This window comes from Sebastes fasciatus, chromosome 15, assembly GCF_043250625.1.
Source record: "Sebastes fasciatus isolate fSebFas1 chromosome 15, fSebFas1.pri, whole genome shotgun sequence".
NCBI lineage: Eukaryota > Metazoa > Chordata > Actinopteri > Perciformes > Sebastidae > Sebastes > Sebastes fasciatus.
The window spans coordinates 6,758,931-7,024,403 of NC_133809.1; the positions used below are offsets into that span (position 1 = coordinate 6,758,931).

General features: G+C 41.5%; 5 protein-coding genes and 2 long non-coding RNA genes across 16 annotated transcripts in view; 1 reads left to right on the plus strand and 6 right to left on the minus strand.

The window, feature by feature from the left end:
• ttc9 (tetratricopeptide repeat domain 9) overlaps nucleotides 1–1,706 on the plus strand; it is a 5,938-nt gene extending 4,232 nt beyond the window's left edge. Inside the window, exon 3 of the mRNA XM_074661154.1 lies at nucleotides 850–1,706. Within this exon, the coding sequence (XP_074517255.1) occupies nucleotides 850–932 (83 nt within the window). The 3' untranslated portion in view covers nucleotides 933–1,706. The remainder of the gene's footprint in view (nucleotides 1–849) is intronic.
• The window catches only part of LOC141783711 (uncharacterized), a 4,148-nt gene extending 636 nt beyond the window's left edge, over nucleotides 1–3,512 (minus strand). The window contains exons 1-2 of the long non-coding RNA XR_012597335.1: nucleotides 3,326–3,512; nucleotides 3,157–3,214 (exon numbers count right to left, since the gene is read on the minus strand). This is a non-coding gene — a long non-coding RNA (uncharacterized LOC141783711). The remainder of the gene's footprint in view (nucleotides 1–3,156; nucleotides 3,215–3,325) is intronic.
• Nucleotides 3,513–3,965: 453 nt separating this feature from the next.
• On the minus strand, nucleotides 3,966–22,827 carry map3k9 (mitogen-activated protein kinase kinase kinase 9). The gene is made up of 12 exons (XM_074660879.1): nucleotides 22,150–22,827; nucleotides 19,489–19,902; nucleotides 14,298–14,478; nucleotides 13,162–13,310; nucleotides 12,683–12,858; nucleotides 12,091–12,331; nucleotides 11,696–11,818; nucleotides 11,363–11,507; nucleotides 10,267–10,379; nucleotides 9,128–9,877; nucleotides 7,387–8,146; nucleotides 3,966–7,233 (listed from the first exon to the last, which is right to left on the minus strand). Exons 1-11 carry the CDS (start codon nucleotides 22,541–22,543, stop codon nucleotides 7,689–7,691), a joined length of 3,144 nt encoding a protein of 1,047 aa, XP_074516980.1. The 5' UTR covers nucleotides 22,544–22,827; the 3' UTR covers nucleotides 3,966–7,233; nucleotides 7,387–7,688.
• Nucleotides 22,828–28,898: 6,071 nt separating this feature from the next.
• slc8a3 (solute carrier family 8 member 3) lies at nucleotides 28,899–169,907 on the minus strand. 5 transcript variants are annotated; one of them, XM_074660582.1, is made up of 8 exons: nucleotides 169,332–169,907; nucleotides 168,676–169,241; nucleotides 157,566–159,433; nucleotides 73,970–74,076; nucleotides 39,717–39,841; nucleotides 39,223–39,322; nucleotides 34,857–35,126; nucleotides 28,899–33,019 (listed from the first exon to the last, which is right to left on the minus strand). In XM_074660582.1, the coding sequence occupies exons 3-8, from the start codon at nucleotides 159,344–159,346 to the stop codon at nucleotides 32,643–32,645; spliced, it is 2,760 nt and encodes a 919-aa protein (XP_074516683.1). In that variant the 5' UTR covers nucleotides 159,347–159,433; nucleotides 168,676–169,241; nucleotides 169,332–169,907; the 3' UTR covers nucleotides 28,899–32,642. The 5 variants fall into 5 exon arrangements, with proteins under 5 accessions (XP_074516683.1, XP_074516682.1, XP_074516686.1 ...); XM_074660581.1 differs by having other exon boundaries at nucleotides 168,676–169,907; XM_074660585.1 differs by lacking the exons at nucleotides 73,970–74,076; nucleotides 168,676–169,241; nucleotides 169,332–169,907 and having other exon boundaries at nucleotides 157,566–157,687.
• A 12,126-nt stretch (nucleotides 169,908–182,033) lies between these two features.
• Nucleotides 182,034–188,100, minus strand: cox16 (cytochrome c oxidase assembly factor COX16). The gene is made up of 4 exons (XM_074609739.1): nucleotides 187,920–188,100; nucleotides 185,828–185,905; nucleotides 183,928–183,996; nucleotides 182,034–182,597 (listed from the first exon to the last, which is right to left on the minus strand). Exons 1-4 carry the CDS (start codon nucleotides 187,992–187,994, stop codon nucleotides 182,484–182,486), a joined length of 336 nt encoding a protein of 111 aa, XP_074465840.1. The 5' UTR covers nucleotides 187,995–188,100; the 3' UTR covers nucleotides 182,034–182,483.
• Nucleotides 188,101–189,733: 1,633 nt separating this feature from the next.
• actn1 (actinin, alpha 1) lies at nucleotides 189,734–258,955 on the minus strand. 6 transcript variants are annotated; one of them, XM_074660893.1, is made up of 22 exons: nucleotides 258,505–258,955; nucleotides 225,072–225,186; nucleotides 224,287–224,406; nucleotides 219,059–219,145; nucleotides 218,279–218,366; nucleotides 213,179–213,257; nucleotides 210,939–211,020; nucleotides 209,160–209,245; nucleotides 202,375–202,467; nucleotides 201,046–201,276; nucleotides 199,774–199,921; nucleotides 199,411–199,561; nucleotides 198,678–198,786; nucleotides 198,118–198,258; nucleotides 197,601–197,870; nucleotides 196,602–196,628; nucleotides 195,874–196,053; nucleotides 194,136–194,282; nucleotides 191,464–191,544; nucleotides 191,107–191,172; nucleotides 190,605–190,763; nucleotides 189,734–190,360 (listed from the first exon to the last, which is right to left on the minus strand). In XM_074660893.1, the coding sequence occupies exons 1-22, from the start codon at nucleotides 258,601–258,603 to the stop codon at nucleotides 190,202–190,204; spliced, it is 2,718 nt and encodes a 905-aa protein (XP_074516994.1). In that variant the 5' UTR covers nucleotides 258,604–258,955; the 3' UTR covers nucleotides 189,734–190,201. The 6 variants fall into 6 exon arrangements, 4 of the variants coding, with proteins under 4 accessions (XP_074516994.1, XP_074516995.1, XP_074516992.1 ...); XM_074660894.1 differs by lacking the exons at nucleotides 191,464–191,544; nucleotides 209,160–209,245 and adding an exon at nucleotides 206,860–206,945 and having other exon boundaries at nucleotides 258,505–258,926; XR_012597285.1 differs by lacking the exons at nucleotides 191,464–191,544; nucleotides 196,602–196,628 and having other exon boundaries at nucleotides 197,585–197,870.
• A 4,184-nt stretch (nucleotides 258,956–263,139) lies between these two features.
• LOC141783565 (uncharacterized) lies at nucleotides 263,140–264,813 on the minus strand. Its single transcript, XR_012597304.1, has 2 exons — nucleotides 264,657–264,813; nucleotides 263,140–264,621 (listed from the first exon to the last, which is right to left on the minus strand). It is a non-coding gene; the product is annotated as an uncharacterized LOC141783565 (long non-coding RNA).
• Nucleotides 264,814–265,473: the final 660 nt, after the last annotated feature.

Sequence of the window (265,473 nt, forward strand, 5' to 3'; positions counted from 1 at the left end):
AGCCATAACATTAACAACATTAAGACCACTGACAGGTGACGTGAATAACATGGATTATCTCGTTACAATGGCACCTGGCAGTGAACATTTTGTCCTTGAAGATGATGTGTTGGAAGCAGGAAAAAAATGGGCCAGCGTAAGGATGTGAGTGACTTTGACAAGGGCCAAATTGTGATGGCTAGATGACTGGGTCAGAGCATCTCCAGAACTGCAGCTCTTGTGGGATGTCCCCGGTCTGCAGTGGTCAGGACCTACCAGAAGTGGTCCAAGGAAGGAGAACCGGTGAACCGGCGACAGGGTCAGACCTGAGCTCATTGATGCACGTGGAGAGTGAAGGCTGGCCCCGTTGTCCGATCCAATAGAAGAGCTACTGGAGCTCAAATTGCTGAAAAAGTTGATGCTGGTTCCCGATAGAAAGGTGTCAGAACACTCAGTGCATCGCAGTTTGTTGCGTATGGAGCTGCGTAGCCGCAGACCGGTCAGGGTACCCATGCTGTCCTAACGTTATGGCTGATCGGTGTACTGTATATCCTTATCTACTTTTATTCAAATGCTTCGTGCTTTGTTAATGTTTCACCTGATTGATAAGATCATTGTTTGCCATTGTTGGTCCTGTAAAACCGCACAGGATAAATAAACTAAAATATGCATGGTGTTGTATTTGGAAACAAAGATATGTTTATTCATAGTTCCTGAAAAAACATTTCTTAATATTATTTCCTGTCGCCACTTTACCATGTCACGTGTCCCACTGAGTTCAGTTTACGCGGTAGATTTACGAGCATATTGATTCACCGTTTCCTGTCTGAGCAGGAAGTAAATGAGCCTTTTCCTGTCTTTGTTTTCCAGACACCAATGCCATCCGCTACATCCAGCTGACAGAGATGAAGATCCGCCGGAGCGCCCAAAGGGAAAAGAAAGAGGCGACATAAGCGCCGGCTGTGCGATGACTTCTCACCCGTCAGCCCTACCGAGTGCCACCCAGACCTTACGCACCACGAGTCAGAGGTCTCGGTGTGAGAAGATATTTGTTTGCTTTTGCCTTGCACAGCATCCGGTTGCCAGTTACGTGATTGAACTTCATCGTTGTGTGCTTGAAGCATTTTCTTTTTTTAAAAATCGTACCAGATGCTGAGTGTCTGTCTCCAAACTGCCAAATTTATCTAGTATGAATCCATCCCAAGTGTTTTTTAACCATTACAAACTGATGCACTGCCAGTCCAAACATTGCACATACAGGCCAACACTTGTGATAGAGACAGGAGCAACAAGTTCCATAGAGTGAGTCCAGCATGTCTGCAGGCGGGTGTCACTGTTAATTAGCACGTGCCCTCGCACAAGATGTCTCTTGAATGGCACGGAGTCAATGAGTAACAGCCACCTACACCACCGCAGTACTTTGATTTTGAAAGTACAACAAAAAGACAATTTTTTTTATACTCTCGATTATATCAGAAGTAAAGGTGCTTTCATTGAGTAAGATTCTAACTGTGTAGACGAGGACATCAAGAGCACATGCTGCAGTAAGAGACATATCACAAAATGTAAATAGGCTACTTTATATGAATCATGAAAAATATAATGGAGAGACAAGCTATTTGTGTTTATTGATGCCAAAACAAAGCACTTCATTCACAGCATTTACTGTATCAACAAATACTGTATGTTTATTGTGAAGGTATGCGTGTAATAAATGTGTCTATTGATTGAAGTACCTTTTTTGTTGTGATGCAGCTGTGGATTTATCTTACATTTTAAATTTTTCTCCTACGTTCCTGAAAAGCGACACGTGTAAATAAATAAGTTAACCAAAGCCGATTGAAATGATTTTTCATCTTGGTAGCTGCCACGGTGAGGCTCGGGTCATAAGTTGGGTCATGGAGTTGATTTTCCAAGAAAATTATATAATGAGGCATGGTGTCATGGGACAGAAAATATATATAACACATGACATTATTTACAAAGATGGATATCTTGAGATTTACTACTTTAAACCTGCAATAACTGATTTTTTGGCCACTTGGCGGCAGTAAAAACAAGCTGTGAACGCAACACTGTGATATTATCACCATTTATATATTGATAGGTAAACTTGTTTCCAAACAGTTGGTGCTTTACACATTAACAGACACATTAGCATTCACCTGGAACCATCTTTCTGGCTACCTGATGACTTTAAGTATAATATTCACTCTCTTTTAGCTCCGTTTTGGTCTCCACCACCTCCTGAATGAAATATCTGGCTCTTTAGCTGCTGAATGCTCAACAATGTTCACCAGCTAATTGCAAACTGTCTGCTGTTTGGTGCTGGATTAGACCTTTGTTGTGTGTCTCTCATGAATCAACATTAGCTACATAGAGTGCACTTCCGGTTCCCTCGTCTGGAAGTCAATGGGTTTTAAATAGATGACTGAAATAAGGGCTGTGGTTAACATAAGCTGAAGAGATTTTAACGTTTTGTTCTACGACATAAAATGCATCAATAAATATCCCACTTGTGAATTTTGAAGCCTTTATGTGTCTTAAAAAAGGCAGCTGCTAACAACTGGCTAAATGAGATTACTAAACGTCATCACTAACTCGTCCACCTTTACAGCCTCGTTGTGTATACTCAGCAACCGTCAGTAGTTTGTTTATAGCCTAACACTAGATTTTTACTTCTGGCGATTGAATTCACACGACAAAAATCATTAAAAGTGGTGTTCATTTGTGGAGATTATTTAATGGAACAAAACGTGTAAGTATCATAAACGTTTGTTTGCCAAAGAGCTTATTTTCTGCAATAATCCAAAACCCAATGGAAAAATCCCTTTGGCTTTTTGTCGAGGGAACCCAGGGCGATGCTAATTTCCTGGTTGGCCTACAAAAATACGTCATCCCCGGAGCACTCTATTAAAGTTACAATGGTACATAAGAGGATTAGGGCCACATGTTACAAATGTATTTAAATTCTGAGTTTAATGAATGAATTCTGATTTATACCTCAGAACTCAAATAAAATGTTTCACATGTGGCCCTAATCCTCTTCCGTACCATAGTGACTATCCATTTCTCAGACAGATCATTATTTTATTAGCAAGATTTAAAAAACCTAGAAGGTTGTTTTCATCTGCGTGAAAAATATTCTGTAAACTGCATGATAAAAAACATTTTTACCTGTTTCCCACGTTGCGCTGCTGTCCTGATCAAACAAAGATGGCAGCCGGCCGGTTACCTGGATAGGAAACAGAGTTGCAAAACGGTTGAAGAATCTTTTTTATCGTGAAGAGGACTGAATTATTTTCATTCAGATGGTTAGAAGAGTCTTTGAGGATTTTGGAAATACCATTAAGACAGCAGGAAGTCTTGCTAAACAACCGGGTAACTATCCTTCTATGAAATGGATGCTTAGCTCTCTAACTAAAATCTACTACTAATACATAAGAAGCACAAACTGTTGCCAGTCTCGTAGCTCCTCCTGAGGGAAATATGTGGCTCTTTAAATGCTAAATCACAGCAGCTATTTTGACATGTCATAGCAGGGTAAACACAGGTGTAATTGATATAATTTATTATGGTCCTGTTGTGTTTAGTGTCACAGTGGCGCCCCTAAATGGAACAGGGCTTTAATTATTGTTATTAATTACACCTGTGTTCACCCTGCAATGACACGTCAAACTGGCTGCTGTATAAAGGGCCTATGCTACACTGTGCTGGGCAAGTAGTGCACAGTGACATTTATAGTTTTTCTTCTGAAAAAAGCAACAATGAGAGCAGTGATAGTGAAGCAAAACAGTAAAGTTTTGTGCTGGTAAATCAAAACAATGAGCTGAAAGATGCTTTAAAACGGGGGAACTCCTGAAGGGGAACTCCAGAGTCTCTCATATGACACATTTAATCCATTATTATCATAAAAATATAGATTATAGCGGCTTTTATACCCGTTAATTCACCGAGGAAACACAGAAGAAATGGTGACCCTGCTGGATTGTTTACTATGATTTTACTCAAATCAGTGTGTTCCAGTGCAAATACAAGTCAGTTAATAACAGTATTATTCCCAACCTGAACAATGTCCATCAGCAACAGTAAGATCAGCTTATTCGTGGTAACATTTCAGACAGATAACGACACCTTGGCTACAACTCAGGCTCAGACAAGAGAGCTTTGCTTCAACTAGCACCCTCAGTTGAAATACTGTGTTTTTACATTGATCACATTCTGCACAGTCCTCCGAGAAAAAAGCATTCACGTTTACATCACACTCGGGATAAAGACAGATCAGATCTCAGAGGATGCTGCCCTCCAGGCTGAGAGGTCACATTTGGAAATGAAATGAGAGAAACGGGGCTTCAAGACCAGAGTCAGAGTGTTTCCATTTGTTCTTTTCAAATAATTAATTAGCTCTTTTTTTACCTGACAGTTTATTAGTAGGATTTCCCACCTTTGACAGCATAGTAACCTGGCACTTCCTCCAATATTGTGAATTTCCTTGTCAAGCAGGTTGAAAAAATGGTAAAACCTATTTGAAATTAATATTTAACTCCAGTCCGGTCCAGACAAACATGAGTAAAATGTAGAAACAAAAACTAATCAATGTGCACGGACCAGTTTTTATGCGTTTAGCTCAGTTAAATAACATTTCTGATTGTTGGATTTGGGGCTGCAACTAATGATTATTTGAATTATTGGTTATTTTCTCAATTAAAAAACACCCGTCACAATTCACTAAAGCTCCATTTGGGGTCATAAAACTGCTTGTAGGGCTGCAACAATTATTTTCATTGTCGAATATTTTTTCAATTAATCGATTAGTTGGTTGGTCTACTGTATAAAATGATGTATTGAGATATATTGATATATTCAGTTTACTGTCATAGAGGAGTAAAGAAAACCAGAAAATATTCACATTTAAGAAGCTGGAATCTTAAAAAATTAAACAAACCGATTAATCGATTTAATTGTTGACAACTAATCGATTAATTGATTAATTGTTGCAGCTCTAATTGCTTGTTTTCCCAGGATTACAGTCCAAAAATACTGGAACTCGGGAATGTTTGGTATTTTCACTTCAAAATATTGATCATCAACTAATCGTGTCAGCTTTAGTTCTCTAGTTGGATTGCACCCTTGTTTAAAGATGTTAAAACAACCTGAACATTATTTAAAATGCAAGAAACAGACAAATGAATACGAAGTAAGTCAAATGTGGCTGCATTTAGTTTGAAGCCACATTTAACTCTAAAAACATCAAAAATCAAGGCAAATATAATTATAAAAATAAACCATCAGATAAATTAATCAATAAATAAAATTAAATAAATACAAATATAAATAATCAGGAATGAGCTTACACATGCCTCCAGGGCTGCTTCACCTGTGTGCCGTTCAACACTCATGCAGTTTGTCGCTTACATACTTTACATCCCTCATTCTGTCTCGATCAACATTTTATGAGGCAGACAATTTACAGAGTTACAAATACAAAGTTCCCTTTTTTAGTTTGGAGAAATGTTTCTCAACTGCTAAACAAGCTGCTCTGACAGGATCACAAACAAAGAACGAACTCGACGGGGAATTAATGAGTTCTTTGATATATTTGGTTGTGACTTCCTGACAGTGTTTCGGTCCCAATTTAAACCTCAAGCAGCAGTGACATTCTTCTTTTATAGTTCAGTTCACCGTATAGGGCTCGAGACGGTGTCAGACATTATTTTACCGACACCGTTTCAAGACCTAATGCAAAGAAGTGCTCATATTATACAACAGCATCCCCCGTCCCTGGGACATTACTGCGTACGAGTGATTGGTGATGACAGGTGCTCAGTAGAAAAACAGGAATCCATCAGCCACGAGCACAGGAGAGTGAGTTATACAGACGAGATCAAATAACACAAAGAGGGGTTTTTTTTACGATGGAAAAAAACCTGAAGCTTTACATTCATGACGCTTTCCAAAAGTGCACTTCATTAAATGCACAATCTTGAACTCAAGCTAGAAATAAAAAGTATGTAAAGCTTTGTGAAACTGTCAATGCCGTTCTGCTATAAAGACAATAATCAGTTTACTCCCAAATAAATCATTTACATCTTGAATGACAAACGACAGGGTTTCTGGAAGTGAGAGAAATCAAGACCCTCTAATGCATCAACAACCAGACCTTTTCTCAAACACTTTTCATGGTTCGCTTCATAGACTGTATATAAAGATGGACGACATGACAGATCCCCAAAAGTGAAGGCAAAACATCTGGATCGCCACCTTTAGGTAGCTCTTATCACGCTGATGTATGTTCAATAGGGCTGTCAAAGTTAACGCAAATTCATTTTAACGCCACTAATTTCTTTAACGCATTAATACAATCGATCTTTCAGAGGTCGTAGTCGGCTCAGTTTTAAAGCTAGAGTGGAGATACTGGCATCATATAGAATTAGAAAAACCTAAAGAATCCAGTGGTACCAACCATGTCATACTAGCTTGTCGAGAAGGAGGTTAAATAACGCTCCAAACCTGAACCAAATTTTGGTGAGGAAAAACTAGCATGGCCATTTTCAAAAGGGGTCCCTTGACCTCTGACCTCAAGATATGTGAATGAAAATGGGTTCTATGGGTACCCACGAGTCTCCCCTTTACAGACATGCCCACTTTATGAGAATCACATGCAGTTTGGGGCAAGTCATAGTCAAGTCAGCACACTGACACACTGACAGCTGTTGTTGTCTGTTGGGCTGCAGTTTACCATGTTATGATTTGATCATATTTCTTATGCTAAATGCAGTACCTGTGAGGGTTTCTGGACAATATGTGTCATTGCTTTGTGTTGTTAATTGATTTCCAGTAATAAATATATATATACATTTGCATAAAGCAGCATATTTGTCCAATCCCATGTTGATAAGAGTATTAAATACTTGACAAATCTCCCTTTAAGGTACATTTTGAACAGATAAAAAATGTGAGATTAAATATTTTAATCAACGGAGAGCCCTAGTATTAATTAGTTATTTGATGCTATAAAAAGGGGGTGAGACGTCATGATTGACAGCTGTGATTGACAGCTGCTCTGAGTGAAGCAGTCACAGCCGGAGGCGCGGGAATTGTACGAGGGAGGAGATGTAACTTTCATTTTCCATAACCGTCACGAGTCTGTGTAATAGAACGTGTGTCAGTTTGATCATAAATGTAGTTATAGAGATATTATGGTTAGTTGTTGTGTCCTTCTAGCTAACAGCTACCATGGTGCTAACGTAGCAGCTAGGTGGCTCACTCAAGCTGCAGCCGTCCTTGGCTCGTGATTGGCTCGGGCGGGTGTGTGGGCGGGACCTCGATACCACGGCTCCAACCCCCCCGATCACTACTGCGCAAACTCTGGCTTAAAATGATGTAAAAATCTCAAGATGGCAGCACTCATATTATTTGGTTCATATTTTGGCTTCACTTTTGTACAGTGGGAGGAAGTGGAGACACGTCGTCCATCTATATAGACAGTCTATGGTTTGTTTTCGTAGTTTTAGACGCCAAATTTGAGGATATTCACAGTAAAGTCTTCCTGTAATTTAGTGACAATATTGTTGAGAGGGAAAGGTGAGCGGCCCCCGTTCAGTACTGATTAAAGCTAGAGCAGATTCATTCTGTCAGCACTAGTTGACCTGTAAGAGTCCAAAGGCTAACAGCAGGGACAGTCCCCCTCCTGGTGTTGGACCGCTGAGTTAGGACCAGAATCCAGGTCTGTAGCGGTACGGTGAGTCTTTGGGAAAGCTGATCTCCGGTCTGCAGAGCGGGACGGTTCCATCCCGGCACTGTCCCTCATCCAGCCGATCCAGCAGGTTTTCCTTCTTGCGGCGGGGGGAGTAGGGCGTCGGGGCCTCCATGGGGGTGGGCAGCACCGCCGGGTCCCTACCGAACTCTACGGTCGGAGGAGTCTCTGTGCTGGAGGTGTGGGCGGGGGACTCGCCGTTGCCCAGGTTTTGTCCGTTTCCCCTGGGCTTCCCCTCCGCCCAAAACACATCGCAGCGCGCCCGTGGCGACGGCCGAGGCCGAGCTACAAAGTCGAGGGTTTTGGGGCGTTCGGGAGCACAGCGGCGACGGGGAGTTGGGGGGAACACGAGATTGGGATCGGGGAGCCTCGGGACCTCGGGACGGTCTTCTTTTAAACCTCTGAAGCCACCTGTTGTCAGAAAAAAGGGAGAGAGATAAAAACAATTAGAGAAAACCCAACACGTCCAACCTATTTTCAGACTGAAATTTATCGGGATAGTTATTGGTTTTATTGGGTCGTTATCAGGCCGATATCTGAGATTTATTAACTATCAGGTGTCGGCCAATAAAGCACAACATTAATACTGTATGATTGAGGCTGTGTTATGAGGGAACCAATTAAGTTTACATCCATGTCTGTCCAATATGTCATCACTTCATCATTTTATCCAAGCCCCCGGGAAGAGTGCCGGGCTGTGAAGCAAATTTTCGTAGTGGCAAAACGGCGTTACAACAACTTCCGTGTCCGTCATGTGATGGCATTGGGCCCAAAAGGACTTTTTTCTTTTTAGGTAAATCAACTTCCTAGTACGAACGCTCTAATAGCTCTTATTTAAATCATTAGGTCCTAAAAGTTGTAAAATGCCCTAATTGCTGAATCCAGAGTTATTTTCCTTCCTCCGTTCATGTGAATGAGACCCAGACCGAGGCTGGACCAAGGGCTGGGAGGTGGAGTTAAAGGAAACGCTACTGCGCCTGCTCTATGGGCCCAATGGATCCGGGTACTTGATCACTCGAGCCTTTTGGCTTCATGCGGTATTGAGCAACTCTCATAGGAATGAACGGGGAGTCCGCCTACAACGCTGTATCCAGTTCTCTTCATACATCCATGATTTTATCCTGTTAGATATTTTTGTGTGCAATTGTGATAATTAGCGTATGAATTCCTGAGTTATGGCCAAAAACATGTTTTGTAAGGTCACAGTGAAACTTTGACCCTCAAAATCGAATCAGTTCATCCTTGAGTTTGTGCAAAATATGAAGAAATGTGCTCAAGTTGTTCCTGAGATATTGCATTCACGAGAATGAGACAAACAGACGAACTGGCTTCGGCCAAAAACCCCATAGCAGTAAAAACTCTCCATCTAGTTTGAAATAAAGAAGACTTTACCTGCGTTCTCTAGTGCTGTTTTTTCTATCAGTGGTTCCAGATTATTAGAAGGACAGCTCTTCTTGATGGCTCCGTCTGATGGAGTTCGCCGCAGGCTACGTGAGGGAATTTGGGCAGATGGTACATGCGTGGGTGTGAGGGACTGGCGGGGGTTACGCTTGAAGCTCTCGATGTGTGTGTTGACCAGCGGGTTGATCGGGGTTTGGCAGGCCGGAATATGTTTGCGCGGCGAGACAGGGCGGCAGACCAACAGCTCCTCGCTGTCGGAGCGCAGCAGGGAGCGGGTGGAGTTGCAGTCAGACACCGACGATAAGGACAGCAGCGTGTAAGAGGGGGGCAAGCCTTTCTCGGGCAGCGAGGGCGCCGAAGGTTTCAGCGGGCTCTCCCGCCGGAACAGTCTGCGAGTCGGGGGGCTGGTGCTTCGCCTCTGCCCCCCCGTTCTGTGGAAGAAACCGTCCCATCGTGACTTGATGTTCTCCTCCGGCTGGGCCAGAGTCAGCAAGTTGCAGCCCATTCCGACGGCTGCTAGCAGAGCTCCGCAGCCCAGCAGGACCAACTCAGACCGCCGCCCCCCACCGGGGCTCTTCCTGCACGGCGGTGTCCCCGGAACCTGGACGCTGGGGCAGTACTCATCTCCATCACCCTCAGCAGCAGCAGCAGCCGTGTGGCCCTCCTTCTGGAAGGGGATGCAGAGGTAGGACTGACCAGAAGTTGCTCCTGGATCAGTAGTGAAGCAGCAGTCTTCGTTTTCTAAAAACAGGATCATTCATATTGTCTTATAAAGCATGTAAACCAGTATTTGTAGATATATTCACAGACACAATAGTGGACAAGATCTGAATATCAGCTCCTCAAATATGAAGTGACTTGTTAGTTAAATTCCATCCATCTAAGTTTGTTTTGCTGAGTGTGCATAATGCTTTTTCAGGACCAGCTTGTTTACACTCACACAGCTACAAACATGCACGTCTGTGAGTTTCTCTGGTCAACCACTAAGAGCCATGTGGGAGTGAAACATCTATCCCAGCCGGGCTGCCACTTCGCTTACCGTTAGACTACAGCTGCTGTATTATCATGTGGAGTGTGAATGCATACTTTAGGCCAGACAAATGTAGACGCAATAATCTGGTCCTGCTTACCCATCTCCACAAGGCTCGGCACTCCAGGTACTGCTGGACTGTGTCTCGGGGATCTGCGAAGGTTTGGGGCGCTGCAGGACCGCTGCCTGCTGCCTTCATGAGGAGGCTTCACACTGTCAGGTAGAGAGGATGAAGATGGAAATAATAAAAAACAGGCTCGGATTTTGTTTCGTAAAAGACACGGTGACCTATTATAACCAAAAACTATATTTAAAAAGTATTCATCATTGAGTGAACTGACTTATTATATTAAAAATCCTTAACTGAAAATATTAAAAGAGGTACAGCTTGTAGGATTTGTCGACATCTAGCAACATGAGTCTCCAAGTGCAAAATCGTGGTGACGGCAAAAAGTATAGAAGCACAGAGACGAAACTCCAGGTGTTTTTTTGACAGCAGCCATTGCTGCTATTTTGGACTGAAAACTGAAATTATATTTATAATATTTTATTGTTCAACACAGGCCACTACAGTAGAAAATGACAATAGAATAGAAATAATTTTGTTTTACTTTAGTACGGTACTTTTTAGGTGGACGTTTTACTGGCGTCCGGTAGTCGCTTTCAGTCCAAAATGGCAGAAGCGTAGCTTTGCTGCTGGGCGCTGATGTTGCAATGGAACCAACAATTGACTTTCACTTCTTGGCAATATATGTTCTTTGGCAACACCGTTCGCCTCGCTCAGAGGTCATCCTTACAATAATAACACTACTTTAGGAGCAACAGAAGTCAGACGGCGGCTCACGTTACCACAGTTTCACAAGTGTGTCAGAGAACTACGGTGGCCTTCAGGTAACGTAAAAACGTGAATGTGTCTCTCTAGAGCCAGTGTTTGGTTTGTCTGTTCTGGGCTACTGTAGAAACATGGTGGAGCAACATGGCGGACTCTGAAGAGGACCTGCTCCCTATGTAGGTATGAAGGACTCATTCTAAGGTAACGAAAACACAACGATTCTTAGTTTCAGGTGATTATACACTAAATAAAACATACATATGAATATTATATTCCCTTTCTGCTAATACATCCCTCGAAATGCTCCACACTGTTCCTTTAAGGTTATCTGGAGAAAGTGGGTAAGGACTATTTCTGGACTCACCTGGCGTCAGCGCTGTGTTCCCTGTATGGACCACACCCGCGGGATCTGCCCTTTTTCCTGGAGCCCTTCCTCTCCTCACTCTCCTCTTCATCCTGCTGTAAACCTGTGCCGCGACCCCAGGCTGTGTATCCCTCCCGTGGGGTGACTGCAAAACGAGACATTTTAATGAGAATACATTATGAGAATAGATATCAAGGGCAAACATTAAATAGCTTGTAATGAATACTAACTACACTGAGTAAACAAGTTCATTCAGACGTCCTTGGAGAGAAAACACACATTCTGTGCTCCATGGTAATAATGATCAATGTATGAGATTGTGATGGTGCTTACGTTGGATGGCTCGGAGGCGGGGCAGCATCGGTGGACTGCTCGGAGGACTGGAGCTGCTGCTGAGCAAACTCCTCCTCCGATCATGAGAGGGAGACGCCTGCACTGTGATTTTATGCTGAAAATCTAAATAAGGTTAAAAAAAATAAAACACATTAACGTCAGAGAAAAATTAGGAATCTGATTGACACAATTCTATTAAAATCTAATAATAAACACTGGACATTTAAAGCTGCTGTATGTAACTTTTTAGTAAAATAATAAGTAAATTGCAGATATTATACAATATTTGTCAATGACCCTGCAGATATCCCCAATGCAGGGAAGTCATAGCAGCAATATCATAAAGTAATGATGATACAGCAATCAGATAACACATGCCCTTATTGCCCTAATACCTGAAGGCAAGCTGATCCTGTTCCCATCCTTGAGTTTAAGGCGGTTGCGGCGGAACTTGCCCTGCCTGCTCTCCACGTGAGGCTTCTCCTGGTAGAGCTGGTGGATGATGATGTTGAGCTCTCGCTCCAGGATGTGGATCTCCCGCTCGGCCAGTTCCTGCTCGCGCCTCCTCAGAGCCTCCTCCTGGCATTTCTGCTGCAGAGCGGCTTGGGTCAGCTCCTCCTCCCACGATCGCAGCTCCTGAGGGAACAAGAAGAAGAAGAAGAGGTGAAACCTGTGAAACATCTGCATTGAACTCCAAACCTTAAAGGGATAGTTTGGGTGTTTTGAAGTGGGGTTGTATGAGGTACTTATCCATAGTCAGTGTGTTACCTACAGTAGATGATGGTTGGTACTGTGCGGTAACTCCTGTCTGCTCCTCCAAACTGGGGGCGTGCCGACCATCATCTACTGTAGGTAATACACTGACTATGGAGAAGTACCTCATACAATCACACTTCAAAACACCCGTACTATCCCTTTAAACTTCCTAATACAAATATATTCCTATATGTAGGCTATGTCATTAGAGAAGAGCCCTCTCATGTTTACCTTCTCCTTGGTCCTCAGTTGATCAAACATTTCCTGGATCTCTAGTTTCCAGTCATCCTGCAGAGAGTGGAAGGACTCTGCTGGCATCTCAAAGAAGCCCGACTCCTCGATGGCCGTCAGCTGGTCCAGAATAATTGTGAAGTGCGGTCGGGAGTGAGGGTCTGAGCTCCAGCACTCTGTGGCACAACATGAAAAACAACCGTCTCAGAAACTTGAGCCAATTTTGCCTCAGCAAAAATGTAGTTTGGCCCTTCAAATGATTCCAGAAAATGATCAAATATTCTGTTTATTCGATGCTACTGAGCTGGATGAACTTACTTTCTTTACTAATTTAATTATAAATGTTCAAAGGTATCTTTCTGGCACATAAACTGGCACTGTTGTTTTGCCTGTGGCTCTCCATTACAAAATGTTTGGACACAGTTCAGATAATTTCCATCTCATTTGGAGGATAATGCTTCACTTTAAGTGTCTCTTACCTTCCATGAGACGTGCAAAGGGCTCCGGGCAGGTCAAGGGAATGGGCAAAGCCAGCTTGTTCATCGCCACCCCGTACGCCACGGCGAGACCATCGATACCCCGAAAGGGAACTTCTCCTGTCAGCAGCTCCCACAGCAGCACGCCATAACTTTAAGGTTAAAAAAAGGAAAGAAAAACACAGAAAACAGGTGCTGAATTAATCTGAAAATAAGCATAAATACTATTTGAATATACACCCTCAAAAAATGTGCTTCATGCTACAATATCCTCCTTAGATAAGGAGCTTGGTGTGAGTGTAAAAACACCTATTGTACAATATAAACAATCTGGTTGTGAAGATAAATGTGTGAATATATGAATGTCAAGCAGGATGTTTGCTGAAATATAGTGTGAGTCTACAGCAAAGCACGCTGTTGGAATAAATGTCAAAAAGGGGATTAGGATGGCATTATTTAGCACTCGTGTAAATACCAAGGTGAGTCAGAAAAGGTAAAAAATAAGAAAATAGAGCAGCGGTCGACAGATCCATGTGACTGATGCCAAAACCACACACTGATGCACTGTGGGTAAATGACCTGCAATAAATAAAATAAACCAGGAAGAAGTGCGTTAAGATAAAAGAGAGGTATGGATTATTATAGTTATAGTTGTATGCACTCTGGTATTTTGGAGAATACTGAAACAAACAACGCGTTGAGCATAAACGCCTTTGTGCGCCATCTGTGTCGGCCCGCGCCACGGTGCATCACGCGAGTATAAACAAAGCTTCATTTTTACACTTACTCTTATTCTATATTGCATACTAGCCTGTCTAGCTGTGTTTATGTTAAATCTTTTAAATAAGAGAGACACACAAGATCCCCTGTGATGATCTTTCGTGCTGCCCGAGTACATAAAGCTGCTCATGAATGTATATTTATAGTTATATGAACTCTTTAGTTTTGTACCCGTCTCATAAAACACAACATGCTGTTCTTTTCCCCGTGTGCCAGTCTGTGCTCCGTTACTATGGCAACTGCTGCCACAGCTGAACTTTTTCCTGATGCATTGGTGAATAAACTGGCTCTGTTTTTGCTCTGCTGGTATCGGACCAGCTCTACCACCTGGTGCAGTTCTGTTTGCTTCCTCTGCCCACCTCCACACGTCGCTACCCTTGGAGAACGTGGACGAGCGGATGACTTCGGGCGCCATCCAGGCGTAGGTGCCGGCGGCGCTCATCTTGGTGGTGCGGTGCCACTCTCGAGCCAGCCCGAAGTCTGTGATCTTCAGAGTCTTGTTGCTGAGGTCTTCCATCTCGACCCTCTCTAGGATCAAGACTGGAGGGGTCGGAGATGGCGGGGCGGGAGGTGATTTTGGTTGGAGGATGGGGAGGAGGATGTGTGGGTGGAGTACGTGCAGATTGGCGGTAAAGTAAAAAGGTTTCAGGTAATCATCATGAGGATTGTGATGTTGGGAGGGGCGGCAGCAGGAGGAGGATCAGAGCCACGATAAAACGCATGAGGAAACGCAAAACATGGTGGATGAACAAAACAGGGTGCGGTTGGTGGGAGGCCATGATGAAAGGATCGGAAGGATAAAAGCAGAGTAGAGAAGAAGAGAGAACAAACAGAGAAACAGTGAGCCACTACAACAGAGATGAAAAACACAACCTTGATCAATGATCTCACTGCGTATCCTTACAACAGAACAAACACCAATACTACAGTTAAAGTACAGAAATAGCCCGTTATGACGCACACGTTGTCTCTGATAGGCTCTAAAAAACAACCCAACATGCACAAAGTAGTGCTCCTCCTAACCACACACACGCTTTCTCTTTCTCCTCATTCAGCTCCAGCAGGCCATCTGCTGTGGCGGTGCCCGGTGGAGAGGGTGTGTCTGCAGGCTGCGGTGCACTTCAAGCGTCCCTTCATCTGCTGCTCATGTGGCTCTAATGCTGCAGAGGCACTTTCCAAAGAAACTAAAAACCCCAGACATGTGGCTGAAGTAGATCGTGCTCCTGTGTAGCTGAGGAGGTAGAACATGAAACAAACACAGCTGATTCCCCCTGAGGACAGTCATGCTCCAAATGTATGCACTCACTGTAGCCTAATGCACAGCGCTTTAGATGCTAAGAGCATCAGCTAAATGGCATGTCATGTGAAAGAGAGGCAGGAGACAGTTGAAAGGTTGAAGGTAGAAACAAAACAAAACATGTGGATTAGGAGGACTGCTAAATGACAAATTACTGAGTGGCTTACAAATAAAAATGTGAAGTGTGTTTGGTGCTGTCACATTCTTTGTGATTTTGTTTTTGAAGCAAGAATTACAGATAATTTTGCTGCGGGATTTATATTTTTCCACGTTCACATCAGCAAAAGTAGAGTTTGTTGAATGCTGCTAAAAGATTTCGGCCCGGTTGCGATAAAAGGCGTATGAATGACACGATTATTCCCTCATATTGCGTGCAATAAGAACGCCGTTCTTGCTTTTGGTGTTTCATGTGTACGCCATGTAGTCTGTATTGACTGCAATGTAAACGCATCCGTCTAAGCGGGACGGGAGGCGACGGGAGGTGGATGGGACCAGCAAACACTGGACTTTCAACCAGGAGACCGGTGTTCATGTACCAAAGTGCGTTGAGTTATTTTGAATTTACGTTAGTGACGTGTTTTCCGTACTTCTGTTACGTTGTTTTCGTACGTATTTTACTTAGTTTACGTACTTATTTCAAGCCCAACCATGACATTTTTCCTAAACCTAACTAAGGCCGTTAACGTAGTTTTGTTGCGTGGGTTACAAATGACACTTGAAGAGGCTAAAATGCTTCCTCATGCAAAAGATCCATGTAATGTCGTCCTATTTATTCGCCTTCCCGTGAGATCGGGTTGAAGGTTTTTATGAAAAAAGTGACGTTCATTAACATGACACTGCTGTTATTAATTAAATTGTCACATTTTGATCACATTAAGTAAAGTCAGAGAAAGGTATATACAGACTGGCTCAGCCACCACTGTTTCACAGGGAGGATTAGAGTATGAAACACCAAGATGTGGTGCACAACAAGGCTTTTATATATTATTAGGTGTATAGTTTATACTGTAGTATATGTAGTATTAAAGTAAAAAGACACATCTGTGGCTCTATGATGCTGACTATGCTTACATTATGTTTATAATGTTTTCCATGTTCACCATCTTAGTTTAGCAGCAGCTAACATTTACTAAATGACACTAAATACAAAGTACAGCTGAAGCTGATGGGAATGTAAATAGTTTTGCTGGTATTTGGCCTCATATCAAATTAATGAACAAGTTAAAATGTTGACCTGATGATGGTGAAAGATGAAAAATCAGGGGATCAACAAAGTTAATACAATTAATCCTGAGTGGGACATGAATGTGTACCAGATGTCATCACAATTTATCCAATAGTTGTTGAGATATTTCACTCAAAACCACAAATGTGAAACTTATGATGGTGCGGGAGTGAGGGAGAAGTCATCAGGGGCATCATGAGTATCTGCACAAAACTGAATGATAATCCATCCAGTAGTTGAGATATTTCAGTCTGGACCAAAGTGGTAGACTGACAGACCGTCTTTGTCATCCCTAGAACCACACCACTAACGTTAAACTGTGAAGTGGGTCAGTTTCTGTTTTGCCTTTGGGTGAAAAAAAGCTGCAGAGATGCAAGAAAGAAATCTAAATTTTGTGTCTTTTTTTAGAGGCCGAGCTTCATAATATTGCCAGTTGTGCCACCAACAACCACTTCATTACCACAGTGATGCGTCACAGGGTGGAGCCTCAGTCTCAGTGAGCCACATCCTGACTAGCTCCTGTAATCACTGATTAAAACAGAGTTTCTAAATGAAGGGGTTTGCATCCCACAAGGACCCACCTGACATGAAAATGTGGAGATTTCTAAAAAAAATGATGCAAATCAAATAGATGTGAAATATGTTCTAATTTAATTCTATATAATGCACAAAGACCTCTCACTTTGCTGCAGAAAACTCCCCAAAATAATGACATACCGGTTTTTAATCACATAAAAACTACTTCTTAGAACCTAAATTTAGGCAAGAAAGGAAAGGAAAAGTCCAGATTAGACACTAACATGGATTAAAAGTAAAAGTGAAAGAGCAGACTGGCATGCTGCAGCGTCCTGTACTGTGAAGAGGGCACCGGTTTTCCCCTGACAGCCCAGGATGGCAACTGGTTAGACTGACTTAACACTTTAGCAGCAGCCTATTGGAAGTGAAGCGCCTGAGCTGATCACCAGAGAGCGAACCAATGACGGGCAGGAGGCCGGTTGTGTGTGTTGTCGGAGCCTCCAATAGGAAGCAGGAGGCTGGGGCCGAGCACTGGGCAAATCCTCAGTAATAGGCTTGGGATTTAGGGGGATCCAGTTGGGTAAAATGCAAGATTACAACTGCACCACAAACATACATGCAAACTCCTTTTGCTTTCTGCTCTCTTTTCTGAACACTGATTATTAACACTGCAAAATCACAGCGTGTTGCAGAATGCATGGATGATTCATTATATTTGAAAGGTGCATTAAGTCCCACAGACAAAATCAAATAAATCTGTGTTTGACGAGGTTTGAAACCTGTATTCGGTTTAAAATCAACCTTCCCTCTTGCATTTATTTACTATAAAACTTTTCCTCTTAAAGACAGAAATGCCAGCCATGAGTATCTATAATTATATAACAGTCCATTACAGGATACTATAAGTTTTGCCACAAGCCTGATGAAACTGCAATTCCTTGATTCCCCATCGAGTCGATAAACATTTCACCCTGAAACTATGCAAAAAAAACACACTAAAGACCCGAAGGACTAAATATCAATCAGTATTAATATTGATCAGTTTCTAGGTTACCCTATAATTTGACTGCAATATTGAATGGCACAGACGTTGTTAGAACCCACAGTTGTGTTTCCAAGTTGCTTGCTTATGTCCGACTAAAAGCACAAAAATATTTAATAATTAGTTTGATTGTTTTGTCAACAGAAACTTAAATTGGCAAATATTATGATAACTGATTTATCATTTAAGCCATTTTTCAAGAAAAAAAAGTAAAAACTTCTCTAGTTCCAGCTTCTCAAATGTGAGTCTTTATCACTTTTCTCTGTTTGATATATTTGTGAACTTACAATATTTGAGTTTTGGACTGATGGTCCGTCCTAGTCGCACAGCAGTTTGTTAAATAGTCACAAAATTGAATGTATTGATTCGTGTACATAGACTTTTTTTTCGCAAAATCAATTTGTATGTAATCCACGTAACTGTGAACCAGGAAGTATAAAGAGCGGCTGCGTAGGGAGGAGGACGGGTGGGTCAAAAGAACAGCAGACTTTGGCCCAGGAGACCGCTGTTAGTACCCCGTGTGAAACCAGAAGTCAGCGTTGATTTATTTGTCATGAAACTTCCATACTTAAGTTACGCCCAAACTACGATCTTTTCCTACTAAACCTAACTAAGTAGTTTTGTTGCCTAAGCCTAACTAAGTCGATCTTTTCCTAAACCTAACTAAGTTTTTTTTCTTTAAAAGACTGGAGCAAAAATTGACATGTTTTGCTGGACATTCGGAGGAAAATGCACAAAATATACGATGTTGAAAGACGTGCTGATCGTCACCAAAAAAAGGGAAATCTGTGTCTATGTACACGTATCGAATAGATTACATTTCGTGACTATTTCACAAACTGCCGTGAGACTGTGTTGGTTTGTCAGACAAAACAAGCAACGTGGCGACGTCACCGTGGGAATTTTTCACTATTTTCCAGCCTTTTCTTTGTAGATGAAATCCAGAAAATAACCAGTAAATCAAAAATAGTTGCAGCCCTACATGCAACTCTTATTAAAATGATCATCAAACTTGGAGTTGGTTAATTTTCTGTTGACTCTAGGAATGAATGCTGAATCTAGGGTGTTCCCGATACCATTTTTTGGGCTTCAAAGCTTTGGTGAGAAATATTCAAAAGGCATTCGAAGCTTAGAGGCGCAGCAGGCTGACATGTTCTTCTGTCTGTCACCATCATTAACTGTATGCACACGCACCTCTACACACAACAAACAGTTATATCCGTCTGAGAATAACTTACAATAATTAATGTTGAATATGAGTAATGTTGTGGGATTATTCCTTATCATTACATACAATAAAACCCTAAAAAATGAAGCATTTGAATATTGATTTGGAGGTTGGTTACCATGGCAACGATCAAAACTTCGAAGCATTCGGGTCAGACCGACTAGAATCAGTCATCATTTTGGGAGAACTTCACAAAAGAAAGCAGAAGTAACCATGTGATGTGAACAGAGAGAGACTCTTACTGTTGCTGGACTTGAGGTCCCGGTGAATGATGGGGACGATGGCCTGGCTGTGGAGGTAGAGGATTCCCCGGGCGATCTGCACGGCCCAGTCCACCAGCGTGCACGGAGGGATGCGTTTCCCAGCGAGGGCCCGGTTGAGAGGGCCGCCCCGGGCGTACTCCATGACCAGACACAGGTTGGGCTCCTGCAGACACGTCCCCAGCAGACCCATGATGTTGGGATGGTTGAGCATAGCGAACAGTTTGGCCTCCTGACGCACGCTCTCCAGAGTCTGCTCGGCGTCCTCGTCGGGGTCCCGCCGCGCCGCCTTCACCGCCACCTCTGAGCCTCGCCACACTGCACGGTAGACTTTCCCAAAACCGCCCACGCCAATGATTTCCTCCAGGGTCAGCTCAGAGAAATCAATCTCCAGGACTGAGGAGAGATGCAGGAACAGAAGACAAAGATTTAGAGACACAAAACAATCTTCAGTTACATTTTTGCACACACTCTTCCAAGGACATTAAAGGTCATCATGTCTGCAGCTGGTACGGATTCTCTGTTTTACTCCTCAGCGAAGCAAATGTCTGCTAACAAGAACCTCAAAACCAGGTCAGTCAGTTGAAGGATGCTTTCACTAAGCCACTCTGCTGCCCCAAATACAGGATGTGGTGGAGCTCCCCCTCCTGCTGTTACACAAGTGTGAGCATCTGTCCTTAAATCTGGCTCGGTGTTCGGAGGAGGAAGACAGGAAGAAAGACAGGAAGGAAAAGATAGTGATCCTTTCCTCTTAGAGTTTAAATGAAAGGTGTGTGATGTTGTGAACAGGAGCCTTTGTGTCTCTCTCATGTCGTGGATTCCTACCAGTCTACTAAGCAGACTGACCTTGATGAATATTTCAGGTGGGATGGTTTGTGAAAGTAGGCCAGCTGCTGCTGCCGAGTACGAAGAGATGAAAGACTGAGACAGCCAACAAAGACAGCTGAGGCGGTGTCATCTACCAAAAAAACGCCGCCGGCGTGGGTCGTACGGCCTTAAAACACAACTTTTATTATATGCAATTACCTGAGGGGGGTTGTGTGGCTGCAGAGCATCCTTTTACACTTTGGACCCCACATTGCAGTGCACTATAGGTGCTTCTGATTGTGCTTACTGTATCTGTCTGAGGCCTTGGCTGCACATTTAGCTGCAGAAGCCTTCTCTCTATAAGCACAATGTGACATCACTTTGCTAATATGTATAGTATGTTATTGCACACGTTGCTAATGTGTGTAAGTGAGGTATATTTATAGTGTATTCTGCATATTTATAGTGTATATATTCTTTATATTGTCTATAGATATTTAACTCTAGTGTTGATATGCAACATTTTTTTACTGTTCCTGTGCATTGCATGGATAACCTGCTGCTATAACACAATCATTTCCAATATATACATCTATCTATCTATCTATTGCTGCACAATCTTGGTGCAAACACTACCAGCCACCGTGACATTGAATGCAAATCACACCAATGCATTCCCTTAGAGAGCATAACAAAGAAAAAGCTATATAATATCTAATGATAATGTAGCACGTATACAGGACTTGGGGATGCTGCCAGGTTACTGTATCTGTCTGAGACCTTGGCTGCACATTTAGCTGCAGTAGCCTTCTCTCTACAAGCACAATGTGACATCACTTTGCTAATATCTATATAGCATGTTATTGCACACTTTGCTAATGTGTGTAAGTGTGGTATATTTATAGTGTATTCTGCATATTTATAGTGTATATATTCTTTATATTGTCTATAGATATTTAACTCTAGTGTTGATATGCATAGTGTTGATTTATTTACTGTTTTGTCTGGATAACCTGCTGCTGTAACACAATCATTTCCCAGTTTGGGATCAATATATACATCTCTCTATCTCTCTATCTATCTCTCTATCTCTCTATCTATCTATCTATCTATTGCTGCACAATCTATGGTGCAAACACTACAGGCCACCGTGACATTGAATGCATATCACACTAATGCATTCCTTTAGAGAGCATAACAAAGAAAAAGCAATATAATATATAATGCTAATATTGCACGTATACAGGACTTTTGGATGGGTTTTCATCACTTTGCTAATCTATATAATAGGTTATTGCACACTTTACTAATGTGTGTAAGTGTGGTATATTTATAGTGTATTCTGCATATTTATAGTGAATTCTTTATATCATCTATAGATATTTAACTCTAGTGTTGATATGCACATATTATTTACTGTTCCTGTGCATTGCCTGGATAACCTGCTGCTGTAACACAATAATTTCTAATATATACATCTATCTATCTATCTATCTATTGCTGCACAATCTTGGTGCAAACACTACAGGCCACCGTGACATTGAATGCAAATCACACCAATGCATTCCCTGCATATAATATCTAATGCTAATGTTGCACGTATAGAGGACTTGGGGATGCAGCTGCAGGTTGTAATTTGAGGCGGTGGTGCATCACAGACCGCAGCTGGCTGGCTGTTTGTTTGACAGTGTGCTGGATACTGGTCCTGATGCTGAGAGAGAGGATGCTAGAGCCTGTTTCTAGGCCAACAGGATGACACAGCACTCACAGTTCCTCTGGCTGTCTGACAAAAGACACAACATCCATCCAGTGAGAGGAACACAATGGGATACTCACGGTGCAGAGGAGGCACGGAGTACTGCTGCTCCGAGGTGTCCCGGATCTCCTCCGTTATAACATTCCCGTTGCTCACATAATTAGATGGGAAGATGCCGACCCGGTCCAGTATCATGCCGGTCCACCAGCCCTCGTCTCCGGACACCAGGGAGTCCTTGGAGAGCACCTCCACCAGGTCTCCTCTCCGCAGGCTGAGCTCGTCGTCCGCAGTCGCTTCATAGTCGAACACGGCAGTCCAGAAGCCGCCCGGTGCCGGTACCGGTACCGTTGCGTCCGGTACCGGTGGCGCGTCATGATCCGGACCGGGCCAGCGGAAAACATCTGCTTCTGAAGACGAGGACACGCACGCCTTGGGACTCAAACTGGTGTCCGAAGCGGGTTTGAAGACATCCATTGGACGCGATCCATAGGGGCGACCTGGATCACTGCAGGCGCATCATCCACCTGCTCGGCTCGGCTCGGTTCGGTTCGGCTCGGCTCGGTTAGGCTCTAAATTTCGGCTAATCCCGCACTAAAACCCCGCAGGAAGCCTCCATTCTGCAGCATCTTCTGTTTCCAGCCCTCCGCTGGCTGCTATCAAACATTCAGCTCCAGCTTGGTGCTTTTGCTTCTTTCAATGCTCAATCCTCCTGCAGCCAATCATCCTGCAACGCACCGAGACGCACCGAGACGCACCGCGACGCACCGAGACGCAGCAGTCTTTAGTTTAAGCCAATTGTGCCAACGTGCGAATCATCCCTGGATTCCTATTGGTGCGCAGACACGTCAGTTAACAGTTTAAGTCCCGCCCTCCGGTCAGCGTCATCAACCTGCTCCACGCCAATTAAACACATATCCCATGACACATATACAAGGAAGCTTTTCTTTAAAACACTCAAGTAATGATTAAGTCCATGCACAATTGCTGCCACGAAAAGAAAAAAAAATACAGTAAAAATATAAATTCTTACAGAAAGCCAGGCCATCAGACTTTTAAATAGATAATTTGACACGACACCTTCTCAGACAAAAATATATCTTATATTGTATATACTGTATATGTTCTTAATATGTCTGTATTTATTCTTAATATGCCCTTGTACAAAGTATTTCTTCTTTATAATTGTAATGTAAATGTAATTGTAATGTAAATGTAATATAACTTATTATTTTAATGGAGCTTCCCAGCAAAAAGTATTTCACACGTTTGTACCTGTACAACCGGCGTGACAATAAACATCTTGAATCTTGAATCTTGAATCTATTTTTACTTGCTACATGCATATCAAAATGAGGAAATAGTAAATACAATTTTTGAAAAACCCCAACATTTAGTTTACCAAACCAAAATTATTAGATAAAAAAAAATGTGTTTACTAAATCAGAATTATGAGATAAAAAATACCCCAAAATTTAGTTTACTAAATCAGAATTATGAGGTAAAAATACCCCAAATTTGAGTCTACTAAATCAAAATTGTGAAATAAAAATACCCCCTATTTTTGCTTACTAAATCAAAATTATGAGATAAAAATACCCCAAAATTTAGCTTACTAAATGAAAATTATGAGATAAAAATACCTCAAAATTTAGTTTAAATCAGAATTATGATATAAAAAAATAACAGCAGTCTTTAGTTTAAGCCAATTGTGCCAACGTGCGAATCAGCCCCGGATTCCTATTGGTGCGCAGACACGTCAGTCACAGTTTAAGTCCCGCCCTCCGGTCAGCGTCATCAACCTGCTCCACGCCAATTAAACACATATATACAGTATATACAAGGAAGAGTTTATCTCCTTTATTTAGTTACTGACCCCCTGAAATAACTAAAATAACCAAAACATAACAAAATACTCAACTAATGTTAAAGTCCATGCACAATTGCTGCAGGAAAAGAAAAAAAAATGCAGTAAAAATAAAAATTCTTACAGAAAGTCAACATTTTTACTTGCTACATGTATATTAAAATGATGAAATAGTAAATACAAATTTTGAGATAAGTCAAGTTTAGCTTACCAAATCAAAATTATTTTACTAAATCAAAATTCTGAGATAAAAATACCCCAACATTTTTCCTACCAAATCAAAATTATGAGATAAAAATATCCAAAATTTAGTTTACTTACTCAGAATGAGAGATAAAAAAACCCCGAAATTTAGTTTATTAAATCAGAATTATGAGATAAAAATACCCCAACATTTAGCTTACTAAATACAAATTATGAGATTAAAAAAACCCATTTAGTTTATTAAATCAGAATTATGAGATAAAAATACCCCAACATTTAGCTTACTAAATAAAAATTATGAGATTAAAAAAAAACCATTTAGTTTATTAAAGCAGAATAATGAGATAAAAATATTTGCAATAGATTTGATTCAATTCAATTTATTTATTTAAGATAGTTAATCAAACATTTTGCATAAATTATGATCTAATAAGTGAAAACATTGGCCTAATAAGTCAAAATTAGGAAATACTAAATCAAAAAAATAATAATAAGTCTACATTTTTGTTTACAGAGTCAAAACTTTGAAACAGTAAGTCAAAGCTATGTGATAAAAAGTCCCTCATCTCAGCGTCACCAACCTACTCCACGTCAATCAAACACATACACAAGGAAGCGTTTCTTCAAATTGTCTCCTTTATTTAGTTACTGACCCCCCTCAAAAAACTAAAATAATCAAAAACATAACAAAATACTCAACTAATGTTAAAGTCCATGCACAATTCCCTGAAATAAAAACAGAATCCATAGCAAGGAATAAAAAACAGTCAACATAACAAACAGTCAAATGAACAATCCAACTATTCAGTGATGTGATGAGAGGATAAGGGGTGTAGGTGTGTAGCTGAAAGTCAAACAAAAATCCCTCCATACTTGTAAGAAATTATTAAAGGATTCAGAGATTTTCTTTTTACTTGATTGATGAAATAAACCCTAAATATAATGTGGTAAGACATCAGGAATATTCCGTAGCTTTGAGGACCCAGTCCAGGTTGACCGACTATACAAACAGTGGAGATGAAATAAAAGAGTTTCACATGTTTAGTCTGCAAAATAATCAATGAGCCAAACAGTGACACATCCAACCAAGACTCAACTTCCAGACACATTTCATGAGGATCTGTTTGCACATTTGATGTTTGTATTTATATGTATAGATACAGGATATCATCGGTGTAGTCACACAGAGGTGGTAAATAGATATAAAATGTATTTGGGAAGTTTGTGACAGAGAAGATGACGTGTGTATGGAAGCCTAATGCTGCCAGGAAAAGAAAAAAAATAGATGAAAAGGGAGTCACAGTAAAAATAAAAATTCTTATGGAAGGTCGACATTTTAATTTGCTACATGTATATCAAAATGATGAAATAGTAAATCAAATTATGAGATAAGTCAAAAATTACGAGATAAAAAGTCCGAGTTTTAGTTTACTAAATCAGAAAACGGTGAGATAGAAAATTAAAATGATGAGGTATGAGTCAAAATTTTGCTTACTAACTCAAAATTATGAGATAATAAGTGAAAACATTGGCCTAAAATTACGAAATACTAAGTCAAAGGATGCGATAATAAGTCTATTTTTGTTTACTAAGTCAAAACTTTGAAACAGTCAGTCAAAGTTATGCAATATAAAGTAAAACAAATATTAGTTTAAGTGACGATTAGGAGATAGCAAATCAAAATTTTGACTTTTTATCCTTGAATTTTTATTCACTATCTCATACTTTTGACATTTTTTTTTTATTAAGACTTTTCATCTATATGTTTTTCTTTTTCTGGCAGAAATGTTCCTCCATATATCTGACAGTTGTTTTGTGTTTTGATTTGATTTGTACTTTGAACATTAAGCTCTTTTATTAGACATCGGGCACAACGGAGATCATTTTTAAAAGGCTACCTTATTTTTCATCAGACACCGAATAAAGACTTCAGTGATCTCGTGAGTGTGAGAGAAAGACAGCGAGGAAGACGGGACTCTTTGATAATCAGTTAAGCTTTCATGTACATGAAAATGCTGTAATAAGCTACAGATGTTAACAAAAACATCCGTCTAAAGTTACTTTTCTGCAGCTTACAGGAGAATTGCCTCAGTGCTGCAGGGTTTAAAAAACAATGTCAAATCTAAATTTGGAATATTTTGCGGTTTGCAAAATGTAAACAAAGCATTTCCTCTGCAGCTGTGCTACTTTAACAGCATTATGAAAAACACACAAAACCACCCACAGCAGAAAAAATGTGGTCTGGCTAGCCAGAGGTTTTGTGACAGTAGATATTAATGCAGATATGCAGTGAAGTGCATCCAACAGACATGGAGATCATAGATATAAAGTTATGAGATACTAGACAGAGGACTGGTTTCACAGAAAAGGAGTAAAAGTATGTCCTTAATGGGACAAAATAATCCCTTCACTTGGTGTTGGATGGTAAAAGGAAAATGAAACGCAAGAATCACAAGTTATTTCCAAATAAACATCTTTCATTTCATCACTGCTCAGAACCCTGTATCACAAACATAAATCAACACCTCCATGTGTCCAGTTTGGGATGAAACACTTGTGCTTTTTCACTGCAACATATACAAATAGCAGCATACTGATGCACCACGTTACTATTGTTTTGTGAAAACCCTAATAACACCAGTTTTGGAGATTTTTTTTCTTATCTGATGAGAATTTTGGTTTGTTTGTGGAAACATTTTAAAGGTGCAGTGTGTAGGATTTGGTGGCAAGCATAGTTCTTCTCCAAGTGTGTAGAAGAACTACGGTGGATGACGCAAAAACACAAATGTCTCTATCTAGAGTCAGTGTTTGGTTTGTCTGTTCTGGGCTACTGTAGAAACATGGCGGCCGACTCTGTGAAGAGGGCCCACTCCCTTTGTAGATATAAATGGCTCATTCTAAGGTAACAAAAACACAATTATTCTTATTATCAGGTGATTATACACTAAAGAAAACATACTTATTAATATTATATTCCATTTCTGCCAAAAGATCCCCCTAAATGCTACGCACTGTACCTTTAAAACCTATAATAATAAAGTCTGCTTAACTCGGTGACAGTGACAATAGTTGGATTCAAAGACACATAATCAGGCTTGATATAAGTCAACCAGTGTTTGCTTATTATGAACCAGAAAGCTGCTTTTATTCCAGTAAAAGAACAAAACGGGTTGATCTCAAAACACCGTCAGCTTTGGAAATTTGCTTTTTTATTTTTGACATCTCATTGCAGGCCAGGAAAAAACATACCCATCCATTAAAATGTGCCCCTTTTCTGTTACACACAAAACAAAAAGAAGTTAAAAGAACAGTATTCACCTAAATCAATGAAGCTTTCCTTCATGTCTCACAACTTCAACTCAACCTATACGGTGATATTTCACTTCTGAGAAACAAAAAGAGACTGGTGCCTTGAGAGGTGATGTGTATGATAAATATTATTCATCTTTTACAGAATTAAGACATGTATTTTTAAGACAAAATAAACAATTTAGAGTCGTGCCCACTTGTGAAGAACAAGCCCGCCTGTGCACACACACACACACACACACACACACACACACACACACAAGTGCGAAGATGCGCACAGCCTGGCAACATGCACAGCACACAAACACACACACTGGCCGACGTCCAGCTCAACACGTCCCGGCAGATTAAAAATCAAGAATACAACCAAATGAACAATACAAATAACCTCTAAAAGGCGAAGATAAAACTAAGAACACTTCTATGACATCATGAAAACCTGCTGAACTCCAGACGGAAAATATTTCCTGTTGCAGGATTTGAACAAGGGAAAGGGTCACAAAGTGTATGGAGTATGGAAGCCAAAATAAAAAGTAAAATAAAAAATAAATAACTCTCTAAATAAATATGTCATTAAATGTAGCAAAAATTATATTCCAAATAAATATAGCCATTAATTAATTGATAAAATGTGATATAAATTGATATTTGTTTCTTTATTTCTTTATTTATCTTTATATTAATTCCCTTATATAATTTACTCTTCTGTTTAATTTTCCCTTTCATTTATTCATGTATTTATTTTTATCAATTCATATATTTATTTTTAGTATTTTTTAAGAAATCTCAACATTTTATCATTTATAAATAAATGTAGCCATTAATTAATTGATAAAATGTGACATAAATTGATATTTCTGTTTTAATTTGCTTCTTTATTTATCTTTGTATTAATGTATTCCTTTATTTATTTACACTTCTGTTTAACTTTCCCTTTTACTTATTCATGCATTTATTTTAATTAATTTTTAAGAAATCTCAACATTTTATCATTTGTAAATAAATATAGCCATTAATTAATTGACAAAATGTGACAGAAAATTATATTTGTTTTAATTTTCTTCTTTATTTATCTTTGTATTAATGTTTTCCTTTATTTATTTACTGTTCTGTTTAATTTTCCCTTTTATGTATTCATGAATATATTTTTATTAACTCATATATTTATTTTTTATTAATTTTTAAGAAATCTCAACATTTTATCATTTATAAATAAATATAGCCATTAATTAATAGATATTATAGATATTTTAATTTGCTCATTTATTTATCTTTGTATTAATTTATTCCCGTATTTATTTACTCTTCTGTTTCCCTTTTATTTATTCATGTATTTATTTTTTAAGAAATCTCAACATTTTTTCAATTAATTTACCACCACATTTATTTTTTATATTATTTTGCAACATTTAATGACATATTTATTTATCTAATAAGTAATTTATTTATTTATTTATTATTCTGGCAGGTTCCGTCCTCCATAAAAGTGAGCCCCATAAAATAAAATAATAAAACCGTCCACTGACTCTGGCTCAGATGAAGCGACTGCAGATAACCTGTACTGTAGATGAGATATGTGAGAGTTGTGTTGACATGCTTTCCCCCAGTAGGACACCTATACTGTGTCTATGTAAACATACACTGAAAATTATGTACATAATGTGGGTTTAGTGTTGCCTCTGAATGGGGCAGTCAGCCACTCCGTCCTCCCTCTTGTGCAGCAGTGGACCCGTCGCTCTACTCTGAATGTGTGTATGTTTATACTGTATATGTTAGAGAGATAGAGACGGAGTGAGCAGGTGTGGTCCAGGGCTGGGAGAAGAGCATCCGATTCAGCCACGAGACGTATTTACAACACTGCTCACCACAAAGGAAGAACACTGAGGAGGAAGAGGAGGAGGAGGAAGAGTGCTGAAGTAGAAGAAGGGATGACCACAGGGACTGGAGAATGACATCCCCCTTGTGGAAATACAGTGTCACTGCCACTTACTCTCACTCTTTTTTGTTTACTTTTCATTTTATGTTATTTTTTTAAACAGATGTTGCATCCCACCTCTTTGGTAATCTCTTGGGTGATTTTTAAATTAGCCAAGAATTGACTGATTATATACTAACATACAATTTTTATGCAAATTAAGTATTGTAATAAACATATTATCTGCTGCTTCTTGGGAGTTTCAATTTTTGTTTTTTTCTCTCTCTCGTTTTTAAAAACAAAAGCACCAGTCGTGTGTTAAACAGCATTCAGAATCAATATCAGGCTACTTTCAAATTCAACCAGCAGCTATCTGCTGCTCCGACACCCACACCTGCTTCTCCACTGAAGAGTTTCAATCCAAAATGACACCTACTCTTTACATAATGAGCAAAAGTAAAAAGTTGTTATGGAAAGACATGCAATTTATGAGTCATTTTTTGAAGCGCTGCCAACAAAACACCTACAAATCTGATGATGGAGTCACTTTGATTTTCTGTAATGTCAAAAAAATAAAGATTTTACTTAGTTAAAGATGCACTAATTGTGATATTTAGCAATGGATGAAATTATGTGTAACGTGAAAACTAAACTCTACCGTTCCCGTCAGTTCCATGAAGCATTTTAGCAGTTTTAGCTAACTCTACTGTTTGCTAACTTCCGAGCACCAAACGGAAAACAAAGTCAGCATCTAGCTAAGCAAAGTTAGTTTGCTTGTGAACAAAGTGAAGCATTTAGCAGCTAAAGAGCCACATATTTCCATCAGGAGTTGGTGGAGATCAAAACAGAGCTAAAAGGAGAGTGAATATCAGACTAACATTCATCAGGTGTTCAAAAACACGACTCCAAATGAATGCTAACGCTGCTCTGTGTCTACTGGATGTGTAAATTAGCTGTTTGCTAACACTTTCATCATAGCAACTTTATAGTTAAAGTGGAACTTCTGGGTTTTGATCCATAAGTGACAAAACCTGATTCAAAATCACATTAAAACTTATAATAATGCAAATTACTCTGCTATTTCAGCCTTCCAACATGACGTAGCTCAACAGTAGACCTATGTCGTGTTCTGTTGCTCAATACAGGAAAGGTATTAAAAACAAATAACTACATTGCTTATTTAATATGTCTGTATTCAGTGGCATTTAGCATACTTTTTCCGCTAAGCCTGGAACATTCAGGTTAAACGTCACCAGCTGGACAGAATGAGGCTATACTTGTCCAATGACGAAACTAATGACTAGTAACGATAGCAGGTTGAGGTTAGGCATTGATCTCGAATGATTAAAGTTGCGATAGGTCGTTAGGCAGCGCGTTCTACGAGATTTATCTCACATTTTCGCAAATCTAGGGTAAAAATTTAGACACGACGTGACGTTTTTAGATGACAGAAATTACAGCTAAATAGTTGGAAAAATTACATTATAAGAATCAAGGATATGGCAGAAAGTTAGATTAATGCTAAAGCTAACGCACTGGTAAATGTTAGTAGCATGGATGTATAAAGAGAACTGGATACATCGTCAGAGGCGGGGCCCCCGTTCATTCCTATGAAAGTTGCTCAGCGACGCATGAAGCAAAAAAAGTTCAACTTCCGAGTATAAAATTATTATTACTTCGTAGATACTCATTTATCTAAAAAAAAAAAAGAAGTGGAACCCAGGAACATGATTAACTTTTTCAGAAATGTAAGTGAAAGAAACCCTCAATGTTGCTGAGATACAGAAGCTAGCGGAACAGCAGCATCATCAGGACTTTGGGTTTCTATAGACCAGACCGCCACACACAGGTACTTCACAAAACGTCAAGGCGCTTGACCTGATGGCGGTCTGGTCTATAAGGTTATATGTAATATGGCAGATGTCGTGTTTCTGCTGCCCCCAAGTGGTCAAAAATCTATGAATGCAGCTTTAATAAACGGTTATGCACCATTTTAGGAAGAAACTCTTGAGTTGTTCAGCCGAGCAATAAGAGCTCGTCAGTGTGGGCAGCTGCAGCAAAACGCCTCTCCCTCCACAGGCACTCTGTTCAGTCCATAGTGACACCTTCAATATTGGCCTTTTGCACATGTACAAGTAGAAGTCTCCATAAATAGAACTATACAGCAAAGTGCATGGAAGGAACAGTACAAAAATACCTCTGAATTTACCTCTGCAGCAACACGTTGTTTTTTTTTTTGTTTTTTTTTCTGATTGAAAAGGTGAAAACTCGAGTGAGACCAAGATATCAGTAAATAAATAAAATACAATGTCATACTTTTACCTAGGCAAGATACATAACTCTTAGAAATGTGAAGACATCGTTCCAGTATATAGTTTGACCCCCCCCACCCCGTCCCCTCCCGCTTAGCCACAGCAATCCTCTGTTGTTAGAGCAGAAGGTGACCACATTTAAACAAATATTCAAAATATACAGAAAATATGGAAATATATTATATATAGATACGTATAGAGTACGGAAGTAATATCCAGGGCAGTTTGACCATGTTCACTGTGTCCACCTCTTCCTCCTCGCCGGTTTGAATGGTGATTCGTCTGCCAGTATGAACTGTCACTGTCGCTCCTCTTCTTCTTCTGTGTGTGATTTCTCTGCAGCGCTCCTTAGGAAACTATGCAAATAAAAAATAAATACTATGAATCCATCCAACTGTCACTCAACAACATATTCCCGATATTATCTTTTGCTATTCCTTAACGTAGATCAGAAAATAGTTCTTTTATTCCTCTTTTTGTGTGTGTTTATTTTTTTTGTTTTATGTATTTTTTGCGTTTTTATCCCCAAAATACTTTTTAAAAAAAGTCGTTCTCGTCAGATGTTGAGAAAAATATAGACCTCTGATTAACTCAACTCTCTCCAGATATAAGACTCTTCCAGTGGAATGCAGGACCCACCCCGGCATCGGCATCTTCTGGACTCGGTGGTAACTCAATCCCAACTGTAAGCACACTCGCACAGGCTCAGGACGGCGCTCCTGTATGTAGCCGGGGGCGAACAGGCCTGTCGGCACTAGAGGGCAGGATACTCACCTCCAAGCGTCCTTACAGAAGGGGTTGAGGGAGAGAGAGAGAGAGGGAGGGAGGTGTTTGGGAAAACCCTGGGTCTACCTCTCCTGTCCGTTCATACCATACAAGACTGACCCAAATTCCACAGTGACAATTCACTCTTTTACCTCTGAAGTTGTACTTGAAACCCCTGCATGTTTGTATTCTCTCTCCTCTGCTTTAGAAGCCCTCTATATGACAGTAGGCCTCCAGACTGGAGAAGAGGATGTAAAGGAACCAGAGGCCGAAGAGGAAGGCTGACGTGGCCAGTCTGTGTCCCCGGGGCCCGCCCAGTTCTCCTCCGATGTGGGCCCGGCGCCGGTAAAGCAGCACCGAGATGGCCAGAAAGGCGAAGATGGTGAAGAGAGTGACGGAGAAGGCCAGCGAGCCGGCTTCCACCACAAACGGCTTCCCTTTCATGTGCCAGTAGATGGCCGCCACCGACCAGGCCAAGCCGATTCCCAGGAAGACGTTGACGGCGTTGCTGCCGGTCACGTTCCCGATGGAGGCGTCTGCGTAGGTGTCCTGGACGGCTGATACCTTACTGGCGAAGGTGTCTGCAGAGAGAGGAGTCATTACACATTGATTTTAATGTTGCCAAACGGTGATTGGGGCACAGAAATACATGACATCACCTTTTCCCACCCACTTTGAACCACAGGGAAAAGCACAAACAAAAAACCCCAGAAAAGTCTCATCTAAAATAACCAAACTGCTGAAACTTTGGCACAAAGGCCACCCGATTTGACTATTATCAGGCCATTAAAGGTGCTGTATACAACATTATGAACCAATAGATGTCACACTAGAGCACTACATCTCAGACCAATACAGCTTTTATATAAGTTATAATATTGATTTTTACAGTATAGAGTTATTTTAGTAATATTAGTAACAATAGTAGGCTTGGTAAGGAGCTAACGTTATTTCTTCGACCTGCCGAGTGTCCTCCATGTAGCCTAACGTCATTAGCTTGCTAGATATAACGCTAGCAACTAAAATAAGAAGGCCTGGGCTATATTTCTGTTGTGTTATTTTTTGTAAGCTAATATGAAAACGTGGCCAAGATAAGTCATTCCTAAAGTGTAAGTTATTATCTTTTAGTAGATGTTCTTGTTGTTATATGTTTGACCCCCCACTGCTGGTTCTTTACAGTCCGATTTTAGCGTTATCGGCCGCTATAAGCACCATAGATGTGGGTCAGTAGGGGCCTACTACTCCTACTACATTGTAAAAATGAAAGCGAAACTTAAAAGCAACTCGTTCTAACACGTTGTAAAACTGAATGAAACGTTACGCTTTGAACACACACAAAACAGCTACAAAACTTCTACAGCTTCTTTAGGTTTAGGCAGAAAAACAAACAGTTAACAGTGAAGTTTAGGGAAAAACATCATGTTTTGGCTTAAAATAACCTTGTTTCACAAGTGAAAGTGAAACTAATCGCTTGTGAACACATCATACAGGATGCAAACCCCAGCCTCCTGGGTGAAAACTGTGTTTTGCGTCCCATCCATCGCCCCCAACATCATGCTGTCTGTAAGCGCCTGACTTTGGCTTCTGCTCCTGTCATAATTACTAAGTCGCTAGAGATCGCTGTTGTGTTCTTTTAGACCTTCTTTCGGGGATATACCATGTGAATAGATGGTAAAACCTACTATTGGGTGTAGTAGGCCCCTCGTGACTCACATCTATGGTGCTTATAGTGACCGATAATGCATATTTAATAGCCTGATAACAGTCTAATGGGCTGGTAAGGCTGTATAGGATCCAACCGTTCACAGCTTTTAAACACCACTATACTCATAGTATAATTCCTGACCATTAAGATGATTATTATTGTTAGCACTATTTAGTTTTTGCAATCAGTGCTTCCAGAAATATCCCACAATTCCTGTCACCTTTCACCCCGTTCCCTCCTAGATAAACACGCTGGAAGCAAATGTTGCATTTCCTGCCAAATCCACCTGTCGCTCAAAATCTAAATTGCATTGTGAGGGCAGATGGACGTTGGCAATCTTCTCTGTATTGGTCTTGTTTGTTTATAATATTTCTATATATCTTATTTCATCCAAAATGAATGTGGTGATGATTTATTAATGTTGCACTCAGGACCTTTAATAACAAATATGCTGACAGAGTCAATGCTTTTGGTGACATTATTGTTTCTATCGGGTGCAAAATGTCAGTTATGAGGAAATAAAAAATATCAGCCATCTTGATGACAAAGCATGTTTGATGTTTGAAAGAGTCTTAAAAGCTCACAAAGTCACAGATGTTTATCAAACTATAAAAGAAGTTTATAATCCCTCAACTGACATAAAAAGACATGAATACACAAAACTTTAGAGGACAGATTTTCACATTACAAACATAAATGTGTCCTCTTCTCACCTGGGACAGATGTACCAAGAGCCACAAACACCACAGCAGTGACGGAGTCCTTGAGGCCGATGGTGCAGCCGAAGTGAGACGCCAAGTCGCCGATGACGGCCGTGAGCAGGCCGATGATGATGATGGAGACGATGAAGCAGGCCCAGCCGTGCAGGTAGTCTGTGGGAGGAACGCAGGCGAACAGGACCTTCCAGAAAACGGTGAGGAAGTGCATGACGTAGTCGAAACAGGACGGCAGCCGTTCTTCTCCCGTGTCGTCTTCATCCTCATCTGATTGGGAGAAGTGTGGCCGAGCGAGGGACAAGGACGGGGACGGGGACAGGGACGGGGAGACGAGGGGGTGAAAGGTGGGATGGATTGCAGCATAATGGGAGGACAGGAGAGAGTGGAGCAGCAGAGAGGACAAAGATGATTTGTGCAAAGATAAAGAGAGAAGAGAGAGGGGTGAAGGAGGTGAAGTAAATATTAACAGAAGAGCAAAAAAAGAGGACGACACAGAAGATGAAAAAGCAAGAGAGAATATGACAGGGAAAGAGAAGAGAAAGACAGATGATGAAGCACAAAGAGGAGGAGGATAAAGAGCCAGAGAAGAGTAGGAAAACGTGGGCGAGATAAAGGATCGATAAAGGAGATAAGGGATGACAGAGAGGGGAAGGAAGAGAACAACATTCTCTTAAAATGACTTATTCTTTTCACTTCAGCCGGAGGTTACTGTTGTATATATAATACCTGCCGCAGGGCGGTTTTAATTAATCTATTAATAAGTATTAATTAATTTAAAGAGCGGCAAGTTTTTGTCTTTTAATAGGGGATGAAGTCTGTATACATATAACTTTTGCTTTAGTTAGTAGGTTACCTTTAGTCCATAACCTGATTATAAGTGCCATTTAGCCGTGCCAGGATTTGTGTTTATTGTTTAGATGGTGATGGAAGTGAGGAATATATTTCAGTATAATGTTGAGGAATACTGTTGAGTATTTGGTGTGATATCCTTGCCGTATATTTTGACCTCAGGGAATTTTTGTTGTCATCCTGTGCAGCTTCCATACACATGGGGGTCTATGACAATTAGCATGTGGTGTACTGTATAGAATTAGTGTGTAACATGGATTTGGGATGTATCTTTCTCTGGTCTTCTGACTGAGGTCACACATTGTGAACATTGCAGCTGTATTTGGTGGGGCTGGTTGCCAGGGTGACCAAGTGGTCACAGGGAGACTTTCTCGTAACCTAGAGTTCATAGATTCGGTCACCTCACCAGCCATTTGTTCTGTCAAAGTGAACCGCGCTCACTGAGAGCCCCGCTTCATTAAAGTGCTATCTTGTAAGAGCTAAAAATGTTAATGTAAATGGTCACCCTCCTCAGGTGGCGGAGCCCGGCGTCCTCTGTGTCCCAGCAGCTCACAGGAAACTCGGCGGTCAGGAGCGACACGGCGCTGATTCAAAGTGTCAGGCCATGTGAGCTACATGCATTTTTCAGCCTTCGGGTGCATCATGAAAAAATAAAGAGCACCGCCGGATTAAATATTTCAGCTCCAAAGTGACGAAGCGAGGCCTTCGCGGCGCTCGCTGTGACTGCAGCGGGCGGAGCGGCAGCTGCACTGCAGGCCGATCTGATGCCGCTGCAGTCGCCTGACATGATGGATGAGTTTCCTCTTACGGACATGAGATTATTCCAGAGCTCCAAGAGCTTTACTTTCCGGGAGGATTCCACCTAAATGAGTTTTTGAAAGCTCACACTGACACAATATTTTTGGGGTGAAGTCGGTGGAAGTCAATATTTTGAGATGACAACTATGCTGAGTTAGATGAGAAGATAGATACCACTCACATAGCTGGCTGTTAAATATGAAGCTACCACCAGTAGACGGTTAGCTTAGCTTAGCTTAGCATAAAGATGTTATACCTTGTTTGTTAAATTCGCTAAGATAAGATAACAAGCTGCTGGCATCGCTTCATATTTACCATATAGATGAGAGAGTAGTATCAATCCTCTGATCTAACTCTTAGCAAGAAAGTGAATACAGGTAAGATTATTTCCCAAAATGTCAAACTATTCCTTTAAAGGTGCAGTGTGTAGGATTTGGTGGCACCTAGTGGTGTGGTTGCAGATTGCAACCAACTGAGTACCCCTCCGCTCACTCCTCCCTTTCCAAGTCTGCAGTAATGTGACCTGCCGAATGCAAAACCGTGGTAACGCCGTTTGTCTGGCTCAGAGGCCATCCTTACCACAATAACACTACTTTTGGCAACGGAAGTCAGACGGCAGCTCACGTTACAGCAGTTTCACAAGCGTGATGGAGAACTGCAGTGGCCTTCAGGTAATGTAAAAACGTAAAAGGCTCTCTCTAGAGCAGTGGTCTCAAACTCAATTTACCTGGGGGCCGCTGGAGGCAGAGTCTGGGTGAGGCTGGGCCGCATCAGGTATTCCACAAAAAAAGCTTTGTTAAAAAAAACAACAATCTTCTCAAACGTCATTATTAACAGTTCTTTAACTTGAATGGGTTCTTCTGAACATGAACGGTTCTTCTGAACATGAACTGTCCTGAACATTAATGGAACATTGAAGAACATGAACGGTTCTTCTGAACATGGCCTCTATTGCGTCTCCCACTTTTCCTGAAATTGTCTGTGCTCGTCACCAACCTTTCTCTTCACTGCAGGCTTTGAAAAAGACATGATTGGGGCTGTGTGACAAGATATATATTCATTCCACTTGGTGTCACTCTGCAATAAAGTTGTGCCTGCTGTGTTTGTGTTGCTCTGCAATTACACCACCAAACCGCTAGTTGGCGGCGGCGTCTCTATGAGTTTCTTCTTCTTCTTGTACTACAAACAGAAACTGAGGGAGTTGGAGCTAATAACTGTTGAACCACAGAACTTTTACATTACTGCAACGCCGAAAAGAGACAATATATCTGAGTCGATTTGTGTGAACAAACATTGAAAAGATGGAGGCAGAGAGAAGTAGAACTTGGTCCTGGCCGCTCAGCATCGCTGAGAGACTGGACCAATCACAGCTGTTGCGGTCTGCGTCGCCGCGACGTGTAGTTACATTTCTGGAGAGGTGCACGTCAGGCTACGGCGTCGATTACACGCAGAAGTATAAATCAAGCTTTAATCGAGCTTATGCGATGTTACACGGGCGCCGCCATAGTTGTTGTGAAATGTTTCTCTGCTTGCATCAAGCCCGGCCGATTGCCCGTCCCCGGGAGCCATATACCCCACTGTGATTGGTAGGTTCGTTCAGCTCGGGCTCGCGCAACAAAGGGACCTTCCACACACAACGCGGCAAACTGCCATTCACATAAAACTCGCGGGCCGAGGGCGCCTGGTTAGCTCAGTTGGTAGAGCGGGCGCCCGTGTAACAAGACTTGGTCCTGACCGCGGCGGCCCGGGTTCGAATCCGGCCTGTGGCCCTTTCCGCATCCACTCTCTCTCTCTCCCCTTTCCAAGACTCTATCCACTGTCCTGTCAATAAAAATGAAAAAATGCCCCCAAAAAAAAAACCTTTATAAAAAAAAAAAAAATTTGCGGGCCGCACTAACATTAAACTTTCATATCAAGGTGGGGGCCACAAAATATCGTCTTGCGGGCCGCAATTGGCCCGCGGGCCGCGAGTTTGAGACCCCTGCTCTAGAGCTACTGTAGAAACATGGCGGAACAACATGGCAGACTCCATGAAGAGGACCTGCTCCCTATGTAGATATGAAAGGCTCATTCTAAGCTAACGAAACACAACGATTCTTGGTTTCAGGTTATTATACATTAATGAAAACATAGCTATGAATATTATATTCTATTTCTGCTAATAGATCCCCCGAAATGTCACACTGTTCATAAAATCTTCCACAAATGAAATTGTCAAAAATAGCAGCTCTTATTGGCAAAAAGACGTATTTTTTAATTACATATATCCAATATCAGGCCCTAAATTCATTGATGTATAAATTCTGTTTAAAAAAAATTGAAAAATCACATAAATAATTTAAACGTACAAATGAAATAAATTATTTTCACACAGTAACAGTGGTAATCATGTTGGCAGAACTCAATATTCACAACAATATTAACAATATTTGAAAATATGTAAATTAGACAGGACAGTCTGACCATGTATTGTAAAACTGTCCAACCAGGGATCATTTTTAGATGTTCATTTGACTGATATTCAAATGTTAAACATTACTGATAGATGACTAAAACCTGTTTTATTCTGCTATATTTATATATTTCTTTGATCAAGCACCCATCCTATCGGATATTCTTATCGTTTATATATGAATCAGTGAAGGACCATGATGTCCAGTGTATTTGTGTGCAGCCCCTTAGAGTCAGAGCAGTAAACATGGTGTTTTTACAGTACCTGCACTGACTGTAATGGCCTCCATGAACTGGTCTCTCCAGGAGTTGGTTCCCACCACCAGAGCCAGGTTGGTCTTCTTGATCAGCTTGTCCACTGTGCTCTGTGTGACACCGAAACAAGAAGGAAATCCATCCGTTACTTATGTTCAGAGGACAGAAGGGAGGAGAAATACATGAGCTCCACCACATGATGGCAGTGGCATCAAGTTCTAGGCTGCAGAAAGCTGTTTGATGCTGATAAAACCAAACGCCAGAAATAAATATGGTGGAGATATTCTTTGGTTGAGGAGGTTAGAGGATGCATTTAAACCATATCTCCTTCAGAAACGCATCTATATGTGGGTTGGGAGGCTTCTGAAGAGCAACTGCTAAAAATAGATATATGTGTGTTATTTCAGGCAAGGTGAATTAGTGCGTATGACTGCATGGAAAACACTGATTCCAGCAGTAACAATCAGGCTGTGTTTGCTCTGTTTGAAGAGTAACCTTTCTCACCTTAAACTCGTATGATTCCTCAATAATGACTTCCAGCTTGGAGTGTTCCCCCAGCACCGGTTTTCCCATCTCTGCGATCCGCCTGGCTTCCTCCTCGTCTGATGTCATCTTCCTGTCTGGAAGATCTGAGCGGAGAGGGCGAGAGGGAGCAAAGTAAAAAAAGAAATCACGGCGAGAAAGACGGCAATCAAAATAAAAAGGATGCTCGGCTGATTAGCATGTTGGGTTGTTCTTCATACAAACAAAACATCAGAGGGTTGCCTCGCCGCTGACAGTTTAAATGTATTCAGCCTTTATAATGTTCAGGCTTTACCAAGAGACAACATTTGTTTTATATGCAGTATTATAGTTTATATATATGCAGTCACGTCTGTCACACTCAATCAGTGCAAAGTGAAAAACGATAAGATGCATTGTAGTAATAATACCTACTAAATAACTGTTTTCTAAAAGCGTTCTCTCTGCTAAGTGTCTTGGTGGCGTTCCAACTTTGTTATGTAAAGGTTAGACAAACTTGCATGCTTGATTAATCCGGCACAAAACACTGCAAAGGCAAATATTTAGTGCAGATCTATTTCTTTTTTTTTTGTACCATTTCCCATTATGCTACTTTTAACCAAAAGAGTTTAGAATAACTTTCAAGGTCCTACACGTCATAAAGGTTTAAAGGGGACGTATCGTGCTCATTTTCAGGTTCATACTTGTATTTTGGGTTTCTACTAGAACATGTTTACATTCGTTAATGTTAAAAAAACACATTATTCTTCTCATACTGTCTGTCTGAATATACCTGTATTCACCCTCTGTCTGAAACGCTCCGTTTTAACGCCTGTCTCTTTAAGACCCTCCTCCTGCTCTGATTGGCTTGTGAGAAAAATATGGTGCAGCTTTGCAAAGGTAGTTCTCAAGCTGTGGGTGATATATTCTAATGAGCCTGAATGTGACATAGGAAGGTGAGCCGAATCTGAATGGCTTGTTGAATTAGCCCACAAAAAACTGACTGGGTTGTCTTATTTCACAGTTTGTGGGTTGGTAGACACTCCAGATACCCAAAAAGTGTTTTTTTTCATATGTCCCCTTTAAAGGGTCCAAAATCCACATCCCCCCAAAAATAAATGTTCCCATTTATTCCTAAATGTTGAGATATTCGTCTCTAAAATTCTGACATTGTATTCATGTTTTAGGACGGGGGGTTATTCTGTTTTGCCAGACTCAGCAGTGAGTGACTTCACCGTCCCGTTGACATCATTTTCAATCGACATAGAAGCTGCAGAACGTTTTTCAAATTTTTGGATTTAAGAGTTTTTATAGCTTTTTGTGGTTTGACAAAACTATCCCTTTTATATCTGCAGTCCTCGGTCTTACAAACTACCGCTACCTGATGGTGTGGAGAGTTATTTCATCTCACGCAGGTGCAGAACGTACGTGGTAGTTGGCTGTTAACTGTAATCTTTGCGGTGTGTTCAAGTGCAAATTTTTGGCCAAGACACAGGCGACGTGAGACGACGCAACAGGCAGCCTTTGTCGCAGCTAGTTCTTTGATTTTGTTTTGGTGTGTCTGGGCCTTTAACAACACAACACAACACAAATCTGCATCATAAGGTTTCACAATCAGGATGTGAAGTGTTGGTTGTAGGACAGAGCTGAACCAACAATAACAAATCAAGTACTTTCAAGGCCTTCCATTCAATGTCAGGACTCGTTTTTTCTTCAAATACACCCCCGATCAGTCCTCCTATCTGCCTATCAGACGTGTCCTGGGTGGCTCCGCTGTAGAAAGAAGCCACAATGCTTCACACAGCTCCTGAGTGCACCGCACACTACAAAGAGCGCCATAACATCAATTATGTGCTGTCAAACTCTATCAAGAAGGAGCGGCTGTGCATCCAAAGGCCTCTCATCCCGCTCTGAGTGCGACACCCCCACTGAGCCACCTGGTGCAGAGACCTTGTCATCTTTTTATACGAGCCCCGAGTCCCAGCCTGCTGCTCTTTGCTGACAACACGCTTACCATTAAATATTAACGTTGCCATTAAAGATCACAGCCCGGTCCCCTTGATAGGAGGGCGTGTCGTCGGCGAGCACACACACACACACACACACACACATGCAGAGAGGCATGCATAATATACCAGAGCATGAATTCCTGCACACACACACACTTTTAAGCTAAATCAATTACACACCCAGGAAAGTATGCACCCTCTAGTCTTGACAGGATTTCTTTTGCTCATGTTTAAAAATTGATTATCCAGCCATTCCCCCGCTCTGAGCTGCAACGTCTACATGACACAACTTCCTTGACAAGGAAGGGGAAAACAATAATAACACAATCCCACAAAGGTAATTCGATTTCTAATTTTGGAACGGCAGGTTTCTTATCTCGACGGTTATCAGGTGTTTGCACCTTCCTCCTGACTGGAGAACATGATTTATGGATTTATGATTAATTAATCCGCTGATTAGCGTGAAAATCCGTCATTAAGAGCGGGAGAGAGCAGCAGAGGAGCGTGTTGTTTGTTAACGGTGACAGTAGAGGAAGATAACAGTGCTGGCATAGAGTTTATTTATATCAAACTGCTCAAAGTACCGACGTAAAATCTTCATCAGCGGCAAAATAAACCGTCTAAACTGTCATCCTCTGAGATTTCACGCCATGCAAATTCAGGGTTGATGTTTAAACCACAGCACACACACAGAGGAGGTGGTTAGTGAGATGCTTAGAGGGGGAATGGACAGCTTACCGTCAGCTAACAACAGGGCTGTGGAGGACAGGAGAAGAGGAGGAGGAGGGAGGAAACAGAAAGAGGATGAGCAGTGGAAATGGAAGAAACTTAAGGATGAAAACAGGTTGATAAGGAGGAGAGAGATGTGATGGCCTCAGAGAACGGCTGGTATTGACCCTGAGGTGTAATATATACGGCACTGATTATTCAATTGGCTGAAGAAGTAGAAATAAAGTGGTATTTTTTTTATGACCACAAAGGCACGATCGAGGTTTATTAAGGGTAAAAATGTCCGATACAAATCAACACAATTTGCAGGATATTTTGCGTCATGATCGTAACATTAACTCAAAGCTTTATGACTCCCAGCTGCAGTCCGATGACGCCCTCATTAACCCTGATTTAACAAGTTCAGTATGAAATAGTGTCGGACCAACACATGCATTTACCAGAACTCGGCCTTTAATTAATAATAATAAAATCCTTTGTTTCACATGCATTGCATCATTATCATAATATGAAAATAAAAGAGACATAATGGGTGTATATTTGAATAAATGTAGCCATAAATGTCAAAAGTAAAGTAGTACAAAATAGTAAGATAAAAGAAATGTAGATAAAGAAATAAGAAATAAAATACATAAAAATAAATAATAGTAAAATAAATTATTTAAACAAAATGCAACAACTTGCTCAGATTTCTTTAAATAAATCCTGAAGTAGAGTAATTATATATACACACACATATATTATTATTAATAAGATTAATAGACAAAAATACAACAATTAATAATTTAAACAATGGGAGAGATTTGGAAGATTTATAGATATGATAATATTTGAAAATTAAAATAAAATAAAATAGGGTGGTTACAATTGCTGTAGTTGTTTTCTAGTTCCTGTTTTCATAATATAAAATATTTTTAGTGTCTGCCTAAATGATAAGATTTGTTTGTCCTCCAGATTGCTGCTGAGTATAAAAGAAATGTCTTCCTCTTTACAAAAATTGAAATATAACAGTTGGTGGGATATATATATATACATATGCTGTCAATATGGCGGAGGTGAGGATGACAAAGATTTTATTTGACAGCTTCAGTTGGGAGGAGGAGAAAGGTGGGGTGAAGGGGGGAAGTCTATAAACAACAACAAATCCTGCTTCAACCTGCCATGAACCGCTGCCAGCCAGCCTAAAAACCTTGTTAGCATGTTGGAGAGTTTTAGTGTCTCGTGGAGGCCTGAATGCTGCTTCAGAGGATTTTTCTATTCTGTAGATACAGTCTTAATAAAGTATCAGATTCATAAATAGATATCATATCTGCCAAATGTGAGCTATTGGGAGCTTCAATTAAAAGACAATGGGTTTCAAAATAGTCTTATTTGCAGTGGGAAGAAAAGTTAAACACGCACACAGTCACACAGTCACACACACACACACACACACACACACACACACACACACACACACACACACACACACACACACACACACAGTCACACAAACACACACACACACACACACACACACACACACACACACACACACAGTCACACAAACACAAACACACACACACACACACACACACACACACACACACAGACACACACACACAAACACACACACGCTTGACTCATTTCACTTGGACTTATTATATCACACTTTGTAATTAAAAGTTGTTTTTATCAACTTTGCCAATACAGAAAGAACAAAAGAACATGATGCAACTCAAAATAAAGTCAGTAAATTGCTGAAGAACAAATGTGGACATAAGTAGCTAATAGGAATATAATCTGACAAAACCACAAGCTAAAAGAAACATTTCAACAGAAATACAAGTATAAAGGGTCTTCATAAAAATTAAAAACTTGTTTTGATATACTTCTAATAAACACAGCTGGGGTTTATGCAACCATTCTCCAATGTGACTCAAGTCATTTGGTCCTAGTCTCAAGTCCCGAATCAAGTCACTTTTTAAAAACAAAATTATTATACAAATTAATCATACATTTTTTATCTGTTCAAAATGTACCTTAAAGGGAGATTTGTCAAGTATTTAATACTCTTATCAACATGAGAGTGGGCAAATATGCTGCTTTATGCAAATGTATGTATATATTTGTTATTGGAAATCAATTAACAACACAAAACAATAACAAATATTGTCCAGAAACCCTCACAGGTACTGCATTTAGCATAAAACATATGCTCAAATCATAACATGGTAAACTCAAGGCCAACAGGCAACAACAGCTGTCAGTGTGTCAGTGTGCTGACTTGACTATGACTTGCCCTAAACTGCATGTGATTATCATAAAGTGGGCATGTCTGTAAAGGGGAGACTCGTGGGTACCCATAGAACCCATTTAAATTCACATATCTTGAGGTCAGAGGTCAAGGGACCCCTTTGAAAATGGCATATTAGTTTTTCCTCGCCAAAGTTTAGCCAAAGTTTGGAGCGTTATTTAACCTCCTTCTTGACAAGCCAGTATGACATGGTTGGTACTAATGGATTCCTGTGAGGTTTCTAGACATATATGTGATATCGGGCTACACAAATAACTTTTTCATTGGTGCAGTCTGAGGTTGTGATTAAATAATGCACTTCAGTGAGTCAGATCTGGTGTTCTGACGAGGGGCGAGGCTGCTCCTCATCCAGTCACAACCAACCACAAACATCCACATAACGTAAAGTAAACTGATGATGATGATGATGAAGGTGCCTCATGCAGATACTCAGGACCATCATGCCCCTCTCACGGCGTTCTGATTACGACTCTGTCTGATTGTTTATCTGCATGCTGTGGCAGCAGAGCAGATCAGTGACACGGCGCATCACGCTCAGACGCCCTCGGCAAAGTGTAAACCGTAACTAAATGATATGATTAAGAATAAAAAGAGGCTCTAAAAGTCATCCAGCGAGGCAGATAATTGCATGACAGGATACGCCATAAGTGGATGAAGAGAGAGGAGAAAGCCTCCCTGTGTCTTTCAGCCTCTAGAGATTCACAATGACAACTCTTCCTTTTGACGTCTTCATCATAATTTCTCCTTATAAAACAAGGACGAAGATGTTCACAGTCTTAAAGGGATCAGAGGCTCTGAAGGACAAAACAAAGCTGCTCACATCTGAACGGTCCGGCTCCTTCTGAAACCTCCTTCAACTGAGACATGATACTAATTAACCTGTTTGTGTTCGGAGGCAGCTTATCAACTTCCTAAATCAAATACAGTCCACAGTTAATCATCATTAGGAGCTAAGTGCATTAATTGCTGTGGGCGACTTGCTTCATTATCATTAGTACTAGCCGAGCCGTGCTGATCTGAAGCCAAGTGTGGAGTAAAACCCAGCTGTGGTGAGTGTGAGTGTCCGGACCCCAGTCACTGATGACGGTACGGCGTTTCGTAAAGGCCGGTGAGGGAGCGGCAAACACACACAAAATCAGATAAATAGATACACAAACAAAATATACAGGTACATAAGCACAAATACATACAAATAGAGATAGACAACATGTTCTCATCCCAAATCGTCACATACCGCCCCTTGGCGTTGGCGTCACACCCCTTGGCGTTGGCGTCATGCCCCTTGGCGTTGGCATCATGCCCCTTGGCGTCACACCCCTTGGCATCATGCCCCATGGCATCACTTTAGGTTTAGGCAACAACATAGTTAGGTTTAGGAAAAAACTACATAGGTGGCCTTAAAACTAATATATCTGTAAGTGAAAATGAAACTGAAAGTTATGTACACGGGACAAAAACGAACACCTGATTGTAACGTGACGCACGGGACACTAATAGCGGTCTCCCGGATGAGTTATTTTGGTCATTCATAATCTTTTTCAACAATGTGACTCACAATTGGAGCACTTCAACGGCTTGGATTGACATGAAATTCTCCCTGTTGACTCATCAAAGGTACAAGCCTGTGTATGAGAACTCTTTGGGGAACATGTTACCTACGACTCCCAGGGTGCATTTTACAAAAAAAATCCAATCACAAAGCTTAAACTTCTGTTATGTGTGCTGCTAACGACAAGCTGAAGCTAAAGATGACAGTGTCGAGAAAACTAATGATCCAATCTGAAGCTTTGATTAATTCACTTTTGGAATCTGGGTCGAGTTTGGCTGAATTCAGGAACTATGACGCCGTTTTTTGTTCATAAATTCAACAACGAAGCGTTTTAGATTTGCTACTGCTCTGATTCAAGCCTCTGATAGGACTTTTTCTCCATAGCAACTGTGGCAGAGGCTCATGGGTACTGTAGTATATGGAGCTGTCCGCCATGCCAAACTGACGAACAAAACACGATTTCTCAGAAACTCAGAAATAACTAAAACTGTGGTCAATTTATATGATCCTTATAAAGTCCTATGTTTCTATGTAACATAAAGGATACCTTTTTAAAGAGGGTGCACTGTTATTGTGGCTTTATACACCAAGAAAAGTCAGGCTTTGCAATATTATCAGGAAGGAAATTAATGTAATATGTTGTTAAGCACGGAGGACTGAATGTAGAATGTAAACACAACCGTGTGTAAATAAACTCTACAGGGCAAATTAATCAGATTTCAGCACATACAGTATACACAGATGAATGCACACACACAGATGCAAACTTGCAAATACGTAAAGACTTCCACACACACACACACATTAACAGGAAACACACAAACAGGTGTTTCAAAAGCAGACTCATAACACCGATTGCGCTCACAATCCAGAAGGTTGTCATTCTGCCAGCAGTACAATTGCGATAGGGAAGATTAATCAAAGGGATGTAATTGGAGGGGTGGAGGAGTGTGTGTGTGTGTGTGTGTGTGTGTGTGTGTGTGTGTGTGTGGAGTGTGTGGAGGGGTAGGGTGGGGTGTCTGTGTTTAACCGTTGTCATCATCAGCGTGTTCTCCTGCGCGCTCGGCCGAATCAGATCTGTCTCGTTACAAAAGAGTGAGTCCTTCTCTGGCTCTCACACACACACGCACACACGCACACGCACGCACACACACACACACACACACACACACACACACAGCCGGGCTCTGAGTCACAGCGTCAATACAGCCGCTAATGTACGCCTTCTCTCTCTCCACAGCTCATTAAGACAGAATCATCATTTGACTTATCAGGGCTATTCTGGTTCGCCGAGGCCCGGAGGTGGATGTGGGCCTGCGCCTGGAGCTGCATTTATGTACGTATGTATGGAGGGAGGGAGGGAGGGAGGGAGGAAATAGGTACAGAAGAAGGAAAAATCTGGTGGATGCAGGAAGGAAGGAATGGGGGAGATGGCTGAATGGATTTATAGAACGATAGGGGGATAGAAACATGGGTGATGGAGGGATTGATGGAGGAAGGAGAGGAGGAATGGAGGAGAAAAGGAATGCAAAAGGAATGGAGGGAAGCAGTGATGGAATATGGATGAAAGGATGGGATTGTGGGGATTGGAACAAGGGATAGAGGGATGAAAAGAGTGGTAGATGTGAGGAGGAAAGGAAGGACGGAGATGCAGGGATTGATGAATGGCTGCAGTTTGAAAGGAGGAGTGGATGTATGGATGGATGGATGGATGGATGGAGAGATGGGTGCAGGAGGTGCAGAAGAATGGAGATTTGGTGGATGCAGGAAAGGTGAATGGATAAATTGGTGAATGGATTTATGGAGGGATGGGAAGAAGGATGGCAAAAGGAATGGAGGGATGCAGGAAAGATGAATGGATTTATGGATTGGTAAAGGAATGGACCGATGGAGGGATTGTCAGAAAACAAGAGAACAAGAAGAAGTTATGGAGGAAGCAAGGTGGAATATTAAAGATGGGATGGGATGTGGAGGGATGGAGAGATGGAGAATGATAAAGAGATTTATGGAGGGACAGAAGAATAGCAACATGGATGGATGATTGATGGAGAGATGGGAGGACAGAGGGATTGGTGGAGGTAGGAGAAGATGAAATGAGGGGATGGTGGAATAATGAGATGGGAGGAAAGAAGGAATTTGAGTTATGGAGGAATGGTAACTTATACAGTGATCTCATGGGAAGGCGTATAAATAGCACGACATTACAAGGACATTCTGTGTGTCATGAGGATGCATTTTAGACTTTTTGCATGTAATTTGTATACGCCACCCAACGAAACCACGCTAGCGGCAGCAGTTTGGTTTAGGTAACAAAAAAACTCACTTAGGTTTAGGGAAAATGTCATGGTTGGGCTTAAAACAAGTATGTAAACTAAGTAAAATATGTATGAAACAACACAACAGAAATAAGGAAAACATGTCACAAACATCACTAAAAAACGTGACATAATAAGTCACTAACGTAACTTACGATAACAAAAGACCAGTTTCGAACATCAGTCTCCTGGTTGAAAGTCCTGTGTTTGTTGGACCCATCCACCCCCTGTCCCGCCAACCATGAGCGGTCTTTCTCGCTTTTTATTCTACGCCACGAGCTCCGACCGTTGCATATTTACGCGGATGCATTTGCATTGCAGTCAGTACAGCGACATGCAAGTATGACATGGTTGGTGCCAATGGATTCTTTAGGTTTTATAGTTTCATATGATGCCAGCGTCTTGACTCTAGCTTTAAAACTGAGCTACAACCTCAGAAAAACAGAACAGCATAGGACTTTTAAGAGTTCATTAAAAATAGATACAGCATTTTGGAGAATCGATACAGTATCGCAAAACATAATATCGTGATACTTTGATTATTTTCTTACACCCCAAGAGCTACCATGCAAGGTAGACGTTTGGGGTTCAATGTCTTAGGACACTTACATGTTGCCAAGAGAATGGGCAACAGGATCCACCAACTGAGCCACAACCAAAGCAAAGATGGAAGTATTGAAGGAATATGACAGAAACGATGGGACATAGAGGAATAGAGGAATCGATAGAAGGATGAAAGGATGGACAGATGGAAGCTTGTGAGGATTGGAGGAGGGATGGTTAGGGGGATGAAGGGACTAGGAAAGGAGGAAACAGAAGAAGTGACTCATGCATGGACTAGTGAATGGATGGAAGAGCTACAGACATGTAGCCATGGAGGGATGACTGATGTTTCTCTGTTTTCTAAACTGTCCAATCACGGAGCTTCATTACAAAGACATAATCTACTGTACTGAGGATGAGTCATCACTCTTCATAAGATGCACATAAATGCATGTTACAGGATATTTATATCGTTACTGTACATCCACCTACAGACGCACAGACTGTTTCCAATCAGAGTGTTTCCTGCAGCTCACAGTGATGTGTTAAATAATAACGGTTCAGGCGGCGTCGGTCTGCACCGCTACTCAGCTCGCACCAAACACACACTGTCGGAGAGAAGCGAGATGACAAAGACGGATGCTTCAGCCGCCTTTATTATCTTTCAATATGCAGGCTGTGTAACGCGTCCATCATCTTGTTATGCTGTATCCATGTTTCTGACGGCATGGAATCGCGAGGAGTCAAAATGCTAAGTACACGCCATACTTCATCTTCTGAGGCAGCGCCGCCAGACTGAGTGAACTGATAATTTAACTGAATGCTGGATGATTTCACTCCAGCGTTCTGATGGACGTCTTTCACGGACGAAAAGTCATGTTTTTAATCTCGCCGAGCTAATTAAAGTCACTGCGTGGAGCGTTTTGACATCAATAAATCTTTGACACATTCATCTTGAGATATTAGGGTGATTACTGTAAACAAATACAATCATTGCCAAGAAAATTGGCAGCTTCTACCAGTCACAACACTGTGTTTTTATACTGTGAGGGAGCGTAATTACTCCTGAAATCTGGTGCCTTTAAAAATGACATTTAGATGTTTCAGAACATTACAGACGGAGCTGTTAATGTAAACATTTATCTAATATGACCACGTTACATCTCCTTTCTTTTAGGACTTTCCTGCAGCTGTTCTCTCTGCTTTGGCCTCCCTCTTAAAGGAATAGTTAGACATTTTTTGGAAAAACAGCTACGTGCTTGCTTACTGAGAGTTAGATGAAAATAATGGTGCCCTCTCATGTCTCTGTGTTAAATATGAAGCTGCAGCCAGTTAGTTTAGAAAACAGGGGAGCAGCTAACCAGGAAGTCACTGCGCTGGCCAAAACCATACTATTTAGCATGCCAGAAAACTATTTAGTATGTCCCAATTAGGGCTGTAAATCGATTTAAATATTTAACCGTGATTGTCCATAGTTAATTGCGATTAATCGCAAACTAATCAAACATTTTCTATCTGTTCAAAATGTACCTTAAAAGGGAGATTTGTCAAGTATTTAATACTCTTATCAACATGAGAGTGGGCAAATAAGCTTCCTTTATGCAAATGTATGTATATATGTATTATTGGAGATCAATTAACAACACAAAACAATGACAGATATTGTCCAGAATCCCTCACAGGTACTACATTTAGCATAAAAAATGATGCTCAAATCATAACATGGCAAACTGCAGCCCAACAGGCAACAACAGCTGTCAGTGTGTCAGTGTGCTGACTTGACTATGACTTGCCCCAAACTGCATGTGATTATCATAAAGTGGGCATGTCTGTAAAGGGGAGACTCGTGGGTACCCATAGAACCCATTTTCATTCACATATCTTGAGGTCAGAGGTCAAGGGACCCTTTTGAATATGGTCATGCCAGATTTTCCTCGTCAAAATTTAGAGCAAGTTTGGAGCGTAATTTTACCTCCATCACGACAAGCTAGTATGACATGGTTGGTACTAATGGATTCCTTAGGTTACAACAAATTTGCATTAACACGTTATTATCATGTTAACTTTGACAGCCCTAGATATAATGTATTAATTAGTGAAATTTAGAAGTTTTGTTACCTTTGGAAGAAGCCAAGCTAGCTGTTTCCCTCTGTTTCCAGTCTTTATGCTAAGCTAAGCTAATTGGAAGCTGCCTGTAGGACTTGAGAGTGATATTGATCTTCTCATCTAAGTCTCTGTAAGAAACGAATTCAGCACATTTCCCAAAAACTGATCCTCTAAGAAGGATGTGAAAATAAAATGTTCCATATTTGGTTTAATCTGTATTTCTGATGAAGGCTGGTTGGGAAACGACTACAAACCTCAGACAGCCTTCCTCTGGACGCACTAGAGACGCTCCTAATCGGCCCATATGCTGCATTTCACATGGGACAGTTTCTCGAATTAACTAGAGTCTCGTTCCTCTCGCTGTTGCTGCCTGAATCTCTGGTGGTTGTCCCTCCACGGCCTTTTGTTTCCCTCTCCCTTTATCCTCTCCCAGCCTCTGTCTCATTTCTTTATCTATAATTCTCTGTATTATCTGCACCCCGCTATCTCTCACATATCTCTCCCTCTCATCCCTTTCTCATTCATTTTCATTTATTCCTGTTTCATTCCCTAAAGTGTGTCTCTCTCCATTTTGTTTGCTGTCATCTCTCTGCTGTCAAACTATTAATAACAGGTACAAAATGCCCCAAATACTAATTTCATGTTTTCTGTCCTTGAACTGAGAAAGTTTGAGGGCTCAGTGGCCCATTACAACATATGTGAAGTAGATCAGCCAACAAATTCACTGTTTTTAGATTGTTTTGTTTACAGAAACATCAGGATATGTAAAACATTTCAGCATTAAACAACACCTGAAACCTTCCTGTGCTGTCCACTTCTGTTTCAGGGCTTATTGTCCTCAACTGTCACAAAACAGTTACTTCCAAGACACCAAGAGAATGTTCTGGTTGTTAACCAATACTAGGTCTGCAATTAACAATTATTTTTACTATCAATTAATCTGCCGATTATTTTCTCAATTAATTGATTAGTTGTTTGGTCTATAAAACGTCAGAAAATAGCAAAAAACACATTTTTTCCAGAGACCAAGGTTAACGTCTAGTTTTTTTTGTTCGACTAACAGTCTAAAAACCAACAGATATTCAGTTTACAATGATATAAAACAGACTTTTTGGGCATTTTTGCTTTGCAATTTACTCAAATAATTAATTATCAAATAAGTTACCTTTCTTTGCTGAAATGTGTCGTCTATATATACTTTAATAAGGACTCGAGTCTGCTTTGGGTCAGACTGTATATAACCAAAATCAATTACTGATATATGTGAACATGTGTTCTTAGTAAGATCTTTATCTTTAGTTGACTTGGTGGTTGACTCTCCAAATATGCCATCATGCTACACCTGGAATTTGCAGTCTTTCTGTCCTCCGATACCGATACCGGTATCGGAAATGCCTCCGATACAGCCTATAATGCGAGAATGCGAGTCTATGCACTGATACGATATCATTTATCAGCTCATTTATGCTACACAGGTACAACAACAACAACACGGGATCGGTATCATATCTGTAGTGTGTATTTGTGTTTATCTACTGCATTTCTGCAAAGAGACTTCCATTACTGTACATACAGATACACAATTAACTAATAGAAAGAAACCACATGTGTTTTCAGCAGCTCTACAGCTCGCTCTGTCGGTTGGATAGTCCACAAAAACGTCCCCACCCTTTGGCGACCGCCAGTTGTGCGTACGTGGTCACAACTATTGAGAATTTACACTAGGTTTACTGGGGTGCAATCCGACCAAGGCTTGTAGAAATCAGAGTAATTCAATTCTGCATTTTAAGCAAAAGTTAGTGGGGTGATTATATTATAGCAGACATTTCAAGACCTCCCCATCACCTTTCGTCTCCTTTTCCACATCTCCGTCTGTCTGTCACAAGCTTCACTCCCCTCTTCTCTCTGCCTCCATATTCCTCGCTGTTTTTATGCATCTCTCTCACTCCCTGCTTCTCCGTCTATCTATCTATCCGTCTGTCTGTCTGTCTCTCTCCTCCTCTCCCTGATTCGTGCCGTCCAGATGTCACGCTGCGCCGTGCGGATCAAGTGGAGACGAGCTCCCTCTACTTGTTAACAGTCTGTTTATTCTGCAGCCATATCAGCCTGGCTGCCGTGTCAGCAGCAGGCAATTACAGAGCAGATTACCAACTCTGATAATGTCATCAGACCAGGCCTTACACACAAATACACACACACAGTGAACACACACAAACAAAGTACTTATACAGTTCACAAGTTCACTGCTTACTCACCAACATGTAAAGGATATTCACATACTTACTCACACATATATATATATACACTACTAGCAGAGCAGGAACTGTACTTAAAAGAGACATATCAGGGTCATTTTCAGGACATTTTCAGGACATGTTCAAAAAACACATTATTTTTCTCATCCTGTCTGTCTGAATATACCTGTATTCACCCTCTGTCTGAAACGCTCTGTTTTAGCGCCTGTCTCTTTAAGATCCCCTCCCGGAAAAACCCAGCCTGCTCTGATTGGCTTGAGAGAAAAATATGTTATACCTTTGCAAAGGAAGCTCTCAAGCTGTGGGTAGAGATACAAAAAAGTGACTGGTTTTGTCTTATTTCACAGTTTGTGGGTTGGTAGGTCCAGACACCCAAATGTACTGTATGTGCACAAGCACTGACAAAGTGAGTTTTCCATAATATGTCTCTTTTAAGTTCTGCTTTAGTTAGTTTGCATATTAAGATTTTACATTCAAAACATGCGAAAAAACTTATAAAATATGAAGCAATACTCTACATTAACATTTTAATTTTTTGATTTCCCCTTAAATTGACTACATACTGACTTTTTTTCATTCAAACTGAGTAAAATATAAATGTATACAGGGACGAAAGACACAAATGAATATGAATTTGTACTTAAATGTAGCATGTTTGTTGTACTGTATTGGTTCTTTTAACTAAAGGAACAGTGTAAGATCTGGCCGTATCTAGCGGTGACGTTGCAGACTACAACTTATACGTATGTATAGAGTACGGTCCAGATCTGCTCTGTATGAAAAGCGTCTTGAGATAACTTCTGTTATGATTTGACGCTATATAGAAATAAATTTAATTGAATTGAACTTCTCCCGTGTGTCAAGCGTGTAGGATTGCTACGGTGGCCGACGCAAAAATATGAATGGACCTCTCTAGAGCCAGTTGTTGTAAGAGTAGTGTTTAGAGTGTGTGTGTACGTGGGAAGTGAGTGGTGAAGCGAGAGAGAGAGAGTGCCGGCGACAGGAGTGAGTAATATTATTGACTCCGGGCCAAGGTTTGTCCGTTCTGGGCTACTGTAGAAACATGGCGGACTCCGTGGAGAGGACCCGCTCCCTATGTAGATATAAACGGCTCATTCTAAGCTAACAAAAACACAACCATTCTTATTATCAGGTGATTATACGCTAAAGAAAACACACTTATTAATATTATATTCCATTTCTGCTAATAGATCCCCTGAAATGTTACACACTTCCTTTAAGCGAATGATCTGAAAGCTATAACCTCCACTATTAGCATCACTATACTTGTGAGGACTTCCACTCACTGTTATCTAATCAAAGTTTTCCTCTTGCTCCGTGGTAAAATGTCCTTATTGTAGCAGCTTTTTCTTACATTTGTCTTACAGTTTTGTAATATATTTTTTCTTAAATTTGGAAATCCAGACACACAGACGCGCAGATAAACACACCAGCAGGGCCTTCTCTCTCTGGAGACGATCTCAGTTGCTCAGTGTGATGTGCGGCGTGGCCACTGCGCTGACATCATCGATGTAACCCTGAGCACTGATTAACAGCCGCGCTCGGCCGAGGGCGCACAGACAGAACCACGGCCGCCGTCGAGCCGTCTCATCGGCTTCTCACAGAGGCGAAGCCCCAAGGATCCCTCTGAAGCCCTCAATATCCACTTATCATACGCAACATTAATAACTTCAACAATATTATCCATTTCCCACTGAGAGCTGCAGTGGAAGTAACTTTTTTGTTAATACTTTCATGTCTCTCACCCTCTGGGTACGCGACAGCCTGCGTATGAATATTTCATCAAGTGTATTTAAAGAATTTTCCTAAATGGGACATCCTCCAGAATTAGCACACAATTAAAACAAATGTAAGTCGTTTGTTGACACAATAATAACCACTTTCAAGACTTAACCATCTGTGGTTTGTTCCAGAAATACTGAAAGATGACCTTCATGTGACTGTCCTCTAAAAGGGATATATAAAGAGGGCAAAAAACTCCTTCATTCATCCTTATACCCACCTAATGCTGTCATATGGATGGATTATGAGACAACAGCCCTCTGGCTCAGACATGTAAAAGCCCTCCAGCCATCCTACATACAGTAGGAAAAAAACATCCAGACTGAAAGAGACGCAAAACGACTTTTACTTCCTGCCACATGAGATCCACGATGACACTCCTCTGCACAGATATTATACAAAATATTACAGGAAACCATCAAAGAAAGCCTGAAATCAGAGCTGCTCTGACGTTCTCTCTTATATTTCCTTTGCTAATGTTAGGCCTACTGTAGCCCCATTAAGGTGTAATATGAAGGAAACTAAAACCATGCTAGCAGCAAGGCTGTATTGAGCTAAATGCTAACATCAGTATGTTAACATGATGTTTAGCAGGTCAAATGTTTACCTTGCTCACTATAGTAGTTTAGCATGTTAGCATGCTAATATTTGCTTAGCACTAAATAAAGTACAGCTGAGGCTGATGGGAATGTTAGTTTTGCAGGTACAGTATTTGATCAGACACAAAATATTAAAGTACTAGACATGCAGCACGAGATAAAGAAAACAGCGATCCACCAATAGAAAAACAACCCCACAGCGCTAGAGGTCTAAAACTCCAAACACGTCACCTACTGACGCTTTTTCAGACACCTTGGCGTCACATTACGGTTACTGTTAAAGGTCATGTTGTGAACACGGGACACGAACAGCGGTCTCCTGGATGAAAGCCCTGTGTTTGTTGGACCCATCCACCACCACTCCCTCCCGCCCTATATGCGTTTTTTATTTATACTACGTCACCACACTCCCCGACATCCTTCTCTGCGTGTTTATTTTGACGTGGATGGGTTTACATTGTTGTTACTTGAAAGCCTGGCGTGTCTCAGGCCAAAGAGTGTCTTGTACGTCGGCCAACAATGCGTCAGTATTTGATGCCCTGGGAATGAGAACAAGCTGAAACTCCACAGGGAAGCTTTAAGATTTTAATGAATCCAACCCCATTTTTCGATGCTATTTATGGTCGGCATTGGGCTGGATTAAGGTTTCATACATCTAAAATCAGTAATTCCCTCTCTATACAGTAGTTTTCATTGTTAGTGTCGGAGTCTCCGTGGAAAATGATGCTCCAGTGTAACTTCATTGACTAATGTGATCAGGACATCACTACTTTTAACTGAGCTCTGTGACTTTCCAACAAGAAATGTTAACAGTGTGGTGAAACTGACCCATTCACTAATCCATCCATGGCTGTTCACAGCAACATAGACAAACAGTCACAAACACTCCCATTCACACCTCTGAGAGGACTGCTGAGCCACCCAGAAACAAACTATTCTGGTCCAAATAAATCAGACCATCACAGGGAGCTGTCTCAGAATTAAAGAGATGAGACTTTCACTGCTGTAAGAAAAATGCAAAGCAGCTGACTGGCCCCTCCTCGGAGCGCGAGGTGTGTCAGCGTGGAACGAAGTTGTTCTCGGGGGGGATTTGAGAAGGTCATTACTGACATCAACATTAATGAGAGCCCACATAGAAGGTTAGAGCCCGTGCTGGCCCTCACCTGTGCGTTAAGACGTGCCTGACACTGCGGTGTGCCACCGGCATGGCAGGTAGCAGCGCGGCTCATCCATATCTCCGTGCTGAGAACAGCCCCCACACACCTCTCAGGAACAATTACTGCTCTTCCAGCTCCTCATCACAGATGGTGAGGGCTTTCAGAGCGCCTCCCCTCCCCTCTGCTCTCCTCTATCTGTGGCTCATTGTCTCTTTGGTTGACTGTGTCTGTCTCTCTCCACCTCTCCGTCTTTTTTTATGCTCTGACTATTTCTGTCGCTCCCTCCTCCCTCAGTCTCTACAGCCATCCTCCTCCTCCTCCCCCTCTTTCCCTCTTCCAGCTCCAAATTCAACAGTTCAATTTAAATCCATTACACCTAAGCCCCTGACAGAGTGTGGCATCCATGGCAACCGTTACTAGACAACAATCTCGCTGTGACTCTGCATCCACGTCCAGGCCACCGGCGGCAGGAGGATGCACCGAAGGCACGCGGGGCGTTGACGTAAAGGCTCGTGCCATTTGCTAAGTGACGGTTCCCGTCCTTCAACTGTGACCCCAATCTGGGACAGAGAGAGAGATAGCAACATAAATCACATCAGGCTGACGCAATGAAACGTATTTGTTTAAAAGCAGCATCGTGGCTATTTGGAGCAGAGGGATGAATCTAATTTGATAACAATACGGCAACCTTCTATTGCCATTCCCAGTGCACGGCTGCCCCTGCGACCCTCGTATCAGCTGAAAACACCAGCGTGATGCTGAGGAAATGTGGATAAGAATGCAGCAGAGATGGCTGGAGTAGCCCTACCTTACGAATCTGTCCTTGAAGAAAGAGTTAAGACACAGTACATAATCACCAGCACGTCGTCTCACATCCTACACTAACTACTACTGTACAACAATCAGAGCAGAGAAAGACAGCTCTGACCTCCAACGCTCGGGAGGCGGTGCTGTAAGTAAACACTGCAGTTCCACTATTGGCTTGATTCATGGAAAAGTTGGGTAAACAATGCACATAAAGATAAAGATGCACGACGACGTTATAATCACAATCAGGGATAATTAAAGGGGCCGTTCATGCAGCGCTTCCCACAATAACACTGCATCGCTGAATTACCATTTAATTGCATGTTGATACAATCAATGCTGCTTTGACAGTTAGCTCAGCGCTATCTGAGGGGGACGAGCACCCGGTATTTCTCCTCTTGTAATGCAAAACAAAACATCTGCCTTTTAAAACAAGTGACAACTATTCTGGCAAACTTATTGCTGCCAAAGCGCATAATTGGCAACCAGAATGTTGTTGAGCTTATAAACTTTCTGATAGACATATTTTTTAATGTTAAACATATAATCCTTCAGATTTTCATGAAATCAAACCCCATTTTTGAATCATTTTTAAGGCTATTCGCAATAGCCATTTACTGTATGTATATACACTCTGTAGTTACCTCTCTATATACTGTAGTTTTCATTGTTAGTGGCAGAGTTTGCCACTCTTGTGCTTTATTCAAACAGCATTCACATGCACAAAGAATTCACAGGAAATTAGGCATGCATGTAATCCAGCGTAACTTTATGTCATTGATATCAGACACCCTCCTTAGAGTTCACGTTCTATACACTGTATCTAGCCCGTTCTCATTCCCAGGGCGTCAAATACAGAGGCTTTGTCACGGCTGTTAGCGTGTGATACCGCTGCACAAAGCACCCTTTAGTAACTATAATGTAAACCCATCTGCGGCAACAGTAAATGCTCCGAGAGAGCAAAAAGACACACCGGGTGGGCGGGAGGGTCGAGGAGGATGGGTCCAACAAACACAAGGCTTTCATCCAGGAGACCGCTGTTTGTGTCCCGTGTGTTAAGTTTCACTTTCACTTTACGTCAGCTGTTCGTTCGTGTCCCGTGTTCACAACGTTGAGTTTCTTTTTCACTTTAGAAACGTAATAGTTTAAAGCCCAACCATGTAGATTTTCCTAAATCTAACTAAGTGGTTTTGTTACCTAAACCTAAAGTCACACCAAGGGTAACTATGATGACAACAGTGGTGTGACCATAGAGGACATGTTGCCATATCAGAGCTGTATTAAGTTATTGTTAATGCTAATAATGGAACATCCTACTGCTGCTGCTTCACATTAAAAGCGTTCCAGTGGCGAAACACATGGTGACTTCTGTGAAACATTGGTTAGCGCCAACTGTGATCGTTCATCAAAAATGTGCCCACGAAAAAGGTAATTATCAGCATTTTTCGATAGCAGATCAGTTTTGCGTATTGGAGGGAGTAATGAAACAAGACGGACAGTGAGCTGTGGGCTGCACACCTCCAACCTCTCAGCAAGCTAACCAACTTTACTGCGTCCTGCTGTTGTGTGGAAAACAGCTCACGCTGTGCAGCATGAAATCAAATCACGGTTGCTCATGGATGAAGACAAAGGGCCGATTATTGACTGACTTCTTTATTAAAATGTATTGACTTTGTTTGGCTGCACTCTAAACAGATAAACCAGTTTCTCCTCAGGGACCTTTCATTGCCGTTACCACGGTAACCACGGGTGTCGCCAAATCATCCGGGACCGACATCTCGAGGATTATAACTTTAATAACTCAATTTCCCCAACTTTTAAATGACCATTTTTCAATCAAAAGGAAGTCCAGTAATGTAGAAAGTGCATTAACACTTCATAACCTTCATTATCATGTCACACCCTGCCTCTAACATTCCTCCCCGTGACCCCAGAAAAGAAGTGGAGCTTTAATGAAGTCGGGGGTCTGCGAATGCATGAATAGCGCCGGGCTCCCATTTGAATTAAATCTATTCATCCGTGCCAGTGTGATTTCTCCGTGGTGCCGAGGCAACCGAAGGCCCTCTGAGTCGTGACATTTGTGCCATGGCTGGCGGAGCAGGCGGGGAGGTGAACACCCATCTGCCGATATCCCTGACCACCAAACCCAGTGCAATACGTTGGCTTTGACTGGACTAGATAAAAGAAAAGCATACAGTGTTTGTGGAAAGGTCTGCAGATATTTAAACATGCTAGATTTTGCAATTAGCAAACTCACACAAACATCCACATCTCCGACTCACTGAGTGAATCCTGCAGGTCACCTGTGACACACAGTCCTCCGGGCGCATTTCACGATTACATAATAATCTTTACTTAAATCCATTTCTTGCACGGGGAATAGTATCAGTGTCACACCACTCTAATTTCGGAAGTCTCTTGACATATTAAGGTAATCCCTCTTAGATTTCAGTATTAATTGTGTCATCTGTATTCAAAGAGGGCCTTGTGCACTTTTAAAATAAGCCGGGAATCAACCTGGAGACTTTGCTGACAACAGAGAAGAGATTTAACAGATTTCAGACCGGGGGGCAAACTGCCAACCCCCCACCAGGACTGACGCAACTTCATGAGGCAGGTGTGCAACGCGCAACACAGATCTCCGGCAATTAAGATGAGAGAAAATAGTGCATCAGAGATATTCTCAGAGCTTGATCTCAAATGTCAAGGCAGTGATTTAGAGAAAGATTTCACTCAATGCTCAAAGCACTGAATTGTATTTCCATCATTCCTAATTGACTCGATTTGAAGAAGCATTTACGCACTGCACCCAAGTGTACTCTGTTTTGTATGAATGCTGAGTGGTGCAGATTTTTTGTATTTAAAAAAAGAGAAACCAACTCGAGAGCAACTAAAGGCTTCATTCAAACCACAGATGTGTTTATATGTGATTCCAAATTGTAGCTTAATTGAAGGACTGCACATGTTATTCATATCTGGAGTCAAATCGAACACCAATTTGAACCAAGATGACGATCAAAAGACAAACACACACGGAGCAACTATGATGGGAGACATTCGATTTTTCTGCCTGCAGCCTGTAATGTGTTTTAAACTTAATTTTATGGTGTGTGCTTCTGTTTTGACTGAATTTAGATGTCCCCCTAAAATACTGATGTTCTCCCTCCTAATGGTAGCTCAGTCAAGCTGCTGAATGTGGAAATATTATGGCTTAAAGCAGCCAGTTAGCTTAGCTTAGCTTAGCACGAAGACTGGAAACAAGCAACCAGCAGGAAGTGATTACTCCTGGACGAGAAATAGTCCCGCACATAACCCCATGTAAAACCACGATCTAAAAAATCTAACTTTTATGGGCATTTAGAGAGAAAAAAGGTGCAGCAATACAACAAAGAAATTTTGACTTTTCCTGCGTAACCCTTTAAACCCGTGGGACATGGTTGTTTGCATGATCCTGTTTAAATCAATGTAAAATAAAAACAATAATAGCTAGAACATTCATTGTTTTTGCAGCAGAGAGCTAAGGCTTCTGTCTTTCATGCCACGTTGTATGCTGACAATGACATTATTACGTGCGAATCGTAATGAAGCTATCAAAACGCCTTTGCACTAACTTTTGGAGTGTTAAGAAATATTTTGTGTATGTTTCTACATTTAGAAATCTTTTGGATCAATATGTTTTGTGTGCTTATTTAGTAACATGTCCAATTTTTGTATTTTTTTTTTTTAAATTTATGACACAATTTCAATATTTTTGTCATCAAAGTATCAATCTTCTCATCCAGCTATCAGCAAGAAAGTGCATTTCCTAAAATGTCAAACCTTACTTTAAGTATGCAAATGCAAGCTGCCTTTAGGTCGCCTGCTTTAGGATCTGATGCACATCTACGTGGTCCATATTTAACTGAAAACATAACATTATATCTGTGTCATGTGAGGGGAAAATCAACATGGATACTTTCAGTTGCAGCATAAATATTGTCTTCAAAGTCAATCCACTGTCTCCATCCATCCACCATCCTCTCCTTCTACTCTACCTAAACTGAGCTGAGTTTACAAAACAGAGCGAGGTCTTCAGGGTCACGTCCCTGAATCGTCTGCCAACAGGTGGCGAGGTTGCAGCTCCTGCGGGGAGCGACAGCTGTTCCCCATCGCTCACTCACCGAGGTTTTCACCGTTTCCGCCGCCAGTTGCTGAAACTCGGCGAGCCTCTGGAAAACTGATGGTACAATCACCAGGAGACAGCTCAAACCGGCAGGTATTCTCAGATTAGTGGCTCCTGTGTGTCATACTGTAGTTTAGGTAATAATTAATTGCTCTGTGGGAGGTTCTATTGCATAACGATGCATGTGATGGCGTAAGCCCTCATTAAACGAGGTCGATACTGAATAAAACTTAATCGGGACCCACATATAAAATGTGTCATTTGATCTGCAAAAATGACATTTAATCCACAGATCTTCAGATTATCACTTCCTATCTGTCCTTGTGAAGATTGCAGCGTCTCGTTCTCTGCATGTCTGTTAGAAATACTCTACATATTTCCCGGGGGAGGCGAGGTAACAGATGTGTCCTTACATGCTCGTATTGCTGTGGGAGGTTCCACTGTACAATCAAGCAAAAGCTTCTGTAATCCACCCCCCACGCACGGATACAGTAGAGGCCTCGGCTTTTAATCAGAACCAGAACATAAAAACACAAAGAAGGAGGGACAGAGTTTCAGCAGACATTGTCCTCCAGACCACCTGTCCTGTCCTCCAGACAAACCGACTGAGGTCAAAATGATGCTGAACAAACTAATTCAGTGTCTGTTGTGATTTACTGCCTCAACATTTCTGCACTGTGAATGTTTTTAAGCTGATTCAACTTATGAGCAGTAAAAATGTGAGTTAACTGAACTAAAGCTGAATAATTAGTTCAAAGTTGTGCCGTGAGTTGTGAAAATGTAAAACTAGCTAAACACTAACCTTCATCATGGTTAACAACCATGACTCATCTTAAAGAGGATATATCATGCTCATTTTCAGGTTCACACTTGTATTTTTGGTTTCTACTAGAACATGTTAACATTAGGGATGTCGATCAATTAAAATATTTAATTGTGATCAACTATTAAATTAATCGCCAACTATTTTAGCAATTTTTTTAAGAAGAAAAAGTCAAAATTCACTGATTGCAGCTTCTTAAACGGTGAATATTTTCTGGTTTCTTTACTCCTCTTTGACAGTAAACTGAATATCTTTGAGTTGTGGACAAAACAAGACGTTGGAGGACGTCATCTTGGGCTTTGGGAAACACTGATCGACATTTTTCACATTTTTCTGACATTTTATAGACCAAACAACTCATCGATTAATCGAGAAAATAATCAACAGATTAATCAACAATGAAAATAATTGCTAGTTGCAGCCCTAGTTTATAAATTCTGAAGTGGTCTCATAATAAAAACTAGAATTTCTAAGTTGAACTGGCTTTAATTTAGTAAAACATATATATTTAAATTAATGACAAACAATTAGTTGATTCCACTAGATTCCTATATGATGTTTTACTGTGTAAACTTCTGTAAACTTCACATACAGTACACATTATACCTCCTCCTTGGATTACAGTGAGATTGCCAAAACGATCAGCAGCTTCACTATGACCTACTGGCACATCCACTGGGAGATCCCCAGTGCCATCTGTAATGGCTGGTGGGCTGGCGATAAGGAAATGGAGTCTTTATCTCAGCCCAATTAGGCAGCTAATTGATTCAATACCAGTCATTTAGAGTTCCTCCAGGCCGGCGATTGAGCACTTGAGCCCTTTGAACAGACGTGAGATCCCCGTAGGAGAGAGAGAGTGAGTTCGACCCCACATAGCCGGTAGATTATAATCTGGATGGATCAGGGATAAATCTGACCAGAAATTTTAAATTCACTGATAGTCAGAGTTTTGTTGCCTAATGACAGAGTTAATTAACCTAAAAGTTAATAAACCTAAAGGGGTGGGCAATATGATGATATATACCAGGCCTATTCAATTGGCGGCCAGTGGGCTGAATGCGGCCCTTTAACGACCTCAATCGGGACCTTCGATCATTTGTAAATAGGAAAAAAGTATTTTAAAAAATAATAATTTTTATTAAGTTTATTCCCGTTCATCAAGGTGACGCTGTTACAGACTGTTAAAAGCAATGTCATTGTGTTTGTACTTAAATAACCTGCTAACATTCTGAGTTTATGGGTGTTTACATTGTTAGATTATCAGAAGATCATCATGTTATTAGTCGGCTAATTAATCGTGATTCACACGGGACATGAACAACGGTCTCCTGGACGAAGGTCTGGTGTTTTTTGACTCCGATCTCCTCCCCACGTGGCGTTAGCCGCTCTTTATAATTCCTACATACTAATTTATTTTGTGGAACATATACAAATTACAGTGCATTGCTTTTCGTAGGTATAGAACTACACTGAGACAGTACTGTTCTGAGACAGTATATGTATCTACGAAACCAACTACTTAATTTAAGTTTAACAGTTTATGGCACGTTTTAGATATTGAGATAAAGTACTGAAGCTATCGTACTATTTACAGTGTTGGATGCTGCCTTTCATGTTCCATGGTGCTAATCCCACGCCGCCTCTAGCTCCACTTCACTGTTCTGAGGAAGCCAATAACACTTTCCCTTAAACACGGAGACAACGCTGAAAGGAAGAGATTCATTTGAGGTCAGATTCGGGTTGACTGCTAACAAAGGGATGATAAGCTTGACTTTTAAAGCAACACAAAGTCCAGGTTCATGAAACTCACTGAGTCATACAGATTTATGCGGCCTCGTGACCCCGGCAAAAGGGAATGTAATGAGCTCTAAGTTGAGGCGTGGTACAGTATGATCCCGGTTCCATCACGATGGAGAAGGCAGACATTATTCATCAGCTGATGAGCTGGAGGAGGTTGTGTGGAGGCTCACATGAAACCTCTAGTGGTTACTTTCTGGTTTCATTTGGCTGTGATTGTAAACCAAACCTCAGAGGGATGCTGCTTTAAATTGTGATCAATATTTAATACTGCAACATTGTGGTGTTACATGTAAAGCCGTCCTCCTCCACACACACACTTACTCCTGCTCATGCAACAAAACATAAACAAGAAGAGAAGCTTTATGAAATCACATAAATTCAGCCATCCTATTAGAAATGCAGTGTAATTTAATCTCAACAGCAGCAGCAGGATGTCAGACAGTGATGGAAGACCGTCTGAATTCAGCGGTTCACAAACATTTTGACTTGTGTCAGCATAAAACCAAGATGGCGACGGACAAAAACCAAGATGGTGACGGCCTTAAACCAAGATGGCAACGGCCCAAAACCAAGATGGTGACGGCCCAAAACCAAGATGGTGATGGCCCAAAACCAAGATGGTGATGGCCTAAAACCAAGATGGTGATGGCCTTAAACCAAGATGGCAACGGCCCAAAACCAAGATGGTGACGGCCCAAAACCAAGATGGTGATGGCCTAAAACCAAGATGGTGATGGCCTTAAACCAAGATGGCAACGGCCCAAAACCAAGATGGTGATGGCCTTAAACCAAGATGGTGACGGCCTTAAACCAAGATGGCAACGGCCCAAAACCAAGATGGTGATGGCCTTAAACCAAGATGGTGACGGCCTTAAACCAAGATGGTGATGGTCTTAAACCAAGATGGCAACGGCCCAAAACCAAGATGGTGATGGCCTTAAACCAAGATGGTGACGGCCTTAAACCAAGATGGCAACGGCCCAAAACCAAGATGGTGACGGCCTTAAACCAAGATGGCAACGGCCCAAAACCAAGATGGTGACGGCCTAAAACCAAGATGGCGACGGCCCAAAACCGAGATGGTGACGGCCTAAAACCAAGATGGCGACGGCCAAAAACCGAGATGGTGACGGCCTAAAACCAAGAAGGCGATGGCCAAAAACCAAGATGGCGATGGCCAAAAACCAAGATGGCGACGGCCTAAAACCAAGATGGCGACGGCCAAAAACCGAGATGGTGACGGCCTAAAACCAAGATGGCGATGGCCAAAAACCAAGATGGCGATGGCCAAAAACCAAGATGGCGACGGCCTAAAACCAAGATGGCGATGGCCAAAAACCAAGATGGCGACGGCCTAAAACCAAGATGGCGACGGCCAAAAACCAAGATGGCGATGGCCAAAAACCAAGATGGCGACGGCCTAAAACCAAGATGGCGATGGCCTAAAACCAAGATGGCGATGGCCAAAAACCAAGATGGCGATGGCCTAAAACCAAGATGGTGACGGCCTAAAACCAAGATGGCGACGGCCTAAAACCAAGATGGCGATGGCCAAAAACCAAGATGGCGACAGCCTAAAACCAAGATGGTGACGGCCTAAAACCAAGATGGCGACGGCCTAAAACCAAGATGGCGACGGCCTAAAACCAAGATGGCGACGGCCTAAAACCAAGATGGCGATGGCCAAAAACCAAGATGGCGATGGCCTAAAACCAAGATGGTGACGGCCTAAAACCAAGATGGCGACGGCCAAAAACCGAGATGGTGACGGCCTAAAACCAAGATGGCGACAGCCTAAGACCTAGATGGTGACCGCCAAAAACCTAGATGGTGACGGCCAAAAACCAAGATGGTGACGGCCAAAAGCCAAGATGGCGATGGCCAAAATACCAAACTGGAGTGTTCAAAACCGTGGTCCACAGACCAATAGGTGACATCACGGTGACTACATCCGCTTCTTATATACAGTCTGTGGTTTAACCTTTTTCACTACCTTGTATTGTTTGTCTTTTGTTGTTATACATCTGAAGTGAGGCATGGTTTATACTCCATAGAGGTCTGTATGACTGCTCTATACATGCTTCACAATAAATAATATTTGAACTGAGAAATTGTAGACTCTGTCTGCACCATCTTTGCTCCTACTTATTAGTATGGAAACCGTTAACTGAGAATAGATTGAGGTTGCAGTTGTGTCTCTGACTGATTGGAGGCCAATCTAATTTTGTGCAAAGTCATTTTCATCTACACTCATTTACAGTGCAACGCCCCAAACCTGCATATTATTCTTATTCTACATGATGATGTTAGAGTTTTCAATAATGTCTAAAGTGGTCCACGCAAACTTCATCTTTCCTGAGTTCAGAGATCCTTTGGCTTAGCATCCCTACGCAATATGACTCACAGCTCATTTGTAGGTAATGAATGTATGTGTGTGTGAGAGAGAGATGGAAAGGACTGGGAGAAGGACCCGGCCAAGCTCAAACAACAGCATGTGAAGTGCCCTTAGATGCCACGAGAGCTCTCTCTGAGCGAGGAGGCTGACGGGTGGCACATTTCCCCACGCTAGGCATGATTTGAATGGAAAGTGGCAGGATGGGAGATGGATTACCGCGGGGGGGGAGAGGGGCATTAATCCAACAGCCACGCACGCTTGCACAAACACACTGACACATGCCGACGCACTCACATGATAATATAATACTTCCAGAATACTCACTTTAGTATTGTTCCTCATTCAGCTTTATGCACACACGGAAGAAACAGGAGCCCACAACAACACAGTGTTAACACACCAGCATACATGAATGATGGCGCTGCCAACCACTGCTTTGTAGCACGCTTTTTGCAGTGTCATTTGAAGGTCCTACACTTCCGAGCTTACCCAACACTCTCCACCCCCCCGACACGTCCCTTCCTCTCGTCTACTGATGTTTTTAGACACTTCAGAGCAGCTCACTCTGCCTTCTCTTTCCTCCTTTTCTCATTCTGAACTTGCTTTCAGCACAAGTGTGGTTACTTCAGACCTGGCCATGACAATATTCAGCCTCAGGAAGAAGACTCATCATTTATTTACTGCATCTTATTCAACTTAATATCCCTGACGCATAACTAACTAGAAAAATAAGTAACTGGTCATTCAGCACAAGTCTTTTATCAAGAAGAAGAAATGCCAAACATTCACTACGTTCAGCTTCTCAAATGTGAGGATTTGTCCTGATTTACTATTGTACGATATCAACACGTTCTCATATACTGACACCTTGTCAGTGCCCTCTGTGTCACTTTTCAGTCACAGTAAACACGTGCTTAATGTTGTGAATTAAACAAAAACATGTGCTTAGGTTTAGGCAACAAAACCGTCTAGATAGTTTTAGGAAAAATCGACATGGTTGGGTTTAAAATTACTACATTTGTACAGTGAAAATGTGACGTGACGTTGTGAACACGGGACACGAACGGTGGTCTCCTGGATGAAAACCCTGTGTTTGTTGGACCCATCCACCTCCCCTCCCGCCCGCCCTGTGTGTCTCTTTCGCTCTGCCAGCGCTAAAGCGTGCCCTGTGCGGCGATATCGAACGCTGATTGCCGTAACAAAGCATCGGTATTTGATGCCCTGGGAATGAAAACGGGCTGACTACATATTTTAAAGTGAATCCTTTTTGGTTTTTTTGACCGTTGTTTTTGTGTCAAAATATTGATTTCTTAAGTAAGTAGCCGTGTAATAAAGTTTAATAATGAGTACAACAAGCTATAAAGTCCAAAGTGGGTATGGTGGTGGGTGGGTCAAACAAACACAGGTCTTTCACCTAGGAGGCCACTGTTTGGGTCGCGGGTGAAATCAAAACTTATACGCTTGTTACGTAACATTACGTATGAAAGTCCGCTTAGGGAGGTTGATATTTATTTACGCTAGTTATGTTGTTACGATTGTTACGTGACGTTGTTACGTTATTATTTTAACACAAACCATGATGTTTTTTTCTAAACTTAACCAAGCAGTTCTGTTGCCTAAACTTAACCAATCGTTTCACAACGTTAACCACGTGGTGTTGTGTGTTTCTGCAAGCGTGACACGAGGTTGATATGAAACGTATTCTTGATTCAGAAACGTCGTCATTCATGGTTTGCAGAAACGTACAATACCAACATTTTTGGGGGTTGAATATGAAGACTTCCCTTTGAGTTTTGGGGAACTTGTGTTGGGAATTTCTCACTATTTTCAGACATTTTATCAATTGAATAATTAATGCTACTATAATGTCACTAGAGCACACTGCTCACGCAGCTGTTGAATAACTTTCATAGTATTCATTGATTTCTGTGTGGGGTAGTTTTGCCCAGCAGAGAGGTCAGAGGTCACAGTGAGATACAGAGCAGCACCCCTGCAGGGTTTTGCTTTGACTCAGCTGGATAGATATTTGTTGACACATGGGCATGAACCCTGATTCTCTGGTTCAAAGATCATCTAATTGTGCCACCCTGAATTAAATACATGCAAATGGATATATGCTGTCCTGTGTCCTGTTGTCCCTGTGCTTTCTGTGTCAGGGTGTAGGCCTAGTTTGGTTTTAATTAAAAGCACAGCCACACTTTGTTTGTTTTCCTTAGTCCACACTATAATGCCAAAGATTATGTTCAAGTTCAAACTGCAAACAAGAGGTTGTTACACCAAAGCCACCAGACTCCACTGACAGAAACAGTCATTTTTCCCTCGCTGATCATTGTAAAACACACTTCATTCAAACTCAACAGAAACAAAATAAAACTCATCAAAACCGTCTTTGTTAGTCTTTCCACTGTTCCAACAATCACCAACTCTGGTTTAAAAGTTTGAAAGAGAGACTGAAGGAGTAACAGATATAAAAAAGAAGTAAACAATAAAAGTTTTACTGTTTACTAATCCTGCTTCCGGCATGTTTGTGATGTTGAACCTGATACAACAGAGAAAAAACAGAAAGGCATGCTCGTCTGCTGGCAATGGGAAAAGAGTCTATTGCCAATTTTTAGTTGGTTTTCCCGTGCTGCATATACGTGCTAATTTTGGTGGTAAAAGGGTATTCGTTTAGCTGACTGATGCCAAGTGTGAATGAAAATGATTTCACCTGCCCAAATTAACCAAAATAATATAATAAATGTCTCACAGCTTGAATAAAACTCCCCGAACATATCTGGCATGGCATCCCTGTTTCCAATAAAATTACGTTCCCATACAACTAAACTGCATAACCAAAATACGTTTTGAGAGAAACATATTTCCTCCCGGATTACAGTCGCAGTTCTAAACACGTGAATGTTGTAGATTGAAACAAAAGAAAACCACAGGGTTATTTTTTATTAAAAAAACATCATGGTTTGGCTTAAAATGACTTTGACATTGAAATAAAACAAAACGAAAACGCAACAAATCACTACGTTTCACACGGGGCACCAACAGCGGTCTCCTGGGGGAATGTCTATTGTTTGTTGGACCCGTCCACCAGTAGAGGACTTTCTCGCTTGTCATACATTTTATTATTCAATAACGTTTTTGTTCAACGTCATTTTCATTCGCAGTCGCTCGATATACTACACGACTGCTCTGCGACAAAATACGTTTCCTTCCAAACATAATTAAGGATTCAATTTAGACGTACAGGAACATCCTTTTTAGGAGACAGGGCTGGGCATGGACATCAACATGTCTCAGGCCTAGAGTCACCAAAATGAAGTCCTGTAATGTACAGACTTACAGGTAGTGACTCTGACTCTGCAGTGTTCTGGTGTTGCAGTGGTAGTAGTGGAGTGGCTCTCCTGGCCACCTCACCAGAGGTGCTAATGGTATTGACCACTTCAGTATAAGTTAGAGAAGGGCATCGCAGTAAACAACTCCAGACTGACAGGTCAGGGTGACTGTAGGCTTGATTGCTTTCATTACTCACACACTGTCTAAAGTCAGACCCGCCAGCTTAGGACTCGCTCACATCTGCCAGCTTCTGCTATCAGCATCCCACTGTACGAACAAATCTGGAAGCTACAATGAGTGATGCAACTGCTCGTAACACATAAAAACATCAGAGAGTTAAAACGAGATCTGAGAATTATTCTTGTGCTTCTATTTTGGTCATCTATAATGGAGAATAATAGGTATAAAACAAGAGTTTTCTGTTGCAACGTACCGTTGATGGAAAGGCTGCATCGGAAAATAGAGCAAGGCTGTTGAATAGGAAAAAAAAAAAAGCCAAATATAACAAAGACTCATAGAATATTCATCAATTCTGCTCCTCCACTCCGGCTTTAATAAGGAGAAAAACAAACCCAATCAGCCCCACATCAGCGGTTATGAACAACAATATAATCGCCACATTATATATGAAAAGGGAGAAATTATCATATCATTCACATCGCTGCGATCCAGCAGCACCTTCTGTGGCAACGGGAGAATATATATGCAACCCCTCTGCTAAACAGCGGCTCCAGCTCTCTCTAATTTCGAATCAAAGCAATTTCATCAGCACGAGCACATTCATAAAAGATGATCCTGCATGGGAAATAATACAGAAAAGCTTTTTCATTACCTCCTCATCATATATGGATCAAACATTTATTACCCCTGATCAAACATTCATTACCTCCCGCATTAAAAAAAAAGTATCTGGTATTACTCATTGTCAACACTGTCTGCACTTTCATTAGCGGCACAGTTCTGTTGTCATCTTAGTATCAGACTGAGGAACATTTTAATCAGTTTGTGCAGTAAATATGCACAAATATGTCAACAAGGACACGGGTGCAAAGGTGTTTCACCGTGTTACGCTCCACGAAGACAGAAAAAAACACCCTTAACTGGATGCAGTTTGACATCCAGTGATTCATACGTGTCTCATTGTCAGGAATCACAGGATGCTCTGAGCTCCTGGAGCCAGAAAACATAACACACACACGGTTTCACTTTCTTTCCCCCGTCAGTGTGTGACCCAAACAAAGCAGCTGTTTTGATCTCTTCAGACTGAACCTGGCCATTGGCATGTGTCTTCCTTAGCTCCAGCTGTCGTTACCTATCTTCATCTCCCCCTCCATCTGAGCAGATACCCCTCTCTCTCTCTCCTTCCTCTTCCTCTACACCTATTCTGTCTGCAACGATCCCGACTCGTGTTCGGTGCACTGAACTCAACAGAAGCCTCGATGGCTGCAAGAAATGAAGAACGGCACGTGTGTGTTTGCATTGTATGCTTCTTTTTTTTGTTAGCATCTGCAGACTAGATGTGGCTGTTTCACTGCTTGATTGGACTAAATTATTATTTCTGGAGGATTGTCGGGGTTACTGGGGTGCGACTGCAGGCCTAATCAACCAGTAACCACTGTATATACACCGATCAGCCATAACATTATGACCACCTGCCTAATATTGAGTAGGTCTCACCTGTCAGTGGTCTTAATGTTATGGCTGATCGGTGTACAGTATGTTCTCACAAGGGCAGGAAAATCTCCTCTTTTAAGAATTCACATTTAAAGCGAGTCTGTGAAACTTTTCTTTAACAGCAGCCTCCGTGGCCACAAGTGGCAATAATTTCAGATAAATTGCCACAATGTGTTTACTTTAGGGGGAAAATCATAATATCGCGATATTTTGCGTGGCAATATTGTATCGATACACGGACATCAAGTATCGATCTTTTATTATATAAACTATTAACCTCTAAACAATCCGACGTCCCGCTATTCGGTCTTACAGACGTTGTAGTGTGCTCACTTTTACAGCTTTAAAACGTTCATATGGTATCATATGAAACTAGAAAACCTAAGGAATCATTGTCATGTTAGCTTGTCGGGAAGAACGATAAATAACGCTCCAAAGTTGTACTAAATTTCTGCGAGGATAAACTGGCATGGCCATTTTCAAACTTCTGGTTGCAAAAACCAAGTTTCAATGTCCAAAACCAAAGATGGGGACAGCCAAAACGCTGAACTTGAGGCTTCAGAACCGTAGTCCACAAACTAATGGGTGACATCACGGTGACTCCGTCCTCTTCTAATGTACAATCTATGAGTTTAGCACAAACACAGCTAAAGTAAACTCATAGACTAACACAAGCTGGCAGCTAGCCTTTGCTTTAAGGTTGCATGTTATTGTTTGGGAATGAAAGTATAATATAATAAAACATTGTGAATGCATGTGTGCTTTTATATGTGAGTATATCTGCAGTTGTTGACATTAGATTTCACATTTAGTTTGACTCCTACAACAACTAACTTGATAAGTTTACTGATATCACAAACATCCAAACAGAGATGTGTGACAGACAGCTTGTTGTGTGTTTATCAGCGTGTGTGTGGGTAAAACCTGCACCGACACACAAAGGGAATAAAAACAAAACAAGCAGCATCACAGAGCAGCGGAGGAGTGTTTGGAGTGATGCAGCTGTCACTCATAAAGACCTACATAGTAACTCCTCTTCATCATGACTCTCACTGGGAGAACACAGGGAGCCGGGCGCCACTCAGACAGCGTTACCAGGCCCGATAATATTCTGCACCCTCCGCACCAGCTTGTGAGCCTCTCCCGTCCCCTGGCCTTGAGCACGGTTAGATAACACCGCATTAGATAACGGTGCGCAAAAATGCCTGTTGGCTTCTTTCAGCAGACATTAACGACGACAAGCAGGAAACAAGGAAACAAACAAAACTTATGATGAAAACTTAGTGTGATTTGAATTCCTCCGTGCCCTACTTTTATTTCTACATTCACCTTGCTGCAAAAAAAATAAAAAGCCTAAAGACAAGCTTGGTGTGCAGAAGAATAAAATCTTGCAGTGAGTAACATGGCCCCTGCCAAAGAAGACATGACCTCAATATGAGCTGCACAAGATACCATCAGAAAGTTAGACTTTCATACAAACTATTAAATTCAAACAGTCCTGTGAGTTATACAGTCTTATAGCGAAAAATAAATCAATAATCTCATTTCACAAACAGCTTGTATTTTTCACACAAGCAGGACTTAAAAATAGCTACTGCATTAAGGTAAAACGTGTCTTTACATAATAATAGCTACTTGCACCTAGACTCCCTGCTCTCTTTTTATGCAGATGACGGTGTCGTCTGGCGGGACTGTCATTATGATGGTGATGGAGCGTTTGTGGTTTGGCTTTTAGGTGTAATGTGAAAGCATGGCTGTGAGATAGAGAGTCCTTGGCGGTGTAAAAGTAGGAGGAGGAAGCGGGTGGATACAGCAAAGTTCAGGTAAAAAGAAGAGACAAAAGAGGCCTGGGGAGAGAGACAGAGAAAGTGATAAGAGAGGAAGAAAAAGGTTCAGTACCGCACCTTTCTGCAGACTCATGTCTACCATGCGAGGCTCGGCCAGCTCCAGGAAGAAGTTCTTGTTTTTCTCATACTCCTCATCGTCAATAATTTTCACGTGAATAAGTTTGCTGCAGGAGGAATAACAAGGGGGAGGAAAAGAGGAAGGGGTGTGAAAGGAGAGGACAGAAAGAGGGGGAAGAGAAGAAGAAGAGAAAAAGGTTAATTTGCGATGGAGGGACACAGGAAGTGCACTGTAAGTAGGATTAATAATCAGCATGGAAGAAAGGTTAGGAGGTGAAAGGTCAGCTTGCTGTGGACCGGGCCTGTCTGTCACCGCCTGGACTCGACACGCTCGGCCGGTGCTCATTGGCTGCCACGGGCGTCATGACAACCACATTTATCACGGCGTCTGATACGAGTGGAACGGAGGGCGAAAAGCCCTCCACGGCAGAGAGGATAAAAAGAACACAATGAACTGAAAACAGCAGCATGTAATCAATCAGGTTGTAAAATGTGTAAACGGACATTTCACAAGGGCAAAAAGGTGAGCCAACGATAAATGAAAGAAACTGTCGCTATCTAAATCGATTTTTATGGCTCGATGTTTCAGTCAGAACACTTTCAATGAGACGGCTGGCTGGACACTGCGAGGACTCCCCCCATCCCTCGCCTACCGCCACCGCTGCCTCTCGAGGCACCGACGACGCAGATAAGAGAGAAGCAGCTTATTGCTGAGTTTATTGCTCCGGTTTGAGGAGAACACCCCTTTAATGAAGTCAAATGTCTGGAGGGGTGAGGCTCTTTCTCTGGAAAAGAGCTGCGTGTGATATCATCTCACAGAAACAGCTCAATATGGCACCTCAGCCCCGGCGGCGCTCTCGCCACTGATCGCCCTAATTGATCTTTTTAAAGAGTTATTGACGAGTGCAGGCAGTTAAGTGGTCAGTAGGTACCCAGATGTCTCCGCGCCTCGCCATATCACTGCGGGAACTCCTCGAGGAATAGCTGTGCTGAATTCAATTGGACTCATGCAAACGACAACAAACCGACAATGCTCGAGACGAGTCCTGACACCCGCTGCATCCGCTCTCTTAGGCCTCGGAAAGCATTCCCTGCGAGCAGCAGACGAGTCAACAACAGTCAACAGCGGCGCAGCTAGCCCTGAAATAGGGATGACATACTTTATTATGTGTCTGACATCTCATGGGAAGACGCTTTTCCTCTTCATGCGAGCAAAAATGCAATTTCTACGCATGTTATTTAGGGAGCGTATTTGGAAAGCGGGGGATCAGCTAATAAAATAAGTGGCGCTGCAGCATTCATTATGGATAGCTGCTCATGTATCATGTATCGAGTCAAAAAGCAGCTTGTTTCCCTGACATCCCGCTGATGTACTTCCAGCACCGTGACATATAGCGTGGCTTGTGTCAGTCAAAGCACTGACACACACAAACTCAGTCTCTCATACACTCACACAGCACACAGCAGGTATATATAAAACCATTAATCCGAGCATCTCTAGAGGAATTAAAATGTATTTCTATTGCTGCTGTAACGCATAGCTAAATCCCTTTCTCTGGCCGGTGTATATGTGGCTCTGGATGTGAATCGCCGAGGGGGAAGTCTACTATCTAAGATCCTGTTAGCACACTACAGACAGCAGAACAATCCATCTCTCTTTCTCTCTCTTCATATCCCACCGGCAGGGCTTTCCTCAGATTGCTGGGCGAGATGTCTGCAGTGCCGCTGCCGCCACCTGGAAGAGCGCCTTGTTTTTTCACCAGGAATGAGAGAAGAGGAAGCACTGGAGTCTAATGGACAAGTGGGATCTGGCAAACACACACCGCCTGGCTGTGATAGAGTACAGTACAGCTCTCTTGCCTGACATGCATGTAGGCATGAGAAACCACATATGTAGCCTCACATTACTGCACCACCATGCACACATGCAAAAAAACAGCCATGCACTTAACGACATGGCTGATTAACCTGCTAGGGGGGAAAATATAGCTGCTCCTTCCACTTTCTGTGCAATGTGTGCAGTTTTTCAATGCTAGACTGATTTGCTGTGTGCTAATTTGATTAAACATGGTAATTCAGGAATTAGCAACGAAATTGATGAAGGTCTCCAAACCACATTTTGTTGCACAGACTATTTAAACCTGCAATAATTGATTTTCTTGGCCACGATGGGGCAGCACAACAAACCGTAAATGCAACATTGACATATTTTCACCTTAAAGGGGACGTATCACGCTCATTTACAGGTTCATACTTGTATTTTGGGTTTCTACTAGAACATGTTTACATGCTTTAATGTTCCAAAAACACTTTATTTTTCTCATGTCTGTCTGTATGAATATACCTGTATTCACCCTCTGTCTGAAACGCTCCGTTTTAGCGCCTGTCTCTTTAAGACCCCCTCCAGAAAACGCCCAGTCTGCTCTGATTGGTTTGTGAGAAAAATATGGTGCACATTTGCAAAGGTAGTTTTCAAGCTGTGGGCGATATATTCTAATGAACCTGCATGTGACATAGGAAGGGGAACCAAATCTGAATGGCTTGTTGAATCACATGTTTTCTGATCTAGGCAGCCCACAAAAAAACTGACTGGGTTGTTTTAATTCACAGTTTGTGGGTTGGTAGGAACTCCAGATACCCAAAAATGTGTGCACAAGCAGATATGTCCCCTTTAAGTTAATGGCTAACTTGTTAGCAAGCAGTCATGTCTTTATACATCTATCAGATACAATAGAGAGTAACATTAATATCGTGTTTGTCATGTTTGTGCAATATTCCCTCTCCTTTTAGCTCCATTTATGGTCTCCACCACTAACCCCCAAGGTAAATATCGTCTCTTTAGCTGTTGAATGCTCCACTATGTTTCTCAGCTTGTTGCTATCTTAGTCCGTCTGCTGTTTGTTGCTAGGCAGGGAGCCAACGGGGAGTTTATCAAAGCTTTTCGCTGAAAGCGGCAGAAAACGATGATGAGAGCGAGAGAGTGAACTAAAACAGTAAAGTAGTGAGCCGTAAAAAACAAAACAATGAGCTAAAAGACTCTAAAAAACTACGTAGAGCTGAGGAGAACTGCAGTCTGTTGATAATTATCTGTCACTGAGTGATCCCTTTCTGTTATACATCATCATTTCATCCACTGTTAATATAAAAACATTGATTAGAGCCGCTTTAAGACAAGCCTCAATATTGAGTAATAAAGCAGAAGCTGCCGTACTGCTTACTAACTTAATATGGTAACAATATCTCAGAGCAAATCAACACTTTTGACACCATTAAAGCTCAATTAGATGTGATTTTGCACCACATTTTGGTTATGTAACCCTGATTTGACAAGGGACTTATGGGAGTTAATAAAACCCAATCATGTAATGATCAACAGGCATGTTAGCAAACATTTGAGCAACTGCACAGTTTACCAACATATTACACCTCGGTGTGATATTTCTCTGGAGCTCGACAACATAAATTAACTTGTCACCTACATTTTACACCCTGGTGTTCACCCACAGTCCCACAGCGAGCTACAGTACCTGTAATTATTAGTCCTCATGATATACAGCAAGCTAACAGAGCTGCTGATTAATTGTGACAGATTGCAGTGACGGATTGTTTCTATTTGACACGGCAAAGTTTGATTCTCTGTACATTTGAGTACATAAGAATGAAAATCCTGAAAACTAACACTTCACCTGGGTTGTTTGTTTGAGATGACACTTCCAAGTTGTTGCTTTGAGCAATTATGTCTTTGTAGTAAATATTCCCACATGCCATCAACGCAGCCTCAAATAGCATCTCATTCACAAAGAAAAGGAAGATACTGTATTTGTTACCGGGACAGGAAGGAAGAAAAGATAAGGGAGAGATCTTCATCATGATTTTGACTATTTCTGTGGTCAAAAGATGGCAGAGAGAAATCCGACCACATCCTCACACACGGTTATGTTCTGTATTTGTTAAGTACGTCTCAGAGGTGTGGACTCGTGTCACATGACTTTAGCCTCGACTTGACAAAATAATAATAAAAAAAAACTTGCAACTCGACCTCATTTAGCCTTTTCACTTGAAAATACTTGACACCTTCCCCCAAGCCCAAAGATTAAAAAGTATGTTATTTAAAAAAAATATGCCACGAACCAATTCATTTCCTGAATTAACTAACGTTAAAGCTATTAATTCCCAGCAAAGCGACACCTAATTCCCCAGATCTCTTTTTAGAGCTTTCATTTTAGTTAAGTCTGGACTTGCGACTTGTCTGTCTTGACTTAGGACTTGACTTGGGACTCAACTTGGGACTTGATTTGGGACTTGCCTGTCTTGACTTGGGACTTAAGCGCAAACACTTGAGATTTAGTTGTGACTTTCAAAACAATGACTTGGACCCTCCTCTGGTACATCCATATCCTACTGCCCACTTGCCTGTCTTGATTTGGGACTTGACTTGGGACTAGACTTGGGACTTGCCTGTCTTAACTTGGGACTTGACTTGGGACTTGAGCGCAAACACTTGAGACTTAGTTGTGACTTGCAAAACAATGACATGGACCCTGATCTGGTACATCCATATCCTACTGCCTACTTGCCTGTCTTGATTTGGGACTTGACTTGGGACTTGCCTGTCTTGACTTGGGACTTGCCTGTCTTGACCTGGGACTTGGGTGCAAAGACTTGAGACTTAGTTGTGACTTGTAAAACAATGACTTGGTCCCTCCTCTGGTTCATCCATATCTTACAAAGTTGACCCTCTTTCAGATTCACGGCAGACAACAATGATACCCCCCGACACACACACTCACTCTGCTAAAAAAATACTGTTCATATACAAATAGAAACACTTTCACACACAACATGAACTGCTCACAAACCCCCCGTAATCACACACGCACGCACGCACGCACGCACGCACGCACGCACGCACGCACGCACGCACGCACGCACGCACGCACGCACGCACACACACACACACACACACACACACACACACCAATTACTGCCACACACGTGCGGGGAACATTAAGCAACATTTACATTTGTTTATGACTATCATCAATAATTCATCCATCTATCCCAACATCTGGCATCAGCCGCTGTCGAAGCTGCAAAAAGCCACTCTGTATGAAACAGGAGTGTGTGTGTGAGTGTGTGTGTGTGTGTGTGTGTGTGTGGAGTGATAGGGATGCAATCAAACACCTGCTGTGCACACAAGCACAAATCACAGTGCAGTGTTTACAGGGACTGTCCTGCTGCCGGTGCAGTGGATGGTGGCGTTATATGAATGGTCTCACTCTGGTGTGTTGACTGAAAAGACTCAGAGGGTGTGACTGCGCGTGGCAGACGGCGTGCTCATACACACACACTGACTCACAGGTATATGTGTATTCATGCTTATGCGTCTCCACTGTTTTTATTTGCGGTGCCTCGATACGTTCTTATTTATTTCTTCACCTGTGTGCGTGAGCTGCTGTGATATTGGTTCTATCAGAGGTGTAACAGACACTTTCAGGGGACAAACACGACCAGTCTGAGGTGAAGAGACCCAGAGCAGGGAGCTGTGGATGAGCAACCATGACTCCTACAAAACTACATTACCATACAACTACACTGCATTCTCAGTTACGTTTCGAGGGAAACATTTTTTCTCCCGGATAACAGTCACAGTTTTAAACACGTGGTTAACTTTGTAAATTGAAACAAAACAAAACAAAAACACAACTTCTTGGTTAGGATTAGTAAATCATCATAGGAATAAACGGCCGCCCGCCTCCAACGCTGTAACCAGTTCTCTTTATGCATCCATAGGTGAAAGCCCTGTGTTTGTTTGAGCCACCCATTCACCTCCAACCTCCTCCGTACGCAAACTATGATTAGGAACATATTTGTGATACGTCAAAAACAAATGTAATCCAGCAGAAAATATGTTCCCTTGAAACATAATTGACAATGCAGTTTCGTAATGTGGGAACGGAAGTTTTAGGAAACCAGGCGAGCTACAAGATATAGAAGTGGATGGACGGACCGTGCTGAAACCGGGCTGTAGACGCCAGTTTTCAATATACTTGCCCCCTACAGTTTGGGAGAATATCGATTTGCCATGAGGTGAAACCTACACAGAGTATAAAAGATCCATCGTCATGATTCCGCATCAGCTGATATCCATATGCCCGCCTGTGCGGAAAACATAACTGAGGCTTTACCTGCTGTAGCTATTAAACATTGGACAGAGCCAGACTAACTGTTTCCCCCTGCTTCCAGTCTTTATGCTAAGCTATGCTAATCAAATTATCTCCTAGTTTCAGCTCTGTACCTAACGCTCAGACATGAGAGTGGTATCGATCATCTCATCTGACTCTCGGCAAGAAGTTAAATATAGTGTATTTCCCAAAATGTTCCTTTATGGATGCTGTGTGTAGCAGTTTTTGAGAACCATTAATTGTTGAGTTGTTGCATCCCTTCTCTGCTCTCCCTCTCTGGTAGGTGTACTTGCTTTGAAGGGTATGGATAACTCTAATATGAAATTCAACACAATAAACGGACATAAGGTAGAAACTACAATATTTTGTGGCATACATCAGTCTCTCTTTGTGATGTGAAGAAATCCAGCACCGGAAAAATCACACAAAATCTGCAGGAAAGTAAAAGTAAGTACGACGAAGTGAAGAGGGTGTCAATCTTCTCACCAGTGTTCTCATTTGTTAAATTGAATCACACTAACGTGTCAAACTAAATGATTTATTGATGCTAACATGCTAGACATAGCACCTTAAGTTGAGTATTAGTGTGGGAAGTGCCACTGGGTAATGACAGGCGATTAGAGGGTTCACACCTCCGCTGCACTGGACCGCCGGCAGCCAGCGGCCTCTGCCTTCCCCACGTCCAGAGCAGACGGAGGAGGAGAAAGAAAGAAGAGATGGAAACTGTGAAGAGGGAGTGAGACATGAAAGTGGAGGTGGTGCAGGGAGCCAGAGAGAGAGAGAGAGAGAGATGGAGAGGCAGATGCAGAGTGTTTCTTACTCCCTCTGTTCTGCGGCCAAAAACCACACTGCGGCTGAAATTTGCTTTAGCTGCCCGCCTCCTCTCCGCTTCCCAATGCCTCTTCTTCGACAGCAGATTTACTGTTTTGCTCTCCTCTCTGGCTCTCGTTCCACAAACACTAAATAATACTGCGTAGCGGCTCGAAGTGTGAAACCACTGTGGTGGAGTACCACACCAGAGGAGGTGATATGTGATATGTGAGATATCCAATCTCCACTTCTCTGTCGGTGCACACTGACCCTCACATCGCTCAGCTTTCACTCTGCAAAGCCTGTGAAGATTTTCCCCTTTTGGAGTAGACTTTCACAAACTCTAGGAAGACTTATGTACTCCAGGCGAGAGAAGGAGTAGCAGCTAAAAGTGCTGCAATTAAATACGACCTTTTTCTCCTCTGTGTAAAACACCTGCTGCCTCCGACCCCGGCCCCGGACTCTCTGGTTTGAACTAAACACAACCTTTCCAAATTCTCTTGAAAGTTTCCTCTGCCTCCATGTCTTCCCTTAATCTACTGAGTGCTTTTCCACCTCACGCAAGACTGCATTTAACCACTGCTGAGGCACGTGTGGAGGGACCGAAGCATGGTTTTTAAACAGCACACATTATTTTCACTTCACTGCAGTGTTCACGGCAGGATTACGAGGAGTTCTGATCCTCAAAAGTTTTAGTAGAAAACATCATCTGCTGGAAGTAAACCGACCTGCACAGGGGCCAGGAAATTAATTATAGACAAGAAAACGTGACATGAAATAATAGTGAGGATTAGGGGTGTAAAGATGAACCGATACGTATCGAAAATCAATACAATAGTCTTTGAAACGGCTACATCGATACAAAACTATGAATCAGACTCAAATTTTGAAGGGAATCGGTCAAAAATCAATACACCCATCGTTTGTCAAGTATTTAATACTCTTATCAACATGGGAATGGGCAAAATATGCTGCTATATGCAAATGTATGTATATATTTATTATTGAAATGAATAAACAACACAAACAATGACGAATATTGTCCAGAAACCCTCACAGGTACTGCATTTAGCATAACAAATATGCTCAAATCATAACATGGCAAACTGCAGCCCAACAGGCAACAACAGCTGTCAGTGTGTCAGTGTGCTGATGTAGCTGAGTCAATATGTTGGTTATGTTATTTTTATTATTTTCATTTTGTTTAGTGAACATTCTCAAAACCGGTGTGTTATATTTTACTCTGTCATCAATATTAGCCAAATTATCTGTATTGTAAGTTTATTTGTGTTAACTTTGTATTGAGTGAATGAAACTGTTGTGTTTTTCATGGTTCCGGGTTACCTGTTGTAGCAGGGGGGCTTTAATTGTTGACGCACAAATCACACATAGCCAAAGCATGGACAGCTTGTGCACTGGTAAGATGTGTTGTGAGGCTCGTCCTCCTCTGGTTAAGCTAGCATGTTTAAAAGTTGTGTATTCTGGCTTAAACTGTATGCAAATGCAATGAAGCATCGTTATCAATATGTTTCTGAGGTTGTCATTTGATTTCGAACGGCCAAAATACGACTTTTACTTCTGTTAACTCCGTCGGAGTTTTTCGCTCATTTGCATATTCTCTGACTGCTGCAGGGGACTGAGAACGAGCCTGCCACTGAGTGTGTGTGTGTGTTGACTGTGCCCTGTGCTGCTCCTTATAGGTGCGTTATGATGTTTAATTGTTGGTTGTATATTTTTCCTGTATAGTTAGGATGGATTGCATTAGTTGAGTAGATTAATATGAAGATAAGTTCATTATTTACAGTGCACTTTTATTTTATTTTACGATTTAAATACATTTGTAGCTTTTGTATTTTTTATGTTTACATATTATATTTATAACTACTCTGTTATATGTGTAATGCAAAAATCACACATGCAAAAGCATGGACAGCTTGTGCACTGGGGACTGAGAACGAGCCTGCCACTGAGTGTGTGTGTGTTGACTGTGCCCTGTGCTGCTCCTTATAGGAGAATAAATGTGCAGATCCTGATTCCTGGTCTGAGTGGTGTCTTACAATCTACAAGCAACCATTCTACAGCTGCTACATAAAACTGGTGCCGTGACCCGGATCCATTTGGTCAGCCACTGCCGATCGCCGAGGTTCAGCTGTGTGCGTGTGACGTCTGGGATTCAAAGTTGGTGGACCTATGGAACCTGTTAGCTGCTGAAGTGATTGCTAATATTCTGTATAGACACAAGCATTCAGAATAATTAATTAACTTTACAGAAGGAATCATATCAGTATAAGTAACATTTTTCTGTGTGATTTGTAACACTGTGTGAATTAAGTTTTCTTTCTACATTTTTATATGTCCATGCACTTTTTGGAGATATGGCAGGCAGAGGTCTAGATACTTTTAGTATGTTCACACCAGTTATTGGGAGAGGCAGAGGTTTGTTAAACACAGATGGGTTGGCCCGGAGGCGTACAGTGTTAACTAGTGAGGAGTTATTAGACACAGATGACTTCACTGACACCCCTCCACGTGAGCCTCAGTTTTCCACTCCTGTTGTCAGCGATGAGAGCACCACCCAACAGTTACGTGATCTCATCGGTGAGTTAGGGAGTCAGATAGGTGAATCAATAGCCAGCCGCTTGCTAGCCAGTCAGCCTTCACTCATCCCAACAGAGTCTCCATCAGCTAAATCAGTTAGAGTTGAAGCACCAGACACAACCTTTGACCTTTCCAAAGTAAGCCTGGTAGTCAGATCTGATGTCAAGGAACCTCCCATGTATCGTGGTGATGGGGAAGACAAATACTCCATTCAAGAGTGGATTGATATGATGGAGGTGTATTTGCACAAGAGAAACTTCACAACCAATGAACAGAGAGATGAGATTCTGAGCCATCTTCTGGGCAGAGCAAAAAGTATTGTCAAAGTGGGACTGAAAAGCCACACAACATCTGGCACAGTTATTAATTCTGAGACCATCTATAGTATACTGAGACGCTATTTCAGCGAAACCCCTGGGTCCTGTTTGCCACTGGCTGATTTCTATGCCACCCAGCCTACAGCAAAGGAAACACCAGTAGATTACTGGGTTAGGCTGAATACAGCTGCTGAAACAGCTGACAGACATTTGAAACTCCAGGGAAGCAAAATGGACAATATGAATGCAGAGATAGCTATGATGTTCATCAGAAACTGTCCAGATCCGAGTCTTGCTTGTGTTTTCAAGTGTAGGCCCATAAGTAAATGGTCACTCGCAGAGGTGCAGGAGGCTATTGATGAGCATCAAAGAGAGTACCATGTGAAGAAATCAAACACGAACACGGCCAAATCACACGTCCTCCAAGTAGCTACCGCTGTAACAGCTATTAGTTCTCCAGAACCCGAAACTGATTGTGCCCAAGTGAACACAGCCAAGTGCACCCTGACTAACCCAACCAAGTCAAGCGAAGCAGCTGCTTCAGAACAGAGCGCCCTGGAGCGTGTGCTAAGTATGTTGGAGAAAGTGTTGGAGCGTACCAGCCAGCCGGCTCAGCCTGGTAGACCTCAGTTTCTGTCCTCAGCTCGCTTCACCCCATGTCGGCTCTGTGGTAACAACTCTCACTCGACACATTCACACTGCATGAGAGAAAGGAGATGTCTAGCCTGCTTCGAGTTAGGGCATCAGCGAAAAGACTGCCCAAAAGCCACTGCTTTCCAGCGAGATGGCAGCTCACCTGATCAGGGAAACTAGATCACTCACACCTGGGAGGGGATAGTGTGAGTGACAGTGGTGAAACCCTCAACTCAAGTGAAGATCTGCAATCTGTGTATGAAGAAAGCCTAAAATCTGCCCCACCTGGTGTTGTTGTACTGTTCCAGAACATAACCAGACTCGATAAAGCCGACAGCTTGTTTTACACCAATGCACAGGTGGATGATAAAGCTTCTTTGCAAGCTTTATTAGATACTGGTTCTATGGCGTGCACCATTAGTGAAGAGGCTGAGCAGATGCTTATGGATGCTGGATTAGCATTAGAAACCAACTGTGTCCCCCCTGATATTGTTCTTGTTGGCTGTGGTGGAGTTAAAGTCAAGCCCAAGTGTATTCATAGCTTGAAGATGGAAGTTTATGGATACACATTCAGCGTGCCTGCCTTAGTAGTTCCTGGCCAGAAAGATCAGTTGATCCTGGGCACAAACGTCATTAAACACCTCCTGAGGCAGTTCAAGCAGTCTCCTCATTTCTGGCAAGTTCTGAGCAAACCTGAGTCTACGAATACACCCGAGATAGTACAGTTCCTTAACATGTTGGCAGGCATCAACAGATGGAAGGGTGACACAATGCCAGATTTTATTGGGACTGTCAAACTGGCACAGGCAGTAACTCTTCTTCCAAAGCAAGAGCACCTGGTTTGGGGCAAGTTGCCTGCAGCCTCACCTGTTTCTGAAGGCAGTGCGATTCTGGTTGAACCATCAAAAGCACAGACCCACAAGAAAAACATCATTGTCTGTAGATCTGTGGCGTCAATGAATGGTGACAGATGGATCCCAGTCAGGATTTTGAACACCTCTGACAAGGCTGTCACTTTAAAGCGGCACACCAAGGTGGCAAATGTGTCCGCCTGCATAGCCATTGAGGATCTGGATGTGACCCCCGAGCAAAAGCCAGCTGCAGAGGTCAAAGTGCAGAGTCAGACAGTATGTGGTGAAACGGCCAGCAGCCCTGGCCCCCCTCCTTGCCCCCGTTTTCGTGACAGTCTGCATGACTTAGGATTGGATGAGCTGGACATTGATGCATGTCAGGTGTCAGACTACTGGAAGTCACAACTACTCCAACTGATCCACAAGTACGAGGATGTCTTTTCAAGGGACAAGCTTGATTGCGGGCTGGCTAAGGATTTTGTCCACCGCATCCATTTGACTGATGACCGGCCATTCAGACTCCCTTACCGGCGTGTTCCACCAGGGCATTACCACAAGCTCAGAAAAGTTCTAACAGAGATGGAGGAACGAGAGCTCATTCGCAAGTCCAACAGTGAGTGGGCATCCCCACTAGTGCTTGTGTGGAAGAAGAATGGGGATCTCAGAATATGTGTGGACTACCGCTGGTTGAACGCACGCACAGTCAAGGATGCGCATCCTTTGCCCCACCAATCAGACTGTCTGTCGGCCATGGGAGGTAACTGCATATTCAGTGCCATGGATCTTACCTCTGGCTTCTATAACATCGCCATGGAAGAGGGAGACAAGAGGTTCACAGCCTTCACCACACCTATGGGGCTCTATGAATTCAACAGACTCCCTCAGGGCCTGTGTAATAGCCCTGCGAGCTTCATGCGCCTCATGATGGGCATATTTGGCGACCAGAATTTCTTGACCCTTCTCTGCTATCTGGACGATGTGCTGGTCTATGCTCCCAACGAACCCGAAGCCCTCAGGAGGCTTGAAACAGTCTTCAGCAGGCTACGTACTCATGGACTAAAGCTGGCCCCCAAGAAATGTCAGCTACTCAGGAGGAGTGTCAGATTCTTGGGGCATGTAGTGGATGGAAATGGCGTGTCAACTGACCCTGACAAGGTCAAGGCTATTGCTTCCATGACAGAGTCTGCCCTTATGATGGAGGATGGTGTTACACCCTCTCAGAAGAAGATCAGGTCTTTCCTGGGCATGGTCGTGTATTATCAGCAGTTCATACACGATTGCTCCAGCATAGCCAAGCCGTTGTTCGCACTGACCGCTGCACCAAAAGGAAAGAAAGGGAATGCACGAGGCGCTGCTGCATTCAGGAAGTTACATCCAAATGATTGGAGAGAGGAACATCGCAGTTCATTCGAACAGTTGAAAACTGCCCTCGTGGAGTCCGTTGTACTCGCACATCCTGACTTCAGTCGACCATTCATTCTTTCTACTGATGCCTCTCTAGATGGCTTAGGTGCCGTACTATCTCAGGTCCAGGAGGGTGAAAGTAAAGCACGCCCCATCGCCTTTGCCAGCAAGGCTCTCACCCGTGCTCAGAGCAACTACCCTGCCCACCGCCTAGAGTTTTTGGCATTAAAGTGGTCCGTATGCGACAAATTTAGCCACTGGCTAAAGGGACACACCTTCACTGTTTGGACGGACAATAATCCGCTAACCTATATCCTCACAAAACCCAAACTGGATGCGTGTGAACAAAGATGGGTAGCCAAGCTGGCACCATACAACTTCAGCATCAAATACATTCCTGGCAGTAAGAACATTGTTGCTGACGCTTTGAGCAGGCGGCCCTTTGTCCAAAGTCGTGTCTGCCAGAGGCTCATGAAGGAGCCTTATGAAACATTGTTGGAGGAGTCACAACAAGTCCAAGAGGGTATAGTCCAAGAGATGTTCAGAGTCAGTGCCAACCATCAAAGTGTTGAATGCCCACCTTCACCAAAGAACTTGGAGTGCCGCTCTCTGACCGATGGCGAAGTGTCTGCTGTCTTGGCGGGCCATGTTGAGTGGGATCAAGGCCCCAAACAAAGGGTGGTCTCATGGCTTGCTGCGGACCTAGAGCAGCTAGTCCCGCCAGGTCAAGATTCCCTGCCTGTCTTCTCACTCCAAGAGCTCCTGGAGGAACAGAGTAGGGATGCCACGCTGTCACAGGTCATCCCATTTGTCACCCGTGGGAGACGGCCGTCAAGAAGAGAGAGAGCTGGGCTGTCGCTAACGGTCCTTAAAACCCTGAAGCAGTGGCAGAAGCTGAAAATGCTTGATGGCATCCTGTACAGAGTCTGTAAGGACTCAGTGACTGGAAGAAAACGCCATCAGTACATGACACCCTCCTCTTTGGTCAGCCACGTTCTGCATGGTGTTCATGACGATGCCGGCCATCAGGGTCAGACCAGGACCTTGTACCTGGCGAGGCAACGATTTTTCTGGGCTCATATGGAGCGTGATGTCAGAGACTATGTGAAATGCTGCAAGCGCTGTGTTGTCAGCAAGACACTGGAACCCGAGGGAAGAGCCCCGCTTGAAAGTATCAAGACCACAAGCCCCTTGGAGCTAGTCTGCATGGACTTCTGGTGTGCCGAGGACTCCAAGGGAAAGAGCGTGGATGTGTTGGTTGTGACAGACCACTTCACTAAAATGGCCCATGCCTTCAAATGCTCTGACCAGTCAGCAAAACAAGTCGCACGCCAACTGTGGGATAAATACTTTTGTGTCTATGGATTCCCGCAAAGGATCCATTCAGACCAGGGAGCAAACTTCGAAAGTCAGTTGATCCAGGAGCTGTTGCAAATCGCCGGTGTGAAAAAGTCAAGAACAACACCTTATCATCCCATGGGGAATGGCCAAACCGAAAGGTTCAACAGAACCTTAGGCAACATGATCAGGGCTTTACCCCCCAGGGATAAGCAAAGATGGCCGCAGATGCTGCAGACATTGACCTTTGCTTATAACTGTACAGCTCACGAGTCGACTGGGTATGCTCCCTTTTATCTAATGTATGGACGGGTTCCCAGATTGCCAGTGGACATTATGTTCCACAATGTGGAGAGAGACAATGACATCACAGACTATAACAGTTATGTGAAGAAAATGAGTGATGATCTCAAGGAAGCCCTTACGCTGGCTCAAGTTAATGCTAGTTCCAGCCAACAGCGCCAGGCAGACCTGTATAACAGAAGGACAAAGGGCACAGACATTGAAGAAGGAGATCGAGTCCTCTTGGCAAACAGGGGTGGACGAGGCCGCAGAAAACTAGCTGACAGGTGGGAGTCTACCCTCTACACAGTGGTCTCCAAAGACTCAAAGTGCCACACTTACCGCATCAGACACCACAGCACCGGGCAAGAGAGAGTTGTCCACAGGAACCTGCTTTTGCAAGCCAACTTCTTGCCAGTCGAGGTGGAGCAGGAAATTGAGTCATCCTTTGACAGTGGTTCTGAACCAATTCAAGGACACAGCAGAGTAGACGGAAGCCTCCTGTTGACCGAATCCGAGTTTGACCAGTCAGAACGCACTGCCAGCTGGGTAGCAGAGACAACTTCTCCAGAAGGATCTCCAGATGGAGTGCATAAACCTCCTGAATCACCTCAAGTGCCTCTTGACAATCCTGGACCAGTCATTCATGTGGCTCAGACAAATGATAGCATTAGGGCAGATATAAGTGTCAATACTGAACCTGATGTTTATGTTGGAGACACTGCTACTGACGAGACAGATCTTCGCTCTGAAACGGGCCAGGACAGCAGTAGCGAAGCAGAGACTGAGCATAGTGGATCGCAGACAACACCAAGCGACGGTCAAGCAACCAAGGGAGAAACCGATGAGGTGGCCTCAGAGCCTGATAGACCACCACCAAGTAATTCAGTGGGTCACATCAGGACAAGAGTTGGCAGGATGGTAAAGCCAGTTAACAGACTGATCCAAAACATGACTCAGAGAAACATACAAGCAAGCAATCTGTTCAGTGGGATTGCCAAAACTTTATTCATGTAGATGACACTCGGTAGTTTTTAGTTCACTGTGAATGTGCCGTCTTTCGAGTAAGCGCAAAGTTGGGGTAACAGTTATTTAATTGTCAGTACGAGATTGTGTATAAGGCACTTTCTTCAGCAAGTAGATATTGGGAGTCTGGCCAACTTCTTTATATCACTTTCCCTTTTATCTGGGAAACGCATATGTTGCACATAGAACTGTATGTCACAGAGTAATAACAAGCTAAGCTAATGTTACCCAGGATTCAGCTATTAATCTATTCTAGAACAGTTTTGAGAAGTTCAGAGGGGAGTATGTAGCTGAGTCAATATGTTGGTTATGTTATTTTTATTATTTTCATTTTGTTTAGTGAACATTCTCAAAACCGGTGTGTTATATTTTACTTTGTCATCAATATTAGCCAAATTATCTGTATTGTAAGTTTATTTGTGTTAACTTTGTATTGAGTGAATGAAACTGTTGTGTTTTTCATGGTTCCGGGTTACCTGTTGTAGCAGGGGGGCTTTAATTGTTGACGCACAAATCACACATAGCCAAAGCATGGACAGCTTGTGCACTGGTAAGATGTGTTGTGAGGCTCGTCCTCCTCTGGTTAAGCTAGCATGTTTAAAAGTTGTGTATTCTGGCTTAAACTGTATGCAAATGCAATGAAGCATCGTTATCAATATGTTTCTGAGGTTGTCATTTGATTTCGAACGGCCAAAATACGACTTTTACTTCTGTTAACTCCGTCGGAGTTTTTCGCTCATTTGCATATTCTCTGACTGCTGCAGGGGACTGAGAACGAGCCTGCCACTGAGTGTGTGTGTGTTGACTGTGCCCTGTGCTGCTCCTTATAGGTGCGTTATGATGTTTAATTGTTGGTTGTATATTTTTCCTGTATAGTTAGGATGGATTGCATTAGTTGAGTAGATTAATATGAAGATAAGTTCATTATTTACAGTGCACTTTTATTTTATTTTACGATTTAAATACATTTGTAGCTTTTGTATTTTTTATGTTTACATATTATATTTATAACTACTCTGTTATATGTGTAATGCAAAAATCACACATGCAAAAGCATGGACAGCTTGTGCACTGGGGACTGAGAACGAGCCTGCCACTGAGTGTGTGTGTGTTGACTGTGCCCTGTGCTGCTCCTTATAGGAGAATAAATGTGCAGATCCTGATTCCTGGTCTGAGTGGTGTCTTACAATCTACAAGCAACCATTCTACAGCTGCTACACTGACTTGACTATGACTTGCCCCAAACTGCATGTGATTATCATAAAGTGGTCATGTCTGTAAAGGGGAGACTCGTGGGTACACATAGAACCCATTTTCATTCACATATCTTAAGGTCAGAGGTCAAGGGACACCTTTGAAAATGGCCATGCCAGTTTTTTCTCACCAAAATTTAGCGTAAGTTTGGGCGTTATTTTGCTTCCTTCGCGACAAACTAGTATGACATGGTTGGTACCAATGGATTCATTAGGTTTTATAATTTCTTATGATGCCAGTATCTTCAATCTAGCTTTAAAACTGAGCCCGCTACAACCTAAAAACCGCAATTTGCGTTAATGCGTTATTATCGCAATAACTTTGACAGCCCTAATATATATATAATAAGGATCTTACCTTATGGTTTCACAATGTGGGACACCATCTCACTAATTCATAGTATTATAAAGGTTATTATCCTTAAAATACAACCATGGCCAATGAGCCGCAGTGAGCTGTATAGGTATAGGAAATATATGACACGTCATGAGAATACTATGAATTAAGTTAAACTGAATTGGATTGAATCGGAGCCGAATCGCATCATATCAAAGTAGTATTATATCGAACCGTATTGAATCATTACATAGTTAACTGTCACGTTTTTGTATGCACACCTCTAGTGAGAATCATCAGAAAAACAAGCTTTAAAACCAGTATTTCAGCCTCGTCAGATCACGGCGACGCCTCCACTCAAAAACCCAAATAAAGTCAAGCCAATAAAGACGGGAAGAGGACAAGGAGGGAAAAAAAGGCCCCAGTGCCTCGTGGGAAATCAGTGCCTTAATTAAGCAGGCCTGGTTTCTGTCACCAAGCGCAGGGATTATGGGCCTCGCTCATTATAGTCCTGATTATTGCTTTTCCCCAGCAATCACAGAAAAAAGCCAGTAAACACATTTGTCAATGATTTCTTGCCAATCTGATGACAAACTAGCATCAGATTTAATATTCCACACCCACAAGGCCTGTATATGCCCCCCCGTCCTCCCCTCATCCTCATCTCCTCTTTATTTCTACTCATCCAGCGAGGCGAACCAATCAAAGCGTACTTGACCAGCTGACAAAGAGCTAAAACTTTTATAAACAAGGAAGTAAAACCGCCTTCCAAATGGCGACCGGCCCGCTGAAGTCAGGCATCAATATTACATAAACCAAACCAAAAAAAAAAAAAATGAGTCATGCAATCACACAAACCTCTCCACTTGGCCACTTGCAAATGTGCTGGCCAAGCTTGAGCCAGATGCAATAGCTGTGATTGCATGTTGTTTAAGGCGAAAAGCACGGGAGTTAGTGCAGCGGTGCCAGATTCGGTTTGAATAATACATGTCTGCCAAAGTGAGTCCCAGTTTGGACACTCAACCCAGAAAGAGAGAATAAGAGATGCATGCACTACATTCACAAATTTACCAATATACAAGCCCTGATGTGAGTATCTCTTGTTATGTTCAATCATGCTGAGGCGGCGGCGTGGCCTCGTGCCCAAACAGACACTCTTTCATCCGGAGGACCCAAATTCAAGCCGCCGTTTTTTGGCGAGGACCCTCCCTGCTGAAGTGTCCTTGAGCAGCTCATGAAGGGTGCGATCACATTGGAAGCAATTTTAGAAGCAGTTTTTTTTTTTTTTTAGAGAGAGATTGATTTGTGTGCCGTTTATGCGCCTACACTTTGAAGAAATGAATCAATTCACAATCACTCTTGTTTTATATCTGCCGCCCAATCGGAGCGGGCGACAGATGGGAGTCGTGGTGATTTAGAAAACGACACAAATGGAAGACAGACTTTGAGTCGCTGTTAATGGTGATTCATTAGTGACATTAACATTAATTTAACTGGATAGCAAACACTCACTTGATGGCTGCAAAAAGTGAAGTTGAAATTAATAAAACAGCAGGCGTGGAGTTGATGCGAAGCGGCTTTTGCAAGCAAGATCAAGTTCATCTCAAATTTTAACAATTACTACGATTTGGTGTTTTAATGTTCTAATTTTATGATTATGTCGCTCTCTTGAAGTCTGTGCACTTATAGAGTTACCAAAACAAACCCATCCACTAAAAATATGAAGCCAAAATGTTACTTCTACAAGACATTATAATCACTGACATCATAATGTGTCTCTTTATGGACACTTTTAGAAAGACATGTGGTTGTTCTCCTGACTGCTGAATCCATCAAACTAATGCTGAAACAATTAATTGATCAATAAGCTAAAAATGAATCACCAATAATTTTGATAATGAAAAGATCTTTAATCGAAAAACTTTACACATTTGCTGGTTCAAGCTTCTCAAATATGAGGACTTTCTGCTATTCTCTATTTTTGTATTCATTGTAAATCTTGTATCGTTGGGTTGTGAACTGGTGGTGCCACTCTATCACCAGACAAGACGACCCGTTCTCACTCCCAACTCATCAAATACAGACACTTGGTCAGTGTCCCTCGACGTCTGATACCAACACACTGAGGCACCATTTAGCGTCAGTATGAGACCCACCAGGCTTTCAACTAACCTCAATGTAAACCCATCCGTGTCATTACTAGATGCTCAGTGCAACTGACGTGGTATAAAGTGTGAGAAAATCCACATAGGACGGGTGGGAGTGGACGGGTCAAACAAACACAGGACTTGAAACCAAGTCAACATTGACTTATTTAACCTTAGTTTTGTGATGTAACTTAAATATGTATTGCCAGGTGCGTAACAAATAAACCTATCTAACATAAAAAAGTACATATTTTACATAATAGACATACTTATTTTAACCCAAACCACAATCTTTTCCTAAGCCTAACCAAGTACTGTTGTTGCCTGAACCTAAACAAGGACCTTTGTTGTATAAGTAAACCTAAAAACTAAGTAAACCAATGTTGGAAGTTTGAAAAGAGACTGTATGCATGTAACGAGCAGAAATTGTATGGTATATTTTAAAAATGTAAAACTGTAAAAATGTCACCTTGTGAATTGAGGTGAGTTGTGATTTGCCATTTTTCTGACATTTTAACTGATAATGAAAATAATGATTAGTTGAAGCCGTATATTGAGCTCCACTGTTCCTCTGATTTTGGCTTCGTTCTGCCTGGTTTGGCTCCAAAAAAAAAAAGCGACCATAAATACTGCTGACTTGAAAACAACCAGTTAGAAACCAGTGGTTGATGTCACATTCACAGCGTCCACTATTATTTACTGTCAGCGGCTTCAGCCTGAGCAATCGACCCCTAAATCGCTGCGAGCTCAAGGGACACGGAGCTGTAGTTGACTCTGGAGGAAGGGTGAGGGGTCACGGCAACACAGTGATCAATACAATATTATATGACTTTACAATATCAGCTAGAGGACAGAGGCGGAGGATGTCTCATCGGGGTTATGACAAGATACACAAAACCAGATGGGAAGGTGCGGCCTCGCTGTGAGGTGCGTGCTCCTGTGACTGGCGGACGTGTAACTCATGATGAGGGCTCACAGCGAGGCCCCAGCCAGGTTTATTAATACTGTTGCTAAGAGGAATCGTGGAGTCACATTATCCGGATTCCAACTGCAGCTGTCCCTCTCACCTCCTTCGACGCAGCCTCGCGGTCTTACACGACCTGCAAACATCTCCGTGGGAGCGGTACACCTCTCATTGAGCTCACCTATAGCGGGCAGCTGCTCAGGTTACAGCCTGTGTTAGATTTAAGAGAGGAGCGGCGTGATCGTATGTGCCCTCAGCGACAAGATACCTCCCTGATCCCGTGCATCTCTCACATTCTCAGGACTCGAATATCTAATGTGCCCCGGACCCGCTCCCATTTGCTGCTCTCGCTCTTACTTGTTGTCATGGATACAAAAACCCCCTTTCACCAGCCCGGCTCCCTCTCTAAATGCGACACATGATGACACGCGACCACTTTCCGTTAAAACTTCAACCTTTTCCATTCTATTCATCCGGCTGCACCGAGCTAAACAGTACAATGAAAGTGTCCCTGGAGGGAATAAAGAGTCCAAACAGGTTTACCTCTGTCTGCTGACACACAGTCTATTACTTCATCTGCACGCTTCCCTGACAAACCCCACGCGCACACACACACACACACACACACACATACACACACACAGCTGATGCAGGCGGAGGAAAGGGCGAGCAGGAGATCACACAGTGGCAGCTCGCTTCCTGTGTCCCCTCAGATTACACACTGTTACTCCAGCCCTTAAAGCCATTGTCCAAACACGGCAATAACGCCAGAGAAAGGCTACACAGATGTCGCCTTTGTGCTGCAACTGTAACAGCAGGGACCTCCCTTTCACCCCAAAGATGGATAACACAGTGAAACACAAAGGGATGCCGAGGATGTCACCTGCAGTCCTGATTTAGATCAGCAGAACCATGTTTAACAGTGATCGCAACCCCCAATTAGCCTGCTATGTTTTGTGTTAATTATAATTGATAGACAGGTAATAAATCAACAAAAAAATGCATATTCATGTAACCGTTTAAGTTATTTATCGTTAATTTGTTCATTCTAGCTTCTCAAATATGAGGATTTGCTTCTTTATAGCATCATTGTCAACTGAATCTTTTTGGGGTTTGGACAAAACAAGCAATTTGAAGACGCCACCTTGGGCTCTGTGAAATTGTGATGCATTTTACACTATTTTATGTCCTTCTATAGATTAAACAATTGAGTAAATTGATTCATCGATGATGAAAATTGCAGCTTTAAAGGTTCCCCCACGAACGCATGAATGTACGTGGATGACAATGGTTTCACATCACTTTACTGATCAACAGGTGGCGGCTACGCAGCAATTCAACAACAAAAGGCAAGAAGAAGAAGAAGAACACTGCTCGCAAGTAAACATGGATTTAAACAAAGCAGGTTTCAAAATGTTCAAAATGTAAACATGAACTTTGCTTGTTTACAGGAAAAAAATGAAAACGATCTCCGTGCACACAAACGTTTGAGCACCGTTTCAGAAATAATCTCCGGCCTGAAAACGCTTATCACATGACCATTCACGTACACTGGGCAGGAAGCAGACTGTCTACTCAGCGGTTGGTTGCTTAGCTGCAGAAACTACTACAGAAGAACGACAGCAATACCGAAAAGACCAGAGATTTCTTTGCTTGGATTGTATTTAACTGCACAAAAGCTGCTAGTATAGACAACAAGGTCTGTGTGGAATCAGCCACTGGTTGTCGAGGCTGATGTTTTTTTGTTTTCTTCCGGAAAAATGTCATGTAATAGGGGCGTGACGAATCAGCGAAGGACACGTTGTGACTGATAAGACCCAATCAAGAAGCAAACGTGGGTGTCTGTGGCATCCTGTTTTAAAAGTCTCTGTTTCTGCCCGTTCAGACTAAAACCTAATCCCGGAGTTTTCAAACTAAATCTGGGTCAGCAGCGTTTTCAAACGTCTCCATTTTAGGGTTAGGAAACGGGAGAGTAGCGTGGACGCTAGGTGTAAATGTAGCAAAAGTTATGCGCTTTAAACCCAAAACGTATTCGTGTGGATGTAGCCTTTGATTTTTCAAAACCATATAATAAAGACGCTGACATATTGTGTGATTTCTATTTCCATTTTTGGATTATCAGAATCATTTCTTTTTATGTTCTTGGATGTTTTGTTTGTTTGTAAATTGAAAAATGATGCCCACTTAAGAGCCGCAATGAAGAATCGATAATGAAAATAATCCTTAGTTGCAGCCCTAGCTCACTTTAGTGTGATTCCCTTGACTCAAATCATGAAACCAGCAAATACCGCCCATCTGAAATGAAGGATTGAATTGAATCACACAATAACAATTATTTTCCAACATAATTCAAACAAGGCGGCCAGAGTAAGAGTTTTGGACATAAAGCAGAGAAACGGAGATCCCAGAGAAACCAGGACTACTGGGGACATGAGGGGACACGGCTGAGAATAACATGTACTTTGTGGAGAGACAAGCGACTGTCACTGATCTAAACAGAGAGGCCTGGCTACGGGGGGGGGGAGGAGGGGAGAGTTGGTCCGTTTCACTTGTCATGCACCCTTGCAACACTGTCTCCATAAAAACATACTGACTGCCGGTGCTGAAGGAGAAAAAGACAAGATGAAAAAAGGGAGAGGACACTCAAAGGTAAGGGAGAGGACGGGGGGAGCAATTGAAAAAACAGACAACCATGCTCCATATTTTCTGAGCCAAGAGCAAGGCGAGCAGGAAGGGGGGAGAAAAAGTGAGCTATATTTTTTTGGATGTCTGGAGCGAGCCCAAAGGTCCTCCTCTACAAGGACACAATGCAATAAAACACTCAGAGATGAAAGTGTCTGATAGGGGGCGACAAGAGAGGGAGAGGGAGAGGAGGAGGAGGAAGAGAGGGAAGTAACAGAGGAAGCAGCCTCCGAAATGAAAGCTGGAGCAGCACCCTGGTGGTGGTGGTGAGGGGGGATGGTTGGGCTGAGGGCAAGAAATGCACGAGGGCTATTCTGGGTGTCGGCGTGGGTCCGTGACAGCTTAGAGAGCCGGAGCCGGCCAAGTCAAACCGCCTGCAGCCAAATGACAAACAGCATCATATATGAATGAGTTGGGAGAGCGACAAGCTCCCCTTTGCATCAGGGAACAGTAAATCTTAGAAATGAAATAATAAAGCATAACTCCTCTTGTCGTGTATAGAAACAAGCAAACTGTTGAAGTTCCAGAAATAGAAAGATGGATCTGTGTGTCGTGTTCAACATGGACTGGAGGTTCTGTTCATTTAACCAGGAGCTTTGTAATTCATTCCTGGGTGGGAATTTTCTCTTTTCTTTAAACTGGTAGGTTGAAACCAGAGAAACCGGAGAAATACACACAGCAGTCCGTATTCAGAAATTGTGCGTTTGAAACAAGCCGTTAGGATTTCTGTCCATTTGTGATGTCACAAATATACAATATTTAGACCATTACACGGTTTTAAACGCAAACATACTAAATGTGTCCCAGTTTATTTCCTGTTGCAGTGTATGTAAATAACATCAGCTGACAAGAAGTAAACATGGACCCAAACTGTTGCCTAGCAACGCAATTCCGTTGAAATGCACTAAAACGGAGCGTTTCAGACAGAGGGTGAATACAGGCATATTCAAGCAGACAGTATGAGGAATATAAAGGTTTTCTTAAACATTGCAGCATGTAAACATGTTCTAGTAGAAACACAAAATACAAGTGACCCTGAAAATGAGAATGATATGGGACCTTTAAATCGTTTTGAAACTAGCTAGTTACTAAGATTTTAGGAAGAATTTTACCAACGAACTTAGTGATGGATTTACAAATACCTGGTGGAACCAAAACATTTTACATACATAAGTATTTATTACATGAATTATACATAATAATGACATTCATTATAGATATGTTTCTTATTTATTAAGCAAGTATTTATTTACATGACAACTACGCAAACTCCCTTCACTGATGAGATGCGTCTGAAAGCCCCGTGAGAAATCTAGTAAGGGGACCGTGAGTTAGGATTTCTTTTTGTCAAAAAACTATACAGACGAGAACAGACGTTCCTGGAAGGCATTCATAGTGTTACAGTCTGCATATCTCTTTTCAGACTTTATTTCTTCAGAACTTTATGTCGTGTTCTTCGTTTATGTGGCTGCGGGTCTAAAGTCTAGAGCCGTCTGCTTGATTTCTAAATCATACTCCATACATATATATATATATCTGTCACGCTGTCCTACAAGCTCTATTTGAGCAGTAATAACTTTAACATATTCTCACTACTCATCAGCTTTGAGGTCCTATCAGCTAGTTTCATGGATTAAGATACAGAAATGCTCTACATCATGTTCCACCATGGATGAAGAAATCCCCTCCTCCGAACTGGTACAGCGGCTGATTTCACTAATTAATTACTTTTTTTTCTGGTTGAAGGTAATCAGTTAAATGAGCTGCTGTATTGTTTGGTTGGAATATAGATTTGCAGTTCGTTGAGCCTCAATTCCACTTGATTGAGAATCGCGTCTCCACACTGTCGTAATAATATCAGAGTTGTCAGACCAGATAGAAAAGGTAAAATATGGCCTCATTCTTCATTCTGGAGCCCAATTCTTCATTGAAATGGACCATAACTGTCTATGAAACAATACTGTACCAAGATGTTTGACCTCCATTGCACAAATCACAATTTACAAAGCAAACATAAAAGGTCATGATACTGTCCAGAGGGGCTAAAAGTGATCCATTATTGATGCCTGTGTGCAGAAATACTCTTTTCACCTGCTCTCCAGGGAGGACACCGCACAGGGTCAGCGACAGAGAAACACTTTTTGGCCACTTTATCACAAAACAGACAGATTTTGTAAAAAAAATAAAATAAAACAGACTGTATGTCAACACAAAGTTAAGCTGCAAGAAGATACTGATCGCAATTCACTTTAAGAATGAAATTATGTACAATCTTAGAAGGAAATGCCAGGGGGGAGTAAAGTGCCTGAGGTAATCACTGTTACTGGCGTCGCACGGTGTTCGGGCATTAACGATTGCATTACTTTCCACCGCCTCCCCACCATTAACATTACCCATAATCCATTTAGTTCATTTTGCATGTTTCATGTTCGTCAAATTTAAATAAAAATAATTGAAAATTTAAATAATTTGTAAAATACTAAGCCTGTATTTTATCAGAAGACGGACACTACAGTTATAAACTGAAGTGTCCTCTCCGTCCAGCAGCAGCAGCAGCAGCAGAGCCGAAGGAGTCAGATATCACCTATAACGTGACGAGAGTAAAGCCCCGATCAGACAGAGACGCGTTGCTACAGGCGCTGTCTCGGGCAAAACAGAAAGTCAGTAGTACACAAACACAAAGACAGTAATGAAACTATCGAAACATGAGATGTGAATTTCCCCTCTCACGCACTCTGCAGCTCTCTCACAGTCCAACAGCTAACTAGCTAACTACCGGCACATCTTCCGGCATTTAAACAAAAGGAAGGAAGTGGTAAAGTAGTAAAGTCTGCCTCTTGCTTGATTTGATTGGCTGCCTTGGCTAAAACCGCTCGAAAAACACAACGCATGGCGCAAGAAAAGAACGCACGACAGGCACGCCGTACCACGGGAAAACAATGGTTTTGTGGGCGACGGGTTCTAGAGACGCGTGTCCATGTGATCGGGGCCGAAGGAGAGTTGACAGACAAGATGACGGCGGAGAATTTGGTGTCAAAGCGAAAAGCAAAAACGCCTATTTGGCAATATTTCAAAAGTAACCCCAAAGCTAGTAGGGAACCCGATATCTTTTTTTTTTTTTTTTAATTTTCATCACAAACAAAAAAAGTAACATCTACAGACAGACTCACAAACATACCAACCCCACATACAGAAAACAAGCATAAAATAAAATAAATTAAAAAAATAGTGAAAAAAATAAAATAAATAAATAAAATAAATAAATAAATAGATAAAATAAAATAAAATAAAATAAAATAATAAAAAAAGACAACCACCAAGACTAGACAGACAAAGATACTACCACATTTCCACTTATGTCATATCAGGGAAAGAAAAGGGAAAGAAAAGCTATCAGGTTCCCTGGGTGGAAACCCGCGGCCCCGCAGCCAAAGCTCGACCGGAGAGACACACTGATCCAATACTAAAGATCAAAGTTTGTGCTCTCCAAATATTGAGCTTCTTTGGTGAATGACTTTTCCTGTAAAATGTCTGGTGTAATCGGGAACACCAGTGTTATCACAAGTTTATTCGGCACTTCGCTGTGGGCCTAAAAACTGACACATTTCTGGATTTTTAAAAATGAAAACAGTGAGCCCTAAACCTGGATCATCAAGTTAAAGTTCTTCTCTGTAATTACTAGGCCACCTTGTCATCATAAAAGATAAATTCAGTACCTATTCTGTCTGAATTAGGGCTTCCTACTATCACTATCTCTACACCTGTCCGTAACGTTTGGCCTCTCTGTGGCTAATTTGCTCTCCGTGGGTCGCGGGCAGCTGACCAACCCACAGCACATGTTTCACACATTAGTCAGCGCGTCTTCTGCTCCGCACATCAGTGTTACTACACATGCTTCTATTATTTCTGCATTTGCAGACCGGAGCGGAGGAGGGAAACGAATACGAAAAAAATAACAACCCTGTGTCACGCCTCAGTGAATCTCTAATCAAGCAACAGAAAGCACATTCGTGAGGGTGAGTATGTGCGAGTTGGTGCAAATGTGGCTGTGCATTATGTGTTCTTGTGCATTTTGTGGATGTCACCACTTTTACAGTAACAGTGAAGGAGCAGGTGGGGGGGGGGAGGGGTCGCACTGTGTTACTGTATGTGTGCTATTATACTTCTGTCTTTGTGAGGACCATTTGTGTTTTAGACCTTGAGCTTGAGGACATTTAGAAAATTGAGGACATGTTTTAGAGTGACGATGTTTCGGGGCTGGTACTTAACTTGTTCAAAGGCCTGCGACACGTTCTCATTAATTATCAGTTCCCGACTTGTAAATGGCATTCATGTCAACAGCCAAATCGTAATTTTTAATATCCAAGTTCTGATCTATCCGACTCCCTTAATAAAACAGAAGTGCCTGAAAACCAATCAAACGTAGATGCCTCATTTCTACCAAAGTCCATTGTTTAAGATGATTAAACCTAAATTTAATGGATATAGCACTATATAGTCAACACTCAGTATTTTAAACCCTCAAACTGTCTTGAGTTGTTTGAAAATGTGAACACTCGCAAGTTGGGAGCACAGGAATCGTTCCCATCTCTACCATCCCAACCCGTTCTCACTCCCAACTCGTCAAATACAGCAGCTAGGTCTAACTCTAATGTAAACCCATATGTCAGAGCAAGTGACGTAGTATAAAGAGCGAGAAAGTCTGTGTAGGGCGGGTGGGAGGAGAAGATAGTTGGGTCAAACACAGGAGTAAGAATGTGTTGACCATCCATCCCATAGGATGTAAATGAGACACAAGACTTGGCTCTAGGGGTTAAGGTTATAGCGTAAGGCCATCTTTAGGCGAGCATTAGCACTTCTCCTCCACCGCAACCTCCTCATTTATTTCATTGTTGTTACAGTGATATAGAAGCTCGTCCAACAAAAAAGCTGAATCCAGCTCAGCTTTTACTGCAACACAACGCAATGCAACATCATCTGGCAACGCAATGTGTTGACTTATCAAGTCATCCGGTGCAACGTGATGTTATTACAGATAGTTTATGTGCGCTTAGTCTTAGTTTTACCTCCAATAATGATGGTTATAGAACAGTGGTTTCCCTCTCAGGGTTTAGGACCATCACAAGGGTGGCAAGATGAATATGAATGTGAATGAGTGGTCATAATATGATTGCAGTGGTCGGAAATAATAAGAAACATAATTCTGCTACACAAAATTATGTTTATTTTCCAGACATTTTTCTAATCTATATTAAGTATTTTATAGTTTTACCTCTGCAGGCCTCTAAAAATGAGCCAAATAAAACAATCTGAGAGGAGAAAATCACTATTAGACTTGAATAAGCCATAACATTGCTTTGTATTAAGTGGTCACAGGCAAAAGAAAGGCCGGGAACCACTGTTGGGAAATGCATTATGTCAATCAGGGTACTCACAAGAACTGTATAGACTTATAAGCGTGTGTCAATGTGTGTGTGTGTGTGTGTTTATGTATGTGATTGGTTGGCAGTGGGGGGTGCACTTGATTTGCTGCAGCGACAGAAAGACATCACTGATTGAGAAGTGGATGGCATACAGCTCTAAAAATAGTCAGGGACATGGATTTTCTCTGGAGGGGGCTGTGTGTGTGTGTGTGGCAGCCAGAGACCTCGACTTCTCTGACATTTGATGGCGACACATATACACACATAATAAAGCCACACACATTTAGCACACACTGACACAAACACTAGAAAACACACCATGAAATTATGATCACCCTTCACAGCCTGGGGTCCTGTACTCACAATGGCTCCACTAATGCACATACATATCACGCCCGTGGCCAGGTTTTACACCGCAATTCTCTACAGTACATCCCAGTGGCCCCAACCTTCGGGCTGGCAACCAATGTGGTGTCTTCTGATGTTAAAACGGGTCCCTTGATAAATTCCTAATTATACAGAAATGACTGTGGAACGTCTTCCAATGGCCTTTGGGCTGCAAAGAAGCGCTATAAACGTCACACGGCTTGCCAATGAATTTCCATTGACCGGCTTATGAGAGCAGTTTCATTTCTGCCCTGTGGAGGATTAAAACACTGCATGTAGTCTAAAAGGCTCAACCTAAACATTTTCCCTCCGTAGTTATTGGGGTCAAAGGAGTTCTCCGGCCTCAACACGGGGCTGCTTGCCAAAAGCAAAAGGTTGTGAACTCCTGCTTTACATTAATTTACGCCCCAGCTGTCCACTCCTTAAGCTGGAGTCCAGGGAGGCGAGCAGGTGTAAGATTGACTGTTTCGTCAGCGGGCAGGAGGGTTGGGTGGAGGAATGGGGTGTTAACAACAAGGTTAACCTTCGCTGAATCAATCGTCCTCTATATCATATATAGTCTTGTCCCAGTAGGTGCTGAGAGATGAACCCGCAGGAAGAAAAGAAATCGTGTTGGAAGCTGAGCCAGAAAGACTGTTGTCTCAGAGAGGAGGAGCACTATAGAGCAGTTTAACCTCTTTAACTTTTACCATAAATTCACTCACTATCTTACAGTGTTCACAGTGTGATAGTGTCACATATATAATATATAATGTAGGACTTTGTTCCAACATTATTCTTAAACTTTTAGACTTCGTTTTATAACCATTCCTTTTCAACAGAAATTAATATCTTCTGCATCATTTTAGACACATTTTCCTCAATAAACCATATTATACAGATATCATATTTGGTATCTTTAGAAACGTTGGGATCTCCAGTACAAGTTAGCATTTTAGCACATCCGGTTCCCTCGTCTGGAAGTCAATGGGTTTCTGGTTAGATGCCTGAAATAAGGTCTGTGGTTAACACAATCTGAAGAGATTTTAACGCATAAGATACATCAGTAAATATGCCACAAGTGAATTTTGAAGCTTTTAGGTGTCTTAAAAAAAGGCGGTTGCTAACAAGTGGCTAAATGAGACTATTAAACGTCATCACGCCGACACGTCCGCCTTTAGCTTAGTGGTGGTGTCATGAAGTCATACGACCGTGGTGTAGTTCGTTTATAGCCTAACGTTAGCTTTTTACTTCTGCCGATTGCATTTATGCTTCAAAAATCATAAAAGTGGTATTCATTTGTTGAGATTATCTTACTGAACAAAACGTGTAAGTATCATAAACGTTTTTTTTTGTCACAGAGTTCATTTTCTGCAATAATCTAAAACCCAATAGAAAAATCCCATTGGCTTTCTGTCGAGGGAACCCAGGGCGATGCTAACTTCCTGGTTGACTCGGATTGAGGCACTATATTGCCTCCCGTTGTCACATGACCTTTGCATTGCAGGTCTCTAATGTGTCTCCCGTTAAGAAAGATCACATTTTAAGGGTATAAAACTGCATTTGTTATTTCTGATACTGTGGGATATTTGACATAAAAAAGTCAAAGTGCAAAACTAGGAAATCAACCTTTTTATAAAGAAGTAGAATGTCTTAAATGCTTCTCTTCAACAGGTATCTTGTTGTCAGAATACATTGTTTAAGGTAACATTAATAAAAAACAAACCAACTAACCTAAGTATATACTAATATGATAAAGATAAACATAAGAAATGGGAAAATCTGTACACCAGTTAACACTATCCCTGAATAACGAGGATGTTTTCTGGTTATTTCGTCTGTAAACGTGTCCTACTATATACTGATCACTGGCTTCCCTTCATACTGAAGCATCACAGCCTACAGTTTGTACTGGAAAGCATCTTTAGCTCCCTTCACACTGTACACTGTACATCTGACAGCTCCCCTGACACATTACACCTTTCTTTAACGCAGGAAAGGATGCTTTCACACACACACACACACACACACACACACAGAGGAAACATGGCTGCATGGTGTATTCCCAGCTTGCTCACACATCCTCTCACACACATACACACAGGAGGAGGAGGATGATTCGACATGTAAGGGAGGAACTCTCCTCCATCACAGAGTATGTCCTCTGGTCTCTGATGAGATTATTGGACGGCTCCTCCCTCCCTCCTGGCCCTCTGCTGTGTTGTTTTAAAAAGATTAACCACATCATTGTCTCCGCCAATAATGACGGGATAAAAAGGGCCGCTGCCTCACTGGGAAAGTTGAAATGCTCAGCGCTAATTCCATCCCATGGAGTGTGTTGCCATCATCCGTCCTCCCGAATCCTCATTACCATTAGCTAACAGCGCAGGAGATCGGATTGGACGCTGGAGTCGTGCAATCCGTCCGCTAAGCGCAGACCGCGGAGGGGAGATTTGGTGGTGTTTTACCTCTTTAGGGAAGGCTGGGGCCTCGTAGCTTAACATTATCAGCAGGTGCAAGCAGTTGACAGACATCAGCGGTGCCGGAAACTGCTGCTGATTAAAAAACATAACGAGCTGCGTGGGCTGATAAGCTACTGATATCATGAACCTTCATCACAGCTTATCATAATGCCATGTCAGATCAGGAACATTTCAGTTCACCATCCGCCTTTGGACAAAACCAAGTACAGGAGCATATACTCATCTGAGCAGAGACTCTAAGTGCAATATCATCTTTAAATAAAAAGACCTCTACCCTCAGATAGGTATATTTAGTATTTTGTTTAATTCTAAAGTGGTTTATTTAATAAAAAATGTTTCTTCCTGGATAGAAAGTCAAAATTAATCATGAAGTTTGTTAAAGATTATTATATTTCTGTCATAAAGGTGACAGGAGATGCGTTAAATAAAGCAGGATCATATGAAAAATACAACCCGATCTCTTGGAATGATAACACATTTTAGGCTTTTCGGTGCTTTTACGCAACAGGCTTAATGTTGTGAAACGGCTTTTCGCGTGTCATTTAACGCTGTTGTTACTGTGAAATCGACGCGGTTAGGTTTAGGCAACAAAACCACTTATTTAGGTTTAGGAAAAACACCATGGTTGAGCTTAAAATAACTATGTAAACTAAGTAAAATACGTATATAAACAATGTAATATATGTACGGAAATCCCGTCACTAACGTCACTAACGTCACTAACGTCACTAACGTCACTTCAAAATAACGCAACAACACTTTGGGACATGAACACCGGTCTCCTGGTTGAAAGTTCCGTTTGTTGGACGATAAGCGGTCTTTCTCACTTTTTAATTCTACGTCACTAGCTCTGAGCGTAGCATAGGCCTATATACGCAGGTGCGTTGCATTCCAGTCAGCACAGACTACATGGCGTAGACATGACACGCCAAAAGCAACAAAGGCGTTGTTATTGCACAAGAAATGACTTACAAAATACCGTGTCATTCAGACGCCATTTGGTGAGACCGGGCTGGAAAAATGTGATGGATCTCAAGTTAGTTTCTGCAGTTTTACTTTCATACAGTCTGGCAATAACTTCAGTCAGTAGCTATGCAAAGTTTATGCGCAAAGTGATCTCATCCTTACATGTCATATTTTGCAGCCTTTTGCGTAGTATCCTGACACAGAAGGTTCACATGCGGTTAACGTTGTAACGCATGGTTAACATTGTGAAACGGTCGCGGTTAGGTTTAGGCGACAAAACTACTTCGTTGGTATTTGACGCCCTCAGAGTGACACCAGGCTTGTTAACCGTACATGAACAGATTCGATGAGGCACAAGCAAGATGATCCTAAAAAATGTTTCACCCCTGTTGGAAAGAAAACCAGCGACAAAACATAAAAAGAAAAATAAGAGCCAAGTTGTAATAAACTACTATGTTCCTTTAAGAGTACCAGATAAATACAGAATATGTCAAATGTACAGTGACCTCAGGTTCTTCAGGATGAATCCCCGTCGTCCATCTACTCCATCACTCCTCAACATAGATCCGCTGCTACCTCCTGAGTATTAAAGACTCTTTTGCTCCTGCTAAATGGAAAGTGCACTAAGAGGCTAGCTGGTGTGCAGCGGGATATCTCAAACAGTCAGCGATGTAGAAGAAACATGCAAAGGGCAGGGAGTCACAGTGGAGGAAGTGAGGGGTGGTGAAGAGGTCTAATGCTGCTCTCCCTGCCTGGAGGAAGAGGGGAGACGAAGATCATCTGGCCAGTCAGTCAGTCAGTCAGTCAGTCAGTGAGGGCGGGGGGGTCTGGTCTCACAGCAGAGGAGCATTTAAGTCCTCTGCTACAGAGAGGGGACGGCACGGATGGCAGTAGAGGTGGAGGAATCAGTGAGAACTAAAAGGATCGATCGCGTCCTCCATCACTTTCCTCATTCACTGTGACATTTGTTGAAAACCTCTCGAGGACGGCCTCTACAGCTGTACATGCCTATTCAATTAAGATGCCTGCCTGATCTTTCGCTTTCATCCGGCTCAGTAGTCCCTTTAACATTACCCGATCTTCATCTCTCCTTCCCTGCATCCTCCCTGTTTTCACTCCGTTGGCCCTTTTCTACCAAACAGACGGGTTTCTTGTATACAAACATTACCGGGTTTGTGCGCATTCAGGGGGCAAAACCGCTTCAGCAGCCGGTCGTAATCAATGTTGATTTCGCAGAGTCCCCTGCAGAGTCCGACTACCACGTACCATTATCATATGACGTATTGGTATGAAATTTGTTTATTTCTTATCACCTTCTATGAAATGGGTAACGTTAGATCAGACAGAAGTGTGATTTGACTTGGGGGATCTGTGTTTGTTTGGTTCACACTCCGGTCGGAGTTCAAGTTATGACAAGTTATGATAACAGGTAACATTATAACGTTATTATAAAACTGGAGACTTGGATTTTGGTCTTGTTATTAGCACAACCAGTCAATATAACATTATAACACATTATTAACATTAGACTCCTGACGGCTCTCTATTTAGTTGCTGGTTGCTAGCTAATGTTAGCAGTTAGATCTCAGCCAGAAACGTAACACCAAAAAGTCAATATAATATTGCTGATATGTCCGATTCAAATTTAAACGTGCGTTGGCTATCATTAGCTTCCACGGCTGCTTGTTGTGACCGTGGGGGAAGAGGAGCGGCTGCCCCGGTAGACGACCAAACGTCTTCCCTTCAAAACGTAACTATACGGCATACCGGAGTGAGCTTTCCTCCGCCGTGGTCGCGTAATGTTACAGAAATTTAAAGCCGGATTATATTCACCAGAAATATAAAACATTACATGTCCCTTATAAATTAAAAAGAAAATACCACAAATTTTATTCTTTGATTTTTGGGTTGCTGGAAAAACTAAAATAATGCCTGATGATGACTGATATATTTGACTTCAGGACATCTCAGACTATATACAGACAACAATTTAGATATTTTCCAAAGTCCCTAGAAGTGTATGATTCAACTTTCAAAGTTAACAACAATCGCAATGAATCGCAATACTTAAAAATTGCAATACATATCGAATCGGCAGCGAAGTATCGTGATAGTATCGAATCGGTGTATTAGGTGTATTGTCCTAGCCCTAATAAATATATATAAATATTTCCTTAGCCATTTGCTCGCCATGACCACCCGCTGCTTTGCTAGCGCTGTGTGACTAGAATCTTTTGCATGTCAGGCCTGGATCCATAATCTCCTTCTGCTTTAGTAAAGTCATGTGATCCCCTCGGAATAATTTTCAATCCATCTTTTCTGCGGTTGGTGCGTCTCAGCTTTGGAGCTTGGCTCTGCTGGACATGTCGTGCTTTCTGCCCGCTAGCTGCGCACGCATCTCTCTGAAGACGTTGCACAGAAACCCGTCTATAGTCCCATATGGTAAAAGTCCCTTCTATGCATCGCCGTTTGCGTTTCTACGAGGCCTACATCTGAAGAAACTGCGAGGATTATGTAAAATACTTATTTACCCAAAAACAACTAATCATTATATTGTTCTTTTTTTGTAATTTGCTGTTGTGCAGAAGGAATACCCCTCAGCAAGGACTTTCTGTGGGGCAACAACTAAATTTAGGCTGTTTTCTCCAGCGAAATGCAGATACTTTCCCTGAGGTTGAAGAGTGCAATCTGCCTGTTATTGTTTCAGTTACAGCCTTATGTTGTTCTTTTCTGCATAAATGTATTCTCATGGTGCTCGAGCAGGCTCCCACCCATCGGGCAAGTTACGGCAAACACAAAGAACTTTTTGCAAATACCATCTGACCCAGGTCTGACTCTGTTTCATATTCATCCCCTTCCCCTACTGCTTGAGCTAATCCCTCTTTATAGTATGTGTCGTCTTCCTTCCCCTCTTGTTCGCCGGGTTCCTTCTTTGCCCACCCTGCGTGACCGTGTAATTCAGCCCGAACAATGCGGCAGAGCCTCCTGCAGCCGTTGTTCCTCTGCTCCTCTGCCTTTCCCCCCATGTCCCCCCTACCGTGTTTGTCAGGAACACAGCGTGTCAGCACCCGAGGATGGAGGAGGGGTGGGGAGGACGCAGCAGGACGCCTTAACAAGGTGTGGCAGCGACAATCACAGAGGATATGGTTTGCCTCGTCCAGCTATCTTCTCCTTTTCCATCCTCATCCCCTGCCTCATTTTCCCCCGCTACCTCTCTCATTTTATGTATATCTTCCACTTCCATATCTGTATCTCTCCAGGCCGTCCCTGCGCTCATCACATCCCCTACTTCAGCAAATGCTTCTGCTTTCATTTACTTTATTTTCCTGTCCAACCCCCCGTCGGTGACATCGCTATATTTAGACACTCTTGGCGGTGTGTTTGTGTGTGTGTGTGAATTGAGGATGCTGACCTGATTTCCCAGTCATCTCCATGCCAACTTCATTCCCGCCATCTCCTTCAAGTGCGGCCCCTGACGGGGGGAATAACACCTGTTCCCAGCCCCCCCTAGGTGTGCCAACTGGGCTCAATACTGAGGCGGAGCAAGGAGGGGGGGGAATGTGAGGAAGGGAGGGAAAGAAGGAAGTAGTTGGGAGGAGAAGAGGAGCAGCCCCCCACAGTGAGACCTGCCACTCAGCAGGAGACGCTTCATTTAGTGTGCACGCTTGAGGGATTAACCTCTTATCAAAGAGGGGTCAGTGTCGGAGCCACTGGAACGACAACAAGAGTCAGAAACAAAGGTGTGGATTTGGGTTTGTTCCTGCCGCGGTCAAAGTCACTGACCTCATGAGACAAAAATAGACTCGACTAGAATTCTTGCACAGACAATTTAAAACTACTATTATGAATGAAACCCTTCACACATATTACATTTTCTATTCTGAATGTTGTAAACACAACCATGGATAAGGCAACTATTCTAAAAGTAATAAGCTTGAAGATTTTCATTTAAAAATATGAGGGCTGCCTATCGATTAAAATATTTAATCGTGATTAATCGCAACTTTTAAGGTTCAAAATGTACCTTAAAGTGAGATTTGTCAATTAATTAATTCTATTATCAACATAGGAGTGTGCAAATGTACTTGCTTTATGCAAATATATGTATATATTTATTATTGGAAATCAATTAACAACACAAAACAATGACAAATATTGTCAAGAACCCCTCACAGGTACTGCATTTAGCATAAAAAATATGCTCAAATCATAACATGGCAAACTGCAGCCCAACAGGCAACAACAGCTGTCATTGTGTCAGTGTGCTGACTTGACTATGACTTGACCCAAACTGCATGTGATTATCATAAAGTGTCTGTAAATTCTGTAAAGGGGAGACTCGTGGGTACCCATAGAACCCATTTTCATTCACATATCTTGAGGTCAGAAGTCAGGGGACCACTTGGAAAATGGCAATGTGAGTTTTTCCTCGCCAAAATTTAGCAGAAGTTTGGAGCGTTATTTAGCCTCATTCATGACAAGATGTCATGCTAGCATGACATGGTTGGCACCAATGGATTCCTTAGGTTTTTTAGTTTCATATGATGTTATGATGAAGATTGAATAGCGGCAGGGCCCGACGCCGGCCCGTTGGATTTTTAAGAGGTTATTTAAAAATCACAAGTCGCGTTAATGCGTTGAAGAGTTAGTGGAATTAAAATGAATTTGCGTTAACACGTTAACTTTGACAGCCCTAATGTTTTGCTTTACTAGTAGCTAGTATCAACTAAAATATTGCAATGAAAGATGCAAGAAGGTTGTGGGAGAGGAAGCACCTTTTCTCTGCATGTTAAGAGTACGACCAGCTGTTCTCATGACTACCGCTCGGATGCTTCCAGCTCTATTATCTCAGTTATAATCAAAAAGGTCTTTCCTTCTGTACCAGGGGTGCTTTTTGCAGTGAGGTAACGGTGCTAATCTCTAGCTCAATAGAAGATAAACTAAAAGTAAAAACGTAAGAATGTTAGACTCATGTCCAAGACAGAGCAGACCAGAGATCAGGGCCGATCTCTAGGCTACTGCCTGACCTCTCATCTCTTCCTCTCTGCACTGTTTCCTTCCCATCATCCCAAACCCCACTTTATTCAGTCACCAGCTGTTCACACATCCAAACCTCCTCCTCCTCCTCCTCCTCTTCCAATCTGCTTGGGAGGTACACAGACTGCCTGCCTGCCTGCTATATCCGTCTGGCATGCAACGGCCGCTTGGATTTTCCACTCCTCGCACACAGACCCTCATTCATTCAATTTGAGCCAAATCCAGAGCCAGGCGTCGTTAGTTAGTTACCATTAGAGTTATCTGTGTGTCTCTGTGCAGGAAGGCCGCGAGACATAGACTGATGTAAATCAACACAAACTGGGATGACATGTGACAAGGAGGGAAAGGAATGACGGGAACACGGCAGGGAAAAAGAAAAACGTGGCCCGCGGGGAAGAGCTGGCTGACATGTTTTAAATGAATGTCATCTGATCAGGGCGGAGAGTTTGTCCTTCAATACTCTTCCTCTCTCGGACACAACGGCACTATGGATTCAAACATGTTTAGTCTATTCAGCAGACAATTGCTCCAAATTATTGTACTTAACAAGCAGCCTGATGGTGATGAGTGTGGCGAACCCGGACAATGGCAGCATTGTACTGTAGCGTGTGGTAAACACATCACATCAGATGGAAAGAAGTTTCATTGCTTCTTTTTCTTAATTGCCAGGTCGCCATTGTAAAAAATAATTGGTTCTTAATTGACTTTCCTGGTTAAATAAAGGTTGAATAAAAAAATAAAAAAATAAAATAAAAATTGATATTACATGTGTGTGACCGGGAATGAATTCTTTTTCCATGTACTATTGACACTAATATGTCAGTTTCAGGGAGGTAAACACTCTCTGCCTTGCTCAAGAGAACTTCAACAGAGATGCAAGGTTAAATCAAAGTAAAAATGATTTTGATTTGGAATAAAAACAGTCTCAACTGTCCCACATTTGTGCTAAGCTTTCTGAATGCTCAAAACTAAATTTATATCAAATAAAAAACCTTTTTTTTCACACTTGAAGACCTTCCTTTTATTGTGAAATCTTGCAAACCAACAGGCAACCTTTTTATTATAAAATAAAGGAACAGTGACATCAACATTTGTGAATCCTGATTTATCCTTTGCATCACTATTTATGTGAGTTAATTATGAATATTTTAGGTATTTTAGATATTGAGGTAAACTTTTAAGTCTCTCCCTGGTTCTGTTTGATGAGCTGTCCAAAGCATCCATATTTTGGCTGTCAGTTGTGTAAGACACAGTGATGACCCGGGTCTGGCCTCGACTCTCTGTAACTCCCACTGTGATGCCGGTTCAGCCAGCTCCATTCACACAACGCCACTCATCCACACACGTTTCAGGAGGACGACTCCACTCATTCATTCAAACAAGACGGGTAATTCTTTCTCTCTCTAGTGCACGCAGACACACAGCACATTTCCTATCGTCAATATTCATGTCAACCTTTTTCAGCCTGAGAAAGCAAAAGGGAAAAAAAAATGTTCTGGCATAAATTGTTAATATGACCAACGAGATATGAATGAACATTCACTGGGAGCTTCCCTGTGACAGCTGAACAAACGCTACTGCCCACGCGACCAAGATCTGAGCAAACCACCATGACCACACCAGCCCTCGTATCTCTGGCCTCGATGAAACCATCAATACAACAACACCTTGTGAACACTTCACCTTCAGACAATCTGGATGACGTATAGGGTGTAAATCTGTGTAAAAATGCTTTACAAGTAATTCTGGGTGTGCACACAGTACACATTGTCAGTCACAGTAAAGTAACTTCCCTGTCTTAACTTTCTTAATGCCACAGTTTACGATGCAAATGTTGTACCAACATTTCATTTTTTAATTGCTATCTGGCTCACCCACTTTACTTTCAAAAGAAAATAAACATTAAAACATCCTAGTTTTACTCCCGTTTTCTCCCTTTTCTCCCCTCCCCACAGTCCTCGTCCCTGCTAACTCCCTGTTTTGTCCTGAGGAGGTTGAGGAGAGCCATGTGTATCAGCCGCACCAGCTGCTTCTTTTCACGCAACAGTGAGGAGCTTTTACCAGGAGGATGTAACGTGCTGCGGAGGGTCATGCTACCCAACCGTCCTCTGTACCAATCAGGAAGAGTTGTAGTGCAGAAACAAGGATGTGATCCCTCACTGGCCTCCCACCAACCTAGGAGCTAACAAATATGGCCCATACACTTCACAACTCCAAACCTAGTTTGTTATGTTGTCTCCCCATTAATAAGAGGACAAACACTGATGACATCATGTTAGGTCAAAATTAGGGCTGTCAATCGATTCAAATATTTAATCATGAATAATCGCATGATTGTCTATAGTTAATCGTGATTAATCGCAAACTAATCGCACATTTTTTTTACGTTCAAAATGTACCTTAAAGGGAGATTTGTCAAGTAATTAATAGGCTACTCTTATCAACATTGCAGTGGATAAATATGCTTGCTTTAAGCAAATGTATGTATATGTTTATATTGGAAATCAATTATCAACACAAGATAACATAGACCTCATAGACATGGATTAGAAGGGTCCATCTATTTACATGGTTGATCACCGTTACATATATAAGACGCCGATACCGTCTTCTAGTGGCCGTAGTAACTATGACGAGAGAAAAGGAGGCGTAGAGGATGGATGGATGGGTCAAATAAAGACAGGACTTTCACCCAGGAGATCGCTGTTTGTGTCCCATGTGAAACAACGACTTATTTGACCGTAGCTTTATTACCTAGCTTACACATTTAACTAACACCACCTACCTAAGTTAAGTAACAAATGTAGCCTACTTATTTAAACCCAATCTTCTCCTAAACCCAACCAAGTAGTTTTGTTGCCCAAACCTAAAGTTGTTTAGTTTCAAATCACATGGTAGTTGGTGCAGTTTGGCCCATCTGAAGCATTAGAATGATAGTTAACCACTGATAACGCCCATTCAATCGGCTGATAACATTACAAATGGGTGCCAGAATCAATTCTCCACTCTCTTCTGCTATGTCCATTAAAATCTCTCCACCAACATGGCACACAAAGTAGAACATATTTTACAGGAAACTGTTTAAGCTCACTCTGGAAAATGGAAGAAATCATTGGAACCTTATTGTAGAAGTACTTTAGACAAGGTGAATTGAGGGAAAGCATGTACAAATCACAGATTAAACATCATTTACAGTGTAAATATTTTGTGTTTTTTTACTTTAAAGCTGCACTATTCCCTGCTGCTAAAGTCACGCATCACAGTATGTGGGCCACTCACAAAAACAAACCTTTTAAAATCAGCTAAATTACCTTTTTTTTTTTGCTTCTGACCAGAAACAAATCTGGCTTTGGATTGCACATCCTGACTCAGAGAGTGACACAATGTCATGTGACCAACAGCAAAATGGTAAATAGGAGGAGGAGGGAGAGGAAGGGAAAGAGGAGGAGGAGGAGGAGGAGGAGGTGGATAATGTCACCGCCAGTGACTTTTCTATTAACAAACATGAGTAATGGAGTACGTATCTGATCATCAGAAGTGGAGACATTTCCAAATAAAACCTGACATAGAGGGAAGCGGTGGTGGAGGAGGAGGGGTGGTGGACACAGACAAACTCTGTGCAACCATGCGAAAGGTGTGCATGCAGGATTATATAAGGCTGTCTGCTTAGGCCTACATGTGCGTGCACATATCTTTGCCAGTATACACGTGCATGCACTCACACACTTGCTGTTGTGTGTGTGTGTGTGTGTGTGTGTGTGTGTGTGTGTGCTCATGCTAAATTCACTACATGTACTCAGTGAGGAGCAGCAGCAGAAGCATTAGGAGGCTCATTAGCATAATGCAGGATGCAGGGAGAGATGACATGTACTTCATTTGCTTCAGCCTGATCCTGTCTGATGGTATGTGTCACATATACCCTCCTCAACCCCACTACCTCTCTAACACACACACACAACCTCCCTTAAGTACTATCTCTCCTCCTCCTCTCCCTTTGCTGCTTTCTTCCCTCTTCCTCCATCTTTCCTTCATCACTTCCCTCCTCACGTCCACGTTCGTTCCCTCTGTCCTTCTACTCTGTACTTCCTTCGTACCCATCTCAGTGCTGAAACGATTAGTTGATTAATTGATTACACAGTAGAAAATTAATCATAAAGAAGTTTGATTAACTAAGTCATTTATCAAGCCAAATCTCTCCTTGTTCCAGTTTATTCAATGTGAGAATTTGCTGCTCCTCTCTGTCTTATATCATTGTACAATTCATATCTTTGGATTTTGGACTTGTGGTTGGACAGGATATGTAATTCAGAGATGTCACCTTGCTGGGAACTTGTGATGGACATTTTCATGTTTTTTCCATATTATATAGATTAAACAGTTAATAGATTTGGTAAAAGTATCAATACCACACAATGAAAATACACCATTACAAGTAAAAGGGAGGCGTCTATAAGCCGAGTGGTTAAGACACATATACCATATTTTAACTATTCTGTTCAATAGTTTAAGCTTTAATATTGCATCATATTTTATAAGTTGATCATATTTTCTGTACAAAATATTGATATTTAAAGTAACCTCTAGTGTTTTACTGTAAAATGGCAACCTAGTTGCCAGAATCTTTTTTGGCATTGTACGTTTCTGCAAACCACGGGATACGTTGAATGTCTACATTTATGAACCAAAATATGTTTCATAAATATGTTTCATATCATTCTCGTATCACGCTTGCAGAAATGCACAATTCCATGTGGTTAATGTTGTGAAAAGATTGGTTAGGTTTAGGGTAACAACACTACTTGGTTAAGGTTAGAAAAGAGATCATGGTTTGTGTTCAAAATAACAACAAGGTAACGTAACAATGTAACAATGTAACAACGCAACGTAACAACGTAACGTAACAACGTAACGTAACAACGTAACGTAACAATGTCACATAACGCAACATAACAACATAACGTAACAACACAACGTAACAAGATACTGTAACGTAACAACGCAACGTAACAATGTAAGTAACGTAAATAAATAACAACTGCCCTTAGGGGACTTTCTTACGTAACGTTACGTAACAAGCGTAAAGTCAAGTGTAAAGTCAACGTTCACTTTTGGTTTCACACGGGACACGAACAGCGGTCTCCTGGGTGAAAGTCCTGTGTTTGTTTGACCCACCTGCCCTTAGAGGACTTTCTCACTTGTTATACTCGTTATTATACCACATAACTTTCAATAACTGTTGCTCGATATACAGTACTACCTCACTTGTTCTGACCGAATGCAAAAAGGTAGAAATTCAATGTATTCGTGGTTTGCAGAAACATACAATGCCAACATTTTTTCCGAGCAACTGGGCTGAAAATGGAAGTAATCAAATACCAGTTCCTCCAATTTGTACTTAAGTACTGCACAGTACTGTAGTGAATAAGTAAATATGCTTATATACTTTCTACCGCCGGTGACAGATTAATCAATAATGAAAATGATCATTGGTTGCAGCTCTAACCCACCTGCCTCTCTCCTCATCCAGGGACTCTTCCCCCATCTAATCTCCCCTCTTCCTCCACCGCCTGTCATGACCCGTCTTTGTTATTAAAAATTAAAATGTTGTCGGCCTTTTTGCTCTCATTAGACAGTGCGCAGTGGAAAAAAAAGACAAGAACGACACGGGATGACAAACAGCTATATGAGCCTGATTTAAACCTGCAACATTGCAAATACACGGCACACGTCTCAGACGGCTGAACTATGAGGACACCCTGTCTAATTTCCATTGCTTCCTCCGCTGCCTCTCATGGCCTGTCTTCGTTATTAATCTGACACTTTCCTTCCCCCTGAGTCAACACTTTCTTCGCTCGATATTGCCTCGCCTCGCAGCCAGACGACAGGAGGGAAAAACACACATATGCGCTTTGAATTTTGACAAAGGATGCCATCCCAGGCCACTCACGTCCAAAATATTAGGTCAGTCCGGTTTGAATGAAAGGATGGAAAGATAAAGACAATAATGTCCTTGTGTGAAAACCTTTGAGAGCAAAGAGAGACCTGTAGGGAGAGTGCTGCTATCACTCTCACGTCTGTCATAAGCATATATCTTAAAGGAATAGTTTTACATTTCGGGAAATATGCTTACTCACTCAGAGTTATATGAGGAGATTTATACCACTCTCTTATCTGTATGATAAACATGAAGCTACAGCCAGCAGCTGGTTAGCTTAAGGTTAGCTTAAGAACTAGAAACATGGGGAAACAGCTGGCACTGGCTCCGTCCGAAGGCAACAAAAACTCACCAATTAACATGCTATATCTTGTTTGTTTGATACGTACAAAAACCTAAGTGTAAAAACAACATATTGTGGTTTTACAGGGAGGTGATGTGCCCCTGTATCCGGTCTTAAAGCTAAGCTAAGCTAACCAGCTTTTGGCCTGAGCATTAACCCTATCAATAAGAGAGGTATCAATCTCCTCATGTAACTCTCTGACGAAAGCAAATAAGTGTATTTCCTAAAATATTGAACTACTTTTTTAAAGTTAAGTATGAGATTAAGAGCGCCTTTCTTGCTTTTGGCGTGTCATTTGTAAACCAGGTACCGTACTGACTGCAATGTAAATGCATGAGTGTAAATAAGCTACACTCTATGCTAGTGACGTAGAATAAAAAGCGAGAAAGGCCGCTTATAGTGGATGGAAAGGGAGGTGGATGGGTCCAACAAACACAGGACTTTCAACCAGGAGACTTGGTGGTTTTTCAGTAGTTTTTAGTGACGTTTATGACGTGTTTTCTGTAGTTATGTTGCATTGTTTCCGTATGTATTTTACTTAGTTTAGGTACTTATTTTAAGGCCAACCATGACATTTTTCCTAAACCTAACTAAATGGTTTTGTTGCCTAAACCGAACTGAGGCTGTTACCATAGTTTTGTTGTGTGGCGTTAAAATGACACGTGTGAAAAGCCTAAAATGCGTCCTCACGACACGCGGAATGTCCTTGTAATGTCGCGCTATATAAACGCCTTCCCGCGAGCGTCAAATGCCAATGCTTGGGCAGTGGGCTTAGGGGACCAGCGTTCGTGTCCCATGTGAAGCCAAAAGTTCTTGAGTTATTTTTACTGAAGTTATGTCACGTAACGCTATGCGACTGGGTCACATGATGTTACGTCCATTACAAGCGTACTTATTTTAAGCCACACCATGATACTATGATGTTTTTTCTAACCCTAACCAAGTGGTTTTGTTGCCTCAACCTAACTGCCAGCGTTTCACAACGTTAACCTTGTGTTAAAGCGTTACCTGCAAACCTTCAGTGTCAAGATACGACACAAAAGCGGCAAAATATGACGAATATGGCTGAGATCATGTTGGACACCAAGCTGAAGTGAATTAGCTTGCTTTTAACTTTATTAACCGTATTAATACAGCATCAGTGACGTTAATGTTGTTATTAGAGCTTTAACTATTGTCATGTGTTTACAGCAAAGTGCTAGCTTAGTTAATATGGACACTTATTGGTGTTTTCCCTCTAATAAATAGCGATCAGCTTGCTAGTTAACCTCATTTGACCTCCGAGCTCTGCAGCCAGATAAAGACCTGAATAAATGAGAGGAGAAACATAACAAACACAGATGCCTCCATACAGATGTAGCGCATAATACAATTAAGCAATTAACATCCCGTCATGCTCTGTGACATGTCTAAAAATACTGAGCAGGCTAAACTGACCTGGATTCTGGATCAAGAGAAAAGGATGTACTGTAAATTACTTTCAAAAAAGGTTTATTATTGTTGGGTACCTATAAGAGACGGATATGTTAGACAGCGCTCTCCACCGCCATCATCAAAACACCAAATGAGGGAATATCTTTCGGAAAAATAGTATTCATCTCCCCGGGCTACAGTTTGACAAAAAGCACTGAATCTGTTCTTGAGGCTTGTGGTAGCCTAAGACATTTTAATTTGTCACTCAAATGTAGTTGAGCTAGTTGTGTAATTTTGTGTGAGAGAAAAGACTACTGTGGTAAGAATCTGTCAATTATTAACATCATTCTATTGTGATACTGTATTTTACGCCCTGTAAGACCATGTGTGTCATCTTACCAATATGTCTGTATCTTTATATAGCAGTTAGGGTTGTCAATCGATTAAAATATTTAATTGTGATTCATCGCAAATTAATCTCACATTTTTTATCTGTTCAAAATGTACCTTAAAGGGAGATTTGTCAAGTATTTTATACATGGGAGTGGGCAAATATGCTTGCTTTATGCATATGTATTACTGTAAATTAGTTAATAACACAAAACAATGACACATATTGTCCAGAAACCCTCACAGGTACTGCATTGAGCATAAACAATATGCTCAAATCATAACATGGCAAACTGCAGCCCAACAGGCAACAACAGCTGTCAGTGTGTCAGTGTGCTGACTTGACTATGACTTGCCCCAAACTGCATGTGATTATTATAAAGTGGGCATGTCTGTAAAGGGGAGACTCGTGGGTACCCGTAGAACCCATTTACATTCACACATCTTGAGGTCAGAGGTCAAGGGACCCCTTTGAAAATGACCATGCCAGTTTTTCCTCACCAAAATTTTGCACAAGTTTGGAGCGTTATTTAGCCTCCTTCTTGACAAGCTTGTATGACATGGCTGGTACCAATGGATTCATTAGGTTTTCTAGTTTCATATGATACCAGTATCTTCACTCTAGCTTTAAAACTGAGCCCGCTACAACCTCCGAAATATCAAATAGCAGCTGGATTTTTAAGAGGTTAATTAAAAATCTAATACAGTATCGCACAACATAATATTGCGATACTCATGTGTATCGATATTATCTTACACCCCTAGTTTTACTGGCATCCGGTAGTCAGTTTCATATGGTGACAGTATCTTTAAAAATGAGCCTGCTACAACCAAAAATAAATTTGCGTTAACGTGTTTTTATCGCGTTAACTTTGACAGCCCTAATGCAGAATGAAGAAAAACTAAATGTAAAAAGGGCCAAGATGGATTCAGGATTCGGTTGCTAAGGAAATATACAGTGTGTGTGTGCACATGGCGAAACCATTCATAATACACACACCATTAAAACAGTGGTGAATGTCAGAGGAGGTATGAACCCAGAAAGTTAATTAAAGAGTAGATAGTACAAACATGATGCACATATATATGGCAGCATTCCCACACATACATACACATGAATGCATGTGCAAGGAACTCAGCAGCAGCATAAAAGGTCACTGCTGCTTGCACTGCCTTGAGCAATATGTAATGATGTGTCACTGAGCTGTCAGGCTCAAAATTACAGCCACTGGAAAACCCCTCACTGTGGCTGCCTGTCAGACCTCCTGAAAAGACACGGCTGAGCTGCACAACACCTGCACACACGCATGTAAACATACACATTTCACACGGCGTTTCACAATGCAATCTCAACTCACATATGTTTCAATCTCCTGTGCATATAAACAAACACAACCCCATCTGCAGCCGCCTGTGACCGAACATCATCGCGGTGCAGCGGAGCGGTCCCACCATGACGCTCGCTAACTGCCGGTTTCCCCTCGACTACGCTGCAACGTGAACATCAAACCCCGGCTTCACACGACGAGTGAGCCAGATGGAATAACTGTGTGTGCAACAGAAGCCAGAGCGGGACCAGCGTTACCAAAAAGCTGTATCAACAACAGCATGATAGGTCATCGCTCTGCTGCCTCCATAATCCAAAATCAACAATAATACTACACCGCTTTGTCCAACGCCTGCCGCCGTAATCCCTGGATGGGTGCCAGATGTAATTTCCTGATTGACCTGAGATAGTTTTCCATATTATCAGATTAGAGAGCGCGGGACATGCATGCAAGGTTTGTATATTGGATAAGGTCAAGACAACAATAATGGAAGAGGCAGGTTTCCAAGCCAGTTTGGCAAACACACAATCACTACACCGGCGGCCGGGGTTTTAAACCAGCTTAACTGAATTTACTCAAAAACAGAAAAATGAAAACTGAATTAATGTTCAAAGGAGACAAACACGTGTTATTTACCTCTCTACAGACCCACAACAGCACTATCCACAGGATCTGCATTCAAACACCGTGTTCCCTGCACTACATGAGGCACAACTGAAATGACCACATGTATGTCTCAGCATGTGGACTCTGATATGTTGGATAAAAACACCCAGTAGGCATTGATTTGATGATTTACAGGTAAGAAGACATCTAAGATAAAGATTGAAGATCTAAGATTGAAAGAGTAATGTTTTTAAGGGCCAAGACTACAAATAACTCTTATTTCAACAGCATTGCTCTGATTATATTTAAACTTGACCAAAGAAATTCTTAGTCGATGAACACTCATACGATTTTGTTGACTCATCCATGTATTGATTTAAAGCTTCAGTAGGCAACAATTTTTTGGCATCATTGGGCAAATATTTCATAATAACCTTTCAGCATATTGTAATTCAAGTGTTCTGAGAGAAAACTAGACTTCTGCACCTCCTCATGGCTCTGTTTTCAGGCTTTAAAAGATCTAGCCCGTGACGGTGGACTTTGAACAATCACAGGTCATTTCAGAGAGAGAGAGCGTTCCTATTGGCTGTGCTCCGGTCATATGACCGGTACTTGGCGTTCCTTCAAGCCATCTCAACCTGATCTCAACAGCTGGGTCACAAACTTTCTCATTTTACAGCTAAACCGTGCACTACAAGATGATTCTGAAAACATTTGAGGAGAGAAATAGGCATTAACGTAACATAATATTGATTCATATTTGATCAGCGCTGCCTAGTTCTATTGTTTGGTTGGAGTTTGCGAGTGATTGACAGCCGGCTCTCATAGACAGCAGATGGGCAGCAGACCTCAGATCAGCTCTGACTGCTTGTTGTCCTCCAGTCTGTGAAATCTTACAGATGCCGTTAAGAGCACCAGAGGACACAGAGGCACATGATTTTTTTTCAGGTTACCTGTTTCATATACTACTGTCACGATATAGCGACCGTTTTATAAAAATAACTTATTGTTTTAATCATATTTGCTCCAATCTCGCCTACTGATGCTTTAACATAAACGCGACCCAAATTTAGACTGTACATCATCTGTGGATCGAGGCTTGAAATGTGCAGTTCCAAGTACAACATTTTGGTAAATGATAGAAATATTCACTTTCTTGCCAAGAGTTAGATGAGAAGATTGATATCATACACTCTCATGTCTGTGAGTTTAGTTTAGTAATTAACACACTGCCTCGTTTGTTTGATATGTACATAAATAATATGTTAAACTGCTATGAAAGATCATGATATAAGCAGGTTATATTGCTGGTGCTTTTAGTTATCTCTGCTGTATTCTGTGTCACATTGTTTGCATTGCTAATAATCTTTAATGCAACCGCTCTAAATGTAGAGGCCATTGTGTTTAGAACAGCATATAAAACATGGTAAAGTATTTATGAAGTGGGTAAAGGTTACATTTCTGTTGTGTTGTATCGGTTGACAAAGAACAAAGCAGATTTTCCCACGTCCCTCATACTGCAGATCTTGCAGGTGCTGTACAGTATGGGGGTCGGCAGGTAGCGGAGGATTCCCTCTGCGCCTGCTAGCGTTTGGCCGGGCCATTGAAGAAGTGAAGTGAAACGCGCTCCCTGAGGTACCGACACACTTCTGTCTCAGATCTGTGAGATGCTGGTCGAAGAACACGCAAACACACCGGTAAGCACAAACATGAATGTACACATATGTCGACACACAGACGGATACCTACAGTATACACACATGCAGCAACACACGGGGGGATATTTAATGTCTGCATTCACACGACAAGGAGCAGATCGAGTTTTTACATAACAGGAGCAGGTATTACTCACTAAATGTATTCATATATATTATGATATAATTACAAAAATTCATCACCTAAATCTTTTCCCAGGCATTTTCAGCCTGTGCTGGGAAGCAGGTCATTAGTTGTAGTTGCATAAACAGCGGAATATTTTAAAGAATTTTCTAGAAATGGCTGAATAAATGTAATTAAATAAAGTCACATTACTTCAAAATAAAGTGCAGGAGTTTTAGCGAAGAGTTTAGAATGAAGCAGTGAGTTGCATTTTATGAGAAGTGGGAAACTATTGAGCCAAAAAAAGATCTGGTACCTACTGTAATACAGTACGTACTACGGACACTGTTGTTTATTTTGAGTCAATCCCAAATGCAATACACCTCCCTGCTCATTTTAATAGTCAAACACTAGTTTCCACATAGCTCTATGTATGTATGCGAGTCAACCGAAAGTCCATTCCTTCCTATGGGAATCTCCGTGATCTGCGAAACGACACCTTAATTTTTTTTTTGTGTTTCAGTTCATGACACTTAATTCTAACCATTTTGGTTGCCTAAAAATGTCTTATTCAGCTTTCGGTTGAGCTTAGCTCCACCCTCTCCTGTCACTTCTGGTTGAAAATAACCAACATGGTGACGGCCAAAAAAACAAAGATGGCGACAGCCAAAATGCTGATCTCGAGGCTTCAAAACAGCAGTCCACAAACCAATGGGTGACGTCACGGTGACTAGGTCCACTTCTTATATACAGTCTATGGTGGAAACGAGGCGTAAGAGTACCAAACGTGTATTAATCCGCAGATGAAAATAGTCCCCAACAAATTCACCATTTACTCCTGTTTGAGTAACGTTAACAAAAAAACACAGTGCCCAGCTGTTTATTGAAATAAGTGAGCCTTTTTTAAAGATAAAATTATGTATTTGTGATTCATTATTTAAGATTATACATCTTCAGTGGGAACCAATGGGCTGGGGGCTGAGTAGAGAGCCACAGTATTGAGAGATTGATTTACCCATTGCTGGTCTTTTCGTGGGATTTGCTGACAATAACAAATATATATAATATTGCCAGCCCTATCCTTTAACTGAGGAAACTGCCTTTAGAAACGAGGCTCGCAGACACTTTAGATCACAGATAAATTAGACCCACAACAACTCCGTCCAAGAGGCACATTCCTCTCTGTATATCCTATCTTTAAATGCAACTGGTATGCAATTTAGCTGTTTCAAATAGCTGCACATCAGCAGCTGCTTACGATGTTTCCCTAACTACAGTGTTTGAGTTACTTCATGTGAGATACTGACACTATACTGTGTGACAAGCTACAGTAATTAGAGCTGATAACGTAAGCACTTTTCCACAGAGGTAGCAGGATCATGCTGGACATAAAGTAGACACTATTTCCTTTTTGATGACTCGTCAGATGTGGCTTTCAGCCTGTGTAGCACTCGATCTCTTTAAACAGACCTCGGCCGTACTTCACAGCGAGTGTCGGCTATTTAAAAGCGAAACCCCCGGCGTTAATCCACGGAGGGGCCGGTTACAAGTGGAGCTGCAATTTGCTGAATGTAACGGGAGAAAGGCCGAGTGGGTTATTCCCGCTGCCCTGGCAGAGGGGATTCCAGGAGCCCACTCTGCACTGATCCCACTAAGTAATCCTGACATGTCATCTATTCTCAAATTGCCTTGAAGAATGGAGGAAGAGGAGGGGGGAGGAAGAAAAACGAGGGGCTGAACAGGAGTGTGGAGCACAGCCCACTTGGGGATGTGAGTCTTTAAAAGCAGCCTGTCGGAGAGGATCCCTGGTTTCCTCTTCTGGAGAGAAGAGCTGAGGGTTTCTGTCTCTTGTCTCTTCACATCCCTTGTCCTCTTGCTGTGTTTCAACCTCTTATCCCTCATCTCATCCGTCTCCTTCTGTCTTTTCTCTGCTACTAATTTTCTCTCATTCTTTCTACATTCCCCCTCTCTGTGTTTTCTGCCCTCCCTCTTTCTTTCTCTTCCCTCTGCTACCATGGCTGCAGAGCGTCATGGCGAGGAGGGAGATAGAGGTGAGGCTAGAAAAGAGGAAGACAGATGACGGGCGAGGGAACGGACAGAAATGCACGAGGAGAGGAGCGGCAAAAAGGGAAGAGAGGATGTGGAGTCAAATGTATAATGAGGCAGGGAGCAACGGGGAGAAGAGGCAGAGACCGGAGAGGACGAGAGTGAGGGGTGGGAAAACAAGAAAATGTAACAGGGGAAAGACAGAAAGCAAGAGAAGGAAAATGTAGAGGAGGAAAAACAAAGAGCGAAAGCGGCACATAAAGGGTAAAGAAAATGCAGGAGATGTTTTTTTCCCCTTCCTTTTATTTCCCCCCAGTGTCACCCTGATTATATAAGTGCCACGTGCTAAAAATAAAGCCTGCAGTACAAACTGTGAATGTGAGTCTCTGTGTGTACGTGCACGCTAGTGTGTATCTCTCACACACACACACATACACACACACACGCATGCCTGCACTTGATGCTCATAAAAAAACACACACATTTACTCACACACCGACCGAACGACAGTGACGCATCAGACCGAGGCACACATGCAGCGGCGATGAGCCGAAACACATTCATGCACGCACACGTACAGCCCAGCCCCGGCAAGCCGAGAGACGGGCACAGGTTCTCTGCGGTTGCCATGGCGACGTAGCCTCCTTCAGATGGAGAGGAGAAGCGGTATGACTTCCTGGAGGGACAGAGCAGAGCGGAGCAGAGGCGCTCCCACTACCAGCATGCATCACATCACCCCCCCCCCCTGCCCTTCTCCTCATGTTGTCTCCTCTTTCTGCTCCTCCTTTTCGTCTAATTTCCTCCTTCTCAGCCCTCACCTGTGTTTCATTTGTCTTATTTTCTTTGTTGTGCGTTTACTTGATCCCCCCCCCCCACCCCCGTGCTTATTCGTAAATCCCATCATCAGCCCTCCAAAGAGGCCTCGCTGGCTGCCAGGGGGGCTGAGGCTGCTGCTCATCCCCCTCCACACCTTCATCAGTAATCTCCTCATGTGCCGCTTGTGATGTGCTCCCCTCCATCCATCTCTATAAGCGCCTGGCAGGCAGGAAACAAGGGCCTCTTAGAGCCAGTTTCATCTGTTTTAGCAGCGCCACTCCTGCGGCCGAGGTCCACATCACATCGACTTCCATCAGGAGGACGCCCGAGGAGCAGGAGCGTGTGGGGAGGCTGAGTGGGAAGGGTACCGTTACTGAAAACATGTGATCCATCCCGCTGACATTTGGAGCTGTGGTGAAAGAGCAGCCACCTAAACACTAGTTGGGACTCAGGTGATAGATTTTTTTACCCCCAAAACGACAAACATCAGTAACACACTACATGTGCTGCTCTGCATGTGCATTCCACAAAAATAACGGCGCATACAGGAGATGTCCTCACACACTCTCACCCAGTCTCACCTATATTTACACACTCACTTTATAGAGGTATTGCAGTTACATCACAGATTCCCTAGCAACAACTGCTGCGCTGCTGCCATCCTGGAGGTTCATTGGAAAAGTGTCTGCGCTCAAAATAATGTCTAAATATATAAAACCTCTAAATAACTGCTGTGATGTAGCTTAAGAGGAGTCTGATTTGTTAACCATATTGTGGCTTTGTCAGCTACCAGAGGAAGATAGTTTAGTGGGAAAGCAACAGAGATGTCTGGTGATATTCTACATTTTAAAACAAAGAAATATCCAATTCAGTATTGTAGTCTGAAATCAATAAACCGCACTGTTGCGCTTGTTGACATGTTCCTTTATTATCATGAACATGGGTATTGTAGTTTATTTTGACTCAATCCCACATACTGTACGCCATCCTGCTGCTGTAAATACTCACTAGCACCAAAACCGCGGCTGAAAATAGTCCCCAACAAATGCACTATTCACTCCTGTTTGACTAAAAGTTTCTAAAAACAACAGCACTCAGCTGTTTTGGGAAATTACCGAGCGTATTTTAAAAATGAAACTATATATTTGGGAGCCGTTTTTAAAGATTTATTTGTTAACTAGGAATCACAGGGCTTGAGGCTCAGAGCAGGAAGTCAGAAAGTGTTGATAGACGGACTAATACGTTGCTGGTTTTGGTCTTTTCATGGGACTTGTTGACAAAAGGAAAACAGTCCTTTAACATTAACATGCCACTACTAAGCATTATTAAAGGAACACTCCACTGGAAACCAATCTCTTGAGTAGCAAATGCTCACCGAGTGTAGGCTTGAAACATTATAGGTTCACAGTAGATACAACTGATTCTAATAAAGACAGAGCGCAATTAATTCCTTCCCACACCAGAGGGGAAAGCAATTCATCGCTATCCATTAACTTTGTATTGCGTGAAGGTGCCTCCTTGTCATTTTCGTCTGCTAGCAAAAAAACGACAGATGCCTAAAAGCTGCTGTGTGGTGGGATGCTCTACCAACATGGTAAAGAGCCCAGAACTAAGTTTCTATAAGCTGCCGAACCGAAAAACTGAGGATGCAGGCAATAACATGTGAAGCATCAGCAGGAAGAATGGGAAAACTCTGGGATCTGGACACTCACTGTGCCTAACGTTACATGTTCAGAGTCCCTTTAAGTATCTAGACGTCCATAGAAACCACGCCTGCAGCATAATCAGCCTCTGTGCTGTTGATCTGTAGGTTCAGTATTTACAGAATATACTGAACATACAGATCAATGGAAAAGAAGAGGATATTATTATTATGCTGCAGTGGTTTCATACGTTTCTAACTTTGCTTGGATACCTTTTATCATGCGGTAACTCTCAGCACCTTTGGGATCCGTTGTAACTGTTAGTCCAAGTTGCTATCGGTTAAAGAGCCAACCACAAACCTTTAGGATCCACCTTTCAGCCTACAGGTGGTGAGTATTTGGCACTGCAGTGCAAAGATAGATGTCCGTGTGTTTTGTGAATCAGGTATAAATAGTGATCTTAGGTAATGAGTTAACATAGCTAACGGGGTTAGATGATCAAATCAACACTGATGAGTTGTGTCAGTACCAAAATGATCAGCTTCCAGCTAAATCAGCACAGAAATTAGCCACGTCAAACACAATTCTCTCAGACAGCCTCGTCTTCAGTTCAGAAACACAATCTGACATTCGCAGTCATTGTTGCCCCGAGACCTTCGGACCTCCATCGCGGCGCCCAGAGGCGACATTACGTCATTATTTGAAATAAAGAAATATACACAGTATTGTGATATAGCCTTGCTGACAGTATATGAAAGCTTTTCTAAACCATCACTACTCACTCACTCACTGCTCAACCCCTCATTGCATACCACAGATGATGTTCGTAGTGTATAATGTATCCTCGGGTGATATGATTAAGCCTCAGCATGAAACCACACTGAGAACTCATCCACATTTGGTCACGGGGCGGCTTCGGACAGCTTGTAACCCTATCGCCTCCGAGGCGGCCCCCTGAACTACATCTATAGAATGTGCTGAGTTTAGTCCACACACACACACACACATATGCAGATACAGTAGACAAACACATTGCAGCAGCATCTAAATATGCACAAGCATTCACACACGGATCTTCTTCTTACAGCGACACATCACGTAACTGGAACCACATAGCTCACCTTGCAAAAATCCCCTTCATGTCTTGTTGCCAATAAAGGCCTGGACGGCGTCCCAACGGCGTTCTCACATGGCCGGCCATCTACACATTTTACTACATGTCCCAAAGCGCCTTCTGCAGTCTGTAAAATGCTGCCACGGCAGTGGGCACAGACATGGATACTCAAAGGCCATCTAGGTACTTAGGGGGTAAAACACAGCTCGTCTCCTTGCCATTCATTCAGACTATTTCAACGCAGACATGAATAAGTTGACACGGCTTGGCTGACATTATGACAGACTGACAAAAATAGAGAAAATAGATGCTTAGATTTTAAGCATAGACGGTCTAAAAATACCTGATTTGGCATGGAAACTTCAGGCCCGTACCAAACCAGCAGGTCTTATTTTTCCTATCTCTGTGTGCATCTATCACACCATGCCTTTCTCTCTCTCTCTCTCTCTCTCTCTCTCTCTCTCTCTGTCTGTGTTTCCCGCTCTGTCACACAAGCCCGTCTCCAAACCAAATCAAGACGCTGGAGAGTCCCACGAGCTCTTCCCTGTCGTTCCCTCACTTTTGTCGAGCTCTCCAATTATAGCCACGTTCAAAGACCGGACTCTCACACAAAGAGCACTTTGTACACTTTTTCATTTTCCATTCAGTTTTATCCAAAATGACTTTGAGGCCCGTGAGAATTGACTGGGAGTCTCACGTGTTTGTTTTATTCTTTTTCTCCTGTGAGATGGAGAGAGAGAGAGAGTGGGTGTTCAGAGAGAGAAATAGCTCATGTTGTACTGTTTTTTTGTTTTTTGTTTTTTTTTAGAACAGATGCCACAAATGAGGAAGAAATCCTCCCAATTTGCGCATTGTACAATATGTTTGAAAACTGTGAATGTCAAAAATAATGATAAGAAGTTTATATTATTTCTGCTCACAAGTAAATAAATGCAGGCTGCATTCATTAATTCAGAAAATAAAACACACAAAACAAAACTGGCACTTGAATTAGAGTGTTTAATATGGCTGCAACTAATGATTATTTTCATTACTGAATAATCTATCAATTGTTTATTTTTGGGCCAAAGCCAACACCGAGGACACTGAGGACATGTCCTCAGTATTTGGGGGATGTGGTGGTTTTAGCATCTTCTTACTAGCATATACGTAAGGGATAATGTACAGCTTCACTGCATCGCCCTGAAGTCACAACAATGACTCCTCGCTGTACATTATCCCGCTTATTACACGGATACTTACTTAAGAAATGAATATTTTGACAAAAAAACGGTCCGCCAGAGTGAGACATCTGAACTGCGCCCAAAGCAACGATCTGTTATACAGAAATTACAGACCACAGAACACCGTGATTGATCAATCAGAATTGAGTATTCAACACAGCCGTGTAATAATGTGAAATAAACCCCTTCAGATCGATGCAAGACGGAGCGGGTGGTCTTGACATGTCTTGTTATGACGCGACAAGCTAGTATGACATGGTTGGTACCAATGGATTCTTTAGGTTTTCTAGTTTCATTTGATACCAGTATCTTCACTCTAGCTTTAAAACCGAGCCCACTACAACCTAAAAATCGTAAGTTGTGTTAATGCGTTAAAGAAATTAGTGTTGATAAAACAAATCTGCGTTAACATCGTTAATCAGATAAGTCAATGAACAGAAAATGAATCAGTAACTATGTCGATAATCGATCTGATTGTCATTTTTCATGCAAATATGTCAAATATTTTCAGGTTTCAGCTGCTTTTCTCTGTTGTATATCAGTGAATATATTTGGGTTTTAGACTGTTGATCAGACAAAACAAGACCTTTAAAAACATCACCTTGTGTTCCGGGAAACTGTGATGGGCATTTTTCCACTATTGCTTGACATTTCACATAAACAATCAATCAATTAAATGAGAAAATACCAGGCAGATTAATCAATAATGAAAATAATCATTACTCGCAGCCATAGAAACTCAGTGAAATAAAATGACGAGTGAAGTGTTATGAGCCAAACTCAAAAGCAAAACGCGTCCACACAAATGAACACTTGAGCTAATTCTCATGCATCTGCTGCTGGAAATGAATCGTTGACACTTCAAAAATAGCTTGTGTTTGCAGTTCACAGTGAAGATTAAACCACACCATCACTTTCAGCGCTGACAATGAGATTCATCAGCGCGAGTATTCTTGGGGTGGCTAACACCTGCACTAATCCAGGCCTGAATGATGTCCTCCATCCATTATACGATGATTAAATCATTACCCCCCACCCCCCGTCCCTCAGTCACATCAATGTTATGAACCAGACATTCATCAAGGCCCCGTCGCTGCTGTTTTTGGCGAGAAGGTGAGTGCTGGGAGACTGAGGACGGGGAGGAGCGTCGCTGCCACACAGCCAAGCATCTCCAGAAAGTAGGGCATGATGGGTAAAAACCCAGTGATCCATCAGGCGTCCGGTCACTCACGATGGCCCTGCTGTTGCTGCTGCCGAAGACAGGCCAAAAATGAGACATGGAAAAAAGGAAATCTCCTTCTACAAAAGGATTACAGGCTCGGATAAAGCATGTTGTAGCTCAGTATTAAAGGGAAGGCTCAACCAAATAACAACTAACATTAGCAGCTCTAACCTGCATGCTCTTTATTGGATTTGGAGATTTTAACACTCCAGCAACCTACAAAAGACATTATACGTGATAGTGTTAGGTCCTGCAAACACATTGGTTAGTCCTCGGCCTTAGAGCCTTTTCTTTGTTCAGGTTAAAAGTGGAAGACAGTGTTTAAAATACGAATAATAAAGCATAAATATAACCTCTGTCTCAAAATATTTGTCTGCAAATATATGAGCTAAGCAGTTAAACTGGGTTAAGTTAGAATGAAATAGCGGCGCTGCTGTATTGCTGTGCGGACGGAAACAGTAGACTTTTAGAGTCGTAGGGCTTCTACACACTGTACAGGATTAATTAGCTAGTTAGCAACAGCCAACAAAATCAATCATCACGGGCTGAAATGGGAAGCCTGCTTTTGTTCATCTCTGTCTGAAATTATAGACCCGTCGTTTTGAAAATTACTACGAATTTTGAGTGGTAAATCTCCCACCGCCATCACTGTGAACCGTGCGAGAACGGAAAGCTTGACAGGCGTAGCGACATTAACTACAGGGGGGTAGTTGTGGTAGAGGTGGATGCTTCAAGATCAGAGCAAAGAAAACCAAACCATCAGCAAGGCTTGATCCCTCTAAAAGGTGAGAAAATATAGTTGTTAATCTAATCTGGGTGAATCAACCCTTTAATATTAAAGTTCGCTCCTCCTGTGCTTTTAAACATTTCAGGTGGCGAGACTTTTTTTTTTACTAAACAGCGTTTTGGAATGAAAGCATTCAGCTGTTCCAGCTCGCTGCCACTCCCATCCTGCATCTGACAGCAATTAAAGCAACCAATCTCACAGAGGCTCTTGTTCAATACCGGCTCTTCCACAAGGCACTGCTTTGAAACTGTCACTACGCTGAGTGTGTGTGTCTGTCTGTGTGTAACTGACAAAGACTGAGACAGACGAAAAAAAACAAAAAACTCTGAAAGACATGAAGACGGGCAGAGAGAGACATAAAGACGAGATGAAGGAGAGATGCAGAGTCTCGCCAAAATTATCTCTCAGATGGAAACAGTTTGTTCGGCTTCACAACGGGAGGACACGGCGTGGAAATGGAGTCTGTGCTCTGCCAAAGGTGAATCCCTATTTATGGGCCGCAATTATCATTACATAAGACCTCAATTATTCAGCTGCACTTCTTTCAGGCTTTCATCTATTAGTCATAGGCAAAAGAGCCCTATCAGCTCTCACACACACACAACCAGTAAACGTCTGAGTTCGCTCCGTGGCCAAGCCCTGTCGGTGTAGGCTGAATGGTAAACATCAGGTGTGTGTGTGTGTGTGGGGGGGGGTATGGGGGTTGTATTACTGCTCTTGTGACACAACTCTGTTTCATATCTGCAGCTGGAGGGAGAAAATCTACAGCTTCTTATGAAATCTCATTGCCGGCGAACAATCCCTCATCAATCTATATCTCCCCCAAGTCGGAGCTGGCCTTCCCTCCCCTTCGGGCTCCACATTTGTTCTGTTCTCCTTTTTGCTTCCACCATTGCTGCATTCATCAGTAGGCAACAGAAACTCCATACTACTTTCTTTCCCACCCTTATTGACATTCTGATGAAACGGCCTGGCCATAGATGACAGGCAGCAGATTCCCATTAGCCGGGGCTGCCATGCATCGCGCTGCTTCCTGAAGACAAGATATACCATGTTTAACCAGGACCCATCAACGGAGGAGCACCTCCACCTCAGCTGTCTCTCTCTCTCACGCACACACACACACACACACGTTTCTATCCACACACTTGCTCTCCATCTTTAATCTGGGCTGACTCAGAAACAGGCCAAACTTCAAACATCGTAAGATTAAAAGTGTCTGCTTCTGCCTTTATCTTTACGCCAAATTACCTTGTCAGAGTAAAAAAAAACAAAAAAAAAACTGTATAGCATTACAAGTGGTAATTTTGACAGATCGACGCTGCAGTAATTGCTAAATTAACAGTTTCATAAATAGTGGCGAAGGGAATTAGAGCAATTTTGAGGATGTGGAAACATCAAAGGACGGATTTTTCACAAGAGGATAGATGAAAAACAACGCGGGCTTCAAAACGAGCTGTTTTAAATATCTCCGAGGATTGACACTTGCAACGCAGAGCGGGAGGGAACACGAGGGATGAAGGAGGTGCAGGTGGGGGGACGTGCCCCCCCGACATGTTGGAAGCGGGAGATGCCTGCGTTTCTGCTCACTTTGATCTTCACATCTAGATGTCAAACAGAAACTGCCGTTTTTATCTAGAAGTGAAATAACAATTTGTTTTTCTCAAATTTGATCCCTGACGAGGCGCCCTGGTAGCTCACAGGGTAGAGCGCACCATTAACACTAGGACCGCATTATCAATGCGCTTATACTGCCATTATGCAAATGCACCAATTCGGCTGCCGGAGGAGAGTCATGGGAAAGTTAATTGGTGCTACTCCTGGCGACTAATGTCGGGCACACACTACACGAGAATCAAGAATTCCCCCCTCCTGACAATTTTCAGCAAAGCCCAGAGTTTTTAATGGTTCCAAAGATTATCTTTCCAGATATTCCTGTGGTGTGAGGCACGTTAAGAGTGTCTTTTACATCCCCCAGTCGGCTCAGAAGTCCATCCTGGCCGCACCGATCTCAAATCCTGATATCCTGTTGTGTGTGAGGAACCCCGAGGACAGCCGACGACGCAGTCACCCTGGAAAGAACGATGGGTAATTGGGAACCAAACCGACTGGAGAAGGAAGGACAACCACCGTGTCATTGCGGCCGCGGCGAATGCATGAGCTAATGCGAAACGCGAATCATAAAGTAGTAGTAAGATGGATCTCAGAACTAGAGGATCAACTTGTTGATTTGTGGCAACAACGCAAGTGTTTATTTAACGCGTCTCCATGATTGTTTGCCATGATTGATGCCATGTTTGTTTACACTAAAGTCACGTTTGATCGCGAGAGATTTTGCGAGATTTCAGTTTGTTGTTGTTCATGAATAGATCACTGTTACTGTGTGGTGTCCTGTTTGGTCATATCGTTGCTCTCCACACACTATAGGAACCGTTCAATTTAATATAACATGTCGTTATGTGTGGTGTCTCTCACATTTTCAAATCTCTTAGTGTGGGTCAGCCATAAAGGGGGCTTTTGTTATGGGAAAAAATACCCATCTATGGTTTCCTAAATGTAATTCAATCAATATGACAATACAGGCATGTGCAGAATAGGTATTTAGGAAAAGTCAGGTCAGAAGGGGATCATATCATACACAATGTAATAATTCAAATTTTGGAACCACAGCATTAAATGGCGTGCACTATGGCGGTCCTAGTGTTAAGACTGAGTCTTAACCGCAGCAGCCGGGTTGGAGTCCTGTCCAGGGCCATTTGCTTCATGTCATCCCCTCTCTCTCCCCTGCCTTTCCTGTCTGTAGCCATGGAAATATCGCTCGAAAAAATATTTTGCATTCAGACTTATTATGCATAGAGTTTGGAGTCTAATTACGTAATCGGTTTAATACGTCCATTTTGCACAGAAAGAAAATTAGCATCATTACCAAAAAGCAGGGTTGGAGTCAGTTCACTTTGCAGTTTAGGAAGCAAATTATCATCTGCTCATAAAGTCCTAAAGTTGTAATTATTATAATTAATCTATAAAGAAATAATTGAGAATGAAGGCATTTATAGGCTACTAGGTTGTTTGCTTTTATTGCACTGGAAATAGATTTTTTACTTTAGATCATTTTTTGGAAATAGTCATATTTGCTTTCACGGACAACTTCCAGACCGGACAACGCCGTGGTAGCGACCTGTCCATCACAAGGTAGCCACGACCTAAAGCATCCCCTGCTTTATGGTCTATTTGACTCTAAATGAGACCATAATTTACTAAATGAACATCATGCTGTATTGAAGAAGACTTGAAACTAGCGATTGAGACCATGAACTCATGTTTCCAATGTTTACTGAGGTAATAAATCAAGTGAGAAGTAGGCTCATTTTCTCATAGGCTTCTATACAATCAGACTTCTATTTGCAACCAGAGGAGTCGCCCCCTGCTGGCTGTTAGAGAGAATGCTAGTTTAAAGCACTTCATTGGCTTCACTTCTCAGACCCGGAGGTTGCCCGCTGTATTTAACGGACCAATATGAGAGCGGTGCTGATCTTCTCATCTAACTCTCTGCCGGAAAGCGAATCAGCAAGTTTCCCAAAATGCTGAACTAATGCTTTAAGTCACAGTCTCTCAATCTTACAAAGTTTGTCAGGAGAGAAAAAATGATAAGCTAATGTTAACAGATCTACAGTGTGAATGGCCCTTTGATGTTGCAAGTATCCCGAGGGTCTTCCTTCAACGGGTAAAAAAAAATGTTGATACAGTTCTCTGAAAAACTTAATAGAAATAGTTTTAACACATGTAAAACTGATCCTTATAAAATCCCTTCCCCAGAAAGCAGACTTCCACACACGCGTACCCATGAAACGCAGTTAAATGAATATTGTTCTGACGAAAATGACAATAAAGGAAAAACAGGGACTAGAACAAGAGGAAGTAGTGGGTTATAGGATAGAAGTACAGAAGGGAATTGCGACACTGAAGCCCGTCCACCGGGACTCTATAGAGAGATCAAAGAGAATTCATCGCATTGGAAGTTTTAATTAGGCCTGTCTAAAGCCTCGCTGCCTTCTCTTTCTGAGGTCTCTGACAATGAGAAGAAGAAACACGTGCTGCCTGTCTATTTCAGGTTTCAAAGACCTGGCTCTTTCCTGACACCCACTTTGGATCGGTCCTGTAAAGTTCAATGGGAATACATACAGTATTCATTTCCCACCAGAGCTACTTGTGGTACAAATGATCGCGCTCGCGGTACAGCGCGGTGCCGTGGATGAAAGTGTCAACCTAATGATAGCCGTTCGTGTAAGCATGTGAACAGCGAGCGGCTGCTGGTTAACGCACCTCCAAATTCCACGTCCTGACCAAGTGCTTGGGAAGAAACAGCAGCCTGGTCTCACAGTAATATGCGAAAACCAAGCCTATTGAATATAAAGAAAGTGACTGGACTCACAGGATATAGAGAAGGAGTATATGGCTAACATGCAGTTTACAGTGACGGAAAATAAAGCCATGCGGTTGAGGTGGTGGATGGATGGATATTCGTTAGTGGTGGGAACCACCAGAGGCCCCACGATACCATCTTATTGTGATTTTAAACATTTTGCGATATGCTGAGTATTGCGATAATATATATAGCGATATATTGAGATTTCTAACTTTTTTCCCCTGCAAGTTATGTGGTTTATCAACATCTATTGTATCTAATAAGACACAGTTTTCACTCTTTTCATCTCAGAGTTTTCATTCACATATCTTGAGGTCAGAGGTCAAGGGACCGCTTTGGAAAATGGCCATGCCAGTTTTTCCTCGCCAAAATTAAGCAAAAGTTTGGGTCGCTATCTAACATTCTTCTCGACAAGCTAGTATGACATGGTTGGTACCAACGGATTCCTTGGTTTTCTAGTTTCATATGATACCAGTATCTTCACTCTAGCTTTAAGACTGAGCTACAAACTCTGAAAAACAGAATAGTGGCGGATTAAAAAAATGTTTATGGTTTATAAAATAACAGATCGATACTTGATGTCCGTGTATTGATACAATGTTGCCATGCAAAATATCGCAATACTATTGATTTTTCACCCTTAATATTCATAATTTTTATAGAGTCCCCTGGAAAGAGTTTCCATTGTCCTCTCTGCTACTTAAAGCGTTTCTGTATTTGGTTGTGTTTTCTAGATGGATAGACAGATAGATGTATTTTATTCTTGTATTACAGCAGCAGGTTATCGAGGCAATGTACAGGAACAGTAAATACACAGTAAATATACATATCAACACTAGAGGTAATATCTGTGGTACACAAAATATAAAGAATATATTAGAATATATAATATAATAATAATAATATAAGTTTTTTTTTATTTTCTTGCGCTTCGTCTATTTGTTGCAGTGTGTTGAGCTCTTAGGACCACCGTACATACTGTATGTGTTTTTATGTTGTCAACCAAAGGCTTCACTAAGACACTGTCGTTTGAAGTGCTAGAGTTTGCTTTAAAGGGGTCATATCATGAAAAACTCACCTTTTCACTGCTTGTGCTCATACATTTGGGTATCTGGAGTGCCTACCAACCCATGAACATACAGATTCATTAGAATATATCGGCCACAGCTTCAGAACTACCTTTGCAAAGCTGCACCATATTTTTCTCACAAGCCAATCAGAGCAGAGCTTTTTCAGGAGGGGGTTTTAAAGAGACAGGCGCTAAAACGGAGTGTGAATACAGGTATATTCAGATAGACAGTATAAGAAAAATAAAGTGTTTTTTTAACTTTAAAGCATGTAAACACGCTCTAGTAGAAACCCAAAATACAAGCATTGAACCTGAAAATGAGCACGATATGTCCCCTTTAATGTTCTATTAAATAAATCTCTCTTATGAAAGTTGAAAGGTTGCACGGAGTAAATAAAGGGGAGCATCAGTCTGGTGTTCAGCTTATTGTTTTCTGGCTCTTTTCACTTTGTTTCAACCAAACACATTATCTTGCTGATCTCGCACACAGATCTGGCCTGACTTCCTTCTCTTATCTCTACGACTGGAGATTTTCACAGCGTTGGCTCCTATAATCAATGCCTGTCGTGAGGAAATTCAATCCCGTCTACAGAAGCCGGGCCCCCTTCCTTCACTTCCTCCTCCTCACCTGGTCAAGCCTCATCAAATCTGCCAACTTGCTGCACAGAAATCTGGGAGGCTCAGCTCTCATTTTCTCTCTCGTTCCTTATTCAACCGTTCTCACGTCCACTCCTTTCCCCCGCTTTCTTTATCCGTCTCACTTGCTCTTTTCCTCTCATTTTCTCCTGTCTATCACAGACGCTGTATGTTTTCCTCTCTTTCTCAAACACCACATTTTTCTCTCTTTTCTCTCTGTCTGTTTTTCTCAGACTCTCCTTTTGTGTCTCCATCATTATCTTTCTGCACCTTGTTCCCTCTGATGCCGTCTCTTCCTCTCTCCATCTCCTCTCCCTCTTCAGCTGTCTCCCTCCCTCTTTATCCGTCTCCATCTCCTCTTCCTCCCCGCATGTTTCATTCCGCCACCTCCTCCTCCTCCCCCTCCTCCTCCTCCTCCGCCGCCTCCTCCTCCTCCTCCTCCTCCTCCTCCCCGCTGTCCTGTTGCAGCCTCAGTTGGTGGCATGCTGAAGAGCGCTGCTACACGCAGTTGGATGAAATCTAACATGACAGGTTCCACGACTGTGGCAGGGAGGCAAATGTATTTTTTGGAGTTTACATCTAGAAGACATCCTCTCATTTCCTTTGACATTGGTCTGAAGGTTAGAGAGGTTTTATGCTCTATAAATACTGCGGTTCACAGACATATGTTGGGAACAGCCTGCACTACTTGGGCTGTATCCTGCACATCACGTGTCAGCAGCTTTATTTCCTATTACATTTTACATTTTATGAGCAGCAGAAAGAAATTAGGCTACAAGGACAAGACAAAAGAGGATGACTGCCGACATCAAAAGGAACCAGATTTAAAATGTAATACATTTAAATATGTTTTAGAAGAAGCTCAACCCCACCATGTAGTGAATTCCATTAGAGTCAAAAGCTGAGATGGCAGTTAATGCTACTCTGCTAAGCAAGGCAAGTTAGCTTTTAAGTAAGACTAGTTTATCTATTTTTAATCTCCATGACTGGATTATGCTGCGCTATTTATGTGGGACAACAAACTGCATTACCAAGATGTTAGTTCATCAATATGTATATATTTTAGTTACAGGAAACACTGTATGCTCTTGCTTTAGCTGTGTAGTTAATTGGTAGTTTGGCTTGGTTTCTGTGTTTTGCTTTTAAAAAACAACGTCATTAAAGGCATTTGATTAAGGTGCAGTACCAGCAGGGGGCAACGAAACCACTCACTTAGGTTTAGGCAACAAACCCACTTAGAGAGGTTTAGGAAAACCGTCATTGTTGGCCTTAAAATAAGTAGGTAAACTTGGTACAATATTTACGAAAACAAAATAGCATAAGTACGGAAAGCACGTCACAAACGTCAATAAAAAGCACGTCACAAACGTAACTTACAAAACAAAAACATTCACTTAGGTTTAGGCAACAAACCCACTTAGTGAGGTTTAGGAAAACCGTCATTGTTGGCCTTAAAATAAGTAGGTAAACTAGATACAATATGTACGAAAACGGAGTAGCATAAGTACGGAAAGCACATCACAAGCGTCACTAAAAAACACACAGTCACGATTGTAACTTAAAAAACAAAAAACAGGTTGAAAGTCCTGTGTTTGTTGGACCCATCCACCTCCCCTCCTGCCCGCCATAAGCTTTCTTTCTCACTTTTTACTGTACGCCACTAGCTCTGAGTGTATGACATGCCAAAAGGAAGAACAGCGCTCTTATTGTACGCTTTTGCCTTGCTCATTATCGTGTAATTCATACACATCTTTTTGTGCGACCGGACTGAACCTTGTGCATTTTTTTTTTTATGATATTTCAAAGACAAACAATTAATTTATTTATTGGAAAAAATAAACACTAATTATGCCGTATCAGCTAAAACTGCAAAATATTTCACCTCACAGAATATGCATGTTACTATGATCATATTATGCATTCGGTTACGTGTACATAACTAGTTGGGACAAGTTTGACGCCTCAGCCCCGCTGCCTCTGACACTCTGAGGGATGTCGGTTCAGAGTTCTCAATCCAGATCACAATTACAGGTTGAGACAGAAGTAGGCCAACATCTATAAAGAGGGGAAGGCACATACGGAGGCACTGCTGAGGGTTTAAATAATAAATATGAACGCGGTGGTGGGGTGAGAAGAAACGAAATGGAATTAGAACGATTCAAATGAAAAGACATTAAGACTGAGATAAAGGGGAGGAGGATGAGGAGAAAATAGAAAGAATGGTAAAAAATCCAAGAAAGGGTTGTTTGAAAATAGGCTGGGAGAGATAAAACCATGAAAAAAAAATGTGGGGAGGGGAAAAAAGAGCGAAAGCGAGCCAGGAACAAGGGCCCCCGACACGATAAGAGACAGAAGAACATGAAAAGAAGAAAAGGAGAGGGAAATGAAAGGGGCGATAGTGGAGGAGATTAGGTTGAGTGTTGTAAAGAGAAAGAGGTCCCGGAGGCCTTGGCAGAGCTGTGATCCAAGCAGCGTAACCTCTTCATCTTTCGCCAGCTCCCTCGACATGACAGCTCTACCCATCTCTAGGACCCCAGAGGGGCAGCATGGGCACATTTGTTTGCCAAACTGACCCTACATGGCCCTCCTACCCATCCTCCATGCACCTCCATTACCAGGCCTCTAGCGTATCTGGCCTTCCCACATACATGTGTGCCCAAGGTTGGCCAACAACCAGCATGGGTCCAGATCAAAACCACTGCATTGACACTGTGGAATAAATGTACCAGAATCTGGAGTTTGATATTTTTTAACAGCTAAAGTCACACACAGGCGCCAACCTAGAGCTGCAACGATTAGTCGGCTAATCGATTAGTCGAAAGACAGAAAAATTTATATTGAATTGATCATTTTTCATGCAAAAAAGGCAGAAAATGCTGCTTTCAGCCTCTCAGATATGGAAATGTCCTGCTTTTATTGGTTATATATCATATTAGACTGAATATCTTTGGGTTTTGGACTGACAAAACAAGACATTTAAAGACACCACCTTGGACTTTTGAGAAACTAGGATGGACATTTTTACTATTTTCTGACATTTTATAGACCAAACGATCGTTAGTCCCAGCCCTAAACTAACCAAGTCTCATTCACAGATTTGACAATTTAGTACTAAAGGCTTCTTGAGTCATTACCTGCATTAAATAGTTAAATATTGAGTTTTTTGGGCCACTTGGATGCAGACCAAGAAGCTGTAAACACAACTTTGCACATATTATCACCATATATATCTTTAGTCATGGCGAACGTGTTAGCAAACAGCTGCACATCCATCAGTTACAGAGCAACATGATCATATATTTGGAGTCATATTTCTGGTCAAATTAGTCTAATATTCACTCTCTTTTCAGCTCTGTTTTGGTCTCAACCAACTTGACGCTTGCGGGAGCAGTGAGAGCAAACCCAAACAATAAAGTAGCGGGCCCAAAAACGGCAGGGTTGCGTAATAATTCTCTGTAAGTTCATCACTATGAGTGCCCTCTTTCACTTTACACAAAGTCAACTGACCCATAGTTATTATAAAGATATTGATTAGTGCAGCTTTAAAGTCTTATTTTCTTTAAATAAGTCAAAAAGTATTTCTTTTTTCTAGAAAATTCTTGAAACAAGTTGATTTCAAGTGGAAACAGGTTGATAAACTCTTACTGCACTTGTATATTTATTAATTTGTTTTAAGAAAATAAGGATTTTGATACTAAATTATGGACAGAAATACTGTGATATGATATGGGTAACCCAAAATAACCCAGAGAGTTAAACAGAAAAAAAGAGAATAGACTAAAAGAAGAGGTGGCAAACAAATGACAAAAACATCAGAAGTCAACAAGAAGCACAACAGATGGGAGACAAACAGACATTTTGTCTCCAGAGATATACATTGAAGATTCAAGTGCTGTTGAACGTGAACCTGATCCCAGCATTGAAAAAAATCCTTCAAACCCTAACACATGAAAACGGAGAAGTCTTATACCTGGGGCGGCAGGTGAGACAGATAAAACTTCTGAGGGCTAAGATTGTCTGGCTAAAACAAAGGCTAAAAACACATAAAACAAGAGAGGAACATAAATATAAACTCTACAGGTGAGACAAGAAACCCAGAGGGAAATTCAAAAAGCCTCTCATCCCAAGAGAGACATCAACAAGGACAAGAATAGAACTTGAACTAAATATATTGATAAAAATTAAGGCTAAGACAAGAATAGTCGCCTGGATTCAGGCATCTGTTCTGCAGAGCTCTTCTTGGCTAAAGGCCCAGACACACCAACCCGACATCCGAGAACTAGCGGCGACGAAGGCCGACCGACCAACATTTGTCTTGGCCAAAAATTTGCACTCGAACACACCGCAAAGACTACAGCCGACAGCCAGTTACAATTTACGTTCTGCGCCTGCGTGAGATGAAATAACTCTCCACACCAGCGAGTCGCAGTAGTTTGTATTCGTCATTCAAAAAGGGAAACCGGAAGACCGAGGACGGTGGATATACAAGCCGTTGTTATGGTACGTAGTTGAAACAAAGCGGCGTCTGCCGACCATTTTCACACCACTCTCACTCACCACTTAGCTTCACTCCAGATGGCCATGTCCTTGTGAAAATATCCGTGTATTGGAATGATCAGATGAGATGAAGATGAAAAATGAGAAGAGCCATCTGTGTTTTTCCTCTTTGCTTGCTTTCCTCATTTCTGTTTTTCTTCTCGTGCACTGATTTGTTTAAGCTCTGCTACAGTTTCAACATGCTGAATCGGCCGAAAAACCTCAGACACGGGCAGACTAGAGCCGACGCTGTGGGACACACTGCAAAAACTACAGTAGGATGACAGACGACGGCCTCAAACTGTCCAACAGCTGACCGTCGGCTTGGTGTGTCAGGGCCTTAACCTTTAACCTCAGCTTGTGTACGCCACCCTGCAGCCTCTGCTTACGTCTTCCTGTCAAGACGCCGTAAACGTCATCCTGTCCTCAACGTCTCCTGCCATGATTTGCATTGTGCTGTCTGCCAAAATCCTCAGGGCTTCAAGTTATCACACAGCACTCCCCCTGTTGTGAGCGTAAATGGGAGGGATTGTTGCGCTATTACCACACTCATTTTTCAACCTCTTAAGGGATGTGGCACTCTGCATAAAAGGAGCCCTCCTTATGCACCCACATGTTTTCAGTTTGATGTAAATATGATCATCCAGGAGAGCCCCGAGAGTGACTCTTCTCCCGCTGCAGAGCATAAGTCGCCTAATAAGTCTGCCAAGTCTGCCACTCGAGTATCAACAGGGAGGATTAGGAGGAACACAAAAGATCCATTTCCTCTCCTGGGTGAACCCTTTTCTCCCACCGGGACAGATGCATCAGGGAGGAATAACACACACATAAGCATCCAATATGTGTCGAGCATGCAGCCTGTCTTCAACTCTGTCCTCGAGGCACCGGGGAGAGAGTTTGGCTAGCTTGTGCCTCGGGGATCGGACTTTCCTCGAGGGGGGGGGGAAGCAAAGTCGAGTCAGACGGAGGAAAAAGAGGAAGCCGAGGGATGCAAAATAAAGATTTCCCTCGACTGATTACAAGTCTTTTCTGCGCTTAGATTCATCTGTGTGTGTGCTGCCTTCGCTCTCTTTAAGACACACCAAAGCGTCATAAACGGCGCTAATCAGCGAGCTGCTTCTAGGACGGGAGATGTTGCTCAGCAAATACAAAGAATCCCTGATAAGGGTATCTGAGCCAGACATCCCGTCTAAATATAGAAACCACATTACAAATAAAAGTAGGATCATCTCAGAAATCCTGCTGGCTCTGTAGAAAGTCAGTGCCTAAGTTAATTTAGCTCTGAAACACAAATCAAGCGATTTTATAAAACAGCTGATACATGAATGTTGAGATCCATGCCTGCTTTTGCACCACAGAGCCGCTGGAAAATGATGAGAAACAAAAGAGGAGGAGGAGGAGGAGGAGGAGGAAGAGGAGGCATGGGAAAAGGGATGAAGGGTGGGGGTGGGGGTGACGTGCAGGAAGAGGATAGAGAAGGGTAGCGAGGAACTACTGATGCATTCTGGCGCATTTTCTGCTGCAGCACCCGGGGAATAATATGGAGAAGCGAGTTCCCCCCTAAAGGAGGTCCCCTGAGCTGCCCGCAGAGCATGCTGGTCCGGCCTGACACACGGAGAGAGAGGAGAGGAGAGGAGAGGAGACGAGAGGAGAGGAGAGGAGTAGCCCTGGGACTGTGGAGAGTGTACAAACTGGAGTGAGATCACAGCGAGTATCGGTTCAGGGTGTTTCGAGAGAGAGAGAGAGAACATCCCCACTGCAGAGATGGAGGCTGCTACAAGCCTGATAATCAAAGACGGGAGAACGAAAAAAACTTAGTAGTTCAAGCCCCCCTTGTGATAAACAGCTGAACAAAGCGAGGAGCCACCGACTCCTTTTCTTTGACTTGGAAACCCACGCCACAAATCATATACAGAAAAAAAAGCCACAGTGTCACTTTCCAGGGCTGAATGTTGAGCTTCCCTTAAATGCTCGAAACCGCACGGATGCACCAACGCATGACAGGACAGCACTTGTCTGGAGTCAGAGGGCGAATAGAGGAGGGTGTCAGCTGAGGCTCTTTCCAGGGTTCACAGCACTAATGTGTGTCACCGACCGACCGACTGACTGACTGGACCAGATGAGAACAGTGATGGATTAGACAGGCCTCAAAAAAAAAGAGAAGAAAGTATTTTCTATCTAGAAGATGGATAAAGTCGACCCCAGTTCTAAACACTTCCATCCCTCCTGTTCTTACACTGGTAGTCTTATAAAGGAATATTCAATTAAATAATCAGAAACAAGGCTGATGATTATTTCCATTACTGACTGATTTCTGCATTGGTTTTACGATAAATTGCAGATTAATAGTTTGACAGGTCAGAAAACAATGACACGTTTCTCAGAGGCCAAGTTAACAAATTAGCTAACATCTTCATTATTCAATAATCTGGAGCTGAATCAGCTGAATGAGCTTGATTGACCAATTAGTTGGTTGTTCCAGCTTCTTAAATGCAAGGATTTACTACTTCTCTTTGTCTGATTTTCAGTTGAATGGATTTAATATCTTTTATTGTTGATCACATGTTCTCAAAACATAAAGGTAAAAAAACCTAACTGCCTTTTTATGTCCATTAAAGTGTGAAATCTTCACATTTGAGAAGCTGGAACAAGAAAAATTACTTGAATGGTTAATCGATTATCAAAATCGTTGAATTGCCAATGAATTTTTTATCAGTTGATATACTACATCTTTCAGCTGTACTTCAAATGTCTTGTTTTGTCTGACCAACAGCTCAAAATATGCAATTTACAATGATATAAAATATGCAAGAAAGGCAGTAAAATCCTCCCATTTGAGAAGCAAATATTTCACATTTCTGCTTGATAAATGAGCTGCACGAATAATCATTCATCAAAACTGCTGTAGATTCATTTTCTGTCGACAAAGAAAAAGAAAAAAGTGTGTCCCAACCAGAAATCACACTGAGAATGTGACACATCCATACTGTTTGAATGACAGGTGATCTCTGGGAAGTGTAGTGTGAGAAAAAGCCTCATACAATGAGCACCCAGCACCAAAGATACCACAACCATACGTGAAGAGGGATGACACAGATGAAGATTTTATGGAAAAGTGAACAGACTCATTTGAATTCATTCATTCAGCTTTACTGCCTCTCGCGAGCCTTCAGGGATGCTCACTGAAGCATTTTGTTTATTGGTCAGACGTCAAGAGCCGTGAGCCGAATTCACACGTTCTAATCACATTCTACATTTGAAAATTTGCAAACACACTCCGTGCCCTCATATGCTTTTCTATTGCTGTTTCAGGCATGAAAAATAAAGACAACGGCAGGTTAAATTAAAAAAAAGCCGACAGCTCCTTTCATCTCTCGCTGCCTCTTGCAAAAACCCCGCTCGCTGTGCAACTCGGTGCAACCTTAGCTCCTCTCGCTGTGAGCCGTATCGATTTCTAGTCTTAATGCTGCTGCACTGTGCGTGGAGGAAGGTGCTGTGGAGCGGGACTGACCTTTATCAAAGTATGCAGATGCTGGATGTAGGTGCAGGGGCAGGGAGGGCACCTCCGCTGGCACCCCAGACTGTCACCCTGGCAGGCAGGGATGAAATGAGAGCAGCGACCTGTATTGAACGCACTGCTCTTCATCTCTCTTTCAACTGCAAACCTGCAACCAAAACTACCTAGAAACAAAATGGACTGTTGTGTGGAGACAGAGGGGTCGTAGTTAGAGATAGTCCCGACTAGAGACAATTAGTTGATTGATTGATTGATTGATTAGTCAATTGACAGAAAAATAATCGACAACTGCTTTTTTTCATATGTTAAAGTTAACTGAAACTAGACTGTCAAAACAGAGTACAAGGCAGAACTGTGTACGGTCAGTCTACATTTGTGGCTAAATTGTTACACAAACAGTCAGTGGTCATGTCTATAATGTTAAATCCAGTAATGATACAGTACATGTCCACAGCCTCCGTCCTTTCCACGCTTCCCTTTCATTGTCTAAGGAGCCGTGCAATCCATTCTGGTAGCGCTGTGGCGCGATTCGAGAGACGGGGCGTCACGTTGGCCACTCCTCATTTGCATAAAGTTGAGGTCTAGGCTACTTTATGCAAATCAGGGGCATCTGGCGCAACTCGCCGCCTCTGGACACTCCCTAGAAACTTTTAAACTAACCGTTATTGATCCAAAATAAAGACAGATTTCGCAACTGAATGGCTTATTTCTCGCATAAAATGTCAACGCAGAAACACATTTCGGTGAACTATTTTCATGATATAAGTCTCCAAACGAGCCGCCATGTTGGTTCTAGTTTGAAAGCTGGGAGCAGCAGCCCACGAGGGAAAGCCTTCGTCCAATCAGGTGCCTAGTGCCTTGTGTCTAGTGGCAGCCCATCAAGTGTCCAATGCTGGGAACAGAGGCGATCCCTCGTGCAGGTGAGTGGGACCGCTGACACGCCCTCCTGAAATCGTAAACAAAGGACTGCTCCCACCTTTTCATTTTGACAGACTTTTGTGTTTGTCGGGCTGGCACTCTGTCGTCCAGCCAAAAGTTAAATTTACTGAATGAAATACAATAATAAAAGTTTTAGATTTTAGACTGTTGATCAGATAAAACAATGAATTAGAAGATGAAAAAGAGTAGAGAAGAGGGGTTGAGGCACAAATTGAAGAGCAGAGGTTGAGATATCCTGACTTTACAGCTCCCAAAATGCTAGATCCTACATTTCTCACAATGCAACACGAAAGCATCTGCTGCCTGGCAAACACCCATGTCCTTCAAACACTACACCTCCAGTCTCTAATACAAGCTTTCTGTTAAAACTGTGCAACCTCGAATCCCCAGCTGAGATTTCCTTTTTCTTGGTTTTCCCTTTTCGTTGACACACTTCCACAATTTGTGACGTCAAGCTGTCGAAATCACAGCCAATAAAAAGTTCCCACATTATCCTACTTGTCACCTCCAGGAGGCCGACATGAGAAGTTTTTTTTTCCCAGCAGGCAGTTCCTACTTACAGCACATCTGATGTGACTGAAGGCATCATCAGAGTACTTGAGCTGTCTACTCACAAACTAGCTCACACTAATTAAAGAAACATGTCTGATACCACAGCGTGCTCGGGTTTCAGGCTGCGGACGACCACAACATCGGCTGTTAAGCGGGTCCTTTTGCAGTGTGGATGTTTCGGTGTTGAATATGACATGATTTGGGAGGATGTTGTTTGTGTTTTGCAGAAGAGCTTCAGGATTATAATCAATCAGCAGGACGGCAAAATTAAGAAAATAAAGCAAATGTTTAAAAAGCGAACAGAATTATCCTCTGGAGCTAAATACAGTTTAAAGAGGACCTATTATGCTTTTTCACCTTTCCTTTAGTGTGTTAAAACTTTTGTGCATGTAAAAGGTCTGCAAAGTTACAAACTCCACACCAAAGGAAGTTACTCTCCCCCACAGAAACACTGCTCCTGAACTGCCTCAAACACCTTGCTTGAAGTCCGGCCTTTTCTTCCATAACATGGTGATGTCATCAAGTAACACATTTGCATAATACCTGCCTAGCGGCTAGTTTGGCACGCCCTCACACAAAGCTAGTTAGAGCGGAGCTGGAGCGGAGTCCGAAGAGTTTGGTTCGGTTGACCAATTACAACACAGTGGGCCAGCTGACCAATCAGAGCAGATCAGGCTGTTCCTCAGACAGAGGATGAAAAGAGGTGCTGCGGCACTGCCGGTCGGAGAAAAAAAACAAAGTTCTTTGAACATTAAAGCATGTAAACATGTTCTAGTAGAAACCTTAAAGACAAGTATGCACCTAAAAATAAGCATAATAGGTCCAAATTGCAATATACCTACCACTAGCGGTATCCAGACACGCAGGCAGATTTGCTTTAATTTGCAGGTTTTAAGATATCTGTTCCTAAGACTTCTGCCCCAACCACAAATACAGTGCACTGAAAATGAGATTAAAACAAGACTACAGTAAGCGTCTGCAGCCATGCTGTGAGGCTGTACTTAGGCACAGTGGTGCTTTGAATTAAATGCTAATGTCAGCATGCTAACATGCTCGTAATAACAATGCTAACACGCTGATGTTTCGCAAGTAATGTTAAACTAACATTTGCTTATTACCATTAAACACAAAGTAAGGCTCACGCTGATGGGAATGTTACTAGTTTTGCAAGTTGGTGGACATTAAACAAAGTACTGGACAAGTTCATATTTTCACCTGATGATGGCGCTAGAGGAAAAGTCAGGGGATGTTATTACAGTTCATCCCGGGGTGAACATGCATGTCTGAACCAAAATTCATGATCCAATATATGGCTACATGGCTGGATACCATCAGCGGTAAGTGAGAAAATATGTATTTTTTTTTTATAATTTGGGTGAATCGACCTTTTAATTGTAAAACAATCCAACCCGAATACTTTGATTTGACCCACCACACCATCACTCCACATTCAGCTTTACATTCCTCCAACATGAGTTGATGAGAAGAGTTTACAGCATTATTGCTTTAAGGCAAATAAACGCTGATGCATATGTGTTTTGGGGGGAAAGATCCCCCTGATCTCTGGAGGATCCATTCTGTGAAAGTATTACCATTTTGTCAACTGAGCACTTAAAATAACTCACTTTACAAAGAAACTTATTTACATTTTGCACTATCAATCACTGTGTAAGAGCAGGCGCCATGTCCTATATTTTCAGAATAAAAGTGAATTATAAAACAGTGCAGACTGTTTATTTGTTAAAACATTGTGGCTAAATGCTTTGACAGTCAAATGGGTCAAACTGATGCACTTACCTCCATCCTAACTCTATTAGGCTGGAGAAGATTGTCAAAAGTTTGGGGAGCCTGAATATATGATCCCAAGTCAGATTTACACACAAACACTCAGGGGGAGGCTCGGCGCTGGCGACACGCCCTGCACTGAATCGTGTTATAAATAAGCTTTAACTTAATTGCATTTCCCCAACTGGGAGGAACAAACGCAGGGCCAGCATATTTATTGCCACTCAACCTAGGTGCGTGAATCAGTGTGTGTGTGTGTGTGTGTTTCTGTATAATATTTGTGAGAAGGAGCCAAAGTGCAAAAGCTACAATACGTTTGCTAAGATAAGAAATGTTCTCATGAATCTTCCAGTTACTGTACGTCCGTGGATGTGTTAGGACCTGTGTTTTTATGTGCGTGTGTTAACAAACTGATCTGAGATGATAGCAGAAGGAAAGGTGTTTAGTGGTACAGAAACAATTTCATGCCATTTTACAGCCAGTAATTCCTACTAAGGATGCATTCACTACTCCACCACAGAGGGCTTGATTTTGACGTCATTTGGAGCCAGAGTCTGCGCAGTAGTGATCAGGGGGGCTGGAGCCGCGTTATCAAGGTCCCGCCCACACAAGAGCCAATCAAGAGCCAAGTACGGACGCAGCTTGTTAGCGTGAGCCACCTAGCTGCTACGTTAGCACCACGGTAGCTGTTTGGCTAGAAAGACACAACAACCATAACATCTCTATAACTACATTCATGATCAATCTGACTCTTGTTCTATTACACAGACGCATGGCGGTTATGGAAAGTTAAAGTTACATCTTTTAGTTTGGCCCACGTCCCATCCACTAACATGGAGGAGGAGGGCTTTATGACCTACACTGCAGCCAGCCACCAGGGGGCGATCCAGATGTTTTGGCTTCACAGTCTACAGTCTACCTACAGTCGATGGTCCAGACTGAAATATCTCAACAACTCTTTGATGGATTGATATGAAATGTGATACGTATATCGGCGGGGGCCTGGAGGATGGATCCTAATAACTTTGATGATCCAGTGACTTTTCATCTAGCGCCACCAGCAAGTCAACTTTTTCACTTTTCCAGTGAAATATCTCCATATCTACAACAGGCATTGGCACCAAATTATGTACAGACATTCATGATCACCCCAAAAATGTAATGTAGGCTAATAACTGTGGTGATCCCCTGACTTTAGCTATATCTATTGGCATCATCAGGTAAAAATTTCACTCTGTCCAGTACTTTGGCTTATGACTAAATACCTGCAAAACTAATGCTATTCTCATCAGCCTCAGCTGTACCTATCTACAAAACATTCACTTGTAAACCAAATTTTGCAGTTTTAACATAGATGTCTACACGTGTTTTGACGTCTGCAAGTCACCAAATCAGCCAGTACATCAAGCTTTTCTTAAGTTACAACAACTGGAATTAGATTTGTTTTGATCCCTTTGCTGCCAAAATCTCCGATCTGACAGAATCAACAAAACCAAAACTGTCCAAAAAAAAGAGCCACATGTGAGTCAGTGTGACTTTTGTTTACGAGCCCTGGTTCACTTTTAACCTGACGTAAACTGTAATTAGGCAAATACAAAAATACTACAAAACAAACTTCACCACATTACCAAAGAAAACAAAGTGTGATTGCACCCTGAGGCGCTGTAAAAATACAAAGACACATTCCAATTATTGAGAGAACAAAAAGTATGAGGCTGGCATGAATAAAACAACAGAAGTAGAGCACTGAATATGATTAGCTGGTTGTGTGAGAGGGCTGGCTGCAGGGTGGTGGTGAGGTAAACCTCACGGGTCTAAGATGGGATGTCTGCAAAAGTGCTGGCAGGGGGAAAAGCTGAGTGGTCAGCAGGATGGGGATCAGCGTGGACATGTGTTCTGTCAATCAGGAAGCCCAGAGGGGTGACAGCTATCCATTCAAGAGATATTAAGGAAAAAGATTGGGTGAGGGCGCTGCGTGAGCTGGAGGAGGTGGGGGAGATAGCAGGGGAAATAACGCAACCCCCTATATGATGCTATTTATAAAAATACAAGGCAGGTTTACAAGCACAGGAGAGTCAAGCTCATACAGGCGTGACCACAGTGGCAATTACTTTAGCTGATTCTGGTCTGTCCGCTGCACACCACTCATTTGTTTATGAATCCATCAGCGCCTAGTTAAACATCCACGTCTCCGGGGATGGAGCTTCTCCACCTAGCAGCTGTGTTATCTTCTCTGGGTCAAAGGAAACGGAAGCCTGCCACCTTAAGCCATTTAATATTCTCAGAAGCAAACTCGCTCTATACCGGCGGTTACCAACGTGGGGGTTGGGACCCCCTGAAGGGTCACAAGAGGATTAAAAATGTGTATTCAAATAACGCTGTTTAGTGTGGGATGAATGATTAACAATAATAACCCTGCAATATTGGAAGCTGTATATATTAGTTGTTTTATGCATTGCTCTCTCTTTGTGCTCTAGTTTGCTAACATGAGTCTTGCTTTTTAACTACCTTGTCCATTGATGTGTACACAATTCGACAAATAATTGTATGCGTTTATGTACCAATGTAGACTGCATTCAGCAATAATCTGAAATAAAAAATAGTGTGTTAAAAGAAACAAAATTGCTGTTTAAAATCTGCCGAATATTTTCTCAATTAATTGTTTTGTCTATAAAATGATAGAAAATAGTAAAAAAATGGCAAGGTGACGACCCCAAATGTCTTATTTTGTCCAACCAACAGTCCCAAAGATATTCAGTTTCTAACTGTTGGGGACGGAGGAAACCCAGCAAGCTGGAATCAGACTATTTTAGCTATTTTTCTTAAAAATGAACTCAAAACAATGAATCGATGGTCAGAATAGTTGCCGAAATAGCTGTTGATCGACTCATGGATTGACCGAGTAATCGATGCAGCACTCACTTACAGTTTAAGTATAATAACACAATTGTGTTTGAATACACAAATTAAAAACACTATTGAAATACTTGATATTTTGACATTTATTTAAAACAATATGAGAAGGAAAAAAATCATTCTCATGTTAATTAGTTAATCAAAAGAAAAATAAACAGCAGCAATTTTGATAATGGATTAATCATTTGATTCAGCTTCTCAAATTAAAGAATCTGCTTTTATATTATTGTAAATTAAATATCTGTTAGTCTGAAAAAACAAGCTATTTGAATATGTCACTTTGAGCGGTTAATAATTGACACATTAAGCGATAGAAATTGAGTAATTGTTATAATCGTAGCCCTGCTCCCACGTCTACACTGAGGCTACAGTATAACCTGTGATGATGGGTCACAAGTGGACGTTGTCTCATTTTAAGTGACACAAGCCAAAAAGGTTTGGAGACATTAGGGGTGTAATGATACATCGATCTTGATCGATATATCGATTCAATGATCAACAATCCAATATCATTGAAGTGAAAACATCATCATCTTTCAGATACGCCTTTAATTTGAAATTCCCATGGCACGTCTGCGTCACCATTTCCGTCCCTCCTTCCTACAGAGCCCAGTAATAAAATTGTCAAATCATATTTTTGTTGTTTTTTGTGAGTTGATATAAATGTAATTAATTGTGTTAAATGGGCATAAAATATAAGGCCCAGAATTGAATCTAATCAAAATCGTATCATGGCGGACTTTGTGATATCAGCAAATATTGTATTGTTGTCCAAAGAATCAATATAATATCGGATCATGAGGAAAGTTCTGATTTACAACCCTAGGAGACACCCCAATATGTGTCCCTGTTGGCCTTAGATAACCTATTAGGAAGCACTCTTTAACTTGAGAGTCAGTGTACAGCTTTGACCACCATTAAATGTAAATTTAAGAGGCTCGTGGTGTCTCGATGAGGTTCATATCCGTTAGCTCGGAGCAGAGGCTCCGCCACCAAGAAACTATTAAACTTCATGCTTCGTGCTGAGAACTATTGTCTGGCTAAGAATTGGAGTGATGTATTCCAGAGCTCCAGATTAGGACTGTAATAAATTTTCACTCTGGTTGATAACAATGGGCCCAAAGTGTGTCAAAAGAGATTGAGAGTCAATGCCTTGTAAAACAGGGCGAGAGAGAAAGGAAGAGCATGAGAGCAGAAGCATTATGAGGTCTAATTGTCCTAAAGGACATCAAAAAAAGCCCTCGCCCTTTAGACACTCTGCCCTCATTTAGTCATCACAATTAGCAGCAAGGAGGAAAACAGTTTTTACCGTGTGCCAAGGAGGGAATCCTTTTGTTGTTTTCAACATTTATGCAAAATGAAAATAAACATAACATTTCCATTGTCAATTTCAGCTGGAATATGAATGTGAAGGAAAAGGAGGCAAATAAATTCTGTATTTTTTCATGTCGCGAGCGCGAAAACGACCCCGAGGAGAGCTTTGGAGGCAGCAGAAGAAACATCATTGTAATTATGCCTTTTAGCGAATATTCTACACATTCATCCCCTTTGTTTTGTGTATGGAAATGTTCTCATGAATCTTCTAGTATGCTTCTGGATGAAGCTGTCACTTCCACTGCTCCTCTTTGTCTTTTTTCTTTTTTTAATGGATGCACACAGAATCTAATTCATCACTATCCGAGTGTAATTATGGAAATTTCTGTAGATTTGTTGGGAGTTCTGTAACAGCAGTCTGCCATTTCTACAAAAGATCCAGAAGTCTCTGAAGGGGGGAGGGAAGATTTTCATATTAATACTCGAGCGTGATCATGCATATGAACTATTCTCATTGTTTCAACTGCTTAACTGAATAATATCCTGTATGTTTAGAGAAATCTATCATTACTCTCTATAGTTAGTGCATTAATCAGTACTGACTGTGTGAGTTTAGCGTAATATCCACAATATGTCTTGTGCTGTCCGTCTGCAGTTAAAGTCACATCTTGTTAGTTTATACCCTGCCTGCGTGTTCACATATCGTACGTCAACAAGTCCATTTCCTTGACATTTATTCAACAGATGGTGATTTTGACACTTATTATTTCGTTATCATATTATTTTTTCTTTGTAAGCGCACGGCCACGTCTTTCCAATGTCACTGAAATGTCAGAGTTTACATTTACAACATTTACAACTGATTTAAAAGCAACAATATGGTTTTAGTTCTCGCTAAAAGGATCAAAAGGTCACACAACATGACCTTTGGCCCGGCCTGTAACCCCAAACAATTCATCTACATGCAGTGGTTTGATTAAATAATAAATCTTCACGTAAAGGTATGTTTATAGAACAGTATATGGATGTTCAGTTTACATCCATCCCATACTACTCCCTGGATTGAGATGGTTTATAGCAAGGCTGCCCAAAGTGGGGCCCACGGGTAGGGCTGTCACAATAACCTCAATATTGCAATACCGTGCTATTGACAAGCCAACCGCAAGGGGATGGCAAGCAACCACCACAACTGCGATGTTTTTTTAATTCTTTGCAATGGGAGCGCTGCGTATTTACTCTATGCTAAACGGCAGCAAGGTGACGAGGCGCTGAGCGTCATGGTGTTTTTTTTTTCTGGTCGCCAACAGTTGAAGAATGTTCAACTTTGGGTAAAACACTGCGCTCGTCACTTTCACTTTTTACCCGGCCGTCCAATCACAATGGATGACGGGCGGGAAAAATACAACAAAGACCAACCGTCACATCCTACATGTACCTGTAGGCTACACGTGCTGAACAACAACAACGGAGGAGAAATTAATATACATAGGCCGGCGGGTCCATCCTCCCTCCCTACGTATTTCAGCCTTCCTTTCAACCAGAGCAAGTAAAGTGTGCTGACATTTTGATATTCCGTATCATAGCAACCAGACGCAACCAAAGTGCCTCAGCTGAAAATAACGCTGCCCCTCGTTGCCCTTCTGTGTTCTATGTTATTAGTTTTAAAAAGCAACGATATACGCAATAATAACCTAACAATAAAGCTCATTTATATAGCACTAAAATCTGGATAAATTAAGTAATTCGCAGTGCCCTTTTGAGACAGGAATTTATTCAAGAGGTTTGATTTAGCCCGCCAGATGTTTCTAGTATAAAGAAAAAAATGTTTTTTTTAAATTCTAATATAAATCACTGTTTATGAGGTTTTATTTTTTGGTATTTTGTGGTAAAAATGCTCTTTAAATATGTAGCATACCTAATTATGAACTCTGTTTTATAATCTGAGCATGGCGGGCAGAATAACAATTGTGTAGGAAGTCAGTTTGCCATGAGTGAAGTAAGAAAAAAATGGAAGCAGAGACAGAAGGCACACGGACAGAAGGCATTTCAATTAAGGGAAGTTGGGATCCCTGCACCATTTTGCATCTTAACAATGCTATAAAATATAAATGTACTTGCTTTTGGCCCGTGGTCCACCATTAAGTTCCAGTTTTGGCCCTCAAAGTGAAAAAGTTTGGGCACTTCTGGTTTAAAGGAAATACACTTATTTTCTTACTTTCCTGCTGAGAGTTAGGTGAGAAGATTGATCCTTGAACAAGAGGGGTGACTAGACACAGGTCCTTACTTTTCATTTGAATGTTCTGAAGCAATTATTAAATTATTAATTGTCCATAAAGTCTGTTTCTTCTCCCGGATCGTTTTTACACAAGTCCTCTCTGTTATATTGAGATGTTCTGATGCGATAATTATTTGACCATAAAGTGTGATTGTTCTCCCAGGTCACTACTAGCATGATTCAGATTACAGCGGAGCGCTGCTGCACTGTAAGAACATCTAACTCGCAGCACGATGCGCAACACAATGAACGGATCGATAGACCAGCATTCCCCCCACAATGCCAACAACATCACCGCAGTCTCACAATAATAGTCTTTCTCCACATCCCTCCCCTCTACTCCCCTGGCAGCCTTCAGGCCTGGCCCATAAAGCGTCTCTCACATAAATCAAGCGAAACCCTGAGAACTCAGCGGGCCCCAAGAGCACGCTGATCACCCCGACACTCATTCCCCCCGCCGCCGGTCTCCTGGGCTGCCTCAGCCCTCAGGAACCCACACCCTGGAGCCCAGACCCTGCCAGTGAGCCACAGCACGCTGGGAGGGTCCTGATTGGTGGTGGTGGTGGTTGTGGTGGGGAGAAGGGGGGGGGATGTCACAGAGGCATGTCACTTTGATTCAGAGCCTGCAGACTAATGTGTGAGATGCAAGCGGATGCAAGCTGTGATATAAACAAATCAATATTTCTCAGGCGCATTTCTGTACACATGCCAGTATCCCAGAGCACCGCCTTGCACGCACGGGACAAAAGGCTGTAGTATCATACAATACATGATGGCCCCCGATGCTATTTGTACTACAGCGCAGTATGTCGCTGTTATTGCAACACCGCCAAATAAGCCCACTCTGTTGTAATGTGTTTCGTAGTGCAGTTTTGTACACAGATGGTACAGCTGACAAGGCTGCATAACATACGCAATTTACATAAAACATCCCAATTACTCTCATAGATGCTTACTACCACACTGCAAGCTCTTTTAGCATGACTGCCCCCAGAAGGAATCAAACCTCCAGTCGTGTCATTCATTATATTACAGTCTAACCTAAAAGACCGCCATGTACTGATTATACGGCCTGAGCCTGCATGGCCTCTGACCATTCTCTCTTTGTTATACTGTTCCTATTCTTCCATGCTGCTTTCTTTCAACTGGAGCAGACATGATACAGAAACAATAAAAAAGAAAGAAGAAGAGCAAAAACACAGAGAGTGGGACAAAACAAAAGCAGCAGGGATTAGAGAGGCAAGGAGATGTTACTTAAGGACTTCCTGTTTCCACAGTTGTGTGACGAATCCCAAAGTTGAATCCCCATTGCATGCGACACACACAGAATCGCTACCAAAGCGCTTTGATGAGAGCAAAATCTCTTGACAGGAAAACAAGGGGGATGTAGAGTGCACGCTCAGATGAGAGGGGCACGCTGTCTAACCATGTAAAGAAAAAAGTGTTTAAAATTCACAGTGATTTGTGCAAACAGCACATGAATAGGTTACCAAAGTATGCTCTAAATTAAATATTGTCAAGAGGCAAAGACGACAACATCTTTGTATCAAAAGCAATGAGACGCATGTCTGGCAGATTGCTGAATAGCTTTGAAGCTAGCTTTCATATCTTATATACTGTAGCTATCGTTTCTTGACAGGTTTATCACCGTCAAACCGCGACTCAAATACAAAACACACAAATCAATGGGATGCAAAAACAAGCACGCAAAGAAAAAACAACTTATTTATGAGTCCTAAATGCACTTCAATAACCTTGGTTGATTAAAAGTCGGCAATAATAAATCGCAAGCAACACATTAATAAAAAGCAACTGCCGCATATGAGAAAAGAGTAGCTTTCTTACCAGGTCTCGTCGTTCTTGAACTCCAGCTCTCCGTAGGTGTCTTCGAAGTCCTCCCCTCCTCCTTTGGCGAGTCCCTCCACGCTGCGATAAGGCACAATGACCGTCCCCCTTGCTCCAGAAGTCCTCAGCACTTTCACTTCCATAATACCCATGCTCTCACTGACGTGCACCGAGTGGCTCTCAAAGGTGAAGATGCCCGAATGGTCGTCATCCAGAATGGTCACGGTGGCCACAGTGGGGAAGCCCAGCATGGCCTTTGGGTACGGGAGACTGTTGGGGGACAGCACCTCGTCCTCTGTCTCCAGGACGCGCAGATTACCGAGACGCACAAAAAAGTGCTCGTCCTCTTCAAAGATGTCGTCGTCTATGATGCCAATGTTTATTTCCCTGATCATCTCTCCTGGTTTGAACACTATCGTACCCTCTGAGAACTCGTAGTCGGCCCCAGCGTTGGCCGAGCCGTCCTCCGTCTTATAATCCACGTAGATCGTCTTGTTGATGTCGCCGCCTTTTCTGGTGATGGAAAGAATGGCGGCGCCGCAGTTCTCGAGGCACTGGTAGACGGCGGGCTCAAACGCAATTCGAGACACGTACTCTTCTGGCTCCTCCACGTGCACCTCCTGCACGCTGATGCTCTTCTTCGCTTGCTCTGTGACGTGTTTCTTCAGGATGTTCCCTGCGCCGGTCATCATGCGTGTAGCTTGGATGCGGTAGAAGGCACGGCTCTTTTGCTGGTGCGAGAGGGCGTAGTAGTTGGCCATCTCAACCAGCTGATCCAACTCTTTCTCGGGGTGCTTCTGTTTCAGGTCTTTCAGGATTCGGATCATGTCGCGCCGGGACTCGTCTACTTCTTTGCTCTCGATCAGACCGATAAGGTTGCTCGCCACGCCTCCGTCCATGAAGTGGGAGTTGACCATTTTGCCGTCCATCTCAATCCCCTTGGAGCGTTCTGCCTCCGTCTCGATGATGACGCCCCTGTGTTTGTCAGTGCGATACTTCTTGTGCATGAACTTGTAGAAGAGCAGTCGTCTGTCCGCTACCCACGCAAGGGTTACGCATATGGGGAAGAAGGCCAGTGTGAGTAGACCCTCCCAGACCTGGACTACGTTGGGAGAAAACACTGCCAGAATCATGTAGAGCCAGATGTAAGCAAAGATGCTCCAGCCCGCAGTGACAAAGAACACTCTGAGGTGTTTGACCTTGCGTACCTCTCCTTGAGGAATGACAGAAACGCAGAGGCCAATGATGACAAACATATTGAAAGCTGCACTCCCAACAATTGTGGCGGGCCCGAGCTCTCCAGAGACGAACCCATGTCCACAAACCTCAATCAGAGAGAGCAGAATCTCAGGGGCGGAGGAGCCCAAGGCCATGAGGGTGAGGTTCGAGACCGTTTCATTCCACACCCGAATGGTGGTGGTGGTTGTCTCCCCATTGGGCCTTTTGATGACAAGTTCCCTCTCCTGGGAGGTGATGACCTCAATGGCCCCCATGAAGCGGTCTGCAATGATGGACACCCCGAGAAACATGTAGATCATGGCCACAAAATACACAATGACCCGTGCGATCTTGTCTCCCATGGAGGGATCCTCGGGATACCAGATGGGCAGGATGATCCCCGCATGACACTTGGAGTTTCCTGAGCAGGTCGCATTGCTGGGGGTCAGCAGAGGGCTCGGAGTTGTCCGGGCCTCTGTACAAAGGAAGGCTACAGCCACAGAGACCAGCCCCAACCAGAGGCAGGCTGACGACCCCGGCTTTAAAGGCCGTGAACCCTCCATGCACCCTCCTTCGTCTCAAGGGTCCTTACCACACTGATAGTCCCCCTGGGATCCAGCACTGGGCTGTGCTTTTTCTCCACCCACCACCTAAACACAACACACAGAAACAACAGACATTACATGGATGCATACAGTATATTTATTTACACCATGGTCTGGGTGAATACTCGATTCTGATTGGCTGCAGGGTGTCCATTAATTCCTGATAATGTACACCGACTAAGTAGTTCCAATGAAACTGTCTGTTCACCATTCTAAATGAATGTGCTGGCGACAAAAAAATCTGAATATCTTATTTATAACACCGAGTTAACGTTATGCTAATCAAGATTTTGTGAAAATCTCTGAGCGGACTAGAAATATCTCTCGACTAACTATCTCTCCCGTTGCCAAGTCGTATCTAAGGTTCGTTCTATTCACTGGAGCAGTGAACAACGTTTCCATTGCATAAGAACCTTATGGGATGGTAATGATCATTACAGGTATTAGCAAAACTTCAGGGTTACCAGGGAAACTGAGTTATGGCTTGCGAAAAACTTCAGATTTTGGTTGCAAAACGCATGAAAATATAAACTTAATGGTTTACATTTTTTTTCCTTTGGCAAGTGACCATGGTATAAGCGGGATAATGCCCTTCAAGGTGTCCATAGTTAAGAATTAATTGAATACATGGAGGCAACCGTACGACGCGCCATTAATTTCTGATAATGGACACCTTGTTGGACATTATCCCTTACATATATTTAAGACACAAAGAGTTTACTCTCATATGATAAAAACAGCTTTCAAACAGGGACAACAGCAGTAAAACAATTGTTGCTTTGCATATTTTTACTGGATAGATAAATGCATCTTCTGCTCAATAAATATGTATTGTACTTTCTTTATGCATTACTTATTAAACATAATAATTCAGTAATTAATGTAGTCACATAATGGAATGGTTATCCAACCACTGGGTACTTTCATGTTGTTTTAAATCCCAAGTTTCAGGAGTAGTATTAGTACAAGTATGTGAGACTGTGTTTGCATTTGACAAGGAGAAACACGGAGAAACACACACTGTGTCTGAAGCAAGAAAAGAATTCAAACGATCCCAGTATCCTTCTGTAAGACTTCTTTACAAACAGCAGTCATGAGACCATTATGTTATCTTTGAGAGGCGGGCTGGAGAATACTTCCCCATGCTTAGAAATTCATGAGATTTTCAGGTCTGTAAACCACTATGTGAACAATGGAGATAACATTAGTTTAATAAAATCATAGCCTGCGGGCTTATTTCTAATCATAAAGTTTATTTTCAGTTTAGATGTGGATACGTGCGCCCAATAATGTGGATTTGAGCGTGATTGTCTGAGATCTCGGGGGTAATACACAGCTCTGAACCAAACAGCTCGCTCAGCAGGCGTGCAATGTTGCCAAACTAAGCACTGTCCAAAATGTCGCATTGGCAAAAAAACAAAAAAAAACAGCAGAGGGGAGGCAGGAGACCGTCAAGAAGCAAACTGAAACAAAGGGTACAGATGTCCCGTCCAAATTCATTACAGACTGAGCTCTAAATGCACACTTACCACTTCCGCAAGAGAGAGCAGCATTACAATAACAATGCAGACATTGTCTGAATTCATAAAAGCTAAGGCTAAGCATCTTACGCACCTCTTCAGCTCTTATGAGATAGGACTTGACAATTGTTTTTGATGCTAACAGCTGAGGCCAGAGGCAACAGGAGCAGGAAGAACCACCCCAAACTTAAAAGATGTGAGCTACTTTAAGAGATAACACAGGGGATTTATAATAAAGGCTCTCTCCTCAGTGGTACCTGTTATTATGTTGTGGTTCAGGAGGATGGGTGGGGTCCCTCTGCAGCCTCCACCACACCTTTGGGCCGCTGAGACAGTCTAGTCTGAATCATCTCTTCAGAGAGATACAGACTGTGTAAGTTAATCATTCTGTCCAGAATTCACTGGAGGATTAAAAAATGTTTTCTTACTGTCACACTTGTTTCCCTTTGCTTTTGTTGAGCTAAATGTAGTTTGAATTTTTCCTACATTTTGTACCTTAAAGTGCATTCTTGTGTTCTGATTCCTGGTTAAAGAGTTGATTACCTCTGAGCCCGCCCGCACTAAAAAATGTGTACAGTACGCACTCATGGCACTTTAAGGCACTTTGGATAAAAGCATCCATTAAATGGCATATGTTCTGCTGCGTAATGCAGATTTCTTATTTGATTTAAGTCTTGTGCAGTACACTGGATCTGAAGACTTTTTAAATAACTCCCGACTACTTGAACTCCCAGGTGATATTTTTGGAAACGATATCTATCATCCAGATGGACCACTGGCCAGTTTGGATAGCTGACAAATTTTTCAATGGAGATGTGAGACGAACAGGAGCTGACATATTTGAAGCACCCACACCAATTTATTTTAAAAGCCAAATATTGTCTCTGGAACCTGAGAAGTGTGAACACACACACATCTAATGTCTGCAAAAAAACTGGCAAAGTTTCTGTCAACGTCTTGTGTGCAAACTCAGGCTTTAGCAAAACCAATTAATACATTCTGGAATAAATTATTCCTAATATTTCCAATTTAATGGTTCATAGATACAAATAATTGCATCACTATCAGTATTACAATGATGTCTTTTTAAGAGTTCATCACCTCAATAACATTCAGAGAACTATGTCTTTCCAGAAGTGCTTTTTTTTAGAGGTGATAAAACTTAAAAATGCAGGCTATCTCAGCTTGAAATGAGATTCCTCAGATGTTAAAAAAAGATGTTGATTGCAGAGCAGCAGCACGCTGATCTGGAGGATAGAAAAGGGGATGACAGCAAACGGCAGCAGAAGCGAGAGACAAGGAACTTAAATTTAACTGAATCAGCAGAGCCATTTATATGGACAGGAGCCAGCTATGCAATCCCTGAGAGAACTGACACAAACAAACACAACAGGGAAATAATTGAGTGACAAAGTTGTAACTTAATGAGAGAAAAGTTGAATATGAAAACTGTGGATTGTGCAGCTGTTTGGACTTTTGCATATGTCTGAAAGTTTTAGGAATGAAGAAAAATATGTGCAATGCTTAAATTACAGTCATAAACCTCTACCAATATGTACTGTAAATGCCCTTTATTTAAAAAGTGATATGCTTTTGAAGGAGGCTAAAGGAAGTGCCTCTTCCTGTTTTAGAATCAGAGCAGCACTGCTGACCTGCTAGCTTCTCCCTGTCTGTTTTATTGCATGGTGGCTCGCTGGGTGGATGGGCAGAAACTGCAATGAGGCAGAAACAGACGAAGCATCCAGAATTTAAAGGCTAGAGAGACTCTCAGTATGTTACAACCTGGGGACGGGAATGATTAAATGACTGGTTGTTTAATTATAAGGTGATATACAAGAAGAAGATCGTCCTAAATCCAAAGTGTCGACTCACATATTTTATACATCATCATTTGTAACCTGGTCAATCTCACAAAAAAGCAACATGATTCAAGATTACTCCATTGTTGACGTGGTTGCCTATATTTACACAACTAGCACAAAGCAATATTAGCATTTATTTGGAGTCATGTTTCTGTCCACATGACTGTAAATCCAATATTAACTCTTCTTTTAGCTCCGTTTTGGTCTCCACCAACTCCTGAGGGAAATATCTGGCTCTTTAGCTGCTAAATGCTACATTATGATCACCAGCTAGGTAGCTATCTAGCTGGCTAACTTTGTCTGTTTGCTGCTAGGAATCTAGTGTATGGTCATTGTTTTAGAGGTTTTTTTTGCTTAAAGGGATTGTGTGTAGCAATTAGGGGGAACTTTGGGCAGAAATGGAATATAATATTAATATGTGTGTTTTCTTAATGTATAATCACCTGAAAATAAGATTATTTTTTTTATTAGGCTACCTTAGAAGGAGCTGTTTATATCAAAATACGTAGAGGGTCCTCTTCACTGAGCCGCACTGCAATCTACAACCTCACCGCTAGATGCCACCAAATCCTACACACTGCACCTTTAAAACAGCTGCCTGCATGCTACAGTCGAAAACCCCCCTATGAGAGCCGTGAGAGTGAACCACATCACCGAAACGATGACCTGAAATGATGGTGATAGTGGTCACGTGATACATTGTGAATATATAAATACTGATTACAGCAGCTTTAAATGAGCTTAAATGTACTCTCCTTTTAACACTTCACTGTAGCTTTAATGCAGACAGTTGGATACTCATGTCTCTACTGTATGTGTGAATGTGTGTTATTATCAGAGTATGGAAGGGGGAAAGAGCTGAAAAAGAGTAAATGTGCTCAGTCAGCCTACCCTGGATAAACAGAGGCACACCAAAATGGCAAACAAGCCAAATACCCATAAATCCAAGAGCAAACTACCAGAGTGACACAGAGAATATTAAAGATATAAAGGCCATACAGTAACACTGGACGGAGGGATTCAATTGCCTGTTAACTACTTCCTGCCGTGTCCCATTAGACGTATAAATTTCACAAGCTGAATAAAGTCACGCTCAGAAAGATCATTTTGTAATTGTAAACTATAGTTGTGCTCATTTCCGGGTCTCCCAAGAGACACATTAGATATTTGCACTTTTCTAAGTAGTAAATTTAATCTTTTTTATCGTGCATGAAGAAATGAATTTCTCACCCCTGAATTTTATTCAGTAAGGCCCTAATATCACTACTAGTGACACAACTACTTCCTCTACTACTGCTGTTATTAATATGATTACCAAAAGCATTACTACTGCATGAACTAACATGAATAAAACTGCTATCAACTACTACCACCACCATTATTAGTACTTCTACTAGCCTTCTTAGTAAGACTACCCTGACCTGAAATGACACAAGGCTGTTAAAGGGGTACTCCATCTTTTTACTATTTCACTTCTATAACAACCGTCTCCTGTAAGTTACGTTTATAGTACTAATTTGCAACATACATGTTTTGAAAGAAAGGAATATATAACACCATGCAGATTACGATTTTTATCAACACAATGATGAAATATTAAAGTATCCAACAAGTCGCCAAATGTTAATACTGAAAGTATCAGTAAAATGTTCGCTGACAATGTTTTTCATTTTTTCTCTACAATATCCAGAGCAACTAAAGCATTATTTCACTTATTTAGGTCACATTCAAGCACTCACAGCACTTAGTTAAAGGCTGGCCCACACTAAAAGATTATTCAAATCTTAACAGATATTGAAAATGTGAGAGATCCAACACGACATGTAATGATGAATAATTTGCTATTTTGTGTCCTCGGGGGTTCCCCCCTCACAACAGGATATCGTAAATATTGAACATGTTTAATATGTGCAATTTTAAATCGGTGCGGAGAGGATGGACTTCTGAGCAGATCGGGGGATGTAAAAAACACTCTGAACACACTTCTCACCACAGGAATATCTGGCAAGATAATCTTTAGAACCATCAAAGAATGGTCTTTTGCAGGCTGTTGTCGGAAGGAAGGAATCGGCTCCAAAATGGGCATGATTCTCGTGTAGTGTGTACCCCGTATTAGGTTAGGAAAATATGGTGGTTTTGCAAGACACATACATGTAATGCATTTACTTAATTGACATTTAACTGAAACCACGATCTTTCCCTAACCTTAACCAAACCACATGCAGGACTCAAGATTTGAATCCTGCTTTCTGGTGTAAAAGTCCTGCACTTTGTTCTTTTGGTACAAAAATGTTGCACTGCCTGTGAACAAAATCCATGCAACAATTACATTATCCAACACCACCTCATTGGGAATACTTTAGAAGCTTATTATACAATAATTTCTAGGAGACAAGGTCGTCCATAAAGTTAGGAAACTTGTAAGAGACAGATTTAAAAAAGAATCAAAGCAGCATTGGATGATACATCCTGACTAAAAAGCCCCATTTACCCCTGGTACTAACATGTGATCTGTATCTAGATAATGACATCTGGTCCACGGGCCTTTGCATTTACACATGGTCATCTTTCTAGCTACTGCTACTATGTGTGGTTTTTGCCAGGTAACTTAACAAATACAAAATTCAGAGCATATCTTTGCCTCCACACGGCTCTCAACAAGGCAATGGCTGCAGTGCTAACAGCGCTAACAGTGCAAACAACAGCAGCAGCGCTGACAGAGCTAACAGTGTTTATCTGGGGTGGAACCGGAAGGTGGGAGCTATGCTTCTGCAACGACACCGTCGGTCTTGACTACATTATCAGCTGTAAACACCGTATGAGAGCAGTGCAGAGCGGCGGTCGTGAGTAAGCCAGGGGGGCACGCTCACATGCACGAACATGCACTAAAAAGGCAAGCGCGAGCGGCCCGGCTATGTCAACAAAGCACGGAGAAGCTCCGATTACAACACACACAGAGGGAGAGTGACTTCATTCTCTGCTCAGGCAGACATTACTCCTCTATATCTTTACATAGACAATAGCTGTTTGCGGCTACATTAATGCTCTGGATATCGTATAGAGAAGATTTAAGCTAGCAGGAAGAAGTGGAGTTTTCTTAAGAACAAGGTCATGTTGTACAAATTGCATTTACACCAGACTACCTCCAGATGTGGTGTGGGCAGCCAGTCGATTTACACTTTGCATTACCATGTGTTTTTCCTTCTGCAGACATACAGATCACATGCTAATGCCAGTTGTAAATGGGGTCTTATTCCCTAGAAGCTCGGAAAATGCTAAAACCTACAATTTCCATAATGCACCTCCATAATGGGGTGAATTGGACTCTCCCTGACTGGTAAATGCCCCCTACACAGCTCCAGAAGACATCATACTGGCTGAATAGTAATCTCTGTGATGAATAAATTGAACTCCATAAGTGCCCCTTTAACAGAATCTTCATATTATACAAAATGCTGGCAATATATCCAATACGGGTGGATTGATCTGATTGGTTAGTTGATTGATTGTGAAACCATTTAAGACACACAACCACATAGTTGTAGTGTTAAAATGATTAAATTTAAGCTCTCAGACGGATGGTTCAGGTGTACAGTATGACCTCACAAGGATTTTGTATTTTAAATATTGATTTTCTATCACAGCGCAAAGTGTGCCGTCAGCTGATGCAGAGTGAACGATCCCATTTCTCTATGTGTACCAACATTAGAGCCGCGACCCCGAAATTAGGAGCTACACAAAACAATTTGCATACTAATTACTGTTTTAAGGATGGTATTTTGCATTGTGAATGTAGAGGAGGACTGTCGCTGGAGTTTAATCAAGACTGTTCAGCTGCCTCCACAAAGTAAACGACAAAGTTGTCCATGAAAACTGCAACTTAAGAGTCATATTGTAACTGACATATTTAAATTAAGGGTGAAGTTCAGCTTTGACATATTCCAATTAAGTCCAACACTGACCTCTTCAACCACAAATAGTTGAGGGTGAACCCATTTAAACTTCATTTACACAACTTTTAACCACTTTTTTTCTTTAGGAAATATAAGAAAGTGGATATTAACTAAATCAAACATCACAAAATCCTCAATATGTATAATGCAATAACATATGTGACGAGTATTGAGGAGGTCATGCAGTACTATTATTATTATAAAGTCCAGAAAATGTCAGTATTTCAGCCATGTAAAAATATTAAATGACAGTAAATATTCCAAAATATATTTATTTCCATATGTCAATATTGATACTACATTATTAATACGCTATCTCCCAGCTAATGAAGCAGACCAATACACTGATTTTACAGGAACCGGACAGATTTTTTTTAAGGAAATAACTGTGCAAATATTCTTATACTTAACCTACAAGTATTTTATAACAAATTTCAAAATAAAATGTTAAAAAAAGTAAAAAAATAAAAATAAAAAAATGATATTTTCCCTGACTCTTAGTTCTGTAAGGTGTAAAAAGGTATTTAGACCATCATCATTTAAGTCCAAACTGATTAAATAAATTTAGCATTAAGGAGCTATAAGGCATTTTACCACAATGAGAGGGAAGCACTATATGCTAATATGAACAAAAAATGTTTTATTTTTAATTATATAAAATGTGTCCGAATCAACTGAATAACTGAGTAAATAAAATGTGTTAGGAATAAAATAATATATTGCAAGACTTTATGTTATGAGAAAGGAACCTCAATAATTGATTAATCATTTTAGTGATTTTTTAATAATAGAAATGATCTAGTTCCAGCTTGTTTTCTTCTGATATTAAACTAAATATATTTGTGTTCTGGACTGTTAGTTAAACCAAACAAGCAATCTGAATATATCAACCCTTTCTTTGGGAGATTTTTAAAAATATTTTTGATTATTTTTGATTATTTTTTTATTTCATGGATCAAACAATTAAATAATTAATTCATAAAATAATAGACAGATAGTTGTAGCCCTCATCAGTCTAACTCTAGATGACTTCCATCTCTCAGATAGTGGATTTTAATGAGAAAAAACAACATTACTGTTTGGTTTCGTGCATCTTTAAAGTGATCACCATGTATATCTCCTGAACTGATGCAGACAGCATTATTTAGCTGAGACTGCTGCTGAGAGCAGAGAGCAGAGAGCTGCTGCTCGGCTCACAGATCTCTTTCCATTTCCCTATTTTGGGAAGAGGGTCTTATGTTTAAGGAGGCTATTTGAGATGCGCGTAAACATGGACTCAGCAGACACACGGAGAGCCTCAGCTGTTGCTGATTAATCATCATTTCTCTCTCTATAACCGATGTGAGAGCTACCTGAGGGGGGAATCCCTGCTGGAGCACCAATAGAGGCCCACACCACAACTAACTATAGGGTGCATACAGGCCTATACGTGGAGACATGCACACACAATATAGGAGCTTAGATTCTCTCCTCTCTGAAACTAATCTCAGGAAAGTGGCAGTCCTTTGCAGGAGATGACAAAAAATATAAAGATTCATGCATTCAAAAAACTGGAGATGCAGGTGTTCAGCAAATCAGCAGCAGGAATGTAACAACCGGTATCCGATACTTTGCGTTGACAGACGCCAATTATTTGAATGGCACACCCATTAGACGGTATATCACGAATCCATTGCAGCCCGTTGCAATGGATCATATCTGCCCAGTGATGATGAGGAGCAATGGGAGCATATAGAGAGGCTGCAGGTTGAAAGCTGCGCTCCGGACTGACTGACATCACTTATCGACTGTTATTATTGCAGCTATGCATCATCTAACGTGGTTAATCTGTCACACATTAAACTAGAAAGCTGTTTATTACTGATGGTTTGATGGTTTGCATCACTCATTAAGACACATTAACACACTGATTATCTAATATCCCTGAGTTTGCATCATGCGTTATTCATTACCTGGATTTGTATTCCGGGGAGTTTATGTAGAAACTGCGAAATAGCTCCTTTATTATTGTTGTGCAGCTCAGATCAGCCTCTCTCCACAGTCTCTATATAGAATCTTGGATCTCTTGGACCAAAAAAAAAACCCTGGTGAAGCAGCCACTGTGTCGTCCTCATGCACGGAGAGCCAGGTCCTCATGCACGGAGATCCAGGTCCTCATGCACTGTGATCCAGGTCCTGCAGCTCGGTATTGGAGATTGGATGAAACCGTCCAGAGGTGATTTCCTTTTCCTCCTCTCCTGCTCTTGGCGCCCTCCTCCCCAGATCCTCCCTGTCTGACGGATTGACCGGGTCGCAGAGCTGCTGTCAATGACGAGGGAGGAGGAGGAGGAGAAGGAGGAGGATGGGGGGTGGTGGGGGGGGGGGGTCGGTATTTTAAGATCAGAGATGGATCTTCAGAGTCAGTCCGTCCTGCTCTTCCTCCTCCTGCAAGCCGTGAATCAGCTCTCTCCTCCTCCCCTCTCCGCTGCAGGAAAATCTGTGATGGTCGCTCTTTGTAGGTAGCTCCCGGCTGTCTCCGCTACACAAACCACACAATGCAATTCATATTAAAACACACATCAGAAACGGGCTGTTAAGTTCCCCGGGCTGTCAGCTGGACTTTGCGCACCATCAGTAGAGGATGAGCACGGTGCGTCTCCTCTCCTCCTTTCTCCTCTCCTCTGCGCTGACTCAGGCTCTGGAGCAGATTGATGGAGCTTTATCTAGATTCTAGAATTCAAGATTCTAGAATTCAAGATTCTAGAATTCAAGATTCTAGAATTCTAGATTCTAGAATTCTCCCTCCTCGCCTCCTCGGAATATGTTATTAATATTATTAGGACTATGTATTCTCAGGCGGTGGAAGGTGTGAGATGGTTTCGTCCTATAGAACCTCCAACCCCCATTTCTTTTTTTAAAAGTCACACAGACTGGCTCAGTTAGGCGCGCAACTACGTCACCATCGGCTGAGAGGAGAAACCTGCACCACAAAGCAGGAATCAGATCCAGGAGGCCCACAGCACCGGCATCACTAGTGATCACTATACAGGAGGAGGAGGCTTAGAATTAAGGCAGGGGTCAGCAACCTTTACTGTCAAAAGAGCCATTTTAGGCAAAAAAATAAAAAAATCTGTCTGGAGCCGCAAAACATTTGATCATTGTGATGAAGGTAACACAGTTTATAGTCTAAGTATATAGTATATAAGTCTAATGCAGTGAGGACCAAAGTGCAAATGTACTACAGAGTGTTAGGGCCACATTGAGAGAAAAACATCTGAGATTTACAGAATAAAGTCATAATATTATGAGAAAAAAGTCGTAATATAACGAGAATAAAGTCACAACTTTACAAGAAAAAAAGTTGTAATATTACGAGAATAAAGTCGTAAATTTACGGGAAAAAAGTCTTAATATAACGAGAATAAAGTCGTAACTTTACGGGGAAAAAAAGTCGTAGTATTACGAGAATAAAGTCGTAAATTTACGGGAAAAAAGTCTTAATATAACGAGAATAAAGTCGTAACTTTACGAGAAAAAAAAGTCGTAATACGAGAATAAAGTCGTAACTTTACGGGGAAAAAGTCATAATATAACGAGAAAAATGTCATAACTTGACGAGAAAAAAAGAAAATAACACGTAAAATTATTACTTTATAATATTATGACTTTATTCTCATAATACTACGACTTTTTTCTCTTAAACTTCTGACTTTATTCTCATAATATTACAACTTTTTTTTCTCGAAAACTTCTGACTTTATTCTCATAATATTATGACTTTATTCTCGAAATCTCAAATTTATTTTTTTTCCTCAATGTGGCCCTAACACTCTGTCGTACATTAGACCTACAACAATGATGAATAAAAATTAAAACAACTAACTCTTAAAACAACTATTTTTAAGCGCCAGTTTGTCGAAATAAATATATTCACACGTTGGGATAGACGTTATATCTTTGTCGGAAACAAAATATAAACAAAACAGTAGGAGAAATAATAGGATAATAGAGAAATGACACCCTCCTCTCTCTCACTGGGAGAACTGTACATTTGATTTATAGTAGAAACCACAGAAGAAGAAATGAAGGACGAGGAACTCTGAGCTTCAACACCTGTTCTGGAGTTTAGAGGTTCTACATAATTAATTTGATTAATATCTTAAAACATATTTGACTACGATTGAAAACTTAACAAAAAAATTCTCAGTTTATTCCAATTGTTTTAACAGACCCCGATTGTTTTATTCTTTTCCTTTCCTTGCATTTTATTTGTTGTATGATTTATTTTATTTTTATACTATTTTTATACTTTGAAGTATTGTTACTTTTTGCTATTTTTTTGTAATGAAAAAACTGAACATGTACTTTATGTATTGAACTTTCTAAATAAAGTATTAAAATACAAGTTTGTAGGTTAATTTTTAACCAGAACAATGTTGTGTAATTATAACAACTAGAGAACACACGCACGCACACGAGCACAGGAATGCAAAAATAGCCCATTTATGAGTGCTGCATGTAAGAATTTATGCACAAGACATATTTTATAACACTAATGTCAGATCAATCCACATATGGATTTTTTCTGTGATCAAGGACAGCTTAATTTATACAAGTCTTATAAAAACCTTCTGCAAACACGACAAGTGTAGGGCTGAGTGTGCCAATTCATCATCAAAAGGCCCTTTAAGAGAATAGTTCGACATTTTTGAGAAACACACTTATTCACTTTCTGGCTGAGAGTTATGAGAAGATGCCACACTTATGTTTGTCCATTAAATAGCTACAGCCAGCAGCCAGTTAGCGTAGCTTAGCACAAAGACTGAAAACAGGGGGAAACAGCTAGCATGAATCTGTCCAAAGTTAAAACAAAAATCCACCTACCGGCACCTCTAAATCTGACTAAGTGACACATTATATCTTGTTTGTTTAATGTGTAAAAATTACAAGTTTATTTGGTGTTATGTTTCTGACAAGGTGTGGCTCGTTGCCTAGCAACAAGACTCCAGGAAGTCACTGTACCCGGCAAAGAAATAGGTTGCATCCGAAATTCCATCCTAACATGTTATTTAGTACGCTAAAACAGTATGTAAGATTTTTTAGTGCGTCGGAAACCTTAGTATGAAACCAATAGTACGTGAATTGCATACTATTTCCGGTGAAATATTACAGTATGCAACGATGGACACTACGGTGGCATAAATATCCCACAATGCAACGGTAGTGACAACAACGCTCATAACAGACGTTGACGGACAGCTCTGTAACGTCAATAACGCTTCAATTTAACTAGAAGTAAAAGATTTCCCCCGTTATATATATTTTAATTAATTCAGACTTTGATTCTCACAAATCATCGTTTGGTCACATGAGGTTGGCACATGTTACCATGGTTACACGTCTCCAACTGGCAAGGAGGCTCTCAGGAAGTGATGACATAAATTACTGCTCTTTTCAAATTACTGAAAAGATTCATACTACTGTTTATTCAAACAAAAGTATGTTGTCCGATAGTACACATATTGAGTATGTAGTGCGTAGTATGCGATTTTGGACGCAGCCTTAGTATGTCCCAATACATAGTATGTCAAATGCAGTATGCCAAAAATAACCAGGATGTCCTACTGCAGAGAGAGCACACACGACAGCCTGATGACAGCTCATTGACAGATATCACATGTATCGGAAATATGAGCAAGAGAGTCAAAGTTCAAAGAGCAATAATATGATGAAGTAGTCCCAGTTGTATGCATACTGCATGCTACAGTGCATACTTTGAAGGGCAGCTGCAGTACGTACTAAACAGAAATAGTGAGCGATTTGGAACGCAGCCATTGTCTCCCTTACTTGTAGTTGCATTGCACAACCCAACGATCTTCCATCCCCAGTTAGCTGCGTTACTAGCCAGCAGATAATGAGCTTCAGTGGACACACACACACAGTCCTTCATGCGGCACCATCACCCATAACCGCCGCTGACGAGACACACGACGCCCCAGAGAGACGGGAGCAAAGCAGGATGTTGACACTGCCACCACCTCCAATTACAGACTCATCCAGGCCTCAAGCACTGTGGAGATAAATCCCTAAAAGTTCCAGGGCAAACCAGACTGTATGTTAAATTAATACAAGTATTTAAAAGTCTTTTAAATTAATTAGCGATTAATCAATAATGAATTATCATTAATCCACCCAGAAACAACACGGATAGATTCGTCTTATTGCAGTATGCAGAGTCCCTTTCTCTTTTGGGATGCAGCCCGTATGCAAAGAAGGGGGAAAAAATCAATTGGATCCGATTTTAATTACATAGTCCGGCACTGTGGTACAGAATCTTATTAGCCTGTTCAGATTTCCATGCTTGTTAAATTCAAATAGGAAATTCAAAAACAATTGCTTCCCAAATGGACGGGAGGGATGAGACGGGCCAATCTAGTCAGGCGGCCCCGCCACCGCCGCCGCAGCCACCACTCCCATCCGCCATCCTCCCTCTCTATGTAACGCTGCGATTAGTATGGAGAAAATGGTTGGATGTTTTAATGAAGTTTTCTTATCTGCAGGACTGGTGGAGGCAGGAAAAACACAGGACAGATTGGTGCACACACACCTGCAGCCAGCATGCATCACATGATTGGAATTCAATGCCTGCTCTTGCCTCTCTCATCAAAGTCCTCCATGCGTTCAGTGATGATTAATGGATTATGCTTGTAATCAACACACCAGGCCTGCTTGTGCTTCCCACTGAGAGGAGCAGCACTTACAAGGGCGGCCGGCTTGATGGCCGTAGCCCTGAAACTGACTGGGTTGCATTGATTCTCAGAGAGTAACTTCGCCTCTCCTTCCTTGTTCTTGCCACAGCTCTCTTGACGGCGTCTGCGTCTCTCTAGATCAGTTTCATTAAAACGTCTGGCATGCGGCAGCGGAGAATCTAGAGCAGCGAGCGATACAGTACAGCACCAGAGAATAGTGCTGCACTTGCACTTTGTGATTTGTATTTTCTCTCTCCGTGCTGCGCTCGGCACTCTGCACATGCTGATAATTTGTAGGCTGGAGTTGCAACAACTTCAGTGGAAAAAAACAGTCAAGGCGGCGACACAGTGGGCCCCGGCTGGTGAGAGAAAGAGGGGAGGGAGGGGTCATCAGGGGAGTTAACACCGCCATCACCCCTGGGCGACGTCCGCTTATGACGGTCAGTAATGAATAGTGAAGTTGTGAAATGAGAAAGGTAAAGAGTCACCTCGCATCAGGATCTAAAGACCTCGAGGCTGGAGGGCCACTTCCTGTCACTGGTGAATGTGTGTGTTTAGAGGGTGGTGTGGTGGTGGGGGTCAGACACAGAGCAAAGCACCAACCACCGCTTCAGGACTCACTTTAAAAGATGCATGGAGTGTAGGGACACAGTATTTAAGTTAAATGAATATACTGCGGTTTTAAAGGTTCAGTTCACCCAAACTACAAAATAAACTCACTTCCCTCTAGTGATAACTGGTCGTCTAAATAGTTTTTGTTATTTGCCTAAGTTTGGAGATTCATCCTGCTGTGATGCAGGTGAATGGAATTAAATTTGTAGAGCTCATAACTCCAGGCAATGTCTACTTGCAACCCCTTGTCACCCTAACCTTGCACGGCAGCTAGTTTCTTGCAATTTCACAAGATCACGTGAGAATCAGGGGATCACATATCAAATGAAAATCCATCTTGCCAGAACGCTAGCAGCTACGGGCGTAGCTTAGGTGTGTGTAACAACAATAACCTTACCCACTAGATGGTTTGTTACACAGAACCATCTGAGAAGCCGTCATTGGAAACTGTTTGGGAAAGGGCGGGCACTTTCAAAAAATACTTGGCAGGTGATTGGATGAACCATCTGTCAATCAAACTCTTGCTTAAGCCAGTCAGGAGAAGAGCGAAAACATCTTTTCCATCAAGAAAAGCCTTCAGTGCCGTTCTCTTCTTTCAATGAAGAAATACTCTCCAGTTCTGATAGAACTGATGCTACTGAAGCTAACCTCTTCAGGAGCCGCCATTGTTGTTTGGAGCAAACAGTCGCCTCTCCGTGTCATCTCACACGCCTAAGCCACACTCGTAGCTGCCAGTAGCTCCTCACAGAACGTTGATTGGTCCGATGTGATCCCGCGATTCTCGCATGATCTCTACATTGCGAGAATCCAGCTGCCGTGCAGGTTAAATATTAAACGGACTTGCATTTATACGGCGCTTTTCGGGTCTCTACATGCCAACATTCACACACTGATGGCAGAGACTGCCTTGCAAGCTGCCAACCTGCTCATCAGGATCTAAACTAAATACTTGTTCACACACCGATGGCACAGCCTTCGGGTGCAATTTGTGGTTCAGTATCTTGCCCAAGGACACTTCAACACATTCAGACTGGTAGTGGACGACCCGCTCTACCTCTGAGCTACAGCCGCCCAGGTAACCCCAGAACAAACAAAAAGAAAGTTATGGCACACAAATTCTGTTTAGTTTTTCTGACTTCTTTTGGACATTTTTTACCTCATCAGCCATAAAATCATTATTTGATTGAACTGCTCACATGAACTGTTGAGACTTAACCTGTAATCACAAATAGTTGCTTCACTTTTTAGGGCCACAAGCCAAACAGGCCAGGAGGAGCCACTGCATTAATAAATACACCATGTGTGTTGTCGAGCCAAACACCATAACTGTCATCCCATCATCCATACGTACAGGTGTGATAGGTGCACATTATCATATAGAGAAGAAGAGCTAGTTACTCCTCGTATAAGGCTACATAACCTTGACTAATAAATCCTCTCCTCAAATAAAACCCTGACACTCCATAAATACACAGAGTGCAGAGCAGATAGAAAGGAGCCCTCACACTGTATGTGCTCTCAGCTCAAATAAGATCCATAGAGACCAGTATTTGCACACAGAGTCGAGCTCGTCTATGGAGAGTGCCCCTTCTGCAGCTGCAGCTATTGGAGCTGAGCATTCAGTGGTTCACTGGTCCGGAATATATGTGCCGAGGAAGATGGGTGAGAGAGGGATACCCGCACTGACTCCATTACATCAGAAGAAGAGTGTAGGATGCTGGACTCCTCACTCATCTACTCATCTCCCTTGTGCCTTATGGTGCTGAATGAAAAGACAGGAAGGAGGGAGGAGGATCAAAAGTAGGCGAAGACGGGATGAGACAGAGATCAAGGCGGAGGGGTCAGTTAGGCCGGCGCATGCTCGGGGAGGCCCCCCCGTTCTGCCCTACGGCCACGTCTCCATGGCAACGTGTGGCCCCTGCCTCGGTCCTGGGGAAGAGTGGAAGTGACGGCGGCGATCTGTGCGCGTTCCGTCTGGCTCATTATGTGGGGAATGAAGTGAAACAGCCAGGGGGTGCATTTGTTCTGCGTGGACTACCCCTCAGCTGCCAAGCGTCTGTCTATTTATAGAAAATGAAATGAAAGAGAGGGAGAGAGGGACTAAATAAAATAAGCACAGAGGCCATTTCCCCGCTCACTTCCCTCCCTCCCTCCATGTACAATAAGGCTATTTTTTGTCGTTTTGATTCTGCAGCGCTCTGGAAGTGACATTTCAGTAGATGTAGTGAAGGTTACGGCTTTCAGCTTCATTGGCTTTATTTCCTAACTGTGACAGGGGATTGATAAAAACACTAGGGCTGTCCTCCACCAAAGAAATTCATAGTCCAATAACACTCATGCAATTTTGTCGACTAATCGATTTGATTGAGTTTCTCCACAAAAAAACACTTTAAAGGAACAGTGTATAGGATCTGGCGGTAATTAGCGGTGAGGTTGCAGATTACAACGGCTTCTCCAAGCGTGTTGGATTGCTACAGTACCCGATGCTAAAACGCGATGGCCCTCTCTAGAGCCAGTTGTTGTAGGAGTAGAGTGCGTAGTGTGTGTACATTGGAAGTGAGTGGTGAAGCAAGAGAGAGAGGGAGAACGGCGACGACGGGAGTGAGTAACGTTATCGACTTTGGCCCAAGCAGGAAAAGTCAACAGTGTTTAGTTTGTCCGTTCTGGGCTACTGTAGAAACATGACATGGACTCCGTGAAGAGGACCCGCTCCCCATGTAGATATAAACGGCTCATTCTAAGCTAACGAAAACACAATTCTTATTATCAGGTGATTATACACGAAAGAAAACATTAATATTATATTCAATTTCTGCCAATCGAGCCCCCTAAATTTGACACACTTGTCCTTTAAATCTTTTGTTTACCAGCTATGTCAGAAAATATTGAAAAAATTACCATCATAACTCCCCACAGTCCAATGTGACTTCTTCAACTTACTTGTTTTGTCTCATCAACAGTATAAAAGCCAAAGATATTCAACTTACAAAGATATAAAACAGATAAGAGAGCATAAGATCACCACATCTGAGGGTCTGGAACCAGCAAATAATCAACATTTTTAATGAATAAATTACTTTAAAGTCCAGGTAATGCAAAAATAAATAAACAGAATAAACAGAAAAATGTGTTATTAACCATTCAGTCAAATTTAAATGATAAAGAAAATCACCAAGTAAAATTTATATCAATTAGGTTTCAAAATTGTGAAAAAATTAAGCAGTGAAACAGTCTAACTCCACAATTCAGTACTATAGTTCACAATATTTTCACGTTTTTGGCAATTCTTTTTTAACATTTAGAAACAAATCTCATATTTTACTTTAAGTGATCAAATTGGACAGATTAGATCAATTATCAAACTTGACAAGTTAATCAACAAATTGGTTTATAGTGCAACACACTTTCTTAGTATACAAACTCTTGAAATAAACACAAATTATCCTCATGTGTTGCTGACAGGTGTAGGGACTTTATGTATCCACTGTGGGCTCCTCACTGTTTACGGACCAAGAGAGCTGCTACTAGCAGTGCACAGTATTACAGTGGGAGTTGAGAGGCGACTACAACACTAAAACACTAAAACAGGAGGTTTCCACCAGTATTAGTGTGAGTGATTAATGTGAGGGACACTTGGAGATAGACCAATAAATCAGCTTATGGCAGATATAACGATATTGATCGTCGTTGGCTAATAATAAAAAGTAATAAAAGTAATAAAAAGTTCAGGGATGCCAAAGATACTTCCTGAAGTCCTTAGAAAGAGTCTCATTACTGTACATAGGTGGACCACTAGAGAGCGCTGACAAGTTCATTTTTCAACTGTAAAATGTCCCACTCAGTTTGACACAATTCTTTAAGAAAATCCCTTTTGTGTTTATTTTAAGAGTTTATGAAAAATACAGCTCTGATACAGACAACTTCCTGTAAGTTCTATGCATGGTATGAGCATTTGAATCTAGCAATGGCGGACAGGGTTTTATTCCTTTCAGGATTATAACTTTAATTAAAGGGGACATATCCTGCTCATTTCCAGGTTCATGCTTGTATTTGGGGTTTTTACTAGAACATGTTTAAATGCTTTAATGTTCAAAAAACACATTATTTTTCTCATACTGTCTGTCCGAATATACCTGTTAACGCTCTTCTCTGAAACGCTCCATTTTAGTGCCTGTCTCTTTAAGACCCCCTCCTGAAAAAAAACAACAGTCTGCTCTGATCAGTCAATGTTTCTGGTCTTCCGCATCTGCACTGTCGCCGTCTTCACAGCGTCAGCCAGGGACTCACTGGGTGCGCCGTCAACTACACAAAGTTTCACTTCTACCGGCGACTGTATAGTTGTGACATCACAACTTTACAGAAGTCTTGACGGCTCATTTAAAAGGCACAGTTTCTGAATGTGTGTTTTCATACATTCACAGTTTTTATATAGCACCTAGACCTGCTTTATAATAAAAAAGACATGGAAATCTCACTTTCGACACTATCGGACCTTTAATTAAAAATCACATAAAATACATTTCCTGTTACTTTTATCTATATATCTTGCGTCATCACACATTCCCTAGTGTATTACATGGAGATCTATTTGAGGGGGTGAAAGTGGATATTATTTTATTTTTATTTTATTTTATCAGATTTAATTTAATTTAATTAAGGGGGGAGTATTATTATTAGCAGTAATCATTTAATTTTTATTATTATATTTATTTATTTAATTTTTTTACTTAATGTTTTATTTTGAATAATGTAATTTTTGTTGTTAATTTCCAAAGCATAAATATATTCCGAACAGAAATTTATCACTGTACAGAAGTAATAAATACCAACATGTTGGGCTGTCAACCTGATTTTAGGATTCACTGGAGGGTCCTCAGTCCATTCACAGAATGTGGTTGAATATTGGAACTGAATAATCATGTCTGTAATCTCTGTGAGACATGTCTTCTTATGAGATAATACCAGTGGTAATTAATCTTCATCTGGAGGGTGTGAGAGTGTTTGGGAGGAGGGATTTTTCATTCATGGAGGGCCAAAAAGACTGAGAGCTGTGGGTTCTTCTGCCGAGTGTTTCCACATCAGAGCTGTGAAGATCTGGCAGCAGGAAAAAAACTCACAGGGCCGCAGATTAGAAAATATCTGGCTGATTCAGGAGCCCCGGAGCTGAAGGAGCCCCCTGGAAAATTATAGTAATTTAGTGTTTCAGAGCCACGAATCCCAACCAGCGACATGGTTCCTGTTTCTAAGATCTCATTAGTTCTCCCACTCGTAGAACGAAGTAGTAAATATTGAATTTGATTTCCTCTTTCCCTCGACCATGTCCAATGAATATTTGATGGCGTTTTCTTGCATTTCTCAAATTAAAAATTGAACAGCACGTGAAGGGGGCCGACCCTTCCTCAAATTAGAGACTCCAACTCATCATGCATCCTGACATCTCGCTTACGGTTGCCAGGCCTCCCGGACTGACCCATTTTGGCCTCTGATGACTACACCAGCGCCGCATCTCCATAAAAGAACCGCAGTAACATATCTTCTGCTTCAGCGCTCTAAAGTCTCCTTCACATGGTTCATTTGCAGCGGGGCTCTATGGGGAAGCTGCGAGGCGGTATGGCTTTGCACAGCTAGTGAGGTTACGGACGGTTCACCAAACACACGGCTAATAAATACTATATGATGTGTATTTAAGGAGGAGGAAAATTAAAAATGACTAAATAAGTGAGTTGAAGGTGCAGCCATGTAAGCTACTTTTACACCATTTCATCTAATATGGCATACATTATAAAGGTAAGTTCACTCAAATCATCAAAAAACATACACCTGGTCAACTGTTTTCATTGGAACTACTTCCTACCAAAGAAATAGTCCCTATGTACGGAAGCCCTAAAAGGACATGATTCACAATTTTTTTTTAAAGCGGATATCTCGAGATCACAGCTCAATCATGTCGTTATCTCTAGAAGGAAAAGGTTGTTTCCTTTTATTACAAAAATGTTTGTCAGCTGACGGTAAATGCATTCAAACGGCCCAGATCGAGTGGACAGCCATGGATGTATACATCCTGACAGTGACGGATTTGAAGTTAGAGGAAGGATTTTGTGTCTGTATGTAGTCAGAGATGTCCTCAACTCAAATGTATCGGTCATTGTCAGGAATAATTAATTTAACTTTTTTTTACAGCAACCAAAAATCAAAGAATAAAAAACATTTCCTTCACAAATTAGAGGTATTTTTTTTAATCTTATTTTTTCACATTATTTTGAAAACCGGATGTAGTCACGCGTGTATCCTTCTGCTAACTTCAGCAAGTCCATCACCGTCCATCCATCGCTGTAAACTCAATTTGGGTCGTCTGAATATACCGTCAGCCGATTTGACCCAAACATTAGAAGTTTATTCAATCGTGATTAATCGCAATTTGATCGCATATTTTTTATCCGTTCAAAATGTACCTTAAAGGGAGATTTGTCAAGTATTTAATACTCTTATCAACATGGGAGTGGACAAATATGCTGCTTTATGCAAATGTTTGTATATATTTATTATTGTAAATCAATTAATAACACAAAACAATGATAAATATTGTCCAGAAACCCTCACAGGTACTGAATTTAGCATAAAACATATGCCCAAATCATAACATGGTACAACTGGATTAGTTTTTTTTTCTTTTTTAAGGTTGTCTAGTTTCATATGATCTTAGTATCTTCCCTCTACCTTTAAAACTGAGCCAGCTACAACCTAAAAATCGCAAGTTGCGTTAAAGAAATTAGTGACATTAAAACAAATCTGCGTTAAGGCGTTATTATCCTGTTAACATTGACAGCCCTATTCAGAAGTAATAAAAGAAAACTACCTTTTGTTTTTTTGTGATAACGAGTTAATTATCTTGTTTTCTCGAGACGTAATTAACTCGCAATCTAGAGATTAAAAAAAATGTTTGAATCATGTCCGTTTAGGGCTTCCATATCTGTTGTATTATCCAGAGCACTTCTTCCACCACTGCAGCTAACCTTACAGTAGAAGCCAAATCCTCCAAAGCACAGTTCAGATCTCCTTATCGACCATCATCAAACTCAATATTTCTTCTTCTTTCCCACAGATGGAAACAGATTTTCAGACGGTACATATCTAATCACAAACAGCCCCGGAGGCCGGCCGGCGGAGCCTCCAGAATACATGTGTGTGATTGACCTCTAAGATTACAGATGCACCAACATGTGACTACTCTAAATTTAGAGAGGCCTCTTCAGAAACACGAGGACACACCAGACATTTTTATCAACACACAGCCAAACAAGAAAGGTTTGATCTGATCTGCCGATCCTGTGACAAATTACTTGATTAATCTTGGTGGATTAGAGGGAAATGGCTGCCTGACACTCAAACAAGGCAAGAAGATTTCCATCAGTACAACCTGAGCATGATAAAAAATAATCCTCACATGTGAGTGGTTGTTTGCGTCACATAAATTCCCGAGCCTGAGAAACACTGGGTATTAAAGGGACTCAAAAATCATGAATATAAAAAAATGTGATTACAGGAAATGTATCCCAGGACATTTTCATACAGACCTCTTCCACCTGAAGAATGTTCATGACTTCCCGTTTCACCATCTGAATGCGGTTCGGCAGTACATACATTATCTGTCAGTCAGCCAAACATTACTTATACGCACGATCTGAAGACTTGCAGCAAAAGCATGTTCTTTGGGTTTGTAGGACACAAAAAAAAGCAAAAAGGTAATAGTATTTCCATTACAAACGTAATAAATCCAGCGCGTTGCAAAGTAATAACTGTCAGAGAAACAGATTACTGTCGAGGCCTATAAAGCCTGAGGAAGGGCTGGACTGTTGTGTTATTTATTCTTTTATACTTTCAACTGGTAAATCAATGCGATACCGTTGTAAACAAAGACTCACTACGTCTACGAGCTTTTGACAAAAACAAAATAAAAGTAAAAGTAACAATTTGGATCGATAGAATATAATTTATTGAGACATGGAGATCATACAGTGACATATATTATTCCTTCTGTGTGAAAGGTACAGAGTAGCAGCACACAGATGTGCCATCTACTGGTTGGTTTTATTACAAACTCCTGATCAGCAGAGTGGAGAATAACCAACCAACAGGTGACTGCTTTATACTCGTTTGTACAAAATGACAAAGACCAATTCAACCTTGAACTTATTTCAAGCTTTTGGGCTCATGTGGCGTTATTTTATCCACTTGTAGTCCTGAATGTGTTACAACCAGAAGAGATCACAACTTGTTACAAACAACGAGCAAAGTTTAAAGTCCAACTCAGCCGAGTCCACTCTCTGAAGCTGCAGCGCTTCGCCTACGTGGGTCTCAGCGGCGTCTTCGCCACAGACTCAGTGTGTGTGCAGGCCGCTCCGCCTGGCGTCCCTTAACCCTCAGACGTTTTTATTCTGCCTGGAGCGCTGCTGCTCCTGGTACTCCTTAGAGTCCTCCCACGGACGAGGACCACGGATGTTCCTCCACTCCTCCAAATTCACCTCCTGCATCTTCTTCAGAAAGGACAAAACAACAACAGGAGATGAGGTTTAAACTTCAGGATGACAATAATTCAATATCTGAGATTAAACTCTGGCTGAAAACTGTACAGGATTTTTTCAGCTCTGAAAACATGAAAATGTGTTCTTGCACGAACACAAGACGTGCTGTGAAATGTCCAGATGTAGAGGCTTCCGACCATCTGTCTGCTGTGTCACGCAGGTGAGAAGAGGCAGGAATTAAACTGCTTCTTCAGAACAGCTTGTCAGATTGGTGAACAGCTTCGTAACGTCGGATTAGGCGGGCTGAGTCTGACTTCTCTAACTTTCTGACACTTACAATCCAACATTCACATCCACCTGCCTTCCAGGAGAGACTGTGTGCAGTAATCTCCATAATTAAACAACATGGCATCTCTATGACGGCCGGTTTTTCACTCCGCCTTCCAGTATGGTTGTTCGGCAATATTAGTACCAAAGTTCCTTAAACTGAAGTCGCTAATAATCAGTTGTCAACTGTCAACAGGTAAAATTCAATAAAAAGTGGTAAATAATAAATTTAAATTTAAAATATATATATATAAAATTAATATTAAATAATAAATATAATGAATAATAATTATTTCAGATAAAAATGAATTTCAATTGTGTGAATAATTACTCAAACTTAATAAGAATACATTTCCAAAGACCAATGTATTTTAGGAAGCCTTTTGTATCACCTTAGCCAGGGACTTCAGATGAAAAATAGCTTTTTGGCTAATTCTGGCATTTTTTTATACCATATGTATTTATAAATTTGCACTTTCCCTTCTCTCAAATAAACTAAGTTAAACCCCAAAGACCAATCGGACTTCAGTATGACAGCACACCACCTTAGAGTATTCAGATTAGTATGCTAGCATGATCACGGTGGTGAAAGGGTTAAATCAAACAGTTATGCTATTTTAGAGAAAATATGGAAATAGAGATATACAGTAGATCGTATATCTCGGCATAGCCTTAAAATATAGACATTACTTTTAAGCCGTATCGCCCAGCCCTAAGAAGATATTAACGGTTGTTTAAGAATAGCACAGTCATGATTTTCTCCTAAATAAGAGGTTGAAAATGATATGAATAGCTACGTATACGATCCATGTCTTTACTTCTCTCTCCTGCCTGCACAACATTTTTTAGATACATGATAAAATGCGCTCTTCTAGACTGTTTAAAACATCTGGCGTTTTGATGACACCCTATAAAAGCACATATTGTTTACTAGCTCCCTTCTCTTGCAGACAGACACATCAGTTAGTTTCTTTCATCTACTCCTCCCCCCCTCAGGGAGCCGGCGTCTCCTTACCTTATACTCCTCCTCCAGCATGACCGACTGCTTCTCCACGTTCACTTTGGCCTCCAGAGAAGGATCCAGCTGAAAGAGAGAGAGGAGGAGAATAAATGTTACAATACGGAGCTTTCTGATAGAAATTCATGCATTCACAACAACACGGAGAAAATGATAAATCAAAGAGATGAAGAGAGTCAAAGATGTTGATGGGCTCTTTGTTTCAGCAGTTTGTATGGTTGCAACTTTGGACTGAAGCAGCATCGTCTCCTCTTCTTTGTGTTTTATTTCTTTAATGTAGAAATGATGACATCTGCAGAAGAGGTGAAGCCATTTTCAACTTTTTCTCAAAGTCTAGCCTCCCCAAACCTCGAGGGAGGATCTCATTTACCCTGTTTCTACTCTCTGAATTATTCTGCTTGATTTGGCATCATCACCAGGTTTAGTAAAAAGGCAAAAGAAATTATGTGTCAGAGGGTTTTGGGAGCGTCCGATGGAGCTATCTGGGTTTTGCGATGCAAATTGATTTTGCCCGAGAATAGGACTGAAATGAATCCCATTCTGAATCATTACTTTTAATGAGTTCTAATATTTCACAGCAATAATGCCGCAGCTACTCGGGTGACTGATGAGTTTCATAATTCCGTGATTGATTTTTAATTAGACCTACATTACTACAGCAAATAAATAATATATGGAATATTTTGCAGCCTTCAGACCAGGGAATTAATAGCCCAAGTAATTAGTGTGATGCCTACTATGGAGGTGTTATAAGCTTTTTCCTTCAACTCAAAAATAAACCAGAGGTGAAGAAAACTCACACACAACCTGGACAGGGAGGAGAAAAGGCCTTGAAGTTCATCTCTTCCTCCGGGCTAAATTAGATCGTTGAAGAGAGAATGCTAATTGGATCATACAGTGACTTAACCCTCAGACAGCGCTTTTAATGATTTAAGTGGGAAAATATCTGTGAGAACAAAGTAATGGAATCGGCTGATAACAGCTCCAAGTAAGAGCCGCAAGAGTGGTTTTAATCATGCGCATTCTTGACAACTGTTTAGATATTCCATGCATTAAATTACACGTGCACGCACACGCTGAGCAGAGTTGAATCTTTGCTCCACGGGGTCTGAGAGGAAGAGAGGCTCGCTGTGCCGCAGGCCCCGTCAAAGGAGAGCGAGTCGTGTGGGGGCAGCTGCTCAGGCTCGCTGCCAGGGGCACGCCGCCGCCTCCCTCCACCGCCGTCATCCACAGTCTAGTGCCGCCTCACATGGACAGTAATAAGAAAAGATGCCCCCTTGCCATCTGGCTCCCACCCACATGACGCGCATCGGCGTTTGTCAGAGTAAAATAGCACAAAACAGCTACTTCCCCTCGCAGCCAGCTCATCAGGTTGGGATGGCTTCTAATAACGGGCTGGTCTTCTGTCATTCTAATGAACTGCGTCTGTCGTTTAATTAATTATTACAGCTTGTTCTCATTTATTGCTCTTGTATTGACTCGCTAAATGGGTTAGAAAGGCCTGTCAGTGCTGTGTGCCTGCAGTGTCTGAAATGATGGATAGATAATGTCTCTAGTTCTAATAATAAATAATCTTAAATCATCCACACTGCACTGTGAGATCCCAGCAGTCCTCACAGACAGACCCAAACAGCTCTATATGTGTGCTATTTTTACACTGTCCTCATACAGTAGGTAAAATAAGGATCCTCACATGCAGTTATGTGACAAACCACTGGGGGGAGTCATTGCACACTGGCTGTAAAGAGACTGTCTTTGACCACTGAAGTGATTATGAGCTGGTTCATTCTACTGGATTCTTGTGATGGTGGAAATGTGAGAAACTTAATCTACTGTCACATTTATTATAAGCAACTCAACATCAAATATGTGCATTAAGAGTTAATTTACTACAAACCCTTTTTCTGATCTTCTGGGCATCGTACCGAATCTGTGTGAACTCTCGCAGGCCAAAAGATCCTCCAACTACGAGCAACTGAAAAAACATTGAGAATACAAAATAGTTAGTTCATTTAATGCTACATACTTTGGTTACTGAAGTTTGTGCAATGTAGAGCACTTGCTTCAACCAAGGTTGGAGGGAGTTTCTTATGAATAATGACATCACAGTAACACTAGTTCCCAGTTAAACATGATAACTTTTACAAATGAGTTGTCATTTGAGAATTCATTATCTAAGAACACAATTCTTTAGCCCAAAATATGCATTACAATTTAACAGCATCACAAATTACTCTACAGAGTCCAAAATGATTAGAGGGTTGAAGAACACCTCTCTAAAAACTGATTATAACCTTCATGAAGATGGGGTTCATTGGAAGGCTGACAACACTGAAGTTAGCAGCTTCTGATTCGGGGAATTCGGGAAGGTTAAGAAAAACTTAAATGAAAATATTGAGCAACAGATTCAGTTTTTTGCATCACTTCTTGTTATAAAGAGGTTTTCCTAGTTAAAGCCTCAACACTGTTTAAAACCCACTTTCAGATTCGTGGAACCTTTCATTTATTTATGAAAGCAAAAAAATAAATAAATGGTGATTTCACTGTGTTTTCTCCATCCTGTCATCAATCTATATTTACACTTGTCAAACCTGGACTTGATTAACAAGTAACTCCAGTAACAAGTTAAATGGTTAAAACACAGTATCTATTTGAGAAAACACAAAAGCTGGGATTTCATTGCCTTTTCCCCCCCAACCTAGATCAAAAGCCACTATACTTCTCAAACCTGGATTAGATTAATTTAGAAAAGATTAAGACAGTTTTAAACACAGTTTCAGATTTGTGAAGCGTTTTTGTGGTTTGGTTGGGAAAATAAGTGCACACAAATAGAGAAAAGGTTTCACAAATATGAACGTGTGTTAAACAGTTACTGGAGTCCAGGTTTCACAGGTGTAAAATGTATGACCTGGTCTATTGTTGTCTGGATGGAGAAAACCATATTGTTTTTGCTTTCATAAATGAAATAAAAAAGTTTCACAAATCTGAAAGTGGGTTTAAACAACATTAAAGGTCTCATATTATAAAAAAGTGAGATTTTCATGTCTTTTACATTATTAAGCATGTTTAAGTCCTATAGAAATACTGTGAAAGTATCGACACACTCAATCCACAGGGAAATACACACAGCCCGTATTCAGAAACTCTGCATTTGAAACAAGCTGTCAGGATTTCTGCCCATTCGTGATGTCACGAAAATACAATATTTAGACCCTTAACACAATTTTAAACGTAAACGCTCTAAATGTGTCCCAGTTTATTCCTGGTTGCAGTGTATGTGAATGACATCAACTGACAGGAAGTGCACATGGACCCAAGCTGTTGCCTAGCAACGCAATTCTGTTGCAATTCCGTCAAAATGTACTAAAACGGAGCGTTTCAGACAGAGTGTAAATACAGGCATATTCAGACAGACAGTATGAGGAAAATAAAGCTGTTTTTGTTTAACATTACAGCATGTAAACATGTTCTAGTAGAAACACAAAATACAAGTATGAACCTGAAAATGAGTACGATATGGGACCTTTAAAACTTTCACTGGGATTTCTAATACCCTGAACATCAGAAGCTGACTTCAGCATCCTGCAGGGCTGTTTCAGTATTTAATTATCTGGCAACTGAATGTGTGAATGAATAAAACTGCTGTTGCTTTGAAGCTACTAGATATGCACAAGTTCCCATAACACATAAATCCTGGTGCTGATTTGCTTACAGTAAAATGACAAGTCACTAAGACAAGGTGAGGATCAGGTACAACACTAACATCTGTTAGTCACGTTAAATCCTGCGTTGAAACAAGCAAATAACTAATTATGGAAGACCAACTTAGACTTTGATATTCCTGTAACAGTAAACTGACAGAATGACTCTCTGATGTTTGACAGCAGCTTGTTCTGTATCATGAAACTGCTAACTTGCTAGCAGAGTGTTATCTAACAGCTGATAAACACTGATAAACACGTCACTAATGTAAAATCAAAGTTACTCACGAGCATAGGAACTCCGTATTTGATTGTTTTGTTTTTCCGCAGTGCCTTTAAGTTGAACATGACTCTTGTGTTCATCTATAAATCCATGTTACTGATGAAAACAACCAGCAGCAGCAGGTCACAGCCGGGACATGCTTCCGGAATGAGTCCAACGCAGTAAACGGTCCGTGTAGTTGCGAAGACGCGACCGAAGGTTCCGGTGTCGGCTGCAGGGATGGCGAGGAGGAATTATTATTTTTATTTTTTTAAATCACGAGAAAGAAATACCACAAAATAAGATTGTTAAATGTCAAAACTCCTCTTGTTGTTTGCTGTTTTCTCCTTGTGTATTTTTTTGTTTAATCTTTAACTGTTTACTTTGTGTTTTTTCCTCGTTTCTTGCACACCACTAAATCATAGCACAAACTGAAATGATATGGGCTTTAAAGGTCCCATATCATGCTCATTTTCAGGTTCATACTTGTATTTTATGTTTCTACTAGAACATGTTTAGATGCTGTAATGTTCAAAAAACACTTTATTTTCCTCATACTGTCTGCCTGAATATGCCTGTATTTACCCTCTGTCTGAAACGCTCCGTTTTATTCCATTTCAGTTCCATTGCAATGGAATTGCAATGGAACTGAAATGGAATTGCGTTGCAAGGCAACAGTTTGGGTCCATGTTTTCTTCCTGTCAGCTGATGACATTCACATACACTGCAACAGGAAATAAACAGGGACACATTTAGAACGTTTACGTTTAAAATTGTGTCAAGGGTCTAAATATTGTATATTCGTGACATCACAAATGGGCAGAAATCCTGACAGCTTGTTTCAAATGCAGAGTTTCTGAATACGGGCTGTGTGTATTTCCCTGTGGATTGAGTGTTTCGGTACTTTCACAGTATTTATATAGGACTTAGGTCTGTTTTATAATAAAAAAAAAACATGAAAATCTCACTTTTTGATAATATGGGACCTTTAAGGCAACACCTGCCTAAAAAATAAAAAAAATAAAAAGTATCTAAAAATAAAAAAAAGTTTTTCTGTGGGACAGTTAACCACAGTCCAAAGTCAAAAAGGTATTATCAAAAGTGTAGTTATGTCAATTGTCTGACCTGCAGAAAATGGAAAAAACGTGTAAAATCACCAGTATGTTAACACATATCTATATATGTTTTATTTATATAAGTAAACTATAATGATGTATAAATCCCCAAATAGCCCATGAAATAAGGAGTAATCCCATAATGCATATCCAACATTAATGAATATTAGTTGTTCTCAGATGGATATCACTGTTTGTTGTGTGTAGAGGTGCATGTGTGTACAGTAGTGCAGCAGAAGCAGCACTGTCCCGGTCACTGGGAGATGGAGACAGACAGATGGAAGAACAGCTTCGAATATCACTCATCGTAGCTTCGAAGCCCAAAAAATGGTATTCGGGACAGCTTTACCATAATCATAATCTTAAACTACTGAACAGAATAAAGTCCTGATCAGAAGAAAAATGTCCCCTAGAGGGTCTAAAACTTTAAAAACATCTTATATACAGTCTGTACCTCCATCACTATTGTCACGGCTCCAGTTTCCTCAAGTCCACATCTTCTCTTGATGCAGGTAATCACTAACTTTATGTGGGAGTATTAAGGCCACGATAATCATGTTAATGAGAGTTCTTACCTGCTTCTCCAGGGACATACTGTATACATCGCCTACAGTTTCCTGATAAAGGCATTTACTATTCAGAGTCAGCTAAATGCACAAAATGTCAAAGTAAATCCATTAAGACCATAATAGTCCCTGTAGCAAACAGAGAATAAGAAGAGGAAGTATAGCAATTTTTCTTTATTACAATTTTCGTCTCTTATTTTCAATCAGGTGAAGAAAAATACCTTTTTTTGTTCAGTATAATAAAATATGTTAACTTTATTCATTTTATGAAGAAAAACAATGACAAGAAAATAAAAACAGAAACAAACATTTTTTCTCTCTCCCTCTTTGTAAACCTGGAGAGCAGCTGCATTGCGTGGGAAGCAAATACGACGGAGACAGAGTGTGAGGGAGCGGTGAGGAGGAGGAGGAGGAGGAGGAGGAGGAGGAGGACGAGGAGGAGGAGGAGGAGGAGGAGGAGGAAGAAGAAGAAGAGGAAGCAGAGGGTAATGATAAAAAGATAAGGCCAGAGACGTACAAAAAATGAGCGTAGTAGGACAGGAGTTTGGTGACGGGGCAGTCGGAGGACGTGGCGGTGATCAGAGCAGGTAGGCTGGTGGTCCCGAGTCAGGACGACTGACAGAGTGTTCAGAGGTCGCTCTCTCCGTACAGAGCCGTAGAGAAGGACATGTAGTCGAGGGCTCCGGGCACGCCGTCGGGGCCGGTGTAGGGCGCCATGCGGGCCATGCAGTACTCCGCTTGGTCCGGAGGCAGCTCCCGGCGCAGCTCGTCGGCTAAAATGTAGTTCTGTCGAGGAAGAGAAAAATTAAATTAAATCTTTTATTCATATGTAAAAAGAGTTATCTCACTCTCTTGGAAGAAGACCGCTAAACCAAAGTTCATAACTCTACCTCTGGAAAAGATCACTTACATTATTAAAGGTAAACAATCACTCTTTGAAAACATAAAAAGGGGAAAAAAAAGAATCTCTTGGCCAAATGGAGCCGAATGTAGGAATGTGTTACTCTACTACAACACCAGGCTGCCGTACCTTATCCCCCGCCAGGACCTTGAAGGAGGCCACGACCTGGTCGGCAGTGTCTGTGTCGGCCGTCTCGCGGGACATGAAGTCGATGAAGGCCTGGAAGGTGACGAGGCCCATCCGGTTGGGATCCACTATGCTCATGATGCGGGAGAACTCGTTCTCACCCTGGTGGCAACAGAGAGGAAGTGTGAGGCTCAGTCGCCACGGCAACACACAAAGACGCACAGCATATGACGGATATTCTGCATACGGAGAAATAACTCGGGATAACTTAGCACAAATATAAATTACATGAGTGAGTTTTAAATTAATTTAAAGTACCGTTAATACATTCCTTTAATGGAGCTCTAAGGAAAATAAACCATCCTTTAAAATAATAAATAAAATACGATATACATTTTAAAAAATAAATAAAATGAAGTTTTCATCTACCCATTACCGTTTCCGACTGGTCTCGTTAATCACACACAAACAAACTTTGATACTTGAAGAGAGCTCGTGGCTTTACCAGGTTGTAACCAATGGAGATAAGGCAGGTTTTGAAGTCTTCAGCATCCATGAATCCTGATCTCTTCTACAAGGTCAAGGAAACCAGGAGGAAGAGAGAGATGTACAGAGGCAGGGATAGTGGAGGAGTAAAGGATGAACAAAGAGTAGAATTAAGGAGGAAAAAACGCAATAATCCACAATGTGGACGTTTGCAAGGTGTCACAAAGGAAGTTTAGAGAGGAAGGGATGAGCAGTAAAGGTGGGAATAGAGGGAGAACAGGGGGAAGGATAGAAGTACAAGAGGGGGAAAGTACAAAAGAGAAAAAGAGAAACCAGTTAAACCTCTCACAGCGTGGGTGTGGCTACGATTAAGTACCTGTGCATCGTTGGCGATATCGAAGCCCAGGCTGATCAGGCAGGCCTTGAACTCCTCCGCGCCCAGAGTGCCCGAGTGGTCCTGGGGTTGTGGGAGCGCCAGGCGAGGCGTCGGGGGGCCACAGGCCATGCAGCAACACATACAGCGGTGTCAGTGACGGTGAAGGGGTGAACAGGGAGGTGAGGTGTTGGAGGGTGGAGGGAGTGCACCATGCACAGGGGGTAAAAGGAGGTGAGGTGGGGGTGGGAGTGGGAGTGAGGGGAGAGGGCCATGCAGGGGATAGAGAACAGAGAACACATAAGTGCATATTCATTAGGATCTGGCAGGTTAACACACGGTGGCAGCAGTGCTGCCATGCTGGGCGAGGGCATTCAGAGGCGTTAATGTGCAGTGTGGCAGGCAGACTACGGGCCCTGAGGTGAGGTTATTCATATCGTCGATGGCACACGTACTTAACGTCACAAAAATATGCTCTTCTTAGATGCAAACGCATCTCTTTTACCTTTTGTACATCATCAAATGCAAAATGCATCCTTAAACACTTCAGACATTTACAATAGAGCTGCAACTAACAGTTATTGTCACTGTCGATTAATCTGACACTTATTTTCTCGGTTAATTGATGAGTTGTTTCGTCTTTAAAATGTCAGAAAATGGGAAAAACGTTGTGTTTCCCAAAGCCCAATGGCATCCTCAAATGTCTTGTTTTGTCCACAACTCAAAGATATTCAGTTTACTGCCATAGTGGAGTAAAGAAACCAGAAAATATTCACATTTAAGAAGCTGGAATCAGAGGATTTAGACTTCAAACCAATTAATCAATTAATCTACTAATTATTTTCTCAATTAATTTTTTAGTTGTTTGCCCTATAACGTCTTAAATTGTCTAATTTTGTCCGACCAACAGTCCATTACCAAAACATATTCAGTTTAATGTCATAGAAGACTAAGAAAGATGGAAAATATTTACATTTAAGAAGCTGGAACCAGTGAATTTTTTCTATCTTTCCTTAAAAAAAAATACATAAATGACTATTGGATTTTCAAAATAACAATTATCTCTCCTCTTCCAGGGAGTCCTGCTCATTAAGCTTCTATCGATTAAGCAACTAATCCTTTCAGCTCTACTAAAGATTATTCTCACTGTGGATTAATCTGTTGATTATTTTCTTGATTATTCAACTAATTGTTTCTATAAAATGTGAGAAAATAGTGAAAAAGCGCATCCCAATTCCCTCGAGGCCAAGGTGTCTGCAAAAAATATTCAATTTGCAGCAAATCTAAAATTTGAGAAGCTAAAATCAGCAAATGTTTGAGACATATTTTGTCTTAATGGACTAACTGATTGTTTCAGCATTGGCACAAACTAAAAACGAATACAAACTAAATGTTTCCCCATCAAATTGAACTTAAATGACTCCTTTTTTCTAATCAATACATCAGATTAATGTGTTGCTGCAGCTCGACACACCTTCCATCTAATGTCACACTGAAAGCCTCGAAGGTTGAAGGCTTAATCTAATGAAATATGAAACAAAAGCACAAGTTCAGGTCCACAGTTGGCTTCCTGTGGGCTCTGATCGTCAACCTCAGGTATTGATTAACAATAGGCCAGCTCTGGAAAAATACATGAGGTAATGGCGGAGTCAGCAGGAGAGCTGGGGTGAGGAGGACGAGGAGGAGGACGAAGAGGAGGAGGAGGGGGAGCTAAATAAAAACTCATCCATAATTGGTGCTGTTCCTGACACGGTGAGCCGCAGTGTAAACACTAAGATCTGGAGGGGTGGGGGGGGGGGGGGGGGCGAAGAGAGCAGGTTGTATAGAAACAGCCTTCAATGGAAAGATTCTCAGTTTCCATTCTACCGGCTCGGTGTTTATTTTTTTAATTTAATGCAGACTAAGGCTGTCCTCGACCAAAGTGCTCATAAGTGTCTTAGAAATAAGTCATTCAGCATGAAAAACGCATAAAAATGACTAATCGACGAAAGAAATCTTAGGCGACAAAGGCCAAAACAACAAAAAGAGGGGGATCCCTAATGCAGACCTTCTTGTATTTCAAAATAAAAGACTTTAGCTGATGCATGAAGCTGATTCTAGCTGCTACTTTCCTTGATATGCCTGAAAGCCCTGGAGCTTTTAAAGATGAATGTTGTGTCACTGAACTGTAAGTCCCTTTTCAACCAAGCGTAAGGTCAATACAGACTGATGCATTTCACACACAAACTGTACTCACAGCACACTCCATGTTTTCTGGTTAAAGGGTCATTAAAGGATTTCCATTAGCCACACCTCGGGCAGCAAACCCAGACATGATATATCCTCACCTTAACTTCTTTGCTTTGTTGATGCAGTCTAAATATATAAAAAGACAAACCTGTGACTCCATATGTCAGAAGTTATTATTAGCTTATGTATTTCCCAAAGTGTCGAACTTCTGCAGCAGAAATTTGACACTTTTGGAAATACATAAGTTAATACATAAGAAAATACTTTTATTCACTTTCATTTCATTAATAACAAAACAACATATTATAACCTTAACCTATTTCTCACTTGACACCATGTGTACGTTGTATGTTACCAGCTGACTGTAACTGAGCGTTGTACCACCTACTGCGCCTCTCGTCGCCTGCTGCTCTGTGTCTGCACCGTGACCCAGTACGTGTACTGACCCTGTCGAAGTGGTTGAAGGAAGCCCGGTACTCGTTCAGCTGCTCCTGGCTGATGCCCTTGGCGTCTCGCGTCAAGACCTGGTTCTCGATTTCGTTGATGGTGCGGGCGATGGTGGTGAGTAGCTGCTCCCAGCCCACACGGATGTGCTGCAGAGGAGAGGGAGACATAAACGTAGAGGAAGTTTAGGGAAGGAGGAGACGGATCGTAAAAGAGTCTTATTGGGCTTTAGCTTTTGGTTAAACGGAGGTTGGAAGTTTGTTTCAACCTGAATGGAGGATCAGAAGACTGGGGTTCTACTACATCAGGACAGAAACCCTGTCAAATGTCTGTATAAATAGAGTCCACATTTAAGACATTTCGACGACGACCTATCCTAACTATTCGAGATCAGTGCCTAACCTTAACTATATCGAGAGTTTCCCCAACTTCTAGACACGACCTCCAGATGTTCCTAAGATATCGCGTTCACGTGGCGTGGAGGCATAAAAATATAAATTATGATTTGACGAATAGATCTATAACCTTTTCAATATTGTGTTTGGAGTTTGAACAACTATTCAGATGAAACACCTTAACAACACGTTTTGTGATTGAGCGTGCATGAAACTAGTTAGCACGCTTGCAAAAAACAATGCTATATTGATTCTTTGGATAATTATACGATATTTGCTGATACCACGACACGATTTCGATTCAATTTAATTCAATTCATGGGCCTGCGATCGATATGGTACAATATCATATTTCATATATTTAACACAATCAGTTACATTTATATAAACTCACAAAAAGCACCTTAATATAATTTGACAGCTGTATTACTGAGCTCTTCCAGACATTTAAATAAAAAAACAATCTATTCTTTTTAATAATAAGAATTTCAAAATAAGGGCGTATCTTAAAGAGGATGATATATGTTTGGATGTTTTCACTTTGCATCAATATATTGGATCGTTGATCATTGAATCGATGTATCGATCCAGATCGATGGGTTGTTACACCCCTGGAAAGTAGTGGATAAATGGTTAAAACGTCCAGCTTCTGCCAGTTGTTGTAGTACAAATACAAACTGGACAAAACCTACTGAAAAACAGGGAAAAGCGACCACTATGCCTCGCATGGATTCACATTCATACAGCCTATTTATCGAAGGGGTACAGTATTTTATGGGGATACGTCAGACAAAAACAGTCTGGAATTACTGCTGCTTTTCTTCTGTCTGAATAGTTGAGTAGGTTGAACCACAACAGAAAGGCTGCACATGGCCAGCAAATAAAGAGATGCAGACAAAAATATAATTTGCATAAATACAAATAACAAATGCGTCATTTACACTTTAAATCTGCTCTTGTCTCTGAACCCAACAGAAGCTGATTGTAGACACACACACCTACATAATAGCTTTGCAAATGGGTCAGTTGATGTGCAGAATTTCAATAACAAGATTCATATGAATTATTGGCCAGTAAAAATGATTCCTGGCAGACAGGCAGGGGTTTACGGTTTTACAGCACTTGGCTGATGAGACCAAGAGTTAATAATGTGCTCTGGAGACTGGATGGTAAACTGCAACGTCAGCAAAGCTCAGTATTAAACTCTCAAAGACTTTCCTGTGGTCGTCTGAACATCCTGCCTCCCTTTGTTTTGTTCTTTGTGGCAAACCTCGACCATCTGACTTAAAACAACACATAAATGTCATGTGTGGTGATTTATGTAGAGCGTGGCTCCAGGTTTTACCTCCATGGTGTAGTTGGTGTGCTTGTTGTCGAAGATGAGAGCTTCCTGGATGAGCTGGTGGTCTCCCTCCAGCTGGTCGATCTTTGGCTTGTAGTTGACGATGCTCTTCTCGTACTGGCGTAGGTTCGTCAGCTGGTCCTCCAGGGTGCCGTGCATCTCGATCGAGATGCGGCCGATTTCCTGCAGAGACAGATACAGATTATTTAATGAGAAGGAGTCGTTGCAAAGTGGAGGACATGGTAAGAATATACAAAAACCCGTCATACAGACACATTCTTATCATATCTAATTTAGGTATTTTACTATATGTTACATATCGCTGCAAATCTTGTGATGCCACTATGACTATTAACAGCCTGTTTTCACATTTCACAGCCGGTTTAAAAGAATTTTATAAACATAAATATCATTTTTTGATCAGCGACTCAGTCTCTAAGTGTGGGAGTACGCGAGGCCAAAGCTCTTACGACTCTTTAATAGGGCTGTCAAAGTTAACGCGATAACGCGTTAACGCAAATTTGTTTTAACGCCACAATTTCTTTAACGCCTTAACGCAACATGAAATATCGATCTTTCAGAAGTTGTAGCGGGCTCCGTTTTAAAGCTAGCTGCATCGGTAACAACCATGTCATACTAGCTTGTCGCGAAGGAGGCTAAGTAACTTCCGCTATTTTTTAACGAGGAAAAACTGACATGGCCATTTTCAAAGGGGTCCCTTGACCTCTGACCTCAAGATATGTGAATGTAAATGGGTTCTATGGGTACCCACAAGTCTCCCCTTTACAGACATGCCCACTTTATGATAATCACATGCAGTTTGGGGCAAGTCATAGTCAAGTCGACACACTGACACACTGACAGCTGTTGTTGCCTGTTGGGCTGCAGTTTGCCATGTTATGATTTGGACATATGTTTTATGCTAAATGCAGTACCTGTGAGGGTTTCTGGGCAATATCTGTCATTGTTTTGTGTTATTAATTGATTTACAATAATAAAAATATACATACATTTGCTTAAAGCAGCATATTTGCCCACTCCCATGTTGATAAGAGTATTAAATACTTGACAAATCTCCCGTTTATGTGTTTTCTTGCCGGGAGTTAGATGAGAATATCGATACCACTTATGTCCGTAAAGTAAATATAAATCTGACAGCTAACTTATTTTAGCATAAAGACTGGAAACGGAGGAAACAGTTAGCCTGCTGAGCCAAGTTAGATGGTCTTTAGTCTCTTTTTTGTTTTTCGCATTTCTCAGTTTTTATCTCTCTTTCTAATTTAACCCCCCCCCTCCTGTTTCCAATAAAAATATATGTTTATATTTCAGATTTTTTAATGCTGTACAATGTCAAAATGTTCAAATTTATGAAAATTGTTCCTGCCCCGTATGCTCTTTGCCCAACTGTTCTCCATGATATATACTATATGTCTCAGGACTTGTGTTAATGCCTCAGCCAAAACTTAATTTTTTATTTTATTCATAATCTCTTATGCAGAGTCTTGGCCTGGCCGAGGGCTACGTTTAACTGATGGATGATGGAATCTTTTACAGGCTTGTTTGTGTCCCTCACAAGTTTGTTAAACATTTATTCTGGCAAATGCTTTGAATTTCTAAATCCCACTACCGTTAAAGTGTCCTGAGGCAAAGCACTAAACCCCAAAGTTCTCTTCTCTGCTTCTCTTACCAACAAACCAAAGCAAAGTGTCTGAACCGTGCAGACATGAAACTGCTGGATTATATCTTCCTTGGATAAACAGTAAAAAACATCTTAAGGTGTGTATTTTCCCGGCTCGTTCGTGACTGATGTTTCTTACCTTGTCCCATTTGCCGTTGATCTCCTGCGGGTTGATGGTGGTGTACGGGTTGGTGCCAGCCATGTTCACATGATAGGTCTGCACTATCTTGGCGATCTCGTTGTGGATGCCCAGGATGGCCTGGCGCTCTTTGTCGGCATCCGGCAGCGTGGCTTTGAACTGCTCGTGGGCTGTGCTTAATCCCTGACACACACAAACACACGACAATGAAAATCACAATCGAGCAGAACATTAAAGGGCTAAAGATTAGTTTGACATTTTGGGAAATACGTTTATCCGCTTTTTTGTCGAGAGTTGGATGAAAAGATCGATATCACTCTCATATCTGTCCGGTAAATGTTAGCTTAACCCCACAACTGTTCACATGCTGCATGTTACCACCTTTAATGAATGAATAAAGTTCTCCTCCGTTCTTCCTCTCTGAGCTCACCTGGATTTCCTCGATGGTGTGGACGATGAAGGTGTCCTGCAGGTCCTCCATGGCGCCCTCCATCCAGTTGTTGAACGGAGCCGCTCTTTTGGCAAACTCAAGGTACAGTTGGTCGATGGTTTCCAGCAGCTTCTCAGTTCTCTGTTGAGCATAAAAAAACAACGAGGTTACCACAGAAATTCACAGACTTTTTAAAGGAAGTCTCGTTGGGAGGAATTCAAGAATTCACAGAAGCTTCATTTCATTCTTGATCTTAGAGAGCTGGGGCAGACACAGATGGATTTAGGGGTCATACTGTATTTTCACAAATAAAAAAAATCTAAAATCTCCAAACTTAAAAGGATTTTCAAGGCCAGCGGGAATCCCAAAAATCAAATCTCTCCAGAGCCTCTCACTGTGAGCGAGAACACTTTCATCTCTAAATGTGTAATTATTTCTGCTCTAACTAGCTCCAACGAGGGAACTTAAAAAAAACAGGGATAACAAAGTGATTTTAGAAGTTTAGAAACTCTTCAGTGACTTTGTTTGTCTTTAATCCTCTTTTCTAAACTTCGTCTCACCTGCAGAGCCTCGTTGCGTTTGTGGGTCAGAGCTCCCAGCGCGTCCCACTGGTCACAGATCCGCTGGCAGCGAGCGTTTACGCTGGGGGAGTCGTAGTAGTCCAGCTCACTGGAGCACAAACAGACGAGGGAACGAGAGAGTCGTTATCATCAACTGCATCACTGCAGTCTCCATTTACATTATTCATTTGGTTGTTTTCTGTCTTCGATGCACTTTAATGCCTTTATGATCCTGCTGTGTCTTTGTTTTTGTCTTTTTTTTTTTTTTTTAATGGTGTGAGACTTTTCTATAAACCCCTGAAGAGTCCCTCGCTCTGTTTGCGTTTCACTTTTTCACCACTTGTCTTTGGCGTCAGATTAAGTTCATCTTCTGTTGTGCTGCAACTCTTTTACTGCTGTTATGTGCACATGATATTTATTGTTTTTACTCTTTTATTCTTGTCGGTTCTTGCTTTGTATTCATTTTATTATGCACATGTTCAGCACTTTGGTCAACTGAGGTTGTTTTTAAATGTGCTATATAAATAGAGTTTGACTTTTTTCGTGTTTCATCATTTACAGCTACAGATTAAGTGAACCAGAAGTCAAGAGAGAGACTTTTGATGTTTATGATGAATATTATGAAGATAATAAATGACCGAAAACCATTTGAGATCACCACGAACTACAATAAAACATCTCAACCTACTCTATTTCATCCTTTATATTCTGGCTCCTGTTTATCACGTCTTACTTTAACTCCTGTGCGATGGCGGCGATCTGCTCCACGCGGTCCTGATGTGCAGCCAGGTCGCTCTCAAAGGCCTCGTGTTTCTTCAGCAGGGCCTTGATCTCCGACAGAGAGGCCGTCTCGAAGTCGTGCTTCTGCAGCATTTCCTCCTTACCTGCAGGGGGAGACACAGAAAATGAACCAGTAAAGAAAAGATACAAAAGATGTATCTCAAATCTGTTTATAATGCTTGTTAAGTGATACTAAAACAAAGGACCATTACATATTAGGCAAGCTGGCCTTTAACAGCCAGCTTAAGGCATATGAGGCTAAAACACAGGAGCTTGATCTTCATATTCAGACAGTGAGTATTTCTCCTTTCAGTACCTTCAGTCCAGGCTTCGTGGATCGCTGCTTTCTGGCGGAATTTCTCCGCCAGGTGGTCGAGTCGTTCCAGCCTGCGGATCTCATTGAGGAGCCATTCTTCATAGCCCTTCTCTGCTCCCTCTAGATTCCCCCACGCGTTGTTAATGTCCTGTACGAGGCAGAGGAGACAATACCTGAGAATGAACTCAGAAACAGAGGAGGAGAAACAAGAATGGCATCACGTGTAAAGTAGGCGTGAAAACCCAAAAAACAACCTTCCTGTGAGACCCGGGCTCGGCCTGCTGCAGCCGTTTGCTTCTACAGCGAAGTGCGGCCAAACTAAAAGTTGGGAAAAGTTTAACTTTTAGCGGCGAATTGCGGCCAGAAAGGACCCGCAGCCAATCAGTTAACAGATCCTGTGATTCTGTGACATGTTGACCTTTGTTACAAAGAATTTCTCTCCACCTGAAACGCATGAACACACCTTACGGCTACAGAATATATTTTATTATTGAGGCGAGCCACATTTCGCCGCTGACTGGTGTGAATTTGACATAAATGCTCCACAATGTTCACCAGCTAGTCGCTAACTTTATCTGTCGTTAGTGTGCAGTAGATTTTTTTTAGTGCGTGTTGCATCTGGAGACAACGCTGATGAGAGCTGTCTTATTGAAGAAGAAAAGTTTTGGGACGTAAATACAAAAGAATGAGCTGAAAGACGCTGTAACACTACATAGAGTCTGCAGAGTCGGGTGATCATTTTCTGCAAGTTCATCTCTACAGGTGCGTCCTGTCACATTACACTCACTCATTTGATCCATTGTTAATATAAATATATTGATTATCGCAGCTTTAACTTGGATGGAAATTATTAAATATAAATATAAAGTTGTTAAATATTTGCAAATTGTATGTTTTGTTTGCAATTATCCACGTCATATATTTGTAAATTAAAATATTAGAGTGCAGAAAAGAAACTATTTAATTTCAGTAATTAGTTAACAAGGTTTTGGAGGCGACATCTTCTCCAGATTCATCTATAAAGGTATCGATACTCTCGGCCGTATCTGGGCTGTACTGTAGATGGACATTTTAAAGCAACTAAGTGAGACACGGCGGGTTAAAAATGGGATCAAATGTTCCCTGGCATCGTGTACCTACATGATTAATGTAAGCTGAGGTAACTCTTTGGCCACAGACGCTCATCACAGTTGCAAGAAAGTTTCACAGTCAGAGGTTTGACTCTCAAACTTTTCTGAGAGAATTTGTGTGTGTTTTATTTGCGAGACCCACCGAGACCATCTTCCCCTCCGAGGGCATGAAGGCGGGCCTGTTGCTGAGCCTCAGCTTGGTCTGCAGGGTGTTGAAGTTGATCTCCAGCTGGCACTTCTCCTGCACTTTGGGCGGCTTGTGTTGGCGGCGGTAATCTCTGAAGTCCTCCAGCTTCTGCTGCATGGCCTGCATGGTGTTCTCCGGCAGGCGGTTCTCCAGCCAGGGGATGGTGCGACGGATCCACTCCAACAGCTGGGTGGTGATGGAGGTGGTGGTGCGTGTGTGTGTGTTGAAGGGTTAGAATAAGAGAGAGGAGATGGAAGAGAAACATTCAAGGGAAGAAAATGGAGATGCAAAGGAGAACCATGCATATAAAAGGAAGAGGGAAATAAATGAGGTGGAGTCGATGTAATTAATGTGTGAAATGAGGGAGAGAAGAATACAGGTTGAGATCATTGGTTAGCTAACTGGTTCGTTGCTCATTTCTTGCAACCGAATTTAACTCTAAGAACATTTTATGGCTCATTTAAAAAGGACCATATCTGTGTTTTTGCATGTTTTATCCCATTTAGTAAAATTTGTTTGTTATTTTATAATGTTGCCGACCATTTTTCATCATAAACATAACATTTTAGAGTTTTTTAGATAAGAAAATTTAAGATTTTAGGCTTATCCAATAAAGATATATCAGCTTATTATTATTATTATTATTTTGGATAAACACATAACGAACATACTTTTTCTTAAATTTTGGTTCTAAGAATTATGTAAGTTATGTACTGAGCGGGACATTTTACAGTTTAAAAATAGTGACACTGTTTCAAAACTACAAAACAAAACTTTTGCATGTCTCTACAGTAATTTCTTGTTATTTAGCGGCCGATATATGCAGCAATACAAATATACAGTGTCTTTGAGAAGCTAATATCTGCAAGCTGTAAATATTTGGCATTGTTGCTTCATAAATCACTTAAATAAATAATTAATCATTTAATATAGTTGCGAAATAGTTATAAACTGAAACCAAAGGCTTCCTAGATGGTAAAAATAGTTAATCAATCTAAAAATTAATGCTTTGAAAAATGATTTACAGTTCGTTGTAAATGAGCTAAAACAGGAAAAAACACAGAAGATTACTAGCAAGTTACTCTTTTATGCCTCACACCATCAGTGTTTCCTGACTGCCTATCTATCTGCGTCTAGCCTGTCTGCGGTCCTGACCTGCACCTGCACCGAGCACACACACCCCCGGGTGCTGGGAGGAGAGGGAGCGGCTTAATAAGGAGAGGAGGGAGACAGAAGGGCAGAGGAGGTGCAGGACAATTATAGGAAGAATCGGGGAGTGCTCACATCACTGGCCAGCTTCTCATAGTCCTCCATCAGCTGCTCATTCTCCTGGTTGACAGCCAGCACCTTGCAGATCCTGTTGGCCGCCGTCTCTGCCTGCAAGATGACGGAAACAATGTGAGACCCAGAGCACGTTTTGTTCTGTGCTATGACGTTAAAGTGATTTATGTTTAGTGGTGAATGTAAATATAATTTTGAGGGATTGAATGTGTACTTTACGGAAGTATTTCCATTTCATGCTACTTTATTCTTCTACTTCACTACATGACAAATATTGTGCTTTTTACACCCCTATTTTTAAATTACAGCTGTATTTAGTAGTGACTTTTCAGATATTTCATATTTGAAGGGAACATATCATGCACATTTCCAAATTCATACTTTCTACTAGAACATCTTTACATGCTTTAATGTAACAAAAAAAAATTCTTATACTGTCTGTCTGCATATACCTGTATTCACTTTCTATCTGAAACGCTCCATTTTAGCATCTGTCTCTTTAAGAAAAAAAGCCCAGCTCTGAAAAATATGGTGCACCTTTGCAAAGTTAGTTCTCAAGCTGTGGGCGATATATTCTAATGAGCTTGCATGCGACATAGAAAGGAGGAGCCAAAACTGATTGGCTTGTTGAATCACATGTTTTCTTATTTCACAGTTTGTGGGTTGGTTGGTACTCCAGAAACTCAAATGTATGAGCACAAGCACTGAAAAGTTGAGTTTTTCATGATATGTCCCCTTTAAAAAAACAAAAACAAAACATATAATTATCTAATAAAATATAACATATTGTTAAAGATTAAACCCTTATGGCTTGTGACCTCGTACACAAGTGTCTAGTGTTTAGTTTGGGCCACATTTCAGATGTTTTCACCTCTAAAGCTAAACTGTCGTCCAATTTCCCCCAAAAAAATATTTGTGTGGCATAATTTTTTTCTTCTTTACTATCACATTAATCACCTCACGACCCCTCCGATTTCTCTTGTATCCCTTTTTTTATAAAGATTATTTTTGGGGATCTTTAATATAGTAGCCCACAGCATAAGATACACAGGAAATAGGGAGACAGAGGGTTCAGAGGGCTGTGGGTCGGATTCAAACCTGGTCCGCTGCTAAGGACTCATGAGGCGCCCACGCTACCAGGTGAGCTACTAAAAAGCCTCTTCTTCTGACCCTTTGAGGGGCTCGACCCTCAGGTTGAGAACCACTGGGCTGAACTAACTAACTGTATATAAAGTAGTACTGTAGCTCCTTTGACCTGCTGCGACAGTAAAATGCTACTCACACATTGATCCGTCAGAATTAACAATCTACTAACGTCATATATAATAATAGATCAGTAACAGGACTGTTTTGCTGCTGATACGTCTGTACTTTTACTCAAGCAGAACATTTAATGCAGGACATTTACTCGTAATGGAGTATTTCTACATTTACATTTGTTTCCGTCATTAAACCTGCATCCATCCATCTACTACGCCTACACGAGCACTCCAAGATTTCCCACAGGACTCATTTTGGGGATGAAGCGATAGATCATCAGCAACGCTGCAAGCAGGTAACAACAGGACAGCTACTGTATGTGATGTTACCTCTCTGTAATACTGTCTGCACCAGAATGTGTATACTGTCTGCTTCCATACTGTGTCCTATAGTACCTGTCGTCAGGTGTAGGAGCACCAACAGTCTTTTTATAGAGCAGCAGGGAACAGCGTGTTATCTCAGCTTACAGTACATCCAGAGACTCAGGAGGGAACGGGAGAATAAAAGCATCCCAGTGGGGATAAAGAGGGGCTCATCCATGACACAGCACTTCCTCAACATTGGCCCGTCAGTCTTCATCACCGGACCGGCAATGCATGAGCGAAGAAGAGTTTCCATGACAACATGAAGTCAGTTAACCCGTTGGGTTCAAGATGAGTAAATGTGGTCAGGAAAGGAGCAGAGAACAGAGAGGAGCATCATGCACAAAGTCTGGAGGATATGTGGCGGATTCTAGCTCAGAAATGTTGCAAATTCAGCTAAAAGTTTGCACAGTATTCTAAAGTTAAAATAAATCAACTGCAACTGTCATGAACCCAAACTGCACCATTATCGATTAGGAAATTAATTGATCTTAAAGGCGGTATAACCTTGCGGCAGTGTCCTTTTAGAGCGTACGGACTCGAACCTCCCTCCCACCCACGTCTCATAGCTCAGAGACTGGCGTCCCCCCCACATAGGACGACTTCCAGCCTCCTTTGTCTAAAGATCACGGGGGAAAGTTGGCTCGGTCGGAGACATGCTCCGGGGGGCTCCACCGGCTGCCTTAAAAGGAGAGCCAGGATGTGCAGGTCGTGCTTCTGTGAGCAAATGTTTGCAGGCTGGGCCTGTTTACTGACAGCGCCGACAGCCAGGAGCTCTCTCGTGGATTACTTCGTCCTGACATCAGAGGCAGCGGAGAGAGGACAGTGGAAGGATTGATGAAGGTGAAAACTATCTTACAGTCGATCTGTGAAGCCAAAGTTACAGTAGCTCTAGTCTGATCCTCTCATGTGTTATGTTTAATCACTGAGCAGAGCAGGTTCTTTAATATCTGATGATCTTTCAAAAACCTAGAAGGTCTTTTAACGCTTACGGCAGTTTTCAAATTATTTCTAGTATCATTAAATTCTGTCAACTTTTTTGTGACATCCCCTGGCTTGATCTATATGTCAAAATTAAAATGTTATATTAACAGGTACATTTATCCAGCTTTTAAAAATCCTCAGGTCATAGACTTTTTTGACGAGCCATCAAATAAGTTTTATATTTTATTTATGCACTAAAACTTGCAATAACATTCTTTTGCCACTTGGGGGCAGCGGGAAAAAGCTGTGCTTAAAGGCAGGGTTGACGATGTTATCCAGTATAAACTATTTGTTCTATTGGTTGAAATGATCTTTACACCCCGACAGCGATCCATTACTGATGAGCTCTGAAAAAGAGCCAGAAAAGAGCCGTCATCTGTAGCTGCTGTAATCCTGTAAAAACGTCTACCAATCACTGCCTCGCGGTCCGCTTGGAAAGAACCAATCAGATGCCTCCCTGCCTCCCTGCTCGTACTCTATCCTTGGCGTGCACCAGCCTGAACTCAAAGCGCGTCGCTGGCGCATGTTTACTGGAGAATGGAAGATAAAACTCAGCCAGAAATAGCACTGCCGTGGTTACTTGTCATGAGGTAGCGTTGTTGAGGTTGAGGTCCTCTCTCCGCTCTGTGTCTGTGAAGTAGTTACGATGCGGCGGTGCTTGTGCATGTGTGTGTGGGGGGGCGTTGCCTTGGAAGGAGCCCCGAGTGGAGGGGGTGAGTTTAGACGGAGCTCCTGAGGCGATGCTACTTTCAAATAATGCTTCCAACATGGTCGACCCTATCTTTAAAACTGTAACCAGATCATCAGATTTATCTTTATGACTCAAAATGTACAAATAATACATAAGAAGCAAACTGGTGCTAACTCTGACGCTTTGTTCTTTGTAAAGGTAAATTGAGGATTCTTAAGTCCACGTCTGGCCAATGAGGAAACGTAGGAGTGATGGTGTTTATGGGGAGATTTGTGCCCTGGAGGGTGAAACTACAGTCTGAGGTGTAAGACGTGTTAGACGGAGGAGGAGCCGCTCCGTGCCAGCGCTGTTAAACCGTGAGCCAGCCTGCGGTGGTTTCCGGACTCCTGCTCTTCGGGAGGTTCAACAGCTCCATTAAGAAGTGGATCCTAATAAAGATTTTAAGTACAGCAGGCTTAGCGGATATCCTGTGTGTGTGTGATAAGTCTCTATTATTCTCTGCAGAGACCTCTGTAGAGGATTTGGCATAATGTATTCCACGGAGAGTGTAAGAACGTCTCGCTGGCAGAAAGGTTGCGTGCTTTATCGAGGATCAATACGCTGCTGAGAGAGGGCCGATAAGGAGGTGCTGAATAACGGAGGGTTCGGTTTCCCACCGGGGCCACCCGCTAGAAAAATGTATGAAGTCATAATTCAACACACATAAATAGTTCACCAGCTCTACTTGGAGATGTCAGCAATGTAAATGTGTGTTTCTTGGGCTGGTTAATGTTTTAAAATGAGCTGGAAGCGACCAGAAATACAGTCGCTTATTTACATATCATATCCAGTAGTTACGGAGGAACATAATCATTCATTTGGAGACGTGTTTGTGTCCAGCTGATGAATGTTAGTTTAATATTCGCTCTCCTTTTAGCTCTGGTCTGTTTTCCACCAACAACCGAGAGACATATTTGTCTCTTCAGCTGCTAAATGCTCCGCTATGTTCACCAGCTAAGTCTGCCATCAACCTTCATAAAGAAGTTTTATTAAGGTATTTTATAGCCTGACATTGTCATTTTTGGTGTCATACAGTGTTGTAGAGTCAAATGTTAGCAGCCAACAAGTGAATGATGCCAAAAACGACTGCTTTGGCAGGTACCCGGTAATTGTTTGGAGATTTTCCTTTTTTTTTTTCATTTAATTTCTCACCTTCTGCTTGCCTGAGAACGCGTGGTAGTAACACGACACATAAGTCATGACGGCCTTCTCATCTGGCCTCAAGGTGCTAATGATATCTGCCCAGGGAACAGAGGACGGGGAGAGACGACAGAGAAGAGAAAAAAATGCACAAGAGTAAAAGAGTGCAGAGACAAAAGGGCCAGCAGGGGGCGCAATCACAAGAGGAGGCAACAGCTGGAGCACAAGTCATCTGGAGTCTACCTAGAAGGTCGTCTTCAAGTTGGTTTGATTTGAAGGAAATCTCAATTTTCCCTTAAAAATATAAGGATGAATGTGACTGAATTTAAAGTGGGAAGTCAGCGGACAAAGTGAAAATATATATTTTTTAATGTATTAAAGGGATAGTTTGGGTGTTTTGTTTTATGAGGTACATATCCATAGTCAGTGTATTACCTACAGTAGATGACGGTTGGCACGTCCCCAGTTTAGAGAAACAGACAGGAGTTATCACATGAAAGCAAAGCAATGCACTGCTGTGGACGGGGCCAGCGGTAAAATGTATTTTAGCCACCTAAACAAATCATTTCAAGAGTACGTTATATTAAGAATATTTCACCTGTTTATCTTGCCATAGAGACAGCTATACAGTAACTGAAGCCGTTATCTATGCTCTCGCCAAAGCCACCAGACTCCATTGCAAAAAACTGTCATTTTACCTCGCAGAACGCGGGAGTTAGTTTGTTTTCATTATTGTGTGACTTTGGTTATTTCGGTAAAATTAGTTTTTTTCAATGCAGTCACCAATGCAAGCGCAAAGATAGATATCACTGCTTTAATTCCCCATCAGAAAGGGCTGTCTGACGGCAAGGTAAAGTGGTGAAAATATTCTAAATACAGCGTACACTTAAACTGATATGAATTCTTTTAGGTGTCTAAAATACATTTTGCTGCTCAGCAGTACATTGCTTTGCTCCAGTGTTGGTACTCTTGTCTGTTTCTCCAAACTGGGGGTGTGCCGACCGTCATCTACTGTAGGTAATACACTGACTATAGATAAGTACTTCATACAACCCCACTTCAAAACACCCAAACTATCCTTTTAATATGTACGTACAGTTTAAGTAGCTGGGAAGCTCCGGCTCAGCTCAAGATGTAGTTTAAATAAATGAACACATTGAAGCCTCTAGAAGTTCATCCAAAAATACAACCAGAGATTTGATATCAAATATCTAATATATAAAATATATCTAATACATAAAATATATAATATATAAAATATATATAATATATAAAATATGGAGGATGAATTCAGTCAAACAGAGACCAAAGTTACAGTTTTCTGTAATCATTAATTTTGTATTGAGGGAGGAACTGTCTGAACTTTTAAACTTTGTCTTTTGTAACTAAACTTAGTCAAGTTTTAATTCAAGAAGCAGCCATCAGCTCTCAGATCTGTGATACAACAGAGTCCAGCTGTGCTCTCAGTGAGGCAGGCCACGCCTCTCACCGCTCTCCGGTTATAAACACAGACATTTTCTTATCTGCGTTGCTTAAACACAGCTGTGTTGAAACGCTCTCTCTGCTGCTGGGCCTCTCGGATGAACCTGACTCTTATATAACGTCTGCTTTGTGATGCTCTGCTTCTCTGAGAAAGGAGGCGCAGCAGCACAATCTCAGAGTTCCCGCTGTGCTTCAAGGTAGCCGTCAGACTAAGAGACAATCATTCATTATCCAGTAGAGAAAAGTCCGATACAACACGTCTTTCTTGCAGAGGAACAAGGAAACAGACGGCGCGTATCCATTAAAATTAAAAGACTGCTTTGAAGTGCCCGTTTTAATTTCACTCATTCCTCCACCCTCCATTTAAGCCGTCACTCTCAAGGCTGAACATAACCATCCATCTAAACGGTTACGTCTCCCCCCAGCATGCAACACTTCAGGCTAATTTGTTTCTCTCCGTCAGCAGCCGTGGCTTTTATCACAGGCAATCATCATCATTTATCAGACTAACTTCGCCGCACCTCCCACTCCGCTCAGCTGCTGTTCAGCGGAACCAAAAACCCTAATTAGGGGCGAATTCGCCGGCCTGCGGCGCCGTAACAAACGAGGTAGACTGGAGATGCACTTGTGCTCATCGCCTCTAAGAACAGAAGTGTCGTCCCATCATGCATTTTGGTGGCGTGAACCATGCGGAAAGTGAAGGAGAGTGACCCCTGCAGGGGGCGTTGTGCACTGCAGAAAAGAAGAAGGGCACTGTTAGGAGAAACGAGGGAGGAGAGGAGGAGAGGAAGAGGAAGAGGGAGAGGAAGGAGACGCTGCATCCAGGATACCTTCTGGGCGCCGGAGAAGGCGTGGTAGAAGCTAGAGACGTAGGTCATGATGGCCTTCTCGTCCGGACGGGCAGTGCCCACAATGTCTGCGTGGAGGAGAGGAGGTCAGGGAGGGGACGGAGGGTGGAGGTGAGGTTGTTAGACAGAGCACAGATTAATGAAGAAACAGGAAGTAGCGCTGGAGTTCAGCTCTTCACATAAACAACATCCAGAGTGGAAAGAAAAACACTCTGTGTCACTGTCCAGATGTTCTTAACAGAGAGGATTTGAAACTTTGCAGTCTGTCTTTAACACAGAAACACAGACTTTAAGAATAAGGATGATGTCTAACTTCTATTTGCAGAGCGAGAACTGCATATTTTACATTCAAGAGAAAAAGGGATGTGTGTGTGTCTCCCTCTGCGTGCACAGCTGTGTGTATGAGTGTTAAAGGGATAGTTTGGGTGCTTTGAAGTGGGGTTGTATGAGGTACTTATCCATAGTCAGTGTATTACCTACTGTAGATGACAGTCGGAAAGCCCCCAGTTTAGAGGAAGAGGCAGGAGTACCAGCACCGCAGCAAAGTAATGTACTGCTGTGGACGGGGGCAGCAGCAAAACGTATTTTAGCCATCGAAAAAAATCATCATCAGTTTAAGTGTACGCTATATTTAGAATATTTTCACCGCTTTAACTTGCCGTCAGAAAGCCCTTTCTGACTGGGAACTGAAGCCGTTGTATCCATCTCTGCTCTCGCCAAAGCAACCAGAGTTCATTGAAAAAAAACTGTAATTTTATTTTGCAGGGGAGAACAGGAGTTGCTGGTCAATCGCTGCCTCAATAAGTTAGTTTGTTTGTGCTATTGTGTGACTTTGGTGAATCCAAACTAACCAAAATCACACAATAACACAAACAAACTAGTCGATCGAGGCAGCGGTAGACCAGCAACTCTCGCGTTCTGCGAGGTAAAATTACAGTTTTTTGCAATGGAGTCTGGTGGCTTGGAAGAGAGCATAGATAACGGTTTCATTTCCCTGTTGGAAACATAGACTGTATAGCTGTCTCACCTTAAGATAAAATATTCTAAATATAGCGTACACTTAAACTGATGTTGATTTTTTTAGGTGAGCCTTTCTTTTAAGTGTCTAAAATACATTTTGCTGCTGCCCCCGTCCACAGCAGTACATGGCTTTGCTTCTTTGCGGTATCTCTTGTCTGTTTCTCCAAACTGGGGACGTGCCAACCGTCATCTACTTTAGGTAATACACTGATTATATACAAGTACCTCATACAACCCCACTTCAAAACACCTGAACTATCCCTTTAAGGCCAAAATATAATCTCTCAGAGAAATTGGTGCTTATTGATCAATAAGCAGACTACAAAAAAACAAGTGATGAAAAGGAAGAGTCCATCTATCATCATATATTTGCAGAACTTCATTCAGATTTTGGTCATTTTTGGTTCTCCTCTTGTTTCTGTTCTGAAAACACATTAACTCTAAACTCTGCCAGCACAGAGGCAAATTGCAGCAACTCAGCAGTAAACATGTAATTCAAGTAGTTATTTGAAGAAAGAAATTGAAGCTCTGCCCGTTTTCACACCTCTGCAGACCCGGCTAATCGCTGTCAGACCAGAAGGTTTAAAAACTGGGTGGTGCAGACATCATCTGTGTCCTTAAACTACTTTTTGCATCACTTTCAGACTGCTGAGAGAAGAATATTTTGGTCTTTGAACACAGGAAGAAGTCTGTCCTCCTCATCATCGTTTTACTGTTTTCCTGTTTTTCCCGTCTGCTCACCTTCTGCGTCCAACATCTTGGGGATGTCCAGGTACTTCTCTGCCACGTCGAAGGCTGTGTTCAGGTTGGTCATCGGGTCGTCCTGTCAACAACAGACCAGCAACACCTTCAGACTTAACAATGTCATTGAATGCTTCTGTGCTTTTAATTGTGTTTATGTGCTCTTGTATGTTTTCTTTAATGCCATCAACCTGCCAGGGATTGCAGATGAAAATCAGCCTGCATGGCTAAATCTGGCACATTTACATGTTTCCCCTTCTTAAATGAAATAAACATAAACATTGTGCTATCCTGCTTCTAAACAGCAACTATTTTACAGTAGCACACTCTCTTAACAGCTACTACTTGAAAAACAGACAGGATATGTGCAACTACAATGTAAAAACATTTTTGATAACTTATATTTCAGATATTTCTTATAAGTTGTCATTTAGAAATGTGAAGTTAAGTACTGTTTTTCAATTTTTTGTTGCTTGTAAAGGAAAGCAAAGAAAAGAAAATCCCAATTTACACGATTTAAGCAATTAAATTCATTTTTCAAAACACATGATTAATAGTGAATCTACATTACAACCAAATACTTTGGGTTTTGCCACTTATACAACAATAAATTGAGTATAGCTGAAACAATTAACGATAAATCAATTAGTAGATTGACCGGATATTAATTTGCAATTATCTATTATCTTATTTAAATTATGTTTTTTCGAGCAAAAATAACAAATATTCCCAAATTCCAGCTTCTCAAATGTGACGATTTGCTGCTTTTCTTTGTTGACTGTTGGACAAAACAAGCAGTCTGAGGACGCCAGAGATTTTTTTTTTTTTTTTTTAAATCGTTTAACATTTTATAGTCCAAACAATGAATCAATGAATTGAGAAAATAATAGACGGAATAATTAACAATGAAAATAATCGTTAGCAGAAGCCCTATTATTTTGTAGTAGCTCTCAACAAAAGCTGACAAAAGAGCACTTGTGCATCTACAATTTAAAAACATAGATGAGTAATTATTCTTTTCTTTCCTGGGTCCTTCTCATAATTTCCCTTTAACAAGATGAATGCTTTGGTTTTATTAATTATTAAAACACAGTTTTTCTACCTTTCGGTGATTAGAAAAAGGTCACAAATAAATACCTCTCTCAATGAAAGGCACTTAAACTAAACTCACACATTCATGATTTACAGTGTGATGTTTGTCTATTTTGCTACCAGCTGCTGTACATGAGGTTATTTTAGTGACAGAGACTTCTACATTCACACATCTCTGTGAACTTGATTGTGAAAGCTTAAAGGGTAACTTCAGTATTTCTCAACCTGGACCCTATTTTTCCATGTTTTTGTGTCTAACTACTAATAGCGACAACAAATTCTGAAACTGGTCCAGTATTGAAGGAGAACGCTGTAGACAGCAGCCTCAATATGGTGTTAATGGGGCAAGCTGGCACCGTCATTTACGTCCACTAAAAGTGTTTGTTTTCACCAGGACAGGCTCTGATTGTTATTATAAGTGTCTGACAACCTTATGGAAAGAGTCTCGCTCAAGGAGAAGTCTCGTTGTGAAATCTGGCGAGGTGACGTGTTGCAGGAAGACAACGGTAGAATAGTGGAATACATCCATGGTGGAAACGCGAGAGTTTGTTGTGTTGGAGTACAGAAAGCGTAGAGTAGTGTTATCTTAAAGATTTTCAATGTCATGGCTGAATATTTAGATGATTTCCACAATGTGGATGAGGTCTTAGAAATTGATTAATTGAGTCAGAGTATCTGGATATTCAGATTTCACAATGAGACTTCTCCTCAAGCAGGACTTGGACGCAATAACGAACAGACCGGATCAAGAGAAAGGAAAGAAAAACATTTTATTTCTCTGTAGAGTCCTTTCCATAATGTTGTCAGACACTTATAATAACAATCTGAGCCTGTCAGCGGCAAAAACAAGCACTTTTAGTGAACCTAACGTTGCATTGACGCTGCTTATTTGCCCTCACAGCTCATTTCGCAGCTGCCGTATACAGCGCTCTGATTAAATACTGGACCAATTTCAAAAGTTGTTGTCTCCATTAGTCACTTAGACACAAAAACATGGGAAATAGAGTTGAAAAATACAAAAGCTACCCTTTAACACGTCTCGTTCCTTTCACTCTGTATTTGAAATATGGTGAACTTGCTTTAGTATTTGGTGTCTCAGTGGTTTCTCTACATGTTTGTCACATAAATGTCGGACAACGCTCACTCACCTTGCGCAGTTTTCCGTAGTCGATGAGCTCTGGACGGTGTCGATGAATGAGTGCACAGAAACCCAAGCCATCTTTCCAGCTGAAACAGACACAAACATGAGGTTGTGATGAGGGTGAAAGTGAGGGTGAAACATAACGAGCTGAGGAGATGATAAAAAACAAAACAGGAATTCGACTTTAATCTTTGATGGAGACCATTCCTCTCCGTCTGACTCCCCAATTAGTTTCATGTCTCACATCCTCCCAGCAGCACGCGGTGCATTACTGTAACCCAGCAGAAACCTGACCACCGTCGGTCCTAAACAGGGAAGAGAGATTATCTAATCTACCACGCGGTCCAAGTCTCCAATTAAAGCTCAACCACAGCTTCTGAAGCCTGAGAAATTACATGATGTTGATGTTTTGTCATGAAGTTATTTTTGTAGAGACACTTACCTCACCCCAGAAATAAATACAGTTGTAAGACATACTATACGCTTTAGATTAATGATTTAATTAAAAAAAGGCAAAGTTGAGTGGAAAACAGACAAAGGAAAACAGTTGTGCCTCTCTGAAGGAAAAGAAAAGTGGGGACCCATCAAATTATTTTCAAGGACCAGGACAAAATTGTTAATAGCCGTCATTTAGCATCTGAGGACCAGATTCTGGAGCAAGTTCAGAGAAAAAGAAATCCCTGCTTGGTGACGTTTGTACACTGAACAGACGTGGTACTCTGGTACTGCTTTACTTTACTTTGCAAGAGTAATTTTCTTGGCAAGAGGTCTCACTGTGACTTACTGACTCACAGATGTGATCCAGGTTTCACAGAACGTTGAAGCTGAAGCTCCAAACACAAGATATGAAGTTTTCATCAAGCCATTCAAGATTATTCATCTATTTCCTGTATTTGTTTATAGTGTTTTTACCATGTAAATGTTAGACATGAATGCTACCATTAGCTGTATTTTTTCAAGATTAAGTTAAAGCTGCATTAAGTAATTTTTCTTTAAGCCACTTGGGGGCAGCGCAAAAGCAGTGAAGTGCCTTTAACTTGCATTCTTTCTAACAGCCAGCAGGGGGCGACTCCTCTGGTTGTATAGAAGTCTATGAGAAAATGAGCCTACTTCTCACTTGATTTATTACCTCAGTATACATTGTAAACATGAGTTTATGGTGTCAATCACTAGTTTCAAGTCTTCTTCAATACAGCATGATGTTCATTTAATAAATTATGGTCCCATTTAGAGTCAGATAGACCATAAAGCAGGGGATGCTTTAGGGAGTGGCTACCTTGTGATGAATTAGACCTTTTTCCGAATGGAGCATTTTCTGATTAAGACGTGTGATATGCCGATATTATTCAGGTTTTAGGAGCATTCATATACAGCGTTTTACGGCAGTTTGCAACACGTGGCCTCTTACCCAAAAGAAAAACCCACATTTCTGGTCGGAAAGAGAACCTACTTTTAAACATGATGAAAAACTTGGATATCAACAGGTTTTTTAATATTCACAAATATCGTAAAGCTGAGCTTTTCAATAAGGTGTTTGAAGGAATGAAAGAGGAAGGCTGTGTTCACACGGTCGATCAAGTCCGCCAGCGGTTACGTTAATCGGAGTATGCACGGCTGCATGTACACGGAAATGGAAAAAAACTGAATATTTAGTGCATATTAACGAAGTCACTGGTTATAGCATCTTTAAGATTTCCATCTGCAGAAATGCAGGTAAAAGAAAATACCCCTACAGAATATATACAGTAATTAAATGTGCAAAATTTAAAAACCTGCACAAAGTTCAACAACGTTCTAATTAAATCACATTTTGTCCAGAAAACAACGATCATAACTGGAAGACATATTTTTAGTTCGGCCGTCTCATGTGGTTCATTGATTAGTGGCCTTGACGCTGCGGCCAGGCCGTCTATTAATGCAGTATGATGGGATGCTGCAGAGCAAACTCAATCTCACTTTGGACGAGTTGTGGAGGATTTACTGAGGGCGGTCTGCTCGTAGGGTAACAAATTAGTGAGATGGGATATTTCAATGTATTACTTGCCATAAAAAGGCTGTAATGCAGGAGAGGGGCTTTTACAAGGTGACTCGTATACCTGAAGCCGCAGAGCTCTTCCCTCGTCTGCCTCTCATCTCCTGACTGATGCACAGCGATCACCTCTCACAGAGAGACCACATCAAAGGTCTGGCCTCTGCTCTGACGGTCCCCCTCTCCTGCTCCGGGACCATCAGGCCTCTCCCTTTACCTTCTCCCCACATGACCTCCCCTCCACCTTTCTTCTCGCCTCGGCTTTCATCCACATCTGAGGATCACAGGGGTCTTCTTTCAATAATTTAACACGCACGGAGGCATCCTGTGACGCGGACCGAGGACTCGATAAACCCACCGGTGGCAGGAACAGACGCACGGGTATGAAACCAGGATGCTAACTCATAGCACTTTATGTACTCAGATCTTTTATTTAAGTAAAACTAGCAATACCACAGTGAAAGAATACTCTGTTACAAGTAAAAGTCTTAATTCAAAATTTTACTTAAGTAAAAGTATAAAGTATTAGCATCAAAATATACTTTAAGTACAAAAAGTAAAAGTACTCAATAAGCAGAATAATATAGGCTATATTATATTATTGTGTTTTAATTATTGTTGCATTAATGTGTTCATCACTTCAATGCTGCAGCTGGTAAAGGTGGAGTTAATTTATTAATTCTTTATTAATTATTGATTAAGCATCCATGTAATAAGCGGGATAATGTACAGCTAGCGCGTCATTGTTGTGAAATAAACCCCTTCAGGGTGCGGTCAAGGTTTATTTCACAACAATGACCGGCTTACAGTACATCATCCCTTACATATATTTCATATTTATTATATTATTTAGAATTTCACCAGGGGTTCAATAAATGTGTTATCGTTATCAATAATAATATATCATAATTTATTTGTTGATTATGTTTTGTATTAATAATCTGAACCTGCAAATTAACTAGTAACTAGAAGTAAAAAGTACAATATCTACTGTCGTGTCTTCTGTAGTGGTAGCATAAAATGGAAATACTCAAGTGAAGTAAAAGTACCTCAAAATTGTACTTAAGTACAGTACTTGAGTAAATGTACCTAGTTACTTGACGCCGCTGAATTCCTGATAGTGTTTGTATGCAACAACTCCTCTGATATAAATTCAAACCCGCTGGTTGGTTGCTGCCACCTCGTCTCTGTTGGTCGGGTTTATGAGAACACGTCTGTTTCGCTGCTCAGCATCAGCAACGCTGTGGTCTGTCCTGACTCAGTAACTATTTCTGATGTAATCCTGGTGTGTTTAAAATCTAATTTCCTATAAAATCTTAACTGAACCAGACAAAACGACGTTTACATTTAAATTCACAGCAGTGTCCTTAAGAGATAGCTGCAGCAGGATGGAGGGATTCACTTCTGCAATGTTGTGTATGAGCGCTCTTGGTGCAGAATTGTAGTTTTGAAGCACTTTAACCAAACTCTGCAGGCTTTTACTCATTAAGTCTGTTTTCTTTGGCCGGAAGAAAACAAACCATTGAAACCAAGTGACTGCACCAAGATGCCTGAAAATGATCCTTGAATATAAACAAAACCCAGAACCTAAAATACAATATGTATGTATGAAGAGACAGATTTTGATGTGTCTGATAGACAGCAGCATCTTAAGTTTTAAAAAGTCCAATGTCCAGATCAAGACCTGCAAAAAGTGTGGAGACCCCTTTACTTTTCAAAATCCTATTTTTGTCCCTCTCATTTTTATAGTTTGAAACAACCAGGAGTCAAACCGTGGACGTTGTGGTTATATAGCTACCGGGACGCCCCAAATTGTGTCCTCAGTGGGCAGGTCTGACCTCCGGGTCTGAATAGTGAAGCCAATGCTGAAGTGCCTTAAACTTGTATTCCTTCTAATATCCAGCAGGGGGCGACTCTTCTGGTTGCAAAAAGAAGTCTGATTGTATAGAAGTCTATGAGAAAATGAGCCTACTCCTCACTTGATTTATTACCTCAGTAAACATTGTAAACATGAGTTTATGGTCCAAATTAGAGTCTAATAGACCGTAAAGCAGGGTATGTTTGCTGAAGAAAAGAAAACAATGGAAGGAACAATATTGCCTTATTTGTACATGATATGACTCCCATCTGTCCGTCAATAAAATATACACACAAAAATCAAGATGGCGAGGCTTCAAAACAGCCGTATACAAACCAATGGGTGACATCATGGTGACTACGTCCACTTCTTATATACAGTCTATGATTATTAAACGCTACTGAGAGTGAACTACAATCTGCCAGAGGAAATCAGGTCTGTAGAGTCAGTAAACTCCTTTAAATCCCTTCTTATGCATTTATCGGTGAGTCTTTCCTGATTTTATTTGAGTTTTAATTTCCTTTAACTGTCTTTTATTTCTTTTAAATAATGTTTTATTTTATGACATGTCTGTTTTATTTTGCTGCCCTTTTGAAAAGAGCTCTATAAATAAAGATAATTATATCATTATACTGCTTTTCTAGCAGAATTTCTGACTGTTTTCCATTATTTTTTACAGTATGTCAGTGTATTGATGGCATTGTTCCAGACCTCTGACCTCATGCAAACTTTATATATAATCGAAAAGTTTGAGAGACAATAACCTAGAACAAAAATGACCTGAGGACAAACTACAGTCTGGACTGATGCTCATATTCAACTCTTTCCTCGTGTCATGAGAGCACACTGCTGCAAAGATCGCGTGGGCTGAGTCTTAACTCTGCTTAACTTAACTTACAATACAACTGGATTTGTATTGACGTCCCCCTTCAGCAAAATCTCTCAACTTGAGGGATGACAAGTAACTCAAAAACTCTTGTGGACTGTTTACTTTACAAGCGCTGGCACGCGTATAATTTGGCAATGTAAAACTTTTAGGAGCCAAATAAAGTGAAGAAGTTGACACCAAATGAAACTGACTTCAGGTGAGATGATGGGATTATTTGTCCTAATTTTCCCTGCTTGACGCTGACACCCTTTGTGTCATCTTATTATCTGTAACGTCATCTCTGCATGTGACTAAACCACATTTTTGTGTTAGTTATTGTGTGTTTCCTCACCTGATGTGAAAGTTTTGGATGTTGACGTTCTTGTAGGGCGCAGTCTTCCTCTGGCACCACAACAGCAGGCCCTCTTTGGCGGACGTCTCTGCGGTCGGGGAGAAGGGATCATTGTGAAGTTGGAGAAACTCTCAGGCTCTTTTACTCCGACCAACTCTCCACTAATCCCTGTTTAGCGCTGGATTAAGTGGAGGTGAAGTGAATGTGTGATTGCTCGGGTGTTTGGTTGCTCTCTTGTTTCCAGCGGATACGGAGAGGTGTCTGGTTTATTGTGTTGCACCCAAACAGTTAAATTAAATAGTTTAAAACACGCTGCACAGGAGTCTAAAGCTGAACAAACCAACGCTGATCACTTCTGACTTTTAAATTGGATTACATTGTTAAGTGCATTATATATGTTAACCGAGGAGAGGAGCATAACGTAAACATGTCCACCTCCAGAGGAAAAAGAGCAGCCTCTCTCTGTGTGACACATTCATATTGTAATGAACATGCATTAGCTCCAGTCTATATGTGCTATTGTGCCGTTTGTTAAAGCTCGGTGAGCTGCGTGACAAAGGTCTGAACGCTGAGACACTGTGTCAATGAAAAGTGTTTTCAATTGCAAATGAAGACAGTGAACAGTTCTTTTCAATAAAGTCAATGAACACGAAGCGTGTGGAAATGTTCCCACACACACACACACACACACACACACACACACACACACACACACACACACACACACACACACACACACACACACACACACACACACACACACACACACACACGTAGTACCTTCAACAGAAATGTCTTGGATGGCGAAGCGGAGGATTATGGTCCAGATCATTCCCAGGGTCATCTTAGCGTTGCCATCTACGATCTCTGAAAGAAGAGCAAAGCAACAACATTTACATTTCAGGATTTACACCTCTAGCAGTCAATCATAATTTATATTTCTCACATCTGGCAGACCATGACCACAGGCATTGATAAGGTGATTACCAGGTAAAAAGCTATCTGGATGTCTAGAAGGTTAAAACTGGGCTGAATCAACACGCTCTTATCCCAACTAATCACATACGGCCGCTTTGTTACGCCGCTTGGCGTCACTTTAGGATTAGGCAACAAAACCCTTATAGTTAGGTTTAGGAATGAACTACATGTTGGGCTTAAAACTACTACGTTTATACAGTGAAAAAGACACTGAACGTTGTGAACACGGGACACGAACCAACAGCTGATTGTGACGTGACGCACGGGACACAAACAGCGGTATCCTGGATGAAAGCCCTGTGTTTGTCGGACCCATCCACCTCCCCTCCCACCCTGCTGTCAAAATTATGCAGCCACACTGCAAAACTAACAACATTCTCATCAGCCTCAGCTGCACATTGTGTTTAGTAATAATGAGTAAATGTTAGAATGCTAACATGCTAAACTATGGTGGTGAACATTATACCTGCTTGTCATTGTGAGCATGTTGCATTGCAGCATTCAGCTTGGTACAGGTACAGGTACGTGTCCACAGGGATGTTTTTGGACCCGAGGGGTCGTGCAGCTTCCCAGTATTGGACGCTTGATGTGCTGCCACTAGACACTAAGAGGCACCTGATTGAACGAAGGCTTTCACTCGTGCACTGTCTGCTCCCGGCTTTCAAAACAGAAACAACATGGCAGCTCGTTTGGTAACTTTACTCTCTTATATCACGAGAATAGTTCATCAAAATGTGATTCTGAAAACGTTTGAGACAAGAAATAAGCCATTGCAGTTGCTGAATCTGTTTTCATTTTAGACCGACAACAGTTAATGACAAGTTTTTCGGGAGTTTCCAGAGGCAGCGAGTCGCGCTGGACGCCCCTGATTTGCATAAAGTAGCCTAGACCTCAACTTAATGCAAATGACGTGACGGTCTGTCTCTCGAAACGCAACGCTGCGCTACCAGAATGCACTGCACAGCTGCTTATATAGGCTGAATGGGATGCGTGGAAAGGGCCGATCATGTGGACACGTACCATTACAGAGCCTCTAGTCAAGTCAATTTTATTCCTATAGCTCAAAGGGCTTTACGGTCTATAGAGCATACAACACACTATCTTTAGACCCTCGGTGGGGAAGAAGGAAAAGCTCCCCAAAACTCTAGCTAGTGAAGCTGTAAACTCTTATTTTTGTCAGGTGTCTGCTTAGTTTCAAAAGCATTTAAATAACTCTGTTACAGTGAGATGAAAGGTTCTGCATCACACTGAAATATTATCCTTTAAATGCTGTTGAAACAAAAGCTATATGTAATCCAGATGTCTTAAAAAAAAAAAAAGTCTCAACTAAATTTAGCAAAAGTTTCTTGATGTGTAGACGGATTTTTAACCTGAACTTCATTCATAATTGATCATACATGTGCAGCAGAAGAGTAACTTCTAATTTCTGGATTTTCACTATTACAAACTGCCAATAACAGAAAGAAATAATGACCTGGGAATTTCAAAATAAAGGCGTATTTTAAAGAGGACGATATGTAATGGATGTTTTCACTTTGCACTGATGATATTGGATTATTGATCATTGAATTGATATATTGATTCAGACTGATGTTTTGTTACACCCCTACAGATTAGCTCGCAGTCCTTCCAGAGAGCTGAATCAGTGAGTACTACTGTAGCTCTTATGAATGAAACGTGTGATGATTCAGTTCAATAATTTGAGCCTGTTGTTAAGCCGTCAATCAGCTGTGAATGAACTGCCTCTCTCTGTGTTGTCGATAATGAAAATCCCCCTTCAACAGATCGCCCTGTTTGCCCGCCTTCAATAATCATTTGTTTCTCCCTCTAATCCAATAAAGCAGGGCCACGAGCTCCACGCCGCTCCACTGTGACGGACAAACATGGACTGCGAGCTGTCAGTCAGACGTCTGTACGTGTAACGCGGCATGAGAGACGACTCGGATCGAATTAGGAGGCAGAAAAAGTCGTGTTGGAGCTGAGACATGCAGATCCGTGTTGAGATTAGTCCTAATGAACATGACTGATCAACATGGGGGAGGAACACAAATCCTGTTAATTCCCTTTGAAACTGCAACCCCTCCTCCTCCTCCTCCTCCTCCTCCTCCTCCTCCTCCTCCTCCTCGTCCTCCTCATCCTCCTCCTCCTCCTCTTTCATCCCTCACCCACAACAAAACCCCCCCCGATGGATCTGACCCTTCAACCAGTCCCATCCCACCACAGCGAGCAGCGAGCTGCAGGCCGCTCCACCAGGAGGGGATTCAGCCGGCTAATCTGTCTGGAATGCTGGTCTGGTTTAGGAGCTTTTCTACCGGCCTCTCTGCACCGCAAAATAATCTCCCAATTTTGGTCTTTTTTTGAGCCAAGTTTTCTTAAAACAAGTGAAGAAAATCTGCTATTAATATTAAATATGAATTAGTTTTTACGTTCGGTTGATCGACAGAAGAGTAAATGACAACAATTCACCGGTTCCACTGTCTCAGATGTGAATGTTTTTTTTTGTCTTCTATGATAGTAGATCAAATATTTTGGGTTTTTAGTATTTAAAAACATCTCCTTGGGCTCTGGAAAAAAGGTGACAGGCATTTTTCATTATTTTCAGACATTTTATAGATTAAATGATTAATTTATTAATCAAGAAAATAACCTGCAGATTAATCTTTTGTAGCCCAAAAGTCCTAAAGAATACAAATTGAATTGATTCTAGCGCGATAATCAGCCTTACTTTGACTTCTGTCAAGATTAGAGATGATTGGTTTTAGTCAACAAAGACAGAAACTTCTGGTAAACACCAGATTTAAAGTGGTGCTTTTGTGTGATACTTTGTGGAGGAACTCAGTTTTCAGATCTGTCAATTAAATCAACTAGACAAAAATTGTACGAGTGTTAGTCGAGTAGGAATTTCTTTGGCCGAAGACCGCCCTATCCAATCTGATATCTGAGCGTAACTAAATCGAAATTTGCTTCAAGATATATAACCATGTTTTTTAAATAACCTTTTGTTATTGAACAAAAGAAGCTTAACTTCTCAAATATTTAATCTTGTCAGAACACAAACACCTGTGCAAAAACTTTTCCTGAATAAAATACAGTCTGAAATTGGCAAAATTGTGTTTTTTGATGATCAAGTGATCAAAGGCTCAGTATATAATATGAAAAGATGCTATGGTTACAGTTACGTTTGTTACAAAAAAGTATTGATACCAAGGAAAGATTTTTTCACTTGGTTGAAGTTATTTTTAGAATAGTTTAAAACTTAAAGCTATTACGAGGAACTTGTGTTAATTTCGGCGGTCCCTGTGGACAAAAGCGGTAGTGTTTCAGAGCACCAGAGTCCCTTTAGAAAAACCTCTAATTTTACTGCAGCAGGCTCAAACAGTCTGCCCCGCTCAGTCCTGGTTCTGGTTCTCCCGTGCCTCCCTTCCCTCCAGCCGCTCCAGCAACACGGCAGCGTGGTGTCGGTGTTGGCTGCGAGGCGAAGCTCTGCTCCTGGCTGGAGGAGGCTCAGTCTGAGCTGAAGGTTTCTGGTGGCCGACCCGCTGGCACCGATGACGAGCATTAAGAAGAACTATGTAGAAATAGCCAATCTTCTCGCTGAGGGTCTCGTTTACTTATTTAGGTCATATAGAGGCATCGGTATTAAACTGAGACTGTTTCATAACCAGTTAAAAGTTCCTCACAGTAATAATATACTTTATAATATAGATATTTTTGCTGTGTAGGCGTTTGAACCCGTAATGTAGAATAGAGCAAGGAGGGGGAGAATCATGAGGTTAAATATGTGAAATCATTATTTTATCGATCCACGTTTCATGGAGGAGTAGCAGGATTATGCACTACTCAGCTGATTTTTTCAGTTACAGCTCAGAGTTTGTAATTAATACATTTTCTTTACAAGGAATCGTTGTTTTAACATATTTGTGTCAGGCGGTGGAAGACACAGAAAGAGTAGAAGGGTTGAACGGCGGGGTTAGAAGGGTCAGAGGTTAACCTTATTAGGTCAGATCTCCTGTGTGTTTAACACGGATTTGACTCATTTACAAGGGTTCATATTATGTAAAGGGTCAATTCAGTAAAAGAAATAATAATAATTCCCTTAGTGGTGTCTGGTCATGCAGAAAGTTTTGATTTTAAGATATCTGCCTCTGAAACCTCTGTTGTCATCCCAATACAACGGGCATAAACAGGTAGCATTTAAACAGTTTTCATGGGACTATCTCTTCAGTAGAAAGTAGTTCCAGCAGTAAAGTTAAGGGATGATCTAAAGTAACCAGGACATTGTTTTTGGAAAGACAAGTTCCTGTTGAGTTTCTCAAATATATCATGTTTCAGCGCCTTGAGCAACACAATAAAATGTTTGTTCTCCTCCGTTGTATTGAGGCGAGACGAATATCTCTAAACCTACAATATCTGCATGACTAAACACCACGAGGGGTTAAGTAGAAAAATATCTGTACTTGGTGACCTGACCCTTTAAGAGTCTCCAAATATTTTTGCCTTAATGGACACAGTTTCTGTTTGCAACACGTGTGTCAACTCCAGAACATGCCAGCGGGGTGTGTGGCTGAGATAGAGATAGATAGATAGATAGATAATGAGAGTGAGAGAGAGAATGTTTACTTTGGTAAAGAGTTGTTTACTCTCCGATGGGAGGAGGACGGACATCCCCGAGTTATTTGTGCTGAACAATGAGCAGCCTCAGCCCCAGAGGGGATTGCTGATCCTAAGATCTACTCTCAGAAAATGCACCGCAAAGCACAACCTCCGCCGGAACACTCTGGAATAAGGATCTCATTAAGCTGCACAGCAGCCAGCGGCACTGCCATGGTAACGACAGAGAGGGCCAGAGACGACATTATACATAACTATTAACATAATAACAGGCAGAAGAGTGGCTATTGATTTGGCTGATGGCCTAATGAACTCCAATAGGTGACGATCGGAGATGTAAACAGAGCGAGAGAAAGGTCAGGCGACTTTGAGGAAAATCCCTGACCTTTATCTTCTGGCTGAAACGTAACATCACTCACCCTCGGCTCCGATAGACACCAGCTTCACTCCTTTGCCGGCGATGAAGTCGAGTGCTTTGTTGACGTTGGAGATCTTGTGGACTCTCATCTTGCCTCTCTCTGGTTTGGCCAAGCGTTCGCCTAGACAGGAAAACACGAGACAGATAGAGGATGATGGGTGTGTCTGGCAGTTTCTCATTCAAAATAAATAACATTTTGTTCTACCAAACACAAAATAGAAGAGAAATACGTCACATTACATTACATTAATCATTCTGTATTCATTCCAGCACCCTTTGCACTAGGCACCAGACTTAATCACACATTTTTATCTGTTCAAAATGTAACTTAAAGGAAGATTTGTCAAGTATTTAATACTCTTATCAACATGCGAGTGGACAAATATGCTGCTTTATGCAAATGTATGTATATATTTATTATTGTAAATCAATTAACAACACAAAGCAATGATAAATATTGTCCAGAAACCCTCACAGGTACTGCATTTAACATAAAAAATATGCTCAAATCATAACATGGCAAACTGCAGCCCAACAGGCAACAACAGCTGTCAGCGTGTCAGTGTGCTGACTTGACTATGACTTGCCCCAAACTGCATGTGATTATCATAAAGTGGGCATATCTGTAAAGGGGAGATTCGTGGGTACCCATAGAACCCATTTTCATTCACATATCTTGAGGTCAGAGGTCAAGAGACTCCTTTGAAAATGGCCATGCCAGCATGTGACAGTGCCGTCCATCCATTCATTCATTCAGGTAATCGTGTTCAGTAAAACGCAGTTTACCTGAGATGACCTCCAGCAGCAGCATGAGTTTCAGTCCATCCCGGAAGTCCTCCTCGATGTTATCGATCCCGGTCCCTGCTTTCCTCAGGTGAGAGTTACACCACGCTGTAAATGTCTACAGAGATGGAAGAGAAGGAAGGAAGAACAAAGATCATCAGTCACTGCACTGATAGACGTATAATCACATACTGGACGTGTCTGCAGCAGCCAGCAGGTCATGATTGTGATGCAACCAGAGTCTCTTTATGTTTGTTCTTACCGCAGTTATTAAATTCACACCGTTTTACAATCTGTTGACAATGGCACCAGTTCAACACATTAAACCCAGCAAGGCTAACATCATCACAGGCAGAATTAGATTTGGGTGGTAAACATTGAGGCAGCAGGTCGGTGTATGAAGAAGTGAGATGTTTTCCCAGCTGGAAGATGCCGGTTCAGGCCTCCCATGTTGTAACAATGACATGTACTAGCAGCTCTGTGAGGCTGTGCTTTGGCACAGCGGTACGTTCAGCTAAATGCTAACGCCTGCACAGCAGCATGCTCACATTGTCAATGCTAATGCTGATGTTTATCAGGTGTGATGTTTACCATGTTCACTATCTTAGTATAATATTTGCTAACTAGAAGGGCACTCTGAGAGAGCAGACCTCTGCCAAGGCCGTTTCCATTAGTGAAATATAATGAGTGTTTCCAGCCCGTTATTCTGATCTGCTCCAACATTTAATAGGTTCTTCCTTGGCTCATTCTACAAACTTCCACCAAGCTTCATGAACATTAGGCCAGTAGCTTTTCCATAATCCTGCTGACAAACAAACCAACAAACCGAACCGAAAACATAACCTCCTTGGCGGAGGCAATTAGCCGTAAACACAAAGTACAGCTGGCTGATGGGAATGTTATTAGTTTTGCAGGTTCTTGGTCATACTAGCTCGTCAGGAAGGAGGATAAATAACGCTCCAAACTTACGCTTAATTTTGGCGAGGAATAACTGGCATGGCCATTTCCAAAGGGGTCCCTTGACCTCTGACCTCAAGATATGTGAATGTAAATGGGTTCTATGGGTACCCACGTGTCTCCCCTTTACAGACATGCCCACTTTATGATAATCACATGCAGATTGGGGCAAGTCATAGTCAAGTCAGCACACTGACACACTGACAGCTGTTGTTGCCTGTTGGGCTGCAGTTTGCCATGTTATGATTTGAGCATATTTCTTATGCTAAATGCAGTACCTGTGAGGGTTTATGGACAATATCTGTCATTGTTTTTTGTTTTTAATTGATTTCCAATAATAAATATATACATACATTTGCATAAAGGAAGCTTATTTGTCCACTCCCATGTTGATAAGAGTATTAAATACTTGATAAATCTCCCTTTAAGGTACATTTTGAACAGATAAAAAATCTGCTATTAATCGTGATTAACTATGGACAATCATGCAATTAATCGCGGATAAATATTTGAATCGATTAACAGCCCTAGTTATTAGTATTACATGAATGTCTACCATATTTCGTTGCAGTCCATCTGATAGTTGCTGAGATATTTCACTCAAAACTACAAATGTCAACCTCATGGTGGCGCTACATGAAAAGAGAGAGGATCACCAAAGTCAGTAGGATCCATCCTCTGAGTACAATGAATGTTGGTACAAACTTTCATGGCAATCCATCCAATAGATGTTGAGATATTTCAGTCTGGACCACAGTGGTGGACCGGCCAACCAACAGATCAACAGATCAACAGACGGTCATCAATAGGGTCGTGCTAATAGCTAAAAATATGTGTTTAATGTGTCTGTGAGCGACACACTAAATCACTACCTGCTCTGTGTGTGTTGTTTTGCAGCTGAACCAGACCTGTTGACTAATAAATGTGTTTCCTGTTGGTATATTCACATACTAGCAGCCCTTCATGGGAACATTTCCCTGTGATGCTAACAAGCGTTATGTTCTGCTCTCTCTGTGTCGGAGCCGCAGCACACTGGATCATTGTGTACTGTATACAGTAGGTGTAGCAGGCCTTGGATTCTCTGGCATCGCTGGCATGCAAACATGCTAACGGAAAACATCTGGAACAGGATCTCAGCCGCCCAACAGGAGCTGGCAATGAGGAGTGGGCCCGCCATGCACCCCACCGTGAACGCCTCTTTATGAGTTCCCGGGTTAATTACACCCAGGGCCCCGAACACCAGGCACCATGTTTCCACCAGAGAGCTGAAGGAGGACCTGCAGGAGCACAGCCAGGCGTTTATGAAAGCCTGCACTGTCTCTCCGCTGGCCTGCCTTCAACTGACGGGGAACAAAAGCCACTTAAAAGTCACTGGCGAGCTGGTTTTGGAGCGCTCGTGGAACTTCCGCGATGAGATCACTCTTAAAAATGGAGTGGCGTGAGGTTTACACGGCTATCAATAAACTCTAGAGCCGGGTTTCAGATGTGTGCCAGTTGTGCTGGCATGTGGTGGGAGGTTTCAACCAATGAAAAAGCCAAAGGATGGTGTAGAAGAAGTGGAGGGAGAAGGGCAGATTATATGGTGCTTTATCTCCAAGGGTAGAGCTGACAGAAAAAGACCAGCGCGGAAGATTTATGTGCAACGGGCAGACACACGCCCTCAGCCCGTAAGAGACAGTGTATATTCCTCTGAGGTTAGTCATGATTTAAGTCAAGCTCCAACAGGCACTAAGATATTTCAATTAACCCTAATCAATAGACCTTTTAGAGGCTTGCCAGAGATTGTAGAGAAAGGGCTGTGGTGTCAGCAGCTAACGTGAATACTGTATAATTTAATCAAAGTGTTACGTTCAGGGTGTTCGCTGCTCTGCAGGTTCTCACAAGGTTTATTCTCTTTTGTCCAGGATGTCATTTTTTGACAAGTGTCAGCCTCTTTTCTTTCCCTTCCCTTTTATGGTTCACTTTCTCACCACTTAACTAAACTCAAACACCTTCCAGGAACGACAGAGAGGAAACTCAAAGTGCTGTTTGGGAATTTTGTAAATTTCTCAAGCAAGAGGTAACTGACCTTTAATAGACTGACATCTTGTTAACATGTAGTCAGCAACATGCACACAGATCAGTGCTTGAAATGGAAAGTGTGGGTGTTGGCCGGTATCAGCAATATCTGGGGACTTATTCCTATTTATTCATTATTTCTTTAAGCATGTTATACTGTGTCAGTCAAAATCAGCTGTGGTTTTATTGCTATATTATTATACTTGGTCTATGCATCTGCTATACTCCAATAATACTCCAATAATATTCCAGCTGGAACATTATAAGGTTACGGTGGTGTGTTTTTATATTTACCCATAGTGTTAAAAGTGCTTTCCTGTGGATGCTCCTACATATTATGCAGCAGGATAAAGAGACAATTTTCGACAGTGAATAAAAGATACTAGGTGATATTGGGTTTGGGCTCCTCCCCCAAGAACATTTGGAGGTTTTTGACTTAAAACTGTGAAATTTTACATCATTTTGGACCATTATTATTACTAGTTCAATGATTATTTTATTATTTACACTAGGGGTGTAAGAAAATATTGGATATCGGGATATTATGTTTTGTGATACTGTATCGATTCTCTAAAACACTTTATCGATTTTTAATTAATATTTTACATGCAAAGATTAACTCAGTCAAAACTTTATTTTATTTGCAAAGAAATCTCAAAGTAGTGCTGTGATGTTGGATGTTACAGTGACTGTTATAAATGCAAATAGAGATCCCCAAAAAATAAAAAAAATAAAAAATTTCACTAAGATTTTATGCATATGTTGGTGTGTCTTTATACGATGACAGTTTTCCTAAAATTCGATTTTTAGGAAAATCTGGACGTGCCGTGCGTCGGCCTGTCCAGATGCTCTTCACATAGTTTTTATGTTCATACGGCTTATGAGGCAAATACGCAAATACGCTGGCGCTGCACCGTTATGAATCGCAGAGAGGGCAGACAAGAGTACCGGCGGCTTGAGAGAAGTGCCTGTGCGCAAGAAAAAGTCACGGTACGCCAAGGAGTAAAATGAAGAAGTGCCGGTACAGCGTACCGGTGAATACCGGCCCACTTCGAGCACTGACGCAACCATAGGATAGCCAAAAACAAAGAGACCTCCTAATACCATAATTTCAGGAAGAAGGTACAAATGGTAATGAGATCAGTGTTTTAAGTAGATCAAATGAGCACTTTTCTACTTTAACCTCCTGCTTAGTGCAGCTTTAACAGAACCAGACAGCTGAAAATGTCAAAAGGCTCTGAGTCAACACATAAAGAGCCCAGTTGTGAAAACGACTGAAAGTTCACGGGAGGAATGTTAGCTTGTTAAATGTGCTGGAAGGAGGGTAAGTTTGGCCGCTCCGGGGCCGGGCGACGGGCCTCCTCCTCCCGACGAGAATTAGCCGGCCCTCCCACAGCTCCTCCTGCAGCTCCTCTAACTCTCTGGGTCACGGTGGAGTTTGGCAGCAGCTCGCGGTGCCGGCTCGCAGCCACCTGCACGGTCACGTGACCCCGCTGGCTGTGTTTTGGTCAACACTCGAAGGCCCTTCAGGTGTTCTGGGGCTCTTGGCAGGTCATGACACCGTTATCGGTCCACTGGTTGCAGCGGCAGATTACTGCATGAGTCACACAGTGAGAGAGGGAGTCTAATCTCACTAAATCTATAAACTCTGCACTAAAAAAGCATCAGGAATATAAAAACAAATAGCTGTCTACTCTGTGGAAGCCGGTCCTAAATGCTTTCAGAGTTTTGGGTAACTTTTACTGGATGCGGTGACGTTAGCGAGACAGCGTTACGTTTTACAAACACAATTAGTGTTAATTAACTTCCTAAAAACCTTTTCTTTTATAAGGTTAAATGTGAAAACATACTGTGTAAAAATACAAACAACACACTAAAGCAGCCAAACTGCGTGTTAGTCCAACATTTTATCATTAGCATACCTATAATACATATTGCTGTTTTTTATTTACAATTTTTCTACATGGTTCATTGACGGGTGAGGAACGTTTTGCCAGGAACATGGAAATATTTGATTCTATTGTTGTTTTTATCTGCTGTTTTGTAACCTATTAAGAAAAGTGCTATATAAATAAAGTTTATTTTTCTTCTTCTCATTCTTCTCATTGTTATTATGCAGCTTTAGCCTCATACTGTATTATCATGTTTGGCTTGTTGTTGTAAAACAAGTCCTCTGGAAACATTATATATTCAGCATTTTCAACCAACTCATGGAGCTAAAGTTATCTTAATTAACAAGCCAGCTATATAAGCTTAATAGTTAAAAATAAATCTGCCAGCAAGTTGAAGCTTCAGTCGACAAAATGAACAGTTGTCTTCTATAAATGAGAAGCTTTTATCCACCACTGCCTTAAAACAGGGACTCATTGTTTCAAAAATACCTACGAATATGCAGCAATATTATTATAAAGCAACAGTATAGCAACAGTAACTAAGGAGGGCGACGCCTAACAAACTATCCATCACCTGCAACTCTTTTGTCTACCTGCCACTGTGGCTGGTGGATTCAAAAATCTACCAGCCACTCAATAGATTATCAGTTTTTTTGGCCGGTTCGTAAAGCAAATCTAGCAGCCACTTGTATATTTACCAGCATTTGGCTGGTGGCTGGTGCTTATTTCCAACCCTGCACATGACTCTAGTTTGTCTTTGTAACTAAGCGAGACATACTGTAATTAATTGTTGTGGGTGACGACTGAAGGAGCAACCAGAGAAAAGCTCCCCCTGAGAGTTGGGTTGTCACCATTAAAACTGCTGCCGTTGGGTTTCCCCTGTGCAGAAGTATTTATAGCTAAAGGATGAATAGTACCATCACAAACATGTACCACTAGTGAAGCTTCATCCGGATACTCTTACAGTATTATCAGATAAAGTGTATGCACTGATCATCTGTGATGGTCACAGTATTTATTTTATTATTAAATGTTATTTTGTTCTAACTATGTTTGTGTTTCTGTAGCACTTTGGAATTTCCTCCACTTCCAGGAACGACTTTTGACAAACTCCAGATCTAAAAACTGGTGTAAACGTGTTGGAGAGAACGATATCAACAGTAAGACCTCGGTATCGGTATCAGGGTTAGTCCATGGCATATTTAAGTTTCGGTATTGGCTAAAATAAAGCCCATCGAAATCTGATCTTTCTGTACTGTACTCTAAAGATTGAGATGAAGTAGTCTACAGCTGTTATTTCAATGAGTCAGATACATATTTAATCAACATTTAAGTAAATATTAGTATCGGATTGAGGTCTGTATCGGCGATACACTCAAAATAAAAGGACTCAAATTGGGATCGGGGCCAAAAAAACTCCCCTTGTAAGAGCACAAAGAGTTCTCCAGTCTGTCTGGAAGCTGCATTGCTGTGCAGTTTACTGAGGCTGCTGCTGATGGAGATATCAGTCTTTCTGCCTCTTTTACACTCGATTTCTGTCCATATCTTTGTTAAAAGATGGGTGCAAAATGGAGGGTCTTGTAATAAATTGCTCTTAATGTATGGCACTGCCACAAAACGTGTATCAAAAACAGCAAAATAGACCCCAGGATGAGGTGTTCAACAGCTGTTTAACAGTGTGTCAGTGTTTTGAAAGGCATCACCGCCTTAAGCATCAGAGCATAATAGCCAATATGCTCGTCCTAATAGAGAAAGAAAGAGAGAGCACTTTACAGCCTGTTTGCTGTATAAATACAGTACTTTGCTGTGTATAGAGTGTGTCCTATGATCCCTGTGCGCTCGATGTGATGGTGTTGTCCTGGTACAGTTTGTGTCAGCGCCGTATGTGCTGTGAATCTCAGTAAGCTGTTAAAATGTCTGCTCCAGAGTCCCGGAGACCAATTCCTGCTCATCAACAATGCGCCACAGAAAATCATCCTCATTACTGGGACTTAAACGCAGTCTGTTTCAGGTTCAGCACAATGTGTGGAGTAACGGAGCAAAGCGAAAGCTCGACTGACTTTCTGTCTGCGGGAGGAACCGGAGGATCATACATTTTGAGAGCCCCTCTCCCCTCCACTCTCTCCCCTCCTCTCCCCTCCTCTCCCCTCCTCTCCTCTCCTCTCCTCTCCTCTCCTCTCTCGCTCTGGTCTCAGCCTCCCAGAACTGAGGCGGGCTGTAAAAACAACGGGGGTCAAGAGCCGGAGGAATCTGCTCCGCATCACTTTCAGGGAAAGTTGCCAGTCAGCGTCATTATGGCAGCATTTTTCCCATAGCAACTACTGAACGCACAGCTCAGCAAACAAACTATACCTGAAGAGTAAACTAGTGTTTTACTGCATTATTTTCAGACTGATAGGCTATCTTATTTTTAACAGATTATTATCACATCATTTAGTTTATAAAGTGTCAGAAAATAGCGCCTTAATAAAACACAGAAAAGCCACAATTCTTAACATTTAAGAAGCTGAAACTGGTGTCTATTATCAATACAGTTAAAGGTGCTGAATGCAAGATTGGGAGTATTTACATTGCCTCTGCATGGCTCTCAACATAGCGACAGCTGAACCGGCGGCTCATAGCTAACTGCGAAAACAACGGCAACATTGCCGACAGATTTAACAGTGTTTACCTGAGGGGGTTTACCTGAGGGGGAACCGGTTAAAAGTTAAGCATAAAAGTAAATTCTTGAATTTTTATGATGAAGCCCTACTGTATGCAGACAGTGTGGGCTGTGTCTGAAAAATCATTCACTTCTACCGACTCACTATCGAGGGAGTTCTATGTAGAGGACTATACTGTATAGTGAGCTCATCTGCAAAATGAAAAAGCACTTTTGGACGCTACTCGGGTCATTTTCTCGGCACCGTTTGCTACGTCATTGCTGTTGCACACTTAAAATGTGCCAATCAATCCATAATAAATACTGACATGTATGTTTGTGTGTGATTAACACATACTGTCTTGTAAGCTATTTTGTTGAGTTGCCTCTCAGCGAGTGAATTTAAGTTTTTCCTGGTAAGCGGTGATACAGCGTATATGTCTAAGGCTTTTATTGTGAAAGGTAAGAACGGAGCGAGTAAAGCGGTGATGCGCGCCATAACGTTTGTCTCAATCGCGCCACTCTCTCTTTTCTCTTGTCCGTCTGGTTAGTGACCATCTTTGTACACTGCTTTTCACAATGCATTGTGGGATACTTTGAGTTCACTATATAGGGTATATTATTCAGACAGCACTACACAATGGTGAACTCGCTATGTAGTCCACTATATATAGATAGATTTGAACTTGATGTCAACCAATCCATCATCATGACATGTGACTACATGACACGGTTGGAAAACCCAGAAAAAGCGACGAGGTGAACTAATCAAGTAACCAACCGTTCACTGTTGGAACAAATAAAGACATAAACATAACAATTAAAAAAGAGCTTTATCTTTCTCTACCTGTACTAAAACACATAATCTAAATACATTCTGATGATGGAAACAGCTTCATGACACATAGAAGGAGCCTTAATCCCATCACATATAGTTTTCTTCTTTGAGACACTCTCTCTCCTGTTCCTCTCCCCACCTCTCTCTCTCTCAGCTCCCAGCCTCCCCCCTCATCCACTCCCCACTCCATTAATCAACCTCAGTTAGGAAAATATGTCCTGCTTCTCTGCCAGCTCCATATTAGTACAATCCTTTTACTGAAACAAGCCAGCGCATGAGTTCGAGGAGCCGCTGCCATATCCGAACACACGGGCAGGCGGACAACTCTACGAGAGACGAGAGGAAAGGCAGATATTGCTGGCAGAGCGTCTGACACAGGAAGGCGGTTTTCAACACCGCGGCCAGTTTCTCAAGCCTTCGTCTCCAACTCCGGGTACCAGAGGGCCTCTCGTGTCCCGATGAAACCCCACAAACACGCAGATCAATTGCAAGAAAAACGTCTATATGTTTCCAGCGTCTCCTCCAGAAGGTTCAATAAAAGGAAGAGAGAGGAGGTCGAAAGGGGGAAAAAACATTTCCCCTTTAGAATCAAATCCACAACATTAGAGCGTAACGCCACCCACAGCTCCAGAGAGAGTGAAAACTGTCTGGATGAGTTGGGGGGGAAATGGGCCTCTGCGAATCCCAGGGAGGTGAGAGTGTCGTTTCTCGGCTGTTAAGTCTATTTCTGCTGCCTGCGTCTCTCTTCGGGGGCTCGCGGGGGCCAGAAAAGTGCTGGTGGAAAGAGTTTCTGGTGCCAGGAAAACAGCTACAGCACCTTCCTCCCGCTCAGACTCCCAGATGACTTCCTGATGTGTGATGGATCGCGGGCATCGCGTTTAACCAGACGAGTTCACGGAGAGTAAAATGGCACCCTGGAGGGAGCGCTGGGGAGGGGGGGGGGAGCTGTCTATGAGGCGTGCCTCGTTCAAGGGTAGCAATGGTGAATGATAAAGAAGGGGAGAACTTTTAGCATTTATTTCTGCTACTAAGACTTTCAAGACTGAGATTTGAATTGCTGCATTGTAGTCATGTCCTACCCAGCGGGCAACCTCCGGGTCTGAGAAGTGAAGCCAATGTTGAAGTGTCTTAACCTTGCATTCTTTCTATTGGCCAGCAGGGGGCGACTCCTCTGGTTGCAAAAAGAAGTCAGATTGTATAGAAGTCTATGAGAAAATGACTCTACTTCTCACTTGATTTATTACCTCAGTAAACATTGTAAACATGAGTTTATGGTCTCAAGCACTAGTTTCAAGTCTTCATCAATACAGCATGATGTTCATTTAGTAAATTATGGTCCCATTTAGAGTCAAATAGATCATAAAGCAGGGGATGCTTTAGGGCGTGGCTACCTTGTGATTGACAGGTCGCTACCCCGGCGTTGTCCGGTCTGGGAGTTGTCTGTATTTTTACAACTTTAACCCTTTCACAGTGTGTTTTTAGTTCATGAAAGTTAATTGTAAGATTTTGGTTGCCTTAAAATGTCTTATTCAGCGTTCGGTCGTACTACTTGGCTCCACCGTCTCGTGTCACTTCTGGTTGCAAAAAACCAAGATGACGACGGCCAAAATGCCGAACTCGAGGCTTAAAAACGGCAATCCGCAAACCAATGGAACGTCACGGTGACTACGTCCACTTCTTATATACAGTCTGTGGTCTTAGCTTGTTTTAAACATGAAGTATTGTGGGGAAAAAGTTCAGTCACACCAACGTTCAAAACAGCAAAAAGTTTGCGGCAAAATCAACTAATTTCAATGAAATCTGTGAACTCACTCGTAGGTAGTAAAATTTGCCGAAATCTTTAGCGACAAGTTCGACTTTGGTAAACACACAAATTTGCGCTGTTGACCAAAGCAAGCCGTCTTGACAGTAGGGATGTTCCAAACGACTAACTTCCCCGACAACAGAAGTTTAAACTTGTCTAGTTGACGAGTCTAAAAGTTAAAAAAAAGTCAAAATTGAGCGCAATTTAATCTATAAGGTTAAACATTGTCCGAAAAGGCCTTTACACGGGTCTTTTTATTCGCACGTCAATATATTTTTTCAAACTGTTTTTTTTGTTATGAGTACATTGACACAAAACGTGAATATTACGCGGCAAAAAAGCGGCATACCTTTTTACAGAACAGGGTCAATATTCTGAGCTTTTGCACCGCCACTCCTTCCGTTCTTACCTTTTTGCAATAAAAGTCCAAGACATATAATATTTTGTGTAGTTTATTCGTCACACCCTCGGTAAATAGAGGAGGCTGTTGTAGCTTGTTAGCTGTGCTGAACCATCAAATTGCAGTTAATCCCCCCTTTGCTGGAATATAAACTTCACAGGAGACCGAGAAGTGTCACCAAAATAGAAATAGATCTGCACAAATATGTTTTCTCATCAAGTTAACAGCAAAGAGCAGCAGAGAGGACGTGGTACTCATTTGTATTCCAAGGCGTGCAACCTACATACAACCTGTAATCTGGAGTTTGTCAGTGTTGCCATGACAATAAGTAAATCTTTAGTTCACCTGAACACAGTTGTTGTTGTTGACTTGGACACCTACTGCAGCGCGACTGAGCCAGAAACAGGACAGAAAGTTACTGAATAACTTAGTCTCGGAGGAGATGCCTGAATTTGGTCCAAATAAAAACTTCCAAACAAGCTGGAAAAGTGCAGCTGTTGAAAAAGATGTGATGATGCGTGCGTTTGTGACAGCGGTGTCAGCAGATATAGATATCAGGTACGGGTTACATCCTGAAATAAAAACAAACCGTCATCCAAAAAAAAGAAGTGAGAGGTGAATCAGAATTGACAATGAAAGTCTGGCAGAGTGAAGAGAGGAGGATTCAGGTTTCAGTCTGGAGGTACAGCAGAGGAGAAGAGAGAGAGAGAAGCTGAGAGGACGGAGCGGACGTGACGCCGGCCGGGGCCAAGCTGCTGTCTGGACGCTCTGCAGACTGCTGTGCTGTGGCTCCGTGCATCTGGCCAGCAAAGAGAGATTCAAACACAAATTCCACCTCAGCAATTGAGTGGGAGGCGAGAGAGCAGAGAGTCTGAGAAAAAGTGATGGTAGAGGGCAGAACGACTACTGGATATGATGAAGACAGACGGGCAAAAGACAGGGACAGTACATTTCTAAGGAAGTTGTTTCCCGGCATGATCTGAATTTTTCAAGAGTGTTATTGAACTCTGATGATGTTTTTCTCAATAATTTCACTTAAAACTGACATATTAATTTTGAACTCATGTTTTTAAAATGAGAAAATACTCGTCAAGTATTTAACTCACACATACGAGTATACAGAAATAGGCTTTACCTTGTGGTTATTTAATATTGACCATTTATTGAATTACCAGAAAACATGCTGTGTCGTGATTTATATTGCGGCTTTGCTGAATACTCGATTCTGATTGGTCAATCATGGCGTTCTACCGTCTGTTATTTTTTTATTTTTTTATGTATAACAGACCGTTGCTATGGACGCAGTTCTGATCTCGGACTCTGGAGGCCCATTTTTATGTCAAATAATTGCCATGTAAAAGAAAAACCATGCAGTTTTTTGCATGCAGTATAAATGTGTGTAAAGAAATCGCTATATATCGCCTTGCTTACAGTATCGCAATATATCGCAATATATTGAATCGTTACCCCTGTATCATGATACGTATCGTATCACCAGATTCTTGCCAATACACAGCCCTAGTTTGGCCGTTCATGTTTCTTGCCCTGATGGAGTTTGTTGTGGTTGAATACCGATGGAAATGATGGCCAAAGTTGCATTAAACCAGAATATTCTATTTCTTTCAGTTTTTTTGGAGGGATTTGATGCCACCAGTCATTGAAACTTCTGACTCAGGATCAAGCAAACAAATAAACAAACAAACAAACAGAAAAAGATGGACTGACGTCCACAGAGTCACCACAACATGAAGACATTTACACCTCGAGCACGAACAGCAGGACAGCGCTGCATAAACAGCACCACTGCTCCATCCATCCTGCTCAGAGTGAGACACGGACAGGAACTATGTGACCTTTCTGCCTCCTCAACCTGCTGGAGAGATGAAGGGGAAGTCTCTCTCTGCCTCTCTCTGTCTCTCAGTTACAGCCCAGAAGATGCTCTGTGTGTCTCTAACAGGAAGGACAGGAGTCTGAGGACCTGCCAACTAGCCAGGGGAGTGCACTTAAAGGGTCAAAGGTCGTCGTTCATCCTCCTCCGTCTCCTTCCTCTAAAGCTCACTGGAGAGTACAGCCTGACTACACACACACATAACAAACACAAACAACAAACACACACACAAATACACACTTCTCTGGCTCCAAAAACAGTCAGCGAGGCTCAGCTGAGGCTGCCAGATGTGGTGTGTGTGTGTGTGTGTGCGTGTGTGTGTGTGTGTGTAGAGGATGATATGGAGCTGGTGGACCGTTATACTGGCTCACTGCAGCTGGTCGAGAGACACTTGCCAGTATAATCCAGTACTGTGGCTCTCTGGTTCCCGTCGTTCTCCCCTCTAGAGCTGCTCAGCTGGACGTCTCGCTCTCTTTCGTTTTGTTTTTCTCTCAGTTTGCATCACAGATTTGGATGAAATTTCTAGATATTGGTGCCAATATGATACCTAAATTTTAGTACTGATATCAAAACAATGCCTTAGTTTATATTACCAAGTTTTAACCCTTTCTTTAAATTCAACAAAATCTGCCAATCTGCTCAATATATCGGCGTTAATTCAGGAAGTATACCAAAAGACTAAAGTTAGAAAATCAAGAAATATCTGATCAAAAAATAAGCAAACAAGACAAAAGATCTGACCAAGCATTCTGTTATAACGGCAAATAACCTTTTATTTTCATTAACGATTAAAATTGCTGATTATTTTCTCCATTGATCGATTAGTTGTTCGGTTTATAAAATGTCAGTAAATTACAAAAAATGCCCGTCATCATTTCCAGGAGCCCGTGGTTCATATATCTTGTCCAATAAAACCCAAAGATATTCAATTTGTAAAGATATATAACACAAAATAAAACAAATCCTCACACTGGAGGAGCGTAAACAAGCTAATTTTTGGCATTTTTGTTTGAAAGATTACGAAAAGGGATTAATTAATTATCAACGATCAACTACTCGTTTAATCAACTACTTGATTTCCAGCTCTACATTCTATGCCAACTTTTCCATATGCATGTTACGGACATACGTTGTTTGGTACTCAAAATCTGTCAAGGTTTGATACCCAGCCCTACGGTATTTATAGGTGACGGTCGTGGCTTTATCCTCTGTGTCATGAGACGCTTCATTAACCATTTCAACCTCCCAGAACTATTTGGCGGCCCGGTAAAGGACTCATGGACTTTTGAAAACCACAAGTTTTTAATTTGAATTTTAGTCAAGATCTCAAAGTTTCCAATGATGCCGAATGTGTCACACTGATTGTTTAATTCACAAAAAAATAGATGGATTGATGAAGCTGTTGTCATTAGAGCTGCAACTAACGATTATTTTCATTGTCGATTAACCTGTCGATTATTTTCTCGATTAATCGATTAGTTGTTCGGTCAATAAAATGGTGAAAAATGTCGATCAGTGTTTCTCAAAGTCCAAGATGACGTCCTCAAATGTCTTGTTTTGTCCACAACTCAAAGATATTCAGTTTACTGTCATAGAGGAGTAAAGCAACCAGAAAATATTCACATTTAAGAAGCTAGAATCAGAGAATTTAGACTTGTTTTCTTAAAAAATTACTCAAACTGATTAATGGATTATCAAAACACACTGTCCCGTACTGTAGCAGCGTCTCTCGGCCCACCAGAGAAGAGGAAGCGTTCTCTCCTCTCCAGCCTGCAGTCATGATGGAGTGCGACAGTCTCTCAGGTGCAGCTTCCACCCAACCAGGCACTCAAACAGGCTGTTAATGCAAACTGCCGACTCAGCACAGTCATCCCATTACACTTATCTATCGCCTTGGCTGCTGCTGCTGCTTCAGTGCACACACACACACACACGTGCACGAGGGCGAGTGCGTTGAAGCAAAATGCCCCCCAAAGCGTACAAGAAAATATGCTATCACAGAGACACACACACATACAGCCTGTCTGCATACAGTAATCTGTGCACTAATGCAGCAAATACACTTCAACGCGTGCACATGCACACACGCATGCAGACACACTCAGTTGGAGCGCGTGCTGACGGAGCAGCGCGCCGGCCAAAAAAGTGCAGATTGACAAAGAATAGCAGCCATTGTGACCAGAGTCCCCTCATATTTACTCTCTAGTGGCCTCGATGCATATTCATGTGTTTGTGTGTGTGTGTGTGTGTGTTACAATGACAAGTCACAGAGTGGTAGTAGCTCTTTCCTCAGCCCGAGTTCATTTAACAAAGAGTGGCTCGTCTGTGAAAATGCCGCAGAGCACCTAACACTGGGCGGTTGCTATGACAACCACAAAAAAAAGCCCGGAGACCCACAAACAAACAAGCTCGGCTGCATCGAGGCTCTTAAAAAACCCACGGTCGTCGTCCACGGCTCCCCAAGCGCTCGCTGGGATCCAGCATGTCAGCACACACACACACACACACACACACACACTAACACTAACACAAACACACACCCCACGCAACACACGTTTACAACACCGAGAACGTCTGTGACGGTGAGAGTTCGCCTGGATGTTAAATTCAATGATTTCAAGGGAGGGTTTGGTGGAACTGAGGATTTCTAGTTCAAGTAATCTTACTAAAATCATTCTTAAACTGCTGCTGGATCAAACATCCGTCATGGTTGCATTTTATTAACAGTGTGATGGTCGTATATTCTGTCGTGAAGGTCACTAAATATGTTTACTTAAGTACTCTACGTATAGTAATTCCATTTCTTACTACTCTTCTACTTCGCTACATTTTAGAGACAATTATTACAAGGCTTTGTTGAATACTCGATTCTGATTGGTCAATCATGGCGTTCTACAGTCTGTTATTTCTTTATAGCAGACCGTTGCTATGTATAACAGACCGTTGCTATGTATAACAGACCGTTGCTATGTATAACAGACCGTTGCTATGGGCGCAGTTCTGATGTCGGACTCTGGAGGACCATTTTTGTGTCAAATGATTGATTTCTTAAGTAAGTGTCCATGTAATAAGTGGGATAATGTACAACTAGCAGGTCATTATTGTGAAATAAACCCCTTCAGGGCAACGTTCGGGGTTTATTTCACAACAATGAGCGGCTCGCTGTACATTATCCCTTATATATTGTGCTTTTTACTGCGCAATTATCTGACAGTTGTAGTTACATGTTACTTTACTGACAAAGATTTTAGATGATACAAAGCATACAATATGATCAGCTTATAATAAACAATTCAATATTATAGATTTAGCACAGTATATATAGTATATAAAGTAGTTAAACTTTGCTCCGCTCTCTGCTACATTAACATGCTGTTTACAAGTTAATGCATCAATAATAATAATCCAATATAACACGATTCTGCATAATGAGTACTTTTACTTTTGATATTTAAAGTACATTTTGATGATCAAGACTTTTTACATTGTGGTATTGCAGCTTTACTTCAAAGATCGGAGTAGTTCTTCCACCACTGAAAAGAAAATACTCTTAAGGCCACCCGTTCATTTCTCTCACATCTATAAACGGTCACAGACTTTCAACCTGCAGTGTTGTTGTATTATTTCTCTTCCATTAAACTTCCATATTTGGTGACAAATGTCATACTGAGCGTGACACAAGTTGATAAGAAGAAGATGAGGCACTTCTGATGATTTCACAGCACACAAATTGGATGCAAATCCACATGCAGATGTTATTCAAATAGAGCGCCCGGGCATCAAAGAGGCCATGCTGAGCAACAAGTCATTCAAAGCCCAGTGTGAGCATGTATGTCCTCGCTTCACCGGCTCAGAGCAGAGCGTCCCGCTGCACAAAGGCCAGTCTGTAGAGAAGCCTGTTCTCTGGACTGGATGTGTCCAAACTGAAGCTTTATGGTACTTAAACAAACATGGAGGACTGTGAGCACAGAGGCTGCACTGTAAACATGATATAGACTTGTCCCAATGTAGATTGTTGGCAGGAAATGTTCATATTTTATATATTTAAAGTTAATTCTAAAGAAAGTATGTTGATTAGAAAGTTGTTTATTAGATGTCCGGCGCTGTAAACTCATGAATTTCAGTAGAATTTTATTTAAAAGCGGACAGAGGGATCTGCACGAGACAAAGAGATTTCTCAACAGGAATAAAGTTGCCATCCCGGCGAATCAGCACATATTAACTCCTGAGTCATGCCTAAGCTGTCGTGCTCTCTGACAACAGTCAGACGCCAATCCAAACAGGGTGATGGGAAGTACAGTGGCCTATTCACCCGAGTCATAACACAGTAGTCATGAGTCAGCTCCAGTTCGGTTTGCCCGCGGCGCTGCTCGAGTGACGGGAAGTGTGCGGCCGGCCGCTCGTGGTGCTGCTTTGTGCCGGACCAGCGTTTTTTCTCTGCTGACGGTCACCTGACTCAGAGAAACGCTGAGCTGGGAGGAGCTACGCTGCTCTCCAACAAAGAGAGCTTTCAACACATCTACACATCAGCTGTACTGTATGTGTCCTGTTAACATCATTGTACATACTGTATGTGCTGCATTTCTATCCACCAAGCTAGGTATTATCAGGAGCACAGAGGCAACATATTCTGTTAAAAACACAACAGACTGTCTGTATCGTGGTAAACCAGGACACCGAAAACATATTCCATATCTGCATACAAGATATTTTAGACAGCAGGAAGGTGCAATAATAACACTTGTTCATTATTAGGGCACCTCAGAGTGCATTATTCAGTGTGATTCAATGGAATTGCGTTGCTAGGCAACAGCTTGGTTCCATGTTTACTTCCTGTTAGCTGATGTCATTCACATAGGCTGCATCCAAACTGGCATACTATATACTACATACTCAATGTGTGTACTAACGTTCAACATACTTTTGGGTGAATAAACAGCAGTATGTATCTTTTTGGACGCACTGAGCAGTAATTTACGTCGTCACTTCCTGGGAGCCTCCTGTTGGAGACATGGTAACCCGTACCAACCTCATGTGACCAATGTGAGAACCATAAAGACTGAACTAATTCAAAAAATATAATACGCTTAGCAAAGTGAAATCTTACACATATTGAAGTGTTATTGACGTTACAAAGCTGTCCGTCAATGTCTGTTATGAACGTTGGCATCACTACCACATTGCATTGTGGGATATTTATGCCACTGTAGCGTCCGGCGTTTGCATACAGTGATATTTCACTGAAAATAGTATGCAATTCTTGTACTATGAACACTATAACGGGAAATAAACTGGGACACATTTAGATTGTTTACGTTTACGCCTGTGAAATGGTTTATAGAGACTTTAACATTTCCAAAATCAGAGGTGGTAGTAGTAAAAAATACTGTTACAAGTAAAAGTCATGCATTCAAATCTTACTGAAGTAGAAGTAATAAGTATTACCATAAAAACATATTTAAAGTATCAAAATTAAAAGTACTCATTACGCAGAATGGCCCATCTCAGAATGTTATTGTTAATTATATCATAATTATTGATGCATTAATGTGTTCATCATTATAATGTTTGCAGCTGGTAGAGTGGAGTTCATCTTTATGTTCATTATATACTGCCTGGTAGCTTAATCCATAATAATAAATCATAATTTATTAGTTGATCTATATTTTGTTTTGAATTAATAATCTGAATCTGCAAAATAACTTGTGCTGTCAAACACATGTAGTGAAGTAAAACGCTCAATATTGGCTTCCAAAATGTATAAAGTAGCATAAAATGGAAATACTCAAGTATAGTAAAAGTACCTCAAAATTGTACATAAGTACAGTATTTGAGTAAATGTACTTAAAGCATTCCAACACTGTTCAAAATAAACAATACCTCATAAATGTTCTGTTTCCAAAATAAGTTGTATGTTACAAAAATGCTAATTGTGTTTTAACTTGTTTGCTTTAAACAGCTCGATCTGATATGCAGGAAATGAAAACATATTCTGTGTGTGGGCCGGACTGAGGGACTGAAGGAATGATGGGGGGGGGGATGCAGCCTGTTGTTGCTTTGGCCTCAGAGTTGTTTATACGTGGGATCCAAACACACACAAATTAAGCTTCCTGATCATCAGTTCCACATGCGGGTCAAAGAGAGAAGCGGGCACATTTTCAGTTCGGTAAATATACCTCAACACGAAAGCTGGTTTCAGGAGAGACGCCAGGTGATATATATACTGAAACCTTCATCACAAGTTACTGTGATCTGTTCAGCTCCAACGGCCACTTCACTTCCTCTGACCTCAACATGAAACTGTCAAGTCACATATAGAAATCATCAGTAACACTGACTTGTAATAATGCCTGACGATGACTGATGTATTTGACAGTAACAACCTTGTTACTGTATTCATTTAGATATTTTCCAAAGTAAAAGTCCCTAGAAGTGTATGATTTAACTTTTAACCGATAACCGACCCTTGTTAACCGTTGTCTCCAGTTCTCCGTCCGGGAGCGTTAACTTAGCAGGCAGCCACTTTCCCAGTAAAAGTCTCCACCGCACATTTAATTTAGTTTAGCAGGTTGTCAGCTGTGTGTCTGCCCGGCGTAACGATAGCGATTGTCCGACAAACAGTGTGTGTATTTGTGCTACGTTAGCAGCTCTAGCGTTGCCGGTGGCTCTGTGCCCGCTGTAGCCACACACATACGCTCTGTCAGCACAGCGGAACTTCAGTGAATGTGGGTTTTGTTGGTGGCGTTATAGCTGTGAACGTAAGTGTAGCAGACAGTGTGTGTACAGTTTATTTGTCGGTGAATAAATGCTACGAGGCTATGCCCACTCCGCTCAAGCAAGCTATAGACGGGAGCCAACTTCCTGTATCTGTGACGCCACTTAATGTGTGCTCTTAAGGTGGACCAGCTTTTCTCCCTAAACTGACGAGTTTTTCTCAGCTTTTTAATTAATTATTAACATTTCTTTTAACTGATAGCGTTAATCGATTAAAATGCTTAATGTCGGTTAACAGTTAATCATTAACATCCCTACAATAAACCGTAATATTGAATCGCAATACTTGATACTTAATACTTGATAGTATCGAATCGAAAGAAAGGTGAATCGTCCCATCCCTAGTGGCAGCCCATCAAGAGTCCGATGCTGGGAAGCGAGGCGATCCCTCTCGATATAAAAACGCCCCTGTGGACACGCACCATAAATGACCACAGCTACAGATGAACTGCAGTGCTGCTGTTTCACCCTCCCTGTCTGTGTCCATCCAGCATCTGCCAGCACTTCACACGGCTCAAACCACTCGGCTGCCCCGCCGCTCTGCCAAGGGCTCTCCACTGAGCAGCCGGCCGCCAGCTCTCCTCTTGTGCTGCTGGGTTACCGGGGGTGGGGCTGTTTGAAGGGAGGTGTCTGTTACAACTTGTAATGAGATCTGCCGTGAGCGCTTCTGTTGTTTACTGTTGCAAATCAAGTGACGTCGGGAGCGTGCAGGACTAATCCTGCAGCAGGGAAAAGTAGTGCAGGGAGAAGAAATGTCGGTCAGCCGAACTTAATTGTGCCGACTGTATCACAAACGGCACAGGGTCATCGGCGCGTAATGCAACGTGCCTGCAGGGAGTCAAACTAACTGATCATGATCGCCGGCAGACAAAAAGGATCAATAACAGCCACTGATTGAAATTCAGACGTTCGATACGTGTCCCACTTTAGAAAAGTGGAGGAGTGCAGCAGAACAAATAGCCTCTGGCCTCCATCACAACACTCTTCCCAAGGACTCACCAACACACATCGATAGATTGATTTATTTCCAACATTATCATCAACATTGGCTGCATCTCCTTTCTTTACACTGTGGCTTTAATCGTTGCTATTATTACCTCCTCCTTGCCTGTAACATTGGCCACCTAGGAAGGCTGATTCACCACATTGAATTCAGCTCCCTCTGAATTAGACTTAATTGCCTCCAGAGTAAATAAAAACCTTCAGAAACATCCTGTCTTCATTGTTCAAATGCTGCAATTGCCCATTTATTACACACAGAGCAAATAATGGTGACGCGCCACACTGTGCGCAGTGGAAGACAGGCTTCCTGATAAGGCTGGAGGGAGATTTCAACAAGCTGAAGCAGGGAAAAAAGTTTTTTCCTCCATCGCCACCCACTCAGTCACTAGGCAGACGGGGGGTAGAGAGAAAGGGAAGTGAGGGTGAGACAAACTGATGAGAGAGGAGCCAGAACTGGCATAAGAAGCACTTTTTAGTACTTTTGTTTTTACAGATTTTAATCACTAAGTTTCACAACATAATAGTACTTTAATCCATTTTGTCCATGTCATTAGTTCTACCCTCCCAGAGTCGACTACACTCATCCGGGGAACATAATCTTGCGCCGCATGGGAAGTGATGCGTTGATAAGCTTCCGGCTAATTCTGGGTAAACAGCAGAAGAAGAGCTGGGGAGTCAGTGAGAGCAGTGACGGCCAACACGGCAAAGAAAAGTCAAACTTCATCGAGAGCAAATCCAAGAAAAAGTTTCGATTTTCATCTGCAGGTTACAAGTTTAAAAAGCCGTCCCTACATGATGACAGGAAGTAAATAAATACCTCCAAATGACAAGTTAAAACGTAATGTCTTGTTTTATATTTCATCCGATGTTAAAGGAAAAGCTGATTTGCTTTCTCGCTGAGATTTAGATAAGAAACACAAACAGTACCTCCTTCTTATCTGTCTGTTGAATATGAGGCTACAGCCAGCAACTGGTTAGCTTAGCTTAGCATAAAGACTGGAAACAGGTGGAAACAGCTAGCCTGGCTCTGTCTAAAGCTAACTAAAGAAGTAGATCTGCCTTCCAGCACCTCTAAAGTTCACTAAATAACACATTATATCTAGTTTGTTTACAAAAAAGGAAGTGTAAAAATAAAATAAAATTTACCATTTTACAGGGGGATTGTGTGTCAGACTATTTCTTGGCTATAGGACCAATAATTTAATGGAGTCTCCGTCTCCGTTTTTAATCAACATTTTATTGCTGATCATTATTATCTCTTTTATTCTATTTTATTTTATTAAAATTTTTATTATTTGAATACAATCTGCTTATTTTGTGTAGTTTCATAATTTTAATTTATTTATTTTTATTGTTATTTTTATTTCCTTGTATTTTATTTATCTTTTATTATCTTAAATACCCATCTCTTATTGCTTTCTTATTCAATGAACTTTTATTTTGGTAGTTTTGGTGTGCATTAGTCTCTAAATCCATTTTTAATACGCTATATGTTTGTCAATCGTCTGTTCAGCACTTTGAATTGCATTTCACTTGTTTGAAAGGTGCTATATAAATAAAGTTTGATTGATTGATTAATTGATTGATCCGTAGGTTGCCTGGCAACTGCTAGGCTAGCTGTTTTCCTCTGTTTCCAGTCTTTATGCTAAACTAAGCTAAGCAGCTGCTGGCTATCCTTATCTCTAACAGACAGATATGAGAGAGGTATAAATATTTTTCTTGTAGTGTAGGCTAATTAGTAAAGTGATTACTTTAATATATGAGAGTAATTGATTACATTTTTCAAGTAACTTGCCGATCACTGTTACCAGATCTGTATGCTGCAGGAGGGAAACACCCTGAAGCAACTTAAAGAGTAACGAGTCATCTGATAGCTCAGTGATGATAAATTATTGACTCCCGGTTGACAATGTGACAAAGGATGGCCTCCTGAACACGCTCTCTTTGTGCAGAGACCTGAAAGCTCCTCTGTCTGAACCTCCTCTTCCACTCACTGCATCCTCCCTCCTCCTCCTCCTCTTCCTCTCCTTTCAGCTCCACCCACACAGCTACTGAATGAAAAGGTGTGCCTGCTTCTACCACAGTATCTGTTTACTCAGAGCTGCTTTCACTTACATGAGACGCACCGCAGCTGCTCCTGTGAGGAGGCTTACAGCTAATAAACTCACATGTTCATAGACCCTGCGAGTACAGTACAACCCCCCCCATCGGCTTCAAAGAGAGGCTTCGCAGCGAGCACATGCACTTGAGAACGCATGTGGCTTGATTAATAGCATTAGAGGAGGAAAGACCCGTCTACATCCTTCCCATGTGGTGCAGGAAAATTCCTTGGAAACATGCGGACGGATCTCCTATAAAGCCCCTCTGGGTCGTATGCTATTGAAGACATGTGACCAGAAGTGTGTAGTGCTTCCAGACGTGTTCGAGCATTGAGCAGGTCTGTTGCTCCACAGGAAATGCACCTTGACCCCAAATCCCATGGTGGATGTGGAATCCAAAAAAGCTCCCCGTCTGGGGTCTCAAATCTGCCACCGAGCTGCAAACATAAAACTCCAGTCTGCGCAGGATGAATCGTCCATTATGCAACTGTGATGCAAACTTCTCCAAAGCCCGGAGAAAAAATGTTAAAATTCATTGCACAATTGGTCTTGAAACTGTTTTAATGACCTCTAACCGAGAGCTCGGAGCTGATTTCTGTATACGTTTCTAAATTTGGAGCCCGAGCCTGAGAAAATAAGCTATGCAAGAATTTGCATCAGGGCCCTGGCATTTGGGAGCTGTTCAGATAAGAGCTGGTAATTGCTCACATTTGACTTTTCAAACAGTGAATTCTTAAACAACCCGGGCGCTTTGTACGGCCTGATGAGGAAGAATTAGCTTTCACCTTCCAGAAACAAATACAGGGGGGGAAACTATTCAGAACCGCAACTAAAGCGGGAAAATGTTTTCCAGACTGAGAAAGGATGAAGAGTTCAACCTTCTCTCTTCAGATGTATAGAGCTGGGATCTGCTTTCTTAATCACTGGCACTGAAACAGGTATTTAGAAAAAAAGTTGCAGTGCAAAACTCAAATGAAAAATTGTGTCATTTGTCTTAAACTTTTCACTCGATTATTAAATTGCTAAAGTTGGAAAAGAACCTGTAAGCAATTCTACAGATGGAAGATTACAACCAATCCCATACATGTTGGTAAGTCTGGGGTGTGGCTTGTTAGTTTTTACTTTTTGATCACTATTACGTCATCATGATTATTGAAAAGGTTATTTTATTTTCTAACAAGATTAAAAATTTACAGCCATGCGCTTTGAGCTAAATGCTAACGTCAGCTTGCTACTGTACAGCATGTACTCACTTCCAACTCGTCAAATGCCGCCGATTGGGCAGCACCCCTCGGCACCAGAATACGACATACGGAGGCACCGTTTAGCGACTGTATGCGACTAACCGGGCTTTCAACTAAGTCCAATGTAAACCCACCCGCAGCATTATTCGGCGGTCTGAGCAAGTGATGTTGTATTAATAGCGTGAGAGTTCACTAAGGGCGGGCAGGAGGGGTGTTGAGTCACGTCAGTCGTTATTATTGTCCGTCCTGTGAGTCGCTAGTCAGTGAAGTCAACGTCAACTACCTTTCCTAAGTGGTTGTGTTGCCTAAACCTAACTTCCTGTGAAAGCTGAAGTTTATTTTGAAAGGACACAATACATGTAAGGAGCGTATATTGACACGCCGTCACTGACATGTCTTAAAGTAACGCAAAGGGGAACCCCGTACGTTGGTCTCCGAGGCCGAGGAGCACTGACCAAGCGGCATTAATTGATGAGTTGGGGGTGAGTATGTGTTGGCTCCAAACTTCATGATAATCCATCCAATAGTTGTTTAGACATCTTACACAAAACCATAAATGTGAACCTCATTGTGGCGTTAAAGGAAAAGTCACGGGATCAACGAACTAATCAAGATTAACCCTCTGATGACCGTGAATGTCAATACAAAATTTCATAACAATCCATCCAATAGTTGTTGAGATATTTGGACCAACCGATGGACCGTCATCGCCATCCACAGAGCCAAGCCGCTAGCATGGCTAATTAGCTTGTTAACACAGTGGAAAAGGCTGGTGGTTCCACCCACATGTGTAGTAAAACAACTCTCTGAAGGATCAATCAGTGTGAACTGTCCCATTGACTTTTCCTGGGTGAACACTGCCACCAGCTCTCCAGTAGTAGAGTACACCTCAGTGGAGAACAAAAACCCTCTCTGAGATGTTATGTAAGAGTCATTAGACACAGGTCAGGATCTTCTGACACTCCATACATCAAGACGGGAGCTTCAGGCTACACAGAGTAGATGGTTTCCTCCCGACTGAAAGCTTCTCATCAGCTGCACATAACAAGATGTTTCGCTTAATTATGAAACGGGCTCGATCAAACCGCGACTGTGTTCACGCAGGATCGAATTACTGACGGAGAGAAAAGGAGAGAAGTGGGTGGAAAAGTGAGCTGGTCTCAGGTTTGAATCCAATCTGGGACAACTGGAGCAAAGAATACACGTTCAAGTGTTCGAGTCACCCAGAAATGTTCATGTTTTTGATAGAAATCATATAATGTTATTCACCAAGGTGGAATTACATTGATTTCAACACCGTAAATAGCATAATTAATGTTGCAAATTTCTATTACTGCTAGAAATTCAGCAGTCATTACATGAGAGTCTGGATGATGAGCTCATCCTTAATTAATCATGTTTAAATCATCAGATTTGATTAGTTTAATATAATTAATTTAAAAGTTTACTTGCTACCATGGTTAATAAAAGAATTTATATCAAAAACATGAATATTTCTGGGTGCAAGTCCATAACAGTGTCGACTAAATGCTGATTCAGGAGAAGACAATCTGCATCTTCAGTGGACGAATTAAAAGAAATTGGACTGTGATCATACCCCGCTGGCCGAGCTGTGAGCACACGCTTAAAGCTCCCAGCGATGGGCTGGGTGGACGTCTGGATGCTCCTGGGTCCTCTCAGCTGGGGTGTCCGCCCGTGACCCCATCAATCAGGACCAACGAGACGGCGCCCTGACAGCGTGACCGGGGCGGGATGATCGGTTCGCCGGGGGAGCTCCTGTTGGGATTTATAGCCCGGCTGTGTTAACCACGACAGCGAGCGAACGCGGGATTATCAGCACCCGAGAGGACTCCAGACTTCTAGTAAGATATCTTTCAATTGTCTCGCTTCTTTCTATTTCACAGAGAGCAGCAGCCGCCCTGACGGATGACTAAGTGACTGAGAAATGAATACTGAACCGTCTCCGGACAGGAAACAGCTTCACATTCTCATTTAAAGGACTGGTTTGGCATTTGTTTGAAATATGGTTCATTCATTCTCTCGCTGAGTGAGACTTGATCTGATCTTCATCTGAGATACTGGTATCATCTGGCATAGAAAAACTGTCATGGCCATTTTCAAAGGGGTCCCTTGACCTCTGACCTCCAGATATGTGAATGAAAATGGGTTCTATGGGTACCCACGAGTCTCCCCTTTACAGACATGCCCACTTTATGATAGGTGAATTGTTTACCACCAGTCTTTATGCTAAGCTAATAGCTAGTTCACACTACACGACTTCAGCCCTGATTTTCCGCTCCCCGACAGTTTTTGGAGCTCCCAGACAAAAATCTGTGTTGGCTCGCCGTTCACACATCGGTGTGTGTGTGTGTGTGTGTGTGAACTGCTGAAAGACGCTTGCCGATGCCTCGCAGACACATTCCAGATGTCTAGCATGCTAAATATCTGGACCTGTCGGGGCCATGACCTACAGCCAAAGGGCTCTCCTGTAACAATAAGAACTTACTTTATGTGTCGTATTTGCAACACGGAGCAAAGTTGTTTTTGCACGTGGAGGAATAAATAGTAAAATGGACGTGTGGAAAAAGGCTATTTCGTAAAAACGTGCCAACAACAACATCAGCAATCTGTCTCGCGCATGGTATCACGTCATTTTCCATGTATTCTCACGTGCGCTTTCGTGATAAAACATAGTTTGGAGACCTCATGAGGGATTCCTCCTGGTGACCGGTTACCGGTCAGTCATGTAGTGTGAAAACAACGACGACTTGAAAGTCTTGTGGTGTGAACTTATCATTAGGTAACCATCTCCTGGCTGTACCTTCATAGTTAGTGTAAATTGTGACATGAGAGTGGTGTTGACCTTCTCATCTACTCTTGGCAAGAAAGCAAATAAGTGTATTTCCCATAATGTCGAACTATTGCTTTTGTATGGAAGAGACGTGTGTGATGCTGAATACAGTCATTTGTAAGCCAAAGATTAGTTTTATCTGAGCTTTACTGCGCTCTTCAAGGGCACTTCAAAGGCTCTGATAACCTACTTCTTCAGTCCGTTTCTTATTGTGAGCAGTGACGTCCGACATCAACACTAACTCTTCTGCCTAAACAAACAGTTTGGGTCATATCACGTGAGAAGTTTTCTGTATTTTTTGTTTTCTTATGATGCCAGGCTACTGATAAATAAGACTAGCTGAGTTGTTCACTGTTAAACTCATGTTAAACTATACCTGAGGATGTCTTTCCTAACTGCAACTTGATTGTTGTACATTTAGTAAAGAATGCCAAACGTTAGATAGAAATATCTCTGAACATACTCAAGGGATTTTCAGTATTTGAGAGAAGAGGAAGTGCTACTGCTGCATCCAAACTTTCCCAGGGGATCTGAACTGTTGACCTGCAGATGAATACACCACCTCCTCATAAAAACATGCAGAAAATGTAATTTCACTGACTGAAAATACATAATGCGAGTTTAATCAGAGGCTCAATGTCAGGCTGCAGGATGGAAAACATCACATGACACAGCCAGACAGTTTATTGAATATGAGGGCAAAAAAAAGTGACACTCTTCAGCGCACTCATGTTTTATGTAGTGAAAAGAAGCAACATTTCAGCACATAACGCCTTTATCAGGGTGGAGAGCAGAGCCACCTGCCACACAGAGAGAAAACACTCTTTCCACATTCCCTGCTTTGTCTGTGACGCTCTTCTTCTTTTGTTAAAAGAGGGCTGCGCAAGGTGCATCATGGGTACAGAGGAATCTGATGACAGGGAGCATTTTTATGAGGTGGCCAGAGCTGACATTACACATCCTATTATGCAATTTAACAAACAGCTGCCGTCTTCTCGCTAAAACTGAAACGTCACACGCTGATTCAGGCGTTGAGTCAGTTTCCTGAAACGTGAAGCAGGTTTGTCACCCTTCCTGAATATGAATCTGTATTACAGTAAGTTTGTTTTTTCTTCTCCAGAAGCAGTGTAGACGTCAGTTAATGTAGATGTAGGTCAGGATGCTCCGTTTGATTGGACGCAGGCTGCTGCCAGCGACAGCCCCACCCAAGGGAGCGCTGATTAGTCAAAGCGGGGAGTGTAAAGGAGGTGACACACGTCTGATGACGGAGTCGCTTAGTGGGCACTTCCTGTATCATCTGTCACACAAAAGACAAGTTCTTTCCCACACGTCCTTCTGGCCTGCAGCGTGGATTAATTGCATCATGATTCCTAGTAATGCATTGACAACACGCTGAGTCAATGCCCAGACCTCCAAAATGAAAATGAATCAATTATTTCATCATGTCTCCACTTAGTGTGTCAGAGAGAGACTCAGAAAAGAGGTCTGGTCCATGTCTGTCTGAACTGGGGCTGTCCTCATCATAGATTTAAAACAGTTTTATATCTATAGTTCTCATACACCGTTAGCAGTGGACCTCCAGGTCTGAGAAGTGAAGTGTCTTAAACTTGCATTCTTTCTAACAGCCAGCAGGGGGCGACTCCTCTGGTTGCAAAAAGAAGTCTGATTGTATAGAAGTCTATGAGAAAATGAGCCTACTTCTCACTTGATTTATTACCTCAGTAAACATTGTAAACATGAGTTTATGGTCTCAATCGATAGTTTCAAGTCTTCTTCAATACTGTCACTTCTGGTTGCAAAAAAACAAGATAGCGACGGCCAAAATTCCGAACTCGAGGCTTCAAAACGGCAGTCCACAAACCAACGGGTGACGTCACGGTGACTACATCCACTTCTTATATACAGTCTATGACTGTCTGTAGCTATACCTATGAATATAATGCACTGTAATTTGTTTATATCCCACAAAATCAATTTGTATGTAATCCACGTAATAAAGAGCAACATACGCTGCATAGGGAGGAGGTCGGATGGGTGGGTCAAAAAGCACCGCACTTCTGCCCAAGAGACTGGTGTTTGTACCCCTGTGTGAAACCAGAAGTCAACATTGATTTGTCACATAACCTCTGTACTTAAGTTACACCACTTTCTGAGTTATTTTAACCCAAACCATGATCTTTTCCTAAACCTAACTAAGTACTTTTGTTGCCTAAACCTAACCAAGTTGTTTCCTATGAAGACGGAAGTTTATTTTGAAAAGACTGGGGCAGAAATGCTGGACATTCATAGGAAAACGCACGAAAAATTAGGAATTTATACAAACTGTTGTTTGAGGATACGTTGAACACTCGTACGATTTTGTTGACTAATCGTTTATTTTTTTATTTAATCGACAGATCTCTGAAACTGAGTTTCTCTACAGATAATCACACAAAATCACCACTTTAAATCTTGTGTTTACCAGAGATGTGCTCATAAGTTTCTTGGAAATAAGTCATTCAGCATGAAAAAAACATAAAAAATGACTAATTGACTAAAGAAATCTTAGTTGACTAAAACCAAAACGACCAATTAGTCGACTCATCGACTAAGAGGGGTGGAGTGCCAGTCAGAGCTGATCATATTTGAGACTCAAAGTCACAAAACGAGTCAAAATAAGTTTTGGGAAAAAGTGAACAAAGCCTCCGACTGATCAGGAGGTGATCTTATCTGTGACCTGGCGTGTACAGTCGGAGCAGGGGAATGTGGGTGTGGGTTGGGAGTGTTTGGGGTGTGGGAGATGGGAAGTGGGAGGCGGGAGGTTTACAGGCAGGGCCTGATCGAAGGTACTGCAGCAGCTTATGTCCTTATAAGGACAAACCTGGACAATTTAGCTGCAACAGTTAACACCTGAACTCCACCTCCCAGCCGTGAACAACAACAGAAGAGAAACATTACACACTGTGTGTTTGTTTGTTTCACAGAGGTGTGATGTGACTAACACATAAACTACGTCTCATGTTGTTTAAGTGAAAATATGTGGGAGCTGCTGCTTTAAGTAACATCTGGCGCAGCGTACCTGAGACACCTGGATCTGTAAAGACATTTAGATTCCAAGATAAGAGGATGCCTTAATACCCGAGGGGCCAGGTTAGGACTTGCATCAAACTCAAAAATATGTTAAGCACTCTCTGACATGCCGGGGTTGTGTGCGTCAATTGCGAAATGGAGCCAAATAAAAAGTCCTAACCTGCGTAATATATAAAAATATAGTCTTACAGTCTACTTAACAGACGTCAACGCTCTACTTTTACAGTTTCTTACGTCTCCAAACAGGATTACTTTAGTGGTAAATATCAGCTGTCACTTCTTGACAAACAAATGAATAGTCTGAAGGCTACAGAGCTATTTTATGAAGTATACTTAAGGAAAGTATATATTTCCCAAGTATACTTTATGTTGTAAGCATACTAATATCAATCTACTAGTAGCATACTTATAAGCGTACTGCTTTAATACATCTTGGGACTAAATTGGACCACTTTTTAGTTTATAAAAGTATACTTTTAAGTAAGAATAGTAAACTTTGAGTACACAACTAGTTTACATTTAAGTCTTATTTTGTACTGCAACTATAAGTATACAGATCGTTTACTAGTTTTATACTTGTAAGTGGACTACTTCAATACTTCTTGGGACTAATTTAGTTTATAAAAGTATACTTTTAAGTGTAAGTACTGTACTGATAGTTTACTAGTTTTATACTGGTAGCCCACTTTTTAGTTTATGGATGTACATTTTGAAGTATACTCAGTAAACTACTAGTTTAATAGTATTTTTACTGCAAGTATACTAGTATACACTTGTAGCCCACTTTATAGTTTATGAAAGTACACTTTAAAGTATATTCAGTAAACTACTAGTTAAATAGTTTTTATACAAGTATACTAACTTATAATGTTCTTAAGTATATCTTGACCAAAGGATTAAATACAAGTATACTTAGACTTTTCTGTATACTTGTTAGTATGAGCCAAGTATACTTAAGTATACTTTTGTAAAGTATAACTCATAAAAAGTAAACTGAAAGTATACTCTTTTTTTAAGAAATCTATTTTAAGAAGTATACTAATAGCACACTTGAATAAACTTCTGTTTGGTGAGGGGAAGCACCTCCGAGATGCTGGTTGACTCATTTAAACACTAAACATGTCAGAGTTTTGAATAATAATAATGTTTTTTTCTTGATGGGAAACAATCAGCAAACATGAAAGGCTTCTTGGTTATCTGTTCATCAGCAGTGAAGCTGATTGCTGGAAACCTGGAGGTAATCTGGGTGGTGTGTTTGTGTGTGTGTGTGTGTGTGTGTGTAATCACATGCATATGGATGAAAAGTGTGTTTATGTGTGTAACTATAGAGGACCGAGGTGATGGCTGTCAGAGGGGCTGCTGTCTCTCAGCCTGTGATTGTGTGTTCAGATCTCAACATAATCACTTATCGCTGCTCTCTGTGGAGACGAACAGATGAATAAAACATCCCTTCTCTCTGCAGGATGATTAGATCAATGAGGGTCATGCAGGCGCAGAAATATGCAGCTCATGCAGAGGAAAAGTATTCCACCATGATGGAAGTGTGTGATCCAGGCTGGAGGAGGATGTGGGAGCTAAACTGTGAGGGGTTACTGTCCTTCAGGAAATACTTTCTCTTTAAGGCACTAAAAGGAGTAGCAGCATGAGATGCTGCCCAGCCCAGTCTGCTGTCCACACCTGACCTGCATTCCTTCCCTTTATTCCCTCTAATCGACCGGTAGCAGCCTGCCGATGACATAATCCAGGAAACTACAAGCTGAGAGCTCGCAGAGCTAAGGAAGAAACTTGGGGGGAAAAAGTTTTCCAACGGCAGCGAGAGGGGCCGATTATTACCATTTTTGGGCACGCTTGCTCCCATGCAAGCCCAGCCCAAACCGCAGCGCTTACTCAGATTCCACAGAGCTTTTTCTTCCCCGTTTTTCAAAGCAGAGGAAAAAGTCTGGGGAGAAGTAACACGCCTTCTCGAAACAGACCATTCATACTCTTGTCTTGGTAGAAAGAGCAGCAGCAGCTGGGGGACGCGTGGAGCTGATTTTGGGCTTGTTAAAGACAGTATATGGAGGGGTTATGGAGCTCATATTCATCCAAAGGGAGAAAAGTAAAGCAGTAATCTAGTCAGGGTTTTAAATATGAATGAACTAACTTCCAAAACACTGGGCCACTAAACAACAGAGACAAAGTCATATTGTTTTAAACTAGGAGGTCACTCTGCTATTTTAGTTTTAACCAGTTTATTAAGGTAGTACAATTTCTCCTGGAGCCTGCCTAGTTGAATCTTTATACCGGCCAAATGGGAAGTTTTGAAACATTACCGGTGCAGAGTATTCTCTTTTGCACTGACGGGAGGCCCTTGATGGACTCAAGGATTCCCTCTCAATTTGAGGCTTTATTCAAACCTTAAACCTTTCTTTGTTGCATGTACTTGTTCTACGCGTGGAGCTGATTTGGGCATGTTAAAGACAGTATATGGAGGGGTTATGGAGCTCATATTCATCCAAAGGGAGAAAAGTAAAGCAGTAATCTAGTCAGGGTTTTAAATATGACTGAACTTCCAAACTGTATCCACAATACAGCACTTCCATATCAAGCAGATACATTTATGCGTCTGGGACATGCAGAATCCATGCATAAAAGTCACCAAACAGCTAAATAAAGGAGATTTCTGTTTGGTTTTATCCCCCTCCTCACACACACACACACCCAAACACACACTGCATCCCCCGGCTTGTTAAGCATGGCCTAATCCACGTCGCATCGTGGACCAGATGACAGGAGGGGCCAGTCACACACCATCCATATGCAGTCAAGCGCATGGATGACATCTGTTGCTCTGGAAAAGGTGGGCGTCCTGTCCAGTCCAGTTTATAATCTGTTTTTCTAAAACCCCTTCTTCTTACACCCCCACCCCTCCTCTCTGTAGGATATTTCATAACTGCTAAACAGGATATGGGTTCTGAGATCTGGAGGCGAGAAAAGTTTTGGAGCACCATCTGATGAAAGTAGCTGAGGAGTATATATGTAAATAGATTTTATTTTATTGTTTTAAATTTTCTTTTCTTTTACTAGTGTATATTCTTTTAACTTATATATATATATATATTTTTTGTATATAATATGTTTTTCCCTGTATCTATACTGGCTTCTTTTTTTATTAATATTAGGTTTATTAAGTTTCTTTGTACAGAGAAAATGTTATAATTGGGGACTTTTGTTCTGTTGTTTCAAAATGAACAAAAAAAAACAATAAATATAATATTGAAAAAAATATATAAATAAATAAAAGTAGCTGAGGAGTAAATATAAATAAATTTATTTTATTTTATTGTTTTAAATTGTATTTATTTTACTTGTGTATATTATTTTTACTTATACATCTATTATTTGTATATAATATGTTTTTCTTGTATCCATACTGGCTTCTTTTTTTTTATTAATATTAGGTTTATTACGTTTCTTTGTACCAAGAAAACTTTATTATTGGGGACGTTTAACTTTAACTTAATTATACTGTTTAACTTGCACCAACAAAACCAAAGCAAATTCCTAGTGTATACCTCTTACACCTGGCAATAAACACCATTCTGATTCCGATTCTGGTTTGTGAATGTTTATTGTTTCAAAATGAACAAAAAAAAACAATAATATAATATTAAAATTTTTAAAAAAAAGAAAAAGAAAAAGTAGCTGAGGAAACACGCACAGGTGATTAACCAACCTCATAATTAGCCTTATAATTAAACTATTTGGTGCGTCTAAACTGTTTGGTGCCTCCTTTCTGCTCAATTTAACTCACCAAATGTGCTTTTAAAGTAATAAAATCTACTGATAATAATAAAGCTGATTAATATGATTATTATTATTATACAAAAGCAACACTTCCGCACCTTTCCACCACCAGAGAAGTCAGTCAGTGTCTCACCTTTCTCTGCTGCTTCTCCCAGGCAGGATCCAGGAGCAGATCTCGATCCCAGTCATCTTCCTGGTGCATGTAAGCAATCTCTCCATCATACTCTTCCATATTGTGTAACTATAAAGCTGTATATATATATTTAGAGAGAGAGACGCTCGGCTATATGTCCCCCTGGTCCTTCACAGCTCTGCTCTACCTCCGCCACGCATTCAAGACCGTGTGTGGATGAAATTAACGGTCCTCTCTTTCTCTCTCTTTCTCTCTCTCTTCCTCTCTCTCTTTCTCTCTCTTTCACCCTCCAACTCTGCCTCTTTTCTCTCTCTATCTGCTCTAGTTGTCGCCCAGCAGCAGCAGCAGCAGAGCTCCTCGGTAGAGAGGCAGCAGGCAGGTTTCTAGTTGGAGGCGATGCAGCGAAGAGACGCAAAAAAACTTTGCTTCAGACAAATTTAATCGATAACCGACATGAAGGCATCTGATTGGTCGACACCGGGAGCACATGACCCGCCTCCTCGAAGCTGATTGGCTGGCTGGGCTGTCAGTGCAGGAGGCTTTATATCCAAGGTTGACTGTATATAGGTTGATCTGAGAGGAGACTTCACACTGTAATTAGAGTACAATAAGTGTAACGCGTTACTTTACCAGGTGTAACTTAAGGTCTAAAAAAAAGGAAACTTTTTAAGAACTAAAAATAACATTTACATTTTTTTTTTATAACAGTTTTTAAAGACATAGTTAGATCCTTTACTTTAGTAGCAATACTGGTGCAATGTAATACAAAATAAAATAATTTAATACAAAATATATATAGTATATAATATATTTATATAAAATATAATACATATATATAATAAAAATAAAAAAAGTCAATTTACTTTACTTTAGTACTTTGTAGAACAATGTATGTTACATTATTGGATTACAAATATTGATGCATCAATGTGTACATCACTTCGAAGCGGATTGGCTGGCTGGGCTGTCAGTGAGGGAGGCTTTATATCCAAGGTTTTTCTTTTTTTTATTAAACAAATTCAAATTTACAAACAACATGGCTCATAGATCATTGCATTCAAGTAAAGGGACAAGGTGCATACAGAACAAAAACAAATAAAATATGTAAAATTATACATGAAAATAATAATTGGGCTAACTAGGGCTGTATACCTGTAATTCATATTCTTCTATTATGCTGAGAAGTTTCAATGCATTTTTGTTTGATATAAATACAATTAAAAAGTTAAACAAACAAACAAACAAACAAACAAAAAATAATCAAACATGTTTCCTGGCTTATTCCTTTTTGTTTTATTGAACATTAAAATTTACAAACAACATGGCTCATAGATCATTGCATTCAAGTAAAGGGACAAGGTGCATACAGAACAAGAACAAATAAAATATGTAAAATTATACATGAAAATAATAATAAATTAAATTAAGGGCTATAGGGCTGTACCTTTAATTCATATTCTTCTATTATGCTAAGAAGTTTCAATGCATTTTTGTTTTTCATGACTTTAAGGGCTTTTATGTAAGAAAGAAACTCAGAATGAAACACATTAAACACTGTAATTAGAGTACAATAAGGGTAGCGTGTTACTTTACAAGGTGTAACTAAAGGTGTTAAAAAAGGAAACTTTTTAAGAACATAAAAATAACATTTTAAATAATTGCTGACGAGGCGGTTTTGTTAATATTGGGGGGTTTTTAAAAGCAGTTTTTAAAGACATAGTTAGATCCTTTTACTTTAGTAACAATACTGCAATGTAACTAAGTAAATTTACTCAAGTACTATACTGTACAGAAACAGATTAATGTATATTACATTATTGGATTACAGTTATTGATGCATTATTGTGTGCATCACTTTAATGTTGAAGTTGGTAAAGGTGGGGCTAATTTTAACTCCTTTATAAACTTTATCTGCTGGGTAGCTCGTGAAATATAATATTTTGTACTTATCTGAACCTGCAAAGTAACTTTATCAAATAGATGTAGTGGAGTAAAAGGTACAATATGTATAAAGTAGCAGAAAATGGAAAGATTCAAGTAAAGTACAAGTACCTCAGAGTAGTACTATGTAAATGTACTTGTTACTTTCCACCACTGAGGGTTAGACAAATATCTATCAGTGGTGGAATGTAATCAAGTACATTTACTCAAGTAGTGCACTTCAGTACAATTTGAAATACTTGTAGCCTACTACACTTAAGTATTTAGATTTTATTCTACTTATGCTTCACTAAATTTCAGAGGCAAATATTGTACTTTTTACTCCACTAAATTTACCTGACAGCAGGAGTTACTTTATGGATTAAATGTACAGTGTGTAGGATTTGGCGACATCTAGTGGTGCGGTTGCAGATTGCAACCAACTGAGTACCCCTCCGCTCACTCCTCCAATGGAAGTCAGACGGCGGCTGGCGGTACCACGGTTTAGCACTCGGCGGCTTGCATTACCGCAGTTTCACAAGCGTGTCGGAGAACTACGTAGATATAAACGGCTCATTCTAAGCTAACGAAAACACAACAATTCTTAATTTCAGGTGCTTATACACTAACGAGAACATAGTTATGAATATTATAGTCCATTTCTGCTAATAGATCCCCGGAAATGTAACATACTGATCCTTTAAGACTTAACAAACAAATCAATTTATATAATATACTGTGCTGTAGATTAAACTATCTAGCAAGTAGTTAAACAACATTAAAGCATCAGAAATAATATTCCAATAATATGCTATATATAATAATAATACAACTCTCTCCATTCTACCCAACAAGTACTTTTACTTTAACACTTGAAATCTTGAATGTAAGGGACTATTTTTACTTCAGTAAAACATAGGAGTACTTCCTCCACCTCTGAGTTTTCTATATACAGGTCATTATTGAGCTCTTCCATCCTGTGTAAAATTCTTTGCACATTCCCACATCAGCCTTCAGTCATTCAGAAAAGAAAGGTGAGTCACAACGAGGCTCCTGTAAACATGTGAAGGGAAGGCCAGGTCTGTCTGCCTTGTAAGGTAAACTGACTCTCTCTCCCTCTGTCTGTCACACACACACACACACACACACATTCACAGTCACTCACACACACATTCAGTCATGCACACACTCACTCACACAGAGCAGGAAAGACACACACGGGATAGCCCCGGCAGTCAGGAGAAAGTGGAGCACTCTTCCATATATGGACAAACTTCCAAGGGTGAATGTTTGGGAAAGTGATGTCACGGCCCGGGAGCAGACTGCCAGCTCACCGCCCGCCTGCTCCCAACAGCAGCCCGGCGGTGGTGATAAAAGTCAACTAAAACCAAAAGTAGCTGACTGCAGCTTCTTAGTAATGGAATCTGGAGATAATTACACAACTTTTTTTTTTTCATTAGTTAATTAACTTACAGTTTGAAAAACAAAGTAATTCATTAACTTTACATTAAAATTAAACTATTGGCTTAAAGGTTATACAATGCTCACTATCTGTGCCAATTAATAAATCCATTTAATTATTGTGACTTTAAATAATAAATGCTTTAATTAGCTTTTAAATGGCTTTGCAAAAAATAAATTTGAAGAGAGTTTAAAGCCATGCTAGCAGCTGTGTGAGGCTGTAGTCACACAGCTTTGAGCTCAATGCTAATGTCAGTTCGCTAACATGCTCTTAATGAAAACGCGAACATGCTGTGTGTAGCAGGTACAATGGTCACCATGTTAACCATTTTAGTTTAGGGTGTTATCATGCTTACATTGGCTAATTAGCACTAAACACGAGTATATTTGCTCTGGTGGAGCTTTCAAAAGTCTAAAAAATAACTTTGATGATGTCAACAGTGTTAAAAGACTGTAGTGGACATTATCACTGTGACGTCACCTGTTGGTTTGTGGACTGGCGTTTTGAAGATTTGAGTTCAGCATTTTGTCCGTCGCCATCTTGAATTTTTTGCAACCAGAAGTGACACGAGAGGGTGGAGTACAACCGAACGCTGAATAAGTTCAAAGACGAAAACGTGGACAATTCCCAGTCCGGACAACACCGTTGTAGCGGCCTGTCAATCACAACGTAGCCACGCCCTAAAGCATCCCCTGCTTTATGGTCTATATTGCTCTAAATGGGACCATAATTTACTAAATGAACATCATGCTGTATTGAAGAAGACTTGAAACTAGCGATTGAGACCATAAACTCATGTTTACAATGTTTACTGAGGTAATAAATCAAGTGAGAAGTAGGGTCATTTTCTCATAGACTTCTATACAATCAGACTTCTTTTTGCAACCAGAGGAGTCGCCCCCTGCTGGCTGTTAGAAAGAATGCAGGTTTAAGGCACTTCAGCACTGGCTTCACTTCTCAGACCCAAATGGTCCCCACTGGTTAAAACTGGGTTTGAGCTCAAGACTTCACATTTGTAACTGAGAACTGGAGGAGTGGGTGTTTGAAAGAAGTAGGCATTTTAGAGTCAGCGGGGGCCAATAAAAGACGGCATCGAGATGAATTATACAGCAGGAAATGAAGAATCGAGTAGTTTTGGAGCTTGACCATATTAGGCACTAAAAGTCAGGATATCTCGTCCTCTACTGCTTAAATTTTTTAATCCGTCTCTTGTGAGTTCCCAAGTTATATGCACGCACAATACTAAAATGCTGCACTACCCCTTTAGGTAAAGTTATTACAACTCATCCTGAGGGGAAGATGGATATCTGTAGCAAAGTTCATGGCAATCTATCCAATAGTTGTTGAGATATTTCAGCCTGGACCGAAGTGGTGGACCGAAAAAAAGGCTTTTAATTGCTACGTTTGTATTTAAATTGCTAATGAGTTTTTCCATTGTGTCATTTAAACACACAGCCAGAACACCTCACTAAAAACTAAAAAGAGGTCCAATCCACGGATCAGCAACAGGAGATCTAATTGGCCAGCTGAATAAAAGAAGCTCTTCCTCTCAACACTGCAAATGATGGCTTATTAAACGCATCAATTAACACATTATAATTAACCACTGAAATGTGTATAATTATTCTGGTGGCACACTCCAGCGCTGCAGTTTGGTTTGGGCATACCGGAGTAATTTCACCGGGTCCGGCTAGTTGACGTCAACATAATACTATTCAGCAGAATCCCAGAATATCTTGTGAGGATTCAGTGGTGCAAAGAAAATCGGGCCTGCTTTCTGAGGCACACAGGTCATGTGAAGAGCCGGCACATCGGGCTCTGTCTGGGCTCTGGCACGTTCCCAAGGTATTCCAGTCATGTAGGGAGGGGAATTCTTAAATAGCTGTCCTTGCTGTTAAAGCTGAACCATGTATGGGATACTGCAGAACAGGCAGGATAATCCCATTGAGTTGTACATGTGTTTGGGTTTGTGGTCAAACAACTTGAGCCAAAACACCATCTGCGACCAAAGGGAGCGTACTGTCGGCACAAGATGAAGAATGTGAAGACTCAATCTAAACGCAGCGTTTTTCTCTGTTGGAATAGGATGCAGCAGTGGGTGAGGGATGTGGTCAAATACAAGATCTGACCTAAAGCCCCTGAAAATGTAAAATATTAAAAGGGAAACTCCACAGATTTTACACATTAAAAGTCTAATAGTGGTCTAGCGTGAAGCATTTAGGGGGATCTATTAGCAGAAATGGAATATAATATTAATACTTGTGTTTTCTTTAGTGTATAATTACCTGAAAATAAGAATCGGTGTGTTTTTGTTACCTTACAATGAGCCGTTCACATCTACATACAGAGTGGGTCCTCTTCACGGAGCCGGCCGCCATGTTTCTACAGTAGCCCAGAACGGACAAACCAAACACTTTTCGCATTTTTGTATCAGCCAACGGGAAAAGTTTCAACTGGTTGCAAATCTGCAACCTCACCACTAGATGCCGCCAAATCCTACACACTGCACCTTTAACAGATCTACTACAGGTACTACTGAATATGTATATAAAAAAAAGTTGTATAAAGCCTTTTGTCGCTCTAGAGGGAGCCAATAGAAATCTGAAAAATTGCTACATGTGGTGTCACTTGAGTCAGAGTGGGTTGAGGCTGAAGACTACAGGTTTAAAAAAGAAAAACATCTGTTGGTGTGGAGTTAGAAAGCAGTGAGTTTAACAGACCTCTGTAGCCCGCTCCTCATCTCTGCTTGAGGTTAGCAGCTTGAGGCTACATTAGCTGCTACTATCATAATACACAGCACACACCAAGCTCAGACCAAACTGTCGGTGGTTGAGTTGCATTATGGGTAATGTAGGCAGCAGGTTTTGACAAGGAAGAAGAATGCATGGAATTAAAAAAGACAGTATATCTGGTTCCACAGCATAGAATTTGGTCTTTTGTGGGTCTGACAATGTTATAGGAGTACAATGCTAAATCGATGCAGTATTTCTCTTCGAAGTATTTCTATGTAACATTAAATATTTGTGACTAAATATCTGTACATAAGACGTGGACGTAGTCAACATGACATCCCATTGGTTTGTGGACTTGTTTTGAATCCTCAAGTTCGGCATTTTGGCCGTCGCCATCTTGTTTTTTTGCAACCAGAAGTGACACGAGAGGGTGGAGCTAAGTACAACCGAATGCTGAATAAGACATTTTCAGACGACCAAAATGTTACAATTAACTTACTAATTTTCAGGAATTGAAAACACGCTGTGAAAGGTTTAAAGTTGTCAAGACGAAAACACGGACAACTCCCAGACCGGACAACGCCGTGGTAGCGACCTGTCAATCACAAGGTAGCCACACCCTAAAGCATCCCCTGCTTTATGGTCTATTTGACTCTAAATGGGACCATAATTTACTAAATGAACATCATGCTGTATTGAAGAAGACTTGAAACTAGAGATTGAGACCATAAACTCATGTTTACAATGTTTACTGAGGTAATAAATCAAGTGAGAAGTCGGGTCACTTTCTCACAGACTTCTATGCATCAGACTTCTTTTTGCAACCAGAGGAGTCGCCCCCTGCTGGCCAATAGA

Excerpts from the sequence above, each read along its gene's own strand:
- map3k9 (XM_074660879.1), bottom strand. The coding sequence starts at position 22,543 with ATGGATGTCTTCAAACCCGCTTCGGACACCAGTTTGAGTCCCAAGGCG. Across the intron at positions 14,479-19,488 it reads GGACCTCAAGTCCAGCAACA|TCTTGATCCTAGAGAGGGTC; the intron begins GTAAGAGTCTCT and ends CGACCCCTCCAG. Across the intron at positions 11,819-12,090 it reads CAGGATCAGCTTGCCTTCAG|ATTTTCAGCATAAAATCACA; the intron begins GTATTAGGGCAA and ends AACCTTATTTAG.
- slc8a3 (XM_074660582.1), bottom strand. The coding sequence starts at position 159,346 with ATGGAGGGTTCACGGCCTTTAAAGCCGGGGTCGTCAGCCTGCCTCTGG. Across the intron at positions 74,077-157,565 it reads TTCAAGAACGACGAGACCTG|CAAACTTATTCACGTGAAAA; the intron begins GTAAGAAAGCTA and ends TTCCTCCTGCAG. Across the intron at positions 39,842-73,969 it reads AGACATGAGTCTGCAGAAAG|ATCTTCCAGACAGGAAGATG; the intron begins GTGCGGTACTGA and ends CTCTCCGCTCAG.
- cox16 (XM_074609739.1), bottom strand. The coding sequence starts at position 187,994 with ATGAACACAAGAGTCATGTTCAACTTAAAGGCACTGCGGAAAAACAAA. Across the intron at positions 185,906-187,919 it reads AATACGGAGTTCCTATGCTC|TTGCTCGTAGTTGGAGGATC; the intron begins GTGAGTAACTTT and ends ATGTTTTTTCAG. Across the intron at positions 182,598-183,927 it reads TGCTGGAGGAGGAGTATAAG|AAGATGCAGGAGGTGAATTT; the intron begins GTAAGGAGACGC and ends TCCTTTCTGAAG.
- actn1 (XM_074660893.1), bottom strand. The coding sequence starts at position 258,603 with ATGGAAGAGTATGATGGAGAGATTGCTTACATGCACCAGGAAGATGAC. Across the intron at positions 225,187-258,504 it reads GGGAGAAGCAGCAGAGAAAG|ACATTTACAGCGTGGTGTAA; the intron begins GTGAGACACTGA and ends CCATCTCTGTAG. Across the intron at positions 190,764-191,106 it reads TCTCCATTGGTTACAACCTG|GGTGAGAACGAGTTCTCCCG; the intron begins GTAAAGCCACGA and ends TGTTGCCACCAG.